Here is a 210,158-nt window from a genome sequence, read left to right on the forward strand (position 1 = left end):
TCTCCATATTATGCATGGCCCCTAACTAAAACGATCAGAGAAAAAAAGTTCCAAGTTCCAACACCCACTCACATCCGTCGTCACTTTGTAGCCCCTTTCGGCCCTCTTGTGCACCACACTAAATCAAAACAGTGCAAAATGAAAACATTAAAAAAATACCCACAAATGCATAGAAGTCCCACAGCTTTTTACTGTAAAGAGGAATTATCCATTGCCCATTGAACTTTAATACTCTGCTCAATTCAATATGTGGAGCCAAAGGGCCCTTCGAGTTTATCTTTACCCCCCCCCCCCCCCCACCACAAATAAAAACGCCCAAGTGTATTGTTTCCAGACGTCTGAGCAGTATTATTAACAAGAATTCACCACCTCCTCTCAGCAAAATAGGAAAATATTTAGGCCTCGTTCAAAATACAAAAAGTTGGAAGTCAACCCCACCCTGAGGTCACAATTATTTTGACAAAAGTTTTACCCGATGTGACACCCTCTTTAAGTTGGGCCCTCAAATCTGTCTTATATGAAATTTTTGGATGGCCTACAACAAATTAACGAGGTCGATGCTCTGATGTTGGGTGCATCAACTCTTGGCATGACCGGTGATCAGACACTTGACCATACCTTGTCGTTTTTAGTCACGTGATGAATGGTCTACCTATAATACGCTGTCCATAACAATTATTATTATAATTTATGAATAAAAACAAAACATAACATCTGTATTGTGTGTGATTTGTTAAAACCGGAAAAAGTATGATATAGTGGATTGGCGCAATACAAATCTGAATATTGTTATTATTTATTTAAAGTAAAAACTATGCACCTACTGGTACTTGATACGCGTTTGGAAGCACCTTAATCTCATAAAGCCCGCCCTCTTTTTGGTTTAATACGTATGTACGTAATGAACAAGGCTGTTTGATGACGTTAGTTCCCCACCTATTTCTACCTCCATGGTTCTCCAAAACAAATTAACTAACGTTAGTTGCTGTTTTAACCGATCCCTTCGACTGGTTTTACCAAACCAGAAGAAGGGGTCAACGTCCTTGGTGATTAGGAACATTACACAAAAACTGTATTATTTCGTTTTTAGTACAAGAGGTCCAAAGATTCTTGAAAAATTGCCATTTGCCTATAATATACTCTCCGAGTTACATGTTTTTAATCAACAAGAAAGCATCACGTCACTGGCGTACGATTTATTAAGCATGGTGATAAATTTAAGTTGATTAATGTTCATTTGGTCATCCGCATTCTTGAGTAGGCCGTTGTTACATTCTTTCTACACTCATTCATAGGCCTGGGCTTCGGTCACTACTGCTGACCATAACGAGGCGTAGTATTTACAAGTGAAATGTGAGTCACAGCTAGAAGGCGATTTGGGAATGAGAAATTTGATTAGTTTGAAAGAGCCTTGTTGCTTGTGAGACGGGCAAGACGGTTTTTTTTTTTTAAATAAATGTAGTTCCGGCACAATGGTTGTTTATTTAATTTTTTAAACGCACAAATTACCCTTTGCGCCATGCGTACAATAAAACGTCGAAGTGGCTTTCAAAAAAATTGGCCAACAATCTCTTGGAAGCGTATACAAAATAGGACGCGACGCAACCATAGATATAAAATAGAATAACTAGATCGGCCGCGCGTACATACGCGGATTCTGGCATGGGGGCTGCCATTGCCTATCTCCCGTGTACATTTTCTGTGAGTTGCCGTCAGCACGTGACTTTGTGCCGTCAGCACGTGACATTTAGCGCGTCAAAGGCCTATCTCCCGTGTTCATTTTCGCGCGTCGCCTTTCGAACGTGAATTTTTTACCGCGTCCATGGCGAACAACATTTTTTTCCTACACAGGCAATGGCGCGTATGTACGCGCGGCCGATCTAGTTATTTAATTCTATATCTATGGACGCAACTCAAAGCCAAAACGCGCCAAAACCCAAATTTGCCCCAAGGATGGCGTCTTGGGGATTTTTAGGTGCACGTTCCGATCGTTCGCAAAGAAATTATTTCCCTTTCGCAAATCGAAATAACTTGTTACCGGACAGTTCTTAATCAGGGAACTTTGTAGGCCTACTGGTATCAAGTTTATGAGGCCAAACTTTGATAACATTTTATATCACGATTAAATTGTTTCCTTGCCAATCTCAACCCGATATCATGACTGTAACGCAAGGATCAGGGAAGTTCTTTTGATATAAAAACATAAATACATGGATGGTGAATCAAAAAGTGTCTAGTGAGGTATGTGACACGTGACACAATTTAGATTAATACCATTCCGAGTTGCGGTTAATAGACCATAAATCACAAGACCTACGACAACAACACAGACCATTCATTTTTCACATGCCACGAATTTCAGTCATGATGATAACAGCATCTTTGATTGTCTTTATTATTCATAGAGTCATCACAAAATAATGCAAGACCAATCTGGAACAGGGAACAGTTCGTTGTATGGTCACATAAAAAATGTTTTTGGTACATTTTATAACCTTGGCAAATGGCAACCATTGAAAGAAAGGGAAATGATAATTATTATGTGTAAATAATTCGAAGCTGTGATCTTTGACCATCTCTATAATACAAGACAAAATAACAAAATATTCTTTTAGATTTAGAAAACGTTCATAGCAGATTTGCATTTGATTCAGCATAATGCTTTACACACAGTGGATATTTTATTGCATACACAACACATAATAGAGGCCATCCAAATTGCACGATGAAGGCAGTTATGCCTATAGATCGTGTCCACAGAAAACCTGGTTTTTGATTTATTTGACAATTGAATTCATCAAGCTATTCATCAAATGAAGTTGCTTGGCTTTACGTGAAAAACACCAGCTATGCTCGTCATTGACCCTCAGTCTCGGTTTTCTGCTGAGCAAAATATTGAAGTAACCGACTTAATTATATTTCGCGTAGGCTATATGTATAGACATGCCTGATTAGCGAAGCAAACAAGCGGTTATCCCCAATCACTATAACTTGAAACCCTCTCCAAAATTTAGTTTCACATTTTTAATAGCTCGGCCTGTCAAGATCAGAATAGGCTGGTTCCGGCCTATCCTGAACGTTACACACCAGTGTGTACACAGCCGTTTCCAAACCTCACCATCAGCACCACGAACAGCCGTCCATTTTGAATCCATGCTGAAAGCCTATACTAATCCAAAATGGCTGCCTATAAATGGGCAATAATAGAGACGAGGTTTCTTGTATCATTACTTAATTTTTAACAGATGATATAATGTTGCCCTAGAATCCCAATTGAGTTTTCATTATCTGATAATTACATTGAGAATTGGTGCAGCTGACACTGTGTGATTGTAAACGGATACTCAGTGCCTGTCGACAGGCAATCACTGCAGGACGCTGTGTCGTAGCACCACTTGAGATGCTGCCTTAATGAACTCAAAGGTGATGTAGTGAATTGCATTGACAGCAATCATGATTACATTAATTTGATAATAACACAGGGCGAATTAAAGGGCAAGTGGAACACTATCATAGCACCATGATTTTAACATCAGTTTAAGCATTCAGCCTTTCTTGTTAATTCATTGCCCAACATTAAAATGAAGATATGGAAGACAAGTCGACCTTCATGTAATGAATGTGCATAGCCGTTGACTTTGCAGATTATGCTATGATGTTTTTGGTGTTTTATTTTTTTAAGTCAATGTACGCGTCTCCAATTAATGGTTTACACTTATTTTAATTTGAATAACTCGTTGGGCCTCTCGAGCAGCATAAAAGACAGTAGGCATACACAATTTTACAGAGCTATACTTTTAAAGTAATTAGCTTGTTTCACATGTTCCGTGTCTCGTATCCCGATTTTCTTAACCACGCTGTTGAATTGGTTCAGTTTTACAGTTTGAAAAGTAAATATATTTTAAAGAAGACGATAGTAAGACTTAGATGAACACACTAATAAAAATATGTCTTAATATTGTACAGATGATTGTGGTCTATTAGACAGTGTTTCTGTAAAACTTTCAGTTTCATAACAACATGGTTTGGGGTTTTATCTTCTGAAACGTTATACTTTACTTTTAGTATATAATTACCGTGATCATTTTATAAAAAAAAGATCAGAAGCAAAAACATGCAGATCTTTAGTAACATCTCTACATGTCAAGAGAGAAAGTACATAGGTATTTCGCAGAGAAAGCACATCACTAAGTTGGGGAGTATAGATGGAACGGAGTTGTATCTCCGATTCCGGCGACATTCGTATAAGGCCTGTATTTTTCATAAAGGCCACGGTGGCCATATTGCCTCGGATGCCGCAAAAGTATTGGCCTTTGCGCCCCTCACAAGATAACGGTAAAATAATCACTCTGATTTCCCAAAGTAACACCATTTTTTCCCCTCAATGAATTTGCCCCGCCCAACAAGATAGAAGCTATCATATAACACAAGGCAGAGATACAGAGGAGTACATCATAGTTTACTTATCAAAACGAATTACATTTATACAAACAAAACCCTGCACAACTGTACTAGACGTTATTAATGAAAGTGAAAGCTTCAAAAACATGGAGAATAAATTTTTTTAAAAACATCTAAAATTAGTATCTCCACATACTGCATGAGATAAATGAATCCAATAAAACACATCATATCACTAATTTTCATAAAACATCTGAGCACATTTTTTTAACAACAAACTTTTAAACCATTTTTCTATAAATAACAAAACAGAATATTTTGTCTAACAGTTAATCCTGTAGATACTTACAGGGTATGATATCTTACATAATATTGTATAAACCAAATGCAAAAAATCCCTCGAAAATATTGGGGAAGGCAAATTTTCAGTCCAGGTTTGCATTTTTGTTTTGAAAAATCAATCACTAAAGAAACAAAACGTTCCTTTTCAGCGTCCATTTTTATTTACATGTTTTACTTGAAGTCGTTTTATGGTTACACATGCAGCCATTGGTTACGAACAAAATCTGACGTCACATTTATTGCTGCGGATAATAGGCGTATGAATATAAACCCACTCAGTGTTCACCAGTCAATAAATCCATCAGTGACTATCCATTGTTTCTATCCATATTCATCCATCAAGTACCGCCAGAAGAGTCTTGAGCCAAGACTATCTCAGGCTAACAGCATGATGTACCGCGATGTACCAGTGAACACGCGTTCAATATCTGGGTATTTGATTGGCTGCTGCATTGCCAATCTTCACGCTGATTCGTCCAAACAAACACGAATGCGGAGCTGCTCTTTCAGAACTCCGCATAGCACCAGCAAACAAGAGCACTTTTCGCCTTTGGTCGACGTATAATCAGTATTTTTCAGCGTCAAAATAATAGTTTCCAAAGCAATGAAGTTAGACCTCTGTTGCATCTCCCGATTTGGAGTTTCCAAGCTCTGCTTTACTGGAGTCTTTATGGAATTGTTTGACCATTCTAGCCATGGTTTTAAAGGCTTCTTGGAGACCCTCTCCCGTGCTGGCCTGGGTTTCTATTACCATCCACGGATGATTGTCCGAGAGACTCTGAAGGTCCATCACTTCTGAGATGCGTGCTGCATTGTATGCTCCTGTTGGGGGTTGACACAGAGAGAAACGTGTGCTTGGTTTATTGAGAGTATAAAGTTGAAGATGTAAATGAATGTTCATTTGACATTGATCATGTCACACAAGGCAATTTACGGGCAACCAGTCCTACCTCCAAGAAGACAATTTATTCACATATCAGTTTTCTCATTCTTTTGGGGAGATAGTGAGTTACAGCTAGAGAGGCCAACCTGTGAAATTATGAGTGACTCATGTCTAACACTTTTGCAACAAACAGAAACAAACCAAGATTGTAATGACAATCTTTGAAAACTAAGGATTTATAAAAAAAAATTGTGAATATCATTGTGTGTAACAACGCCAGAGACAACATTATAGGTGTAATGTTTGTTTTTGTTTGTGACATTATAACATTTTTTACTTTTGGGCAAAAAAGGCCAATGGTGTAAAAATATAGAGAGTTGGTGGCCTTCTTTAGGTAGCGGGATCTGTTCTTGTGGAAAATTACTCATTTTTTCAACGGATTTTCAAGAATGTTTTCGAACCACCTAACACTTATTTCATAGTAAAACATAGTACTCTGCTTACCTGGTAAATCTTGCTTATTCGCTAAGACAAGAACTGGAATTCCTTTAGTCATGTTAGGATTCGACACCACTCGAAACAGCTCATCTCTCGCCTCCCACAAGCGCCCTCTATCGGCACTGTCCACCACGAATATAAGGCCTGTGTGCAAAAGGACATAAACGAAGGAGAAACACCCGTTATTTGCAGTTAGTCAAATAAATAGATGAATGAATTGTGCAGTCTGTTTATTGTTACAGATTTGAAAATATAACTGAAGTAACTTATATTTGAGTTAGTTATACAAAAGGGGATTACATGGTTTACAAAATGGCAGGCTTTGCTGTGGCTAATTTGACAATCGCCGGGTGAAAGTAAAGAGACTGCTTGTCACAATAGTTTTAAACTGAGTGAAGAGAAGAAACTCAGCTGTTATATGTATAAACAAAACATAGATTATACTTTCCTTTGGATTATGGCATCGCATGCTATGCTTTTCACTCAAGGGGTGAATGTGAGGATTAGGGCAGAATAATTTACAATTTTCTTAATTTATGGGCTCAAGTTGGTACTTTGGTATGAGAGTAGATGCCATCTTGTAAAACCATTACAAGTTAACGACAGTCGAGCCGATTTCCCCTCATATCAACCGTGAAACCCCGGGTCCTCGGTGATTAACGGTCATGCCTGTTCAGCTGTTTCCTTTTTTGTATTAGTGCCTTACAGAAAAATACCGGACAAAGTTGTCCACGAATGTGCACGAACGCATCTTGTTTTGTTTCGGGTATCTACTTTTTTTTTTTTTTTTTTTTGCCAAAATGATTGGACCATGTTTATCCATTGTAAGCTCACACATATAGGCCTATAAGTATAACCCAAATCTCCGTACCAAATAAGTTTTTTTTTTTAAATCAATATTCCTGTTTTGAATTATGGAAATGTCACATTAAATTTCTTCGCTAAAAAGCCTACATTACACATGCATGGCTTACGGTCATCTTTCATCAAGAGCGCATGGCTGTCCCAATGCCACAACTGTTACAACAACTCCAGGAACTACACCCAACACAATTGAACAGTAAAACAGCATGGCTCTTATGGCGGGACATTCCACAACAGGCCGCGCTAAACCTCAAAATAGTTGAACTTCAAAGAGAGAAAAGTCACAAGTGCATCTTATATAGTCGGATTATATACTTGAATTCATGGTTGGGTATTGTTAAGGGAGTAGAAAGCACACAATAGAACTGGCTATATAATCACAATGCCTGTGGCGGTGTGGGACCGGTTGAATCGAAACTCCTTTTGCTTTTATTATTTTTATTTGCTAGTTTATCAATACCGTGCAATACTGCTCTTTATTTGGGCATGTTGTAAAATTTTATATAGGGTGAATGGACATTTTTTTTTGCTGACCCAAAAAACAACCCAACAGGCCGATTGGTGATGTGTAATTTAATATGCATGGGTGTTTCCGGACTACGGGTAGCGATTACGTTTCTGTGCAGGCTTATATACCTTTCAGACAATAATAGACAAGTTCAAAGATCATGTAGGGCCTACTTGACAAAATTTTACCAAAAGCTTTCAAAATAATGTCATTTAAACGATACCGTGTAATTACTCTATCGGCACTATAATAGTGGACATTTTTAAAGGGCACACCCTTAAAAAAAAAACATTATTATACCTCAGGCCGATGGGTGATGTGTTAATATGTATAGGTGTTTTCGAACTACGGGTTGCGATTATATACACGTTTCTGTGCAGGCTTATTCAATATTATACCTTTCAGATACCAATAGAAAAGTTCAAAGATCATTAACAACATGTACCCAAAGCTTTCGAACATTACAGTTGCTGACCCAAAACAACCCCATAATCAGGTCGACGGTTGATGTGCAAATAATGCATGGGTGTTTCATTGACAACCAGTGGGTTACGATTAGACGTTTTCGTGCAGGCTTATCCTTTCAGATACCAATTCAACAGTACTATTATTATTATTATTATTATTATTATTATTATTATTATTATTATTAACACCATTTCACCCAAAGCTTTCGAAATAATGTACACGTCATTGTTGTTTTCATTTCCACGGGACATGACCATTGTATATCTTCACTGACGCATTTGGTGTTGTTTTGCTTTCGTTTCTTCAGAATCTATACTTTGAACTGTTTCTTTTTCTTCATAGCATTCGATAGTAAATATTAACTAAATATAAATTGAGTATGTTTTCTCAGGAGATAACAGAAGCTATACGGGGGACTGACGTTTTACGAAACCGAAATGTACTTTGAGCTGTATGCAGTCCATGAGTCTTTCATTGTACATGCCTATCCATCGCCATTGCTTTCACCATGTATGCCTATATGTCTTTTCATTAAAAATCATAAGCAAACTTGGATATCTAAGTATCGTGTGGAATGAATGATTAACGCTTGCACTCTATTCCATTACCTGTGTTTGTGTGTGTTTGTTTGCCATTATAATGATATAACGCATTGGAAATGGGAACCAGATTAAGCATGAGATGTTGTGGTATTTTTGAGGAAGAACAAATGTTGAGTCACACCACTGATGACAATCTGAGTAATTCTGAATCAAATACATTTAAAAACTGTTTTTATGTCGTTGAGTGTATTTGCTGTCTTTACCTATAGTTTGAGAACGGACTCAGCTCAAAATCACACAAAATTGCTGACATGATCCTGTTATTAAAGACACAGATTTTGAACCACGGTGACCAAATTAATCAACGTTTTAGAAAGACCGATTGAAACAGGTTCGGCTGCAATAATACTAATAGCACTGGCTCATGATATTGATTAGACTCGTCATAAAGTCACCGGGTATTAGCACACGAGCCACATTGTGGCGTCCGGTATTGACCTCCATGCCGTGGGAATCAAGTTGTGGGAAACTTCGAATCAATTGGCGGGTCATAACCTCACGACTGCAACCACACCATAAGGAGTAACAGTGTTGGTTGCCATATGGGATTTGAGATGTTTTATTTTTCAATATTCCCTCGTCCATAACAAATTAATTTAGTTCCAAATTGCACACCCAGTTACTCTTTCAGTTTCTGTTTTCATCCCTCGCACTCAAGCAGAATAATGCAATAATCCAATGTGCTTTTCCCGCCTTTATAAGCTAGACCTCATGTAGATCTAACTTGGAAGTTATTGTTTATGGAAGTTTCATCCCTGTTTACAAAAACAACAACTGATCGTGTATTCAACAGAAATGCACAAACCAGCGTCGGGTATAACCAGTGGTGGTTGTTTTTGAACGCAGTCTAAAATAAACAACATGACAAACTATCCATTGTGTTTTCATGGTCAGCAGATTCATTTCAGTGAAATACTGAAATATAATGATGAAGTAATACACATGCAAGCAGACTATAGTGTTAGTCACATGTTGTTTTTACATGATTACTGAGCTGTGAACTATTTTATATCATACTTCATACAGCTTTGGTGTTTTTCTGCTGAAATTCATTTAATATAACTTATGACACTGACAAAAATGTCGTTTGTTGTTTGAACAATTAAACAAGAAGTGGTGTACCACAATCCGATGAGTTAAAAAGGTGCATTGAGAAAACAACCATTCAAGCAAATCGCAAACAAACAAAAACTAATCCCGCCTCCAGATGTTGTTCAAATTTATTTGAAGACAATGGCCTTAGTGATAATTTCAAACAAGTAAAAAAAAAATGAAAACTGGCTTGAATGCTCCTTTGATTTAGCGAGATCCTTGCAGTAAAATGGGGGCAAGGACATGTGCAGAATAGTGAAACCCAACACAAAACATATCCTCTTATATAACTTATGCCTACAGTTTGTTGTAATTTTTATCTTTCAACCTTTCATTGTTGATTTTCTATAACAAAACTTGAAGTGTTGACCTTTGAGAGTGTAGGCCTACAATACGCAAACTTTCGGTTGTGATTCGTTGATTTTTCCCCCTAACTACTTCAGGCTTCCTTTCGTGTTCCGCGTGCTATATAAGATAGTACCAATGCACAAAACATAACCTTGTTTAGTTAAATTTGCTCCAATAAGTATTGTTCATTGTACAACAAAACTTGGAGTGTTGACCTTTTGAGAGAGTACGATACGCAAACTTTCAGTCGTGATTCTTCGAGATGTTTCCCCCAAGTCCATCAGACTTCCTATCGTATTTCCCGTGCATAAGCCGCATAAGATAGTAAGGGGATATTTAAGGTCATCGCTCTTCACATGACTACCGTCTGACCCTCCATGTTCACGGTGCACTATTTTGAGGTTAACACGACGGCTGCCTGACGTGAAGTGACACGTTGATTGCAAATGCAACCAGAAACTGGGACCCTGTCTAGGTTCCTATCTCTCTATGACTGTGTCTCCCTATGTGGGAGATTATAACGCCCAAGAGTTACAAGTGGACGTTCGAACCCCCCCCCCCCCCCCCCCCAACAGTCCTTTAATTCCATACAAAAAACTATGGTCGTGTACTCTATTCGGAACCCATGAAGTGATAGCTACGATTGTTTTATGATCATGAGAAAACAAAAACAACATGTCTAGTTCCCAGACTGCCGATGTTGCAATTACACTTGAAAATTAAATGAAACATTCGAGGCCTGTGCGATTGGAAATCAAATGTGGTCTGTACGCCTATTCGGTAATATCTCAAAAAGCCCCCCACTTTAAAAGTTAATGAACTTTGAAGGAAACACAAGCTGGGACTATAGATTTGCACCGATGTTACAAACTCATATGTGTTGGTGTGCTAGTAGAAATTGATGGACTTACTATACAGTTATATACAGTTATTCATAATTTATTTCAAGCAACAACTATTTAGAAGACAGTCTGGATGTGTCACATTCGTTCTCGAGTTAAAGGAACACGTTGCCTTGGATCGGTCGAGTTGGTCTTTGAAGAGCGTTTGTAACCGTTTTTTATAAAATGCATATGGGTAGAAAGATGTTGTAAAAGTAGAATATAATGATCCACACAAACATGCCTCAAAATTGCATGATTTTCCTTTTACCTCGTCGACTAACACGTCGGCCATTTATGGGGGTCAAAATGTTGACCCCCATAAATGGCCGACCATGTCAGTTCGCACAGTAGAAGGAAAACCACGCAATTTCGAGGCAAACTTGTGTAGATCATTGTATTCTACTTTTAAAACATCTTTCCAACCATATGCATTTTATAAAAAACGGTTACAAACGCTTTTGTTTTGACCAACTCGTCCGATCCAAGGCAACGTGTTCCTTTAACTTGGCCCAGAAAAGGGGGCAGTGTCAAATGAGGTCAATGACCCCGCAGTCTTTACCATAATAATACAACCGACTCAATAGAGAACCGCACAGAAACCGTTCTGAACCGTTTTTATGGCATAATGTCTGATAATTATGTGGAGGTGGGAGCGTCAGTTGACTTTCGAGATTAAGCGGCTTTCCCGTTAAAATATTTGTTTTAAATTAATTAATTAATCTATATCCTCTTCGATGACCATTGTTGCCGCCCCTAGATTTCATTCTTTCGTCAACAGACAAACATCACTGATTCGGGTTCGTGTGGCATAACAAGCTGAACAACACATACACGGTTTGCAAACGGGCCGTGGTTCCTACTGGTGAACGTTCAATATAAATTAGAAACTGTGAAATTGAAGAAAAATAAAATGCAGTCCTACAATTAATCGAATTTCCCTCCCACTTATTCCAAGTAGGCATAATACCGCTGAAAGATCTTTAACTCACACTTAGTAGGGGGCTAACAATAAGAGAGTGTTCCTGTTTCAAAATAAAACAGATGCCCATATATATAAAACATAATACAGACCATTGACGTACTTCAACAACGCAATGCTGCAAAAGGAAGTATTGCAAAGAATTATGTCACTGCTCCTGTTTGTGCAAGGGCTTTGATTCTGCTGACGATGTTTTTACAGCAAAGGAATGTTAAAGGGAATGTACGCGTTTGGTAGTTACTCAAAACAAATATTATTTTAAAAAATGACTTGTTCGCGATCAATGTTGATAGTATAAAACATTGTGAGAAACGGCTCCCTCTAAAGTAACGTAGTTTTTGAGAAAGAGGTACTTTCTCACTAAAATAATAAAAGACTTCTAGCTAGACAAAATCGTCCAACAAGGGTGTTTTTTTCGTTTATCAATTTCTCGCAACTTCGATGACCAGTGAGCCCAAATTTTCACAGGCTTGTTATTTTATGCTTATGATGGGATGAGAACACTGGTCTTTGACAATTACCAAACGTGATACAGCGCCTTTAAGGGTCATTTTCTTCCTTAATCACTTTAAAACAATCATTGCACATGCCGTACATTCTGAAAAGCGCAGTTAAAAAGGGTAAATTGCAGTGCATCCACATTATTACTGTGTTAACAGTTTACATCAGATACGCCGTAAATTAAGATCCATGTGACAACATATAAACGGTATTCTTTATGCTATTTGTGTGTCTCCGTTAAAGACCGGTTATTCATGCAGATGATCCCGTATCAAACTGCATTTCTTTCACAACATTAACCCAATATTTGACGTCAATTATTTGACACTAATATTATTGCCAAAGAGCCGTGGAAGTGTTTAGTGTCAGAACGACCGTCACTGACCGAGAGTTCGAAATCTCTATATACGGGATCTTGATTTCCACAGCAACGCCCCCTTTGCACTATACCCTCAACCACGTCCCGATTTCCCAGATAATTTTCGTTCAAATTCTTCTCGTTCTTGATTTACACAAATAATTGCTTTGATCAGGAAATTGGAGCGCAAATTTGCCCTTGCTGAGTCACGCTGACACGCGCCAACTGAGGATAAAAAACGTTTCCTGCATCTTGTCAAAAAGGATGCACTTAAGAAATAGGGTGAGTGACGTGGTAAGAATGGCTATGATACCCACACCCTATTAATTATGTCTCTCTGGTGACATTAGCACACCACAAGGTTGTGAACCCTGTATACAACGGACAAGGTGGTAACCAGTGCAAAACATTTCATAGAGCTGATAATTATGCATAACACTAGTAATCTTGACTGCATGAAGTCAAGACACAAACCCTCCTCTGTCACCAACCTCATGGACATCACCTGTCTGACAATTAACTGGTATAAGGGCCATGGAAATGTCTTCGCCATGCGGTGAAAAAGCCACATCCCACCCATTGCCTATAAACCACCCATCCCATCACAAATTGAAAACCAAAGAATTTATAGAAAATGTCGGTGAGGCCAACATATTTCTTCACTTGCTGGCAACGTCATCCGTGTAGTTCAAGCGAGGTTTGAGGCAAATGGCAGATTTTAAAGGGGGAGCTGCAGCATAAAATTATTCCGGAAAATTGAAGAAGAAAAAAAAAATTGTTTTCTTCAATTAACACAAAAACCTGAGACATTCAATCAAATTCAAAACGAAAAATGTTCTATATTCAAATTGAGCTGAATAACTAAATGTGATTTCCCCATCCCATGGCAGTATTTCAGACAGTAACATCTTCTGCTAAATTTGGAATGATTTGAATGATATATTAAAACTCATCTCTCCTTTCCATTGTTTTTCTCACCAAGAACACAACCCGCTGTCTTTTTTAAACCGTTGACGGATACGCTAAGTGTACCACAACTGACAAGCTCTTCTTTGACCAAGTGTCGACTACCTTGATTCCTGATCAAACTCTAAAAGTTCTGAACAGATTCAATAAATGCATAAAGGTTATGCATAATTAACCCCATGACCAAATTACTAAATTAGTTCACCTCACGGTGTAGATATTAATTTCTGTTTTTCACGGTGATTGGTTTGGTCTGCCCTGAGGACGAGAATTATTCACAACCAGTGAACCGTTCAGGGACTCATCGAGGGACGTGGTTCAGTACCCCCTTCAGATATCATGAGGAAATTTGTCTCAGAATTGTGTTATGAATTTATATTGAAAGGGAGGTTACACCTTTGATAATTACTCCAAACACAAGCAGCCATAATAAATTACTTGGTAAAGAGAATTGGAGAGCTGGAGACAAATTGAGCCCCCCAAAATGACTTTTCAGAGGGGCACACCAAGTGAGGATACTGGTCTTTGACAATTACCAATGTATCATGCCTTTCGAAAATAAAGTGTGAATAATCACTTTTTCAAAAGAAAACACCCTTACCGTGAGTTTCGCAGAAATAGTGTTGCCATAGTGCTCTGACTTTCTGCTGACCGCCCACGTCCCACACGCATAGGGTGACATTGGGTACGGGAGTGACTGTTTCTACGTTGAAGCCGATTGTGGGTATTGTCGTGACTGCCTCGCCAAGTTTCACCCGGTATAAAATGGTGGTTTTACCTGCAGAAAAAAAAATGAAATCCACTTTCAGAGGTATGCTTAAAGCCAGTGGACACTATTGGTAATTACTCAAATAATTATCAGCACGAAACCGTTATTGATAACGAGTAATAGAGAGAGGTTGATAGTATAAAACATTGTGAGAAACGGCTCCCTCTGAAGTGGACTAGTTTTGGAGAAAGAGGTACTTTCTCACTAAAATAATAAAAGACTTCTAGCTAGACAAAATCGACAGTAATCTTCCACGAATTTGATTTCGAGACCTCAGATTTAGAACTTGAGGTCTCGAAATCAAGCATCTGAAAGCACACAACTCCGTGTGACAAGGGTGTTTTTTCTTTCATTATTATCTCGCAACTTCGACGACCGATTGAGCTAAAATTTTCACAGGTTTGTTATTTTATGTATATGATGAGATACCCCAAGTGAGAAGACTGCATGGTCTTTGACAATTACCAATAGTGTCCACTGTCTTAAATCACGTATTAAACATAATTCATGCGGGCTAGTTATTTTACTGAAATATTAAGATTTGTTGGTTGATGATAGTTAACTTAATCTTCACCAGCAATTGACGTCCGGTGATAGTATGACCTATTATTAAAAGAAATACAAACATTTCTTGCATTTAGAAATACAGAAATTGATGTGGTATTTTTTTTAGGTTAAACTCCCAACATTCTTGACATGGTCAACATGAGGTTGTCCCTGCCATCATACATAAATAGTCTGGTTAGTTACTCACTGAGGTCTACCATGGAGGAAGGAAACCTCCATGATATACATACAGCCCCTCAAGTCGAGGAATTCTTGAAGAATTTAAACTATCTGAGGATATATCAGTCTGTGCACCAATTTCGTGATAATACAAATTTACATTATACTGAAAACATGACACACCGCACAGGGTCAAAGAAAATAACAGGAAAGGATTAAAGGAAAGTTATTTACTTTTCTTATGATTCAGATATTATACACAGTTTCCACACTCATTTTCAAACACTCGAGAAAGCAACTTTTAACGAGCACGAGGTCGCTATTAAGAGTGTAAACTATCCGGTGGGGGTTTATAATGTTCAAATGAGTGGAACAGACCAAGTCATAAATAACCCATTCGAAGACCATTTTGAAAAGCTGAAGTTTACATCAGGAATTCCTGAATCCTTTGAAAATATCTTAGATTATTCTGTCTCATGATTTTGTTGGATCCGTTGCTACTCCTTGTCATGGCATATCCGAAAGTCTTTGAAAAGGTCGAACTTTGTTCCGTGAATTCCTCACACGAGGAAACTTCTCTTTTTAACAGAAGCAAAATTCCATTCTAAAAATTTGTATATTATATTATTACCACTCGAATCAACAACTGATTTTTGTCCACTAAAAAGCACACAACTCTATGCTGATGATTTCTATTCCATGGCATATCCGAAAGACTTTAAAAAGGTCGAACTTTTTTACGTGAATTTCACACACGAGGAAACGTCTCTTTTTTAACAGAAGCAAAATTCCATTCTAAAAATGTGCATATTATATTATAACCACTCGAATCAATAACTGATTTTTGTCCACAAAAAAGCACACAACTCTATGCTGATGATTTCTATACACCCTATTGAGAATAAGTTCATCCCGTTTTCAAACCCGCTGCTAAAAGATACCATAATTATAGGGCATCTTCCTTCACGAATATACACAGCAGCGTTCCACAGGGATCGATCATCGGTCCTAAACCCATCCATTCCTCTCTGCCCTCAATCAATCTCAGCAGAGTGATACGCATTATTCACGTCCCCCATGGGTGACTTGCCCCTCTTACAAAATGCATGACAGCATGGGTGCTTTCACTGCCCCATCACCGTGCCCCAATAAAATCAAACTGAATTTCAATTAGACCAAGATAAATTAAGTGCTAAATGGGTCGGTGGTAATTAATCATACCGCACGTGCCGATTTGTGCCATGATGTGTATGTTGTTTTAAGCCAATGTTTTCACAGTGGACTTATATACAAGCTTAACGATGAGTGTGATTATATTCACTTGTCTAGTCTTGGTGCAAGACGTTCTTGTTGAGGCGTTAAACCTATGTCCCGTGCGGGGATTGAGTGATGGTGAATAACAACGTATTGCACCCAGACTACTAATGACAAGCCGGACCCTAGAGATGATTTTGACGGAACTCGCGCTTGAATCGTTGAGATTCCCCTGTGCATGGAGCAATGTCTCCGTGCCATTAGGATTACAATTCACTAAACTATAAATAGAATTAGGGTATACCAGGAAGATTTGTCTAGCAGCCTCGGCTCCCAAGAAACCATGCAACAAACGTCTTTCCCTTTTTATTGGATTTGGAATGGTAAAGAACCCTATAGTTTATCAGTAGACTTTTGTGTGGTTATTTTTGGTGGACAGACTGCACCAGGTTTCCAGGGATGTCAGGGCATAATGCAATGGTGCAGAATAACTCTAAAATTATAATACCTTAATTTGAGTGTGCTTATGTGCAGAACTGTATGTTTTTATGTAAATGATATTGCAATGGAAAATTCATCGAAGGTTTATTGTGTGTTGTGAAACACAAAACAAATGATTTGTCTTTACAAAATAAACAATGTTCTAAAGACGGTAGTAAAATAATTATTTACAAAGAAACAGAAATATAACGAAGAAATACAGAGGGTCATTTCCCTATAACAAGAAAATAAGACTACATCTTCATTCGATCTTACTACATGGCACTTACTTCCTGCAAATATAATTTATAAAGGTGGCATAAATAATTTAAAGCTAAAATGGATTTTGTGAACTCATTTTAGTTCACACCGAAAAACATCAGCCATATCCATCCAGGATTTAGTATAACCAGAAATGATCTGATTACTTCAACAGGATTATGGATCCTGGAAACACCCCCTCAAAAAAGTACATCACTGCATTTCACTCCGGGGGCTTAAAATATGGGTTTTGTGTCTGTAAATTAGGACTCTGTAGCTGGGGGTGCCTTGGCACAAAGGGATCTTCATAATAATATAGATTTGTGCTTGGAGTGTCTGTCGACTGGACTGGTATGATCATCATCCATGTTATGAGATGGATGAGTCATGAACGGGATTGGAATCCTCGGGGCCGATCCGTCTCCCTTTCCCCCGGTCTCGGGAGATTCCAACCCGCCGTCTTAATATTAAAGGACTGGCATATGAGGATTATTGAACAAAAATATTGGGAACGTATGCTAATGATGTCACAGTTTTGCATGTACACACACGCTGTGTTGTTGGGGACTTGAATAACAATGTCAATCACACTCAGATTAGAAACTACTATTATTTAAATTATTAATTTCAAGAAGCGGGCCTACGACCATGGCCTGAATCCATATCATGTTAAAGGCCTGGCATACGGATTAAGAACAATTCAGCAACATACGTTAATGATGTCACAGTTTTTCATCTACACATACGCTGTGTTGTTGGGGACTTGAATAACAGTTTCGGGGCACACTTAGATTAGAAACTATTATTAATTTCAAGAAGTGTGCCTACGACCATGGCCTGAATCCATATAATGTTAAAGGCCTGGCGTTACGGATTATTAAAAACAAGTATGGGAACGTATGCTAATGATGTCACAGTTTTTCATATACACACACACTGTGTTGTGGGGGACTTGAATAACAGTGTCAGGGCACACTCAAGATTAGAAACTATTATTAATTTCAAGAAGTGTGCCAACGACCATGGCCTGAATCCATGTAATGTTAAAGGTCTGGCGTAAGGATTAAAACAAGTATGGGGAAGGTATGCTAATGGTGTCACAATTTTGCATGTGCTGTTGGGGACTTGAATAACAGTGTCAAGCACACTTAGATTGTAACTAAATTATTAATTTCAAGAAGTGCGCCTAAACGACCACGGCCCGAATCTATAGTCGCTTGTGGCTGAAAATATAACCGAAGAAGTTGATATGCTACGCCAAAAAAATGCTTTGAAGTAACATTAAAAAAAAAATAGTTGGGAGACAAGCTGTACATGACCTGGTACCCGGACCTTTGTGTTTCTTGCGCAAGATTTTAAAATGTGCTGAATATAAACTCTTAAACATTGGCTTCACTTTTACACACAAAAGAGGCCTATGTTCAGTTGAGCTTCAAACTTTCAATTCATACTTTCAAATTTGAGGGAATGGAAAAGCAAATCTCTGTTTTGCTCACCCGTTTTAACACTCATGTGACCCTTCATGACACCATAACAGGGGTTATCTTCCCTTCTATGTTGGTTTCCGTGTGATATGATCAAGAAGGCCGCCACAGATAATAGTCTTAGTGTTATTGCATTATATTGCAGCACTTCCCACTTCATCACACTTCAAGAGGTTGCCTCCTGGTTTTTGGCATCGATGCTCCTATTGTCATATTGGTTGTTGGCTCCAATGAGGCCATTGATCGTCAAAAATGGACTAGTCCCAACATACCATACAAACAAACTTTTTGAAATGCATGTGTACTTTTTGAAACGGATCTTTCCCGGGTTATTTTTCATGGGACAGGATTTTCTGGAAATAGGAGTAGGCCTACATACTTTAGAACCCGTGTTTGTTGTCATGTATATGATTATTCTTTCAAACGCAAGTTTCTTTTTACCCTTGCATAAGGATACATTATCATATCCCACATGTCGATTGAATATTAATATCATAAATGGCGGTTCCTCATCCAGATTATGTATACGCTCTTATGATGGCTGCCATCCAGCTGTTATGCAATAGCCCATTGAATTAAAGAAGTAATAAAACAGATATTGTGATTGTCTAAAAACAAAGTTGATATGTAAGCTTACGAGGTTGATATAACCCTAGAGTAAGGACAGAGATGTAATAGGTCATACTCTTATAGTAAGAAATATTTCTGTCTAAATTCATTGGCAGACATTTTTGAAGTTGTTTTATTTGATTTGTCTATCCCCAGGCAATTTAAATGAATCTTAACATGTCTGAAACCGTAAAGGATATGAATAAGGAGTTTCTCAAACTCGTGTTAAGCGCTTTCTTTGAAAATATTGTAATGTGACCCCAAAGTTTTGTCGAAATGATGACGTCATGAGAATGGTTGTTTCTCCGGCGTGCTGATTGGAAAACCGGCGCGTGGTGTTCCTTCCGAAAACTAATTATTCACAGTTTGAAACATAAATTGTAATGCTGTAATACCATACATGGACGGGCCGAGTTGCATTTCATTTCGAATTTTATTTTCAAAATAATACCATTGAGTTACCATCACACCAACGCTCCAGGCCATCAGCCATTCTGAGGGTGGACATGTGCACTATTGGATTGCGGTAAATTTGTTGTGTAGAAAATGCTAAAGATGTTGGCTTAAATTTAAAACACAATATCCAACAAACCGTCCCTTATCATCCACCAACACAGGCGTGTTTTAGCATTCATTTCGTGGGTGGACATGCGTTGGTTCACGCTAAAGCAGTCGTATTATAATGCTATATTGTCGATTGACGAGTGCCACACATCTGTTTCCAAACATCATATAACGTGCAGCAGTTGTAATTCAGAAAACAAAACTGCTTTTCTGAACATTGCACTTAAAGAGATAATAAGTCAGCGTTTTTTTTTCTTCAGAAGGATGAATAAAATCTTACTTTTTTGTTTTAATCACGCCATCTCAAACCAAGCAGTGAGAGTTTCATCAATACAGGAGGTCACGTTGCGTGAACACATGTTTTTTGTTTTGCAGGGATTCGATCTCGCGTGTCTATTTCAATCGCTGTGATCAAAATAAGCGAAATAAGCAACGTTCATTTTTCGACTCTGCTCTGACCAACTATTTTCTTTGCCACCATCTTTGTCTTGTACCCTATGTCAACCATATCAATCGATCATGGCTAATGATTTTCAATATGCCAAAAAAGGACCTGACTATTTTTCTTCCAGCATCTTTGTACCATTGGTTTGATGACTGCACCATTAAAAAGACATAACTGTAGGGGGAAATACTAACTAGGGACCTAGACTGGTATGAAGTTTATAAGAAGTGAGCTTTCAGATTGGAACTATTCTGTAAGCGCAAGCATGTTTGACATTATCATTAACCAGTTCGATACTTTGCCTTTCAGTTCCCAAAGGCCTACTGCTGATTGTAATGCAACGAAGCTATCGGCTTACAGCCTTTCTAAATCTCCACTCCGCAAAATGTGAATCCATAATAAAGAAACTGAAATAACATTTCCTTCTAGTTCCAAATCGGCACAGGCTTGGTAATTAAGTGACACCGCAGCAAAGCTATATGAATGGATTTGGAAATTCGATGAATAATGAAAGTTTATGTTAATTATGTTGCGATATTTGGCTTTCTATACAATGGCTATTTGTAGTGATGGGAGATCAACATTATTGCGCACAATTCATTTCGTTCAAAATGTGTTTAGCAACCATCTTTTCATGAATACAAAAACCTTTATGCATGTGTTCGACCATGGAGCAATGTGCTCCTTAGTTCGACAGTGCATTTCACTATTTAGGTACACAGCAATGGTAATTCAGGGCTTATGGTTCAACACCAATAAAAAAAAGGGTGCGGTTCGACAATGAACTTCACTATTTTTCAACTTTTATGCAATGAAAAAATGTTCACCCAATGACCCATATTCACAAAATATAGACTACATACAAATAAACCCTCTTTCAGTATTGATTCATTTGCATAGTGTTGACTTTGTTGCCGTCAACCATGCTTCAAATCAAACGATACGGAAAATGACATGAGAGGTGTGGGGGAGAACCATAGAGCTCTAATGGGGAGAACCCAGTAAAATCATGGCGACTAAAATCTGTTGCTTTATCTTGACGACCCGTGGCGTTTATGTAGCCTTCTTTACACATTCATGAGTGAGAGTACAAAAGGAATACATACGCCTCTAACCCTGTTCAAAGGCAGTGGACACTATTGCTAAATATTCAAAATAATTATTAGCATAAAACCTTACTGGGAACGAGTAATGGAGAGGTTGATAGTATAAAACATTGTGAGAGACAGCTGCGTCTGAATTACAGTGGTTTTGAGAAAGAAGTAACTTTCCACGAATTTGATTTGGAGACCTCAGATTTAGAATTTGAGGTCTCGAAATCAAGCATCTGAAAGCATACAGCTTCGTGTGACAAGGGTATTTTTTCTTTCATAGTTATCTCGCAACTTCGACGACCAATGAGCTCAAATTTTCACAGGTTTGTTATTTTATGCAAATATGTTGATATACACCAAGTGAGAAGACTGGTCATTGACAAATACTAAGAGTGTTCAGTATACTTACAAAACATCGAGTTAAAAAAAATTGAAAGGGAGCAGCAAAAAGCTTTACATGAAATAGGACTACCGACCACTCAAAATAAGTGACCAGGGTCCAATAATTGGCAATTTACCACCCCTTCTCTCTCGCCACAATCCCATCAAATTTCGTCATATCCGTCCTCACTTGACCTTGTGCTAGTCATTATGGGCTCACAAAAGCTCAGCCAAATAACTCAGACGAACCTTCAACAATTGTATACAAACTCGTCAATTAAAATGAATGTCGCAACAATTCACTGTGGTTGCATGAAATTGACAGCTTACCAGCTAATGAGTATTAATATTCCTTTTGTGCTGAAGGCAAGCTCAAACCCCACATGAGCTGAGCCATTGGGGTTGCTTTTGTTATAAGTGTATTATTGTGAAAGAAATTCAAAGCAATAATAAGGGTCTATTGAAGAATGGACGCCAAAATAATATTTCAATGCACATTATACCTGGCTGTGCTCGGCTTACATGGCCGTTTAAATGAGTCTCTTCAAAAGCTCTGATTAAAGGAACACGTTGCCTTGGATCGGTCGAGTTGGTCTTTGAAAAGCGTTTGTAACCGTTTTTTATAAAATGCATATGGGTAGAAAGATGTTGTAAAAGTAGAATACAATGATCCACACAAACATGCCTCGAAATTGCGTGGTTTTCCTTTTACCTTGTCGACTAACACGTCGGCCATTTATGGGGGTCAAAATTTTGACTCCCATAAATGGCCGACCATGTTAGTTCGCACAGTAGAAGGAAAACCACGCAATTTGGAGGCAAACTTGTGTGGATCATTGTATTCTACTTTTAAAACATCTTTCCAACCATATGCATTTTATAAAAAACGGTTACAAACGCTTTTGTTTTGACCAACTCGTCCGATCCAAGGCAACGTGTTCCTTTAATAAATAAACTCGGTTCACTGCCATACAAGTATTATCTTTTGGTAGTGTAAAGGCTTTTTAATTATGTTGTTTTAAATTAAAATGTATTTCACTTTCGGGATGAATCTTTCATTTTCCCCTATTAAGCATTTCGATTTTGTCTTCATGCAGTTCTTAAAATAGGGGTGAGAGTCACTGCTGACAAATAAGTTTCAAACTCTAGGATCCACATTTTCAGGAGGTATGATTCTTGCCAATGGCTTAGAAATCACAACAATATAATATATGCACATGAGGTCATTTGAACAGGGCGCCCTCGCATGGATATTCCATTGTTTCATTATCAGTTTACCTTTAAGATGGCGGTTTGATGACGTCAATGCATAAGGAATATACCCTACAAAATGCATTATAAACGATGTCTCCAAACAGCACATCCACAATTTCCCCTGTGTCATGATTCACAGAAATTGACAGACGTATACTATTACTTCCTGCTTATTATTTTCAAATTAAACCAAAAAAACATCATGGTAGCAAAAAAAAAGGTTTTAGATTCAAGGTGACGTGATGTACTTTCTATTCAGTAACCCTCCTCGGATCTTATTCAATATTTTGTTGTGTAATTGTAACCATTACATCTGTTTGCGTACTTTTGGAAAGATCGGGGTGTAAGATAAATCATGCTGCGTTCTGTTGTTTTGTTTTGGGGTCTCTACTGGAATATTGCATTACAGTTGCGTTGATTGAGAATATGCACCACAAGTTGAGATGGATATCAGTATATTGCGTAACAGAGCCATCTACAAAACTAAAGTATTCTGTGTAATGAAATGGTGCTATTGTTGTTTGGTCATGTTGTTATTGTTTTTAGTACTTGTAATTCAAACAGCCTTCTTGACAATCGTTTTGTTTCATTAGAGCTGTATACGGCAGGATGCTTGATAGGTTTAACTTCTAAAAAGCAACCCCTGGCATGTCTCTCATAACTCGACCTTAAGACAGCATTGCTGATATCCTGTTTCTCATGCAACCTTTTTTGTGGTAAGGAAACCAGTAGTAATGTACTGTTGTAGACGTGCATATAGACCTAAACATGCACATGTAGATAGACCGCTCGTGCTTGTAAACCTTTAATTAAATTCGAGTGGACGAAAAACAAATGTACATGTACGTGGGTTACAATCTCAGTACAGATAAGATTAAGGCATAATTAAACAAACAAACCAGTTGACAGTTAACACAACATGAGCTTTAGCTGTAAAACTGTATGGAGGTTCGGGAAGTGCTTGTTAAAAGACGAGAAAAAGGAAATACCACCAGAGCAATATCCGACAATATAAACCTCGAGCTCAGTTCCAAGTACTCTGACCGATCAAATAACAAACTGCAAAACAAGTCGAGGAAGCTCTTCATTTGAACCCAGTGATATCATCTGGTAATAGTAGGCCAACTGCATGTGTAAAGCAAGATCAGACTATCGGTGCCAATGTGCATAAGGGAAACAAATCATCAAACAATTCAATATATATCATATCGAGTCGGTGGCTGATGTTATCCAAGCCTTTGCAGTCATGGATAGCTCCAGTCTTCCTCCATGGTACAGTCATGTCAAAACTGCACTGTCTGGAATGACACGGCATTGGACAACTGCACTCCGTGCTTAGAATAACATTCAAGGGCAATATTATTCGCACTTTATTATTAAGTTTCTCTGCTGTCTCTTGCGTAATGAAAATGTAAAGTTTAGCAAGTATTGCATCCTGTATCTTTCAATTCATGTTCATATTTTGGTATTCTTTGTTTAAATGCCCGCTATTATTCTCCTTTCTTAAAAATCGTATGGTAGGGCTGTATGGTTTATTGAATATCGGTTGACGACAAGTAGGTAAATGGATTTCCAAATTCAAAGCGAACCTCAAACAGGCATCGTGCACATGTATGCAAAATTCAACGGAACGATAAAAGCCCTGCAACCGTGTTACACTTAGAGTGTCGTCGAGATTTCTGAAGTCTGATTTGGATTAAACCAAAACTAGGTAATGATCTGAGATGTTCCAATAAATATGATACATTATTTATTCTAAAAAATGTTTTGTTTTAGATATTTTCTTTAATTTGGGGAAATTTTGAATAATCTAACGCATTATGTCACCATGGGATAATAACCAGACTGTGGTATTTAACATACAATCCCATCATAGACTGCATAGCTTCATGTTCTCGGCATATAGCGCATTTTTTGTGTGGCCAGGAATAACTCAAGGCCGTTCCCAGGATTTCTAAAACACATTCCTAAGCCAGCTGTGTGATGTTCTCAAACAAGAAGACCCCTTAACGTGAGGTATCTTAAAAAACACTTACCGGCAGCGTCCAAACCCAGGATCAGTATCCGCGACTCTCTATCCCCACTGATAGAAAACCGACAGTCCACATGTAAAAAGTCAGACAGTTTGCCCATGACGTGGCCCATCTTGGTCGATTTGGCACCCATGGTGAAAGTTGTATGTTCCCCCTTTCCCAAAACGAATAGCGGAATAAAGCAAAATCCTCTTTAGTCCGGGTTTAGATGTTTTTGTAGTCCACTTCCTTATCTCGTACGGGAGTAAAATCAGCAGGTCGCAGAATCATGGTATCTTCCCATTCTGATGTTGAGGTTCCTGGTTTGTTGTCCAAAACACACTGTAACTATTTCTTCCAAACGGCTAATATTATAACACACAAAGCTTTTTCCAACTCTAACTCGTGCAGGAGTTTTGTCCTGATGTATTGAAGGGTAGATTGAAGAAAAATTAATACATGAAGTCACTGTGTTGTTGGCCTGTTACAGCTGATTCCCTGCCCCGTGTGTGCGCAGCAATCAAGAGTGGCGGCCGTTGATGGGCGAAGAGTAGTGTGTACTGTGTGAGAACTTCCGCGTTGACCTCAATGCATTCACCTGCAAAATCGCATAGACCTGCGATGATTTTGATGAGTCGTTGAACACAAATCAACTCGGTTCTCTCTCATTTTATAGCCAAACATGAGTGTTTAAAACTAGCTTAGTTTGTTGTGACACGGAACAAGGTGTGTGATGAGGGTGTCACTTCCAGGAATATACCCCGAGATTTCTCGTGTACCGACGGCACCCGTACACGAGTGTATCCCTCCACGATGGGTCAATCAGCATGAATGAGCATAATCATAATGCCCTTATAAATTATCGCGATATTAATTTGGAACTATCTTCAATTTAACCCGTGCAGTTCGTGCAACCGCCTTGTTACACTCGATGATGTTATCATTATGATGTTGTCTGTCTGGTGATTATCAATCAAATCGTCACGTACACAAGATGCACAGAAAAGGATGACAGTGTCTTTCGAGAAATAGGTCCAACAAGGCTGGACATTGGTAACATCATCTACACGTTCCATGCTGCTGAAACAAAGTTCAACTTGTGTGATGTGTCATACTCGACTCTTGGTTGACGCTCCCACTAAACCACATCAACATCATGGCCAAGAGACAACCGGATTTTTAATCCATGTTTAGTGCATGATCGGATACTTTTCTGAAAACAAAGAAGGACATTTCATGCGATACACTTTTTCCGCTGTTATTTTAAATGACAGGGGCCAGTCGATGATTCAAACAAATAGGCCTGGTACGCCGCTACTCGGTGAACATTATGGGCACTCAAAGATACATCATAGTTTGTTAGACAGTCTTATGGAGATTTCTACCTCCATGGTTTGTCCTATGGGTAAATTTTAGGTCATCTGATCACTTTTACAAAAACAGCCATAGAGCTGGACTTCGATTTGTACAGAGTCAAGCGAACAAAAAACATAACATCTTATTTGGATTCCACTGTCTGATTTTATTAACGATATGATAAGAGGGCACATCTCAAAACTTGTGTATAATACCTCGTGAAATAATGTGGAAATTATTACACAATAATTCCCTGACCAATGTATAGTATTCTCGCCTGTCGGGAAATGCTCTGGAACGACCAAGGTCACTCTATTTGTAAACAAAGGTTACTTGGTTATTTTCCTTCCTCTTTTTCTTAGACCACATGGTTTGACCAAAAACTGTAATGGTATCGTCATTTCGTACAAGTTGGGTGGCCTCATAATGTGATACCTACAAAGCGTTTGGTGATACGTATGATTCAACCTTGGGGTTGTTTTCAATAATCATGTTCACTTTGACTCAGAGCGAAAAGTAATGATGTGATACAGGAAGTACATGAATGAATAAATCTTGACAGTAATGAAAAACATCGAAATAACAACGGAGTAGATCCGTGTTGTGCATCCCCTCTTGGCTTCATGTTTATATTTGGGTTTTGAAAACTTTTGAAAACTGAGTCATTGGATAAGATAAGATAAGATAAGAACATTATTAACCCACACTGGGGATATTAAAATAGGCATTTGCATTAAAATAGGCATAGGCCAATAGGTATTGTGGTTGTTTTAATTTGTTCGCCATGCGCGCTGCGGTCCATGGTATTCTACGGTCATTGCTTCATCCAAACCAAAAAAACCAATGAAGATTGAAGGGATCTCATTGTGGAAGCTCATGTGGAATGAATCATGATTTTACACACCGGAAAAATGTAAAACCGTTTCCAAAAAGTACGATTTTGACGCCCCTTTGAATAAAATAAATATCTTTTTCATTGTGTACGTACACGATAAGTTAACGTGTACGTACTCAATAAACTAAAAGTATAAATATTCCAAACTTATCGTGTAAGGACTTATCGTGTGATGTTTAGTTGTACGTACATACGACACGAAAGTTATTTTGTTTGTATACGAGTGGCGACAACACGCTTCCTTAAAAACTGAGTCTTCCGCCTCAATCTCATATTTTGGTATAATGATATAGCTTTAAAAAAATGTTCATTAAATTCCGGTTTAGTTCCTTTGAAGGTCAACTGTTCCCCTTTCTTATGAATTTATAACGAAGACAGATAATGGCTCATCTTGTGAGCCAAAACATGGAGATGAACCCGTCAGTAATAATCCTCAATTAATTTATAATGAATGGGCAGGGACGATTTCATCCTTGTGCTGGGCCTTTAACTCTCACTTCATGATACAAAAGTGAACTAATTGGGAATGTTGTATTGCGGGCATCGTCGCGTACCTCCCTCATAGTGACCGTAATGCTCCCCCGAGTGTCAACATTTCCGTCATTGTCATTATACCCCACCATCGTCCCTGTCACCCTGACGTCACCCTGGTGACCATTCACCACCATCACCACTCCCAATATTGATCATCACCAAGACCACACCCCTTGATTTGTTCCCACCAGTATTTCTTAATAGCGGTTACAACCCCACACTTTCCTTTGCACTGTAACTTTACTCAGCTCTATTAAAAAAAATGAGCAGTTCCGAATTAAACGTCTGGTCATTGTGTTCGGTACATTTACATGTTCTTTTATTACCTCATACAAATAAAAACAATTAGCTATCTGGTGAATCCATGAATGATATGAATACATTAAACAAAATCTATAAAACGCATTTACTTTAATCACACACTGTGGCCAAGGACCATTTAAACACAGCTAGTTTGAAATTAATACCATTTGAAAACAATAATCTACAAAAATACTCTACTAAAATATACATACTTTTCAAGGTTAAAATTAATAGATTCGTTGCATATAAAGAAATGAAACAAATAAAAAAAACTCCTGGGGATTGTTGTTTTGTGCAATCAAAACTTCTGCTAGGTCAAACACTACAGACAGCCATATGCATAGGGAGTGGTTCAGTTCAACATTTTTATTTTCGATGTATTTTTGTATAAATGGTAAATTTTTAGTGTGTATTTTTATAAAACATATTTTTAGACACGCAAAACCAAGACGCATTTCACTGTACAATGTTATATTTTTGCAAGTGACAATAAAATATTAATAATAATAATAATAATATTCGATGAACCTTATGTAATTCACAATCATTTACTGTGCAGGATAACCATTATTTGCATAATTGTATTTCCTATAACTTTTGTCTTGACCCGAACAATTTTAAATGGGTTATGTGTACTTATGTCTACGGAAGCGTATAAGTTTGGATTTATCGTGTACGTATACGATAAGTTATCATGTACGTATTATCGTGTACGTACACGATAAGTTTTGATTTATCATGTATGTATATGATAAATTGTCAGGTACGTACACGATAAGTTTGGATTTATCGTGTACGTATGTAATAAGTTATCAAGTACGTACACGATAAGTTTGGATTTATCATGTACGTATATGATAAGTTATCATGTACGTACACGATAAGTTTGGATGTATCATGCACGTATATGATAAGTTATCGTGTATGTACACGATAAGTTTGGATTTATCATGTACGTACATGATAAGTTATCGTGTATGTACATGATACGGGATTACAAAATTATTCATGTGGCGGCAATATGCTTCCGTATTACGTCCGATGAATTAAAACAAATAAATAATACATACATTTTTAATTTTAAGGAATGACTTGGTAATTAAAAATGTGTATGTTTTGTCTCTGTGATATCTCCCTTCGCTCTTTTAGCTCTCCACAGGACAGAAATGACCCTAACCCTTGCTTAAAATGTTTTTGTTTTTAAGCCATTAAACAGAATAAGTTTTGTGTCCTATATTCAAGTTAGTTACGTTTGTGAGACTTAATTAATAGCGTGGTTGCTCTTTCCTGAACTGTTTCACCATCTTGCCAAGAGCGGTGATTGCTTCGAGTATCCCGTCGCCGTTGGTGGCGCATGTCCCTTGGATGTGCCAGGGATTATTTCGAGGTAGATTGCGCAGCTGAAGAGCATCAGAAAGTTTAGATGGGTTCATTGCATCTAAAATGAGATGAAAGAGAATAATAATTTTAAAAACCCAGATTATTATGATGATGATAATAATCTGATCAGGCTGGAAACACAAACAATTCTTTTGTATTTCTCCAAGCATCAAAATGGTGTACAGCCTATTTTTTTAAATAATTTATCAATCATAATCAAGTCATCATAATTACAATATGTTGTGCGCACAGGACCCATATTTCATCAGGCCTGTAAGCACAAAAACCTACTAAACACAGAAAAACTTGCTTAGCAAAAAAAGGTTACCAGCTAGCATTCCATCAAATTTACTCTGTAGCGAGTGGTGTGGCCCACATTTTGCTTAGCAATGTACACACAAATTAGCAGTGCTTTCTGCCAAATGAAGTTCGGCCCAGATGCTTTATCCGATTTCTGGCCGATTTGACCAAAACATTTTAATCACAATTTGAAATAATTTTGGAGATTCGAGAAAGTAACCGCTGATCCTAAACTAAATAACATCTTATGAAATAGAAGTGGACTTGGATTCCATCAGATTATCAGTGAATTTGATTGAATGATATAGCCACAAAATGACAGTTTTCGTCTGTGATCCCCACAAAACCACAGCTCATGAATTCTTACTTGGTAAGTCTTGCTTGTTGGCCATAATGACAACGGGTACTCCTCTGAACATGTTGTCATCTTGCAGCACTCGGAAAAGCTCTTCCCTTGCTTCGGCCACTCGGCAATGATCGGCACTGTCTACAGCATACACAACACCTGAACATACATACAGAAGTTAATTTCAAATTAAGCATGAATTTGTCGTGCTTACCAAACATTGTTCTAGAATGTTCAAATAATGGGGCAATCTATAAGTGGGGTTATTTTGAAAGTTTCTTTAAAATATAAAAACAACTCAAATATGAAAAGCTTTTACAGTAGGATAATAATATATGAGCGAGTCGGTCAGCAATTACTCAAAACAATTTGTTATCATAAAAACTTACTTGGTAACGAGTAACGGAGAACTGTTGAAAGTATAAAACATTGTGAGAAACGGCTCCCTCTGAAGAAGCATATATAGTTTTTGAGAAAGAGGTAATTTCTCACTCAAATGATAAAATTCTCCAGGCCTGAAGCCTTTTGAGGCATCGGGCAAGCACACAATTTGGTGCAAAAAGAGTGTTTTTCTTTTATTATTCTCTTGCAAATTTGAAGACCAATTGAGTCCACATTTTTACAGGTTTTTATTTCATGCATATTATATTGGGATACACCAAGTGAAAATACGTGTATTTGACCATAAACCCCAAAAGAAGCTTACCTTCAGTGCCCCTGAAGTAGTGTTGCCAGAGTGCCCGTATCTTCTCCTGTCCACCCACGTCCCAAACCGTCAGAGTCACCCCCGGTGCCGGAGTCACCGTCTCTACGTTGAATCCGATGGTCGGGATAGTCGTCACGGTCTCGTTCAGCTTCAACTTGTACAAAATAGTCGTCTTTCCTGAAGAAAGAATTAATTGAGAGATCGAGTGGGTTTTTTTAGGTGATCGATGGAATTGTGAATATTATACAGAGCTCCGTGAACAATGCTCCTCTTACTTTGGGTTCTATTTTGAACTTGAGGAATTGTAAAATCATTTTGGAAAAGCAATCTTGTATATGTATTTTCAGCTGTTAGGTAGAGAAGTATTGTGGCTTGTATGGTATATTGCACGGTATATGGTAAAAGGCCGAAATTAATTTCCATTCGGGGATAATGAAGTGAAATTGAATTAAATTGATTTGAATCGAATTGAAATAGCTCGCGTCAGCCCTAACGTTTCAAAGAATGAGCAAACTGTGTGATTGACCCCATACGTTGTATAGGGCCTACTTCCATCGACATGGTAGAAAAAGATCCTCATACTCGAAATATTATTGCAATAAAATTACAATTACATGGAACGAAAAATTATTCATGACACCGTTGAGATATTTTGGCCTGTATACTTTTATTCAAACTTACCAGCTGCATCAAGTCCAAGCAGTAAGATTCGGCAGGGAGCTCCACCCGACACAAAACTCTGAAAAGCACCCGACAGTCTTGACAAAAATAACCCCATTCTGTATTATAAGTCGAAGAAGGCTCTAAATTCCTGGATAAAATACTCCTTAAATTTTCAACAGGTGTCCAACACCACGAGTGATTGCTTTAAAAATGAGCTGATATTGTGTTGGTGTATCTTATATGCAAAATATAATGGTACACGTCCCTCTTGTTTACGTCTTTGACAGATGATGTGGTTCAGTACACGTGGAACTTGAGGAGTATATACACTTCGTAATTTATTCATAATGCGACTGAAGAAGAACCAATCAGCTTACACGCGTAACATTTACTTGGCAACCGCTGGGAAAACATTGGCCCCGATTGGGCAAAATCCTGTGACGGTTGATTATATTATGCTAATTTATTACAGAGTATTGGTTTTGTTAATTGGTCACAATACTTCCGCGTTGGTTCCACCACCATGCCAAGAAATCACTGGGAGGCAACAACAAAATACACGTGGTTGTTAATTATTTTTTAAATGTTTGTTTGATATTATTCCAGCCTCAGTTTTGTTATATTTTGTTTCGGATGAGGGACAACATGATAGTTTCCCCTTTCTTCGTCCGCCATGTTTATGTTCACACAATTAAAAAGTTGCACTATTATCATTCGGCCGTCCATGCCTACCAGTGCGGGTTGTTTATCAAATGAAAGATGTATACCTCCACGTTCGTTCTAAATCATACCATGCCACTTTTAAATACACATTTAATAAAACATTAAACTCGTTTTGAATAAAGATTTGCTTGGGGGGGGGGGGGGTAGCAGAATAATTCTCAGAGATGTTTAATTTTATGATTTTTGTAAAGTGATGTATCTATTGTATTCATTATGTTTTGTAGTGAAGCCTAACAAAGGTCTTAAGAAACTCCCTGGTCTAAATTGTCACTGATTCCGGATCTCGTGGGGGCCTGTCCCCTTTATGGGTCAGTATTGACCCGGAATCGTTGTGAGAAACATACTTGGTCAAACTCACGCAGAGTCCGATTGTAAAACCCATGTTGTGGTCAGTCTGACCCAGGAATAGGTCATGCCTCCAGGGCCCCATATAGTCTTGGTCAGTTTTGACCCAGGAGTGTTCAGAGGGGGTATTTTTTTAATCCAGTCAATCGGTAATCTCTTTCTGAGAGAGTGTATGCATGCTACCAACAATCTTTGTATGAACTTTTGTAGTTTTTGTATTATGATCGATGCAATTAAAATATCATTTCGAAGGGACACCTGTTCAGTAATGAATAACAATACTAAACATTTTAAATCCAATAATCTGTGTCTGATAAATCAACAACTATGAAAGGAAAAACAAAATAATTTCCGAGGTACAATTTGAATGTTTCTTCTTGAAAAATATGTACACGTTTATTAATGTCACTACAACTCAGCTAATTTGTGCACACAATATTGCAATACAAAATGGTCTAAATTAAACATACTTCTTAAATTTTATGAAAAACATTAAGTGTTTAAAATCCTTTTCCCCTTTCCGATAAATTTGTTATGATAAAATCATTTTTGTAAAAATATTTTAAGTACCCTATCAGGTATGATAAAGTCATAAAGTAAAACAGTATTTGTACATTATTTTATTTCGTTAATATTAATATAAACGTGGTCAATACCTTAAAGGTGAGTCTCTTTTTAATGTCTGTATGCAGCTTGTGTAAGGTTTCATTTGTACCATCCCTTTATTTCTGTGTCTGTACACTCCATAACTTGTCTCTCTAAAAAAAAAATAGGGGTAAAAACGTTCAGAGCCAACAATTTTTTTCTTAGTTTTCAAACATTATATTATTAAAATATAAATTTCGCAAAATGCTGTACACAAATCAACAGTGAACATAAATTCACAAGATTAATCCTTCAAACGGGCACAATTCAGACATCAAAAATAAATATTAAACCACAAGAAAAACTCACTGGGTAAAATTTGTAATGATTTGGGGACTGTTCAAGGCACTGGACACTATTGGTATAATTACTCTATAATTATAATAATAGCTAGAATACAAACTTTCTTGGTAACAAGCAATGGAAAGCTGTTGATAGTATAAAACATTGTGAGAAACGGCCCCCCCCCCCCGAAGTAACATAGTTTTCGAGAAAGAAGTTCCACGAATTTGATTTCGAGACCTCAGAATTATATTTTGAGGTCCCGAAATCAAGCATCTGAAAGCCCACAACTTTGTGTGACAAGGGTGTTTTTTCTTCGACTATTATCTCACAACTTCGACCACCAATTGAGTTGAGCTCAAATTGTTACAGGTTGTTAATTAGTTTGTGCATAACATGTTGAGATACACCAAGTGAGAAGACTGGTCTTTGACAATTACCAAAGGTGTCCAGTGTTTTTCAGTCCCAAATCATTAATTATAAGTATAACAATCATATACTTTCTGTCACAAATTTTGAATTAGCTTTGCTCGCTTTTGGATGGAAAAAGGAATGTAAACATTCTGTTCGTTTAAGCTACAATACATGCAAGTACAAAATAAACATGGGCCCCTATCCAACAACATTTTCAAATTTAACATTTGCATAAAATACATTTCCAAGTATATGTGTACAAAAAACTCCATGGGTTTAAGATACCCCCCCCCCCCTGCATTTCACCACAAATTCTTAAAAAAACAAAATATGTATTGGTGGAATTGATGAAGGCACTCTTCGTATAGTTTGACTGTAAGCATTTCCTTACACACACGAAAGTCTTTTTGGTCATGAGCGTATAAACTTCGAAAGACAGATGTCTCCCACGAGTCTTTATTTGGAAATTCTATGATTCCTGCTGTTTCTCGATGTCAAAACGATCTGAGAAACGTAATTAGTTATATGAACTCAAACTTCTCACAAGTGTTCGTGATTCCATCCTCACCGTCAGTCTAAAAACTATAGAGTTGAATCCAACACTTGCATGAGTTCGGTGAGTGAATACACTTTGAAAGTGTTGAGTCCAGCATTTTATATGTTAACTCCAGCATTTTAAAGTATTCAGTAAACAATTTAAAGACACTGGACACTATTGGTAATTGTCAAAGACCAGTCTTCTCACTTGGTGTATCTCAACATATGCATAAAATAACAAACCTGTGAAAATTTGAGCTCAATTGGTCGTCTGAGTTGCGAGATAATAATGAAAGAAAAAACACCCTTGTCACACGAAGTTGTGTGCTTTCAGATGCTTGATTTCGAGACCTCAAATTCTAAACTGGAGGTCTCAAAATCAAATTCGTTGAAAATTACTTCTTTCTCGAAAACTACGTTACTTCAGAGGGAGCCGTTTCTCACAATGTTTTATACTATCAACCTTTTCCCATTACTCGTTACAAAATAAGTCTTTTTGCTAATAATTATTTTGAGTATTTACCAATAGTGTCCACTGCCTTTAAGTGCCAGTTGAACGTTTAAAAAGCTCAGCCAACAATTCCATGGAAATGTTGAAATAACACTTGGGAAATGTTGAAATACCACTTAAATTGTCGAATTAACCTTTTTTGCGTTGGATCAAAAATTGAAAATGCTAGATTGTACAAACAAAACGCTGGATTTAACACTTTTAATGTGTCGTCACTCAAGGTTTTAGCCAGGATTTGGTAAAAGGGTGTCCAAATTTGCTGGAAATTTTAAAACTGTGTGTCCAAATTGTTCTTTTACAATAATTGTACATGTAAATGACAGATGAAACAGGGTGTCCAAATTAAAACAGGGTCACTCCAAAAGACACCCAGACACCCCTCTGGCTAACACTATAATGTCGTCACTCACCGAACTCATGCAAGTGTTGGATTAAACTCTTTTCGTTTGGATTGTAACGCCAATTTGCGTACATGTACTCTTGGACCATCTTCCCTAAGACGCTAACTGCTTCGTAGATGCCTTCTCCGTTTGGAGCACACGTTCCTTGGATGTGCCAGGGATGTCCAGATAGATGATGAAGTTTTAAAGCTTGTGCTATGTCAGACGGTCCAAGGGAACCTGATTGGTGAAGGGAAAAACAACAAACCATTATTAAGAACACTTATTGTGTAAAGACAGCAAAGTTTACAAAGATTGTAATATTTTTGAACAGTTTACAAAATGCACAGCATCGCTTCGACCCTCATGAAATTGGAAAATATCGGGGGAGAATTGAAGAGTATTCAACTATTGTGCATCATGAATTGGGCACTCGTGTTTATGAGGGGGAAAAGAGTCACAATAAATGTGCATTTTGTTATAACTATAAAATATCTATTCTTTAAACAAAATTATCTTTCAACAAGTAAACAAGTATTGAGTCAATCTTATTTTCTTTGTTTCCCCCTAATAATTACCTAAAAAGTAACAAACTAACAATTGTATATCCGTTCAAACTGTATGTTGAATATATAAAGCTATACTCCTGTTGGACCATGGAGGTAGGAACCAACTTTTAGAGGATGGGATAAATAAGCGGGTACATTTACTGGGTAAGTCTTGCTTGTTGGCGAGGACGACTACGGGTACTGTGGAGGGGAGCTCTGGGTTATTGAGAATACCGAAGAGTTCGTCTCTTGATTCGGATAAACGTGCCTTATCACTGCTGTCGACTACATAGATCAGACCTGAAGATCATCAAGAAAAGAAGGGAAAACAATTTTATTTTTTTGAGTGGGGGGGGGGGGTTCAATTGTTCAACTTAAAAGTTACGAAAGTGGGCCTACATTTATTATTAATTTCCTTTTTTTGTTGTTGTTTGATGTTGAGTTATTACCCCCATTCACTGCATGAAGTCACTGGACTCAAAACAAACTTTTAGCCCCCTTCTTTTTCATGTTTCGTTATATTCTCGAAAAAGGTGATAAATTTTAACGACCTCGGACCATTTGTTTAAAATTTAAATAGTCCAACCGGTTGTCTTTAAAATGTGTCTGCCAATCATTTGTTGGGGGAGGGGGTTAAGTAAATAAAGAGACTTTACCCTGGGTGCCTTGATAGGATAAATCCCTCCACATTTGCCGTACTTTCTGCTGACCGCCTACGTCCCACACTGTGAAGGTAAGTCCAGGCATTGGGGAAACCGTCTCTACGTTGAAACCTATCGTAGGGATGCTACTCATATTCAGCTTCAGCTTGTACAAAATTGTGGTCTTTCCTGATGGTGAAAAAGGGGGAAAATCTTCAATTGAAACTTTTGGATAGGGTCGTTTCTTACACTTCTGCATGCTCACTGCATTGTGTTCCTACGGAATAAAAATTGATATGGTGACGATTTAAAACTTTTTGCAATTTCAGACGGTCCAATTGGGAAGCGGTTGTGGTAAAAAAAAACGCATAATTTTTTTTTAATACACTTATTGTGAAGTCAGCAAAGTTTCCGATGATTGTTGTAATGTTTTTTTAACAGTTTACAAAATTCACAGCACCGCTTTGACCCTCATGAAATTGGAAAATCTTGACATGTAGATTAAGTGGCACGGGGTACATTGTGACTCTTTCATTTTCTGAGGACAAAACAAAATTAGTGTCTTTCCCATGGAAACGATCTGTTGCTCTGAAAAACTGATAAAATAATCGGGGGAAAAAAATGATTGAATCATACAACTAGTACATTCATACCTGCATCATCGAGTCCCAGCATAAGTATATGGCTACCAGGACCGTAAGCCAGCTCGCTAAGCGCACTCGTCAACTTTGAAGACCATAGTCCCATCTTTAGGTCTATACGGGACTCACTTTCTTTTGAAAAAAATACAAGATTTTATTGTTTTATCCAAGCAGTTATCTTAACCAAAAAGTGTGCAGAATTACTTGTTTCCCCCACTCTGTGTTTATTGCGAGCTCCAGTTTAGTAGTAAAGAATAACCATCGAGGAAAAATGAATAACCATGTGCTCGATGAGATCGCCTTTTATACCACCAAGTTGTGGTGTGTGTTTTGGTACGTGGACGAATCCAGTCTTCACTTTTGTCAACTCCCCGTTTGTAATACTTTTGCTGATGACCAAAGCGTCAATCACTCCACATTGAAACCTCTATCACGATCAGCCGGCCTTGTAAACATAATAATTAATAACACTTTTAACTAAAAACGGAACCCTTTTTATAAAGCTGAATATTGTGACATTGATTTAAATCACATTTGCTGTTTGATGCTCCCAGTATTCTACTAGTACTATAAAAGTGGTTTCTTTTGTGCGAGTATGGTTAGACTACGTAAAGAAACCCCTTTAGTAGTATCCATGAGGAAGTACTTTTTAAAATGAGGTGTATCTTTTATGCAAAAAATAATGAAACACGTTCCCCTTGTTTAGTCTTTGACGTATGATGTGGTTCAGTACACGTGGAATCTGAGGAGTAAACACTTCGTAATTTATTCATAACGCGACTGAAAAAGAACCAATCAGCTTATACGCTTAAAATTTACTTGGCAAGCTGGGAAAACATTGCCCCCGATTGGGCAATATCTTGTGACGGTTGGCGATCACAAAGTCTTGGTTTTGTTATTGATCTCAATACTTTCACGTTGGTTTCACCATCATGCCACAATCACAACACAGGGAGGCTAAAAAATACTACACGTATAATGGTTAACTATTATTTTGAAATGTTTGTTTGAAAACCTAGAGTGTAGGCTATCATGATAATTCTTACCGAACCATACATGCATATATGCAATACCAAGTATGGATAGACCGATTGATGCTCATACCAGACTGTTTTATATTTCAGCCTCAGTCTGGTTATACATTGTCTTTGATGAGAGAAACAAATATGGCTGCTCCTTTCTTGGCCACAATTTCTGTTTTATTCCTGTGTTTTCCAATGCATTACCTCCACGTTCAACACGTTTGGTTCCAAATCATGCCACGTTCCTTTTAAATAAAATACGGAATCTCAACATATGCATAAAATAACAAACCTGTGAAAATTTGAGCTCAATCGGTCGTTGAAGTTGCGAGATAATAATGAAAGAAAAAACACCCTTGTCACACGAAGTTGTGTGCTTTCTGATGCTTGATTTCGAGACCTCAAATTCTAAACCTGCAGGGTCTCGAAATCAAATTCGTGGAAAATTACTTCTTTCTCGAAAACTATGTTACTTCAGAGGGAGCCGTTTCTCACAATGTTTTATACTATCAACAGCTCCCCATTCATCGTAACCAAGTAGGTTTTATGCTAATAGTTATTTTGAGTAATTGCCAATAGTGTCCACTGCCTTTAAACAAAGATTATGATTTGGTAGTTTTTGTTTTGGGTAGCACAATAATTCTCAGATATAAATGGTTAATTTTATAGTATTTTTTATTAGTGATAATTTATTTTTTATTTATTCATCAATTTTATTTAAAACAAAAACAAAATTGCAGTAAGTCTTTACACCATGAAAAGTCCCTCTTCAGAATTTTCCCTGATTCTGGATCCCGTGGGGGCCTGTCCCCTCTCTGGGTCAATATGACCCGAAATCTGTGTCGATGACTCAGAAATGGATCAAACTTGAGCAAATTTCGATTGTAAAAAACATGACCAAGAAACAGGTCATGCCACGGGCCCCATAACGTTGGTCAGTTTTGACCCAGGAGTGTTCAGAGAATGTATTATTTTGTCTCCTTTTATTATTCAGTCAGTTATCTCTTTCTACATTTTCTAAGAGAGTGTTAATTATGCTACCAAAAATCTTTGTATCAACTTTTGTAGTTGTTGTTGTACGACCGATGCAATTTAATATCATTTCGAAGGGACACATGTTCATAATTATGAGTAACTACCGAACATTTTAATTCCAATATAGGGCCTACTGTGTCTAATGAATAAAAACTTTGAACGGACAACAAAATAACTTCCGAGGTACAATGAATGTTTCTTCTTGAAAAATATATACACATTTATTAACTTCATCACAACTCAGCTAATTTGTGCAAACACTTGCAACACAAAATGGTCTAATTAAACATACTTCTTAAATTTTATGAAAGACATCAAGGCTTTGTTATTCTGAAAGTCTACTTTTTTCCCCCCTTTCCGATTTGTTAGGATGGAGTAAATTATTTTGTATAATTTAGGGACCATCAAGTATTGTAAAGTCACAATGCAATTTATAAGTAAGACAATATGTACATTATTTTATTTCGTTAATATTAATATAATCGTGGGAATATCTTAAAGGTGAGTCTCTTTTTAATGTCTGTTGTATACGGCAAATGTTTTGTACCATCCCTTTATTTCTGTGTATACTCATAATGTGTCTCTCTAAAAATGATAGGGATAAAAAGCGTTCAGAGCCCACAGATGTTTTCTTCTAGTTTTCAAACAATATACATTATTAAAATATAAATTTCTCAATACGCTGTACACAAATCAACAGTATAGATAATTTTTAAATTCACAAGATTATTCCTTCAAACGGGCACAACTTATACATCAAAAACAAATATTAAACCACAAGAAAAACTTACTGGGTAAATTGAAAATGATTTGGGATAATTAGCCCCACAATTATACATGTACATTACAACAATTAACTTTATGTCACACATTTTGAAAGTTTTCAAACATACATTTGCACAAAGTGCATCTCAAAGTATATATATACAAAATTCTCCATTGGTTTCAAGACCTCCCCCCCCCCCTCCGTCCGTTACACCAATGATTCTTAAATGATGAAGGCACTCTTTGTATACAGTTCGACCGGCAACATTTCCTTTGCACACATACAAATCTTTGTGGAATATGCTTCAACCCACGAGTCTGTCATTTTGTTAGGCCTGCATGTTTCTGGATGTTCAAACATTTTGATAAACGCAATTATAATGAATTCATATACTTCTCACAACTGTTCGTGGTTCCATCCTCACCGCGACCCCAGCTTCTTGTACTCTCGAACCATCTTCCCTAAGACGTTAACTGCTTCGTAGATACCTTCTCCGTTTGGAGCACACGTTCCTTGGATGTGCCAGGGATGTCCAGATAGATGATGAAGATTCAAAGCTTGTGCAATGTCAGACGGTCCAAGGGAACCTGATTGGTGGTGAAAAAACCCATAATAAATACATTTATTGTAAAGACAGCACGAAGAATGTTGTAATTTTTGAACTGTTTACAAAATGCACAGCATCGCTTCGACCCTTTTAAAGGCCGGTTTATAGTCGGTCGCGCGATGGTCGCGCGACGGAAATCTTGAGCGCAATCCTATAAGACTGAGGCCTAAAAACCGTGTCTTTTTATGATCGCGCGTCAAGATTTCCGACGCCCGACCATCGCGCGACCGACCATAACTCATGCTCATGTTTGAGAGAAAAGACCTACAAGAAATTCGTGTTTGTTACTCCTATGTCTATAAAATCTATTCTTTGAACAAACGTGTCTGTCCAAAATATTGTGTTCATCCCTTTTTATCAAACGTTCACTCAAAAGTAACAAACTGTCCGTTTTAAAAGTCAAACTTAAAAGAGTCTGTTGTATGCTTTAAAACTGATGTTGAGGGTGTTATTGATCTGGTTGGACCAAGGAGGAAGAACGCCACTAATTAAATAAGTTCATCTGGATTGTTGATAATCGCGAATTACAGAATTCAGAATCATCACCAGTCTGAAGATGCCCCTAGCTTAAGAGTGATGCGTAAAAAAATTATAGATGTTCAAGTAACATCTACATAATTTGGGATTTGTAAAAACGAATCTTTAATTCAGGAATGCAATTATATTTAGGGAATTGTATATGTTGGGCGCGATCGGTCAATCTGCGCGATCAACCGATCGCGCTGCGCTATCGACCGATCGCGCTGCGCTATTGAAATATCTATTGGTCGCGCAGCAATCGGTCGATCGCGCAGCAATCGGTCGATCGCGCATCAATCGGTCGATCGCGCAACAATCGGTCGATCGCGCAACATTCGGCAACGAACATGCGCGATCAACCGATCGTGCGGGAATGGCTCGGCGCGATTGGCCGATTGTGCAGGAATGATTTTGCGCGATCGGCCGATTGTGCAGGAATGGTTATGAGTGATCGGCCGATCGGCAGGAATGGTTTTGCGCGATCGGCCGATTGTGCAGGAATTGTTTGGCGCGATCGGCTGATGTTCAGGGGCCGAATTCACAAAGATGTAACATTGATTGTAACTGCAAATCAATCGTAGTGTGACGTCACTATATAAATCACTATGGTGATACTGAAAATTTGTCCTGCTATGAATTTAATTGCTTTTAGAAATCGCCCTAAGGAATAGTTTACCTGCACGATCGGTCGAACGCGCGAAACCATTCCTGCACGATCGGTCGATCGCGCAAACCCATTCCTGCACGATCGGTAGATCGCGCAAAACTTTTCCTGCACGATCGGTTGATCGCGCAAAACTTTTCCTGCACTATCGGTCGATCGCGCAAACCCATTCCTGCACGATCGGTAGATCGCGCAAAGCCTTTCCTGCGCGATCTGCTGATAACGGGAAAAAATTCTCGTAGCGCAATCGGTCAATCGCGCAAAGATGTCATTGCGCGATCGACCGATTGTTGCGCGATCGACCGATTGTTGCGCGATCGACCGATTGCTGCGCGACCAATTGATCTTAATTTGATCGTTCAATAGCGCAGCGCGATCGGTTGATCGCGCAGATTGACCGATCGCGCCCAACATATATATTAAGTGAGTGGAATTACCGGGTAAATCTTGCTTGTTGGCGAGGACGACTACGGGTACTTTGGAGGTAATCTCGGGGTTCTTTAGGATACCGAAGAGTTCGTCTCTCGATTCGTATAAACGTGCCTTATCACCGCTGTCAACTACATAGATCAGACCTGAGTGTAAGGAAAGGGTGAAATCATACAAAGTTACTCGTTGAACAATATTTGAAACGAAAGGATTGAAAACATCGTGTCAAAAGACGAAAAAGAATGAAGTACAACATTCGCGTGTCTGTTTTAAAGAAAAGAGTTGTTTTTTCTGCATGAAGAAACAATAAAGTGTCTGCTCGCTACGGGGGGGGGGGGAGGACACACAACAAATTTAACAAAAACCTCAAAAAATTGAGAAGATAAAAATAAATTATATTTACAAAAAAGAACAGAATAACCTTGACATCCATGAGAGGACGACCCCCGACCATCTTGACAAATTATAAACAAAAGGATCATATCAGAACGATCTGGGCAGCTGACCGAGAGTACTACCAAATCATCACATTCAAGAAACTTGTCACGAAAGTCGATGATTCTGATGAGTTCATAAAGTAAAGAGAACACCTTACCCTGGGTGCCTTGATAGTAGTGCCTCCACAGCTGTCGTAGTTTCTGCTGACCGCCTACATCCCACACTGTGAAGGTAAGTCCAGGCATTGGGGAAACCGTCTCTACGTTGAAACCTATCGTAGGGATGCTACTCACAACTTCATTCAGCTTCAGCTTGTACAAAATTGTGGTCTTTCCTGATGGTGAAACAAAAGAAGAAGAAAATCATCAAATGAAACTATTGGACAGGATCGCTTCTTATACTTCTGATCAATTCCTGTGCTCCGATCCTGCCGAATTGGGAATAAACACTTGCTAAATGGTGAAGAATTAAATGATGGTGGAAAAAGGGGGGGGGGGGCGGGAAATCGTCAATTGAAACTTTTGGACTGAATCGTTTCTTATACTTCTGTTCAATTCCTCTGCTCCTGCCGAACTGAGCTTGTGCGATGTCAGACGGTCCACGGATTGATACAAAAAACACACCACAATAAACACTTATTGTAAAGTCAGTAAAGTTTACACAGATTTTTGTAAAAATGTTTAACAGTTTAAAAAATGCCCAGCACACTTCGACCCGGGGATGAAATTGGAAAATCTTGAAGTATGTGGTGTGTCTCTTTCATTTTTCTGACGTCTGAGGGCAAAACAAAATTATTGTCATTCCCATTATTGAAAACGATCTGTTACTCTGAAATATTGATAAAATGACCGAAAATGATTGAATCATGCAACTACATTATTTACCTGCAGCATCGAGTCCCAGCATTAGTATACGGCTTGGAGGTCCGCCAGCTCCAACCAGCTCGCTGAAAGCACTCGTCAACTTTGAGAACCATAGTCCCATCTTTAGGTTTCTCTTGAATTACTTTCTTTTGAAAAAAGGATAAGATTTTATTGTTTTTATCCAAGCAGTTATCTTCCTTAAGCAAAGTGTGCAGAATTTAATGTTTCCCAAATCAGTGTTTATTGCGAGCTCTCTGCTGTAGTAGGAATAATAACCATTGAGGAAAAATGAATAACCATGTGCTCGATGAGATCGCCTTTTATACCACCAAGTTGTGGTGTGTGTTTTGGTACGTGGACGAATCCAGCCTTCACTTTTGTCAACAACTAATCAGGGTAAAGTTACCGGGACTACCGGTTTGTAACACTTTGCTGATGACCAAAGCGTCAATCACTCCACGTTGGAACCCGCATCTAGCCCAGTAGCGATCAGCTGGCCTTGTAAACATAATTACTTATTCATATTGAGGATACCCCCAGCGATGCGTCATCCACGTCGTTGACGTCATGCATAATGCTATAAATAGATAAGGGAAAGGTCATTTTTCGTCCTTGTCCCGGAAGTGTATTTTAAACACTTATACTTTATTCAATTGCTATCAATTGATACAATTAAAACAATCAAAATAAACCAAATTGTGTGCCCACTTTTATTGTTGTAACTACGTTGTTTCTAAATTGTTATAAGTATTTCGATTGACTGGACTATTTTACATGCAATATTTGTACGCCATTTTGGAAAATTGACGGGCGTACGCAGTTGTGATAATCGACGTCGTCGTGTTGCCTTCCAAAAACACGATAAAATGTCGGAGTCTTACGGTACTGTACTATTTAAAATAAATTTAACCAAAATGTGTTGATTATGAGTAAATGTAGACTTGGGATGTGGTGTAAAAGTATGTTGGAAGGAATAAGGAACGTATACTAAATGTCTTGTCAAGTTGTCAATTCAATGAATGATTCTGACACACTGACTTTAGTGACACGCAAAACCAACCAGTCTTTTAATTTTACACGTATTTTGCGGTGGTGCCAGCCACTGGCTGGCCGGCAGTGCAGTTGTGTTGCGAAAGCAAAACATGACAAATGAAAAATCCCGAGTCGTTATCATATCACTTTACTTATTTTAGTCGGTAACTTGTAAAGTTTTGATATGACGTGTTCATTGTTCTAACAAACTAGTCCCGGATTTTGGTGGTATATTTCTGACCGGTTGCAGTAGGAAAACTCGTTTTTGTGTTTGTGGTTTCTTCATCATTTATCATTTCCTAAACTTGTAAAGTTTTAACCTGGTCCAATATCAGTCTTTTGACTTTACCGTAAAAGTAAAGTACTTTTTTCAATCTTTGTTTAATTCCAAGTTTCTATATTAAGTGTTTTATTAAATTCATTTTGGTGTATGTTCTTATTGATTTCCCCTCAGATTTTTTGTTTAAGTTCCTCGTAATCGGAAGTGCTGGTACTGGTAAATCATGCATCCTTCATCAGTTTATTGAAAGCAAATGTAAGTACCTCACTCAGTGAATCTTGAAATATGTCACTTATACTTTAGAAGGATTCAAGCATCATTCAATTTCAGGAGACTACACTCATTTATATTTATCCTGGTTTTCACAACATATTTTTGAAGAGACACTTAATACACTTATCATACAACATTAACTAAAATCAAGGCCTATAGAAAATGCCTAATCCAATTGGTACCACCACTGTGTAAATTGTTTGTATCAATAATTTGGTATCAGTCATTTGGGTAATTTGTCAAAATAATTTGTTTTCCTTTCTAAGTCTTTGTGTTACAGATTATGTCTTTTTTATTCACTCTTATTCTATGCAGTCAAACAAGATTCAAATCACACAATTGGTGTTGAGTTTGGATCGAAAATCATCAACGTCGGTGGCAAGTCAGTCAAACTACAAATATGGGACACAGCAGGTCAAGAAAGATTTAGGTAACTTATGACTTTTTGCTGTTAACACCTTTCACTAGACACTAGCACTGGACACTATTGTTAATTACTCAAAATAATTGTTAGCATAACAACTGACTCGATAACAAGTAATGGAGAGCTGTTGATAGTAAAAAACATTGTGAGAAACTGCTCCCACTGAAGTTTCAGGCCTGAAGCCCTTTTTAAGCATGTATGAAACTACACAAATTTGTGCAACAAGAGTGCTGCGTTTCTTTCATTATTCTCTTGTAACTTCGATGGCCAATTGAGTTTAAACACCCAAAACCGTCGGTGTACAAACATTTAATGTATTGTGATGTTCTCTGCAGTTTTTAAATGGTAATTTTTTTGAGATGCTTGGTACGGTTAACCATCATTGTGTGACGTGACTTTTTTTCATATTCTCAAGTGCTGCACCCAAAATGGCGCACATCCTCACTACATGCAGTTGACTCTCTGGATTGATTGAAGTATAAACTCAAACAGGCACGGAATTTCATCTTGGGGAGGGCAAGGCCATTTTCATTTTGAAAAGGGCACTTCCTTCAAGCCATTGTCTTGTGAAATTCCAGGCCTGCTCAAATAACACTTGTTTTACTTTGCTTGTAACTTTACTTTATAACTATACTCCTCCTGTCCAATCTAAGCATGTATTGTAATTACAGATCTGTCACAAGAAGTTACTACAGAGGGGCAGCAGGGGCCCTACTTGTCTATGATATCACAAGGTGAGAATTCAGGGGGGAAAAGGAATACATGTAGTTCTTCAACTGTACCTTTCTTTATCTGTACAATTAGCTCATTACAGGTACATTTTGCATTCTCTCCTGTCCGTTTTTTGTTTTGTTATGTTGTCTTTGCTTAATTTGAACTGCTCATTTGAACTGCCTCCTTGCTCCTTATATTGTAACATTTTTTCAGTATCATTAACATTGTCATGGTTACTTTTTACTTCTATTGTACTAATATAACAAATTTGTTCTGATGCTTCTGTCTCTTTTTATTGTGTGCGCAGAGATAAATGTTTCATTGAATTTGATTGAATTTAATAATATGACAAATGAATATTTTTCAGACAGTGTTGCAGCTCTGTTTTATTTTCTTGCAGATACACCTAACTATTCAAAATGTATTTACTATTGATTGCTTATTTGTTTGTTATTGAGATAAATGAGATTTTCCCTTTGTTGTTTATTGTTACTTGTTGTTGGTTATATTTATAATGGTACAAGTAAGCTTTCTGTCGTGGGGAAGGTATTTAGAGAAACTGGGTTAAGAATAAGGGTGCAACCATGTTTAATCTTACTACCACCTTTTCTAATTCAAATTTTTTTATTACATGGTTGTCACCACTGAACTAGTATCCTCTTATACCAAGGTATGATAATTTGTAAGCCTAACAACCCCAACCCTTCAGAATCAATATGCATGTTTTGATTATGTTGGACTGAGGACTCCAGTATTAAACGATTATTATTCACAATGGGATCAGACATAATCAGAGTTCGGGTGTTGAGTTACAATATACTGTACATTGAAATTCCAGTGTAAATTACTTCTTACCTAGGCTTATGAAGCTTGGTTTGGGCCAGGCATACAATTGTAGCGAAGGCCACTATCATAATCTAGCAGGTTGGGTATTGATGTATTTGAGTAAATATGGGTCCAGTATTTATGTAGATAAACCTATTGAGTTAGTATTAGAGTTACTCCAGTAAAGTAGCATAGGAGTCTCTGTAGACAGTAGACACGCATCTTTTGCTTCCAGCCTTGTACAGTTGGAAACAATTAGTTATGAAATTTTAATTGATTGATGTGTTGCTCTGTCCTCAGTCGTGAAACATACAATGCACTCACAAAATGGCTGACAGACGCACGGACATTGGCTAGTCATAACATTGCAATCATCCTGTGCGGGAACAAGAAGGACCTCGACGCAGACAGAGAAGTTACATTCCTTGAAGCCAGCAGATTTGCACAAGAAAATGGTGAGACAATTCAGAGTTCATTAACTGCATATGAAATCACATTATATGGTAAAGGCTTTATTTTAAGCTTCTGGGCCCAATTTCATGGCTCTGCTTACCGTAAGTACAGAATCAGTGCTTACGGAAGCAGGGAATTCTGTGCTTACAGCAAGCTTATTTCACAGGTTAGCGGCTCCAGGTTAATAGGCATTCTACGCTTACTAGGCTAGCATAGAAATTGGGCGCTTGCACATAAGCGGGGAATCGTGATCATAAGCGCAGAATTTGGCGGTAAGCAGAGCCATGAAATTGGGCCCAGGTCTACTGCATCTACACTTGCAACCTCTACTCATCGATTAACTGACTTTTACTGATTTACATGTTAGTTTAACATACCAGTAGAAGCATATAATTAATACTTAGGGACGCAAGGGTTTTCTCAATAGGTCTAGTTTCAAAGTTGACTTGCAATGCCCGCATAACAATAGAGATCAATCTTCTCTTTTCAAACTAAAACAACTTACATAAGACTTAATAAGTTAATGTGTCTTTTCTCCTTTTGAATCTGACAACAAGATTGTCTATTATTACCTTACTGTTCAGAAGATTTGTCCCCAAAAATGTCAACTCTGCTTTACTGACTACCATGGTTGAAAAACGATCATGGTGACCAAGCACATTTCTTACATGAGAATATACATGTGTCAGATATTGCTGCATAATAAAATTACTTCCTCGTGACCATAATTTTATATTGCGTTTCACTTTCTTTACTGACCCAGAACAATTTATATTGAACGTGAATGGTACTAACATAAGTTGATCTTAGTTCCGAAGCATGATGGACCACAGTACTGGTAGATGTTAAGTGTCTATGTTAAGTGCTGTCAGCATAGGCTTAATACAATTATAACAATACATATTATGCCTGTGCTAAATGTGTATGAATTATGAAGTTAGGACAAGTTGTTATTAAGTAATAGATATCATGTATACCTATGCCTGCTGTGCCAACCTGAGCATTAAAACAAGAGACTATTATTCTTTGTTAAATGTGTACAGTAAATGGATTATATGCCAATTTATATGTTCAATTGCCAAAATATATGTCTACACTGGTCCTAAAACCATTTCTCTTTCTTAAAATGCTCCCTTTCTACAGAGATGATGTTTTTGGAGACAAGTGCGTTGACTGGAGAAAATGTAGAGGAGGCTTTCTTGAAATGTGCAAGGTCGATACTCACCAAGATTGAATCAGGTAGGACATACAATAAAGACAGATAAAATCTCCCCCCCCCCCTCCATTTCGTGACGTTGACATGAGACATTGTTTCAGCCAAGAACTGTGTGTGCAATGCAGGCCTGATACTTCACAGAGGCAACAAAGGCGATTGCCTTCATGCCCCCTGGTCATTGCCTTGGTGCCCTTAATTTACAATTTCCTCTTAGGGTGCGCTTTACCAAAAAGAAAAGGCCTTAGTGTCCTTGCTCTTTCAAAAACGAAGCATACATGCCTAGCAGTGTATTCCGATGGCTGGCTCACCCATAGTGTTGATTGAACCGTGTATTATACACTCATTGATTGGCCTTGATTTACCTCCCTGCAGATGTTACTAGCAAGCTAGATTAGAAGCCATAGTTGATATGATATGTATAAACTCATTTGGCTGTGCCTAGGTGTAGCGCCTTAGGCAATGACGTCATCAAATTTGTTTCTGCCAATATCAGGGGATACAAGGGGGTTAATAATTCATCTCAATAGCACTCTGCACTAATGACGTCACTTTTGCTTATAATACCCGGCTGTTGGACAAACGATCCACTACTACTTGATCATCGCTTTATCAACAAGTCAAACTGCACAAACTACAAGTAAAAGTCAGTACATGCGAGTAAGCATACAACTTGACTTACAATCTGAAACATGGTTTCTCCCTATGTTAAATTTGCATTGAGGATAAAGAATAATAATTTTGGTTTTATACACACTGTACACCGATGTGTGTTAGCACTGTATACTCAGTAATTTCCTAAGTTCTGTGAAACAATCACAGGCATATTACTCAAGTTGGATTCAAACCCACGATCTTTGCAATTTTAAAGCAGTGTCTTATCAACTAGACCACCGAGAATGCCCGGTAGCTAGAAGCAGTTAATTTCTCTTGCAAACTCTCTAATTGGATTTCCTTGTCGTCTTGAAACCACAGGTGAATTGGACCCCGAGAGGATGGGATCTGGCATTCAGTACGGCGACTCCACACTCCGCAAAGTCACAAGGACACCGGCAAATGCGGACAATAGATGTGGCTGTTGAATATTCATGAGATGCAAGTATTCCTGGCAGCTAGCGATGGGAGTCAACAATATACAGATATTTCAGTGTTAGATGGGTTGCTCTATTATTACCGTGGGGGGTTTGTGTTTTAGTTCTTGTCCTTAATTGGATACTTAACATTCAGTTACGTTTTTGAGGTGATAATACGACTTTCAATGTCAATTTTTTTTTCAAATGTGAAACAGGATCTGGACACTGATATTTCACAGAACAAAATTTAAAGTAAAATTTTAATGTTGGTGGCACTTTTTACAGGTATGGTCAGCGAAAAATTTAGGATTTCTTTTCAAAAGTATTCAACTTCGAAAAAAACCTTTCACATTTTTGATGTCAGTAAAGGATTTGTGGCTACCGTTTCACCATTATGATGGTTGTTTATTGATGTCGTATTGACAACGAAAAAAAGTGAATTTTCTGGTACCACGATATAAACAGACCCACGGTAATATGAGGCTTGACTATACATAAGGATTGTGTTTCTGTTAATATGCAAGTTCAAAGGCCCTGTCAAAGGTAGAACAAAGCTTTGTTGTGCTGGAGAGTCTTTGTATGAAATACAAGGTCATCCATTGCGAGATCGTTAAAAAAAGAAAGGACAACATATTATCAATGTTCTCACGCTGAAGAGCTCAGTTTTATGCCAAGGAACTAATGGACCCCTCCCATAAAATATGTAAATTGCACATAGCACTTGCACACTTTCTTTTTCGTTTACAAACCAATAGGGTTTGTACGCAAGCGTGATTATAATTAGCATGTTTCATTGGAAGGGTCTATTGTTTATAGTAGGACTTGTTTGCTTTCATTTATTGCCTTTCAACCATCAACCTTCTTGCTGTTGGTAACATCTTTACGAGAGTTGACAAACGTTTTAAAACCATTCATGAATGTTCTGTGTAGATGCATTCAACACGTGATATTATATTGCAGGCTGGCATAGTTCATCTGTCGTTTAAAACCACAGTGGATGATTTTGAATGGTCAGACAGTCGGAGGGTTTTAATGAGCAAAATGGTTTGAATGGTAAATGCACTATCGAAGCTCTGCTCAGTGCAATAATAATGCAACAGGCATTAGATGATTGTGCAGTCCATTTTGTCCAACAGGGTGCCTGTTGTGGGTTGAAGGCAGAACTTTTATGTTTTAACGATTATGCCCATATCATGTTATGGAGAATGCTGAAATTGTCTGTATATTGTCCAAATCTAGAGAAGTAGAGCTTTATGTATATATTTTACTACCAGGGTTTACTAAACCAAGTTTATGTATTATCATTTTCCTTCCCCTATAGGGGGTGCCATGGTTCTCTTGTTGTTGTTGTTTTTCTTGGTTCTTCCTGTTCTTTTCACAGTCGTAGTTTTACGAAAAGGGCTAATGTCATCTGTCACTCGAGAGGAAAAGCATTGTGTAAAAAAATTTCTAGCCGTGATATAATATGTTGTGTATCTTGAAACACGGTGTTACATCATGGCCAACACAAATGTATTCAAGTTTACTTTGTTTGAAAATTAGCTCTGGTCATGTCGGCTCATTGTCACTGAAAAAGCTCACATTTGCAAAGCAGTCATAACATCTTCGCTCGATTTGAGTATTAAGCCATGCTTTATTAAATCAGGCATTGTTGCTTGGGTGGGTAGTTGGATGGCATGAATGGCTAGTGCTACCGCGATTAACACTTCCCCGCAGAGCCCTGGGGCCAATTTCATAGAGCTGCTTAAGCAAAAAATGTTTGCAAGCACGAAAATAGCTTGCTTATTTTACACATGTTACTGGCCAAAATTTCATGTCATATACATTGCTTGAGACTGGTATTTAGCTGCTGTTTACTTATAGCATAACAATCGAGTGGAGTCTTGGCCAGTAATCTGATTTTACTCAGCAATAAATTTTTTGCTTAAGCAAATTTTTTTGCTTAAGCAGCTTAGAAGTTGGGCCCTAGTTCGATTCAAAACTGGGGCCGTACATGTAAGTAGAGTTTTGTATAAATGGTTCTTGCCATGAGGTTTTTCTCCGGACCCGCCAGCTTGGCTGGCTACTAAATGTGAACTTGCATACTTGCGGCTTGAACACAATGTAGCTGTGATGTTCAAAATTCAGCTACTCTGTTGCGAGTAAGGATTATTAGCCTTCCAAAATTATTCATTATTATTATAATAGAATGAAGAATCTTTAAAGAGTTGCCCTGGGTATTTCTTCTTGAGAGCTCAGAAAGTACCTAGTAGATAGTTTTTTAATCATACACAAGCCTGAATGCTTTACAGAAGCAGTGGAGGCATTTGCCTTAGTGCCCCATGAAACGTTCCAACAAATATTTACAACTTCCTCAAGGAGGTGCCCTTTACAGAAGGAGAAAATTACGTGGTGCCAATGCCCTTTCAGGAACAAAGAATCACGCCTGCATAAATTCTTAATAAACGAACTGGACATAATATTTGTGTTTCCATCATATTTTTACAAGAACGAAAACCTTTCCATGTTTGACTCCATTTTGGTACAGAAACTGTAAAACAACAGCTTTTAAGAAAGCATTCAAAATGTTTACCAGAATGAGAAGTTCCTAGCTGCTCGGAAAGCTCATTTCATCATGTTAAAAAAAGTGTAAATAGTCCAATGTATAAATTAGTGTTACCACCAAGATGAATTGTTTTTTCTTCTACTTTCAATCACTTTCAGTTATTTACAACATAATTTGTATGTCACAAATGCATAGTGTAGGTAACACCCCAAAATCACCGCTGAGATTTTAGGTCCAATAAAAATGAATGCAGGCGCAATAAATAAAGATGACGCTTTAATATATACTGAATGATGTTAACATTTTTGAAGGAATGAAATGGTGATAGCCGTGTACATGTTAATATTAATACGAACAGTAGTTGGAATTGTGTGCTGAGGTGTATTTTTCTCTTTCAAAAAACATCGGAAGTCTTGAGAAAACGACTTCTAAAGCCTGGTTCATCCTGCGAATGCGAAGCCAATTTTGATGCCACAGCCCTGTTTTCAGAGCGAATGTTTTGCAAGTGTTGAGCAGTTTTCAACTGACACGATTATTTGTTGTGAATTTGTGACGTCAAAATTCGTTTCGCATTTGCAGGAGGTATGAACCCAACTTGTTGCTTTGTTTGCTGATCAATGGTTTGGAAGTCATCGAAAAACACTGACTTTCAAGGCTCCTCCCAGTGTCGAAACTGATACTTAAAATACTGTCAGATTGTAAGCAGTTGATGTGATACTGTCCAAATTCTGGTTAGCTGAAGAACTGCTGCTGCTTGGATGCTTGTTTTTATAAACTATGCGTAAGGAGAGTATGGCCCGTTCCATGTGACGACTTCGGCTTTGGATTCGGCTCAGGCTAGCTTGGCCCTGCCGGTTGTTTTGACAATTGCGCGTGCTTTGCGTATGCGCACTCGGTCTCAGGGCTTCAGACGAGAGGACGGAGCCTCAAGCCGAATCTGAAGCTGTGGTTTTGAAAAGGGCCATAGTGTCTCAAGTTCTGAAGGCAGGCCCTTCTACATGTTCCATTACTTCATGTCCAGTCTTTAGCTTTACACAACTTCACCTCAACAACTTCACCTCAATACTTGCTAGGCTTGAAGTAACGTTATATGGCATTGTATATCACCTATAGGCCTAATCACCAACAATCTGTATCATGTAGAAACTAACGTTACATTTGTTTACAGAGGGACTCCAAGGTCAAATTAAGTTTTGAAATGTACTCATTTGCCAATGCCAACAAATAGAGTCCTTGTTTAAGTTTAAACAATTGTTTAGTCTCTTTACTTCACGTTATAATTGTCATTGAATTTTATACTCGTCCACAGCGAAAATTAAAGCATGAAGTCATTTGGTGTCAACCAAAAAATAATGTTTTGATTTAAAATCATGGATATTCAGAAAGGAGTTTTAAAAAGAATTTGAAATTACCTCTTTGATGTGTTTGTATGTCAAAACATTTTGCACCGCAGGGGTATGAAACACGTGGTATTTTACACCGTTTAAATGTTTAAGACACTTGTAAGTGCTTAAATTTTTATGAGGAATTTATTCCTTGAAAATAAGTGAATCGCATATCTAAATTTGACCTCAGAGCCCCTCTTTAACTGTCATTGCTTTGCTAATTAATTGTCATATAATATGTGTAAATAGCCATTTTACTTGACCGTATGTACATGTATATCCAAGAGAATAAGCCTTCAATTGTAATCTTTCTTTGCATTCACGAAAAGAATGTATAAACTTAGTGAATCGATGAACCAGTGTCCCGGGCCCAATTTCATAAAGCTATTAAGAAAAAAATACTTCTACTTGACAAATTTCTCTGCTAAGCAAAAATTGAGTGGGGCACCAGTGAGGACAATGACAATTTTATGGAATTTCGGCTGGTTTTCTGTTTTTGTAAAGCAATGAGTTTCTGCTCTTAGCAAGTTTTTGTGCTTACAGGCTTTATGAAATTGGACAAGATGGATGGCGCTGGCAAGTGTAACAAAACAAAATCAGCACTACTAAGTACAATTGCAGAAAAATCAGATTATTTGTGTGGATAAAAATGTACAGATTCGGTTTTTCAGTTATTAATGTCAAGATGTATAGCAATTTAATAATAATATTTAACTGTCTGATGCGTATGTGTTTGTAGACGATTCTTTTTTTTTTGTACGAGATGCTCATGTCTGTTGCTAAGAATAGAGTACATATAAATGATGGCACCTATAATTCAATAAATTATAATATTTGATGAAAATGTGAAGCAATTAATTTTATTGAAATTTTTCGATGATTCAAATGATTCAGCTGTTAAAAAGAGGACATGTTGAATAGATGTAATGCATGTTTTGTATATTACATTATTCTTTCATGTGTATTGTTCAATGAGGAGCTTTTCTTTCCAAAATGCATATTAAGTTGTTTGTTTGTTACTATGTCAGTTATGGTGCGGTGATATGAATGGACAAATTTTGAGTGGTTTCACTGGTGTTTTCGAACTGAAATGGAGACGAATTTCTTTGTGATACAGTATTTAAAATAGGCACTCGAGCAATTTCTTTGTTGGGTAGTATTGTTATTGTTAAGAAAGCTTAGAAAGGATGATGTAGGGTGGCTTACACTTGGAGTCGATCATAAAATGCAGAAACACAATTGAGAGTTGCAGCCTGTACTGTGTAGTCTCCAAAATGTCATACGCGAGTAACAATGAAATAATATCTGGTGGAATGACTTGCTCAGTCGCAAGTGACTGCTTCTTCCTCCGAGTCGATACAATGGCTATGTCACATGGTTCTAGACAAGAAGTTGCGTAGTTTTGTAAAAGAAGACAAGCACCACAATCTGAATAAAGGTGTATGGCTCAATGGTACAATGTACCGTTGCTATACAAAAGTGTGCCCGAGCCATGTGACTTAGCAACACTGTCTTTGAGTCGGGGGAACCCAATTTGAGTCTTGTGACAAATCATTCTACCAAACTTTATTCTAAATGGAACCTCTTAGTGGCTGATGGCAAGGAATAGGGTGTACTTCTTGTTAACATTAGTTAAAATAAATGTACACATTAATTAAGTACAGTGATTAAACCCTTGTTAACCGGGGCCAAATTGCATGGGGCTGCTGAAGGCAGCATTCTGTGCTTAAAGTCACTGCTTAAAACATGTTAAACATCAGTCTCCGCTTACGGGGCTAGCGCTTTAAAATGGAACAGGAAAATGGTAAACAAAGTTTCAGCTGGTTCCTGAACCAAGGTTCAGAAAAAAGTTTTGGGTCGCTTGGAAATCACAAAATATCTTCAGATGCCATTGTAGGGGGAGTATTTTTTATTAAAGCTGTAACAATGTACTGTAGTTTGAACCGAGACGTTAAGATAGAAACCGTATGTACAGTGATGATGTGGCTGTTGTCCAAATAAAAATATTATTTACATAAAAAATGTCCAGTAATTGATTGATTCTCGGTATATCAACAATATAGCCTCGTGAAATGAAGCAGTCCAAATTTCAACGAGTGATTTTATTCTGCAAATTGTACTCACATTTTTGGCATCCATTGTTCGGCAGTTATAGGTCTTGTAAAGGGAATTTCTGGTCCATTCAGTTCGGAGCTACAAAACATATGACAGATTTTATTTATTCAAGGCCCTGGGGTCGATTTCACAAAGAGTTCAGACTAGTCCTAAGTTAGGACTAGTAACTCGTCCTAACTCGAGATAAGACTAGTCTTAACTGTTTGTGAAATCCACCCCCGGTGACTGCTCTTTTACTCCTTTCAATTTAATTTTTTTATTTTTTTTTGAACAAGAACAAAAGTTACATGTACAACTTATTTGGTTACATCGTTAGTTGTATAGCTTTTTAATGTCCTTTCAAATGTCGCACAGTAAACCTCTATAAAATGTAGCATATTTTATACAAGACAATAATTTCATCAAATCCTAACTTTTTCCCAAAGTGAAAGAATAATTTCCGAGATGTTACTTTGTCCAAAGAATGCCTAAAACATTTCTATCTTTCATACAAGTATACTCATTCATACAAGTATTGCCAAAGCGCACTGACATTAAACTGGTCACAACATCATCTGAATGGATAAACAATCATATTCTTAACTTTCATAACTTTCTGCAAAACTTTCTTTTCAGTAAAGATAGGGCTAGATAGCTCAGTAGGTAGAGCGCCAGCACGTTAATCCGGAGGTCATTTGTTTGAATCCCACTCAAGCTAATTTTTTGTTTAACCCCAAAAATCATTTGAAGTAAAACAATAGACCTGTGTCAGAAAAAAAAATGGCCTGTGCGGAAGTGATTAACTATGTTACTGTTCAGCTGCAAAAGTGTAAAAATTCAACCTTATTTCATAAAATTAAGGCACAAGAAAGGTGAACTTTCCATACAAAAACTTAAAACCATAGTCCCTTATAATGTAAAATAATTTATATACATGTACAATAAAAAATCATCCATTTAAAAAATAATTCAATACATTTTAATCTGGCATTAAGTGGTTGGCAACTACATTAATAACCATTCAAAATAGAGGCGTTAAAGACTCATGTAATACAAGGTTAATCAGCGAACTCAAGACACTGTTGATGACACTAGTTTTGACGAACCTGTGTGTGTTTTGTAAAATATTTTTTGAATGAAAAGAAACATACCTAATTATTGACTACCCCTGCAAGGTTGTCAGCTGGACTAGTCAGCTTGTCATTTCACAAGTCTGTTGTCTTTTTCACTAGTCCATACTTAACACTCAGTAGGGATGCTTTTCATCACTGAACTATCCTGCCAGACCACTTTGACTCAAATGAAGTTTGGCTGGTCATCAAGTGTTTTGACTGGCATTTGGCCAGCAGACACTGCCCTGCCTGGCTTTCTAAAGTAAAAAGCAACTTTGACTAAATAAAGTATTTTTTCCTACACTTAAATATCCCTCAAGACAGAACAAATATCCCCCAAGGACATAAATGTTTTAGCAATGAGAATTCAAAACAAAAATGATTAAATTTCAGTTTTGAATATCTACTGTCAACAATGCATAATTACCCTTGTGTATCTCGAAACAGTATCTATAGCAAAACTAAGTATAATTGTGTGCACAATCTTGATAATCCCATGTGGTCCCATGTGTTTTGTAATGCATGTAAAAGAATCCAGTGCACTTATCAAAAAGAGAGGGGGGTTCACCCCGATGTTCCTGGCTGTGGCTACTGTATGCGCAGTAGCACCTTGTAAACCCTTTCAAGGTGCTAAATAACTGGGTCTCAGAGTTCATCACTTCCATGACCTATCTTTCTGAAAGTTTGTATATACTCAGCGCCTTGAGTACATTGTTTGGGAGATATGTGCGCTATATAAGACTTTGATATTATTATATTACTAATCATCATCTAATCGCAGACTGTTAAATACTGTTAAAGTTCACATGTTACAGATGGTAACAACATGTCTATGGCATCAGGTATACTGGTTAAATTTCCACCAGTTTATTTTCACCTTCTACATTTAAGTCAGCTGCTATGTAGCATCTCAAAACTTCAATTCAAACCGCAGAACGGACCTAGCAAAGTTTTTTTCAACGAGTTCTCTTTGGGGTTTATATAACTGTTTACAAGTTCTTGAGCATTCTTCATTGGATGGACTTGTTACCGCGATGGACCAATGAAGTTTTGTCTATACTCTGTTGTTCACCAATGAAGTTTCGCCTATAATCCGTTGTCCACAGAGTGTTGTACTTGAGCTCCTGGACGTGATGGACCAATGAAGTTTTGTCTATTCTGATGTCCACAGAGTGTCGTACTTGAGCTATTGGAATTCTTCATTGGCCCTGTTACCGTGATGGACCATTGAAGTTTTGTCTATACTCTGTTGTCCACAGAGTGTCGTACTTGAGCTCCTGGACGTGATGGACCAATGAAGTTTTATCTTTACTCTGTTGTCCACAGAGTGTCGTACTTGAGCTCTTGGAATTCTTCATTGGACCTGTTACCGTGATGGACCAATAAAGTTTCGTCTATACTCCGTTGTCCACATCGTGTCGTCTCTTGGTTGGATATTGAACAAAGCTCTGAGCTTCTGCTCCTTGCGGCTTTGTTTGTCTTGTTCCTGTTGTCGTTGGATGTCTAGCTCCCTTCGTCGCATGGCTCTCAGGGCAGATGGGTAGATCTGTAGTGGCTAGGTGGAATTCAGAACAGAGTCCAATTTAATAAGTGGAAGTGGATTCCGCAGACATTTTACTTTGCTATTGTTAAAGGAAATGCAAAAGGTGTGCATTGGAAACTTGGTAAATCAAAATACTGCATATGTTTTCCAATTTAGATTGACTCTTAATCAATTATGATTTAACTTCTTCAATCTTTTGAACTATGTAACGGCCACCATAATAAAAATTTATAAAATGAAATGGTCTAGAGGGAGATTCAGAAACTCAGAGCCCCAGTAAATACAAGATTCTCACATCTGCAGATGCCTTGATATTGTGTGTCTTTTTGGATCCAGTTTTGAGTTCTCTATCGGCCCAACCAAATGCAATCATAGGTGCTCTCTCCTTCCCCACATCAACTCTCTTGCCTCCTGGTGCAGTATGAGGCCTGGCTGCTGCTGTTCTAACATCTCTCTGTGGCTTGGGCTTTTTGAGACGAAGTGGCTTCACTCGCTGTAAAACTGAGTTTAAAAAGGGGAACCACACTTTATGAAATTAGAATGGAAAGTTTCCAGACAAATTCAAGAATTCTTTACATGTAAGAATTAACATGCGATTCCTGGTTACAAGTGCATGATTCCTGGTTATGCATGATACTCAAAATGTGGGGCTAAACTTTGTCGCCCTGACCATGGGCCCAATTTCATAGACCTACTTAAGAAGTTGTGCTAACCAGAAGGTCAATGGCCAAAACATACCACTTCACATGTCCCATCTGTAAATGGTCCTGCTCATTTTTGCTTAGAAAACAAAAACTCTGCTTAAAAACAGCCCTATTAAATCGTGACAAGATGTTTTCTTGTCACTATAACTTTTTATCAACTTCCAACAATACTTGTATAGGAAAAGTTTGAGCATTTATTTGAGTTGGAATTCAACAGTAAAGCTTGCGACAATATTGTAACATCAAACTACACTAAATATGAACCTTGGTCTGGCTGGGGTACATCTTGCTCTTGACGCATCTCAGACTGTGTTTGTGGTTCATCAGTCCGATGTGGTGGTACTCTTCTTTCATATTCCTGTCCCTGGTTGTTGTTCTTGTTAGGGGCTGTACGGCTGTTGTTAGGGGCTGCTTCGATGTCACCCTGATCATTCTCACTGTCTGAAGAATCCCAGTCAAAGACCTCATGGTGATGTTCCATCCTACGGCGGTAGACTCGATAGTCGACCTTCTCTTTGTAGTGCGGGAAGTGGCCATTCCATATGGGGTCTTTATACTGCTTTCTGTACTCACTCCTTGTGAACACCATGGTGCTGTGAGTAAATAAAATAAAAACATTGTAAATGCATGTGCAATTCTGTACACAACCAAGTGTTGGAGGTCTCGATCTCAAGGGATTGTGACATCTCCAAATGATGTGGTCTTGTCTTAGGCACAAGTCTCAGTTCGGCAGCCATTTTAATTTTTTTTAGACACACGGTACAATACTTGTGCAGCCAACCAAAGGTGATTTCAACACAATGGTTGAATTGAATGGAACTTATGAACAGATGAACATTACGAATGATACGAGACTACACTACAGCTACATTGTACAGTTCCTAGCTCTTTAGCTGGTCGTGTGTGTTGTGATTATTAGATCAGTTGTTAACATGTCAAAATTTCGAAAAAGGAATACAGCGCCCCAGTTACTGGCACTTACTGAATACTGGCATGACTGGGTCTAACTAACAAAAACTCTAAGTTAGTGTAACTGATACTGTTTAAATAAAAATAACGTTACTTTTTATTATGGAGATTGCACGGTCAGATTGTTATCAACTTTGATGTGAAGAAAGGGGCACACTTACGATTACTTAAATAAAACAAATAAAAATGGGATACTCACAGTCTCCACAGTCCCTTTGCAGCGAATGAAACTTCTTGGTTTAAATTGGAAGATTTGCATAGTACTGACTGCTTACAGTTACATTACATTTTACAATCACGCAATTAATTGCATGCAAAACATCGAGCGCACCCTCATCGCCCTCAATTTCAGTACAGTATACCGCCCTCTATGGTTTAAGTTTTTTTTTATATTTTGCTTATACTCCGGATCGTTTAATTTTATAATCTATTATTACTTTCTGCCTTCGGAAATGGAGACGGGACTATCATTCGAGAGAAAGTGAGCTGGCTACAAAATCTGGACGAATTAATCATTCTGTCGTGGAGTGAGATAAAAACGGAACAGGATTGATACAGTTATGTGAGTATAATGTTTCATTTGGTTATGTTGCTATACATTGTACCTTGTAAAACATAAAATTTGTGAGATAGAACAGTGGATTGAATTTAAATTTGTGACGATGCCCACCAGACGACGGACGATCGGCATCACCATGCACAATAAGGTCGACAGGCCGGCCTGGGAGCTGGTTGCCTGCACTGCACATCAGTGTGTTTCACTTGTAATGTGGCCTGTGTTTATTCCTTGTTATCGAATGAGATTTACTAGTTTATAAGTTCATGTTAGTGAGAAAATATTGGAACAAATAAATAGGTTGTTGTAAAAACCAAAATAACGACAAGTTGACAAACAATTGTTGATATTGTCGTGTGTATGATTGGAGTTTTTACAAATGTACTTATGGCACACCACACTAGTACTACCATAGAGAGAGTAAGGACAGACTCTATGGTACTACATGTAGTACTCGGTAGTAGTAGACCTATTTTTTTAAGTACAATACTACAACCAAGTACACAATACAAACAATCTACATCATCGTGTATAACTGTGTTACCTTTTGGGTCTCACAATTCATGCATTGAAGTTGTTATATATCAGAGAATGTTTATTTCATTTATGTTTAAAAAGGTTTTTAGTTTGCCTATCAGACTGTTGTATGGCCCTGGTGGTGTAGGCAATTGTTTAACTTAAATTGTAGTTTGAACAATCAATTGTTGTAATGTAAGTTTGTGACTTTGTCACTGAAGAAGTGAATGTTAATTGTTTGCTGTTGTTGGTCACGTTTGACTTGTATACTGTTGTTCTCTCCCTAAGCTAATTTTAGTGGTTTTAAAATCATGCTCAAAACATCATTGTTGAAAACTACGTACTTCAGACCAGGAATTTCATCTTTTGAGAATGCATTTTTTTAATTTTATTTATGGGCACCAATTCTAAAATCTTAAAGTCTGTGTGAACCCTCTGAAAGGGCACCAAGACCAAGTCCAGATAACCTACATAGTGATGTTCCAAGCTTGGTACAATCATGGGTCTTGTCATGAACAAGAAATACAGTGTTGATAGATGGTGCTTTTAAAACAGTAGTTAAGACTTAAGTGTGCCCAGTACTAAAAGTGTTGACTGACAAGCAATTACCAGTCCCTCCCATCCTGTAATAATGATTGCCTTTATACCCATCTAGGCTAGTCAGCCTTATAAATTGGATTACATAACATGTTACAATGCTGGCCATGTGTGTGTGTTGTAATCAGTTCAAGATAATGAAGGGTTCTGTCAAACTGTGTTTAATACCATGCATTTTAGACCTCATTAACTCTGCTGATGTTCTCACCACCAGAAAGTCAATCATTAGGGAGCTGTTATTAAATTGTCTTACACCATTGTTTCTGCTATGAACCTCCCTTTACTTGATTGCCAGAACACGTGTGTAGATCAGGTGTATACGTTCAATCATGACACACATTGCATCGTTTGGCAGTCGTGCATTTTCTGCTTGTGCTCCTTTAAAACTTTGGAACGCTTTACCTAGTACTATCAGATGCTGTAGTTTTCTTCCATTGTTTAAAAACTTGCTGAAAACCTCATTTATTTAAATCCTCATACACTTAGCTTGTTACATGTCTTGACTTAGATTATTCATTGTATAACTTTTATTGTATTCTATATATATCTTTTGTTGTTGTAAAATGTATATATAATGTTTTGTTTTTTGTTCTCACCTCGGAATAGGGTCTTGTACACTAGATAAATGGCGCATTATAAATGCATTATTATTATTAAATGCATTACAATGAATACTAATCAGGAAGAATAGAAATTGGTTGTATTTATTCCTGGCAATACTGTTGGCCTACACACTGTGAAATCATGGAGTTATAAAATACAGAGGGGCAAGGGTTCGAGGTTATGCTCCTGAATTTTGAAAATTTTAATCAATTTTTTTAGCAAGGTGTCGAGGGAGCCTTTTTCTGTACGTACGGACGAATAATGGTTTGAGATTAGTTGGGTGATCATAATAATATATGAATGGGTCTGTTGAGCAGACTACATCCGAATTGGTTCTGTCAATCATTCATTGCATATTTTTTGGATAGAGGATCAAACTGGAAATTATGCATGGTGGTTGTGGAGTCAATGGCTAGCCTTATCAATGGTATTCCCCATGCTCTTGTTTAAAGTCTACACACATGCCCAAGGGCCAACTAAAATTATCATGTACAAGTTGCAACAACAAAAAAAGGGGCTATGTCCAATATACATGTTATAGGCCTATTACATGTATATGTCCAATATACATGTAATAGGCCTAGATGTATTTCAATATTTTGACAATAATCATGCAAAGATTATGAATTGAACGTGAAGGGGAAGTGGAGTCAAAGGACTTTACCTCAAAAGGTTTTTGTTGTTACAAAATGTTGCTGTAAAGCAACAAAATATGCCGTGCCCATTACAAGAATGAAGAACCCCGCCTGCTTAAAGGAACACGTTGCCTTGGATCGGTCGAGTTGGTCTTTGAAAAGCGTTTGTAACCGTTTTTTATAAAATGCATATGGGTAGAAAGATGTTGTAAAAGTAGAATACAATGATCCACACAAACATGCCTCGAAATTGCGTGGTTTTCCTTTTACCTCGTCGACTAACACGTCGGCCATTTATGGGGGTCAAAATTTTGACACCCATAAATGGCCGATTATGTTAGTTCGCACAGTAGAAGGAAAACCACGCAATTTCGAGGCAAACTTGTGTGGATCATTGTATTCTACATTTAAAACATCTTTCCAACCATATGCATTTTATAAAAAACGGTTACAAACGCTTTTGTTTTGACCAACTCGTCCGATCCAAGGCAACGTGTTCCTTTAAAAGCAATGAAAAACCTTGGATGACACCAAAATCAGCACTGAAGCAGCTCAATGGATCTATAATGAGTAAGGGATCCCTTAATCATTTGATAAATGGTCCTAGTCTTACAGACCTACTTAAATTATTTGATAAAAATTTATATTAAAGCGCGGGACAGCTTAATAGACCACTACTTCATGTAAATGTCTAGACGTTAGAAGCTATCGGGATGCTGTCGCCACTCTTCATGTCCAATAAGCCAGTCTGCTAATTTATATTTCATATTACAAGTACGTATCGCGCCAAGAAGAAACACATGTGACAATGTCTATTAAATGAAATGAGTAGACCTGCACTTCATAATGATCCCCTATGAATTATTCCAAATTTGTAGCTGGTGAGATTGTGAGTAATGTGACATACACATTACAATCTGTATATATGGAACTTCACTGTGAGTAAAATTTTTCATTGTAATGAAACAACCTGACTTAAATGAAGAGTAGACCGTACTATGAAAAACATTCACTCTGTATTTTACGGTGAAAATGATCACATGTTGGAATTTGCGTTAAATGGTCTACTGATTTGTTTAATTTCACAGTTGTTTATATTCTTTGAAAACATGCAGTGGAACAGGTACAGTTGAGTAATTTTTCATTTTCCATTTTAACCTCAATTTTTAGCACAAATGATTTGTGTTCTTTACTCCTATTTATGGTACATGTATCAGGCTTCAGTCTACTACAGATCGTTGTTTTTGTGCATAGGTGATTAAAAAGATTAACTATTTGTTACATTTCTGCAACTAAAGTACGATAACCTTGTATTGCTAGTAGTTTGGCTACCTGCATATAAGTGAGTCATAAATGAATAATCGTTTGTTGATCATAAACAACTATTAAAAATGGTGTTCTGTTTTTTAAATACATAGTAAACCATATACTAATTTTTTTTCCAGTAGAGCTGGCAGCTTTCCATTGTCCATATTAAGCGAACACATCGATGCATAATTTTGTTTTTAAAATTTACACAAAAATTTCAATCACAGTCTTCAATCACAGCTCCTGGACTTTTAATTTGTCTAGCTAGCTGAGTTGTATGGTGTGACAGGAACAAACAAGCCTGCAAAAGAAATTACATGAAGGACATTTTATTTTTTTATAAATTGGATTTTATTATGATGTAGTTAAATTGCATTTTACACCGTTTCAATGTGAGGTTAGAGACTCTAAGGTTATGAGGGACTCTATCTATATTTGGAAAATGAGCGAGTTACCTAAACTAGAATTTGACCGACCTTGGAGCTCCTTTTCTTCTAATTATGTACAATAATGTGTACTCGGTGTTAATACAGAAACAACAAAACATGATCTATATTGTTCCTAGATACACTGACTGTGTAGTTTTTGAAAGACTGTTGTTAAAACTTGACAGTGTATTCTACACACTGTAACTGATTGTTTGCGAGGTCCAACATATCTGATTGAATATCTCCACTTTGAATCAAAACTTGACATTCCTTTTGTGTGGCATGTCTCATCTGAGAAATTATCGTTGTTGCTGGAGTACTTGATCTTTCATTGCCCCCATGAGCGAAACTTCAATATGAAGCAAGTTATTAGAATTGAATATTTTTTAACATGGGGAATTTGTTTGTTAATCAGAGGATGTGGTCAAATAAAGCTTGTGAAATATGGGTCAGATTACAATGTGATGATGAATTAGAGGTCCTTGTTGGGCGGCCCTACATTCAGACTCTGATCCTGATCTTTAGTTGATTATTGCCCAATACCCAGCAACCATAAACACTGGATTGTTTTTCGTAGAGTTGCACTGTGATTATACAGTGTACTTTAATATTGGTTCAATTGTTATTGCCATCGTAGTGCGTCATCAGAAACATCTCATGTACATGTACGGGCTGTTTAAGTATTTGCCATTTTTTTATCAAAAATTATGGACAGGGGCATTGAAATGTAATAACTCTTTTACATTTATGTTCAAGATCCAATATCTTAGAGTTGCTTGTTAAAAAAAAAGAGAAAAAAAAGTAGATTGAAAGCACAAAACATGCAAATTAAAATGTGCTACATTATCCAGAATGAAGGTTACCAGCCTAAAAAAAGCACTAGTTACATTAACATGTACCAACTGTGACTGATTTCCTGCTTATTTTTGCTTAGAGCAGAAAATTATTCAGCAAAGTGACCATTATTTTTTTGAATTTGGGCCCTAATGAAATAACTATAGATAACAAGCCTCATACACCAGTGAGTACAGGTGTTCATGGTTAGGGTTTTATGGCATTTAGAGAATTTAGAGAAAGGTTAGGGTCATTGTGGTTTGTGTACAAGTGGAGGTTCTCTTTGGCAATTTTTTTTTTTTTTACCAAATCATGACACATTACAACATGCATACAGAGGTTGACTCTGATGAATTTAAACAATACAGTCATTTTGTGTTTAGTATGATTTACTTTTTGGAGCAATGACTAATATTGTAACAATAAGTAATTATCTGATTTATAATGCGGTCATTTGCATTGAATCTGGTTGTGGCTTTTAATTTGAATATAATTGATCTGGAATAATATGAAAATTTAATCAAAGTAACAATTAGAAATTAAAAAGTTTCCTCGAAAATATGATTGAAGAATGGGATGCTTTTGAAGATGAATTTTGGGTATAAAATCTATAATTTTGTTAAGTTCAACTTAGGTAAAGTGTTCATATAAAAGTGTACTTGGCGTTACATTTGAGACTAACATGTTGTGTAACCCTTTACATGTAGGCCTCAGGGGAGGTATGGAACTTCAAAATGTGCAGGAAGATGTAATGCGTCATGTTCTCTGGAGTGTTTTAAAACTGGAGGATAATAGCATCACAGAGCTTAAGTGACAAAGTTTAGTTTTTGTATTATGTCCAACTCCAATGCATACGTACAGCAATGTGTAACTTTTGAGTGGGATGGATATTAAAGGCAGTGGACACTATTGGTAACTACTCAAAATAAATATTAGAATAAAACCTTAGGTAATCGGTAACAAGTAATGGGGAGAGGTTGGTAGTATAAAACATTGTGAGAAACGGCTCCCTCTGATGTGCCATACTTTTCGAGAAAGAAGTAATTTTCCACGAGTTTGATTTTGAGACCTCAGATTTAGAACTTGGGGTTTCGAAATCAACCATCTAAACGCACACAACTTCATGTTACAAGTGTGTTTTTTCTTTCATTATTATCTCGCAAGTTCGATGACCGATTGAGCTCAAGTTTTCACAGGTTTGTTATTTTATGCATATGTTGAGATACACCAACTGTGAATGCTAGTCTTTGACAATTACCAAGATCAATGCCTCGAATTAAAGGGAGCTGCGGATCAGCTTACCTAGTCTTTGCCTTGGTGCCCCCAAGTCACCGATAAAGGCCTATGAGACTTTAACATGTTCCAATGAAAGTGCCCTTTGCAAAATGAAAATATCCCTTTCCTCTCAAGAATTTGCATCAATAAAAAGATTGTTTGGAAAATTCATATCAATTGCCATAAAATATGAAAGTTAACACTGTCATGCCACACCTTCTCTGTGCGCTACACTGCCTATTTTACTACACCCACAAAATATCCTCCGATTCCCACCCCACTAACCAACCAGAACTGTTCATGCTGTGCTTCTCCTTTCCAAAGCGTAAAAAAAAAAAGCAGCTTGTCAGTAAAGATCGTATGCACACCTCCTACACATTATACTGAACGCCATTAATTACTTATTCACTGAACAATATAAATTTACACTTGCAATCACCTAGCATGAAATGCATAATTTGTAGCCAGTTTTTCCCATCAGATAATTCTGATAGTGATCTAGAAAGACAGTTAGTGACTGTGGGTGTTAAAGATTTTAAGTGTCACTTCACCTGGTTCAGGAAAGCGGTCACCCCTTCCCATGTGAAGCTATGATATTTTTTCACAGCGGAGGGACTGCAGGTGCATCTTTAAAGTGTCTGACAACGTGTATGGATGAGTCATGCTGTTTGTCACACTCTATCCTTGGCCATGGAGAGGCTTGCATAGAGAGAGGCCTGGCTGGTGAGGCTAGCTGAGTCAATAGTCTAGGCTTATGTTGTAAGGAAGGAAAGGGGGGGGGAGTGGGAAGGTTAGAGGTGGGGGATTTTACATTCTGTTCACACTGGATGGTTTTTGATGTTTGCAGTTTGGGTCAGTGGAGATAAGATTAAGGAAAATATTCTTGAGGGTTGAATGTTGTTGCAGCGTGACAGATGGTTGGATTTGTCATCCATTGGCAGTTTTTGGTTTAGTTTAGGTGTACATGTAGGCCCACTTGGCCCATATGCTTTTTGTCGCAGATGCAGGTGTGGTGAGGTGGATGATTTTCCTGAAGTGTTCACAAATTACAGAATTGGCACACAATACAAGATCTTTGTAGGCCTACCTACATTACAAATGTTCGATACAGAAAGGAACAAACACACTGTAGCTGCGCACATTGTCTAGCAGTACGTATAAACCGTTGCAGCCCATCAGCCCCCCCCCCAACCTGACCAGGCGTACATTAATATAAGTAATATCCATTACTGGATGACAAGCACTTAAACCTGTAACACCACCCTGATTCAGTTGTCCATTGTGGATTGACCATTGTCGTATTGGATGTCAGCCAAGTTATAACCCAAGATCTCATTTTCTTGGCTGGCCTGAGTATACAAGAGATCATTATTTGTTGCGTTTAGGTCAGGGGACAATTGAAGTGGACGAAAAACTTGAAGTCTGTCCCAGGTTGACATAAAATATTTGAACAGCAGTGAAAGATACTTGTCGGACCTTTTCATTTGGAAGATTGTAAGGTAATGTCAAGTATTGTTAGAAGCTTTGCATGGTGTGGATAAATAGGAAGAAATGAATAGTAAACTCGCGGGGTACAACCATGTGTAAATCTCTGTTGTTGGAGTGTTGGCTCTGTTGGCTCTGAAAAGAGCCTGTGTGGTCTTGACGTTTCGGACAGTATACCCTGCTCGTCTTCAGGTTTAATGTCAAGTACAGTAATTGGTACAGGAACAAGGCTCTGCTTACTGTGTAACTCTGCGCTTACAGCCTAAAGAATTACGCTCTGTTGTAAGTGTAGAATTCTGTGGTTGGCAGTGCGGTGAAATTGGGACTTGGTTACAAAATTCATGAGGTGCTCTAGGGCAGCCCTGAACAAGTGTGGTTGCCCCACAACTCACTACCAACCTGTGTAGAGTTACTTGATGATGTACATTAAGGCCATTTAAAGTGACTTAAGGGCTTCCCAGGGCAATGCTGGGTCTTGATTCAGGGTAAAAGATGCAGATTTTTAAGTACAGTGCATACTCAGTGCATTAGTGTGCATTGTAAGTAGGGAGTTTTAGATGGTTGTTGTATGAACGTGTGCAACTGATGTGAATTGTGAAAAGTTGCTTTGATTTCAAGACACATTGCACACCCTTGCATGTTCAGAAATGTTCGCTTTGTCAAATCTGGATGTCAAATATTAGTTTTTAGTAAACTACTGTGAAGTGAAAGTGCTTATGTGCATCTTTGAGTAATCCAATTGTCAGGAGTCAGAGCCTTGTCTCATCTGGTGTCATGAGGCAATGTACATGTATACAGACCATCTGGACTAGTGGCAACCTCAATGTACACTACACAGCATAGAAGAGGAACACCTCAGTTACTCTCCCCAAGAACACATTACATGTGAAAATTTAAATGCAAATGTCAGTTTCTTTGCTTGTAACTGGTTGCCTGTTAAATGTCTCTGTGATAAGAACTGTCCTTAGTTTCTTTGTAAGTTACCATCACAGAACTCGTAATCTGGATAATAAATTAACAATGTAAAAACATTTGATACAAGAATTATGAAACATTTTGAAATTTGTTAATAGAAAACCATAGTGTAAGACACACCCAGCCTCTAAATTTCTTTAAGATCATTAATTACTCAAAGAAGGAACTAAATAATATAACAACAATTTTGTTTCTTCTTTTAAGTGAAAAGCTATAAAGAAGAATGACCATAATGCAAATTGGATCCTGGTATGGCTTAGAAGAAGTGAAATATCCCCGGAGCTGAAATATATTCAGCTTGGGAGAGGTTTTGGCGGATAACATGCCACGATGGACCCCAAGTCCACCCTAGCGTACAGTCGGTCACATCATGCATGTGATTGGGCCTTTGGCTCTACCATCTAGATCCTGTTGACAGTAAAAACATTAAAGTGCACGCTGTCGGCTCGTTTTTTTAATCATCTATCCATTATAGCCACGTTTATGATATATATATCTTCTCTTTTTTCTTCTTCGGATGGGGGTGTTTGTGATTTGAGAGATTGAGACTGTTAAAGGGATTAAGCCCTCTGGACACGATTGTGCGTTGAAAGCCTTTGGAAAAATGGCAAACAAAGACTGCAATTAAGTAATGCAATATCTTTTGTACAGTGCATGGTAAAGAGCAGAGATAGACTATAATTTTTTATGTGCATTTTACACACTGCAGCCACCAGAACTGTGTCGTGTATCCATTGTTTTCTGCTGGTGTTCATTTTTAATGTATTAAAAAAATGAAATAATTTGAAAAGAGTGGAAAACCCCTACTTCACATGTTGACAGGATGCCAACCCTTTACTAACGCTCAAATTGGTCCCAGTTTTTTAACGACCTGTAATCAGTAGTAATCTTGATAAATTAATGACATGTCTGAGAACCGGTTCATAAACCTGTTTGTAAGTAAACAATTATTTCATTGTCAGTTGATTAATTTATGAGAATTTTAAATGTCATTATAACAAAGTCCAAACAGTGGATTGCATGATATAAATTATCTTGCAGTTATCTTGTTTCATACAACGCTTTAAAATGTTTTTTAAAAAACCATATTTTATACCTGTTTAAAATGCGTCATGCACGCTCTTTAAAAATTCTTTGAACTTAATTGTTTTAATCTAATCTTTTACTGTTAGTAATGTAAACCAAGGTCTGGCCACAAATGTAAACCAAGGTCTGGCCACAAATGTAAACCAAGGTCTGGCCACAAACAAGCACCAGTTGTGATTAATTGTTATTTGATCACTGGCCAGAGTCCAGTAAGTTTAGTGTTCCAGTGTTCGTAGCGTTTTTTTGTTGTGCTCAGCTGGTCAAATGTGAACACCTGTGTACCAGCCAATATTCTCTCCAAAAGGCTGGTCCGGCTGGATACATTGTAGTTCAGTTTTGGAAATCATCTCTAAATTATTGAATAGGTACTACCTAGTAAACACTGGGGCCTACATGTATAATAGTGAAATAACAAGCTTACATGTTGTCCTGCTGGCTGAAAAAGTTAAGGGCGAATTCTACAATGTAATCGCTTTTAAGTTTTAAATATCATCCGTGTGCTAATTTATTCTTAATCTTCTCAAAGTTCCCTTTTCAGCAAATTAAAGAAATATCTTATGTCAATTTTAAAATATTTCTTGTCAATTGATAGTGAAACCTGCAGATTAATGTAGCTGTGATTTTCTTGAAATTTTAGTCCAATGGATGGGCGATATATAATGGTCATTGCATTTAAAATAAGTCTGCACTCAAATAATTTTTTTGCAAGACCCGATGTTAATGTACATTGTGTACCTAGTGCCGATGACTAATGCATGGCGTGGGATGCCGCTCACAATTAATAATAATATTTTAACAAACAACAACATGAGACTGGTTGCCTCTGTTGAACCATGGAGGTACATGTACCTCCATGATTGAACTGAACTCAGTGGTGGAGATGAGGCAATCCATTTGACAATGCCACAACCTAGCTTTGTGCATAGGTAAACAAACTTATCATCCTATACTGTATCACAGCTAGCTATAACATCTGTCTTTTTATAAAGTAAAGTATTGTTTTTGTAAGAAAGTATCCATTGAATCAGTGGTTGAAAATAGGGTTTTAATTCATTTTTATTGAATGTATTTGTTTCCTGTACAATGTTAGTAGTAATAATTATTGAAAAAGTAGGGTGGTACTTTGGTAATAACCTTTTAAAACAGAAATTGTGTAATTTCTATCTGAAAGCCTACTTGTTTTCTCAAGAAGGCACTGTGGTCAACTCAAATGTTAATAGGTGATAATTTTGCCTAAATCAGTATAAATATTTGCCAAAGAAAACCAAATGATTGACCGAAAGGATGATACAAAATTCAAGTTGAATTAAAATTTGTTGCAAATTATGGTTCCTGAATATTCCCGTCAATGTCTAATTGCCAAATGCCTACCCAGGCCTGTATGCTTCGTTTTTGAGAGGGCAGGGACACCAAGTCACTTTCTCTTTGGTAAAAGGGCACCCTGTGAGGATCTAGTCCTTTTTCTAGGATAATTGAGGTATTCCTTTACTATCATAAGATTAAAAAAGACAAAGTAACTGTGTTTTTCCTTGTAGGATGGTTGAGGCATTTCCTAAACCATCATAGGAATATAAAATACATAGTAACTGTGTTTTTCCTCCTAGGATGGTTGAGGCATTTCCTTAACCATCCTAGGAATAAAAAGGCATAATAAGTGTATTTTTTCTCCTATGATGGTTGAGGCATTTCCTTAACCATCCTGGGAGTAAAAAGACATAGTAACTGTGTTTTTCTCCTATGATGGTTGAGGCATTTCCTTAACCATCCTGGAAATAAAAAGGACATGGTAACTGTGTTTTTTTCTCCTAAGATTGTTGAGGCATTTCCTTAAATATCCTAGGAGGAAAACGGGTACAATGACTATGTTTTTCCCCTCGTATGATAGTTGAGGCATGCTTTCCCTTTATACAGTTGACCAAGGGGGCATGGAGGCAATAGCCTTCGTTGCCTCTGTGAGGTGTCAGGCCTGTCTACCACCTTCATGAACAAAGTTCAAGGGCTGTAAAAACATCCATACACCCATGTAACCAAGTAGAGGCAGAGGCTGATGTTGGAACGTGTAATCTCGTTTCATTTCTTGTGTAAATTTTGGTCCTATGGGTCTCTTATGCATGGCAGGCGGTGATCAGTGTTTCCGAGAAATCTCTCCAGAGTTCATGTTTGTTGGACTTTTGAATTGAATTAGCTTCCTCACCTCAGGCCTAGGGACCAGAGTGCAATTATCAGATTGTATGTTGATTGGCCAAATCCAAATTTTTAGGGCAAAATGTGTACGTTGTATGTGGAGCCTGCTTAGGATGTACAATCATTTCTTCATCCTCCTTGGTACATATGATTCATGAAATAATCGAAAGATCAAGACTATCTTTGTAGTCTTATTGTGCCGTAAATTAAGAATGTATAGTTTTTATGTAATACGTTTTTTTAAAAGTTCATTTACTGATCCACATTTATGTACACAATTTTTTATTTAACACAATTATCATGAACTGCTTTTGATTGTTTTTGTAACAGATTTTGGCCAGACCTTCAGGATACCACAAGTTAAATAGACAGCTTGATGCGAGACAAAGGTTCGTACTTCCCATATTTAAACATGAATAGTTTTAGTTTTGCTCGCACTTGATGGACTCTGAAAAAAAGAAAGATTTATTGCCCACCACTAAAATTGGTCTAGCTACAACCCTGGCCACCTGGCTGGTCACCATACAGCTTGCAAAGGGCGCCTGCACACCTTGGAAAACTGCTGATCAGGCACAACATCTTTCACGTTCAAAAATCTAAAATGTTACATATAAATCACTCATTACAACTTTAAACATGAGGAAAGAGTGCTGGCCATTAAACACCTCTATGAATGTATACAGTGCGTAGATCATTGAGAAAATTATGCAGTTTGCGGTACAGTTTACATATTGTCCAGGTACCCACTGATGGTCGGTCCCCAAGTGTATTATTCATGCAAATTAACCACTTCTTGGACTGCCGGTTCAAAATTGAATTACAAACGTCTCTTCCTCTGCTAAGTGGTATTTTGCCGTCTCATCACATTGACATTTTCATATGATATTTCTTATAAGAGGGAGGCTGCTCCCCTTCAGAGATCAATATTCTGTTTTTTGCTGATAGAAAGCAGTTTTTTCTTAAAACCGTAATTGCAAGAATTCATGTGCTCTGTTGTAATTGAAGAAGTAATGAAATTTTCACAGATATTTGATTTTGACCCCTTGGTTAGGCCGCCATTACTGAGGTCAATTTATGGAAGCATGAACATGTGTGTATGCATAACACAACTCTCAGCCAATGAATTGAAAGGTGTTAACGTTGATTTCAGCGGGGCCACTGTTGCTGTTTGAACGAATCATTTGTGATGCCATGATTTGCTGCGACAACAAATGTTTTGCCTTTGTAGATGTGTTCCTTACAAATGCAGTTTATCGTCCAAGTATAATTTGTATTGTAATAATATGTGTGCTTCCATGGGATCCATTTGATTCCAAGCCGTGACCACAGATTTTGTAGAAGTTTCATTGGACCAGAAATATTTCCTGCAAAGTGTAAAACATTTCTTAATTTTGTATATTTGCTTCATTTTAGATAGAGGTTTTGAACTGAACAGCTTCAGAAGTGCAGGACTACACTGCCCAGGTACGTATTTTGCAAATTTCATATTCCTTTAATGTGATGCGATAAGACACACTGTAAGACGTTTCCTTGACACATTAAGACAAGAGGAAATTTGCTCAATTATCACATCCAGCACGTTTCTTTGTCTTGGAGGAAGTTTCCCAATTGTCAGCAGTTATTGCAACGTAAATCTTATGGCAACAGTTTGTGAACCTTGGCTTTGAGCTGCGTCAAGTGTTCCAATATTTTCTGTGCTGCCAAATGGTTCAGCTACCAATCATGCAGGGACTTTGATAGAACTCAGCTGCATGCAGCATGTGGTACTTATGTATGCATAACACACAGTTACTTGTTTTAAACTTGGTGACGTCAAGTGGGAATTGTCTATGTAAATACATCATACAAGTCTTATGCTGTGTGCAGGCGCGGGTTCAGGATTTTTTTTTAAACTAAGGTGTCCCTGCCCCGTCCTCTGGATCTGTACCTGGTGTGCCCATCCCATACCATGCCTTCAAATCAGAATACATACCTTGCAATCAAAATGGTTCCAGCATTTTTTTACCATTCGGATTGAGTAACAGAAGTACTTGTAATGAAATGAATAGATAGATGTACAACGAGTATGTGATGCAAAATTTGATTTTACATTTTCAAATTAGGCCCTACATGTGTAGCAAACACCATACAGTGGTTTTGTGAAATGATATTTCAGTTCATGAACTTCAACACCTACAGGCCTACATGTATGATGAAGGCTAATAAAAAACACAGTTGGAGTCTCCTAAGACAATCCTGAACATTATTTATACTCTAGGTGCTAAGGAATTCAGGCCCTTTGACTCAATATTCTCCATCATAAATCAGTCAAAAACCTTATGAATAATTTGATCACCAGTACTACACAGTTCAGCAAGAACCATGTATGAATGCAGAATTTGTAGTCACAGGCCAGAGTGTAAGCATGTATGATGAGACTCAGAGTGGATGTTGGGTCAGCTCCTCTGGGGCTGTTCGGAATATTTATCGATGTCTGCTGAGGAGAGCAGGCAGGGCATAGAGAAAGGGGCAGTGAGAGCATGTACAGAGAGCAGGCGGAGCAGCCCCATCAGGAGAACTATTACCACCTGAGCACCCCAGGGGACATTCCCACAGACAGGGACCAGAGCGTTGATGTACCTCCAGCCATACACCTGCTACAGCTATAATTAGTGTTGATACTGAGATCTTTGATAAAGGCATCAGTTACCTTGGGACTGGATGCTTGTTTTCAATGTTGTGTTTTTCTCCTGTGTGAGGATCAGTGGATTGGATGTTGTTTGTGTATGTTCATGAGACACATGGAAATGATATGTTCTTCCTTTTATGTTGCTTTATTATCTATTTTTATGTGTACCTTACACATTGTAAAAAATAATGATAATACAACAATAAAACAAATCAAACGAGCACATCGTCCTATCCAGACCCCCCAAAAACCAAAACAAACAAACAAACAAACAAACAAACAAACAAACAAACCAACCAAACAAAGACACACAATCATTCCACAACTGTCAAACAGCAGCAGTTCTTACAATTCACATTTTATTTTACTTGTTAAACGTGTTTTATAAAAATACGCCTGGTGTGACTATTCCCCTTTCCTTTGCCTTTGTGGCCCTTGTAACATATTCTAGTCTAGGTATTTATTAAATGGAAGTGCTCTCTTCCCATGCAGGAGACTTCCTCCTCTTCTTGAATAAATCTCCATACTGGAATAAAATAGTAACAGTAACTAACATAAATATACTATTTCATTCAGCACAACACATCCAAACAACATTCCTGCTTACAGGCATTTATTTATTTTCTTGCCATATTGAGTGTCCCCTGTTTTTAGCAACAAAAATACTTGATTCAATACACTAGACAAAGCGGACCTCCAGGTCCAATACATACGTACAATCAGACAGCGTCTTGGCTGGTCCTTGCTGTAGGGGTAGACCCCAGCCTCCTCCTCCAGTCCTTGCCGTATGTTCTCATGGGAGATGTAAGGCGACCTCACCTCTTTGTTGCTGGGACCCTGAGCTGCTGGGAGATCCCTGTCAGAGTAAAACGGAAGTTGAATGCTGTTGGGATATTGAGATGGCATTACTTGAAATAGTGCCCAAGGATATACATTTTGTACTGTTCCATGGATTGTGTTGGAAGGTTGGATGGTTGGAAGTACTCTATGGGTCTTATACTGTATGCATATTTTTCTAAGCAGTATCAGCTAATTTGGAGGAATTGTGTTGTTGTTATTAAATTCTGTCTGGGCCATGTGGGAACTAAAACCACTTTTTTGCAACAGACATTGGCAGAAAAGGACTTGGAGAATTTAACAGAACAGTTTTGCAACAGACATTGGCAGAAAAGGACTTAACAAATTTAACAGCAGGCCTGGAATTAACATGCAGGTCATGGCCTCTGTTGCCCCTGGTCTTTGCCTTGGTGCCCCTTCAAAAGTTTTGCGTTGACTTTAAGATTTTCCAATGGGAGTGCCCTTTTGCAAAATTAAAATGGCCTCACCCTTTCAAAGATGAAATTCCAGGCCTAAAACACCGTACATAAATAGTACGTAAATTTATGATCACCATCAATGAAGAATAGATTTTGGTATACAAATCTTGCAATACCTGGGTGGCCGCAACATCTGTAAATAGTAAAATATTATTCAATATTGTCCAGATGCAGTTTGTTTGCCAAAGAAACCAAACTATTAAGTGAGTTGTATCTTCTTGGCTCTTGTAGCAAGTCAGCCATCACTGACATGATTATTATCCATGTCTCCATGATTTACATCCACCAGACAGCAGGCAGCTGCATCCAGAATATTTTATGGGGACAATCAGAATTGGCACTCAGTGGAGATTGTATGTCTCTCCTTGGTCTCTCTCTCTCTCTCTCTTTTCCCTGCCTCTCTGTCTCCAAGGAGGTAGAAATCTGTGGCTGTTAATCTTTAGACATGGTCAGGCAACACCCATCCTGTTTTTATGTTGCTGTGAATGAAATAGTATGGGCTGTTTAAATGAGGTTTCCCGGCCGGTTTTCTTCACAAAAACACGGCAAAAACAAAACAGGAGATTGAAGAATCCACGGCGATTGTTGCATGCAAATTTAACTGGACCCACATTTTTTCGCCAATCAGATCTTTAGTAGCCAACTTAAAAATAAAACATTTAAACCAAATATTATACAGGCAAGATATTCTTCCTAACTTAAGTCTGATTTCCAATTATTATTTTTTTGCCCTTGAAAAATTTAGAAAAATTGTGAGAAATTGGCCAAAACAAAAGTTTATTGATTATAATAGCCTACACCATATGAGATCAACACTTGTACTCTATAAAAAAAATTGTCCTACTTTTTTCCAAGGATCAAATATCATGCCTGATTATACATTGTAATATACATTATACATTGTAGCTTGGAAAGCTGTTCAGGTGGAAACAAAGATATTCTGTTTAAAATACTGTAGGTTGTAGGGCTTAGCCAGATGATGCCATTGAAGGTAATTTATGCAAGTTGTTTTAACATCTCAGTTGATTCTCAAACAGAGTAGTAGGTCAGTCTTAAAACAAATTCCCTTTCACCCTTGATCTGGGATGACTGGGCAGTGTCTACGTGTCCATACAGTAGACATTATGTGGATAGAAAGCCGCTTGCCTTGTTTGACATTGAATCTAAATCAAACACGCTTTGTTGAACCACTCTACATTAAGGAGCAAAATCGCAGGGTACGTTGTACCAGACATTGGACAGTGGCACATATTACAGAGTACATACACACTGTTCCAAAGCGTCTGCATTTACATTATGCACACTTGTTTATAATACCTTTTTTTGTAATATCAGATCTTCTAATTACATGGGCCACTGTACTAAGCTTTGCATATTAAATATCCCCACATAGTGTGAGTGTTCACAATTGCATCAAATTGATGCTACTGTGAATCCCATACCGAAGATATTTAATATGCAAAGCTTATTCACTGATACACACTCTATCTTGTTAGTTGTGAAGCAGACTACGCAATGCATTGCATGTGAAGTGACCATGTGATAACTCCAGCCTAGAATTACAACATGCAGGCATTGAAGGCCATGCCTATGTTGCCCCTGTCTTGGGCTTGGTGCCCCTTCAGAAGTTGCCCAAAGACTTTGCAAAATGAAAATGGGCCTGCCCTCTCAAAAATAAAAAATTAAGACCTGATAATTTTGCGCGTGATCTGTCTTTATGCATTTAAAATGTCTGGTATATTTTTTAAGGGGAAACGAGACATTGAATTGAATGGGGATGCAGAAACTGAAAGAGGAATCAACCAGCGGAAACCCCATTTTACAGACAAACAGTAGTATTATTGAAATTATTGATTTAAAGTTTAGTGATGATGTTATATTCAGAATGTTTTTCTGATTATTTGTATTTATATTTTTCAGTAGATATGGACAAGTCTTGCTTGGGTTTGAACAATTTTAGAGGACCTTGGGTTTCCCCATATACACAGCTTTAATTAATAGCTATTAAAGGGAAAACAAAATCATGTCTTTCATGCAACTGGGGCCCATTATTCAGTTAATGCATAAATTTTGCGTAGAAGTCTGTTCAATCAATCAAATATGTCACATCCCCCCCCCCCCCCCCCCCCCCCCCCCCACCCCCCCCCCCCCCCCCCCCCCCCCGTTTTTTCTCTCTCTTTTGCATTTTGCTTAAATTTATTTATTATGATGATTATTATGTCTTTTCTTTTTTTCTTTGGGGGTTAGATGTGCAGTTTAGATTTTGTATTTTATTTGTTTATTTATTTATTTATTTTATTTTTGTGGGGAGAAAGGTAAGGTGTAACCTTAATCCAGGATGTATTCATTTAGCGCAGACTTTTCAGAAATGCCAGCGTTTTGATGACAGTATAATTACACAAGGAATTCTCCACAGACAATACGCACCAGACACTGATTAATTCACAAGTGATGATGTGCAATGTATGACGGGTCTCTGACCTTCCCTGGTTGCTCGTAGCAACAACCTTCATCCTGAAGACACAACTAGACCACGACTTACAGGAATGAGGAGTTATTTTAAGAGTGATGTGCACGCATGTGTGGAATTTAATTGTTCCAAAGGAAGATCCTCTCCAAATTGAAGCAATGATCTATAGGGTGAGGGGTGCTAAAAATAAATGCAGTCCTGACAGTCCTGAAAGACACACGTGTGTGTGCAGTCATTAAAAACATCCGGATTCCTGGCACACATTTTACCGTTCAGCTGCAATAAACAAGTATGTCAGAGATTCATGTGGTAGACAGCTCACTTTTCATGTTGGATGAGCACTGACTGACACATGGCGACAACAAAACAACTCATAGATCTCCTTGTCATTTGAAAAATTTGCACATCAAAATGCAAAATAGATGTTGAACTCGTCTACCGCACACTCTGAAAATTCTTAATAATCCATTTAAAGGCGCTGGACACTATTTGATAATTAACCAAAGTAACTGTTGGCATAAAAACTTACTTGGTGACAAGCACTGGAGAGCTGTTGATAGTTAAAAAACATTGTAATTTTTCCACTAAAATATTTGAATTTGATTTTGAGACCTCAGAATTAGATTTTGAGGTCCCAAATCAAGCATCTGAAAACACACAACTTCGTGTGACAAGGGTGTTCTTTCTTCTATTATTATCTCGCAACTTCGACGACCAATTGCATTCAAATTTTCACAGGTTTGTTATTTTGTGCATATGTAGAGGAAGACTGGTCTTTGACAATTACCAAAGGTGTCCAGTGTCTACATGTAGACAACTTCATGTTGGCACCAACCCTGGCTCTATTGTGAAACCATCCTGCCTGATTTTGAAGATTGAGCTGGATGCTTGTTTTGGGAAAAACGCTGAGTACATCATCCTATATTATTTCTATTCAATGGTTCTAACAGTCCAATGTACGCTACAGTAATGTAAATATAGCGCAAAAAGACATCAACGGATGACACGTGATGCGTGTTCCACCAATCAAATAACAAGGATCTATGTGTGAGTTATATTGTCCATCACATCAAAGAGATTTACTCTAAGAAAACAAGTTGGCTTTATGGTGTGTCAATGACCCACCCTGGTTATCAGGCTACTTTGCATATAACTGTCCCCATTGTTGGCTGTGACTGGATAGTTTATTCAGCAGCCTAATGAGGCAATAAACATAATAATGTGCAAGACAGAATACTAGTCAAAACAACTTTGCTATAAAAGAGTTACTGGGAGCATGATGGGCTGCCAGGAACCTGCCAGGGCCATTAGAACCTGCAGAAGGGCCATTTTGGCTGCCAGCACAGACACAACTTTGTATGGAGAAAAACCCCCAGAGAAAATCACTGTCTCCCCCATTGCTCTGTGCTTCAACAGTTTTAGCTTGTGCTTGGAATTTCAATTTTGGAAGGGGGCAAGAATGTGGGAGGGAAGCAAACTAGTCAAGGGCATTGTTGTTCCTAGTTAAAGACACTGGACACTATTGGTAATTGTCAAAGACTAGTCTTCTCACTTGGTGTATTTCATATATGCATAAAATAACAAACCTGTGACAATATGAGCTCAATTGGTCGTCAAAGTTGAGAGATAATAATGAAAGAAAAAACACTCTTGTCACACGAAGTTGTGTGCTTTCAGATACTTGATTTCGAGATCTCAAAATCTGAGGTTTTGAAATCAAATTCGTGGAAAATTACTTCTTTCTCGAAAACTACGCTACTTCAGAGGGAGCCGTATCTCACAATGTTTTATACTACCAACAGCTCTCCATTCCTCATTAATACCAAGTAAGGTTTTATGCTAATAATTATTTTGAGTAATTACCAATAGTGTCCACTGCCTTTAATTAAATGGTGTTTAATTGATAAGTTTTTGAACATTTTGAATTGTGTGCTTTTTGAATGGTGTGGGTGGGTAGGTTATTTTTTAGAACCGGGTACATAAACCACATTCAAACCAGGAAGCTATTAAATAAAGGGGTGGGGGGGGGTTCCCAGTAGGGACCCTATGCACTCATCAGTTGGATGCGTGTCCTCTGTACAATAATTGCAACCAAAAAAATCCAGCTTTGTTATTGAAATCAGTAAAATAGTCAAGTCCATGCTTCAGCAGTTTCATTAAGGAGGAAATTGCACCTATAATTCACAGGTCGTGATTTCACATGGTGCAAAACCCTAGTATACAAAAAGTATGAATCGTATAAAGCTTCATACCAGTTGGTTATTCCTTGCAGACAGATATTTTACCAGTTCATTCTGCTGACCTGTATATTGGAACAATTTTTTGAGGAACTTCAACTTGAGATACCATAAATTTAACCTGTGACTGTACCATTGTGTAAAATTGTATTGGGTATGTGATTATGACATCAGTAAACTTAATGCTTGTTTATTCGCAAGCAAGTTTACTCCTGAGTTACCAATGAACCTTTTTAGATGATGTAGCTCACCCAAAGTTCAATACATTTGGTTCATGTAATCTTGAAATATAAATTCCCACAATATCGTTTACGAATGCAAGTTCATGGTCAAATGGATTCAGTTCACCTGTATTATAGTCTGTGCATTTGGTAATTTGTAGGCCTACAAATGTACATCTGACACTGTAATTAACAGCTTTGAGTATGGAATGCAGGAGGTATGTACAATTGACTGGGTTTAATTGATTGGGGGAAAAAACAATCAATATATAATTATATCCATCTACCACAGTGCACTGTGGTTTTGTTTTCACTTGGTAAAAAACCCATGTATTTTAATACTGCGCAATACAATCCAAAGTTATAACAATCAGAGAAATGATTATGCCATGACGGAATTTATTCCCGCTGTGTGGAAATTACTTGTGAGTGAAACGAACAAAATTCTTTCAGCCTGGAAAGTGAACGCAGTTAAAGGCGCCGGACACTATTGGTAATTACTCAAAATAATAGCATCAAAACGTACTTGGTAACAAGCAATAGAGCTGTTGATAGTATAAAACATTGCAGGGCTGTATGCTTCGTTTTTGAATGGGCAAGGGCACCAAGGCATTTTCTCTTTGGCAAAGGGCACCTTATGAGGAAATTGTAAATTTCTACTGGAGCATTTCAAGGGCACCAAGGCAATGGCAAGGGGCAACTGAGGCAATTGCCTCCGTTGCCTCCGTGAAGTATGAGGCCTGACATTGTGAGAACCCAGCCTCCCTCTGAAGTACATGTAACATAGTTTTTGAGCAAGAGATAAATTTTCACTCATATATATACTAATAAATTACTGCAGCTGAAGCCTTTTATTATGCATCTGAAAGGTTTTTTTTTTCTTTCATTTATATTCTCTTGCAACTTAGATGACCAATTGAGTCAACCATTTTCACAGAATTGTTACTTTGTATGCATGTTAGTAGAAACCAAGTGAGAATACTGGTCTTTGACAATTACCAAATGTGTCCAGTGCCTTTAACGAAGCCAACCCACAAGGTCTGAGTAATTTCTGGGGAAACTAACACGCAGGTCACCGCATGGGTGCCCAACTGCGATAAGCATTTTAATGAAAACAGAGCTGGGATTTTAAAGACACGTTACATGGCCGGTTGGTACATTTTGGAAGGGGGTTTAATTGTGACAAATTAATTTTTTGACTGCTGAACTAAAAAGGTTTTGTGAAACTGGTTGTCGCACTTGGCATTTTACAATTTATTATTTTTAGTTGAGAATGTTTTCCTTCGTCGCTTGGTAATTTACTTGGATTTTTAAAGTTACAGGGTGGAGAAATTTCTGGCTGTTTTCTGATTTCAGACTTGTTTATGTCTGGTAGGTAATAAACCAACCAAACAAACAATCGCAGTTGTTATTTTCTCAAGGTGTAAAAAGATGATGGTACTTGATCTACTTCTCTACCACTGGGGATACTGTTCCCAAAAGCTCATATAATGTATGGGGTTTCTACAAGGGTAGAAATGCCATTAATTCAACAGACATACATGGACCTATTGTACCTCCTGTAAGATTTGAGTATAGTTTGAGAGCTTTTTGTCAGGAAAGACTTTAACCCCAAAGTTATTTCTGTAGAAAAACAGGTTAATTTGCACACAGTGTAAATGTAGGTTACAAACCACGCAAGTAATGTGCATGTTTTTATACCTAACACTTCCTCCCCCAAAAAGTAGTTTTCTGTTTTTGTATAAGAACATTTTGACGGAAACGACAATTGTTAAGTGACAGTTGTGCAGTCAAAAAGAAACACATTGTTTTCTTTTTCCTAAAAATAGATTGACCTCAAGTGAAAATATTTTTGTTATGATAAATTCTGAAATTGTGATGTCAATATCAAACACAGAATCATTTTTGAACTCTCATTGGGCGGGACGAGTGTTTCCTTCCATTGTGACCAGAGATCATTTCCCACCATCGACGACGTGTGAATTGGATTTTCCTGAAGTAGTTACACTCCTGATAAGCACTGGCTATGTTTTCATGTGGAAGCGATAGATTGCGAAACTAAAAACTAAATCGTCCCGCATTATCTTTGGATATTTATTTCATGAAAGGGTAGAGTGTCGAGGTGTAGTGTTCAGTACTACATTTGTGATCTACATGTACTGTTCATTCATGTAATATTACTCATGTACATTGCACTGTGTCTTGTTGAGAATGAGGCCCCGCTGTTAACTTGGCACTTTGTCATTGAAACAACAGTCTCTCATTGTGTTACCGGTATCCGGAAGTCAACTGTCGAGATTTGTGGTGGAGATAAATGCATTGATAATTTCCTATTATAAACTAGTGAAATACTCGTGCAACCAAAGTGAAAGTTCTACCACAGTGTAGGACCCCTGGTTCTATCTAGCCCTGAAGCCGTGAAGGATAGCATTGCCTTCTTAGTATGCCACTACTGGGTCTGTAATGTTAAGCTCAGACAGAGCATTATGCGAGTGTTGGCCTCTCATTAAAATACTCTTTGATCCATGTAGAGTGTTCTATGATCTACGCTACAGTACCTTTTGACATTACGCTCTGTGGAGGCGACATGCCTTTTATGTTGGTTAACCACTTATTTAACAGGAATTCTACCCATTCTAATAATACACGGTGCTCAACCACCCACATTACGTATGACTGTACAGTATAGTCAGGCTCTCTCTCTCAACGCACACAAAAAATGGTGTATTCATTAAAGACTGCAATGGTCTTGTCCCCTGCCTGTAGGCGTAGAAGGAAATAACCAGTTTAGGTACAGTCATTGTGACCAGAGCGACTCACCCCTCCTTCATACGAGAGAAGAGGAATTGGCAGTCAGTCGATCGTAGTGTAACCTGCAATCCGTGCATACTGTACATGTGCTCCTTCGCTACTTACATGTCATTTAAATTGAATTGGCCGCACATATTAATTGCTGTGAATCAGTGATAGACTAGTCTCAACGACGTCGGTACACATCAAGGAAAAACATACAACGCCACGGATCTTATGGTTTTTCTTTTCTATGGGATTTCCTTTTGACCTGAAGCCAAGTCGCAAAGGAGCGAGACACACAATTCATTCAGAAAATAGTAATAACTGCCTGTGCTGGGTGAGCCAGTTTTTGTACAGTCAAAAGCAAACGGACATCCACTGAATGGGGGATTTCCTCTTGGCTCAAGCAGCAAGTCTAAATATAACGGTAAGTAATCTGGAAAGGTTGCCAAGGTTAAAAATATAGTACAAATTGTAATTATGTACACGGACTCATTTTGGCATTAGACGTGTGTTGGGCGTACTATTACTAGATCATTACATGGACAGATAATTAGTTCACATACATAATACAGTTGTCATCTTCCGGAAAACAACCTCCGTGGACAGCTGTGCGTCTACCTGGTATGTCTATTGATTTTGGGGGTTATACATCATACATGTAGTTTTAAAAGGTAATCTCATCACACTGCCTTGTCTGTAAAGCTTGCATGTGAATTGTTGTAGTTCCCGGAAATCTCAAAGTGTTGTATATATGTTGACATTTTAACAGTTTGCAGTTTAGCATCCTGTGAAGTGTGTCTTTGTCCTTGCTCTCTGGTTTTGTGAACCCATTTATAACAAGTCATAGTGTTTCATATGATCGCTCTCTTCATTTGAACATGTGTCAGTGTGCCTGATATATGCTGTAAATGTACGTACAGTCATTGAAGTATGCATAATGTATCATGCGTGTTGTGGTGGTTGAACATGTCCAGTAGTGCACGTAGGCAAGTGTACAATATATACAAACGGTACCTGAAGTCCTGTACACTTAGTCTAACCACGATATGACTCACCTGTTCTTGACCTTGGCAAATTGCATTTAATGGATTTTTCATATTAGTAGTAATAATATTTTCCACTTTTGTAGGCAAAAGAGTTGAGCAATACAGTTGATTGCTTGCCTCCATGCCCCTTGTTTTGCCCTGGTTTTTCTTGAAATTGTTTTTAAGTAGGAAGTTAAAATCCCCCACTGAGATGCCCGTTGTGATATACTGGTATAATGGATATTGGGCTTGCATGGTCCATGTGTTTTGTTTGGGATGCATACATGTACAAGTAGGATTTGAAACTTTGCATGGTGGAAACAAGATATAGAAGAGTTTGCTGTAACACCATATAATGGCTATCTCTTAACGAGTTGGGGTGGTTCTGGAGAAAGAAGACGATCAGAGCATCCTGATTGAAACGTCGAGTTAAACCAACGGTTCTTTCAGAACCACCCCAACTCATTTAGAGATAGTCATTACATGGTGTTACCGCAAACTCTTCTATAGCATACATGTACAGTTTTAGCTTGATTGCATACGGACAATGAAGAGACAATAGAGGTAGAATTACAAATTACACGTACATGTAGCAATCCCCTCAAATCAGGCCACCATACAAACCTGCTTGTTATGGTGACATTCAATACATGGTTGACCTAAAAAAATAAAAATAAATGATTTGTTATGTCTAGGACCATGGCAAAGAATGCCTTGTTTAACGAAGCAATTGATCTTTGGTTCTACTTGAAGGGATTTCTGGTTGTGGAATTTCCCAATTCCAACAGATTTATCATAAATACATGCAGGTCAATTTGTTGAGAAGTGTTGATAAGAATTGTCCTTGTGAAGTGGATAGGAATGTAAATAGTCAGCAAAAAGTCAAGAGATTTGTGGATGTTGGACCATCTTTGGCAAAGCTCAAGTTTCAAGAAAATCTTGGCAGTAGGTCTCAGGGCTTGTCTTAGAACCTTCATCAGGTCTTGACATACATCATGGTGTACCTTCACAAGACTTGATGTAATTGTGTTGATGTTGAGTTTGAAAACCTATTTAACAAACTATGCAAACTTTAAGTTAAACGCATACCTTGTCAGAGGAAAACACTACACAGCTGGCCTTATGTTAAATTTACTTGTACTTGTCCCTGACTCAGCCGGAGTCCAGTGGATATATTTTAAGCAATGACCTTGCATGATTCACTAATTATAATTTGACCGTGAGTTTGTGTTAAAGAAAGCAGTTGCAACAGTCCTCTTTCAATTCCCTCAACAAATTTTTGAGGAAAATAGAAATATTTTGCAAATTCAAAAGATTCATTACACTCGCCTCCTTGTTTCATGACTCTCCCGGTTAAAAAGTTAAAAAGTGGAAATGCTCTGTGAATCACACTGTTCTAAGTTCAATCTGAAAAGTGCAAATGTCTGGGTGTGTTTGAATGGAACATGATTTTTCTAAATTTAGTAACTGGACGCATTCAACTGTTATTAAATGAGACAGAAGCAGGATATGTTTAACCATTTTGAGTGTGCACACTCTGAACATTAAAGATGCATGTACTGGGGTGGGTGTGGCTTTAAATTGAACGCGAACAAAAGACAGATGGACATTTTCAATGAACATTTTCCCTTACCTGGTAATGGTTAACCAGAATGGGATTCCATGAAGCTAAATGATTATGATTGAGGTGAAGTGAAAGTTCCTGCAGGAACTGTGTACCTACAGTTACAGCTTTTGCCATATTACACTGCCATGGCCTACATGTACAAGATGAGGTCAAACAAGTGAAATACATAATATATGAGTGTACTATATAAAGCACAATAGACAGGCATGTTATTCTACCCAATTAAGTCTAATTTCCGATTTTGTTTGCACTAGGAAAAAACAGAACAATTGTAATTAAATAGCCTGAAAAAGTCCATGTAAGCCCACACCATATGTACCATATATAGGTAGGTGAGCCATTCTGCTCAATAAAATGTTTGTACTTTTTCCCAATGACCAAATATCATGCCTGTAGGCCTAGAGAGAGAGAGAGAGTGATGTGCATTCATTTATCTCTAATGCGAGCACTCTTTCAGCTTTGTAAATTTTGTTTTCAAATGAGCCCATACCAGCTATTAAATCTACAGGTACTTTGAATTTTTTTCAAAAACAACATTTGAAAGCAACATTAATCACGTCTGTGTTGATTCATTCTTGTAAGGGCAAGACAATGTGCCCTAAATGTAAACTTCTACTGGAACATATACATGTAATAACAAGGGGCACCAAGGCATTGACATGGGGCATGGAGGCAACTCACAGTATTTTTGAATGCCTCAGGACAAGTGTGAATAAAATTTACATGATGGGAAAAAAAGTTAAACAAACTGTTATTATATTACATTTTATTTGGCCATTGATACAATAGCATACAGGCAGTCAATATAAGTTAGGATGTAAGAAATTCGCTATTGAAAGTCCTCTCATACAGTCATTTGCCTCCCTCGTCCCCCTTGATGCCTGCAAAAATCCTTACAGCGTAACCCCTTGCCTAACGTTCATGAGTTTTCCACATGAATGTACATGTAGTAACCAGCACTCCTCTCTACATCTTTAACTTCATCTTAACCTTGGCTGAAGGGTTATGAGATTACCGGAGGACTGATAAAGTTCTTGTGATTTTTCTGAGCAGCTTGTTCCTTGGTTACGTTGTCATAACTATGTTTAGAGCATGTGTCATGTCAGCTGTGGCTTCTTTAAGCTACAAGTGTAAATTGCCTGATCATTTTGGATCTGTTTTTGTTGGAACATTCTTGGTGAATTCCTGCGAAAGGAAGTAAATCCTTCTTGAAGGGGATTGGGGTTCTGACTTTTATGTTGTTATGATGTAGTGATGAGAACTTTTGACTTGTTACTAGCACGGTTAAGTACACCGGACTCAAGCTCTGGTGTTTCTGATCAGCAGAGTATGCGTTTGAGCAGAAATTAATGAAACAAATAATACAAAACAGAAATTCATATTTGATATTATTTTTAGAAATGTAGCCGCAATGTTATAAGTATAGGAAACAATGGAAAAGGCTTCAGGGTTTTTTTTTTTGATTACCAATTTGGTGGAGTGGAAGTAGATAAAATATTGTGGCACCTTGCCATTGCTAAAGTACAAGTGCAGTAACTATGGTTTCTAAAGTTAAAAGCATTAACCTGGTAAAAAACCTGGTAAAAAAAACAATAGGACCTGCGTAATGTTTGAACTTGGAAATGGTAAACAAACAATATTTTTACGTGTTTGTACTGAACATTTTGTATAGGGCCTGACGTTGATGGGCGTCACTGTCAATAGATGATATTGAGTTGGCGCCGAGTCGTCATTGCTTGCTGGGGGTTAATTGTGACAACTGAAACTTGAAGCAGAGTACATGTACATGTAGGAAGTTGAAACCTTAAGACCCTACAATTTCCTGTTTTTGAGGACATTAGTAGCCGAGTTAAAAATACATGTTGAACTTGGGAGGGCAAGATGAATCAATCCAAAACAGGATTGTCCTGAAGGCAGAGGATGTCTTGGAAGATAAATCAAACTTGGGTAGAACTCAACAGGGGCCTTGGCAGTGTTCTGATGTCATCTTAAAGGGAGGCAAAAGGGAGGCATTTACGGCCCCAGTCATCAGCTATTTATCATACATTCAATCTTGGGTCTCTAGCCACTGCCCAACTTCACTTTCGAGACCCTTTTTAAAGATATTGTAGAAATATTTTCCCATTGTGATGTCATCTGTTCTGCATGCATGGGTTGAAAAGGGGACTCCCACAGTTATTTTACTGCACCAGACAGTTTCTGAGTGTTTTTGTTTGGTTACACTGGTGCATTATGGACCCATTCCCTTAGGGTAGAGCTTTCAACAAAGCTTGTTTACATTCACATGCCAAATTGTTGATTTGTGATGGAATATTGGCCCCATTGCATTCTACAGGGAGCTGTTAAGTAGTTGTAATGTATGTTTGAAAATTGACCCTGTTTGATAAAATGTTTTATATATAAATTGTGATTATTTGTGTCAATTTATTTGTTACTTGGATTGAGGGCAAGAGTGATGATGTTGTCGAATGACAGGTGTATTCCTTTTAGGATTACCAGTGAACACGTGAACTTAAAAAGACCAAAGAAATAAGTTGGAAAGTGCATTCAAGATTTGAACCCTCCAACGGGATGTTATTGCCTCGATCATTATGTTGCTTCTGGAGTCAACTATATGATGATGGACCACGATATTACATGTTGTCGAGAATCATATTGTTTTGACCAGGAGTCCACTGCATGATGATGTACTGTGATGGTATATTGCCTGAATCAAATTGGTATCCTCTGAACTGGAGTCCAATGCCTGACGATGGACCTGAACTGTTTGTAATACTTCCTGGGTCTCTTTCCTCATGGTAGATAGCTCAATGGTAGTACAGAGCAAGGAACATAGAGCAACATGCAATACATACTTGTACATGTACAACGTAACTACTGGCTGCCTGCCCTGGCTGCCTTTGTCTCAGAAGCCCACAGCATCACACTCACACTGGACCTCAATGTTATATTGCCTCCGATCCTCTGGGAGTCCATTAAGTTGATAATGGCCCCCCAGTGGTAAGAGTATACTGATTGCCTGGAACATGGTTGTCTGATTAAGACAAGTAGTACGGTACCATGTCCAGACTGCTTGGTTATGTTGCCCGGATGGTCATATTGGGTTGCCCTGAGGAGTCTAGTTACTAATCACTAACTATTGGATTGCCCTAGCTCTAATTACCACAGCGTGGAACATTTGTTGGAACTGTGAAATAAGTTTGCAGAATCAAGTTGAACTCAATATAGGCCTTTAGCTTGTCTTGAATTTATGTATCCTTTGTTTAAATTTCGCCATGTGCCAGAAAGAAGGACATAGCTAAAAGTGAAATGAGAAAGGGCAGCCATTATAAGCAATTCATGTGCAGAATTGTGTTTCAGGAAAACTGAGTGTGAAAGTTTAATCGTTTTTTCTGCCTTTCATAAGTCATTATATTATAATAGGAAGGTTAAACTCTACATTGAAATGAGAAAACATGTCATTGGGGGTAATTTTAGAAAAATGACATGCAATAGTAATGCCATATTTGTTTGTCTGTAGCATTTTTTTGATGACGGCCTTCTGTAACTTGAAAATGGTACTTTTCATGCCTGAAAGAAGGACATAGAATCCTACATCCTTGTTCCGGACACACACCACAAATTGTTCAAAAGACTGCTCTTCAGTTTGGCTGGTTTTGCGGTTTAAAGTGAATTACATCCGTAATAAAAAATCTGTGCATAAACTAAGAAAATCGTATCCTGAAATCCAATTATATCCTATACAATGTATGAAGGTATCTGATTCGCACAGTACAGTGTATGCAGAACAGACTGAAAAGTTTTATAGGTCCAACCTTTTGGACAGAGGATGCATTACAGTGAGTTTTACAGGGACAAACAGCTCTAACAGCCAGTTCCAAAATGGAAGCCCCAAGAGACCTATTTGAAGGTCAACCAAATTTATGAAGTTCATAAGTGGAATGATTGTAAATTTGGTAATGGTGTCATGTGAAGGAAGTCTGCTAGGTTAGGTTTTTTTTAAAGATTTTTTTTTATATATGCCACAGTTGCTGTAATTCAATCTTGGCTGATGGAAATGCCTGGTTATGTACCATTACTCAGCATTGAAAACTTAACAGACAAAACTTCAGTTATTCAGGTTTATTTTTAATGTAAACTCACTGATTGAAAAATTCAAACATTGTTTGTGTGTATACCAGTACAGGCCTCAAAATAAACTCATGGCACACACAACAGTTTTCTTTGTGCCCTGCGCTTTTGCTGTGGTGCCCTTCTGCATGCAAAGTTCCAATACAATTAAAATTGTCCTCATAGGAGTGCCCCTTCAGGAACGAAATTAAAGGCCTGCAAGTACCGTTCATTCAGAAAAATATTCCCTTCTGAATAACTGTCCAAGTTGAGAAAACAGCATTTGAAGACCTCTAAATTATTGTCGCTTATTTCGTATATGAAGAATTTATGCATAATTTGAAAACAAAACAAAATAAGGCTAAGTAAGTAAGGTTTACAGTGACGCCATGTAAAAGTTTCTTTGGTGAGAAATGGTAGCTCTGAGAAGAGCTGGCTTGTACTGCTCAACGCTTCGGTCTGTGTGCTTTGACTGTCTTCTGGAGAATCCTGACAGAACTAACTGTATATTTCACTCTATTCATTGAAACATGATCACATATTCTGATGAATTGTTCACAGGGAAATAGTAAAGGATGGGGATTTCAAAAACTCTTATAAAAACCAATGGTGTACTTTCCCTTTAAGATATTTTCAGTTAGAAGAAAGGCTAGATTTTATTGCCGACAGATTTTGTTTAATGGAGGTCAGAAGTTATTGTTGGGACATAGCAGGACAAGGTGTGTTTCTACAATTCTATGTGGATGAGTTGTGAGGCTGTCTTTATTGTCCGCTCTGAAGAATGGAATGCGAACGGTCTCCCAACAATAAGATCTGACAAGGTTTTTCTTTTATGTTTAGGTATGTTGATGTTGTTGTCTGTTTCAGCACTATAGAGTGCACGTAGGTGGGTAATAGTGGTCCTTTCTCCATGTTCACATCTAGTTCTGGGAATGTTTTAATCTCTGTGGTCTTCATTTTTGTGGAAACTTGTAGAACCTTGAGGTTCACTTGTCCTGGACTACAATCAAATGTACTCGTTTGTTATGTGCAGGCTTTAAGGTTATACATGGACAGTGACATAACTAGAGCGCGCGTGGGAGCCCCCCCCCCCCCCCCTCTTCAGAACACTTGCACCCCCCTCCTCTCCATGAGATTAAAAAATGACAAATAAATCGTTCCATACAGTAAAATAGCCCCCCTCCCACTCTGAATATCTTTACCTCTGCCCCCCCCCCCCCAATGAAAATTATGTTAACCCCATTATACTTTACGTATACATGTCAATGTCTGTAAATAGGATCCATTTGTTATAAGAAATCAAGGCAATATTTGTATTGTAGAGCAAATTTGAAGTGAATGTACTGTACACACACCTTTATATATAGCATGCGTCCACCATCTTTGTCAAGTGCCCTGTGTGCAATCAGCAACACTGGGTACTGATCTCATGACTAGAGAAATAGGTATCAGACTAATTGCTGTCCTGTCTGGTTCTGGGTTCATCGATTTGATTACAGTGATATTGAGTAGCATTTCATATGAAATCTCATAGCTTATTGTCGCATCAATGAAAAAGAGGAGATTTGCAAGGAATTGTTTTCCTAAGCCTGTTGGGCAAACTATTTCAAGTATATTTTGTATCATGTTTAGCTTATTATCAAATTATTCAAAATTTTTATAAAATGATTCCAATGGTGTTTTTTCCACTGTGTTTTTCTTATTATCAAGTTATTCCAAAATATTATAAAATTATTCCATTGAAATGTTTTACATTGTGTTTTGCTTAATATCAGTGTTCTTGTTGAATATGGACAAGACACATGAGACTGTGGCTTATATAAAGAGAAACTGCCTCAACAACCAAAAACCTGTGTTGAGGCTTAAGATTGTAAAAAAACAATAAAAACAAAACATGTAAGCAAATTGTAATATTAATAAAGATTTGTTTTTATCTTTTTTTCTTCTGTTGCAGTTCTTGAAATTTGATTCAACCGTCTTCAGTGCTAACTGAAGTGGACACAAGAAACACTCTATAAGACGTCAGAGGTAAGTTAAGTTTATTTTACCCTGGTGGGGGGGGGGGGGGGGTCATGCTTGTGATACAGAATGTTCTTTAGTGATGGAGTAGAAACCTAGAGGAATTGAGCATTTTCTCACAAATTCATAAAAGTTTAATGTTTTTTTTGTGTGTGTGGTAAACACTGATTTATTTTGTAAAGTCATAAAAGAGCGGGCATAGGATTTCTAATGCTGATCATGTGTATAGGTTTTGTAGTTACGCCCAGATTGTACCACCACAAAACTTAGCGAAAGGAACCCCAATATTTATGATCAATTATTCTTTTGTTTGCTAAAAAAGCGGAAAGCGGAAAGGGAGACGTAAAACTTATTATTTGATTTTTATTGGCTGCCAGCCACAGAGACTTGAGTTGCTTTTATCACCATGCAATTGAATGGAATTGAATTATAAGTAGTCCATTTGGGAGTTTTGTAAATAGAAACTTTATTGAGGTGAAGTTCAAGTAGCCTGCAAACTTAATCCTTTGTTCTGACACATGTAACTTCACAATAATTTGCCCCCCAAAATGAACTTTTGCGGTCACTGTAAATACTAGCATGGAGAGCCATAAGGATAGTACAGAAACCACCACCACCTCAGCAGGTGACAAAAGAGGAGGTTTATTAATAGAATCCAATTTCAGTATTTGTTTCTTTAAGATAAATTCTAGCGTTGAAGTGGAAAGTCGTCTGAATAGGAAATCTCTCTCAGTCGCTCCCCCACAGTCCGATTTGTGACATTGGAGGTGGCATGTTTATCAGAGTGTGAAATTGCTTCATGGCATAATTACTGCATCACAGTTTAAAGGACTGAGTGGTGTCTTGGTGACATGTGTCCATCTGTGCTGTGTTTTTTTGTATGCTTAGGTACCAATACATTTATGTGGTTGCTGGCTGAACTTAAAGTGTGACCCTCCCTGCATTGTAAAATGTACACTGATGTACAGCTCAAACAAACGTATAAAGAAATACAATTTAAAAGTGAACAATTTTGCGCTCTGTGTAAAAAAAAAAACTATTTAAAAAAAAAGAATTAAATGATAATCCAAGGTACCGACAGACCCCTTGCATATGACGTCAAACTCCCAGAAAGCGCCCGCACTGAGGGCCAAAAAGCTCTCTCACTGATGCCGAAGGATACAAATCTTTGGACGATAGCTGTTCTTTGTGCATAAAAACGTGTGCATGACCTCACAGCATGCATTCCCTGTAGCGTTACGCGTAAATGCAAGCAGTCTATTGATTTGTGGTTATGGCTTAACACATACATGTGTATGGCTAAACAGTATACGTAGCCTCTTCCTGGATGTAAAATTGTACTTCCATTTAGGTTACTGCACAAATTTATTAGATAATATTGTGCCGAGGAAACAATATCACAAGAAACGATAAGTAAGCCAATTCAATTATGGATGATAGCTAAACTCATATTCCCATTGACTCTCTGTGTGTTCAAAATTAGGCACGCACTCAAATGAACACAATATATTATGAAGAAATGCGCGATGGATTACTCAACGGAGAGGAAGACATTCCTCTGTAATCACTGTACATGTTGTACATTTTACATGGAATATGGCTACATAAAATCATGTCTTATGATGAATGCAATCCATTTAATGCACATAATCAATGTATGTGATCCATTGACAGATTTCGCTTGACTGGGGAATATCAGTTTCACAGTGTGGTTCACAATGTGGGGGCAATTTATTTTGCTTTGACTGGGGAACATTTGGCTGTGACTGCAAACCTTGGTTTGATTTATCAACGGACCTTGATTTAAGGCCTTGAATTTCATCTTTGAGAGGCAAGGCCTATTTCATTTTGCAAAGGGCACTTCCAATCTCATTGAAAAATCTTCAAGAGATGGGAATTTTTTGAGGGGTACTAAGGCCAAGACCAGGGGCAACAGAGGCCATGACCTAACCCTTTGTGGCCCGCGTGGAATTCCACTTCAGGCCTGTGATTTTTCTGATTGGTTTTCTGAACATGTTTTGCTTCCCTGTTTGAGTCTCTATAAAGGGGTGAGTCGAGATAGAGGTGGGAATCAATTCCAATACGTTATCCATTTGTGCCAACAACTACACTTTTTTTGTGGTGGGTCCATCCTGATTTTCTCCCATCCAATCAGTGTAACCAAACCGAGGCTGGAAGGAGAAATAGTCTGGTTCCTTTTTGTACAATGAATATTAACCTTCATTATTGGTCTTGGATGCAAGGAGCATGACCAAGATGGTGGCAGTATGATAATAAACGGTCTACTGCTGAGCATGTTTTCCAATAGCTTGAACACTGGATATTCAGAGTTTACTCAGCTTTCAGTGGAAGTTTGAAAGATCATATTCAATAACACAGCAGATCAAAGTCCATTTAGTGAGATGCAATGAATTGTTCGCATCAGAATCTTTTGTTTGCATACATAGAGACTCAAAAAGAGGCACTAATTATAATGTAATGCAATCTCAATTTTTCTCTACTGATAATAAGGAGATTGGATAATTTTGTTCACAGGACTCAGGAAAATACTGAGAGTATACAGTGCTTGAAAATGACTGTCCTAATAGGGTCTATTGAATCATTTGTCAAATCACCAGAAATTGCATGATTTTAATACTTTATGTTAAAAAGCAGACATGTATGCATTTCAAACAAAACAAAGTTTAGGTATGATACTTGAAGAGGCAACAGAGGTCAGTGCCTCCTTGCCCCCCCCCTCATTGCCTTGTGCCCTTGAAATGCTCTAGTAGAAATTTCACAATAGAGACTACCCTTTACCATGGAGAAAATGCCTTGGTGCCCTTGCCTTTTCAAAAACGAAACATACAGGCCTACAAAGTTAGATGAACAGATGAACTCAAATAATTTAGAACTTTGATTGATCAACTTGAAAGGCAAAATTGTGAAATTGTCTTGTCATCAGTGCGTAGGCAGTCTTCACTTCCTTGGAGGGCCAAGTTTGGGATCTCACAAGGTGTTATTTTTGTCGTTATGGGATCTTGTGACCCTACTGTCACTTCCATCTGTGAAGTTTGAACGACAAGAAGTTTTAAAGACAGGAAAACTGTAATTAGAAACAAATACTCAGAGAGATGTCAGAGTTTTTCTGAAAAAGTTTCTACGATCAACGTTTACAAAAGATGAACATTTGGTTTCAGTTGGTTTGGGTGGAGATGGTTGGCTTTGAGGTAAAATGTGATAAAAAACACTGACAGATTTTGTCTTTTATTAAAAAAATGATGGTGCTGGAGTGATTTTGTTGGCAGCCAAGTTCTTAACCCATCTGTGAAATTAATCAAAGTTTTAGCCTGAACTTTAATAGCATTCTTGATGGTGATTAAAATGTAATCAACCATTTAAGCAGGTCCATTTATAGACGTCTTGACATAAGACATTTATAGAAATAAGAGGTTCAAGCATCATAAATGTGGCCTCCTCTCATCAGAGGGTTAATCCTACCATAATGGGAATCTAGATAGAAACCATCAAGGGCATTCAATAGAGAATATCAGCCTCCCCAGCCGATTTGTACAAAATGTTTGGGCGCTTAAGAATAAAGTGCCGTAAGGACAGCACCTGCACTGACGGAACATTTTGATTCATGTCCGACTGACCTAGAATTGAGCGAGAGATATATGACGTGACGTGATTCATCTGGGTCTATGCTCTGCCTCAATGTAAGTTTCATAAATCAATCTCAACGCAATTTTACCACCCCTTTTTAGGTATTCCATTGAACATTTTAATGGACCACCTCTGCTTGCTGGATGCTGAGTGATATGTGCATTCTGAAAGAATAGAGCGAAAAAACATGGAACAGATACTTAGATTTCATCTTCCACCAGATTCAGCAGACATTAAAATTGAATGAAATGACTCATACAAATCTTTATATGGTTTTGAAAAACATTACTGCTGAGAGTTACCGCTTTTGAATTTTGTCATTACAGTAGTAGAAAGGCATTGGGTCTGCCCAAAGAGTTTATAAAAAACAATTTGGCATGATATGATTTGAGGTATGTTTTGGGTGGAGTATCCGGAATACACTTGTGACTTGCCATAACCCCATGTGATGTTATCTACTGGATAAGTAGAATTGTTCTTTTTATAACTTTTATAAAAACTTTTCCTGCCACATACATGTATTTTAAAGGGTGTATGTAACTTTTGTAGGACAAAAAACACAATATCCACAGATTTACACTAAACTTACACAGTTTGAAGATAATGATAGTAGAAAGCTTCCGTGAAAATATTACGTGCTGAGGTGCTGTAGTTTTTGGGAAATCAGTAAAACAATGTCATGAAAATAATTTTCGTCTCATGAGACGAAAATTATTTTGAGCATTTACAAATGTATTTCCATGATTTTTTTTTTACTCATTTCTCAAAAACTACAGCACCTCAGTAAGTAATATTTAAAGGGAAGCTTTCCACTATCATTATCCTCAAACCCTGTAAGTTTAATGTAAATCTATGGAAATTTTGAAAAGGTACCCAAATCCGTTAATGCAGTGGAGTAGATTTGGAATCCGTCGATCACCTATATTCCAAATAAGAACTTGTCCTGCTAATTATCTGCTGCCTTGGAAAAGATTAGGAAAAGAATCCTGATGATGACAAGACCAGGTTGAACTATGGAGGTAGAAATAGACTTAAACTAATTGAGACCAATAGTCTATCGCACACTTCTGTACAGCACATAGATTTATCACACAGTGTACTATTATTGGAACGGAATTTTGACAGGAGGTAGAAATTCTTAAGAGTTGCATTATTGTACCTGCAGGGACATACACAGATTAAGGACCAGACCTTGCACTATAGTTGATGAATAGCACTGTTTACAGCTAATGTACAGATGTACCCATTAAAATTGTAATTTAAGGATATAAATTGAAAGAGAATGGATTAAAGAAAGGTTTTCATGAAGGCAGGACATGAATTTATGAGAAGGTTACGCTTTGTTTATGAAAACATTCCAAGACAGTTGGGATGTGAAAGCAATGTTGGGACAATAACTCATTATGTTTTGAAATGAAAGTAGCACAGTGGAAAGGAACTTTATTTGTTGCCTTTGAGAAAGCTTAGTTCTGTTGATTTGATCTTATCTAGAGTAGAGGAATGAGCACTCTTTATTCTCTTATGATGTTGTACAGTATGAATGCTTTCTCAGCATTGTGATGTCTGAACACTCATAGAGCAAGGGTACCATTCTATAAAATTCCAAGAGCATTCTTCATTCTCTGATGATGTTGTACATTATGGATGCATTTGTGATGTCTGAATATTCATGAAGCAAGGATACCATTCTATGAATATTCATGTCATGGTCTACCTTGAACCAATCAGCAGGTATCTTGTTTACCTACAGTAGTTTTCCATGAATGCATTGTTCATGCATCCTTGTGTTATTCTCTCCCAAATCCCAGTCAGTTGTTCTCCCAAGGCCCACTGTACCAGATTTTGGTGTTGGTCCAAGCATATTTGCTCATGCCTCATACTGTACAGATTTCCCACCTCCATGGTCTAACCATGATCTAACACAATGAACTAACAGTCCACCACAATGAACTATATGTAATAATGCAGAGGCCTCATCAGGGCATGGAGGTAGAAATAAGTGTGTACTTTACATGGTACTCCAATGTTGTTATTCATGCCATGTAGGTCTATTTGTACACGATTCACCCCATGTCACCATGGAGGAGGCAAAGTAGAATACAGTACCGTCCCTTTCGTTATGCATGACTTCATTTAGTGTTATAAGTCAACAGCTAGGGGTCTGATGTTGATCACAAACCCAAATGGAGTCCAACACATACCCAGTCTCCCTCTGCAGTGCTTTCCTGCAGTGCATTACCTTTACGCTTAACCCCATTGTCAATCACTGAATCGCTTCTCATTCACTAGCCCCCCCCCCTCTCACATAATGAGGACGCATTGTGGAACCAAATCTTTTGAAGTGTTTTTCTTTTGGTAAGCTTTCCAAGGCTGTATATACTGGGTATTAGGCTATTTGATGGATGTAGGGGGTGTCTGATGGGACGCTTGCACATTCTGTATTGGATAAGTTCACGTTCACCTAGCTCTATGGTTTCACACAGTAGCATTGTTGTGTCGCTCTCCGGTACAGTGTAATCATCCATCAATGTGTTGGAAGTGGACTGGGCAGTTCTAATACTGCAACACTTAATACAAGGGCATGGATTATACTTGGGTGTAACTTGGCCAACAAGTCACAGAGTCACAGTGAGAGTGTTGTACTCACAAACTACTTGACCATCTGTGTCCTCCAGTTCCTTGCGTTTGCTTCAACTGTAAGTACTTTTATACTGGTTGTTGATGGATATCCGTTATGTTACTAGAGAACTATAGATATCAGAGCACCTTTAACCTCATTCTTTTATCTTATAAAAAACCCATCAATCAACTTTGATTGAGTGAAGCTGATATGTGAACGACCTTCATTATAATGACACAAAATGCTCTGAGAACTTGGGAACATTTTAAGTACTTTGATTTGAGCAAGTTGTCAATTAGGAGATTGCAGGCAAGTATTCACACCAAGTTATAGTCTCTCCATTTGGTGTCCTTTGGTTATTTGTGATGGCCTTAGCTTCAGTTTGCAGTAGGTTAATTATAATTTGGATTCAGGTTGATCATAGCGGGGTAGCATTTAACTTCCATCATCCAGCTATGGAAGCTTGCCAACGAACAAGATTCATTTTGGCACATAACCTTGATTTTACCTACTGAGGCATCCTCAGATGTGTTCTGATTGAGAGAATGGGAACCCTGAAGTAGAGAGCTCGCTCATGAAGCTTGCATTGTTTGAGGCTACAGGGTGTGCTGGTCTAGACAGACAAGAGAATTAAATTGTGATCACACAGGGGTGCAAAACAGCAGTGTTATAGACATTATAAATAAAGGCCATACTTAGATTCCCTCCAGGTGTTTTGGGTTTGTAAGGCCAAATAAGAAAAAATACTGGTTGATCTTCCCCTCCCTCATCCTATTTTAAAAACATTTTTTATATAACATTTTCTTTTTCAAAAAGACACATTTTCTGTGTATTTCTCTTTAAATTTAGTCATCTTTTTAAGAATTTGTAACAACATAAAGAAAGTGGTGAATTTAAGTTGAAGAATTTGTGGCTAGTATGAATTAAAATGCTTGTCGCCCACCTTTAAAAGAAATACAAAATTAAAATACCCTCATCCTCCTCTTTTTTGAAAAACCCGGACGATCAACTGGTATTTTTTTTTACTTGGCCTAAACATTGTTTTTAAGGCCTTGGGTTTGAGGGAGAAAGACTGAGGTTGTATTTGTTAGCACAAAAGCATTTGTGATATTGGGTAATGTGGAATTTGAAAGCTGAAAGAGGAGATGTTTTTGGATTGAAATTTGAAAGTTATTGAACTCCCCAGTAAATTAGGAGGGAAGGTCGAGCGAGGCATTGCTAAAATGTTTTTTGATTGTAAATTGTTTACGGACTGGTGATGTTGGAATTCAGGTATGAAGGTGTGATTTTTGTTTTGTTGCTCTGTAAGTTTGGTCGATTACCTACTACATTGTGAGTGAACTGTTTCAGTGAAGTGATGAAAGTCATCGTGTGTTGTGGCAGAATGTGTTAAGATCATTTTTGTTGTTTCAGAGTCAAGTCAAATGAAGTATATTGAAATGAAGATGTCAATGCGAAGTACCTGCCTTTGAGCTTTGAATAGAGGTACTGTTTTTCAGGCATTCTTAAACCTTTCCTCAAACTTTTTCATCTCCCCTGGGGGCATAGACAAGCTCAAGCTGCTTATTTTGGCTTGGACATCTATTAAACACATTTTGAATCTCAACCATTTAAACACAATTTGCACCTGGGTGAAGAGAAGCAGTTTATGGGAGAATATTTTGGCTGAGGATGCAAGCACCGGGACCGGTATGAATATGATTTAAACACGCACACATTGTGGACAAAGTTGAGGCCAGTACACTAAATCATGTGACAAATAACATTTTTGGGGTAGATTTTCATTTGAGTGCAGAAATTTGTTTTCCCATATGTTTACATGCACAACAATCCAGAATCAATAAATTGGAGCTCAGTGAATAAGTTACAACACACGTAACAGGAAGGGGTTGAGTTACTCTAACAATTTCCAAAATATTGCCTGTGAAATATCAGTCATTGAAACATTGGGATAGAATATCATTGTCACCACCTGTTCTCCAAGTAAACATAACTGGGACACTACTGAGGGAGTGAGTTATTACTGGCATGCAGAATATTTCTGTAGGGGGGGTTTCTTGATGACAGGAGGTGTGAATAAACATGATCAGGGACATTTGTAAACTTTGTGCAAATTGTGTTAAATGTGCTCTGGGTGAAATAAGATATAAGAAATAAGATACATAGGATAATTGTAAATAAAAGGTTGTGTGTAGTATTTCTGTTTGTAAACAGATGATAGAGCTGTCATCAAAGTTGGACTGTTGACCCATCCTACCGTAGGAACAGGAAGGACATAAGTATTCTTTACTTTTATGCTCTTAAAAGTTAAAGGAAGGGTAAAAGCATTCTTGCTGTCATCAAAATGTTGACTATGGAACTGGGGCCAATTTCATAGAGCCGCTTAAGCAAAAAGCACAAAAATAGCTCGCTTATTTTACACATGTTACTGGCCCTACCTTGCTTTATGCCATATACATTGCTTGTGACTGGTATTTAGCTGTTGTTTACTTTGCATAACAATTGAGTGGAGTCTTGGCCGGTAATCTGATTTTACTATGCTAGGATTTTTTTGCTTAAGCAAAATTTTGTGCTTAAGCAGCTCTATGAAGTTGGGCCCAGGTCCCAGAGGATTAAGGGCAACAGTGCTTTCATCAAAATGGACCTATTCTAATGTTCTAATCTATAGAGGAGAGTCAATAGTCAATGGAGTTGTAACAACCCCGTCCGTACAATGATTAGCCTAGTTGTACAGTTTTCACTTACACATGGATGTTGACATTCTTCTGAAAAATTGGTCTCGGAAGTTGTTATTATCACCACAGACTTGCATGCCTGTACTTGACTTATTAATAACACGATACATTTTTAGAAATGACAGGAAACTTTTAACAATAACCTCCAGGTATCTGAAGGAAATTGGTCATTAGTCGTTGGCTTTGTGTTTAAGTTGGTACTTCCTGAAAGAAGAATGCTCAGTCTGGGCCTGGTTTTGAAAATTAGTCCTTGTGTAAAACGTCCCCAAGGAACCTGAGATATTAATCCTGTGTAGGGAGGCCTTCAATGTCAGTAAAGTGTTGGGTTGACCCTGTAATGAACTGCAGGTCATGCCTCAAAATAATCCTTGGTACCAACAGCAGTTGTCGTGGTGCCCTGTGCTTTTGCTGTACTGCACTTTTCAAAGTTAAAAAAACAAAACAAATTTACTTTATGGAAGTGCCCCTTACCAGAAGGAAATTGCTGTGCCCCTTCAAGAGCCAAGTTGAAGGCCTGGCCTGACTTGTGTTGAAGGAGCATGTAAACTTGTTGTGTAGATGATGTGCAAACAAATAGTTACTCTCATTTGTTTGTGTGTGTTGGTTTTTATGCAGAAGTTTTTTATGAATGATTTGTTAGACTTACAAACATTTGGATTGATGAACAATTCCACTGACTCTCACAAATTCTGTGATCAAAGTTGTCTGAATCTGGTTTTCTTTTGATTTTGGAGATTTGTTTTGTATGTAATAATATTTGTCGTACATGTACATATTTTTGCAAAGCCAAGTTTTATAGTGAAACGACATGTGACATGTTTTTTTTAATGTATACCTTAGTCTGTTGAGCTACATTTACTGTGTACAATGTAGCTCATTGGTTCTCTCGCAATTGGTATTATTTGTTTGAAGACTCAGCTGTATTTCCTGAAAAAATACACAATGAAAAGTTCTGAACACTTTCTTGAAAGAGTGGTGGTTGGCTTACTACAGAATACTGGCGTAAAACTGACTCAATTCCTATGCAGTGCACATTATCGATGTAATGGGATTGGGTGGTAATTCTTGAAACTGTGAACTCATTATCTGCTCAGGATGACTCCACTCATGGATCACTTGTAAGGTCAACCGAGGGGTTAACTACCCATTTCCTACAAGTTAAATCCAATGTTTCATATCATTGATGGTTTTTTCTACCTGTGAGGTGATGCTTCAGTAAGCTTTCCACCAATTATTGGAAATTGAGGAGGGAAGACATTTTCCTTGAAAAAATAAAAACATACACAGTCATCATTATGAACAATATAGGACACATTCAGGATGCTTTTGTATTTAGAATTTCATATATTATGTAGGATTACATTCTTTGTAGGATCAGAAATCTTCTGTAAGTTGTTTAAATTCCAATGTTTAGATTACTAGAATGCCTTATGAATAATTGACTTTCAGAGAGACTTCAAAAAGACCTTTAGAGAAAGGTTATAATACATAGAAAGGTTATTATACAATGCTGCTGTATGATTTATTCTATGCTGTCTTCATCACAATCGGACGGCACAATAAGCAGATAGCGCAAGGATAGCGTAATTCCATCAAGAATGCAATAATCCCCCTCTCCATTGTCCCTGTTTGTGTGTGGACTCTGATATATCATGGCACACTGGGTCTATTCAGTTGTTCTTATAGGGGAACCTCAGTGAAAATAAGTACCCACTGTGTAAAATTTTTTAAGGGATCAATATTACGAGTGTAATTATGTGTACTTGGTTGATGGTGCATGTCAATGCTATGCTTACAAGGTATTGATTAAAGAGACTAATTGCAGGAACGGGCAACTCAGATTGTCAGTAGTTAAGTTTGGAAAGTTTGTTTACATCGTGGAGTAGGAAAACAGACAGTAAATACTTGTTGTTGTTTAAGTCTGCGACTTCTACAGGTAGGTGTGTGTGTGTGTGTCTTTATAAACAAAACAAAGTACAGATACATTGAATGCATTGATTGGACCATTTGGACATTATCTTGAAAAGACATCATGTAGCTGTTCAAAGTGATTTGAGGCATTGCGTGGTGGAGTTATGATGTATTTAGTTTGCAACAACACAATGTGCTTACTTCTTTGCGGATTATAGATTGTTGTTGTTAGTACTTGTCATGCTACTCTACTGCACCGCAGAGTAGATTGAGATAGGTAGACTACCGAGTATAAATAAGAACTTGTCGTTATGTTTATCTACTGCTGTGGAGGTTGCAAACTTTATATCAGAATTACCTGGACATGTAGTTGCATTGGAAGTACATTTAGTCAAAGGACTCCCCATCTCAATCAGAGCAGAGTCTTACATGAATAGCAACACAAACTATACAAAAAGTGCACATAACCAGCAGCAGCTAATTACTTTTTTTCAATTTCTGGATGCACATTGGGTAACTTGTTTCAATCAGTGATGAATTCATTGTCTTATTTGTAGAACATGCATCTTCCCTTTAAGGAATCCAAGGTTGTACTGCCATTACAACTTTAATGGACAGATAACTCATTTTGCTGCCTGTGATTTTGAATTTTATGGGGCTGCAACAAACCTTGGCATTGCCACTAAAAATCGCATATTATGGCAGTAAAATCAAGTTTCCATGGCACTCATCACTGTACACAACCACAGTAGGTGTACTGTTGAAGCGGTAGGTGAATGACTTTGACCTCTAATGTTAAACACACCTGTTAGGTCTGGCCATCCAAGTGTTTGGAGTTTGTGAACTTGACATTTTGTTGCAAATGGATGTTTACACTGTGGTGTCTATAGTAAGGCTTCTATAGACTAGGAAGCCCTTAATTTGAATTATCTGATCAGTGGACATGTTTAATTTATATTACCTGGTCTGAAGTTCAATAATTTGTCTTTCCTGGGAAAGCAAGGTTATTGACCGCTGTGATTCAGCCATCATGGATAAAGGATGAGTTTTGTATGATGAATTAAGTTATGATCATCACTATACACATGAGATGGATCCTCAGAATTGTCGAGAGAAACCTGTGAAGGGAAGAAGGTGAGGAAATGATAAGTTCTTTGATTTGGGATAAAAATAGCCTAGATAAAAAGCCTTGATAAGGTCAACCAGCAAAATTAGGGGAGGAGCTGGAACGAGGAACTTGTTACAATCTATACTGGGTTGTTAGACAGGGGTCAAAGGCAATGGAAGATCTTTTTTTGCCAATATGATCTCATTTTCTACAACATGTATATTGCATGCAGTAATTTGGAGGCGACAGAATTGTCTCAGGGATAAGAATTTTCAGAATTTTATCTGATATCAGATATTTTTATGCTTGGATGAAAAAGCTGTTAATTTCAAGAAATCGTGCTCTTTGAGCTCATACTCTTCTAGTGCTGAGGAAACTTTACAGAAGCTCCTTGAAACCTGTAACTCCAGGGGTAATACAAGAGGTGGAACGACATCATTTTAATGAAGGTACCTCCAAGCACTCTAAGCTCAAAGCAAAGAGCTCAGCTCCTAGCATTCTGGTTCCAGTTTCAGACCTTTTTGCCAGCAATGACTGTCGCCCCTGTTTGTTGTCCATGAACCAGAGGGGCTGGGAGTGAACATCAATCAAGTGAACTTGGGACTTCCATCCAAAGAGGAAGCTTTTAATTTGTTCATGCATCAAGATTCCTGAAAGCGCAATCAGGGAGGCGGGAGGGGTGGGGTGTCTCCTCATGGGATACCTAATGCCAACAAGTAGGTGAAGAGATTGACATTCTTGGGTCTTGTCTAAACAATACCTCCATTATGAGTTGTGAAGTGGGTCAGTGATGTCATCACCCTGAGGCTGATAGAGTCTGGCCCCATGCTTGGATTCGTCAGTGATGGGACCCTTACCCTTTGCTGTCATAAGATGAATTTTAAAGGGAACTCTAAGTCTAAATCTCCATGTGGTGTGTGCCTTTTTTTGTCTGTGTTGTGTCTTGCAAACTTGAGGGGCAAAATAAACTACATTGTAGGTAAGCCTTTAATCATACAGTACACAGGTGTGTGACCATAGAGCAAGATAAGAACAGCGTTGTTGCAGTGCTTGATCCTACGGTACTTTTTTACATGTTTTTCCCCCCCAGAAATTGTTAAAAGTAGAGGGAAGTTTCGTGCAAGATGTTGTTCCTTTAATCACTCCACATGCATGCGACTCCTCCTATCTGCACACTACATTGATTTTCCTTCCTCCATATTGTATGTACGGTATATGTAGGCCTACATGAACCAATGAATGTAACACCTGCTGTTAAGAAAACCTGACTTATTGATGACCCAGAAGAATGGATTTGTGGGTTCCTAATATTAGAATGTCTTGAACCATGCTCCATGCTTAAACCAATTTCCTTCCTCCATGCTTGAAGAACCAAGACTAGGGACCAGGTACATTGCATCCTCTATGATTGCATGGAGGTCTCCATGCAAATTGCAATCATGGTCTAATGTTGAATGTAATTTTTAGACACCTGGCATTTACTCCGGACAACTTTCTTGAAGGCCGCGCCCTGAAGGCAAGTCTAAACTGAATCCTCCTGTTGATGAATTGAGAAACCTACTCGCCCCACCCACTGCCAGGAGCCCTTGCTGAAGGACTCAAGTATTAGGCTTCAGCTGTATAAGCTTTAGCTATTAATGTCTGTGGTTCTCAAAGTTGACCCAGTTGTACAAAGAGGCTCTTTGTTTTGGGATACTTTAGTGGTAAATGAATTATCCTATGGTCTTTATTAGTACTTATTGGTCTTGTGGTTAAGAGGTTTTTTTGGTCATTAAGTATGAGAAATGCATACTTCTGAAGACATGCAGACATGGTAGGATGCCAGTCTCTGTTGCAACCCAGGTTGGTAAAAGCCATTGGACCCTTTCGGTGTAGAAAAAAAATAACAGTTCACAGATTTACAAATAACTTACAGGGTTTACAGAAGGCAATGGTGAAAGACTTCTCTTGAAATATTAGTCCATGAAATGCTGTACTTTTTGAGAAAAAAAAATTAACGAGAATTACAGATTTATTTTTAACACATGTCATGACACGGCGAAACACGCGGAAAGAGGGGTGGGATTTTCCGTTGTGTTCTCTCGACTCCGATGACCGATTGAGCCTAAATTTTCACAGGTTTGTAATTTGATATAGAAGTTGTGGTACAGTTGTAGGCCTGTAACAACACTGTTTACCAAAAGGGTCCAATGGCTTTAAGAATAACTATGACATTGATGTGTGTTAAGTGAATTGTATGGGTGTGTCCTCTTAATGTCCTCTCAGAAGCAGCATCTGTGTTGACAAAACTAAAATTGTGCCTTGACAATTATCCTGAATCTGTGATTCAATTGACAAGAAACAACATTCATATTGTCTACTTCAATATTATTTAACTGCCTGAAGGTAACTCATAACTTGTGTCATAAACACTATAATTTGTGTACCCATTTAGCATACAAGCAAGAGCTGATTACTTTCTTTTTTAAATTACCATCTCTCTCACACAATATCACCTTTTGGGCTTTATGCCAAGCTGCTGTTTTTTCAATTGTGTGAAGCGGCTCTCGCACAAAGGGGGGGGGAGTCCTTCATTGCATATTGGAACGGCATTGCTTTCTCCCCCCTTTCTATTACACTAAGATTGAAGTCGAGTATTTTGACGCATATCAGGCAGGCCAGGTGCCTTAGATTTCATGCCTCAATGGGCTGTGGCCAGCTAGGCTTTTTTCTTTTGCAGGATGAGAGTCGGCACTCAAATGGAATCTGTGGGGTTGGTTGTTCTTAATGTTCTGTGAAATGCACAACTGCCAGTGGAAGTATCGTTTGTGTGATCATCTTTGTCCTTGGTCTAGTATGTTGTGATGGTGTTGTTGTTTTAATTGATAGATGATGCTTACATGGGCATTCATGTAGTTTGGGTACCCTTATTTGTGTGACTTTTTTACAGATACATTTTTTTTGGTAAACAACACAGTACTGTAGGCTTGCATCTTGGAGGAAGGAATTAGTTATAGAACCATGGAGTAGAAACATACTTTAAGCTAAATATACATTTTTGTATGGTCATGAAGTTTATAGAACAGATACATGTAGACCAACGCACACGTAGGCTACAAACATGTATATGTACATGTACATCAGCAATGTACATTTACACTACCTCCATGAACCATGGAGGTAGAACGGTATTTTAACCATCTTCGTATGCACTGATGCCTTTACTTCACACGTACTTTACATACATGTAATTAAATTTTAATTTTTGCGTGATGTGCAAAGCCAGAAAAGAAAAAAAATTTGAACACTTGGTGGAGCTGGTGTTCATAAAACAGGGCCCAATTTCGTAAAGCTGTGAAAAATTTCTTTGCTTTAGCCAAAAAAAATTAGTGGGGCACGAGGCGCAACAATGTCAACTTTATGGAATGTCGGTTGGTAAACAGTTTTTGTTTAGCAAGATTTTCCTGCGCTTATTAAAGGTTTTTCTCCTTACAGTTTACATGTAGTCCTATCAGTAGAATTGTTTTGAGTATCAGATACAATCACAAGCAAACCACACGGAAAACCCCCTCAAACCAGACTCCAATCAGATGCAAACAATCAACCTCTAGTACAACTTGCAGTCTTTCTAAACTCCATTATTAGACTTTGACTTATTACTCAGTCTACCCACTTGAGCTCGCTGTTAATCTGGTGTCCACTTCCAAGTACTGGTGCACCACCAAGTACTTCCCCCCTTTCCTCAAGTGTTTTGGGTCTAAACAGTTACCAATAATGTTTCCCTTTTTTATCTCTGGAGACGTGACTGACAGATTACGATTGGAATGGCATTTGCGGTATTAGCGTAACCTTGTCACAAGTTTGCTTTTGGTGGGTTCTGTGTGGTTTGCAGTTTGCACAATCATGGAGACAGGTGTAGTACAATAAAGTGGCTTTCCTTTCAATTGAATGCAAGACTTTTTGCAAATACATGTAGTTTGATAAAATTCATAGTCTTCTAATAACGATTAGTGGAGTGTGCTTCTTCCAAGAAAGGTAACAATATAAATAACTATCTTTTCCTTCATTTTGTGAAATTCCTCACCGACCTACATGTTGTATATATCATAGGCCTACATGTACTAATCTATGCACTCTCTGGTTTTCAGGGAACTTAAACATTTTCAGGCTCAATAAATGCATTTGTTTGCCTTATGGTCTACATAGATCACACACAGATTTTTCAAACTGCCATTTGGGTGATCACGTCTGCATAAGAAAAGTGCAAGAGGTTGATGTTTATCGTATCGTTATCATATCTGGAAGCTGAAGTATGTGATATCCTTGAGCAGACCTTGGCCAAATTTCATGGCTCTGCTTACCATAAGCAGAGAATTGGCGCTTACAGAAGCAGAGAATTCTGTGCTTACGGCAAGCATATTTCACGAGTTGGCGGCGATTTTTTTACTTCTGCGCGTGCGTCAGCACGTCACTAGGCATTCTACGCTTACAAGGCTAGCGCAGAAATTCGGCGCTCGGCGGTAAGCAGAGCCATGAAATTGGGCCCTGAAATTTCACGCAGGGCATGACCTTCTTTGCCCTGTCTTGGTGCCCCTTCAAAAGTTTCCTATAGACTTTAAGATTTTCCAATGGAATTGCCCTTTTCTAAATGAAAATGGCCTTGCCCTCTCAGAGATGAAAATCCAGGCTTGCCTGAGATCCCTTCTTGGAGTTCTGCTCAAACTAACAATGGAACATTTTTCACAAAGACAAAATGGCTTTGCCTCCTGAACTGAAACGTTGAAGCTTGGTGTTCAACGGGGTACTGCACTCTTCTTGTTTATCGTATCAAGACACACACACACACAGTGACGCAAGAGTGTCACCAATACCACAGCACTATGGTGTGCAGAGCATCATCTGGTCCAATACACTCGTTGATTATATTCCACCTTGATAATTTTCATAAGTGACATGAGTGAGAGTCGGATTTCCCAATAGGCGGTAATCCAGTAATAGCCGACTGTACTCATGCTCTCCATCTGCCATGTGCCTAAATGTTCCATCTGCGCAATATGCAAGGCATTGAATGTGCACATTTTTCATTTGATATGTTACGTGCAGTTTGAGATTGGATTAGGGAGATTGCAGGCAGCTGCTTTGTGGGGACTTTGAACAGAAAAACCTGATATTCATAATTAGCAACCTTTTGTTTGGTGAAATGAACAGATGCAGTCTGAATTCTCCCCTTCTTTTACCTGACTTTGAAAGAGATCAAGGAATTTTAATCATGGTCAAGTTTGGATTGTTAGAATTCAAACAAACTTATTGTACAGGAACGCCATTAATTTCCCTTCAAAGATTGCATTCATGTGCACAAAAATTAAGAAAATGTTTAGTGTGATTGTCCTTCATACAGTACATGTACATATTCCTCAGCTCTTTAGAAATCTTTGTTACAATACCTTGTTTAAAAAAAAAATTATGAACTTGTGTTTACTCAATAATTTTTCTTACTTGTTCCAAGGACCAAATATCATGCCTGCCCAGGCCTAGCATAATGAGTGCACATTTTCTCCAAGGAATATTGTTTAAAATTCCCCAGGATTCTCCTTGGGTTTTATTGCCTGGCCCACGACTAAACTTTTTTAAGTTTGGCCGAATTGATTGAATTGAAACATGGTCTTTGGAAGGTATTTTACTGGGTGTTTATCATCATGGTTTACATGTAAGAACAGTGACTATTTTCTCACTTTTTATTTTTTTTTTAATTAGAAATTTTATGAAACGAAATTAGTATTATTCTTAATTTTGTTTTGCGTATTGCCAATTGAAGCGTATGAGCACGTATCAGCCAGATACGCTAGCTTGTGCATCAGTGGAGAACCCTGCTGGGAATGGGCTCGGTAGTGTGAGAAGGGCTTTTGTGCATGAAACAATCGCCTCAGCTGCTGTGATAAGTGTAGCATAATGTACAATGTGTGTATACTGAGCAGAGATGGTGAGCATTACATCTTGTTCAAATAACATACCCAGTTGCTCTCCATATCTAAACTATTCATAAAATGTAATCAGATCCCAAAAATGCAGATTAAAATCCCCTCCAGAGTCCAACCAGGGGAAAACATTTTTATCTCTAGAAAACAAAGATTAATCACCTCAGAATGTACCTTATCATTTAAGATTTTCTACTCTTTCAACCCTGTCTCTCCTGCAGATGCCTGTAAAGTAAAGGTACCTCAGACTTGCAGTTGGTCCCCCTTTCAATCACTGTTCAACGAGCTCAACCTGCCACCATGCCCCGGAAGAGAGGGGGAGGGGTGCTATGTGGCTGCTTTGGGGGAGGGGACGATACCCCTCACATCACCTACGGGCTGGACAATGGGATGGTCCTCCACCCCATGGAGGTCGCTGACCCCATGCCACCTCTGGAGGAATTGAATGTCATGTTTGTAGAGCTTGTGGTAGGTTTTCTTGAGATTTACGTATTAAATTGTAAGCCCGGTTCATACTTCCTTAAAATGCGAATGCGATCCGTATATTGACGTCACAAATTTGCAACAAATAATTCGCAACAGTTGAAATGTGTTCAACTCTTGCAAATCATTCCCAGCGAAAAAAAGGGCTGTGACCTCAAAATTTGCTTCGCATTTGCTGGAAGTGAACTGGGCTTTATCCTATTGGGAAATTAGATTTGTTTTTCAAAGTTTCCCATTGACTTGAAGATTTTCCAATGGAAGTGCCCTTTGCAAAATGAAAATGGCTTTGCCCTTTCAAAGATTAAATTCCAGGCCTGGGGAGGCGGACCCAAGTTTGTATTTAAGTAACCGTTTTCTATGTTGTTTGTTTCTTGCTTATGTAATTTTTGGTTATTTTATCTATTCTTAAATTGTTACTTCTTATAGGATGAGTTGGACTTACCGGCCCTCCACAGGGAGCGAATGTTCAGTCTCTCTCCAGAGAAAAAATGGCAGATATACTGCAGCAAGAAAAAGGTAAGGTGCTGTTGATGATGAAATTTAGTATTTTTTCTGAGATGAAAGCACAGTGTTTAAATGAACCGTTGACCCTTTTATTTTTCATGAACAAATTTTTTTTGTGTATGTAAAATGAAAAAGGTAATAGTTTGAGCCATTAATAGAGGTGTTGATTTAATTCAATTTCGAACTTTCCTGGAAGTTGTAGTATTATCTGAATGTCACAATGCTTTATTTGTCTCAAGTGCAAAGCTGCAAATTGTCATTGGAATATTTGAAGTGTTTAATCTCTCCCATCCCCTAGTAACAACAAAAACAAGATCTCCAACCAACCAGCAAAAAATTCATCAAATTAGGTGGTCATGAAAACGGATTATATATTTTCATGGAATTGTGTGCATTCTTATTCGAATTGCAGCAATCTAAATCATTTCACAGAAATACACGCAGCAGGTTTTTTTCCAACATAATGGTTGGTTTCAGACTTAGAGGATAAAAATCCCCAAATCCGATGGTGCTTTTTGATAGGGCACTAATTGGTTCCATCTTTCATGGAATCATTTATTTATTTTGTCAGACTGTCAAAACACACACATCATGATCAAGTACTAGTTCTTGAGAGGTATTGCAAGCATCTCCCAAGGGAGAACCTTAACTACACGTTGTAAAATAGAAAGGCTCATGACTTTGGTGAATATTGGCACTAAATAACACAGATCTTGGACGTACTACATAAAAATCACGTGCAGTTAATGGCAGCCAGAATGAATGCCTTCTTTGTGCTGATTTGTTATTTTCGTTATTTTGATTGGCAAATGGAGGCCAGTGAAAGATCAAGAGCATGATTTGTCATTAGAGTTGAGCTGGGGCAGTTTTTTTTTTTTAGAATGATTGAACTTCCACATGTTCTGGACCGTCAGGATCACTCCCAGTGGATTGATGTACAAAATTTGGTGCCAATTTAGAAATTGGCACTAGGTTATCACTCAATCATTTGAAATCAAACCATTTAGCTTTCATTTTGTTGTGTGCCAAAAAAGAGGCAGATATACACCTTTCTCTATGCACTTCCTAAGTATAGATTTTGTGGGAATTCTACAGGACTTCTTGATCAATCTCGGGAACCTTTCTTAAAAATGTAACCAAAACTCTTAAGATATGTGAGGGAATTGATGTAGGGAGTTTTCATGATCTGGCTTGGTTTTGGTTGGTCTAGAACATTAATAGCGCATTTTACCACAATGTATCAATGTGCCCTGGTCATTGGGCTAATAACATTTCTAATTTCCGAGGATATTGTTCCTGTTGGTCCACTGAATGTGTCTCTATATTTGGGTGTGTGTAGAATTGTGCATGGTTAAAACATCAGAGTTGATTTGTTTATTTTTTTTGAGGACCCTCTTGTGGATTTGTCTGGATTTGTCTTCATAAATTACTCTGTACATGATGAAATGATCGCTGTGCCGATTGTTGTAAGGCCCTTCAACAAATTCTGGAGTAGTGTTGAAAGCCCCGACTCTGGTGACTTTGTAGGGAAGGAAGGCAGGATGGCTGCCATCATGATAAATGTTGCTCCAGGGATTGGTGAAGGTTATCTTAATGTCAAATAAAAAAGGCTGGAATTATTCAGGGAAAGCAAAGGTTTTATATTTTGGGTTTTGTAAGGAAGTGTAGATCATCACATATTTAACAAACTTGCCTGCTGGGGGAGAGGGTTGGAGCATAGGGCAAGGACATGGTTGGAGTTGGTGCTAGTAAAAAGAAATACTGAAGTGATGTGTATGATGCAGGCTTCAAAATTGTCTCACGGCACCACAGCATTTGCCGCAGTTCTCTCTGCTGTGGTGCCCTTTGCAAATTTCCAATGTCAATTTAAAATTTCCTAGTAGAAGTGCACCTTACTAGATATAAAAAAATGTCTTGCCCCTTTAACAGCAACTGTGTATATATCTGTAGTGAACAAATTCAAAAGTTATCATTTATCCAACGCGGAAGGGGATATGGTGAATCTTTAAGGACTCAGATAAGCACGGTTACATGTATGTTGTTGTTTGTCTGAAACTTTGTTGACAATTTTAGAAAAAGTGCCTGGGGCTTTTAACACCCTGAAAGACGCCCTGCGGGAAATCTGGTCATCGAGAAGTATTATTTTGTAAATCCAATTACAAAGTATGTCACAGGATCTTAATTCGATATGAGCCGTTTGAAATGTCAAGTTGTCACCTTGCAGATCTACATATCATGATGATAATTGATAATTATGATAATCGCTGCTTGTGTTTACAGCCCTGGAAATGGACCCCCCCCCCCCCCTCAACATCCCTCCAAGGTCAGGGCCACATGACTCCTGGAGGTTTTAAACAAAACTTTCTTGCGTTGATTTTATTAAAAGCACTTGCTGTTAGTGCCAATACATTGACTGAACAGAAAGGTCTGGGCAACCTGGGGAAAGCATATTTCTGCATATGCAATTATTGGTTTAGCAGACCCCAACGAAAGCTGGTTTGCATTTTTAGGATGAGTTGAGTCGCGATGGGATGTAAGTTGTCAGCTGTGCTTAAAGGGGAGGATTGGTGACTGCAGTAGACTCTTGGCTTTAGCTCAGTGGTAGAGCCCAATTTTTATAGAGCCGCATAAGCACACATGAAAATAACTAAGCACAACAAAAGTTTGCTTACCAGATTAAGGTTTCAAGTCAGTGTGTTTTGTGATATCTTGGATGGTTTGTTGATGTTTGGTTTCTATGTGGGAATGGATTACAGTTATTTGAATCTTTGGTTCACGCTCCAACTGTCATTCCAATGTCTTGATAAACATATATCAATAATTGGTACATAATGTTGAAGTCAATATACATTTAAGTGTGCTTTGATCTACCTGAACACTGTTGTGTCATGCAGCTGCTTTGGCGCCCCTGTGTTCAGGCTATTGAACTGAACAAGAGAGTGTGCAGATCACAAAATGAGCAATAGGCAGAAGTTTGGTACAGCGAACTTGTACTTTTGTTTTGAAGTAAACTTAGCTGTTTATGTACAGCACACCAAACCAAGATACAATGTTTTTGCATGGAGCATACTCATGCAAGATACGATGCTGTTTAAAAAAGAAAGAAAAAATTATGCAAGTCGCAAGACACACAAGGCTGGAAGGCCACTTTAAGGTGTGGGGTACAATTATTTTATTCCAGAGGCCGTTGCCACCTACTCCTAGGGCTGAAACAGGGTAACCCCTTTTACAGTCCATATGGATGTAGGCTTGGGTATCATCAGTCCGAAGCCTGGCCGGTAGAGCAGAAAGCACTACCTCCCCGATTTTGCGTTGCAAGTGTCACAACCGGGATTCGAACCCACACTCTGCTGATTAAACACCAGAGCTTGAATCTGTTGCTCTTCACCGCTCGGCCATGACACGCCACAAATTGCACGAATTAAGATACAAAACATTTTCACTGACGTGTCGCTTTGACATTTATGTACATCAGAAATCACCCTGCATGGGTACCAGTGTCTTTATTTGTAACAATATTAATTTCAGAAAGACAGAAGCCCATTTATTACACGACCCCTGTAATCATAATAAGAGTGGTTGACTACCAAGGTGAACAGGTGAACTCCCCTAGCCCTTACTGACTCCCCTAGCCCCCACTGTCTCCCTCTGGCCCCATGCTCATTTATCAACACCTTTGTGCTTGTTATTATTAGGAACAAGGCCTGCTATTATACCACTGGTACTGACAAACTGGGGAACTGGCTTGATAGCTTGTGTTTCAATCTCTGGAGGAATTAGCGATCATTAGCCTAGGGTTACCTATGTATTTATATTTATTTTGTAGCTTTGGCATTGGGTTTGTGTTTTATTGCCAATATAACACACACATGGGAAGAATGAGTAGAAGGCGATTGAGAAATAATGGAATGGGAACTTGCTCTTGGTTGATCAATTGTTGACTGTGTATAATGTAAGCCCATGTAGCTAAAATACTTTGCTTTTTGAGACCACAGGTTTCCAATATTACATGTACTAAAAGTGTTTGGAACTTTTCTGAAGTTAAAATAGCCTTGAAGTTTTGTAAAGCAATTCAGTGTTCAATTGGATTTAAAACTTGCATGGTTTGAACACTTGAATCAAACTTAAAACAACTAGGACATCTAATCCTACCTCAGGGGTACAGTACAGTTTTATTTTTACCTTATGGAAATAAACTCCCATGCCAGGGGTCGTGCTGCTGACCTCGGTGTCAACGGTGTGTGTATCTTAGCTCAGGGATAATTTCATCCTCCATGATGCATTACTTTCAATAAAAAAAAATTAAAAAAAATATTTTATGAAGTTCTAATTGAAATGCAAAATTTCTTGGTAACTTGCTGTTGGTACAGTATCACACAAATTAATTAACAATTAGATGTGCTTCTTCAATAATTGTGGAACATATTTCTTGTACTATGTCTTTTTGCTGTCTCCCCTGGAGGCTGACTTACGCTGACTTGCGATTCGCTCATGTAGATAAGAAGAGGGTCTCCACAATAATAAGCAATGTTCTGACTTTAGGGGGTATAGATTTACGTTTGCTTTTTAGTAACCAATTTAAGAATCCGGTTTTTAGACAGAGATGTCTGTGCAAGGAGACGTTGACTCCCTTGCCTGGATTAATTAAGATACGGATGTTGCTTCTTTTGGCAACAAGCCCCTCTAGATTTGGTTCTTTGTGTATCATTTCACTTGGGTTTTCAGTAGTGATATTAATAAAAACAGCTTTCAAAAGATTATTTTTTTTTAGAGTAATATTTGGCTAGAGATGTGTATCGTTATTTAATCAAAATTTTTGATGGTTTATTCTTACTTGATGGTTATTACTGCTCGACGAAACACGAATTGAGTTTGTAAGGAGTGCCTTTTCATCTTTTGTCACCATTTCCCCAAAAGATTTGTTGGCCATAGTGAATTTTTATTGTGAAAAACTTGCACATATTTATTATTCTACTATTCATAGTCATTGTTTTTATAAATATTTTATTCTATAGGAGCAAGACGATCCAAACTCAACCAAATGGCCAGACTATTACTTGGATCAGTTGAAGACAATGATGACGGTGAGTTTGTTTTGACATTCCTTTCCTGCAAGTCTCAGCACTGCTGTAAAAACATTTGCAATTGTGGACGGTTCCTATCACCAACTGAGCGTCAGTGTTTATACTGTTCAGTTGGGGGGGGTGGGGGGTTTGATTTCATAAAGTGGCAAGGTTCATCTTCAGCCAATAAATCAATCTTAATTGCTAAGTAAGGTGTGTTGTCACTATAGATGCACGCAGGTCCCACTTGACGTCAGACGGTGTAGAGTCCGGTATCTTTACCGGCAATGATTGGGTCGATGAACCATTTGGCTGCAGAGAAAAACGAGACGGCTTGGCACGACCCAAAGCTAAAACTCAAATGGCCTGTTCAGATCATAGATGGCGTCTATAGTATTAGGAACTATCTATACAAATCACTGCGGTGATATTAATATAAAGAATAGCCACGCTAGTCGGATAGACAAAACAATGAAGGTAGTGGTAGCGGGTAAAGACCAACGAATAACATCAAAAACTGCATTTAAGCTTTCGTACATGTAGCAACAACAATACTTTTTGCATCTTGTAACTACATGCATCTGATTTTAAAAATAGCTGTGCTTATTCAGGTTTGTATGTAATTAGTTAGTCTTGAAGTGCTACCACCACCGTAACCTTCTGTATTTTACAGTGATATAAGCAACCAATCCTAAAGATACCTATTGAGGCTTTGTGAATTGAGCCCTTGGCCTTGAATTAAAGAGGCCAGTAAATTCACAGTCTCACTGAACTGGTAATGTTGTTATTCAGAAGTTTGTTTTATTGAGCGAGGAATGCTAATATTATTTTCTTGGCATTATTTCTTGTAGTTGGTGTTTGCTCATGATGAGGATGAGATAGCCGTGAGAACCAATCTAGTGGACAGTCTCAAAACAGCCCTTCGGACACAACCCATGAGGTACATAGATGTCAGGCAGCCCCCCCCCCCCAAAAAAAGAAACTATATAGTGCAGGCATAATATTATATATTCTTCCTACTTCAGTGTGATTTTCTGATTTTTGTTTGCCCTTGGAAAAATAAGGAAAAAGGGATTAAATACCTGGAGAAGTCTATTAAAGCATTATTCAACTTGTTCATCAGGGGTCAGTCCTTTATTTTTTAAGTTGTTCCTACTCTTTCCCAAGGACTCAATATCATGCCTGGTTGTGCAAGGCATACATGTACAAGGATGACCTTTTTGGACATCTTAGAAGTTTTGTCTGATTAAGGGAGTAGTCAGTAATGAGTTTGCTCAAGTAACAATTTGTCAAAGAAACTGGTGTGTTTTTGTGTCTGTGTTTTTTGTCTTCTTCTCAATGTTTTTATTTTTTAGGTATTTGCTCAAAGATACCACCAATAATACTGTACAGTAATCTTCGTATGACAGGGAAACAGTCCATAATTTTAATTATCCGCAATTTTTTAATTCAGAAATTAAAACAAAATTTGATTAAATTTGTCAATGATTTAATGCCTTTGTTTTATTCCATTGAAACTAAATAAATTGAAAGAAGAAGATCTATACCATTTTCAGATTGAACACTAATATTGCTTTTAAAATAATGAAAATAGTTAACAAGTTTTGTTCTTCTTCGTTTGGCTTGATTCAGGTTTGTGATGCGGTTCATTGAGCTGGATGGGCTCTCCACACTGCTGGAATTCCTGCAGACTATGGACTTTTACATGACAGAAAGTCCAATTCACACGTCAGTCATTGGCTGCATCAAGGCCCTTATGAATAATTCAGTAAGTATATCATGATGCTCTGTGATTGGATAGTTTGAAGTAGGGTCATGAATATTAATATTTTTAAAGAGAAAGGAGGATAGTGAATACTAACTCATAGAAAGAGTCACATTGACTTTCATATTTTTACTCACAATGCAAAAGTCTTGAGAAAAGAGAATTAGCTGTTGCAAACAACTTACCAACCAAGTGGACCGAGAGTATCATGCAGTGTGATGGGATAGTTTGAGGGAGAGTCATGAATATTAGTATTTTAAGGAGGAAGGAGGATAGTGAAACATATAGTGAACATATAGAAAGAGTCACATTGATATTCCTTACTTGGTATGCGAAAGCCTTACAAATAATTGAGTAAGTCTATCTGGCCCTGTGTTGGGATATTTTGATATAGTCTCATAAATATTTATGTTATTTTTGTGTAAAGACAAAAAATGTCAACCAACAGAAACATTCACATTTATATTATGTGCACTGGGTATGCCAAGGACGTCTGAATAATTCATTAAATACCATTCTCTTCAACCAAGCATGTTGCAATTCATAACTACTGAATAAAGCCATAGAAATACTACTTGCTTTTACACCTTTGTCATTAAAGTCCTGATTAATTCATTGACTACTGTTCACTGTAATGAAGCCAACTAGGATGAATTAATAAATGCACCCAGTGATAGCTCCAAATTGTATTTTTGGTCTCAAACAGTCCTAAACACTCATTGGCTGTGTCATAAAAAAAACTCATGAATTATTCAGTGAGTTGCAAGTGTTGTAATTAAGCTATCCACTTAGACGGGTCCAGTGACTACTGTTCACTGTAATAAAGCAAACTGGGATGAATTAATAAATGCACACAGCAAAAGCTTAAACTGTTCTGGGTCTCAAACAATCCTAATCGCCTATCAGTCATTGGCTGTGTCAAAAAAACTCATGAATTATTCAGTGAGTTGCTTAATTAAGCTTTCCGAGACGGCTCCATGACTGTCTATTAACAGTCAATGGGATAAAATGAGTCACAGTTTACGTGAACATTTTCCGAAGAACAATAGACTCGTCCAAATGTTTTGGCTCAACAAATTTGATAAGTCCTCCAATAAGCCAAATAAATGGATCATTAATTGTGATGATTAATTTGAATGGGGACAATTATCTTATGGTTTTGTATGTTTGGCCTGTAGTCATGTGAATGATTCAAGTTGGAATTGGTCACTGTCTGGGAGAGGGTAAACAGTGGCGTGTTTTCATAGTGTGAAATGGCCGACGCTTAGGCATTTCTGGGCTAATATTAGATTCGTAATATTTTTGGCTACTGTTGTGGCTCAATCAATCTTATGAGTAAGCTGCAACATATTCAAGGATTGTTTCTTCATCGCACTTTTGCTTAAAGGTGATATTTTGTTGCCTTATCCAGAATTTAAATTAAAACAATTAAAGTCACTGGGTTTTCTTCAGTAAATTTTGTTTAAAATAAATTAAATCATTCAGCAAAGATACATGTATTTAGAGTCATAATTTTTTCCCCAGAAATGCTCTTTCCTTTGTCTACATATTCATCAACACTTCAGTGCACAAGTGCTAAGCTTAGAAGTACTCTGCTTAGCAAAAAACAGGATACCATCCAAATGATATGTAGTGTAGTTGCTTCTGACTAGATTTGGCAGATTTTTCCCTGCTAGATTTTTCTCAGCAGTTTTTTCCAGCAACATTTTCTTCTTTGGTAAAAAGAGGAGAATGTGTTGACAATGGTTCTTTCCGTACTTTCTGTAATTTTTGTATTCAGTCCTGGTTTTTTCCCTCTTGACTTTCCAAAAGCGTTTTGAGACTTCATCGCAATTTTGCGCTTTATAAAAACTGTTTGTTATTATTATTAATGGGAAGAATTAGCTCCGATCACAAACTTTAACAGAAAATTTTATCTCTTCCCCTACAGCATGGCAGAGCCAATGTGTTGGCCCACCCCACGGCCATCAACATCATCACACAGAGTATGAGCTGTGAAAACATCAAGACTAAGATCTCGGTCCTGGAGATCCTTGGTGGGGTATGTCTGGTACCCGGTGGTCACAGGAAGGTTCTGGATGCCATGTGCCATTATCAGCAGTACGCATCGGAGAGAATGAGGTTCCAGGTAAAGCAAAATTCTAACTACAGGGATGTAATTTTTCTGTTTTTAACCGAAAATCCATTTGTTAATATTGTTTTAATATTTGTAATTTTTTTATAAAGGTCTATTCATTAAAACCTAAGATTAATGTATGGGTAAGCAGGCTTCACTTTCGCAAGCTTTAACGCTTTAAGTGCACAGCCTATCACACCCGTAAACTGACATGACTTTTACTACAGAAAAAAAACCCCCAAAACAACAAGAAAGAGACATAAATCCATTCCACTTTTTTGCTTTTCTATTCTTTGGTTATAACAAAACACTTGTTTGTATTGTTTATATTTAAATTAGTAACTGACTAACCAAACTCTTGTTTGTATCGTTGACAGAGGTTAGTAAATGACCTGGATCGTAGCACAGGTCACTACAGAGAAGAGGTCAATCTCAAGACAGCCATCTTGTCCTTTATCAATGCTGTCATCAAGTATGGAGCAGGAGAGGTAAGCACAAATAAGAACTTTACTAAGCTTAAAAATATTGTGCTTAGTGAAAACAGGATACAATTCAAGTGATATGTCATTAATATTGGTTTGGACTGGCTGGCTCCTGCTTGATTTTGCTTAGCGGTAGTATTCGTTTTCTGTCAAAGAAATCATCTCCTGCTCAAATAATCTCCTGCTCAGAAACTTTTGCCCCTCTCCCTTTCAGACTGTCTTATCCTTCCTTACAAGGTACAACCCACAATCAGCTCAGTATTGTATAAATGTATGATTTGGTACATCAACTTGTATACAGTTAGTTAGTAAAAGTCCTTGTATCCTTGCCACTCCCCTCCAAAAAAAGAAGAGTTTATTCATGCCACTGTTCCCTAGTTTTATCCACCAGTTGACAAAAAAAAAATTAAAAATAATATATAGATTTGGTGCATTCTTGTACTTGTTCTACTCCTTATTTGTCTTCTAGCAGATACATGTACGCGTTCTCAATTATTTTACTATAAACTTTAATTTTTTTCTTTTCAAAGGACAACTTGGAGTTCAGAATTCATCTTCGGTATGAGTTCTTAATGCTTGGTATTCAACCAGTGATAGACAAACTGCGAAGTCTGGAAAACGCTACTGTAGATAGGTAAGCAACGTCAGTTCATATTAAAAAGCCACAAACCACTGATTCTATGAACTTGTAACATTGTTTTTCTTTGAGGCCAAGTACCTCAATTTACAGTTTTAAAGATAAACACCTCTATGAGTTTAATGGTACTTTTATCCATGTTGAGATGGCAAAGAAATCTTTAAAAAATGTTTAGCTAATTTGCCTGTTTGTGCAAATAAGAAAAACTCATGACATCTAATAAATGTTTTGTATTTGTTCTTCTTATAATCTTATCTTTCTTCTGACTTCTCAAAATCTAAAACAGATAACAAAATAAGTAGAACATTTATCAAATTAGTTTTAATAATTAACTAACAAATAGTTATGTTTATACGAATGATCCTCGCCCCTATCTTTAACATTTCTCACCTCAATTCAGTCAATGAATTCATACCACCTGTTTACAGATATGTTGCAATTCTTGGTTTCTCAACAGGCATTTAGATTTCTTTGAATTAGTAAGGAACGAAGATGAACGAGAGTTAGCTAAGAGGTTTGACATGGTGAGAATTTTATTTGTTTATTTATTATTTATTATAAAGAGTAATCACTAAAAGGAACACACAACCTGAGCAACATTACTTAATGCTTCTAAGATTCAAATTTGGGGCACAAAAATTCTTTTTACAAAACCACAATACTTGAAATATTTTTAAAATGCCGAAAGCTGCCTAAGGTTTTAACCAGAAGTTTTTGACTACCTTTAAATATAAGAGTGATAACCAAACGTATACCGTTCCTTTAAGTATAAATTCTTTTCTCATTAAAGATAACATTTTTGTCACACCAGTCTTCAATCATCTAAATTTCATCTGCATACCCTTATCCTCGAGAGATCTTAACGACCAACTAAGACATTCTATTTAAATTCTCTCTCTCTACCCAGGTTCATGTGGATGTCAGAAGTGCAAATAGTATGTTTGACGTCATCAAGAAGAAGATTGCCCACACTCAGGCCTACCCCCATTTCCTGTCTCTTCTACAACATTTTCTACTCTTACCAAGTACGTAAACTTAAAGGGTTTGGGTACTTATTGTTGGACACAATTTGACAAGACACAGCGTCCACAGATTTACATTGAACTTGAGGGTTTGAAGATAATGATGGTAGAAAGCTTCCCTTAAAATATTACTTGCTGAGGTGCTGTAGTTTTTGAGAAATGAGCAAAACAATTCACATAAATAATTTTTGTCTCAGTGAGACGAACAATATTTTAGCATGTAAAACAGATTTACCAGTTGTGGTCTGCAGTTCGGCGGCAAGGCGGCGCACAAGGCTCCCACACAGGGGAGGTAAATGACACATTGTGTTACTTCTGCAGTGTTTGTGGGAGACCGCCTGGGCGCTAGAGTCTTTTGATGTTGTTTTTTTTCAAAGAAACCCTGGTATTTCCGGATCAATTGTGGAATCTTGCGGTTGTTTCTGGGACTTTTTATTTTTTTTTAAACAGCCCTTCGTGGTTGCAAGACGTCTCAATTAGGGAAGACATCAAGATACTTCATCAAAACCATGATTTGCCGATAATTCGATTAACAAGAAATCAAGACGATATGATATCGTCTAAGAAATGGTATCGCGATTTTCGATTATATCGAGATATCGCCCAAGCTTAGCGCTATATAAGACTTTGATATTATTATTATTATTATTATTATTATTATTATTATTATTTATACCCTAACTGGTAAATACATTTTACATGCTAAAACTGAGACCAAAATTATTTTTTTGACATTGTTTTTACACATTTCTCAAAAACTACAGCACCTCAGCAAGTAATATTTTAAGGGAAGCTTTTTACTCGTGACAAGGGTTTCTGCTGCTCTGTCTGGGTGGGAAGTGACTCAGATGGTTACATGGTTTCCGACCTTTAAAAAACGACATGTGTAGGAATATCAAGATCACACAAACTTGTTGGTTTTTCTTACTCTACTAAACCCTTCAGGCACAATTATTTAGTAACACCTGGGGGGGCCAATATCCTAAAGCCTGTAAGCATAAAAGCTTGCTAAGCGCACAAAAGTCTTGCTTAACAGAGACTGGTTACCAGCCAAAGTTTCATTAAACTTTAAATTGGTGCAACTGGTGCCAGACTCATTTTTTTGCTAAGCAAAAACCTTTGCCAAGCAGTTATCTCTGCTTAACAGCTTTATGAAATGGGGCCCTGCAGTAATTGGTATGCAGATTAAAGAAATTGAGTTTTGAAATTGTTCTTTCCAACTCAAACCTACACCCTCCTTCCCTTCAGTCTGTTTATAGCCCAACCGTTTAGATCACATATGACCATTAACGTGAATTTCCCTACACCCTGTTGGTAACCTTGCTCTAATTTCTACTATATTTTAGTTTTCGAATCCTCAGCATCAAAATTGTATTTTCCTGCACACAAAAAAAGCAGCTCTGTGACTGGATATTTTTCTTGAAAGGTCATCAGAGGGTTGAAGTTTTTTATCATTGCCAAACGGAAGCACAAATTGACTTGAAGTAGTCGATATAAGAACCACAATTTCACTTTAAGTGACCCACTGTCCTTGTAGAAAAAAAAAAGACTGATTACAAACATATATATAATTTCACAATTTTTAAAAAGAAGGAACGATTGTTATACTTTGTTAAAGAAAATATATACAGGCAGTCACACATAATTTTTTGATGTTTTTGTATGTTTAAAGGAAGTGGACACTAATGGTAATTGTCAAAGACCAGTCTTCTCACTTGGTGAATCTCAACATATGCATAACATAACAAACCTGTGAAAATTTGAGCTCAATTGGTCGTTGAAGTTACGAGATAATATTGAAAGAAAAAAACACCCTTGTCACATGAAGTTGTATGCTCTCCGATGCTTGATTTCTATACCTCAAATTCTTAATCTGGGGTCTCGAAATCAAATCTGTGGAAATTACTTCTTTCTCTCGAAAACTACGTCACTTCAGAGGGCGCCGTTTCTCACAAAGTTTTATTCCACCAACCTCTCCCTATAACTCGTTTCGCAAGTAAGGTTTTATGCTAACAATTATTTTGAGTAATTACCAATAGTGTCCACTGCCTTTAACAAATTAAGTTAAAAACGTAGCAAACAATACTGCACTTTTTGAGGCATCTGAAAGCACACACAACAAGGGTGTTTGTTTATTGTTATCTCTTGCTACTTCGATGACCAATTGAGTCAAAATTTTCACCGATTTGTTATTTGTTATGTCCAGTGCCTTTAAAGGATTTTTTTCCCATTTTGACCAAACAGATAAAGGATGTAGCATACACCACTGGTCGCTGGTAGACCGGCTAGTCCAACAAATTGTCCTTCAGTATGAAGATGGCAACGATCCAGACATAGCGCCTTTTGATATCAACTTCAAGGATGTGATCGAGAAGGTCATCAACCAAGATGTCATCAGGCAACAGAAGGCCGAAGAGATGGAGAAATGTGAGTATTATAAATCAAAGCAGGGGCAAAGAAAATCAGGCCTGAAATTTCACGGAGTCATTGGAGACCATTGCCTCCATTGCCCTGGTCTTGACCTTTGCCTTGGTGGCCCTTCAAAAGTTTCCCATAAACTTAAAGATTTTCCAATGGAAGTGACCTTAAAAATGCCCTGTCCTCTCAAAGATGAAATTCCATGCCTGGAAAAAAACACATAAAGTGAGAGAGAGTTGAGACAGACAACTGAAGCCATTTGGAAGCAAAAAGTCTTATGCTAAATGTACCTCAACATTTTCATTTCTGACAACAACAAAAACCTGTTGGTTTTAGAAAGTACTTGACTTCGATCAGTCAGCTCTGATCACCTTCATGAGAGGAGTGAGATAAAGCAAGATTAAAGAGTCCCCCAGGATACTTTTTTCCTTGCTACGTGTAACTCTAAAACTCTGAATTCTCTGCATGTGTTTTTATTATTGTTTAACAGCACATAGGCAATATGAGTACGCTTACTGGTTCTAGTAATCGTATGACAAGTCTCTCCTCACACAGATTTAAGCAACTTAAGGATCAAGTCTAAATTCACTGACCTTGGGCCTGCAGTACAATGATATGCCCCTGTTAAATTGTTGAGATTGTTTTCCTCTTGTTTGTCTCCACAGTATGTGAGGAAATAAAAGCCCAGTTAGAGAGGAAAGAAAGAGAACTGGATGCCAAAAACCAAGAAAAGGTAACAAAAACCCTCAATATGGTGTCAGGAGGTAAACTCAAATCAGGTGTTTCATGATTTTAAAACTAGGAACTTCATTATTGTTGTCTACAAATGATATTCATCAGTTGTAAGAAGCCACCTTTTTTCAACCAGTTCTGTCAATTGAAAGACTGATCATTATAGTCAGTATCCTTATTTTCAATCCATCGGAAAAATCTTTAGAATTGTATTTAAATAGCCCGTAAAGTCTGTTGAAGCCCACACCATGTACATGTGGGTCAGCCCTTGTACTCCTGCCTTTGTTGCTACTTTTTTTGTCCAAGGACCAAATATCATGCCTGCACTTGGGATGGCTAAAGTTGTGGTTCTTTTTTAAAACCTTTGCTTTGACTTGGGCTCTGCCATAGGTTCTGTGCAACTACAGAACATGCCCTTCTTTAGTAAAGATTACTAAAGGAATGTAAGCCAGAGCCATGGTTTGCAAAAGGGCATATGGCTTCATACAAGGTTGTTGACCACCTTTTGAAGATGGCAGCCTTTGCACTCAATTCAGACACATCCAAAGGCTGTAACTGAATTGACAACTTTGCCATTTTGACTAGGCTAGATCTGTCCATACATGTACCTCACCATTGCCCCCTGAAGCCAATGGTTGTAGCCAGTACATGTAGCTGTAGCCAAAGACACGTGATTGAACCCAGCCGAAGCTAGCCATATTCATCACTGTAGAAGGCATAGTTTAGTTTAACTCATCATCACAGTAGGTGCAGTTAAGTTGTGGCACTGAGGGTGTGGTCCCATTTTGACAGAAAGGGTTAGGTGTTGGGCTGGGGGTATTGTTTCATGCGCATATATTTTGTTTGCCAAGCGTTAAGTTTTGTTTTGTTTTATTGCACCGCCTTTGTTTGTTTTCATCAACACATGATTTTTTTTAGTTCTGTATGTGTTCAAGTGCACGACTTATGTTCTTTTTCGTTGCGTTTTTACTTATTTATTTATTTATTTATTTATTTTTACAGTTTTTTACAAAAAGCAGGATATTTTTTTTTTACATTTTATTTTCTTCAAAAAGCAGGATCTTATGCAGGAATGGCTAGAAATGGATTTGATTTTAAAGTACCATAAAAAGGGGCGGGAGTTCTCTTTTGCATGACTTTTTTTTGCCAGTCAGTGTTTTCACAATCCTTCGCAGTAATTCCTAGATTATAAAGCTATGTTTGGCGGTGTTAGTAAAATGTAAATAAAAGAAATAACTTAATAGACAGGTAAATCAATAGTTCACAAAATCATGAATACAGGTATGCTTAGTATAATAATTTGGTTTTGTTTTCAGTTCTGTTCCTTTTAGAATTTGTTTTATCATTTAAGGTTGTTCTGGTTTTGTATCTGCTTTTTTTCCCAGTCTTTGTAAGACTTGAAAGACACCCCTTTTTGTTTACCTTACTCCTTACTGTAGAATATCCCTCCTATAGACCAATCCGACGAAACAAAATTGGTAGCACCCTCTATTAAAAATTACCAACTGCGGTGTTTTTTTGTGCACAATCTAGGCATTGAAGACACCGCAGCAAATGGCGCGCGGTGCTCAACACTTGTGCGCCCGGTGCTCAACTCTATGGCACCCGGTGCGCGTCGGATTGGTCTATACATTTTACAGATTACCAGACAACATAAGTACAAATGAAATATGCGACCTTTTAATTCTTAATTGGTCATACCCTTTCAAATCAGGCTGTCTCAATTTTGACCAGATGCTATTCAATCATGGCAAATGTTTTAACCACCGTTCTGGTCTGTTCTTCTGGTTTATTTAACTCCCAATTAGGACATTCTTATTTAACAAACCAGTCAATTAATACATTCTATTTCTTTATTACCATGATATTACTTTCATTTCTCCCCAAATATGTTTTTAAAATGTCTTTAATCCCAGCAGATTTTTTATGTTCCCTTGTTTTTGTATCGAATTCCAACCTTTGTACCAATGGGTGTACAAATGCTTGTTTACATCAAGTGTGTGCTCTGTGCATGGCATTATAGATCTTCATCTTTGCCATTTAAAAGGGATGGGGTTGGGTGGGGTCAGAGGTAAAAATCAACAGAAAATTGTGAACTCCGAATAAAACAACCTGTGAGCTGTTTGCGATTTTTTTTCTGCTAAAGATTTCCTCCTTCATCTCCTAAATGCAGTAGAATCAGCATGACAAACAACTCATTTTGTGCAAAATAAGTTGGCAAATAGTTTGCTTCTCAAAGGAATAGCCTTTCTCATAGCTAGAATTATAGATACATCATCTTCTCATTCACCTTTATGTAGTATGCATGTTTGATTATCTAGGTTTTTGTAACACTGAGGACATTTACAAGAAACAAGTTGTTTTCTTTTTCTTTGCAATTTCATCTAATCTGACCCAAAAATTAACTAAACTGAAACATGTCTCAGAATTCTACTTTGAAGTGGTTGGAACGCATATCTTTTCTTCTGGTTTCATTTTCCATCATGCATATATCTTAGACTCTTTGTTTATTGGTCATTAAAGCAAGGCTCATACTTACTGTGTGAAGAAATGCAAAGTGCGCAACAATTTTTAAAAATAAATTGGCGCAAATACTGGCGCAAATCATTTGCAAAAGTTGGATGCAACTCACTTTAACCATTCACTGCTTAATGTATAATTGTTATAATCAAAGACTACCGGGTAAGTCCAAATTCGGAGTCTTTGACTCAAATTTTGGCCTCTTGCTTTGACCTTTGGCTTTGACCTTTAGCCTTTTACTAAAACAGCAATGCCGAAGCGCTCATCTAGCCCCTGTGCAACAATTCAGCCAATGCTTAGATATGCTTTGCATTTGAGTTTGCTTGAAGTACACCAATGTACGAATCCTTAGCCTAAGACTTTACTGTAGATCAATTTCTCTTTAAAATAAAAGTTGCCTCTCAGATTTGATTTTCTTGCAATGATATGGTTAATAGACAATGTGACCTATGTTTACAGTCAAACCGCCCGCGCTGTTGACAAACACTATACATCATATTTCCGCCAGGCAAAAAGACGCGTAGTCATGGTAAGATTGCATACACTTTCTAGCTGGCTGCCAAAACACAAAGGTTTTGCCCAGCGGTATGCGCGCGCATCATGTTATGGTTTTCGAGTGACGTCAGAGGTCACATCGTCTATAGATTCATTGATTACCTTAAAAAGAAATGCTAATTTCCTTGGATAAGGGGGTTGGGTTGGGGTTAGGTGATCTGCACAGAGCACTCAACACCTTCAAACGTTGGAATTTGACTGGTTGTTGTAGACTGTTGTTGCATCATTCATTCCTCTTATCTCTACCCCCTCCTCTATATTCAACCGGGAACAAAATATAAACAGAGATCAGGACGTTGTATCTCCCCACTACCTGTCGTCACCACAATGGTGGGTACAACTACCTCATTCAACTTGCAGCTGGTGTTCAGTTTTTTATTATATATATTATATGCAGCCCGGCTAAAAACCCCTCCAAAAAAATATTTACAAACCAAAGAAAACATCTCCCTGTTTGACACCCGCCAGGAAAACCTTTACTGAAAATAATACGTTGTTTTTCTCATCTTGTGTCTTTTTTGTCGGTCTGTACCACTGCTGTGTGTGTTTCATTGCTGTGTGTAACTCTGTATGTGAATGTTTATTTTTGCTGCATCAATTGTTAGATGCTTGTTTCATTATACGCATTGCTAACTTCATTTTGTTTGATTGGGTTTTTCAGTTTTTGGGTGTTAATTTTGTGAACTTTAGCTTTTGGCAGAATTTGGGCATACTTACTTATGTTACAGTTTGTGTGGAAAAAAAAACCCATCCCAAGGATTATGTGTGGCTGAAGTGGGTGCTTGCTGGTGAGAAGAGTGTTCAATAGACCCATTGCATAACGCAAAACGCTACACTGACGCGCAGGTTTTCACGCAAAAAAAATAACTATTGTCCAATCATTTGCCTCCTTTGATCCCCACACGTGACGTCACATGCAAGGGGTCTATACCAGAACTAACAAGCTGACATTTTGTCTAATACTATCACAAATTAGCAATTTTTTGTTTTAAACCAAGGAATGCAGTGACTTTTTTTTGGGGGGGAGGGGGGGGGGTTTCCGCATAATTATAGGGCTTGTAACTTGAAATGTTTACTGTACCAGATTTGAAATGAGAGAAGAAAAAAAACCCAGTTTAACACTTCAACTGTTTAAGTTGGAAGAGCACAACGAGAAGATTCATCTCATATGTAGTGTGTGTAAGGATCTTAGTGAATAACTCTAGTTTAGATAGTTAAATTAAGTGTAGTGCTAAATTTTAAAAATTAATGATAAAACTGTACTGATTGCGTTTTTAGAATTCAGGTAGTGAGAAGAAATTGAGGTTTTGAATACCGGTAGTACTAGTTAAGCATTTTCAATTCATCTTTTCAAATGTTAATGATGTTCTATTTTTTCCCTGGTTATGGGTGGTAGGATCTGTATGCAGGGGTGGTGGGTTTAGGGAGTGGGGAGTGAGTCTACAAAACTGCCTGTAGTATTTAAAAGCTCGCTATAGGTTCATCTGCTATTTCAATATACAATAATGCAGAGCATGTAGCTGACCACTCAATGCATGAAATTATATTATGCAAATAAAATCATTTATGCACCAGAATACATCCATTATATAATCAGGATGCTGTATATTTATATTATACTTTTTTTTTCTTTTCTCTTGGAAAATTCATCTGTTATTTTAATCATCTTTTGATTGTTTACTGATTTACTTCTTTGATAACCGCTCTTGACGTTGGTGACACTGACTATCCCATCAATCTTTAGGTCAATATTTCGTTTGCTTCTGATCAATAAGATTTTAAAGAAATTTCCCTAAAAATAAACCAATCTTTAAATTGAAAAATCGCCCAGATTATGGAAAGTTCCGTTATTATGTTGAATGCAATTCTAAATATAGCCCTGACTGTTGCTCTTAAGTTTTCCAGGTTGCCAAATGTTGGTAGCTCTGCTTTTTCAACAGCATTGATGATACTGTAAGCACACCTGCTTTTACAATTGTGCGATTCTCTAAAGACAATAATGACCTCCAAAAGTAATTTCACATGAAAAACAAAATAGTTGTTCCATTATAATTTTAGCACTAAAACAAAGGGCTCAGATATTTGCATGTGCAATATATTTGAAAACTTTTCTGGTTTTTGAAATTGAACAGAAAATTGAATTGAAATTTGTAAAACTTTGCCCATTCTTTCTTGGTAAAGGATTTTGGATCTATAAAATTAAATCTGAAATAAATGCATGGGAGAAATGGCCTTCTGTCCTTGCATTCGCGTGGGTGTTTTCATCACAGCTTCTGAAGTCTTGATACATTTTGGAATTCCATCCTGCCTTTCTCAATCTGGGTATCAATTCAACGATTTCACTTTTGTTTTTTTGTTTTATCCCAGGGCTCCCTCATCCCTGGAATGGCGGGTGCCTCCATTTTGCTCTTTTATTTGTTCTTCATACTATGCATTTTTTTTTTTTTTTTTTTTTTTTTTTTTATATCGCCATGGTGATTCTGAGCAATTCTGTACATCACAGGCCTTGTATGTTTTTGCTTGTATTTGGATGCAAAATAAACAAATTGCTTCACAATTAATTTTTAAATCGTTGACCCACGATGGCAAGGCTGCCCTAACCATGTAATGTATACCATTGCACCTGACCATAATCAGCACAAATTAAAAAATAATGTAAGAATTTGTACCTCAACTGAGCTTTGTCCAATTAATCAGCTGATTGTTGTTTGAATTGCTAATTATAAGCAAGTAAGCTTTGTGGCATTTTCTAATAGAGAAGAGGTAATTGAGTGTAGAGCAGAATTCGTTGTTGGTATCACACTATTAGTCACTTACACTGTGTAGTTTGTTACTGCAATGCATATGCTCACCTCTGTGTACATACATGTAGTTAATATTTTAATGTACTTCTGAAAATCAGTTTTGAGCATGCGAAGCAATTTCTTCAAACAAATTACTATGAGTCAAAACAAACTTCACAACAGCAGTTTTCACTGTACCTTTTACTCACGTTTCTGTTGTGAGTCACAAAGCTCACTCAAAATTTGAGCTGTCAAAGTAGACTCAAATCCAAAAATGAAGGAAAAAAAACACAAATTGTTTAGTGTGACGTCACTGACTTATTTCCTTTATTCCTTCCTCGTCTTACTAGGAGGAAGCAATGGGAGCGCTGAATGCGATCCAAGAGAAATACGACCATCAAGCAGCTGAGCTGGCTATATCCAGCAGCCAGGGCCTGGAACTACAGGCACAGATGGCTGAACTCAAAGCAATGGTAAGTCAAGCCTCTTATTAGGTGTTGTTTTCCCCCTTTTTTCTTCTTCTACTGTGTTATATGGGAGACAATTTTTCCATCAGTGTCCTCTTGATTCAGCCTTCTCAACCATTTTCTCCATGTAGATTGCAAGCGGCAAACTCGGAGCCACCATAAGTCTCTCAGATGATGACAAGTTGAAAACGGAAGCCCTGAAATCCCCAGTTTCCTGCTCGGTTGGTTCTGCACCTCCTCCTCCCCCAATGGCACCATTTGCTCCTCCACCACCCCCTGGTATGGGACCACCCCCTCCTCCTCTACCCCCAGGCCAAGGAGGCCCACCACCACCTCCAGGTATGCATAGACACAGTTCTTTAGATAACATTATTCTATAGTTATTCTGTGGCAAGTTATGTGGAATATTAATTTGTTGTTTTTTACACTTACACAGATGTGTCTTAGCTCTGTATACTCGGAACTTTCAGACTTTTGTGGGGAAAAAAATCACAGGCATATTACTTGGGTGGGATTAGAACCCACAACTTCTGGAGCAGTGTCTTACCAGCTAGAACATTGAGATTGCCCGATAGCTAGAGTCCTATATTTTAGCAGCAGGTACCTCAACGATTTAATAGGTGTTAAATATTTACAAAGAGGCTGGATTTTTTTTAAACCTTGATCTTTCAGGCATGATGGGCATGACCAAGAAGAAGAATATCCCCAAGCCGTCCAATCCTCTCAAATCCTTCAACTGGTCTAAACTCCCTGACATGCAGCTTCAAGGAACTATATGGACAGAGCTGGATGACATGAAGGTAATGAAATACTTTTGGTAACCCCTTGAGAGTTACATAAGCCTTTGAGTTAAAGGATTTGGGTACTTTTTCTAAGTTAAAACAATTTCATGAAAATATGTTTTTAAAAGCTAAAATAATTTTCGTATCATGATCAGTGATTATTTTCATGACATTGTTTTACTAATTTCTCAAAAACTACAGCTCCTTAGCAACTAATATTTTCAGGGAAGCTTTATACTATCATTATCTTCAAACTGTGTAAGTTTAGTGTAAATCTGTAGACATTGGTGGTTTCATTCTACAAAAAGTACATAGACCCTTAAATCGCTCCTCGTGTTATTAATTTATAGCCTTTGAGAAAGACTATGCTTGGGCTGAAACGTCAGGCCATTATTGTTTTTGCGATAATTTATATTCTTACAGGCATGGTTAATATTTGTGTGCTCATTTATGTTCACTATTATGATGTAAGGCAAGCTAGATACCATTGATTGGAAGTTCTAGTCGTGAAACTATTTATGGAGGTCATACTTTGGTTAATGTTACACTTTGGTTAAACTGATTTAATTTTGAGAAAATTCCATTGTAAAAACGAAACACAAATTTATGTATTGATGCTTTGTAAAAGGAATAACCATGAAGAGGGGTAGACTTAACACATATTCTTCAATTACAATCTCTCAGGTTTTAAAGATTATGGACCTGGCCGACTTTGACAAGACGTTTTCCGCCTACCAGAAAGTACGAGGAGAGGACGTTGACGGCGACACAGGCTTCAGCTTCAAGTCCAGTAAACCCAAGGAGTTGTCAGTGATTGACGGCCGGCGGGCGCAGAACTGTACCATCTTACTGTCTAAGCTGAAGCTGACTAGTGCAGAGATCACCAAGGCACTGCTGAGCATGGACCAGGGTGAAGACATCCCCAAGGATATGTTGGAACAGGTAAAACATTATGAGAAATTGTTTCAGGCAAATTAGTCGCAGCATTTTGTAAATCTGGCAGAGTCCATTTAATATGATTTTTCTTTCCACTTTTTGTGTGTTTTGAACTTAACACACTCAACTTTGCAAGATTTTTGGGTGAAATTTTGCAGGAAAAAAAATGTGTATAAATAATATCGATGTCATGGCTAGTTTTATATCTTGCTCTGTGAGATGTTGAATTCTGGTGACTTAAAAAATAGTCGCAATTTCATTGAGTTTAGCGATATACTCTTGACTATGTATTGTGGACGGAAAAAAAAGAAGTATTGCCCAGGCTTACTGTTAGTACTTATCTCTACTGGTGTTTGTTTCAGCTTTTGAAGTTTGTACCGACACAAGAGGAGGCTCTCTTACTGAAAGAGCATGAGCGGGAGATTGACAAAATGGCCCGAGCTGATCGATTCCTCTACGACCTCAGCAAGTAAGTAATGTCAAATCCTTTAGAAAGTGAAAAGTACAAACTAATAAAATCCGCAGGCAAGATATTAGTGTTTGAATTTATAATTTTGGAAGGACTTTTAAGAAATGTTCTTCAAATAGATTACTTATACTTTCAGAATGATACATCTGTAGTATGGTCTGCTAGATGGGCAGTAAGCCATTGGTACAAACAAAGTATCTTTTTTTCGTTATGTGAACAACTTCGGTACAATTGAAGGAAAATCAAGACTCCTAAAAGTAGTAAAATGCTGACATCATTTCAAGCAAAAGTGTTGCAAACATTTGTGGAATTTGTGTTGGTTAATGACCATTCTAACTGGTGTATGATGATGGCCCATAGGGGTGTGATAAAAGCGCCCAGTATTGTTATTCAAATTTGTCTTTCTTGTTTTATCTAGAATCGTGCACTTTGAGCAGAGGATGAAGTGTCTTTACTTCAAGAAGAAGTTCCAGGAGAGAATGGGAGAATGCAAACCAAAAGTAGATGGTGAGTTACAATCAATTCCAAACCTTCCCCATCCTAGAGCACACAATTTTCTACCTTCCCCCCAGGTAGTAGTTAAAAAGCAGGACAGTTCTTTTAAGAACTGAGAGGTCTCCTGAATTCCGGAAAATTCTACTCCACGGTAGAAGAATATGAAGCAAGACAGTTCTCTAAAGAACAGAATCTACCTGGCAAGTAGATATACACAAGGTGTTACGGCAAACCAAGTATATATTTCTAATCTTGTTTGTTTCTCTACATTTCCAGCCATTCTAAGAGCCTCCAAGGAGCTGAGTACAAGTAAGAGATTGAAGAAGATCCTGGAGATCGTCTTAGCGTTTGGTAACTACATGAACCGAGGGGCAAGAGGGAATGCCTCTGGCTTCAGAATCTCAAGTCTCAACAAAATCCTTGACACCAAGTCGAGTATCCCTAAATATTCCACGCTTCTTCACTATTTGTCTGCAGTATTGGAGAAGAAGGTAAGACTGAAATCGAAAGACATCATAATACTATGATAATAATAATAATAATAATAATAATATAAGACTTGTAATGTATCCACCTTGCTGGGTGTTCAAGGCGCAGTAAAAACCAAAAACAACAAACAGACACAACAAAACTAGTCCTTGAAAACCTGTGACGTAAGTTTTGAGAAGAGATTTGAATGTTGTGGTACAAAGACAAGATCTTGTATTAAGTGGTAGAGAGTTCCAGATGCGTGGTACAGCTGAAGAAAAAGACCTGTCACCCCATGAGTGTCGGGACTTGGGTTCAATGAGACATTGTGTTGAATGAACTCTTGGTTTTTACAAAGGAAAATTTATTCCAATCTTTGACTGTGATATCGCAAGTTTATTTTTGAATGAAGTTGTTATCTATTATTGAGGTATTATTTTGTATGATTGTTGCAGTTCCCTGATGCCTTTAAACTTGAGGAAGAGACTGCATCCATCCGAGAAGCATCCAAAGTCAAGTATGTTTAATTTCATTGTTTGTGTTGTTCCATTTGTTTGTTGACTGTCATCTTAAATTCAACCATTCAACCAATTTTGTCCACTATTACAAATGAAATAAATTTACCTATAATTCAATTTGAAAATGCTCTGCAGAAATGTTCAGAAGTTTTTGAATTAAATAATCAAAACAGCTGTTGTGAACTTGCTTACCAACCGAAGTGACCAATTGTTTTTAATGGCCCAAGTTTTGACCATAGCAGAGTCTTTCTCAAAACATGGGACCATGAACAAATTTTTGAAATTTTTGCCAGTAGAGTTAATATTATTGTTATTTTCTTACTCTATTTCAGCATGGCTGAATTAGCTAAGGACATCGCTCTGATTGGTGCAGGTCTAAAGGAAGTTGAAAAGGTATGCATTATGAAGCGTCTTATCTACTCGACGCAGATTTTAAATTGCTTAGAGTAGAAGGGTCCAAAGGGCTGGGTTCAACGGGCCTAAAACTTTATTCTTTAAAATTATGAAAGTTTTGCCTTTGCAAAGGGAATATCTCTATGAGGGAACTTTTACTGGAACATTTCAAGGGCACCAAGGCGATGGCATAGGGCATTAGTAGCGTGCTTCTGTTACCTCTGTGAAGTACCAGGCATGTTTAATTGGATATTCTTCTATTTTCGATCACTGATATTACAGCTGAGTTGTCTCCAGATCTCCATGTCCCTCATGTCTGTAGACGTTTCTCAAGCTGTCACAAACCCAGTGTCTCTTCTTAGTTAATCAACGTATGGTTGAGAATAAAGACACTGTAATTCAAAGTATACTCACATTTGTTCTCTGTATAGGAACTTGACTTCCAGAAGAATAGGCCAAACACCGACAGAGGCGACAAATTTGTGTCTGTCATGAGTGATTTCAAGACAGTAGCCACGATCAGCTTCTCCAAGCTCAATGATGTACACAGTCAAGCAAAGGAAAAGGTCGGTTGACACAATTCATTATTCAACTTAAAATGAAATTATTGCTGCAGAAAAGTGAAATATCAACTCTTCACTTTGTTTGTGCAGGGAAAGTATCCCCAGCTCCAAATGTGTGGTGATCAGTTTACAACTTTTAACTCTGCTCTTACATTGCTATAAATAACTGTTGCTGTAATATTCCTTGTTTGCTTTTGTTCTTGTATCTGGGTTAAACGATATTTGCAGAGTATACACTCTTCTTGCCTAATCACAGTGCTAGTCTCGCATAAATTCAAACATTTTTGGGACAACTTTGTTCCCAGTTACATTGCTTTAATGTGTGAAAGAAAAAAGCTTTCGCACTGTTACGGATCCCAATGTTTAAATTCGCTCAGGACGAGTATTCATTTTACATTGCCTTGCACATAAACATATTTCATCAAAGACGGGCTTGATTGTGGTTTACAACAATGACCATCTTGATTGCTCCTTGTTTGTATTTTTCTAGTCTGAAGATGTCTCTAATATGTATTGCTGTATCCACTTATTTTTGTAATTGTAATTTTGTAATATTTTTATGCAATTTTTTAGCTTTAAAGGGAAGGTACACACTTAATAATTACTCAAAACAAATATTAACTTAAAAACCGACTTGGTAACGACCATTGGAGAGCAGTTGATAGTATAAAATATTGAGGAAAACGACTCCCTCTGAAGTAAAGTAGTTTTTGAGAAAGAGGTATTTTCTCACTAAAATAATAAAAGACTTCTAGCTAGAAGTCTTTTATACCTATCTGAAAGCACACAAATTCGTGTAACAAGGGTGTTTTTTGTTTCATCATTATCTCGCAACTTTGATAACCAATTGAGCCCAAATTTTCACAGGCTTGTTATTTTATGCTTATGTTGGGATACACCAAGTGAAAAGACTGGTCTTTGACAATTACCAAACGTGTATTTTCCCTTTAAACTTTGTACAATGAGGAGATTTTGGCCTTAGGGCCGCCTGTTTCAATTTAAATGTGTTGATAATAACAAATTATAACAGAAATATATTTATTTTGCCATGTTTTCCTAAAGTTACCACTAGTAATAAGAGTATAAACAATTTTGTTCTTCTATGATCACAATGACACTATATTTTTGCAATTGACTTTTTAAATTGTTGAAGGAAAAACAACACATGTTTTATAATTTGTTTGCTTACACTATATCAAACAAACAAAGGTCTTGGTATAACTGATAAACTGTTTGGCTATTTCAGACGACCAAGATCATCAAGCAATTTGGGGAGGACCCAACCAAGATGACGCCAGAGGAGTTTTACAGTACATTTGACGTCTTCATTCAATCCTTCATTGAAGCCAAGATTGATAATGAGAACATGAGGAAGAGGCAAGAAGAGGAAGAGAAGAGGGCTCGAATTGAGGCTGAGGTAAGCCAGGGAGTCTTAACCCTCCTACTGTCTGCCTGACTGTCCAATAACCACTCTGGTTTTGATTTATACATGTATGACAACCTCGTATTGACCCCTTGCAAATGACGTCACACTCTCAAAAAGCACCCTTACTGAGACCAAAGGAAGCAAATCATTGGCTGTTCTTTGTGCATTGGTGACATCGGTGTCATCGGTTTCACTGTTGCGTTTCATTATGCAAGGGTCTGAATGATGACATGTGAAAAATGCATCTGTGCAGTACATGCATGTACTGTACAAATGTAGATTTGTACACAGCTGTACTCGTGCAGTTGAATGGTTTTGAACGTTTGACAATTTGCCAGGAAATGTTAACAAGAATAGGAGTGTTGATTAATCATAAATTATTGTCTTTGGCTTAAGATACCACCACCTATGGGAACCCAAAACCCAAATGGCGGTACTCTGACAAGATTAGTATACCTATTAAAACCATTGATAAGCATTTGCTGTTGAAACTGCAGTACCATAGCCTACAAAGTCAAGGAGAAGAAATATTGAGCTGTTCACATTTTCTATTATCTCTGAGTTTGTAATTACAAAAGTAAATCTTGATTATTTTGCAGAGAGCTGATCGGGATCGCAAGAGGAAAGCCAGTAAGAAGGATGGCCAAAATGGCCTGACCAGACAAGGAGAAGGAGAGTTCGATGACCTCATCTCGGCACTGAGGACAGGAGACATGTTCGGCGAGGACATGGCCAAGATGAAGAGAAATCGCAAACGACAGACCCAGTCCACCCAGAACTCTTCCAATGGAAACGGTCGGCCAAAGATGAGCGAAGTGAGCAGGGAACGCGTTGGCAAGCCCAAACCAGTAGCGCCTTCGTCAAAAATGACAGCTATATAAAAAAGACTCCATGCTATCAGACAGATTGCTAACTCGGAACCACAATGCTTCATGATTGGAGGAAACTAAAAAGGCAAATATGTCTGCCGTTCAGAACAAGAGTGATTGCCTTAATGCAACCTATTCCAGTTGAGGCCAACGTCTGCAGTATCAGCTGTAATAAAGTACCAGTCTAACTTCAGTTCTTTTAACCCTGCAATTCTTAGCAACAAGTATCTGCAAAAACAGCAAGTGTATTTCCAATAAGCAACAGAATCAAACTTCAGTGGAAGGGTTTCAGATATGTGTGTCAGCTGCAGTCAATGTGATGTCGCCAGGTGTTTGCAGTGATGCTGTCCCTTTTATACAAATATTCACATCATCGTTGTAGGACTCCCCATTTTTTTCAACAAAATCAAATGTCCTTGACCTTGAAAAGTATCCAGAGGGTTTATCTATTGCTCGACCTGAATCATACAGCTTATCCATCTGAAGAGGCTGCCTTCCCCCATGTAAAAATGTGTCAGATTTGGGTAATGCTCTCCCTGATTGACCTTGGTATAAACCTCTTCACTGACCTCACATTTTTATAGCAGTGTGGGAAATCTTCAATAATGGACTAGTATGCACAAGTACGGTATGCCATCCATCATAGCATTTCCTATGTGCAGTTTTAGTTACGTATGTGCGCAACATGCGCGTGTATGTTAGTACTCTAACATGGCAAATGATAACACAGTGACGACATCTGAGAAGAATTTTCATTTGAGTAGTACCATGGATGTATACTCCCAGACAGATTGCCATGATATAAACGACCCTCTAAAAAGTTGTCAACATTAAATCGGCTGAAATCAATTTCTTGCAGTACAACTCTCTTTTTAAACACTTGGATGTTCACTCAAAATGAGTTGATGTAAACACATAAACTGCCCTTTTAGGCAAAGCTAATTTTATGGTTAAACTGAGGCATTCCAGTTTTTGACTTTTCATTGTAAAATCTTAGCGTATTAAAATGAAAATAAAATCGTTTTGAAGATGTTTTTTTAGATGTTAAATTTACCAAATCTAGAAAAGCCCCAAAGTATCAAGCATAAATGTATTCAAGTAGAAGCGAATTGGGGTAACATTGACTAGTTTCAGACCCTGGACCTCATTTATATCAACTTGTATAATTATTTCCACTGCCGTTCAAGGTATATTCCCTGACCAAACCAGCTTCCATAATAGAAACTATGACTGTTATTTTGCACCCTACTGCTAGTTTTATAACTCCCAATGTAATTATAGTAAAGTAATTTCATGCGGCAGTATTTTATTTCAATTTGTACAAATTTGATTTAACAGCCTTTTTCCTGAACTCCTTTTTTTTAACCAACTCAATTCATGTTAGATACAAAAGTGGCAAACTGCTGAAGAATTTAATTTGTACAAAATGTAAATACCACTTCAGTTTGTTAATAAGCCCTGTTTTAAAATCATTTTTCAATCTTAAAAAACCTAAGAAGACATTCAGTTAAATGAGTTTCATTGCCACTGTATTTTAAGCATATTTTGGTTTGGCTCTGCAGTTACAGATTTTTTTCCGTTGGTAGGTTTGCTTTGGTTAGTTAGCGTAAGTTCATAAAACAGGGTTCCACTTAACAATTTAAAGACTTGTATCGTCTTAGCTTCTGGATGTTGTTGTGAAACATGCGTTGTTCACCAAGTAGCACATGATTCTGACTCAAGGAACCAATTATGTTCACTGTTGATTACTTCAAAGACCGATTCTGTTTTAGTAACAAATGTAGTTGTCCGGGTCATTACATCTTAGTTTTTATGCTTTTGGATGGAAAATGTTCACTTTTATTTTTCTTTGCTTTGATCATTCACTGAAGGTTTCTGTGAAATCTTATCTACAAAGGTTACTTTAGTTGACTCTTGAACGATTGACCTCAAGGTCATGTTCATTTGACCTAGAGGTTACATAATGTGACCTTGAGGTCACAATTTGACTTTTTGTTACTACGACCTTTCGAAGTGTGAAGCCCAGTTCATGAGAAGCAGAACAAGTTGTAAATTGTTTTAATATAAAATATAAAAAAATAAGAAAGCCATAAAAATGCAAGCTTCTCTTTTTATGCAAAATATCTTTTGTGTAAAACGATTTCATGCGTATAATTGTACATAGGTTATTTTTGGTGGAGACTTTTTTTGTTAAGAATTAACAGAAACTCTGCAAGAGTGGATTTCATAACTAATTTTGAAATCTGAGAAAAAAGTCAGAGTTGCACGTTTAAGGAAGACATGCCTGCAATGCTGTACAGATTATTGAAAAGAGAACTTATTGAATATGTGGTATTGATTATGACAAATTGATCATCCCGATCACGCATTGATCATGCATTGATCGTGCATTGATCGGTGTGATCAGCTTATGATGATGTATTAACAGTGTTTATCTAACAGTGTACAGTAAAGATTATAGCTGCAATGTGGTCAATAGTGTATGTACATGATGTTGTAGCAAGTGAAGTATTTGTGCATGTGTTGTCTTTTCTTTTTTTCCCTTTTGTGTTTCTAATTTATTATACTTTGTTTTAAAGGTAAATATTGGGTAAAGTCATACAACATGGTTGTAAGCATTTTTGTTAAAGTCACCCCGTTTGTCATATTGACAGTGTAAACAAATTGTCAACATTTTCACAGCATGACGCAAGGATTCTTACAAATCAGTCTAGGTTCCAGTTATATTATTTGGGGGTCCAGTTGCTTTTTAGTCCCTATAGATTTTATGTTTACACTTGTGCTGACTAAATGGAAACTTCTCCAGATATTTATCGTAAACATGACTGATTGTTACTTTATTTTTGTCTTCATATCATTCCAAAACGTAAAATGTAAAACAACCTAAAAATAAAGTAACACATTTTTTAAACAAGCAAAGATTGAATTTAAAATATACTTATGATGATTTGGTAATTTCTTTGTCACAATCGAGATTATTCCAGTCTTGCCTTCAAAACAAAGTATAGTAAATAATTGGAACTATGAATGTCTTCTTTCTTGTTTTTCCCCCTAATGAGGGTTGAGATTGCTTTGACTATTAAGAGATGTATAAATTTAATTTGTATGCCAACATTAATATTAATTTCATCAACAGTTTTGTGACAGTCATCTGTCACTTTTAAGGGTTAATGGGTGTAAAACAAGAATGCTCAGAAATCACACACAGGTACAAATATATTTATGGTATTTTTGTTATGTTGTATAAGAGTGATATAAGTATAAGAATCAGAATATTTGCTCTGAGATAAAAAAAAATCCCCTGAAAAAATGAAGGGAAGATACATTTTTCTTTTTCAGCTGATCCATCCATTGAATTCCTTGTTTTTTTTGGGTATCTTATCAGTGCCATTGAAAATGTTAAAACACAGGAGGCCTATAGTCTTGTTGTGACTCTTGTACTTTCCTTGTTTTTATTGACAAACTGCAGTTGCATGCCTGAAGGAAAAAAGAAGAAAAAGCAACTTCTAAAGGAAGTCAATTGTTGTATTTAAGGAAAACAAAGAACCTTTTAAAGGATTAACAAAATGTTTCAGTTTCTGCGTTGGGTACAAACTGCCATGAAATGTCAAAAGTTAAAAGTTGTTGAATCTCTAGCTTCATATTTGCATCCAAAATAATTGGAGCAACCCCAGATGTCTGTATTCTAAAGTTTTGGTGTATTTAAATGTACAAAATTGTTTTATGCTTTCTATGTAAAGAACAAACATATTGTTACAAAACAAAGTTTCTGGTTTATTTAATATATTTTTGTCTTTTTCATTTTTTGTTGACAATTTTGTCGATAATAGTTGCTATATTATAGTAAGATACTATTAAATATTGAGTGTGTATAATTTCTTCTGTCTGTTCATTTTGCAAAGGAAATGTTGAAAACAAAACTAGTTAAAAACAACTTCTCAATTCTCAACTACATATTTCGCTGATTCAGGTTTATTTTTCCTTCGTCTAAATATAAAGTTTAATTCTGGCGCTCCATAGATAGCTCCTCTGTTTATTTTCCCATCTTTTTGTTGATGTATGCGTGTCTTTTGTACAAACATTAATTAAGTTATTTGACAACTGCTTATGTAATGTCATGTTTGTATCAAAAATGTTTAACTAATAAAGTATTAACCAGTCAATGGTATTCCTACAGAATTTTGAAATGAGTTTACTAGTTATTTTTTCTGTCTATGTTGGAACCTTAGTGTTTGATTAATGATACAATGTAAGTTGTGGATTTGAAAAACAACATGTTTTATTTCAACATTTCCAATCACTACAATAATGAGATTCATCAATACAATGTTCATAGTTTTCCTTTACTGGAAATTTGTCTTTACAAATCTGTTGTATCAGACTTTATTGCTGAGCCTGTACACATCATCGCCTACACACAATGAAACTTTACATGGTTTTTATTCCTCTATAATGAAAACTATGAACAAATCACAATCTTGTAATAATGATATTAATATTAATGAACAGTTTTTATATAGTGCAAAATTACAATTAAGTCTCAAAGCGCTTTTGAAGAGTGAAACTAGGAATATTGAATACAAAAATTACAGAAATTACAGAAAGAACTAATAACATTTGTTGATTTAGTCTTAAGGTTCCTCTTGCTAGGGCCAGGGTTTCATAACTACAAAGGTTTTGCATTGCATCAATAGGTAACAACCCACACACTCAATATGACCTTAAAACAAGGTTTAGTCAAAATGTGGCTTTTCAAAATCTACAGCCTTGTGGAACTAGTCAAAATTTGGCCTTTCAAAATCCAGCCAATAATGTACAAGGCTATAATAACCTTATGAAACTAGTCAAAATCTAGCCAAAAATGTACAAGGCTATAATAACCTTATGAAACTAGTCAAAATCTAGCCTAAAATCTACAAGGCTTGTGAAACTAGTCAAAATTTTGCCTAAAATCTAGCCTTATGAATTTAGTCAAAATCTAAAGCCTTATGAAACTAGTCAAAATCTGGCCTAAAATCTAGCCTTATAAAACAAGTCAAAGGCTACAAGGCTATATGTGAACTTGTCACATTTTGCTGGAAAAAGTCGACTTTTCGTTATTAATTCTTTCAAATTTCGGCCAATAAAAGGATGTCGTTCTTACTACGGTCACGCGCATGCACATCAAGCAAGGCATGCTGGGGGAAAATGGCACGGCGAGATTGATCACCCCTTGGAACGATGTTGGTGCACCCCTTTACTCCCCGCGGCCATTTTGTTTCTGAGCGCGGGTATCGTGTGTTCACGTGTGTGTGGTGGAAAAGCAGATTTTCTGCAACATTTTACATCGAAAACCGACATCAAAATTTAACAACTTCCACGATGATAACTGCGCGGATGTTCATAGAATCTTCATAATCAGGTAAGTGATTCATATGTTGATGCAAAAGAGGAAATTTGAGGGGGTTTGATTGTCTTGGCAATACAGTCAAACTATTGTCAGCTAATGACATAACCTCAACACAAATCGAAGAAACATAGATTGTGTTAAAATTGATTAAACCACTGAATGCTCGCTCAATACAAGTGAGGAAAATATTGTTAGGGACGGATAGTTTTGTTGAAACATTGACCCACATCGATTTTGATGATGAATTCTAACACTTTGCACTACACGTTTTTTGTTTCTCCAATTCCTTCAATCCAAGCGTTTAGAGTAAATTCACAGGGCGCACATATTTTTCTATGAATTGTTTTGCTGTGTGCTGGGAATTAGATGTGACGACATGAAGTACTGTACATGTCATGTGAATAGGTGGAGACAATTTAAAGGCCCCCTGAACATGCTGCCCCGATGAAGTGAAATTTCCCAATGCCCTATACTTTCTATATCCCCTCATTATGAATGACCACCAATTTACATCCATACTCTAAATATAATTTTGTTCTTTTTCAGAGTTCGTGGAATCTGAATGTTTCCCTTTCATCAGAAGTGTATGCTGCCTCTCCCTGCATCTCAGCAGTTTTTCCAGTCACAACAGCAGTCACTGAGGTACAAGCCTCAATCGTTCTGTAAGGCAACCAAAATGTATGTTTCTATTACTAGCTGTAGGGCCATAATAATTTATACCAACACATTTGCCCAAATTTCCCTCATACTTTTTTCTTCTGCTAAGACCCACATTATTTATGGCTTCTTCTTTTTTGTGGGGCCTTCATACTTTCCCTCAAGAGCCAAACATCATGCTAAGCATCGTCAATTTGATACTAAACAACCCTTGAGGTCGTTACCTAGTATTGTGAATGAGCATATTTTGAGTTTTGCAACTGATTCTAGTTCACCAAAAGGAACGATTACACTGTATTTCTGTACTTGCAAACATGGAATTATTCCGTTCATGAATAATATATAACTCTAACTCCCCCCCCCCCACCCAAGGATGTTAAAAAAAATTTGCTTTATAATTTTGAATACATCCTATTAAATAGGTGTACTTGGTAGTTACTCATGTTGATGTATAACAATGTTGTTGGAAAAACACCCTTTAAAGTAAAATGTAGTTTTAAAAAAAATTTCACCCCCCCCCAAAAAAAAAATTTAATCTGAAAAAAGCTTCAGGCATGAAGCCTTTCTCATGCATCTGAAAGCACACAATTTTGTGCATGGAATGTAGATTTCATTTCATATTTTGTGTTCAACTTTGATGACCATTTGAACCAAAACTTTAACTGGTTTGTTATTTATGCAATTATTGAGGCACACCAAATGACTGGTGTTTGATTATTACCAAAAGTATCCCCAATCTTTATTATTTTCTAAAAATTACTTTTAATTAGTTCATCAACACCTAGAAGGGGAATAGGGGATCATCAAAGCCATTCATAGAACCAATAATTGCCCAAATAATAGGATTCATCAGAAAATAATAAGCAACCCAGACTAGATTGTTTATTTGAATTTTCAAGACTTTATTTGAAAAAAAATCCACACTGTTAGACATTAACCCCCACCCACCCCTACCTCAAAAGCTTGATTATGACTAAGTTATATGTTATGTTTCCGGAATGTTTTAATTAAAACAGTTTTTGTTTTTGGGGTGCTTTGGCACTCCTATTGCTTCGTTACTATTCATTTTGATAGTTGCTTAAATTGATGGTTAGAAACGTGCCAGTTGATGTAATACTTAACCTTATTGAAATTATTTCAAATTGTCTTTTATTTTTTGTATGCACTTGTCAAGTGCCACAATTCAAAAAATGTATTTGTAAAATCAAGTACAGCTTTCAATTAATACTTGTATTTATTAAAACTATTGAAAATGTGTATAGTTTCAAAATTCAACTTAAACCCCCAAACCAGTTAAGAATTTATCCGAGAAGAAACATCAGCTGGCAAATGACAACCATAGCTAAGAAATATAAATGATCAACCAAGGAAGAAATGTAACCTGTTTTTCCAAAAGGAGTCCACATGGCTAACAAAAAAACTAGTCTTATGAAAACATAAATTAACTATTTGGTTTCCACAAACTTGTAAAATAATTGTTTGTGCTTTTTCAGAATATTTACAGAATCAAAGCGTTTTTTGGTCAAAGAAATCTAATTAAATTTGACTCCTTTATGGTCTACAGGTTGCATTTCTTACTTATAAAGAAGGTACAACATTGGTATTCATATACTGCATATAGAGTGCACAAATTTTGACACAAAAAACATTATCTAAAACTTGCAGCGTTTCAAAACAAATTTCTTTATTTATTGTTTATTTCAAAACAGTTTTTACATCAAGTGGACATTTAGATGAATGTTTACTTGCATGCTTTCCAAAATTTAAGGGAACGCATGTTCACTAAATTCCCGCATTAAACTTATAAGTTAAATTCACGATAGCGTAACTACCAATGTTGTATCTTCTGTAAAGGCCGCATCTTATAGCTTGTTCTGTGACTTTATAATCTCAATCTTGGAAAATTTTTGAAGTCAAAATGGCTAAGTCCACAAAGGGACACAGAGAGTCAAAAGAAACTAAGTGTTTTTGTCAAAAAATGACTAAGTCCAAAAAAAGACTAAGTACAAACATTGACTATGAGTTTCTGCTCAAAAAATTACTAAGTACAAACAATGGCTAGTGTTTTGGTCAAAAAATGACTAAGTCCACAAAAGGACACAGAAAGTCAAAAATTACTAAGTGTTTTTGTCCAAAAATGACTAAGTCCAAAAAAAGACTAAGTACAAACATTGACTATGAGTTTCTGCTCAAAAAATTACTAAGTACAAACAATGGCTAGTGTTTTGGTCAAAAAATGACTAAGTCCACAAAAGGACACAGAAAGTCAAAAATTACTAAGTGTTTTTGTCCAAAAATGACTAAGTCCAAAAAAAGACTAAGTACAAACATTGACTATGAGTTTCTGCTCAAAAAATTACTAAGTACAAACAATGGCTAGTGTTTTGGTCAAAAAATGACTAAGTCCACAATGGAACTCCATTTTATTGTTATTTAAAGTCACAACAAGCTATAAGACGATACCTTTAATAAGGGGCTGTATTCCATTTTGATGTACCTAGCAATATAATCTAATGGTAATTTGAATTTGACGCCTTGTATAAGTGTCATATGCAAATTTCTAGTTGATTACATGTTGGTGTACATTAACTATGGGATACAGTCTCTTCTGCACCCCTATAGGGGGTGCTCTTGGTTGATCATGATTTTAATAATAGGGGGGGTAGGGCCAAACTTTTTACGGAGTTAATTTCGAACCGTACAACGGCACGAGAAATTTTTTTGGCTGACTTAGTCTATATAAAAAAGGCAATTTTTAAGGGATTTTTTTTGATTTTTTTAAGCACCACTGAACTGTAGAAGCAGCAGAGTTGCGCAAACGTGTGAGCCAGTTGGTGTGGTCAACTACTATCTAGAAAGTGAAGCGACTTAATGATCTAAGTATTAATGGAAGGAAAGCATTTTATTAAGTTAAATCAAGTTAATGTTTCATTGATAGTCTGTTTTACCAAAGTCCTGCTTTACATGATTGACAAACTAAAAAGATTGGGGGTTTTTTAAAGTCCGAAGCCAAAAACAAACTAAAGAATTTTTTTTTAAGTCCAAAACATAAGTCGAAAGGATTCTGTTGCCGGTTAAAATGTTTGATGAATCTGTATCAAGTGTACCATCGGACGTCTCCCCCTGTTCGGGCAAACACGTCGCTAAGTTCTTGGAGTCAAGTTTCAAGTTTGAATTTTGGTTGAAGTGTAAAAGGACGTTTCCACTCCGTCACCGATTGAGTCCTGTACCATCAGAATCACGAAGACTTCAACCCAGATGATGATGCGCTGATCAGAGAAACAAGATTCCAACATGGCGGCTGAACTTGAACAATTTTGTTAATTTTTGTGACGAGCACAACAAAAACAGAACTAAAATACGCATGTTTTTTTCAATATTAACAGCATACTCAGGAATGTATTGGTTTCACTTGCATTAGAAGTACTACACTTCTGAATAAATTTTGTTTCATATCAATCATAAATTTTGAATTTGTTAAAACATCGCAACATTTTAACAGTGTGTGTGATTACATGTTCAAATAAAGTCAAATTTCAAAGTCAAAAGTGAGGTTGTAAGAAAACATCAGATTTGCATCTTCATTGCATCGAGTATCATAACATGAGATATTGTAGATGACATTGGGTTCATGGAGGATAACTAGACTGAGAAAAAAAACTCTTAAAAAAACCTAACCTATCTCTAAACAAATTCTAAACTCCCAAGTACAACAAAGTTTCAAATCCTACGGAACTACAAATTGCTGATGAAGTCCCAATTAAGTATTGAAAATCTAGGATCAACAACTACTCTTACTGATTAACTTCATGTAAATCTGCAAACCAACCACTGCATGCTAATGATTTAGTATAAATTACAATTTTTTCATAAAAAACTGTCTGACGTTGATGTCGGAAAAGTAAGGTTTTATCAGTGACGATAAAATCACTGATAACTTAGTGTATTTTCCACCTAGAAAGACCCCTGTGATTCTGCAAACAGTGTTTGACTAAAGTAACAAAGCGACGTCTTATTTAGAATACCTATTCCTGATGTTTCTTTTTGGCATAATATTCATAACAAAATTAATCTAACAAGCGAGTTGAGAAATAACTAATAGTGTTTAAGTGATTTATTTAATAATTCTACACTAATAATGGACTAGTGTGTATGCTCCCTTTTCCTTAAACTACCTAGCCATATGACAAATTACTGTTTATTCTGAGGTTATTTAACTGAATAAGTCTACACTAATACTGCTAATACGCTAATAAACACCTAGTTTGATCCATTGTACACTTTGCTGTTGTACATGTTGAGACAATCTCATGTTTACATTAAAAGAATTAAAATAAGTGATGGACATCGCACAACATACAATTGTTATACTGACAAAAACTAGTAGCTTGCATTTGTTCCCAACAGTTCTACGGGTTTAATATCATAAACTTGCCTACTGTTTTTAGAACCTGTCAAAATAATTAATGACACAAGTGTCTTTGTCACTTTAACAGCCTGAATAACTAAGACTTCAACCCAGATGATGATGTGCTGATCCGAGAGTTTTGTGAGTTTTTGTAAAAAAACGTCCTAGTTTCGTCACCAAGTTCAGTTGGAAAAGGGTTAACTAGTTGTAAAAATTGTTCACAATTATCAATAATTAAGACCCTAAAGAATTGAAAACACCTACTGCAGCTAAATTACTACGTTCATGAAAAATGTCTATTGGTCAACATCATTTGTAAATCATTTCCTCAACTGATTGTAGTTAACATACCTACTGTAGAATAAGTCATAGAGCTGACTGTTCAAAACCTACAATGAACCACCTAGTTAATTGGTCACTGAAATAGACCAAAAGTTAACGTCATAGACTGAATAACTAACGTCAACCAGTTCAACAGGAGTTTTAACTAACTCGGAAATCTTAACACTATTCTAACTTACGAAGGAGTGTAAAACCTACTCTGGCTGTGAATTAAACTGGTCACAATAACATAATGCACACCAGCATCTTTCTAAGCAACGATGTTTCTTCTACAATAAAGCAACCTGTTTACTTCCTACACAATCCCAATGTCATCTTTGATATCTCATTTTGATACAGTCAAAACTTCTTAACACAAGTGAAACCAATGTAAAAGCCTGAGTACCTGATTGAAATGTGAATAGCCATGTTCAGAATCTCATTTCTCCGACCCTCGCACCAACATCTGGGTAGAAGTCTCCGTCATTCGTCAGGTCCAGAGTCTCCCTCAGATCAGAAGAGGATGTCCAGTTGTAGAAAAGGTTGATCAAAAAGTAGACCCATTTACACAGGAACAGTATAGAGAGACGGGTACCAACTTAGGATAACAAAATGATCAGGTAAAAAATGTGAAAAAAAGTGCTATGGTCCTCAGTCCTTGACACTTTCGATACAGGCCCCCAAAGACTTCAATAGGCAACCAAATCCTTTCTTTCTTAGGTTTTTTTTTTTTTCAGAGATCAAGAAAGTTGAAATAGTTTGTCAATCATGTAAGGTAGGACACCGGTAAGACAGACTACCAGCGCCACATTAACAAGATTTCACTTAATAAAATGCTTACCCAACCATTAACTCTTGGATCATTAGGTCGCCACACATTCCAGATAGTAGTTGACCACACCAACCGGCACACACGTTTACACAACTCTGCTGCTTCTACAGTTCAGTGGTGCTTTCTACAGCATTTAATGAATGGTAACCAAATAATTTAAGACATAGTTTTTCAAATTATAAAAACAGCCAAGTACAACATTTATCATCCTTGAGTTGAAATAAAATGTATCTCTGAAATAAGATTTTTTTGTTCATCAGCTGATGGCAAAAAAAAAAATCAATGAAATTTAGAACTGTTAATTATTACTGTCACAGCAATGCAAAGAAGTAAAAACATTTTTCAAAATGTGACTGTTTTGTAAAAGATATTGTACTTTTAATCAATTTCATTTTGAGTTTGGGCAGGTGTGCATCACACTTATCCAAACATGTCGTGCCTAAAATTAGTAAATTTGGTTAAATTGATGACGTACTTGTATGTCTTGGAGATTGGTCCAAAGAAGAACACAACTTTAGAATGTGTTTTGGTTGCATTAATTGTCTTGAGTGCGTGCAAGTTGTACTTGGCTTCACAATCATCAAAGTATCAATACAAAGAGCCAGAAGCACTCCCACAATTTCAGTCACAAGCAAATTTTACATAACTTTTTGTTTTCCTAAACCGATTTAAGATGTTCCAACTCTGGGAAAATCTAGAAAAGAAGAGTTTTTAAAGCAAGCAAAGTTTAAGGAGTATGAGGGAAAAAAACGTTTGCCAAGAGAGTTTTGAAAAAAGAGTAAAATTCTGTATTTTGGAAAGTAAAGTCAAACGTTCTATATGAAAAATGTATGCACTTTGTACAAAGGATTGTGAACTCGTTTCGTGGGAATGTTTTGATAAGAAGTATCAAAGACACTGGACACTATTGGTACCTGTCAAAGACTAGTCATCACAGTTGATGTATCTCAACATATGCATAAAATAACAAACCTGTGAAAGTTTGAGCTCGATTGTTGAAATTGTGAGATATTAGCAAAAGAAAACAAAATGCCCTTGTCGCACCATGGTCACATGAAGTTGTGTGCTTTCAGATGCTTGATTTCGAGACCTCAAACTCTAAATCTGAGGTCTCGATATCAAATTCGTGGAAAATAACTTCTTTCTCAAAAACTAAGTCACTTCAGAGAGAGCCGTTTCTCAAAATGTTTTATACTATCAACCTCTCCTGATAACTGGTTATTACCAATAAAGGTTTTATGATAATAATTAATTTTGGGTAATTACCAATAGTGTCCACGACACTGCCTTTAAGACAATTTATGTAAAATACACAAATATTATGCCTCGTTCGTTCTTTCAATCGATCAACCCACCCCAGGGGTAAGGGGAGGATCAATCAATAACAACATATCATGAAGGTAAACAACTAAATTTTTGATACTCGTTTTTTGAAACTAGCTATACAGCATGAGTTATTATACAAATAATGAATGTTTATGAGTGCAATGGAACAAGTATGTTCATGAGTTGAAAGATGGAATGTTCTATTCAACGAAGCGAAGTCAGGTTGAATGGAACATTCCATCTTTCAACAAATGAACATATTTGCACCCTTGCACGAATGAAAAACATTCTTTATTTGTTTTATATCTTGTCCAAGCAGATCTTTGCCATTTTGATTGGAAGATACAACTTTCATAAACAGAGTGTAGGCCTACAATTTCTAATTGTGAAATTATACCCATTTCTTTTAGGTTGGCCTGTTTGACAATATGCGTTCTGTACAGCTGTTTTGGGACACGCAGAAGCCGAATGCTAGTAATGTGCTGTGTAACACTGCTGCATTACCAAAGACACGCGCACGCAGTGATGTTTTTTGCTCCTCAGGGTGCAATAGTAATTTTCGGATGGAACAAAAAATGCACGGTGAGTGACGTTAGCATGCAATAGTACTTTTATTTGCCAACACATGACGGACACTCCTCCAATCAAATGGCAAGGATCTGCTTGGGTGTTATATAACACAAACTAATGTAAGCAAACACTGACAGTTTAAAAACACCTTTACCACAGTTCGGCCATTTCGTCTGGTTCCTGTGTACCGATAAAAACCCGCTTGAAACTCTCAAAGTTTGAAAAAAGGAACCAGACTAAATTTGGATGTCAAGCCTCATTTTGTTTCTTGAGACAATCCTGATGGCACTGTCATTGATAAAGGATCCTTATCTTATTTAAGTACCCATACTGGGATGGATGCTCGGCCTCCTCATCAGTAAGATATCTCTCTGGCATCAGGTGGTCGTCGTCGTTGTTGCGTCGGTGGTGATTTCATCTCCTTGTTCCAGTGAGCTCTTGCCTTGAGTTCCTCTCAGTGTAGACCGATCCAAAGTTGTTGATTCTCTTCAGGAGTACTCAATCTCTTGATGCCTGTACATAAAACAAACAAAATAAAAATTTACTTTTACATTAATAATGAACCTTTGATCCTAACCATCCTGGGGTCGATTTCACAAAGAGTTAGAAAGATGAAATAAAACAGTGAACGTTTCAGCAAAATAGGTCTACTGGTTCTACTTGCTGAGAAATCAGAAAGAAGCAAACCCTGTCACAATAGCGATGAATCCATTCGAGGTCAAGATTTCGATACATCAACAAATTACGTTCGTTTTTTTTCCAAACATTTAAAAAAAACTTGGCCAGGGGTTTCCTTACGGGTGGCGAACCCTTTGTCACTGATTTTTGCTCCTCTGTTTTCACAGGTAATATATAAAACCTCTGAAATAAAACAAACCTATTTGTACATCAAAATATTTTGGGGGCATACGTTATTTTTCAAAATTTACCAAATGTCAACTTTTAATTTGACGTGGCGCAATTTTCAATCAAAAACAGTTAAAAATTTGTCCAGGGGTTTCCTTACGGGTGGCGAACCCTTTGTCACTGAATTTTTGCTCTTCTGTTTTCCGAGTTAAAAATATAAAACCAAATATTATGGAACTTGTTCAAAACTTACCAAATGATAAATCACCTAATATGAAGTGGCGCATTTTTCAACACATAAACACAGTTAAAACATCGGCCTTCTCATCAGTAAGACATCTCTCTGGCATCAGGTGGTCGTCTTTGTTGTCGTCGTTGTCGATTTCATCTCCTTGTTCCAGTGAGCTTTTGCCTTGAGTTCCTCTCAGTGCAGACCAATCTGAAGATGTTGATTCTCTTCAAGAGTACTCAATCTCTTGATGCCTGTAAATCAAAAAAATAAATACAAATTTACTTTTACAAATGAACCTTTGGCCCTAACCATCCTGGGGTCGATTTCACAAAGAGCTATAAAGATGAAATAAAACAGTGAAAGTTTCAGCAAAATAGGTCTACTGGTTCGACTTGATGAGAAAACAGAAAGAAGCAAACCCTGTCACAATAGCGATGAATCCATTCGAGGTCAAGATTTCGATACATCAACAAATTACGTTTGTTTTTTTCCAAACATTTAAAAAAAACTTGGCCAGGGGTTTCCTTACGGGTGGCGAACCCTTTGTCACTGATTTTTGCTCCTCTGTCTTCACAGGTAAAATATAAAACCTCTGAAATAAAACAAACCTATTTGTACATCAAAATAATTTGGGGGCGTACGTTATTTTTTCAAAATTGACCAAATGTCAACTTTGAATTTGAAGTGGCGCAATTTTCAATCAAAAACAGTTAAAAAATTGTCCAGGGGTTTCCTTATGGGTGGCGAACCCTTTGTCACTGAATTTTTGCTCTTCTGTTTTCCGAGTTAAAAATATAAAACCAAATATTTGGGAACTTGTTCAAAACTTATCAAATGATAAATCACCTAATATGAAGTGGCGCATTTTTCAACACATAAACACAGTTAAAACATCGGCCTTCTCATCAGTAAGACATCTCTCTGGCATCAGGAGGTTGCTTTGTTGTCGTCGTTGTCGATTTCATCTCCTTGTTCCAGTGAGTTTTTGCCTTGAGTTCCTCTCAGTGCAGACCAATCTGAAGATGTTGATTCTCTTCAAGAGTACTCAATCTCTTGATGCCTGTAAATCAAAAAAATAAATACAAATTTACTTTTACAAATGAACCTTTGGCCCTAACCATCCTGGGGTCGATTTCACAAAGAGCTATAAAGATGAAATAAAACAGTGAAAGTTTCAGCAAAATAGGTCTACTGGTTCTACTTGATGAGAAAACAGAAAGAAGCAAACCCTGTCACAATAGCGATGAATCCATTCGAGGTCAAGATTTCGATACATCAACAAATTACGTTTGTTTTTTTCCAAACATTTAAAAAAAAAAAAGCCAGGGGTTTCCTTACGGGTGGCGAACCCTTTGTCACTGATTTTTGCTCCTCTGTTTTCACAGGTAAAATATAAAACCTCTGAAATAAAACAAACCTATTTGTACATCAAAATATTTTGGGGGCGTACGTTATTTTTCAAAATTGACCAAATGTCAACTTTGAATTTGAAGTGGCGCAATTTTCAATCAAAAACAGTTAAAAAATTGTCCAGGGGTTTCCTTATGGGTGGCGAACCCTTTGTCACTGAATTTTTGCTCTTCTGTTTTCCGAGTTAAAAATATAAAACAAAATATTTGGGAACTTGTTCAAAACTTACCAAATGATAAATCACCTAGTATGAAGTGGCGCATTTTTCAATACATAAACACAGTTAAAACATCGGCCTTCTCATCAGTAAGACATCTCTCTGGCATCAGGTGGTCGTCTTTGTTGTCGTCGTTGTCGATTTCATCTCCTTGTTCCAGTGAGCTTTTGCCTTGAGTTCCTCTCAGTGCAGACCAATCTGAAGATGTTGATTCTCTTCAAGAGTACTCAATCTCTTGATGCCTGTAAATCAAAAAATAAATACAAATTTACTTTTACAAATGAACCTTTGGCCCTAACCATCCTGGGGTCGATTTCACAAAGAGCTATAAAGATGAAATAAAACAGTGAAAGTTTCAGCAAAATAGGTCTACTGGTTCTACTTGATGAGAAAACAGAAAGAAGCAAACCCTGTCACAATAGCGATGAATCCATTCGAGGTCAAGATTTTGATACATCAACAAATTACAGTGGTTTTTTTCCAAACATTTAAAAAAAACTTGGCCAGGGGTTTCCTTACGGGTGGCGAACCCTTTGTCACTGAATTTTTGCTCTTCCGTTTTCAGAGTAACATATAAAAAACCAAATATTTGGGGACTTGTTCAAAACTTACCACATGATAAATCACCCAATATGAAGTGGCGCATTTTTCAATTAACAAACACAGATAAAACATCGGCCTCCTCATCAGTAAGACATCTCTCTGGCATCAGGTGGACGTCGTTGATTTCATCTCCTTGTTCCAGTGAGCTATTGCATTGAGTTCCTCTCAGTGTAGACCGATCCAAAGATGTTGATTCTCTTCAGGAGTACTCAATCTCTTAGTGCCTGTAAATTAATCATAAATAAATAAAAAATTACTTTTACATAAAAAATGAACCTTTGACCCTAACCATCCTGGGGTCAATTTTACAAAGAATTTGAACTGGTCCTAACTTAGGACTAGGAGATATTAAAAACTTCAGGCTAGTCCTAAGTTGGACGAGTAGCTTGTCCTAACTCAAGATAAGACTAGTCTTATTTCTTTGTGAAGTCCACCGCAGATCCTTCAAGATCCAAATGCATGTTTTGTTTGTTTTATGTTTTGCTGAATGCTACACTTGTAACCATATTTTGCTTTACACACATGTCATGTAAACAGTGAATTTCTGCTTGTATCAATCCTCATGTAGCACTGAAATCCGTAATTCAGTGACGCTCTTGGCTCTTCAACAGTGTTACCTCTGATCACTAGGCCATTTATTTCATGCATCAAACCAACTCAGCTCCTTTGGGAATAAACTGCCTGTGCACCCAAATATGTAGGGACCAAGCAAAATAAATCACAAGAACCATCTCTGCCCTCACCGGTACCTACTAACCCCTGTGCAATCTATGGAAACTGTATGAAAAACCTAAAAGGGTCTAAAAGCCTAAAGCCCGGTTCATACTTCCCGCGAATGCGAAGCAAATTCACAAACTCGCAATGGATAACTCGCAACAGTTGAACTGTGTTCAACCCCTTCGATACATTCCCTTAGAAAACAGGGCTGTGTCGCCAAAATTCACTTTGCATTTGCAGGAAAAAGGAACCAGGCTTAAATAGCGATTAACTTGCTTGCATGATGGGCAGAAATAGAAGACGGTTTGTCCTTCATCAGCTGATTGTGTTTGTCTGGTGTAAAAATGAAGTCCATCGGGACCATACTTAGCACATGCCCTGTCAATCTGAAACCAGACCAGATACAAAAATGAAATTAAGAAGTGATGAAAAATAACCATGCATTGAAAAAACAAATTTCTGATAAAGCGCCTAAGATGAAATAAAACTGAAAGTTTCAGCACAATAGGTCTACTTGGTTCTATTGCTGAGAAAACAGAAAGAAGCAAAACCCTGTCACAGTAGCGATTAATCCGGCCGAAGTAAAGATTTCCATACATCAACAAATAAGGTTTGCTTTTTTTAAGAGTTAAATATAAAACCTCTGAAATGAAACGAACCTATTTGTATATTAAAATATTTGGGGGGCTTACGCTGTTTTTCAAAGTTTACCAAATGTAAACTTTTAATTTGAAGTGCCGCAATTTTCAATCAAATACAGTTAAAAAATTGGGCAGGGGTTTCCCTACGGGTGGCAAACCCATATCACTGAAATTTGCTCTTTTTAAGAGTTAAATATAAAACCTCTGAAATGAAACAAACCTATTTGTATATTAAAATATTTGGGGGGCTTACGCTGTTTTTCACAATTTACCAAATGTAAACTTTTAATTTGAAGTGGCGCAATTTTCAATCAAATACAGTTAAAAAATTGGCCAGGGGTTTCCCTACGGGTGGCGAACCCATATCACTGAAGTTTGCTCTTTTTAAGAGTTAAATATAAAACCTCTGAAATGAAACGAACCTATTTGTATATTAAAATATTTGGGGGGCTTACGCCGTTTTTCAAAATTTGAAGTGGCCAAATTTTCAATCAAATACAGTTAAAAAATTGGCCAGGGGTTTCCCTACGGGTGGCGAACCCATATCACTGAAGTTTGCTCTTTTTAAGAGTTAAATATAAAACCTCTGAAATGAAACGAACCTATTTGTATATTAAAATATTTGGGGGGCTTACGCTGTTTTTCACAATTTACCAAATGTAAACTTTTAATTTGAAGTGGCGCAATTTTCAATCAAATACAGTTAAAAAATTGGCCAGGGGTTTCCCTACGGGTGGCGAACCCATATCACTGAAGTTTGCTCTTTTTAAGAGTTAAATATAAAACCTCTGAAATGAAACGAACCTATTTGTATATTAAAATATTTGGGGGGCTTACGCCGTTTTTCAAAATTTGAAGTGGCCAAATTTTCAATCAAATACAGTTAAAAAATTGGCCAGGGGTTTCCCTACGGGTGGCGAACCCATATCACTGAAGTTTGCTCTTTTTAAGAGTTAAATATAAAACCTCTGAAATGAAACGAACCTATTTGTATATTAAAATATTTGGGGGGCTTACGCTGTTTTTCACAATTTACCAAATGTAAACTTTTAATTTGAAGTGGCGCAATTTTCAATCAAATACAGTTAAAAAATTGGCCAGGGGTTTCCCTACGGGTGGCGAACCCATATCACTGAAGTTTGCTCTTTTTAAGAGTTAAATATAAAACCTCTGAAATGAAACAAACCTATTTGTATATTAAAATATTTGGGGGGCTTACGCTGTTTTTCAAAATTTGAAGTGGCCAAATTTTCAATCAAATACAGTTAAAAAATTGGCCAGGGGTTTCCCTACGGGTGGCGAACCCATATCACTGAAGTTTGCTCTTTTTAAGAGTTAAATATAAAACCTCTGAAATGAAACTATTTCTAACCAAACATTGGGGGGGGGGGTAACTTTCAAAATTTACCAACATATTAAAAAACGCATTTTAAAATGGAAAGCGGTACATTTTTTTCAATTTAACAGTTAAAAATTGGCCAGAGGTTTCCCTACGGGTGGCGAACCCATATCACTGAATTTTGCTCTTCTTAAGAGTTAAATATAAAACCTCTGAAATAAAACAAAACTATTTCTAACAAAATATTTGGGGAGGGGGAGGGTAATTTTAAAAATATACCAAATTCAAAATAAAAAAAAAGCCTTTTAAAGCCATTGGACCCTTTCGGTACAGAAAAAAAAAAAAAAGTTCACAGATTTACAAATAATTTACAGGGTTTACAGAAGGTAATGGTGAAAGACTTCTCTTGAAATATTAGTCCATGAAATGCTTTACTTTTTGAGAAAACGGTAAAACAATATAAATTCTCGTTAACGAGAATTACGGATTTGTTATAAACACATGTCATGACACGGCGAAACGCGCGAAAACAGGAGTGGGTTTTCCCGTTATTTTCTCCCGACTCCGATGTCCGATTGAGCCTAAATTTCCACAGGATTGTTATTTTATATATAAGTTGTGATACACGAAGTGTGGGACTTGGACAATACTGTTTACCGAAAGTGTATAATGGCTTTAAAATGAAGCGCTTGTACATTTTTCAATTAAAAACAGTTAAAACATTGGCAAGAGGTTTCCCTATGGTTGGCGAACCTTTATCACTCTGATAAACCACCTTTTATTCAAACCAAAATTGTGCATTTATCTTTTCAACAATTTCATAATTGACCAGAGGTTCCCCTACAGGTGGCAAACCCTTTACACTGATTTGTTTTTGTTTCGTTCCTGAAATAAAATAAAACGGTAAACCTAAATATTTTGGGGTTTTATTCTTCTACAGAAACCATATGAAATAAATCACCTAATAAATTTCATTTATTGTGCATCTATTGTGAACCCTTTTCACAGATTTTAATTGTACATCTTTTTTAATTAATTCAGAGTTAAATATAAATAATGAAACCTCTGAAAGTAAAAAATACAAACAAATGTTTTTGGTGGTTATAGTATAGACAAATAAACAACAATAAAGTACAAACATTTTTGTATGTAAACATCAGGATATAAACGTAAACAATTTGGACATTTCCTAAGACAAGGCCGAGTAAAAAAAGAAACATGTTTAGCATCTGGGTTTCTCAAAAAAATGAAGGAGGGGCTTTTTTATTCAAGATGGCCACATTCTTTTTAAAATGTCAAATATCCATTGTTTTTTCTACTACTCAAACAAACAATACATAAATGAAACGTTTTGGTCAAGACATTCAGATTGTTTTAGCTGAGAACATTTAAAAATACCCTTTAAAAATAATGTGCATCCATTTTATTTTAAAATGTGCATAAAAAAAAAAATTAAAAAAATGACGCTGGTGGGGATGTTAAAAACATGTTTCTTTTTTTACTTGACCTAAAACTCCAGTGTTTAACTCACCAGTCACCAGTGGTCCTAGGTCTTTCTGGCTGATGAACTGGTGAAGACCTTCAACATTCTTGCCAGAGTTGAGACTCAGGTATGAATGATAGACCATACCATGTAATGCAGCTGTAATAAGGAAGACAAAAAGTTACTTTTCATTCATTCAAAATTAATATGCTGTCTGTGCTAATGAAAGTGGTATATGCGGTCACCACTGAGTGATACAAAGAACAAAACATTCACCGATAGTATTAATAAATAATTAACACAACTTTACACAAGTGTTATATTTTGTTGAAAATCTGTGAATGAAAGAAATGTAATTTGGACTTGTGCTGGTCGATTTTGAAATCATGACTGCCCGGCACCGGCAGGTTGCACAGCACAGACCCTGCCTCATCATAAGATTTGAAACTCTGAAACATTCATTTCCAAAATAGACAAGTCAGACAGTCAATGGGGAGAACTTTCTGTATGGCGTCATCACTTTTTCACTCATTTTTACAAAAAGGGATATCTCATTGAGGTAAATTAGATACTTTAATATTATTTCATATCAAATTCAAATAAAAAAAGTGACTGAGCCAAGGGTATTTCTTTTCAGTTTTTTGTACTTGTAAGCTACAAATTATCAGTTAGGGGCCTACATGTCTTTTACATCATCAGAGTCAAAGTCATTGGGGTGAATTTGCATTATTATGTATTTAATATAATATTCAAAGTATGTTGAGATCATGCATCAGCCTCCCCCCAAAGCCACGTCCCGACCCCGCCTACCCATTTTATAAATAACGCACAAGTCCAGGGGGGACATCACACACAAATTTACAAGCTCCGGTTTCCACAAGAAATACATGTATTCCAAACTTACTTTTTGCATTTACTTTGTAAGGACATGTCTTGCATTTGATAACTACCGTTCCTTTTTCAGGAAACGGTTAAATGGAGCCAAATTGCGGGCAAAATTCTCTCGAAGAAGCAAATACCTCCTCTCCGTCCATGTTTTTGAGAAACTCTGATCCCGCATGCGTTTCTGAATGGGAGGCACGTGATTTATCATGCTGGACTTCATCCGTACATTCATTGTTGAATTTGGTTTAGGGTATCTGACTAGGTATTAAAATAGGAATCGCGCCATCTGTTGGTGGATTGTAGATTTTCCCGCGCAAAGTTAATGAGTTGTACTAATTGATGCACCTGCTGTATGATTTTGATTAATTCTGGTTAAAAAGAACCACATCACATCACTATCTAAGATAGAAATCCCTTCCCACTACTAAATAAAAATCGCTTTAAATTTGTTTTAAATAATCCCTGGAACATTACAAAAGTTGTCACTAACAAAGATGCAAAACATCAAAGATATTATGATTTTGTTTAATCATGATAATGCTGGAAAATAGTTTCCCCCCCTCCTGCTATTTTATGTTTAAATTGTTTTTTTCATGTGTGTTCTCAAATGTATTTTAAAATCGGAGAAAAAAAGTCAGAGTTTGCACGCTTAAGGAAGACATGCCTGCAATGCTGTAGAGAATATTGAAAACAGAACTTATTGAATAATATGTGGTATTGATTATGACAAATTGTTCATCCCGATCATGCATTGATTGTGCAATGTGGTAAATTGTGTATGTACATGATGTTGTAGCAAGTGAAGTATTTATGCATGTGTTGTCTTTTCTTCCCCCCCCCCCCCCCTTTGTGTTTCTAATTTATTACACTTTGTTTTAAAGGTAAAAGTCTGGGTAAAGTCATACAACAGAGTTGTAAGCTTTTTTGTTTTATTGTTTGTCATATTGACAGTGTAAACAAAATTGTCAACATTTTCTTAGGAAAGACGCAAGGATTCTTACAAATAAGTCTAGGTTCCAGTTTTTTTCGAGGGTCCAGTTGCTTTTTAGTCCCTATAGATTTTATGTTTAAACTTGTGCTGACTAAATGGAAACTTCTCTAGATATTTATCGTAAACATGATTGATTGTTACTTTATTTTTGTCTCCATATCACTCCAAAACGTAAAAATGTAAAACAACCTATACTTATGATGATTTTGTAATTTCTTTGTCTCAATCGAGATTATTCCAGTCTTGCCTTCAAAACAAAGTATAGTAAATAATTGGAACTATGAATGTCTTCTTTCATTCTTTTCCCCCTAATGAGGGCTGAGATTGCTTTGACTATTACCAGATGTGTAAATTTTTGGTATCTTATCAGTGCCATTGAAAATGTTAAAACACAGGAGGCCTACAAAGTCTCATTGTGACTCTTGCACTTTCCTTGTTTTTATTGACAATCTGCAGTTGCATGCCTGAAGGAAAAATGAAGCAAAAGCAACGCCTAAAAGAAGTCAATTGTTGTGTTCAAGAAAAACAAAGATCTTTTTAATTAAAAGATTACGAATGTTTCAAGGCGCTTTTTAAATGTTTTAAGTGTCAAGCGCTTTTGAAAGGTGAAAGGGTGAAACCAGGAATATTGAACACACAAATTACAGAAAGTACAGAAGGAACTAATTACATTTGTTGATTTAGTCTAAAGGTTCCTCTTGCTAGGGTCAGGGTTTCCTAACTACAAAGCTTTTGCTTCAAAAGGTGAACAACCCACACACTCAATTTGACCTTAATTAAGGTCTAGGGCTTTTGGGCTTTTTTTGGGGGGGGGGGGGTAAGGGAGCTTCATCAAAATTTGTTTTATGTGAATCCACAATTTTTTTTAAATTGTTTTACTTTCAGCCCTATAATTACGTCATGTTGATTGTGGACTTCCCCGAGCTTGTCAAAATCACGTGAAATTTGTTTTACTAGTCTGTCCTCTGTTTATGAGAGAATAGCATGTGTACAACACGTGTAACTAAAAATGTCACGAACTACATGCTAGTCTATGTTTTGACCCCGAGTTAGAAATACAACATTGACCTTCTCGTGTCAACGACCACACCACACGGTTGTTTACGTCGTCGGCTGGTCGTGGAAGTGAAATCAGAAATTATCATCGCGCTGCAAGGGAAGTAACAACAAAGAATTTTGCTGAGCACGGTATCAAAAAAGGGAAAGCTGTAAGTACTCTCCAGGTAATTCCTATGGAGGAATTCTCACTATAAAGACTGTATTAAATATTTGTCAACTCGCTTAATAATGTGTTTAGATCAGACTGCGCTTTCACTTTCAGTTTCATTTACTAATTTCCAATATGCAACTCACTACAGTCGTTTGACCAGTTCTGGATCACTTTTTTAATTCACATTGTTTTTTGTTGCAATCTCTTTGATATCTTAAACAAAAAAGTTTATCAGTTTACCTAAACATGACATAAAACTCACCAAGTATTCACTGACAAAAAAAGATTAGTTCTTTTGAAGAGGCTTTAAGAAAAGTATCGTCACCGGTTTGACCAGTTCAGGATCAGTTGAATCTATTCTGAATCAGTAGAGTGCCCTTTATTGCAAACCCATACTCCCATTCATAAAACTGTCTCTCAAGGACACGAAACTTCAGAGGTGTGTTGGCATGGACTTGGACTTCCTTTCTTTAGTGAATGTCATGCAAGTGTCTTCAATAGCAGCGCAAACACCCAACGACAAAACCACAAAACAACAGCAAAGGCAAATGAAAAAGTGAAGCGAACCTAAAAAGCATTATTGACCCCTCCAGGTTTAATTTTCTCACAAAACAAAAAATCTACAAGAATTTGTTGAAGTAATGTTTCTCAAAATCAACTAAATAAACTTTCTACTGCAGTAGTATGATTTTACCTTACTTAGTAAGTTAGTGCGTCACCATTTGACGCAATGAGATGTTGAGTGATCCCGAACTGGTCAAGGGTAAGTTGCCCCCCCAAAGAAGATTTTGGTAACTTCGTCTCCTCAAAACAACAAGATGACTGCACAGTATTTACAGGAATTTGTTTTAACACATTCTTATCATTTTACATAAATATTTTTTGCCCCGGCACTCGAATTTTAAGGGTAAGAAGTTTTAACAGTGTTTTTCAACCAAAATTTTTAAACAAAAAAATGATACATTTCGCAGACAACCTTCAGGAAAACAGCCAAAACTTATTTGCTGGTGATGTTTGGCACCTTATTTTGGGTTTGTTGGTTTAATGGGTATTAATCTTCACATTTATCAACAGAAAGTGGTAATAATGAGAAGTTATATAACTATTTGGTTATTGCAAAGTTGAAGTGATCCCGAACCGGTCAATGATCCCGAACTGGTCAAATGACTGTACTACACAGTACTACCTCCATGATCAGTGGCTGGTGTGTTGTAGTCGAGTTCCGTCATTTTATGACATTTTGGTGGGTATCAATGGAAAGCTTGTTTTAAGAGAAGTTCACTGGTGTGTAAATCACCTTTATAGCTTCAAATAAAATGGAGTTATGTCATTTTAAAGGATGACCTGTTTGTGTCATTTTAATTTAAAAGGCAGTGGACACTAGTAGTACTGGTAATTACTCAAAATAATTATTATAATAAAACCTTACTTGGTAAGGAGTAAAAGGGGGAGAGGTTGATAGTAATTAGTATAAAACATTGTGAGAAACTGCTCCCTCTGAAGTTACGTAGTTTTTGAGAGAGAAGTAATTTTCCGCAAATTTGATTTCGAGACCTCAGATTTATAAGTTGAGGTTTCGAAATCAAGCATCTGAAACCACACAACTTCGTGTGACAAGGTTTTTTTTTCCTTTCCCAGATCGTTTCACATTCCAAGTAGATACGCTAAACTAAACCAAAGGATGAAAGTCTTGCTGCTTGGGCTGATATCCTTGGTGTACAGTGCCAGTGCTGTCCCTGTGAATGAGAATGAACCTGTTCACTGGGCTCTTCTGGTGGCTGGATCCTCGGGCTGGTACAACTACAGACATCAGGTAAACCAAAAAGGAACTCTTTTGTAGTATTCATATTTTTTGCAAAAAGTAGTTAATGGCCTGACGTTTCGACCCTAGCAGAGCCTTCGAGAAAGACTCTGCTAGGGTCGAAACGTCAGGCCATTAACTACTTTTTGCATTAATACTCTCGGTCCATTTGGTTGGTAAGTTGTTTGCAACAGCTAATTTAATTTTCTCATTCATATTTTTTCTAAGATGATAAGATGATTTACTTGCTGTACATTTGGTTTGTATTAATTGTGTATTAAATTAGGAAGGATGTTGGGTAATTAGTTTCTGAAACAATTGACTAAACTACTTAATATTTCTTAATAATTTACCTAAACTCAGAGTCCTAGACATTTTATGCTAAATGTATTCACCCAGGAAAGTTGCTTTTTTTTCCTTATTTTATAGTTTTTGTTAATTATTAATTACATTTTCGTACTTTCATACAGTTGCTTGACGAAAATTAAACTTGAGAAAATACATGTAGCTGTTGCAAACTGCTTGAAATAAAAATAGGTCATGGCCTGACATTTCGACCCTAGCACAGTCTCTCCTGAAGCCTTTGAGAAATACTCTGCTAGGGTCGAAATGTCAGACCATTTAATCATTTTTGGCGTAAAAAAAATGTACCCTGACATTTTTTAGGACTGTGTAGTAATCTTTCCTAAACTATTTGGCAACAAGGAAGTTGATAGACTGCTGTGAGATATTAAATTATGATATTTTTTTTTAATGAAAAAGTGTAGTGTGTTTCATCATAGAGTGATGGTTTCATCATGATTGCTTTTTTAGTTAACTTGTTCCTGGTCACACACAAAAGTTTTTGATAGACCTTTACATTGTTGATTTATAAACAAATCTTACTGAACAAATTCAAAAAAATTTGCAACTGTCAATTAAATAAAACACCTCCCATAATTGGTTGCTTTCTTCCAACAAATTTAATTTTATGTACCCATGTAACTGTAGCAATCTGTTTTTAGTTTGCACTTATGGCTTTCTGTAGTTTTCCCAGCCGCGGTTGCAAAAAACTCAGGCTCTGTGACGTTGCAAAACCAAGGTCTGTTTGGCTCCTATTTTTGCAAAACACCTTTGTGTTCTAAACCCTGACCCTGCATGGTTGTTAAAGATCATTGTCACAGGCACAGTCCCACTCACAGTCCCAGTCGGTACCAGACTCTATTGAAGCCTCACAGTCATGGGATGCGAGGGTTGACCTGAAGGTCAACTGTGGACTTCACAATTGAAACTAGCCCTGACAATTGAGTTCATGGTTGCAAAATCTTTGCTTGTGTTACGGGTCAATTGCTCTATACTAAGTGGAAACCAGTATCTTTGTTTATTTGTTAGTTAGTTTGAATTAAAACAAAATTAATGGCCTGATGTTTCGACTCAAGCAGCTGGTCTTTCTACAAGGCTAAAATAAAATAAAATAATATAGGCGGAATAAAAAGAAAACTTTTTAGGTATTTTGCTCAGAACAAACTTGTTTTAAAGGCTTATCTTTATTAACCATTTGTTGGAAGCCTTAAGTTTGTGATTGGTTCTGAAATTTGTGCTTATATTTGCTTAGGAAAATGTACTGAGTTTCATTTACGAAGGGGGCATGAATTATTTTCAATTTGAGCTGGGTTTATTTTATGAGAAATTCTGATTTTGCTAAACTCTGTAAATAAGTGAAAGAATGGTTGTGATATACTCTAAAGGAAAGTGCTGATTTTCTGCTATCGTTATTGCAGACTTTTTGCTAACATTTTGAAGAATATTTTACGTTCTTTTCCAGGCTGATGTTTGTCACTCCTACCAGGTTCTGCACAATCATGGCATTCCTGATAGCCACATAGTGGTGATGATGTACGATGACATTGCTCACAATAAAGAGTATGTATTCTTTACATCAGGGTCATCTGCACTCACATTCTTGCCTTTTCATAATAATAATAATGAGTCATTCACAAAAGCAGCACCACAACAGATTGAAGAAATGTTGAAAAATTAGTTATGACGTTTTTTTGTAGGTGTGATGTAAAGTTTTGTTTTAGACTTTACAGTGGACGTTTTTTTCAGTTCAAATTGCTGTACACTTTGTAGACATTTTAAGAGTTCAGGTAAATATTTGATTAATTTTGTATACACTTTTTGGGTGGAAGGGCCTTGGGGTGCAAGTAAACATGTTCAATTCAAATCATAGCCTGTTGCCATGGTTACAGTCCATTTCGTTTTTTGGCCATGTGAGGCCAATTTGGGGGTCTGAAAAACTGGTTTTTAACTCATATTTACAGTTCCACACCACCAAAATGCTATTTTTTTTTTGAAAAACCTTTTATATCACTACATCCTATCACCCTTGGCCTTCCTTGCTTTAAATTTCACACTGTGCTATTTTAGCATCAGCATTAGAGTATGTTTTTAGAACTTGCAAAATCGACATTTTTACCTTATTTTTGGACCCAAAATATCAGTGCCAGGTGTTTCAGAAAAATATCCTTTCAGTTGTGATTAGGGCCAACATTGAAATGAAATGACCAATGTTGGCTCTAATCACAACCGAAAGGAACATTTTCTCGGAGACCCCTGGCAAGTTGATATTTTGGGGTCCAAAAATAGGGTAAACAATTTTGATTTTGCAAGTTCAGAGAGCATACTTTAATGCGGGACCTAAAATAACACAAGGATGAAATTTAAAGCAATAATTATTTTTTTCAAGGGAAGGCTGATGATGATACTTTGTAGTGATATAAAAGTTTTTTTGAAATTTTGCATTTTGGTGGAACTGTAAATATGAGCTAAAAACCAGTTTTTCAGACCCTAAAATTTGCCTCAAAATGGCCAAAAAGCAAAATGGGCAAAGGGCTTTATTTTGAAGTGGTTATGCAATTTTGTTTACTTGCACCACAAGGCCCTTCCACCCACAAAGTATTAAAAAAAATCATTTTTAGACAATGAGCACATTAGTCAAGTATTTACCTGAACTGACCCTTAAACACTGTTTTAGTTTGCTAAATGAGGGATTTTGAAAGGCAATGAAACTGTTTGGAATCTTGAGTTCCTTTAATCACGGTTGGCTTGTGCATAAAGCGCTCGCCTCTTACCAAGGTGACCCCGGTTTGATTCCCGGTCAGGGCCATATGTGAGTTGAGTTGTGCATTGGTTATCTGCTGTGCCACGAGGGTTTCCCAGACTATCCGGTTTTCCTCCCTCAGGAAAAAATCAAACACTTTCAATCTTGGCTGTGCTCCGTGGTCATAATGGGTTGATGTGGCTGGCAGCTGAATGCGCCCTTGCATGCCTGCTTCTCGAACACGTTGTAGCCGCGTCCTTCGCAATTCAGCTCTTAGCTGCGAGTAAGGATGATTAGCCCCCCAAATTATTATTAAGAGGTTGGTCTAGATTAGTACTCTAGACAGTTATTAAGCAGTCCAGAAAGGATATCAGAGGATCCAACTTTACTTATTGAGACTTGTTGTTATTATTATGACTTTCTAAAAGTTTATCCTTTGGCTAGGCCTTCAAAATGTTTAAAAGATGTGCAAGTACATCCACACCAACAAATTTTGTTTCCCCTAATGTCTCTAAAGGCAATGTCTCTAACACTTCCTGTAATCTATGATTTGGAAATTGTTTTAAGGCTGAAACAATTTTACACCTTAAAACAAATTGTTTTTTATTTATCTGCTTTGTCTCCAGAAATAAAATGCCCGGTATTATTATCAACCATCCTAATGGGTCTGATGTATACGCTGGTGTGCCCAAGGATTACACTGGGGAGGTAATTTATGCAAATAGCAGAAGGAATAAGAAATTAAAAGTGTTCAGATGTGGTTGGTTTCTTTTATAGATAACAATACTTTTATTTTTATTGAGATTAACAACAAAGATGAGAATTAAATAAAAGGGTGGAAGAATATTTCAGGAATTTGGGGTTGCTGAGCTCAAAATAAGGGCTTTACTATCATTGTGTCAACTTCTCTTTGTTGCAATATTGGTTTCACATCGCAAACGGACCAGGGATCGCTTTCAAAAAGAGTCCTAACTTAGGACTAGTCCAATAAGGTATTATAAACTTAAGGCTAGTCCTAAGTTTGGATGAGTATCTCGTCCTGAGTCGAGATAAGAGTACTCTCAACTCTTTGTGAAATTGACCCCAGGTGAATTCTAACAAAGGCTCCACATTTTAAAATAACTTATTTGTTCATGACTCGACTATCCCCTCTAAATGCAGCAATGTTTGTGGAAAAGTTCATTTAAAAGAAAAGTGTTTTATTTTCTTAGGACGTGACACCAGAGAACTTTCTGAAGGTCCTACAGGGAGATAAGAGTGGGATGGCAGGCATAGGCAGTGGCAAGGTCATAGAGAGGTAAGAGAACAAATGTATTCCAATTAAAGACACTGGACACTATTGGTAATTTTCAAAGACCAATCTTCTCATTTGGTGTATCTCAACATATGCATTAACTAACAAATCTGTGAAAATCTGAGCTCAATTGGTCGTCGAAGTTGCAAGATAATAATGAAAGAAAAAACACCACTGTGACACGAGGTTGTGTGCTTTCAGATGCTTGATTTCCAGACCTTAAAATCTAATTCTAAGGGGCTCGAAATCAAAATCGTGGAAAATTACTTCTTTCTCAAAAACTACGTTACTTCAGATGGAGCCATTTCTCACAATGTGTTATACTATGAACAGCTCCCCATTACTTGTTACCAAATAAGGTTTTATGCTAATAATTATTTTGGGTAATTACGAATAGTCTCCACTGTAAGTCATTTGTCAGAAATATCAGTATGAAAAACAAGCCAGAACAGGAGTGATATATAAAAAACAATTATTTTGTTTTATATTGGCAGCTTCTTTCTTGAAAGATAGCATCAAAAAGGGGTTAAAGTTAGCATTGAAATATAATATGCCCATGTATTTTCAATAAACAACTCTCTTTCAAACTACTTTTACCCATACTATTTTTACATTATTTGTTCCTAGTTTTAATTCTCTTGTTATTCTTGGTGTTTTAACCTTTACATGTTTTGAACCAATGATTGTGTCAACGTCTGTTTTAACAGTATTAAAGCATAGATTATGCTCTTTGCAAATGTAATTTTTTTAAATGTAAGTGGTCGCGAATGCCGCATTTTGCTTGATTGCATAAAAAATTAAGCGTTCTATTGGGAGCTTCCTACAATCAGTCACATTTCTTTTAGAAAGAAAAATTAACTTAAATAATTCTTTTTTTCTTCAACTGCAGTGGACCCAATGACAATGTTTTTGTCTACTTCTCTGATCATGGAGCCACAGACCTCATTGGTTTCCCATCAGCAGAGGTAACTATAACTCTTACCCTGTCAAGACTGAGCTAAAGACTTTTACTAATAAACAAGCTTATGGCTAATTTGTTTTATGTATATGTACATTGTTATTTTGTATTCTTTGCTGTTCTGGACACCAACGAGAAGACTGAATATTAATTTTTTTTTTTTTTTTTCCCATACACCGATGTGTGTTAGCACTGTATACTCAGTACTTTCCCGAGTCCTGTGAAAAAATATCACAGACATGTTACTCGGGTGGGATTCGAACCCACGGCCATTGCAATTCTAGAGCAGTGTCTTACCAACCTACTGAGTTTGCCCGGTAGCTAGAGGCAGTTCGAATCCTATGAGAAGACTTTGGTAGTATTGCCAATTGTAATACAAATTATTGACCATGTTGTTTTGTAACCAATGAACGGTGTCTTACTCTTTGTTTATATAGCTCATGGAGACAGACCTTAAACAGGCACTGGAGAACATGTCAAAGCAGGATAAATTCAAGAAGGTATAACTTGTTAAGAGTCAGTTCAGGTAAATAATTGACATAGTTGCTCACGGTCAAAAAATGTTTTTTTTAATACTTTGTGGGTGGAAGGGCCTTGGAGTGCAAGTAAACAAAATTGCATTTCAATTCCATATATAGCCCGTTGCCATGGTTACGGCTCATTTTGTTTTTTGGCCATTTTAGGCCGATTTTGGGGTCTGAAAAACTGGTTTTTAGCTCATATTTACAACTCCACCCCGCCAAAATGCAAAATTATTTCAAAAACCCTTTTGTATCTCTACAAACTATCATCCTTGGCCTTCCTTGAGAAAAAAAATTATTGCTTTAAATATCACCCTTGTGCTATTTTTGCACCATGCATTACAGTATGTTTTTAGAAGTTGCAAAATCGAAATTTTTACCCTATTTTTGGACCCCAAAATGTCAACTTGCCAGGGGTCTCAGAAAATTATCCTTTCGGCTGTGATTAGGGCAAACATTGGTCTTTCCATATCTGGTGTCAAAAACTTGGGCAATTGTATCCTGTTGTGACAGTACTGCCTCAAAACTGGACTTTTTTCCCCAAAACGTAAAAAATGCCTTTTTAAGGGTCTTTTCACATAATATCGATAAACGTGTCCACGGTAAAAAAAAAGGAACATTTTTCTCATACTTTGTGGATGGTAGGGACTTGGGGTCCAAATAAACAGCATTTACATCTCAAATCATAATATAACACGTTGCCATGGTAACAGTTTGTTTGTTTTTAGGCCACTTTAGGCCGATTTGGGGGTCTGAAACTGTTTTTTAGTTAATATTTACAACTCCACCCCACCAAAAAACAAGCATATTTCATAAAACCTTTTCCATCACTACAAATTATCATCCTTTGCTTTACTTGAGACAAAAAAGTATCGCTATAGGTTTCACCCTTGTGGTGTTTTAAGATTGTGCATTATAGTATGTTTTTAGAACTTGCAAAATCAACATTTTTACCATATTTTTTGCCCTCAAAATTTCATTTTTGCAGGGGTCTCAGAATATTTTCCTTTCGGTTTTGATCAGGGCCAAAACTTGTCTTTTTATTTCTTTTAAGAAAAACCCGCGCAATTGTATCCTGATGTAACAGAATTGTCTCAAAAATAAACCCTTTTCCCCGAAAACATAGAGAAATGCATTTTGAAATATTTGCTTCATTTTGAATTTACAACATTAAGAAGTTAGTAATAATTCCATCAATCTGGCAGCTTTTCATAAGCACTCTGTAGGCTTAGTGCATTACCAAACATTGATCAGGACTTGTTAATGACCTAAATCTTAGAATTTGCCCCGGCCCCACCCCGGCCCCAACCATGGTGGGGTTCCTTTCAATTGTACTGTTGCAAACAATAAAAGAGTTCAGCAGGTAATGTTTGACAATGTTTTTTGTTGATCGTTGTCAGAGACATATATGCTAATTATGAACTAGTAAGATAGTGAATGGAAAAAATAATCAAACTAGCCCGAATAAACTTTCGTCACTGCAAATGCATCTTACTTATTTATGTTGAGCAGGTGCAAGTATTTACAACTTCTATCCGTGTTGTTTCATTAAAGGAACACACGTTGCCTTGGATCGGTAGAGTTGGTCTTTGAAAAGCGTTTGTAAACGTTTATTACAAAATGCATATGATTAGAAAGATATTTTAAAAGTAGAATATAATGATCCAGACAAGTATCACTCAAAAACATCTTTCTAACCATGCATTTTATAACAAGCGGTTACAAACGCATTTCAAAGACCAACTTGACCGATCCCTGGCAACGTGTTCCTTTTAAATGATCTCTTACGCTCGTCATGCAAATCGTTAGTATCATTGTTTTTGACATGATTGGATGCTCCAAACCATCTGCCTCAAGCACAGAAACTACATTGTTGATGATCTCTATGAAAAGTTTTACATTTGGTAGCAGGCAGGGACCAAGTTGAGTAGGCCCTGTATTAAAGACAACTTGTAAAGAATGCTCTTCGCACTCTACTTGCAATGGGAATCATACCTGTACAACAGGTAGTAGCCAAATCAAGAACTCTCAGTGGCAAAGCATTGGTTATGGTTTGGTTGGATACCATTATGTTTAAACACAAACTTTGTATTCATTACTCAAAGGGCATAGAAACAGTGCCAGATTTTTAACAAGCATGCATTGTTTTTGGAAAAATTACTATACTTAAGGCATGATCAGTCGCAACAGGATACAATAAACACAGTGTTTCTACCCAGAAGACATGAAAACACCAATAACAACCGAAAGGGACAATTTTTAAAAAAAGAGGCGCTATTCACAAAACATTGTTTTATGCAATGTCAAGAAATATGATTGGGGCTGGGCCTGGCAAATTCTAAAATTCATCAATCGTTCCTGATCAATGTTGGGTAATCCACTAAGCCTATAGAGTGCTTAGGAAAAGCTGCAAGATTGATAGAATTATTACTTTTTAATGTTCGAAATTCAGTATGAAGAAAAAAAACAATTCAAAATGCATTTTTCTGTTTGGGGAAAAAAGTCTATTTTTGAGACAGTACTGTTAACATCAGGATACACTTGCCCAAGTTTTTTTACCAGAAAAAAAAGACAAATTTTGGACCTGATCAAAACCGAAAGGAAAATATTCTGAGACCCCTGAAAAAAATGAAATTTTGAGGGCCAAAAATATGGTAAAAATGTTGATTTTGCAAGTTCTAAAAACATATTCTAATGCATGTTCTAAAAATAGCTAAAGAGTGAATTTTATAGCAATATTTTCTTGTCCCAAGTAAAGCCAAGGATGATACTTTGTAGTGATGGAAAAGGTTTTATGAAATATTTTTTATTTTGGTGGGGTGGAGTTGTAAATAATAACTAAAAAACAGTTTTTTCAGACCCCAAAATTGGTCTAAAGTGGCCTAAACACAAACGGTTACCATGGCAACGTGTTATATTATGATTTAAAATGTAACTGCTGTTTATTTGGACCCCAAGTCCCTACCATCCACAAAGTATAAGAAAAATATTCCTTTTTTTTTACCGTGGACACGTATGTCGATATTATGTGAAAAGACCCTTAAAAAGGCATTTTTCACGCTTTGGGGAAAAAAGTCTAGTTTTGAGGCAGTACTGTCACAACAGGATACAATTGCCCAAGTTTTTGACACCAGATATGGAAAGACCAATGTTTGCCCTAATCACAGCCGAAAGTAAAATTTTCTGAGACCCCTGGCAAGTTGACATTTTGGGGTCCAAAAATAGGGTAAAAATGTCGATTTTGCAAGTTCTAAAAACATACTGTAATGCATGATGCAAAAATAGCACAAGGGTGATAATTAAAGCAATAATTGTTTTTCTCAAGGAAGGCCAAGGATGATACTTTGTAGTGATATAAAAGGTTTTTTGAAATAATTTTGCATTTTGGTGGGGTGGAGTTGTAAATATGAGCTAAAAACCAGTTTTTCAGACCTCAAAATCGGCCTAAAATGGCCAAAAAACAAAATGAGCTGTAACCATGGCAACGGGCTATATACGGAATTAAAAATGCAATTTTGTTTACTTGCACCCCAAGGCCCTTCCACCCACAAAGTATAAAAAAAAAAATCATTTTTTGACCGTGAGCAACTATGTCAATTATTTACCTGAACTGACTCTCAATTGTTTTTAAAACTTTTATTTGTATGTTTGGTTCGGTGGGTTGTTTTTTGCGGGTGTGGGGTGTTTTTGTTTTATTTATTGAGGAAATTGGTTGCTGTTACTTTTCATGTTTTTTGCATTATCTTCTTTAATTTCTTCAAACTTGTTTTTCCCTGTTCTCTTGAAAACATATTGCCAACCACCCCGTAAGCCTACACAACACATGTAAATTTAATTTACATACCTTTATCAGACTTTCAGATGTATCAATCTTAATTTCTTAGCAAAATGTGTCGCCAAAATACACGGTCACTATGGCATAACTGATAACTCATCTCGTGATCAATCTTAGTGCCTTGTGAAATCAAGGCCCAGATGTAGTATTCTTAATTTTAGATTGTGAAATATATTTAAATTTTGTTTGGACAAATTTAGCAGACTTTTCAACAAGAAACCTGCTTTGAAATTTTTACAATTCTGGAGCCTGCAGTAGTGATTCTAGCATAAGAAAAGTTTCTTTTCAAAGAAAAACCCAATTTTTTGTAGTCCTAAGTTCTTACATCACCTGTTTTTTTTTTCTTCCATCTAAAATTGTATACCAACTGTACGAAGACAGTCCTAAGCTTCCTTTCCTATTTTTCCCGTAGTTTGTGTTTTATTTAGAGGCTTGTGAGTCTGGTTCCATGTTTAACAACTTCAAAATCAAGGATCTCTATGTGACAACGGCATCAGCACCAGATGAATCCTCGTATGCTTGCTACTTTGATGAAAAGCTGGGTACTTATCTTGGGGATGTGTACAGTGTGAGATGGATGGAGGACTCAGATAAGGTATTCTTAATTGTCCTGAATTTTTTATATTTCTTTTTAAGGGGGAGGGGGGAGCTTTGTATGTCTTAAAGAAAGGGTCATCATTTGGTAATGACTCTGAAAAATAACCTGTTGTTTCTATGCAATAGCTTTGTTGTTAACTGTTTCTGAGCAAATTTGTTTGAATTCCTTAATCTAAAACCACTTTCCTTGGAAGGGAATAGTTTACACTATTGTGTAAAAATGTGATACACTATCAACAGCTGCAGTGCTTCTTACCAAGTAAGTGTTTATGGTCAGTTATTTTTTTGAAGTCACCCTTAAAAGGGAAGGTACACGTTTGGGAATTGACAAAGACCAGTCTTCTCACTTAGTGTATCCCATCAATCAGTCATCGAAGTTGCGAGAAAATTATGAAAGAAAAAACACCCTTTTTTGACAAATTTGTGTGCGCTCAGAGAGGAATAAAAGACTTCTAGCTAGAAGTTTTTTATTACTTTAGTGAGAAATTACCTTTTTCTCAAAAACTATGTTACTTCAGAGGGAGTTGTTTCCCACCATGTTTTATACTATCAACAGCTCCCCACTGCTTGTCACCAAGTCAGTTTTTAAGTTAAAATTTGTTTTGAGTATAACTACCAAACGTGTACCATCCCTTTAAATAAAAGCAATACATGACCTAGTTATCAGACATCAAGTTATCCTGGAAATTGAGATTGGAATATTGTCCTCTTACAGGCAAACTTCAACACGGAAACCCTTCTGAAGCAATTCAAAGCCATTCGAAGAGAAACCAACACGAGTCATGTTGAAAAATACGGAGACCTGTCTATTGATAGAGATACCCTCGGAGAGTACCAAGGATCGGGGTCAAAGTTCAACAATGTTCAAGTTGTTGACCTTGCCGATAAACCAGTAAGTTGAAACAAACAGTAAGCTGATCAGATGTAAGAGAAATCAGAGAAAAGAAAACCCAAACAAAATATTAGCATTTATTCAAAGAAATTTGGTTAAATTGCCCTTGTGTTTTACACTGTTTCAGTTATAATTACAATTGGGGGGAGAAGGTATGGAAAAGTTTCCTTATGGCCCCCACCACTTTTTCGTTTGATATGAAATAATATAGTATCTAATTTACCTCATTTATGAGACATCCCGTTTTGTAAAAATCTGTGAAAAGGTGGTGGTGCCATACGTATTAAAGTTATCCGAAGGTATTTTGTTTTCTTATTTAAAAAATGTTTTGCATGTAGATCCTGATATTTAATTATTTTGCTTTTGCAGTTAGGAGCAGTCCCAAGTCCGGAGGTTCCCATGGCAATCTTACATCACCAGTTAATGGCAGCCAAAGATCCACGTCAACGCAATGAAATTCTCCAGAAAATAGTTCAACTCGGACAGGTAAGAAGAGAAAATACACTACACAGTTGTCAAAGAATGCAGACTTAGTCAGGGCACAAACTTAGGGGGAAAAACCACAAGATCACAGGGCTTGTAGCTCAGAGTATTTACTTTATTTGCAAGTCAAGAATTAAAATGAGAAGAGACTAGATTAGATTCTAAACTGTTTTATTCGAACAAACACTAAGAAAAGATTGACCTCTTACGTTGGTTGGATGATACCGGGCAGGATTAAAAGATATTAATGTGAGATTCAAACTCCACATTTGAAATTGAACTTCATTCTTTTGAGACAAAGATGTTGATTTGCAAAGAAAAAAAACAATGGACTTGTCCTGTCTTGAGTTTACTGACCCGACCCTGAAATCACTTTCCTTGGGCCGTTGGTTAAGTTTGTTTGTTTGTTTGTTTGTTTTATTTCCATTCATACAACAAATAATATCAATTCATACGAGGTTGAATAAATATGTATGAATGGGGGTGTCATCCGAGAGATGGACAGCAAGGCCTTCAGTAGTGGAGCACCCAAGACTGCTAAGTGTAAATTTCGAGCCCTGCTTAATAACTTTAAGGGCCTTTTCAGGCAAGGCACTTTTGAAAGGGATGTTTAAGCAACCCATACCAGACACTGGTAGATGGCGTAAAATTAATTTGGACTGACACAACTTCCGAGAGCTCCATGAATCGGCCGGTAACCGCAAAACACTTTGTAATTGTGATTGTAACTATTAAATTCCATAGGCCCAACAAAAGATGATGTCAGTTCTACAGTCTACTGTCTCAATACTCCTTGATGGAGATCTTGTAGATAAGGTGATGTCCAGACAAGGTGTTCAGGTGACAAACTGGGACTGCTACAAGACGTCTGTTCGTTACTTCTCAGACAGATGTTTCCCATTTAGGGAGGTCAGTGTGTTGCTCTTTATCTATATCTTTTTTTCTTGTATATAAATAATTTGTTTTGTTAAAGAAAAGGTACACGTTTGGTTATTACTCAAAACAAATATTAACTTAAAAACTGACTTGGTAACGAGCATTGGAGAGCTGTTGGTAGTACAAAACATTGTGAGAAACGGCTCCCTCTGAAGTAGCATAGATTTTGAAATAGAGGTAATTTCTCACTAAAATAATAAACAAATTCTAGCTAGAAGTCTTTTATTCCTATCTGAAAACACACAAATTCGTCCAACAAGGATGTTTTTTCTTTCATCATTTTCTCCCAACTCCGATGACCAGTTGAGCTCAAATTTTTACAGTTTTGTTATTTTATGCATATGTTGAGATACACCAATTGAGAGGGCTGGTCTTTGACATTTACCAAAAGTGTACCTTCCCTTTAACAACTTCTTGGTGTAATTCTTTTTCCCTTTTATTAAATAATTTGTTTTTACTGTGGTAATTTGTTGTGGCTGGAACCTTATCATTTTACCTTCTCTATTTAGTTATTCTTTTCATTGTTACTATTTTGCATACAGTTGGTACTGTGTTTAAACATTTTAATGTATGTTAAACCATTGTAACGTTCTAGCAATTAACAAAACTTATGACGGGACTAATAGCGTAACTAAAATGAAACAGTAAACATTGAATTGATGTAAAAAAAATAATTGTGCAGTTTTACTAGAGGTTGACTTCATTGTGATATAACACCATATGATTTTAAAATCACTGTCTCTGCATACTCCTGGTATGGTATTGTAGATCATTGTTAGTTTGTATCTTGGTTTCTAGAGTATTTTTTTCATCCTTTTTTTCAATGCTTAAAGCTCATCAAGGGATGCTATATAAATACTGTTTTATATTAAATGAGTACAAACAAATACATCCATTTATAGGGGAAAAAAAGGGGAAAGGGAAGAATCCAGGGAAAAAAAACAGCGGGAAAATTATAGCCAATCAAAGTTTCTATTTTAGAAACAATTGGTGTTTATGAGCAATTTGTAGGGAGAGGAAGAAAAGTCGTCAGGAAAATGTTCTTAAAAGAACAGGTAGGGAGTGGGTAAAAATAAAATGGATATGGTTAAAACAATTAAAAACAAGATACAAGCATTACAAGTTTAAACAGTTAAAAGCAAGATACAATCAATACTGTTTTACATTAATAGTACTATTTTTTTTCATTTGCGTTATTAGAATGACTTTGCCCTCTCACTGATGTACATCCTAGCTAATCTGTGTGAGCGACAAGAGGTGTCTACAGATATGTAAGTTTCTATACCTTATCTTTAACTTCACTTCCCATCGTTAAAGGCAGTGGACACTATTGGTAATTACTCAAAATGATTCTAACATGTAGCATAAAAACTAAGTTGTTAACAAGCAATGGGGAGCTGTTGATAGTATAAACCATTGTGAGAAACGCCTCCCTCTGAAGTAACGTAGTTTTCAAGAAATAGAAGTAATTTAACTTGATTTCGAGACCTCGTAATAAGATTTTGAGGTCCCGAAATGAAGCATCTGAAAGCACACAACTTCGAGTGACATGGGTGTTTTTTCTTCCATTATTATCTCGCAACTTCGACGACCAATTGAGTTCAAATTTTTACAAGTTTGTTATTTTGTGCATGTTGAGATATACCAAGTGAGAAGACTGGTCTTTGACAACACTCAAAATCGCCAGTGTCTTTAAGATTTTGTTATGTTTAGAATGACTCCCCCACTGGAATGTATTATTGATTACATACTGTCAGTCGTTGTCAGATAATCTTCCTCCTGATTTCAAAAATTTGCTCACAATTTGTCTCATCCAAACTTATTGCGTCTATTAGTAGGGTGTGTGTTTGTTTGTTTGTTCTTTCTTTTTGTGTACTATATGACTTCTTTTGTTGTGAAGCATTTTTTATACATTTTGTGAAAGAATGCAAATTAAAAGTGCTTTGATTATTATTTAGTGTTTAAAATGTAAATCTTAACTTTTATACATCATTACCACCAAACTAATAAAATTACATTTTTCCCAATCAGGATACTGTCATCTTTTGATAAGCACTGCAAGTAAAATCCTAGACATCAATGATCTGCTTCTGGCTGCAACAAAGTGAGTAAGCTGTTGACACCTGAAACACTTCGGATTTTAAAGATCATAATTGGTTTTCTTTAAGTACTTTTGTAACAACTCAACCTAATTCATTTCAATTAAACTCTTAATTCAAGCTACTTGTAATTGTGCTGTAAAGCAAAGGAGTCTGCCTCTCACATCTATTTGTCATTTTGTGGCTATTCATATTTTGCTATTGAACATACAATATTGAAATAGCGAATGTTTTAGCTTATAACTAAACCTTCTACAGGTCATTGAACTGGCCTCTTGTGGTTGAACTTAACATCATTAAAGGGAGGTACACATTTGGTAATAACTCAAAACAAATATTAACTTAAAAACTGACTTGGTAACGGGCATTGGAGAGCTGTTGATAGTATAAAACATTGTGGGAAACGACTCCCTCTGAAAAAACGTAGTTTTTGAGAAGCAGGTTATTTCTCACTAAAATAATAAAATACTTCTAGCTAGAAGTCTTTTATTCCTATCTGAAAGCAAACAAATTGTCTAGCAAGGGCGTTTTTTCTTTCATCATTTTCTCCCAACTTCGATGACCAATTGAGCCCAAATTTTCACAGGCTTGTTATTTTATGGTTATGATGGGATACACCAAGTGAGAAGAATGGTCTTTGGCAATTACCAAACCTGTACCTTCCCTTTAAGGGCCATGGTGAAGGTGTGCTGCAATGTTATTGTTTAAATTTAAAAGATTACATACATTCCTGTTTTCAAGAAACATACAAAACTAGTTCTGAATTCATGATATTTAAGTTTAGCTTCAAATTTTTTTTTTAAATGTCCTGATTATTTGTTTTCATACTTTTACAAGGGCTGCATTTATCATCTTTTATAACTGGACTTGATCGTTTATGGTATTTTTTCCAAAGAAGTAGTGAGCATCAAACAAGACAACTTTCTATTTTTTTAAATTAATTTATTAATTGTTTTGGCAATTGTTTGATCAAGTAAAGCGATCTGTTACTTATTTGCAATCTGAAATTTTCCAATCAACTTAATACCATCCTTTTTGTATATTTTTATTGAAATTCTTATAGGGTGCATAAAAGTATGATTTGATCATGAATGATCAGGTAGCAAAGGTTGAGTTTTTTTATCTGAAATAAAATGAAATAACTACTGAAGCTGTTTAGTTATTTCGTGTTGGTTGTAGGTAAAGTTCTATAGTCTATTATTGTTTGTTTGGTAGAAGAGAAGGGGTTTTAATTAATTACACAAATATTGATAACAATACAAATTTGTAATTCTCAAGGTATGGTTTAAAAGCCATGTGAGAACTATCCTGTCTGAATCACAATGTTTCTATGTTTCTTGAAACTATTTAGTTTTACCTTGAAGGTTTTTCCACTGATGAGTGAAAGCACTGTATACTCAGTGATGTCCCGAGTTCCATGAAAATCACAGGCATACAACTCGGATTCGAACCCTTGACCTTTTCCAATCTAGAGCAGATGTCTTACCCACTAAACCATCGAGCTCAGTAGCTATGAGGCAGTTCAAAACCATGTATTATACAAGCAAATTTAACTTATTAATTTTGAAGTCAAGCATTTAAAGTAATCTGTGGAAATTGACATACTTGTCTTTATCTCTTACATTTAGTTTTGATTTGTTAAATTATAATGGCTGTATTCAGTACTCAGTTATCAGTAGTTTTTTTTGCATGTTCACCAAGTGACTGTAATTCGTATTTTTTTGTTTAGATAATTAAAGACAGTAGACACTATTGGTAATTGTCAAAGACTAGTCTTCACAGTTGGTGTGTCTCAACATATGCATAAAATAACAGACCTGTAAACATTTTAGCTCAATCGGTCGTTGAGTTTGCGAATTCAAAACTTGAGGTCTCGAAATCAAATTCGTGGAAAATTACTTCTTTCCTGAAAACTACGTCACTTCGGAGGGAGCTGTTTCTCACAATGTTTTATACCATCAACCGCTCCCCATTACTCGTAATCAAGAAAGGTTTTATGATGATAATTATTTTGAGTAATTACCAATAGTGTCCTCTGCCTTAAGAGTAAAACAAAAATAGTTTGAAAATTTGCTTTATCAAATTGAGCAATTAATAAGAGTAGAGTGGAACCAGTCACTGAAATTTACATAACATAAATAGTTTGCTGCTATCCTGCTTAATTTGCGTAATGTTTGTTTTCAGTTTGGTTTGTTTACGTTTACTTCAATGCTGCTATAACCAACAAAATGTTATAATTAAAATCAAATTGACACAAGGCAATTCATTTGGCAACTCAATTATATCTGAAATTGTGAAAAGGTATATTGCGCTATCATGTATTTACAAATATTTTAAATAAATTTAAAATAAAATTGAAGTTTGTAAAAAAAAATTTATTGTCTGCCCTTTTCTTCCACTTTAAACAACCACACCATTGATCTGTTTTAAAATATGTGGTGTGGTTTTGAAAATACTGGGGTTAATGAAATAGCATGTAAAATACTTTGGAATCATACAAGAAATGCAGTCACTGATTGTGTGCATCATCAACAAAGTATACAATTTATAGGGCCTGGCTGAGCTTTGAGCTGTTTTGTGTTTCTTTTACTCTTTTTGTTCTCTTTCTTTAACAATTTTGTTATGTTGAATCCCTCAATTTTTATATTGAGTACCCCGGGCCTCCCCCACTAAAACAATAATATGTACATCCAGACAGTAAATCAGTACTTATGACCTGGCTGAAAATTGTCAATAGGTGGCGCCGGTCACCGCGATTGATTGTGCGTGTACAAAAACACTACTGTCGACTACATCACACGTCGGTGAGAACTGCTCTCAATTTTACTTCTTTTTCTTGGGGAAAATAGCAAAAACGTGAAACTGTAAGTACTGTTTGCCACTGTTTGCAACCAATTTATATGTGTGTCTTTACGTTATACCTAGTTTACGGTAGTTATAATTAACAATACATTTTCATCCATGTTTTCCCCTTCTTCAGGCAGAATCACTCCCAATCAGAGTTCAGTCAAGTTCAAGGTGCCCTAGCCCTAGCCCCACTTATGATTATGTGGCCAAGGATAGCTATCCTTGGCCACATAAGTGGGGCTACTTGTGTGGCCAAGGCTATGGCCACACAAGTGGGGCTAAAGGGGCTATTGACACTTTCTTTTTGTCATATTAATTAATAATAATATTCTTACATTTTTGGGATTCGCCTTTGTTTTGCTTTTTGAGTAATGAGTGCAGCCTTCTCCTTTTTCCATGAGAGTTCCACCATTTGCTGGTGAATGACATACTTCTTCTACCTCATGCATACAAAACATGTACTGAGCTGACTGAGGGTGTGGATATAAACAGTGCGTGTGGCCGAGGGTGAACCGTGAACTTAGACTGCAGGCTGTGCAGCTTAAAAAACAGCTCAGGCTGCTGTTAGCTATTTTAGCTTAAAGGCTTTATAAAGGGTCTATATAACTTTTGTAGGACAAAAACACAATGTCCACAGATTTACACTAAACTTACACAGTTTGAAGGTAATAATAGTAGAAAGCTTCCCTGAAAATATTATGTGCTGAGGTGCTGTAGTTTTGGGGAAATGAGTAAAACAATGCCATGAAAATAATTTTCGTCTCATGAGACGAAAATAATTTTAATCATTTACAAACGTATTTTCATTACATTTTTTTACTTATTTCTCAAAAACTACAGCACCTCAGTAAGTAATATTTGAAGGGAAGCTTTCCACTATCATTATCTTCAAACCCTGTAAGTTTAATGTAAATCTATATACATTTAATAAAGTACCCAAATCAAAAACTAGCAAGAGATTAGCCCACCTTGTAATTTGTTAGTATGAATACTTGTTATGGCTCTCTTTTATTTTTAACAACAACAACATCAGTCTTCTTTCTTGTCATAGTTGCCAATACAGTAAGTAAGTACAGTAAGTCTTGCGCACATATTTTTAATCTACCAACAAGGGAAGGTACTCAACAAGGCGCTTATGATAAGGTGGATGATACAAAATTTCTCATATGACTCAATAACTTAAAAGTTGCAAGTTGTGCGCAGAAGAAAGACACACTATTATAAGGAAATTTTATAGGTTAATTTAGAGAATTGTTAATGTATTTTTGGGAAAATACCAAGGTGTTGGTATAAGAATGATTTTAAGGTATTTTGGGGAATGCATTAGTTATGTTATTTTGGGGGGTTTTGTGTAAACATTTGCAATCGGTCAGTTGAGTTGGCATACAGGAATATAGAATAGAATAGAATAATGTTTTATTGTCACTTGTAAAAAACAAATATTTAGTACAGTGAAATTCGTTTTGGTTTTGTGTGTCTAAAAATATTATGTTATATAAATACAAATATTTGGAAGATTTGCCTTGCAGGTAATTTTTGTTTTTAGGTGGCATTACCTAATCAGGACTGTATGCACACCCAGAACCATGCACTATAGGGCCCACTGAAAATGTAAAATAATTGAAAACAGTCAAACAAAATCCTCTGACATGAATACTGAAATCATTTGTTCACTTTTCTTAAAATCTCTGCTTTGTTTTGATTCTTCTTGTCACAGACTGTACGATGTCGCTATTCAGTGGTATGAAGCTTGCCTCTAGTGGCTCAAACAAACCCAATCAGCAAACCGACTCAATATCAACAGAAACTGTAAGCAGTGCCGACTCTTTAATAGAAGGAGCAGAAAACAAGAATGACTCTTCAAAAGCTAGTGATCCTAGTGGATTTTCCTTCATACTAGGAACAGATAGTAGACAGAGTAATACTGTTGATGCGATCTGTAGTTCTAGTGCCATAGAACTAGATGAAAGTAAATCAGACGGCGACACACTTCAACAATTGTGCAAAACACCTCCTCAACTAGCCCGATCATCCGAGCCCTTGGCTGACTTTTGTCTTGATGATGATTTGAACCTTGAGCTTGACCCGATAAAGATCGACGGACATTTAAAATCCAAGTCGTCCACTGCTTCGACAGTCTTTGATTTGCAAGATGTGGACTTCAGCTTGTCAGCTGTCCTTGATTCAGAATCATCAAAACAAAAAGACCAGGACTCAGTAGGTGATAAGTCAGAAAGCAGTTTCAGTTTTATAACGACAGGGCCATTAGAACACTCAAATGATAGTATCACTCCAACAGACCGGTCTTCAACCCAAAAGCTTTGTACACTGCAGAGTCCTGGTACAACGGAAATACCTGAATCTCTTAAAACCCAGTCACTGGATATAGAGGAAGTCACCAGCACACCAAAAGCTACACGGTTAAGAATTCACAGAGAGCTACAGAAACCACATGAAGCACGGTTATATCAAATCAAGTATGTCAAACAAGACAAAGAAAAAACTTTTGCGTTTGTTTTGTATAATTTTGTTGAACGGTCTTGGTATTTTTTCATTTCTTAAATCAATTTTTAAAAAGGGTATTTTGTACCATGGATAGCTGTAAAAAAAAAAGATTGCATGCAAATACAAAGGTTTATCAGAGATGAGAAATTTCAAACTTTTTAAGTCAGCCTGGTAAAGAAAATCAGCCAGCATTTTGTCCACCTATAAAGAAATCCTGCTTTTGTATATTTGTTTCTCTAGTGTCAATGACACTGTTCCCAAAAAGCTTGTGAAATCTTAACCCCAGGGGTTACCAAAAGGTGAAAATGCCATCATAGAAACATAGCTCCTCAAATTTGGATCCTATATTTTACAAGTTCTACTCCTGGTGAATAATATTTAAAACGGTTGATTTAATACAGTTGACAATTTGGAAGTGTATCTGTTTTTACAACATCAAGTTATTTATTTGGTTTGCGGTAACACCATGTGTGTATCTACTTGCCAGGTAGAGTTGTTCTTAGGGAACTGTCTTGCTTTATTCTACTGCCGCGGAGTAGATAAACGGAGGTTCGGGAGACTTCTCAGTTCTTAAAAGAACTGTCCTGCTTTTTAACTATTACCAGGGCGGATGGTATAGAAATTAGACTGGACTACTACTTTAGCTTATAGGATCGTAATTAACTGTACTGCCGCGGAGTCAGTTCTGAATTGGTCTCAACGTTTCGACTAGTCATCGTCTTGCTCTAGTCATCGTCTACAGCAGACTAGTCGAAACGTTGAGACCAATTCAGAACTGACTCCGCGGCAGTACAGTTAATTACGATCCTATAAGCTAAAGTAGTAGTCCAGTCTAATTTCTATACCATCCGCCCTGGTAATAGTTAAAAAGCAGGACAGTTCTTTTAAGAACTGAGAAGTCTCCCGAACCTCCGTTTATCTACTCCGCGGCAGTAGAATAAAGCAAGACAGTTCCCTAAGAACAACTCTGCCTGGCAAGTAGATACACACATGGTGTTACCGCAAACCAAATATACATTGATACCTCACCATGCAATGCCTCAAATCCTATATCAAGTTATTTTTGATACTTTTAGGAAGTCCATTGCAGATGTGGAAGAACAAGTGACTCAACTCTCTCAAGACTGTGTCACATTAAGTCATAGTCTTTTGCAGAAACGTCAACAGTTGCAGGAGCTGCAGGAGAAGAAACAGCAAGCAATTGATGAAGAAGATTATGAAAAAGGTATCTCATGAATATCCCATGGCTGTTCAGCACAAAATTCTGCTTTACAAATTCCTTTGCTAAGCAAGAAATGATTAGGGTACCAGTCACAGCAATGATAAGTAATATACAGTATTTTGGCAGTTAACCTAATTTTGCTAAGCAAGAGTTTTCTGTGCTTAGCAAGTTCCTGTGGTCAGTGGTATCTTTCCTCGCCTTCCACCTCTAGGACACCAAGGCACTGTGTGGATTGGGTTTTCAGTCCCTACCTAAATGTGTGGGTTTTCCCTGAGATAGTTATCTTGGGTTTTCTTCCCACATCTAAAACTGAAACTTCCCTACTTCCTTGTCTTCTCTTCATTTGGTTTTTGGCTAGTACAGTGATTAAGTTTGCTCTTCTGAGAGTCCTCGGCTTCACAACCAGAATCAATGAAGTTATAAATAACAATAATAAATTACATTTGTATAGTGCTTTCCACAGGCGTTTCAAAGCGCTTTAACATTGTCTGAAAAGATGTGTTTTTAGCCGAGTCTTGAATGAGTTGATCGAGGATGAGTCAGGGATGTGAAGAGGGAGCTCGTTCCAGCAAGTTGGTGCAGCCACTGAGAATGCTCAATCACCATAGTGGGTATTCGTGCGTGGGCCATTGGAAAGTTGAAGATGAATGTTGAATCAAATAATATGTTTAACACTGACTTTATTTTTTACCACCAGCCGAAGAACTTCATGATAAGTGTCAAGCCTTAGAGGCAGATACTGAGAACCTCACCTCACCTCTACCATGCCATCATCCTGCCTTGAAGACTCTTCTGTCTGACTTACTAACTCTCTATGCCCAGGAGAGAGAAGAACATCAGGGTATAAAAGATCCTTATCAAGAGCTAATCACCAAGCAGCAAGAGGCTGTTACTGAGGCTAAAGAGCAGTGTGTACAATATGAGAACATCCACTCTCGGATAGTACAGGGGGCACGGAGCGAGCTGGAAAGAGATTTGGCGTAAGTTATAATATTCAAACTTTTGAATATGAGGGGGGAAAATGAAATGCGCAGTAGAAGTGTATGCTCCAAAGCTTTGGTTGGTGTGAATGTTTCGCAAAGATTGAGCACAGCTCAACTCTTCTGAAATGCTTGTTATGAATGTGTAACATAAATACTTGCTTCACATTCACATTCGCTGGAAGTATGAACCAGGCTTTATTTGCTTATATTTTAAACCCTTTTCAATTACGCTAACCCTGTTTGACTCACTTGCTGTTATAATTAAGTTTCTTTGTACTTCTTCTGTGCAGGCATTTGCAGTTGGACAGTGAGCATTTGCTGAAGCGAGAAGAACAGCTGTGTACCAGGATTGATGAAGGCACTGCTAGTCTGCGTCAGACAAGAGATGCATTGATAGAGGACAGAACACAAGTGCAGGTAATTAAGAGGTACTCAAGTATCAAGTTACAGTCAACTTTATTTGTGTGTTAAAAGTGTCTTCCTGCTGTATTCCTGTGCTTATTTGAACATTTTTGGAATAAGTATTCTGCTCATTTCTGCTTAGCAGAAATATGTCGAGCAATTTCTTCTGCTAAAGCAGCTCTATGAAATTGGGCACAGGTGAAACAAATAGTATCACAAGTGAAAAATACTTGTGGTTTGAAAACAAAAACATCATAAGCAAGTAGAAAATTATCTGTTTTCCCTTTTTTCCCTAATTTTTGAAGGAAGAAATCAAAGAACTTGAGGCTAAGCTGAGACTTCTTCACCTGAAGGAGACTGCCATCACTGAATCAATCACAGACAACAACCAGGAGATTGAGTTGGTGAAGAGAGAATTCAGCCAAGAGATGCAGGGTATTGAGACAGAGAAGGAAGTACTGAAGGAGAATGAGATTGCACTGAGGAGGAGAGGTGAGAGGTTGGAGGATGAAGAGAGAGAACAGGAGCAGAAGATGCTGGGAGTGAAGGAGATGGAGTCAAGGTGAGAAGAAGAAGAAGAAGTAGCAGGCCTGGAATAACATGCAGGCAACGGAGCCCATGGCCTCTGTTGCCCTTGCCCTTGGTCTTGGCCTTGCTTGGTGCCCTTAAAAAGTTTCCCATTGACTCTCAGGTTTTCAAATAGAAGTGCCCTTTGTAAAATTAAAATGGCTTTGCTATTTCAACTTGTTCAAAAATGAAATTCCAGGCCTCGTGTAGGCTGTTTCTAGCCTTCGAGTTATGTTTGAAATATTTGGGTTTTGAACAAAGAAAAATGGATGTGCGTTTGATCACTGGGTTAAAGTACTGGCGCTCTACCAACTGAGCTATCCAGCCCTATGATGTTGGCGGTCTCCCTACTTTTCAATATCTTTGTTCCGGGGGTGCCAGTACCCATTCAGTTTCCCTTGATGTTGTGGTTTTTTAAAACCAGATGAGGTTACTTAATTTACTCTCCCAAAACACATCGATGTACTTTCCATCCAAGGAACATCAAAATAAACTTAATTTGTCTTTGTACTATATCTTGATATTTATTTGCTTTGTTATTCACAGTGAAACCAAGCTGCTGGCAGATTTACAGAGAAATCTTGCCCTGGAAGAGCTTGCCATTCAAGAATTAACATCCTTGGAATCAAATTTACGCAATAACCTCTGGCCAGAAGAAAGCTCTACAATGTTGCCGGAGAGAAAGGAAGATCTGAGCATGTAAGGAAAAATTTTCATTTATAAACAAAAACAAATTTTTGTTTTGAATTTGAAGTGTTTGAAGATTAGGTGAGGTTTGCAGTAGCACCATGATTTGTAAATCTCTTTTGAGTAGTGTTGGTTCTGAAACGAATCAGTGGTTGACAACTAAACTGGTCTTCTAAAATAATTTGTATCTTCCTGTCTTATAAACGTGTAAATTAAAGGAACATTACAGAATTGGTTTTTGCTAAGAGAACAGCTGCTGGAGGTGTGAACAAGTTATGTAATCAACCATATATGAACTGACAAACCTGTAGAAGTTTGACATCGATCGGCCGCCTGGGTCACGTGACAATAGTGAATAACCGATAACACATTTTGCATGACACCGTTTCCCCAAAATGAACAAAAATGCTCACTGAGCGATAAACTCCAAATGGGAATCATTTATTTCTCATCAAACAGACAGAAATACTTCAAGGGATGATTCTTTCGTCATCTTCATTGTGCCATGTAAGTTTTATGCAAATCTTTGATCTTTGACAAGTTTTTTTCTTACCAATTCTGTAACGTTCCTTTGAATTTGATGCATTGATTTACAGGAAGAACAAAGCCGTTAGAGAGAAGATGGAGGAGGTCCAGCAAGCCACATCGATGTTACTTCTGAGTCAGACTAAAGTAGTTACACTACGTCAGAGAGTGAGTGATACAGAGGGTCATATTGCAGCCCTGAACGAGACCAAACAACTCGCTGTAGCAGGTGAGATTAGAGGGCCAGTAGTTTACTCTCTCCATTCAGTGATGTTTGAAGCTTTGCATGGTGTCGAAAATCAGAAGTAACTTTAACTTATAAAACACCAGGGTAAAAAGTATGTGTAAATCTCTTTTTGGAGGAGTGTTGGCTCAAAACCGAAGAACCAGTGTTTTTTTTAAAAGTGTTTTGAACAGTATTCTCTGCTAATCTTCAGGGGAGCAATACACTCTGCTCATCTTCAGGAGAACAATATACTCTATTCGTCTCCAGCGTTCTCCTGAAGATGAGCAGAGTATACTGTTCAAAAAGTCAAGACAATACCATACTGGCTATTTTCCGAAGGCCAGCAATTTACTATCCCAATACTCATTGATGTACTCTTCATTCAAAGATGTAAGTGATGCTTGAAGCTTTGCAGTTCTAGATCAGTGTCTTTATTATTATTATTACTTATTTTTGAGGGCTTTTGTTTTGCTTTTTTTTAGGAAAGAATTTCTCAGAGGCAAGAAGGCTGACAGAAGAGATCAAGAAGCTGACGTCGGAGGGGCAGCTCATCCAAGAGGAGATGGAGAAACTGACCCAGAGGAATGAAGAGACGACCAAGATGGTGAAGTTACTCAGGGAAGATGTAGAGAGAATACAGGAAGAACTCGATCAAGATGAGAGACAAGAAGGTTTGTGGATGGAAACTCTGAGAGGAAATCTGAATACAGTGAATTATTCCCCTAAGACCCACTGTTTTAACGATTTTGAAATGCCTTCAACTTTGAAAAAAAAAAACATATTAGAGATTGGTAAATTTTTCGCAAAACAAGAAAAGTTTTAACACAAAATATCCAAATAAATAAACTTTTATTTTCTTTCAAAGGAGCAGTTATCATAAAAAAAGGAGTCTGTCGTGCCAGTCTCCTGTGCCCATGGTTAGTAGCTAGGTTCCAGTGTCTGGTGTCAACTCTGCTTAGTGGACCCAGTTGCTTGATCCAAGATGTCCCCAGGCAGCTTCTAGTTAGGTGCCTGGGGGAGTCTGCCTCTGAAGTTTACGACCCTGTTTAGTGATATACCAGTCTTAAACTTATTCCTTCCATGTAGTAACTGAGCATTGTTTTTTATTTAATGTTTGTCCCCAGAAACATCAGTGAAAGAGAAAATGCTGAACAGTATTTTTGATTTAAGAGAGCGTCTTCAAGTCTCCACAGACAGTCAACTGATGCAGACCTTACAGAGGGCCCAACTAATGGCAAGCGCTTATCATGTCAGGTTCCTGTGTCTGAAACATAAACTCCCTCTTCCAGCTGAAGTAGAAGAACTCTCCGTACATCCCTCTACGCTAGATCAATTTTAAGAGAAGACGAACAAATAGAGGTGGGTTTTATTCAGAAGGAGTGGAGGTTTAGGACTTATGTGGGATGTGCAGTGTACGACAGGGCTTAACATTTGTTTTGACAGGGCTCAATATTTTCACTAAACCACACGCCAGAGGCCGATGATTTTAGCCTCGGGACAGTTAAGTCCACAGCCTCGGGACAGTTAAGTCCACACTGGACAAGTCCAGTGGTCTTATGTTTTTGCTCAATTGGTGACCTTCACTCGAATAAACTCTATCAGTTCTGTCTGTTGAGAAACAAAGAATTCTTACCCACAAAACATGAGATAAATCTTCTCTCACTGCTTGTTCACTTTAGAACAGTTGAAGTGTTCAATTGTGTACTTTCTTTGTTTGCTTATTTAACTTATGGCCTAGTAAACTTTTGAGCTACAAGTCCTGCAGTCTTGTGTTTTTACCAAAAACTTTAAGCTCCGTTTGTAGATTTTAGACAAATTTTGATAAGTACACAAGGCTAGGACCTTGTAAATTTTAGGGCAAATTTTGATCAAATACAGTAGATTTATGAGCAAAGTTTGATAAGTACACAGTTCTTGTAAGTTTTAGGCAGAATTTTATAAGGCTTTTTTTTGTTTCCTGTTTCTGTTAAGCAAAACTTATCTGTGCTTAGCAAGCTATTGTACATACAGTTTTATAAATTTTGCTCTGATTTCTTTCAACCGTCCAGGTCACATTCACATTGAAAGGATAACTCCAAAGAACCGGCAGTGGCGGATAAAGACAAGGAGGCGTTTGACCAGCTCATCTCAGGTTGGTGTTCAGTTGTCCATGTAGACTTTGGTTCCATGTTGCAATTCTGTTTCATTTATTGCATTTCATTGATTAGTTTTGGTTGTGAAGTGAAGGACTCTCAGAAAAGACAATGAAGGAAACTTTGGTTTTGTGTGGGAAGAAGTGCTAGGAAAAACCCAGAGAATTATTCCAGGGAAAACCCACCCAGTCAAAAAGAGTCTGAAAGCCCAATCCACTTAGTGCCCCAGGTGTGATTCGAACCAGGGTCCCATAGGTTGAAGGCAAGGCAAGATACCACTAGGCATTTATCAGGCGTTTTTAACCCCATTTATCAAAGCGCCTTCAACAACTAGAGGATGAGATTGATTTTAGTTTTCCAATGACGGATGATGTACTTTCTCTTAAAAGGCAGTGGACACTATTAGTAATTATCAAAGACTAGCCTTCACACTTGGTGTATCTCAACATATGCATAAAATAACAAACCTCTGAAAATTTGAGCTCAATCCGTCATCGAACTTGCGAGATAATAATGAAAGAAAAAAACACCCTTGTCATACAAAGTTGTGTGCGTTTAGATGGTTGATTTCGAGACCTCAAGTTCTAAATCTAAGGTCTCAAAATCAAATTCGTGGAAAATTACTTCTTTCTCGAAAACTACTCCTTTTCAGAGGGAGCTGTTTCTCACAATGTTTTATACTATCAACCTCTCCCCATTACTCGTCACCCAGAAAGGTTTTATGCTAATAATTATTTTGAGTAATTACCAATAGTGTCCACTGCCTTTAAAGACTAACTTGTCTAACATTGTGTTAGAAGCCTACACAGCAGCTTTTGATAATATAAGAATAATAATAAGAATTTTTGGAAACATTTCACTTTGAAGTGTGTGGTTATGTACTAAGAAGAAATAAGTTTTTAGGGCCCAAAATTTTAATCTGAGAAGCTGTACTGTCAGTAACACTTCTCAGGTTGTTTGTTCCTTTTAGTTAAATCTCATCACTCTCAAAGCTCTTCATGGCCTTTCCCTGTCTATATATTGTCTTCTTCATAAATACATTCCTGTTCATCCTCTTTGTTTTGCTGGCCGATCCCTTCTGACACAAACTACTTTTTCCACTAAATTATATGGTCAAAGAGCCTTCCACTTTATCGCACCTTCGATATGAAACAACTCATATGAATAAGTCTTTCTTTGTTGAATTATTTCTGCAGGTGCAGACTCTGCTGGATATGAAGGCGTCAAATCCCGACGCAGTGATTGTGTCGACGAGATGGCTTCAAGACTGTATCGCAAAACAGCGTCCTGCGATGAAGAGAAATATAAATTATAAAAGTTTGATCTTACTAAACAGAGACTTACTTGTACAAAAATGACTGGGATTTTTTCCTTGATTCTCATGGTTCATTTTGGATAAATTTATTTCTTTAAAGGCAGTGGACACTATTGGTAATTACTCAAAAATTTTATTAGCATAAAACCTTTCTGGGTGACGAGTAATGGGGAGAGGTTGATAGTATAAAACATTGTGAGAAACAGCTCCCTCTGAAAAGGAGTAGTTTTCGAGAAAGAAGTAATTTTCCACGAATTTGATTTTGAGACCTCAGATTTAGAAACTTGAGGTCTCGAAATCAACCATCTAAACGCACACAACTTCGTATGACAAGGGTGTTTTTTCTTTCATTATTATCTCGCAAGTTCGACGACGGATTGAGCTCAAATTTTCACAGGTTTGTTATTTTATGCATATGATGAGATACACCAAGTGAGAGATCTGGTCTTTGACAATAACCAATAGTGTCCACTGTCTTTAAAACAGTCTGCAAAATAAATTGTGTAGGGAAACCAAGTGTGCCCCCATCCCAGTGTTCAAGTGTCTGATTCAACCTAACCTATTTTAACTTAGTGCAACAAATTTGGAGACCTCCAAAAAAGGGTTAGATAGTTCAGTTGGTAGAGTGCGGGAACATGAATTTAGAGATCTTGGTTCAGATCTTGCATCAGTCAATTTATCTCTGTATGGACAAGCTTTTAAAAAACTTATTTTTCAGTCACCACCATAGTTCTTTCTTTTAGTGTATAACACAGTTTTTTTTCCATATATATGTGTATGGTTTCTTTTGTAAAGTGAAGATCCTTTAAAGTAAATCGTTGGGCTGTACAATTTTTAAATTCACTCCTGACTCTAGAATAGACCAGCTGGGAGACAAAAGTAGATTTTGGATTGAATACTTAACTTATGACAAAAGAATAAATCAGCAAAAATGTGAATAATTTACTGCCGTTGTTGAGCAATCAAGTGCATCTGACTTAAATTCTGATGGCATGAATCATTGGAGTTTGGGATTTGTTTATGTCCTTGAGCGAGGCACTGCCCATAGTTGCTTCTCTTCACCCAGATGTATAAATGGGAACCTAATGGGGCTTGGAAGGTATTATGTTGTATTAACCGCTTAGCGCAAATATAAGCAGGTTGTACACTTCCCTTTGAGTTGAGAAAGTTTGGGGAATGGTAAGTGAGCCCGATGAACAGAGATGTGCGTCACTTTTTATAAAGTGCATTGATCTAATTGATCTAGCCACTAGGAAATGTGTTCTTCATCAGAACGAAATATTATTATTAATATTATGAAAGTTCATTTGGTGTATTTAAACTTCATACAAGTAGCAATCATCATAAGATATCTATCGGTCTGAAAAAAATTACAAAAGAAACTGGAAAACTTATTTGTACCCTAAAACATTTGCAATGTCTTAATGTTGTTTTGTGAAAGTGCCTTTACACATGTGTTTGTATGGATGACAGCGGGTATAAACTGTTGACAAATATACACATTGAAAATTATGAAAATAAATAACTTTTGCTATTTATGCAATAATGCTTATAACTTAAAGATACAGTATATTCCCTTCAGTGGCATTTCACTTTTTTCTGATTTATTTTATTTTATTAACAAAAAATAATGTGAAGGTTCTTATTCCTCTTTGGCATCATTAGAAAACAAGTGATTTAGAATTTGTTGAAGAAACAAATTTTTTGTTTACGAGTAAAACTTCATGCCTTCTGATAGACAGACACTATTGGTAATTGTCAAAGACCAGTCTTCTCACTTGGTGTATCTCAACAAATGCATAAAATAACAAATCTGTGAAAATTTGAGCTCAATTGGTCGTCCAACTTGCGAGATAATAATGAAAGAAAAAACACCCTTGTCACATAAAGTTGTGTGCTTGCCATAGAGCTATATGGTCCTTTTGGAGCTGTTGATAGTATAAAACATTGTGAGAAACGGCTCCCTCTGAAATAACGTAGTTTTTGAGAAAGAAATAAGTTCCATGAATTTCATTTCGAGACCTCATAATTAGATTTTGAGGTCTCGGAATAAATTATTCCTCCATGGTAGGCCTATTGACCCCTTGCATGCGCGTCACACATGGCGACTGATGCCACGCTCACTATGTTGGTGGTCAATAGGCTTAGGTGTAAACGCTGCATCACCTAAAAATGCGCACTTCACACGTTGGCATTGACCACCAAAATTGCGCATCCAAGATTATTCTGATGATGACGTCAGGTGAAATGGGTCAATATAGGAAATTCCTTATTTCATATTGTATTCTCTTTAGTTACATAGGGATTGCAAATAGGTTAGAAGGTTGGGAAAAACGTCTGCACCCTGCCACCACCCTGAGAAATTACTATGTTTGTAAAAATTAGTTAATAATTTGTGTTTTTATTTTAGTATACTGAAATTAACTCTTTACAAAATTCCAATTTCATTTGTTGTATTGTGGGGGTGCTATGGGAAATTTTTACGACCTCGCCACCAGTTTCTGGCCTCTTTTCCCCGCTATTGCTTTTTCATGATTTTCCAAAATGTCTTTGAAGACAATATTACCAGTCTTGCCCCATCATGATAGCCCCATAAAAATACCAAATACGCAGAGGGAGTCCAGCTGTCGATTTCACAAAACTCTTCCTAACTTAAGACTAATCTTAGGACTTAGGACGGGTCCCAACCCTGCACTGTAGCACGCAGACCTTAAGATTAATCCTAAGTTAGGACGAGTTACTCGTCCTAACTCGAGATAAGACGAGTCCTAACTCTTTGTGAAATCGACGGCTGCATATTTGGCACTTTATTGGGCAACCCACATGACAGCTATGAATGGGCTATTAGTTGAACTGAAGAGGGTGGTTATAAAGTCTTATATTAAAAAAGACAATTGCAAATGCTATGATAATTAACAGGGTGCCTGTTCCTTTCTGCCATGCATATAGACAAACCTTTATGTTTTCTTAAGTATGCTATAATGCCCCTTTTTAAATTCACCCACTATTGTAGCCTAGGGTGCCCCCCCCCCCCCACCCCCAATAAAAGACAACAGCATGGTAATTGGAAAGTCCCCTCCTGTTAAAAAAAAATAGTTTTAGTGAACTTGATGTACACACTGGGGGCAGATTTTATTTTTTATTTGTTGTTGGTTGTTGGTTTTTGAGGGGGCAGCCTTTTTTTCATAAAAATATTTTGGGGGGATTTTTTTCATTGGGGGGGGGCCTTTTTTTTCTTTTTCTTTTTTGGTGGGGCAGACTTCTTTTTTTTTTCCTTTTTCATTATTTTTTTAAAAATTATATATAATGAGTGAGGTAGATGGCCTTAGCTTTCGACCCAAACTGGACCTTCTACAGAGGCATAAAACAAGTACAAATAATTACATATCCCTTTATAGTAAAAAGAGAGGGGAAAGAAAGAAGCAGGACAATTATAGCCAATCAAAGTTTCTATTTCAGAAACAATTGGTGGCTATGAACCAATAGGAGTGAAGTGGCGAGGACAAAGGATGTTTAGTATGAAATGATGGATTACTGGACCATAAAAGTATTAAATGCATTGTTTGATAACAATGCGGGGAAACATGAAAGGGTAGGATTAGAGAGCAAGTTGCGTCATGATGCATGTGATAATGGTCAATTAAAGAATAATTTTTCTTTTATATATATATAATTTTATTTTCAGTTTTTTTTATATGGGGGGGGGGGGAGGGTCTGGTTGTGGGCCTGCCTACTCCCAACTTCTACTCCAACCAACATAAAGTCCCAACAGTTTATTTCTTGAGGAGGACGATAAATTTACAATGTTAAATTTTTACTTGTTTGTATTTTATAGTGATGAGAACTGTGCTACAGAACACCTGCATTTTCACTAATTATGTTACTGTCTAAAGGACTCACAGTCAACCATCAACATGGCCGGGAAGTTATGAACAAGAAATGATCTCAAGGAAAAGGTAAACACAAAGAGTTTCTATGATAGGGAATATTGGTACATATTAGGCCTAATAACAAGTTTGCATGGGTCCACAAATGCAGTTAACTTGGCAGCGGTTGTTCGTTAATAAGAGTTAATGGGGATGAAGAAGATTATTTTAGTTTGACCTATACAAATATGTGTCGGCATTCATGTGGACAAAAATCAATGGGCATGGGTTCAAACTCACCACCTTATAGATTAAATATCTCACACAACTACAGATCAACGAGATTGCCCTTTGAGCTGCAGTTTGAATCCTATGTTTTATCAGCAAACTATTTTAATAGATTTTAAATTTGCATGGATGGGGGGGGCAGCATTTGGTCGAAGAATCGAGATGTGTCGGGGGGTGACTGGACTGATCAATGCATTCATGCATTCGGTTTGGTTTTCATGGTAAGCGGTGCCATGAAATTGGCTTCAGTTCTTTTAGCAGCGTTTCACTCTTGAAGAGGTAGAATGAGGGCCTTGAACTAGCGATGACCACCAGTTTTTGGTCAGCTCCAATTTTGTTCACACATTTTATCCGTTTTTACTGTGTTTGTGGAGGTACTTTATCGCTTCTTTGTACATTAACCGAGTGGTTGTCAACTTCAGCTTCAGTAGAATGAACATGGGCGTGTAAATAGTTGTATAGGCCTATTGTCTATTTCTAGCCATAACTCTTAATGAGGTCATTCCGTGTCAAATCACCCCCCAAAAAGGCAATTTAAAACCCTACCCTCTTCAAATTTGCTCCAATTTGGTTATATTTGGTTATTGTGGCTCAACAAGCTCAAATTTCAAATTTCAGCTCCATCGGGTTAACGGCTCGGCACTTTGGCATGCTCTTTCTCGTAGATTTCAGTCAAAATGCGCCTGACTGCGGATATTCAACTGACCATAAATCAGTAACCATTGGGTCAAATTGGTTGAAATTGGGGTAAGGAAATTTTGGAAAATTGGAAAGGAAATTGCATAAGCTTTCCAAATCTGCTATTACTTTTTTTGTAGGTTTAATAACCTTTTGACCTCTGCTTTGACCTTGGATTTGAACTTGTGAATCACGTGATGTGGCACTTAAAGGCACTAGACACCTTTGGTAATTGTCAAAGACCAGTCTTGAATTCTCTCTTGGTGTATCTCAACATACAAACCTGTGAAAATTTGAACTCAATTGGTCATCGAAGGTGCGAGAGAATTATGGAAGAAAAAACACCCTTGTCGCAAAAGTTGTGTGCTTTCAGATGCTTGAATTCAAGACCTCATCAGCTGAGGTCTTGAATTCAATTGAAATATTTTAGGGAGAAATTACTTCGTTTTATACGTTCAACAGCTCTCCATTGCTCGTTAATTAATAAGAAGTAAGTTTGTATGCTGACAATTATTTTGAGTAATAACCGATAGTGTCCAGTGCCGTTAAAGGGACCAACATTTTGTTGAAATGAACTTTAACTAGTTAACATGTTTTTGTTCCTCTCAGACATGTACCTTGTGCTGACAGCTGCAATCATTCCATTTATCAAGAAAACCACTGGCACCAACAGCTTGATGTGTCCATCATATACAGGTGAGTTTGTACAACCGCTAAGAGTGAGAAGACAAACTTAGAAGTTTAGCTGCAAGCCTGTAGGGGCTTGGATATTAAGTCCGTCCTAGCACGCTGATGGGTACCATTATTGACATTGTATTTAATTTTAGTTATACGCAGGAGCCCGCTCTTGCTCACAACCCTTTCTCCCCACTCTCGTGGCCCCAATATGAGGTTGAAAATTGCATAATGTGAGGTTTGATACATTGAAAGCCCCCCCCCACCCCACCCATTGTGCCCCAGGAGCCACAAGGCTATATAGCCTTGTAGATTTTAGGCTAATGTTTGACTAGTCACACAAAACTATAACCTTATAGATTTTAGGGAAATTTGGACTAGTTTCGCAAGGTAAAGCCTTATAGATGTTAGGCCAAATTTTGACTAGTTTCACAAGGCTTATTATAACCTTATAGATTTTAGGCCAAATTTAGACTAGTTTTACAAGGCTATAGACTTATAGATTTTAGGCCAAACTCTTATAGATTTTATGCCAAATTTAGACTAGTTTCACAGGGCTATAACCTTATAGATTTTAGGCTAAATTGTGACTAGTTCCTTATAGATTTTAGGCCAAATTGTGACTAGTTTCACAAGGCTATAACCTTATAGATTTTAGGCCAAATTTTGACTAGTTTCAAAAGGCTATAACCTTAAAGATTTTTGGCAAAATTTTGACTAGTTTCACAAGGCTAGAACCTTATAGATTTTAGGCCAAATTTTGACTAGTTTCACAAGGCAATATAATATAGCCTTACAGATTTTAGGCAAAATTTTGACTAGTTTCACAAGGCTATAACCTTATCAAATTTAGGCAAAATTTTGACTAGTATCATAAGGCTTTATTAGATTTTAGGCCAAATTTTTACTAGTTTCATAAGGCTATAGCCTTGTAGATTTTAGGCCCAATTTTGACTCATGAGGCTATAGCCTTGTACATTTTAGGCTAGATTTTGACTAGTTTTATAAGGCTATAGTCTTGTAGATTTTGGGCTAGATTTTGACTAGTTTATAGTCTTGTAGATTTTGGGCTAGATTTTGACTAGTTTCATAAAGCTATAGTCTTGTAGATTTTAGGTCAAATTTTGACTAGTTTCATAAGGCTTGTAGATTAAGGCCAAATTTTTACTCATGAGGCTATAGGATATGTCTTGTAGATTTACTATAAGGCTTACTTCCCCTTGTGATTTTATTAAATTTCAGCCCATTTTTGACATAGATGAAAGGTTAACTCTTTGTTTTTTTGGAGGCCAGTTACTGGTCAGAAGACTCCTTTTTTTCAGGGAGAGAGAAATAGTTCTTGAATTTCAGCCCAATCTGGCTCTTCATTGAAATCTCACGGGGGTTCCACAGCAGATATTTTTCAGGGTGTCAAAGGGAAAATCACATTGATTCTCCCCCCCCCCCCAAAAAAAAAAATTAGTTTTCTTATAGATTTAGTAAAATGTTCTTCTGAGTATCAATGTTAATGCCTGGCATAAATGGATCATTGCTCTGCAGTGGCATATTTAATCTACTGTTGTTTATATCTGTGCTGTATTTTGTACTGATTTCTTTGGAGTAATAATGTTTTCTTTTTGATACTGTGGAAAAATAAATGAACCTTGAACCTTATTCTCTTTTTTCGTCTACAGAAGAAGTGATCCATTCGGTCATAGTGGTTGTCTGTCACACAGAGCAGAAGTGATGTCTCAAGCTGTCATTATTGAAGCCTAGTGTTTCAAGCAATCTGCGAAATGACAACTCATTCAACTTCATGTTAACAGGTACAATACAAAATTGTGATATTGACAATGCCTAATTGTGGTCAATTGGCGAAGTGGTACTTAATTTCCTACCACTCCTTCAACCTCTATAGGACCCCCTGTTTAAATCGCGCCGGGGGCACATGTGCATTGCGTTATCACCATTACTGCGTGGGATTTCCCTGGAATAATTTTTTTGGGGTGTTCCTCCCACATCTAAAACTTAAACTTTACTTCTCATGGTCTTCTCTTCATTGGGTTCTTGGCTGTGATTAATTTAGCTTTTCTATAAGATACTATAGCTTCACAACCAGAATAAATGAAAATTAAGTGAATCACATTTCTGACATCGCTCACAAAAAGGTGAATTCATGCCCCCACCGCTCACACAAAACTGCAAGGCTTCCCCCTCATGATTGTATCAAATTTTAGCTCATTTTGGGCAAAAATACAAGGCTTACCTGTTTCCAATTTGAATCCAAATTTGGCGAACATGCAAGGCAAAAACAAACCAGCTGATCAGTTGATTTCCTCATTTTCTTTTCAAACACAGTGCCATAGAAAACTGAAAAACACTGTACAAAAGTCAAGTGTGATTGGCAATCTCCCCCTTTTTTACAATTAAAAAGTTGCATCCATCACAAAAAGGTGAATCCATGCCCCAAATTTCAGCCCATTTAAGACAAAAATGCAAGGCTTGCCCCCTTGTTATTATATCAAACCATCAGCCCATTTTCTACAAAATTCAAAGCCTTGTGATAAATCCGGTTTCATCAAAATTGTCAACAAAAATGCAAGGACCTCTTGTGGTGCTATCAAATTTTTGACAAGGCTTAGGCCTACCTCTTGTGATTTTATCAAAATTCAGCAAATTTAAAAAAAAAAATACAAGGCTTACCCCTAACCCTTGTGATTTCTTTTTAATTTCAGCCCACTTTTACCTAGATCCAAGGCTGACTCTTTTTTTTTTGAGGGCCAGTACTGGTATTCTTTATACTGATCTCTTTTGAGATTTTTTATTTTGTTTGATACTTTGCTAGGGAAAATAAATGAACTTTGAACCTTATTCTCTTTTTGTTATCTACAGATGAAGTGATCCCATTGGAGGTTGTCAGATCATCAGTCTTAGTGTTGTCTGTCCCACAGAGCAAAAGTGATGTCTCAAGCTGTGGTTATTGAAGCCTATAGTGTTCAGCAATCTGCGTTAAATCAACTCTTTCAACTTCAAATTAAAGGTACGATATAAAAGCGATATTGATAATACCTAAATGGTGATCTAGTTTGCGTAGTGTATCTAATATCCTACCAAGCCTTCCAACTATAGTACCCCCAGTTTGAATCATGCAGGGGGGCACTGACTTGGGTTATTACTGCGATTGCATGGGTTTTCCCTGCGTGCATCTTCTGGGGGTGTTCCTTCCACATCGAAAACTTAAACTTCATTCCTCATTGTCTTCTCTCCATTCGGTTCTTGGCTAGTACAGTTATTGAGTTCACTTTTCTAAAAGAATGTTTAGCTTCACAGCCAGAATAATTGAAATGAAATGAATCACAATTCAGATATGGTCACCGTCACAAAAAGGTGAATCTATGGCCAAAATGTGCAACTCATTTTTTGGCAAGAGTACAAGGCTTTTAATGTCTTGTGATTGTATATCAAATTTCAGCCTTTTTTTTTTACTAACATGCAAGGCTTACCCCTTGTGAATTAAACAAAAGTAAAACCCATTTTCAATGAAAATGCAAGGCTTACCCCTTGTGATTTTTACTAAATTCTTAGCTAAATTTCTACAAAATGCAAAGCCTTGTGATTTCATCTCAATTTCATCACATTTGTTAAGAAAATGCTTGGCTAACCAATTTCATCAAATTTCAAACTTTAGCCCATTTTACACAAACTTGCAAGATCATTTTCAGCCCATTTTCAACAAAAATGCAAGGCTAACCCCTCTTGATGTTATCATCAAATTTTAGCCCATTTTGGGCAAACGGACATGGTTTACCTTCATCAAATTGTAGCCCATTTTGGACAAAAATACAAGGCTTAGCCATTGTGATTTTCTCCATTTTCGTCAAATTTGTGACAAACATGCAAGGCTAAAAAAAAACATGTGAATTTATAAATGAAAGTAATCACATTTCTGACATTTTCACCGCTCACAAAAAGGTGAACCAAGCCCTAAATTTCAGCCCATTTAAGAAAAACATGCAAGGGTTACCCCTTGTGAATTTATCAAATCTCAGCCCTCTTTCAACGAAAATGCAAGGCTTACCCTCATTTTTAAATCAAATTTTCAGCCCATTTTTACACAATGCAAGGCCTTGGTATTATCAAATTTTCAAAAGAAAATGCAAGGCTTACTCCTTGTAAACTTTATCAAATTTCAGCCCATTTTGTGCACAAATGAAAGGCTAATTCCTTGGCTTTTGGAGGCCAGTAACTGTTTAGAAGACTCCTTTTTTCAATGAGAGAGAAATAATTATTAAATTTCAACCAAATGCGGCTCTTCATTGAAATTTCACAGTGGTTTCACTGCAGAGATTTTCAGGGTGTACAAGGCAAAATCACATTAAATTGGGGTTTAACTTAATATTTTCATATTTCACTCTTAGAAGTAGAAAATTGTTCTTCTCAGTCTCAAAGTAAATGCCCGCTATTAGGGACCATTGCCTGCAAGCTCTGCAGTGTCAAAGATTTATTTGGAGTGAAAATGTCTAATTTTTTTTGATACTGTAGGAAAATAAATGAACCTTTAACTTTATTCCCTTTTTTTCATCTACAGATGAAGTGATCCAATCAGAGGTGGCCAGATCATCAGTCATAGTGCCGTCTAGATTGTCAGATCATCAGATCATCAGTCATAGTGGCTGTCTGTCACACAGAACAGAAGTGGTGTCTCAAGCTATCGCTACTGAAGCCTCGTTTCCAGCAATCTGCGTTATAACAACTCTTTGAAATTCATGTTGACAGGTACGATATTGATATTGATAATACAAAATTGGTGGTCTAGTTAGCGTAGTTGTATCTAATTTCCAACATTGCCTTCCACCTCTAGGACTCTTGTTTGATTCACGCCGGGGGCACTACATGGATTGGGTTATCACTCTGACTGCATGTGTTTTTCCCTGGATTAATTTACTGGGGTGTTCCTCCCACATCTAAAACTGAAACTTCACTCATTGTCTTCTCTCCATTGATTCCATGCCCCCCTCCCCCCAAAAAAATAAAAAGTTCAAGGCTTGCCCTCTTGTTATTTTATCCCAACTCATCACATTTTCAACTAAAATGCAAGGTTTCCCCATTGTGATTTTATCAAGTTTTAGCCAATTCTAGACAAAAATACAAGACTTACCTTTATCAAACTTTAGCCCATTTTGGACAAAAATATTTCATTTATTCATTTTTGGTTATTCCTGTTCCAACAAAGATATTAAATCATTATCTTTTTCCTTTTTTTTCATCTTCTACGGACCAAGTTATCCAGACGGAGAGTGTGATATCTTCACAAGGAGTTCCTGCCATCCCCAGCACAGATGTTGCAACCTGTATGGAGTTTGTATTTAGTAGTAGGCCTATATTATAGGGATGGATCTTAAGGGTTATGACTTTGTGGTGAATTGCTCACACTTTCTCTTGTGTGGTGAATTGCTTGCACTTTCCCTTGCGTTGGAAATTTCTCGCACTTCTCTTTGTGTAGGATTTCTGGCACACCCACTTTGCTATGGTGGTAAATTGCTCACACTTTCCTTTGTGTGGTAAATTATCAAGTATACTAACTGAAACGTTGTCTAAGGCTTAGTTTGAAGAATGTTTCTCTCCTTTGTGGCGTAAGTTACTGGCACTTCCCTTTGTGTTGTGAGTTACTGACACTTCCCTTTGTGTTGTGAGTTACTGACACTTCCCTTTGTGTCTTGAGTTATTGGCACTTCCCTTTGTGGCGTAAGTTACTGGCACTTCCGTTTGTGTCGTGAGTTACTGGCACTTCCCTTGGTGTTGTGAGTTATTGGCACTTCCCTTTGTGCCGTGACTCACTGACACTCATTTAGCTCATTCAGTTTATGTATGCAGGTGTATGGAGTTGACAAACTTTGCTGCAATATAGTGGAGCCGGCATGGGAATTTTTCCCCCAGAGGGCTTTTTGCCCATCTCATACATCAGCAATAGCAGCCATGCAACATCTGATTTTTATGGTTTTGGTTTTCTTAACCATTAAATAATTATAAAACAAAACACAGCACAAAATCTTGCTGTGCCTTGATTTCTGGAAAAGCCAAATCTTTTATTAAAATACAGAGTTGCATGCGTTGAGTAGGAGACACTTAAGTATCTACATTCTTAGGAGTCAAACAAAACTTGACCTGGTGTTTGCTTTGTAATTATTTTTGTAGGTTAGTCAACGTTTCAGGGTGTGTGAATGGTTTTTTCTGCTCACACTTTCCATTGTGTGTTGAATTGTTCATACTTTCCATTTTGCGGTGAATTGCTCACATTTCTCCTTGTGGGTCTCTTCACCTGGTGTTATGCTGAGTTACTAGCACTTTCTGTTGTGTCGTGAGTCACTGACACTTCCCTTTGTGTCGTGAGTTACACTTCCCTTTGTGTCGTGAGTTACTGACACTTCCCTTTGTGTCGTGAGTTACAGTTCCCTTTGTGTCATGAGTAACAGACACTTCCCTTAGTTGTGTCATGAGTAGCTGACAATTCCCTTTGTGCTGTGAGTTACTGACACTTCCCTTTGTGCTGTGAGTTACTGACACTTCCCTTTGTGCCATGAGTAACTGACATTTCCCTTAGTTGTGTCATGAGTAACTGACAATTCCCTTTGTGCTGTGAGTTACTGACACTTCCCTTTGTGCTGTGAGTTACTGACACTTCCCTTTGTGTCGTGAGTTACTGACACCTCAATTTGTGTCGTGAGTTATGCATACTTTCCTTGTATGGTAACAACTTTCACACACTTTGACTAGTGTTTAGATTTCCCCTGTAGTTATATAAACATTCACTTCCCCACTCAAAGGTTAATGATTCAGATTCATACATGCTAAATTCACAAAACAAAATCTTCGAGAAACCTTCCCTTGCAGAGAATCAGGGCACTCTGATTGTCTTCTTGGGACGCAGTTTTACCTGTCAGAGACAGTCTGATTGAAACTGTTGCGTGGAATTTTTAACAAAACTCTTCATTTCTTATTTATTTTGACAGTTAAATTTTTTTAGAATAACAATCATTTCTGAATCATATGTCTTTGTTTTATTGAAAATAAATGCTTGAGCTGCTCCTATATCCACAAATGAAACCACTCAAAAGTGTAAAACTTACTTTTCTTGAAAGCGAAGCCATTAACTTTGTTTCATTGACCAAACATGAAAACAAAACTATGGAAATCTCAGTATCTTGAAAAGATATGGAAATTTCTATCAAAAATAATTGCAAATTCATTGATTTTTTAATGATTTTTTTTTCTTTGCAAGTCCTTTTGTTCTGAAAGATATCAGGAATATACTTCAGAGCTTGAAACACAGCACAATTTGTTCTTCGTATTATTTCTTTATTATTCTTTTGGGGTTGGTTTTTTTAATGAAATTTCAAGATCTAAAACTTGGACTCATTGTGTAGGAGCAGGTCATTTGATGTTAGGGCCTCATCCAAACCCAAGAAAAACTCGCAGAGTTGTGCAAACACCTGTGCCTGTTGGTGGACCCCCTCGGCTGCCTGGAACAAGTGTTGGTCCTGCGGGCCCGGGTGCAGTGGAAGGTATGTTCTCCGTTCAGTGAAATTCAATTTGATGCACAACTAGTGTTCTCCTTCACTGGTGTAATGCCTTACAAAATTTTACGAGCTAGAGCAAGCTTTTTCGGAAGCAATCATTCTAGGGATTGAGCTGGAAGTTAGTGGTTGGTCCCTAAAACGTTCTGGTCGATCTCTCAAGACATCGGGATGAGGGCTTGCCTTTTGTTGTTCAAGTCATTCTTTTGTTTTTGAGTAAACAGGTTTGAACTGGGGATCTATCATCAAAGGTGCCAAGAGATGTCTTCGTTTGAGCCAATGGAATCTGGACTCGGTGGATGATGAGGACTTCTATCCAGTTGATGGAAAGAGGGCTGGAGAAACATGTTCTGCTTGGTCATGCCACTTCACATCCAAAATACCTAGTAAGAACACAAATTTTATTGCCTTTTGATACCAAAGATGACATTGGATTCCTATACTTTGTAGTTGTTTTGAATTGGATGTTTTTAGAAGAGGTCAAAGGTCAGGTCTATGTCAAAGTACTTAGGGTCTGTCTGTTCATGGTCAAATTACTGCAGGAGATCACAGATTTAGTTTTGAAAGTAGTGCCAAACAGAATGTTTATCATAAAAGTTCTGCAAAACTTTGCGACAGTTACAACTAAAACTTTTAAACTTAACTGAGACAAAGGTTTTTATACTAGATAGAATGAAATAAATTTTCACTGCAGCGTCTAAACAGAAAGTTTTTCATTAAAATTCTCTAAAACTTTGCAACATTTACAACTAAAACCTAACATTTAAAATTTATTTGAGACCATGGTTTTTATACCAGGTAGAACTGAGTACATTTACAATGCAGCGTCTGAACAAAAAGTTTATTATAAATGTTTATACTCATGATATTCCAAACTAAATCTTGTTCAAGTATATTAAAACCAAACTTGATGTGGATGTTAACACTTGCGAGGTTAACATTTAAATCTTTGGAGAATACAGGTTTTGAAATCAGACTAGATAAAATTAAACAAGTTTTCAAATAAAACCTTATAAAAGTTTATGCTTTTCAAAAAATTTGGGACTTTCACAACTAAATCTCATTCGAGGATATGAATTCAGAAATAGCAAATAATAGGACTAAACACTAAAGGCATTAACTTTATCTTGGGATATGGTTTTTGGAGTCAGACTAGTAGGACTAAACTGCAGCTTGTTTTTAGTTTGAGGTGCGTATTATGGAATTTGTCAGCATTCAGCTAACTTAGTGTGTTTACTTGTTCAACTCACTCTCCATTTTGTGTCAAAGGCCATACATTGGTCAACCAAAATTAAAATCGTCGCATTAAAGGTCACAGGTCATTTCAAGGTTTCAAAGGGATCAGTTTGTCTCAAGTTATGTAGGTTAAAGGCAGTGGACACTATTGGTAACTACTCAAAATAATTGTTAGCATAAAACCTTACTTTGTAACGAGTAATGGGGAGTGGTTGGTAATATAACAAATTGTGAGAAACGGCTCCCTCTGAAGTGGAGTAGTTTTCGAGAAAGTAGTAATTTTCCACAAATTTGATTTCGAGACCTCAAGTTTAGAATTTGAAGTCTCCAAATCAAGCATCTGAAAGCACACAACTGCTCGTGACAAGAGTGTTTTTTCTTTCATAGTTATCTTGCAACTCCGATGACCAATCGAGCTAAAATTTGTCTTTGACATTTATCAATAGTGTCCACTGGCTTTAATTTACAGGCCTGCGCATTTATCAAATTTTGCCCAAACTGCAACAAAGCCATAGGGTTGCGTATTTATCAAATTTTTCCAAAAAATGCAACAAGGCTGCATATTTATCAAATTTTGCCCTTAAATGCATCAAGGCTATTATAGGCTTGCGTATTTATCAAACTTTGTCCTAGAATGAAACAAGGCCATAGGCTTACATTTTATCAAATATTTATCAACCTTTGCTCAGATTTTGCTCTAAATTGCAACAAGGCTTTGGACTTGCATATTTGTCAAATTTGCCCTGAAACGCAACAAGGCTTATATTATAGGCTTGCATATTCATCAAATTTTGCCCGAAAATGCTACAAGGTTATAGGCTTGCGTATTCATCAAATTTTTCCCTGAAATGCATAAAGTCTATATGTTTTTATCAAATTTGTTAAAAAGGCAACAAGGGTTAGGCTTGCATAGTTATCAAACTTTGCTCAAATTTTGTCCTAAATTGCAACAGGGCTATAGGCTTGCGTATTTTGCTTAAAATTTTGCCCTTAAATGCATCAAGGCTTGCGTTTGCATATTCATCAAATTTTGCTCTAAAGTTCACAGGCTGTAGGCTTGGAAACTTATCAAACTTTGACCGGAAATGAAACAAGGATATAGGCTTGCAAATATTTGTCAATTTTGCACTTGAATGCAACAAGGCTTGCGCTTGTGTATTTATCAAGTTTTGCCCTAAAACGCAACAAAATCAATCAAATACTTTAGTTCTTGATCGATCTTTAGCCGCGTTAAAAAATGTTTGGTCATTGTGGTCATAGTTGGTGTTTTTTTAAGATGGTAGTTGTTATACTAATCCAATGTCATCTTTGTTAGCATTTATTGGCAAACATGTAGTGAGAAAACATCACTATTCGCCATACTTAAACTGCAAAAAAAATGTTGGCAGTGTGTGAATTAGTGTTTTTTTTCAGAGCTTTGGTTGATACATGTGTCTTAAACACTCAGTAACTTTGTTGTTCATCAAAGTTGGTCAAAAACAAGTTCACTTGTATCCATTTAGTATGTCAGTTGACTACATCTGAACGTCCAACTTGCAGCCCCATGGAAAGCAAGGGGGAAATTAGTGGCCATTTCAAAATTTGTTCTCTGACCAGCACATCGTCATCTGGATAGAAGTCATCATCATCTGTTGAGTTAGGATCCCATTGGAACAAGCGTCGACATCTCTTGGCACCACCAGTGCAGCTTGGTTGCAAGACAACAATCGGTGAAATCTTAGGCCCTTGAGGCATCAGTTCATTTAGGCAATTAGCAACTACCTTCTGCTCAACACTTGCATCTAAAACAAAGCGCAAAATTGCGTCTAGCTCGTTTATGTTTTGTAAGACATTACAACATTGAAGTAGACACTAGGAGTACATCTAATTGAACTTCACTGCACAGACAACATATTGACCATTGCACTTGGGCCTTTATATCATCACAAGTTCCAGGTGGCCGAGGGGGGTCCACCGACAGGCACAGGTGGTTGATTTTTTTTTCCTCCAAATTTTTTAATAAAAAAGTGAACATGACTCTCCTTGTATCTTGTGTTTTATTTGCCTCAACCCTACCCCCCCCCCCCCTCATTTATATTGAGGGCCCATCTTATCCTGGTGGAACCCTCCCCCACCCTGTAGGGACCAATAAGTAGTCCCCACAGGGTGGGGGAGGGTTCCACCAGGATAAGATGAACCCTATGGCAGTCATTTTTGCCCACAATACAATTAGGTGTGTATATAAGTCGCTTTTAGCAAGTAATTATGCGCAAGGAAACTATCATAAAATAAATACACACCCAATTTGTGCATTGTCAAAAAACATGG

At 37.1% G+C, this 210,158-nt stretch overlaps 9 protein-coding genes and 2 long non-coding RNA genes across 16 annotated transcripts; 5 read left to right on the plus strand and 6 right to left on the minus strand.

Moving 5' to 3' along the window:
• Positions 1-2,362: 2,362 nt before the first annotated feature.
• Positions 2,363-25,962, minus strand: LOC139947196 (uncharacterized). Its single transcript, XM_071945066.1, has 4 exons — positions 25,052-25,962; positions 14,296-14,472; positions 6,131-6,268; positions 2,363-5,565 (listed from the first exon to the last, which is right to left on the minus strand). Exons 1-4 carry the CDS (start codon positions 25,179-25,181, stop codon positions 5,354-5,356), a joined length of 657 nt encoding a protein of 218 aa, XP_071801167.1. The 5' UTR covers positions 25,182-25,962; the 3' UTR covers positions 2,363-5,353.
• Positions 25,963-28,802: 2,840 nt separating this feature from the next.
• Positions 28,803-31,696, minus strand: LOC139939634 (uncharacterized). The gene is made up of 4 exons (XM_071935681.1): positions 31,529-31,696; positions 30,848-31,024; positions 30,163-30,300; positions 28,803-29,553 (listed from the first exon to the last, which is right to left on the minus strand). Exons 1-4 carry the CDS (start codon positions 31,623-31,625, stop codon positions 29,381-29,383), a joined length of 585 nt encoding a protein of 194 aa, XP_071791782.1. The 5' UTR covers positions 31,626-31,696; the 3' UTR covers positions 28,803-29,380.
• A 1,587-nt stretch (positions 31,697-33,283) lies between these two features.
• Positions 33,284-37,283, minus strand: LOC139944413 (uncharacterized). The gene is made up of 5 exons (XM_071941429.1): positions 37,190-37,283; positions 36,552-36,725; positions 36,058-36,195; positions 35,378-35,587; positions 33,284-33,336 (listed from the first exon to the last, which is right to left on the minus strand). Exons 1-5 carry the CDS (start codon positions 37,281-37,283, stop codon positions 33,284-33,286), a joined length of 669 nt encoding a protein of 222 aa, XP_071797530.1.
• A 3,132-nt stretch (positions 37,284-40,415) lies between these two features.
• On the minus strand, positions 40,416-43,867 carry LOC139939643 (uncharacterized). Its single transcript, XM_071935691.1, has 4 exons — positions 43,542-43,867; positions 42,815-42,991; positions 42,228-42,365; positions 40,416-40,587 (listed from the first exon to the last, which is right to left on the minus strand). The coding sequence occupies exons 1-4, from the start codon at positions 43,639-43,641 to the stop codon at positions 40,421-40,423; spliced, it is 582 nt and encodes a 193-aa protein (XP_071791792.1). The 5' UTR covers positions 43,642-43,867; the 3' UTR covers positions 40,416-40,420.
• A 456-nt stretch (positions 43,868-44,323) lies between these two features.
• LOC139947220 (ras-related protein Rab-4B) lies at positions 44,324-54,317 on the plus strand. The gene is made up of 7 exons (XM_071945097.1): positions 44,324-44,402; positions 45,007-45,087; positions 45,421-45,535; positions 46,201-46,263; positions 47,369-47,523; positions 48,665-48,760; positions 49,710-54,317. Exons 1-7 carry the CDS (start codon positions 44,387-44,389, stop codon positions 49,814-49,816), a joined length of 633 nt encoding a protein of 210 aa, XP_071801198.1. The 5' UTR covers positions 44,324-44,386; the 3' UTR covers positions 49,817-54,317.
• Positions 52,857-60,505, minus strand: LOC139947205 (centriole, cilia and spindle-associated protein-like). Of its 2 annotated transcripts, none has more exons than XM_071945085.1 (4): positions 60,359-60,505; positions 59,455-59,783; positions 58,782-58,987; positions 52,857-58,489 (listed from the first exon to the last, which is right to left on the minus strand). In XM_071945085.1, exons 2-4 carry the CDS (start codon positions 59,777-59,779, stop codon positions 58,310-58,312), a joined length of 711 nt encoding a protein of 236 aa, XP_071801186.1. In that variant the 5' UTR covers positions 59,780-59,783; positions 60,359-60,505; the 3' UTR covers positions 52,857-58,309. The 2 variants fall into 2 exon arrangements, with proteins under 2 accessions (XP_071801186.1, XP_071801178.1); XM_071945077.1 differs by having other exon boundaries at positions 52,857-58,498.
• Positions 60,506-60,564: 59 nt separating this feature from the next.
• LOC139947228 (disheveled-associated activator of morphogenesis 1-like) lies at positions 60,565-141,542 on the plus strand. 4 transcript variants are annotated; one of them, XM_071945109.1, is made up of 29 exons: positions 60,565-60,721; positions 72,972-73,030; positions 74,055-74,105; positions 93,066-93,139; positions 111,325-111,571; positions 112,013-112,102; positions 117,106-117,174; positions 118,005-118,093; positions 118,786-118,921; positions 120,849-121,046; positions 121,412-121,522; positions 122,047-122,150; positions 122,611-122,677; positions 123,061-123,178; positions 125,420-125,602; positions 126,259-126,326; positions 129,686-129,730; positions 132,534-132,656; positions 132,782-132,989; positions 133,323-133,450; positions 134,117-134,374; positions 134,731-134,837; positions 135,256-135,344; positions 135,609-135,823; positions 136,256-136,317; positions 136,651-136,711; positions 137,143-137,277; positions 138,521-138,691; positions 139,300-141,542. In XM_071945109.1, exons 5-29 carry the CDS (start codon positions 111,404-111,406, stop codon positions 139,579-139,581), a joined length of 3,285 nt encoding a protein of 1,094 aa, XP_071801210.1. In that variant the 5' UTR covers positions 60,565-60,721; positions 72,972-73,030; positions 74,055-74,105; positions 93,066-93,139; positions 111,325-111,403; the 3' UTR covers positions 139,582-141,542. The 4 variants fall into 4 exon arrangements, with proteins under 4 accessions (XP_071801210.1, XP_071801233.1, XP_071801218.1 ...); XM_071945132.1 differs by lacking the exon at positions 129,686-129,730; XM_071945117.1 differs by lacking the exons at positions 60,565-60,721; positions 72,972-73,030; positions 74,055-74,105 and adding an exon at positions 84,415-84,773.
• A 3,285-nt stretch (positions 141,543-144,827) lies between these two features.
• On the plus strand, positions 144,828-154,177 carry LOC139947269 (uncharacterized). The gene is made up of 3 exons (XR_011787339.1): positions 144,828-144,970; positions 145,505-145,636; positions 152,913-154,177. It is a non-coding gene; the product is annotated as an uncharacterized lncRNA (long non-coding RNA).
• A 738-nt stretch (positions 154,178-154,915) lies between these two features.
• LOC139947277 (uncharacterized) lies at positions 154,916-162,023 on the minus strand. The gene is made up of 6 exons (XR_011787342.1): positions 161,465-162,023; positions 160,609-160,719; positions 157,374-157,483; positions 156,390-156,604; positions 155,790-156,019; positions 154,916-155,210 (listed from the first exon to the last, which is right to left on the minus strand). It is a non-coding gene; the product is annotated as an uncharacterized lncRNA (long non-coding RNA).
• Positions 162,024-163,489: 1,466 nt separating this feature from the next.
• On the plus strand, positions 163,490-182,518 carry LOC139947254 (legumain-like). 2 transcript variants are annotated; one of them, XM_071945143.1, is made up of 13 exons: positions 163,490-163,644; positions 165,285-165,459; positions 167,252-167,349; positions 169,156-169,237; positions 169,741-169,826; positions 170,713-170,788; positions 171,219-171,281; positions 175,550-175,732; positions 176,450-176,626; positions 176,996-177,112; positions 177,854-178,018; positions 179,246-179,316; positions 180,077-182,518. In XM_071945143.1, the coding sequence occupies exons 2-13, from the start codon at positions 165,328-165,330 to the stop codon at positions 180,108-180,110; spliced, it is 1,284 nt and encodes a 427-aa protein (XP_071801244.1). In that variant the 5' UTR covers positions 163,490-163,644; positions 165,285-165,327; the 3' UTR covers positions 180,111-182,518. The 2 variants fall into 2 exon arrangements, with proteins under 2 accessions (XP_071801244.1, XP_071801252.1); XM_071945151.1 differs by having other exon boundaries at positions 163,519-163,659.
• Positions 182,519-182,915: 397 nt separating this feature from the next.
• On the plus strand, positions 182,916-209,825 carry LOC139947284 (uncharacterized). Its single transcript, XM_071945174.1, has 18 exons — positions 182,916-183,008; positions 184,709-185,468; positions 186,573-186,721; positions 187,416-187,698; positions 187,992-188,118; positions 188,409-188,665; positions 189,217-189,369; positions 189,954-190,111; positions 190,591-190,779; positions 191,233-191,467; positions 192,157-192,239; positions 193,437-193,557; positions 197,391-197,511; positions 198,997-199,083; positions 200,736-200,867; positions 201,934-202,081; positions 203,630-203,817; positions 204,324-209,825. Exons 2-10 carry the CDS (start codon positions 184,717-184,719, stop codon positions 191,445-191,447), a joined length of 2,283 nt encoding a protein of 760 aa, XP_071801275.1. The 5' UTR covers positions 182,916-183,008; positions 184,709-184,716; the 3' UTR covers positions 191,448-191,467; positions 192,157-192,239; positions 193,437-193,557; positions 197,391-197,511; positions 198,997-199,083; positions 200,736-200,867; positions 201,934-202,081; positions 203,630-203,817; positions 204,324-209,825.
• The last annotated feature ends 333 nt before the right edge of the window (positions 209,826-210,158 follow it).

Source organism: Asterias amurensis, chromosome 1, assembly GCF_032118995.1.
Source record: "Asterias amurensis chromosome 1, ASM3211899v1".
Lineage (NCBI taxonomy): Eukaryota > Metazoa > Echinodermata > Asteroidea > Forcipulatida > Asteriidae > Asterias > Asterias amurensis.

Excerpts from the sequence above, each read along its gene's own strand:
- LOC139947196 (XM_071945066.1), bottom strand. The coding sequence starts at position 25,181 with ATGGGTGCCAAATCGACCAAGATGGGCCACGTCATGGGCAAACTGTCT. Across the intron at positions 6,269-14,295 it reads CTATTTCTGCGAAACTCACG|GCCTTATATTCGTGGTGGAC; the intron begins GTAAGGGTGTTT and ends TTTTGCACACAG. Across the intron at positions 5,566-6,130 it reads GAATAAGCAAGATTTACCAG|GAGCATACAATGCAGCACGC; the intron begins GTAAGCAGAGTA and ends AACCCCCAACAG.
- LOC139939634 (XM_071935681.1), bottom strand. The coding sequence starts at position 31,625 with ATGGGGTTATTTTTGTCAAGACTGTCGGGTGCTTTTCAGAGTTTTGTG. Across the intron at positions 31,025-31,528 it reads GCTTGGACTTGATGCAGCTG|GAAAGACGACTATTTTGTAC; the intron begins GTAAGTTTGAAT and ends TTCTTTCTTCAG. Across the intron at positions 30,301-30,847 it reads CTACTTCAGGGGCACTGAAG|GTGTTGTGTATGCTGTAGAC; the intron begins GTAAGCTTCTTT and ends ATGTATGTTCAG.
- LOC139944413 (XM_071941429.1), bottom strand. The coding sequence starts at position 37,283 with ATGGGACTATGGTCTTCAAAGTTGACGAGTGCGCTTAGCGAGCTGGCT. Across the intron at positions 35,588-36,057 it reads CAACAAGCAAGACTTACCCA|GTTCCCTTGGACCGTCTGAC; the intron begins GTAAATGTACCC and ends TTCACCAATCAG. Across the intron at positions 33,337-35,377 it reads CCAACACTTGCATGAGTTCG|AGAGACAAGTTATGGAGTGT; the intron begins GTGAGTGACGAC and ends TTTTTTTTTTAG.
- LOC139939643 (XM_071935691.1), bottom strand. The coding sequence starts at position 43,641 with ATGGGACTATGGTTCTCAAAGTTGACGAGTGCTTTCAGCGAGCTGGTT. Across the intron at positions 42,992-43,541 it reads GCTGGGACTCGATGCTGCAG|GAAAGACCACAATTTTGTAC; the intron begins GTAAATAATGTA and ends TTTCACCATCAG. Across the intron at positions 42,366-42,814 it reads CTACTATCAAGGCACCCAGG|GTCTGATCTATGTAGTTGAC; the intron begins GTAAGGTGTTCT and ends CCTTACACTCAG.
- LOC139947220 (XM_071945097.1), top strand. Across the intron at positions 46,264-47,368 it reads CTTGTCTATGATATCACAAG|TCGTGAAACATACAATGCAC; the intron begins GTGAGAATTCAG and ends CTCTGTCCTCAG. Across the intron at positions 47,524-48,664 it reads CAGATTTGCACAAGAAAATG|AGATGATGTTTTTGGAGACA; the intron begins GTGAGACAATTC and ends CCCTTTCTACAG.
- LOC139947205 (XM_071945077.1), bottom strand. The coding sequence starts at position 59,779 with ATGGTGTTCACAAGGAGTGAGTACAGAAAGCAGTATAAAGACCCCATA. Across the intron at positions 58,988-59,454 it reads TGTACCCCAGCCAGACCAAG|TTTTACAGCGAGTGAAGCCA; the intron begins GTTCATATTTAG and ends TTTTAAACTCAG. Across the intron at positions 58,499-58,781 it reads ATATCAAGGCATCTGCAGAT|CCACTACAGATCTACCCATC; the intron begins GTGAGAATCTTG and ends AATTCCACCTAG.
- LOC139947228 (XM_071945109.1), top strand. The coding sequence starts at position 111,404 with ATGCCCCGGAAGAGAGGGGGAGGGGTGCTATGTGGCTGCTTTGGGGGA. Across the intron at positions 117,175-118,004 it reads AGTTGAAGACAATGATGACG|TTGGTGTTTGCTCATGATGA; the intron begins GTGAGTTTGTTT and ends TATTTCTTGTAG. Across the intron at positions 135,345-135,608 it reads ATGCAAACCAAAAGTAGATG|CCATTCTAAGAGCCTCCAAG; the intron begins GTGAGTTACAAT and ends CTACATTTCCAG.
- LOC139947254 (XM_071945143.1), top strand. The coding sequence starts at position 165,328 with ATGAAAGTCTTGCTGCTTGGGCTGATATCCTTGGTGTACAGTGCCAGT. Across the intron at positions 165,460-167,251 it reads GGTACAACTACAGACATCAG|GCTGATGTTTGTCACTCCTA; the intron begins GTAAACCAAAAA and ends GTTCTTTTCCAG. Across the intron at positions 179,317-180,076 it reads CAAGAGGTGTCTACAGATAT|GATACTGTCATCTTTTGATA; the intron begins GTAAGTTTCTAT and ends TTTCCCAATCAG.
- LOC139947284 (XM_071945174.1), top strand. The coding sequence starts at position 184,717 with ATGTCGCTATTCAGTGGTATGAAGCTTGCCTCTAGTGGCTCAAACAAA. Across the intron at positions 185,469-186,572 it reads GCACGGTTATATCAAATCAA|GAAGTCCATTGCAGATGTGG; the intron begins GTATGTCAAACA and ends TGATACTTTTAG. Across the intron at positions 189,370-189,953 it reads AGAAAGGAAGATCTGAGCAT|GAAGAACAAAGCCGTTAGAG; the intron begins GTAAGGAAAAAT and ends ATTGATTTACAG.